The sequence below is a fragment of the Phasianus colchicus genome, chromosome 1 (assembly GCF_987193195.1).
Source record: "Phasianus colchicus chromosome 1, bPhaCol1.hap1.1, whole genome shotgun sequence".
Classification (NCBI taxonomy): domain Eukaryota; kingdom Metazoa; phylum Chordata; class Aves; order Galliformes; family Phasianidae; genus Phasianus; species Phasianus colchicus.
Window position 1 is genome coordinate 183,363,367 of NC_143436.1, and position 257,819 is coordinate 183,621,185.

The 257,819-nt window shown below is 37.5% G+C and overlaps 2 protein-coding genes across 4 annotated transcripts; one reads left to right on the forward strand and one right to left on the reverse strand.

The window, feature by feature from the left end:
• Window positions 1-85,139: 85,139 nt before the first annotated feature.
• DYNC2H1 (dynein cytoplasmic 2 heavy chain 1) lies at window positions 85,140-225,067 on the reverse strand. Of its 3 annotated transcripts, none has more exons than XM_090133939.1 (89): window positions 224,809-225,067; window positions 222,673-222,843; window positions 221,994-222,129; window positions 221,486-221,604; window positions 220,818-220,962; window positions 219,225-219,457; window positions 218,793-218,927; window positions 218,584-218,697; window positions 218,321-218,432; window positions 218,024-218,148; window positions 216,496-216,671; window positions 214,902-215,097; window positions 214,334-214,429; window positions 213,745-213,897; window positions 213,545-213,643; window positions 212,354-212,493; window positions 212,020-212,248; window positions 211,122-211,249; window positions 209,740-209,855; window positions 208,736-208,863; window positions 207,000-207,149; window positions 205,642-205,847; window positions 204,497-204,652; window positions 204,290-204,404; window positions 203,733-203,903; window positions 203,129-203,511; window positions 202,699-202,831; window positions 202,492-202,609; window positions 202,210-202,322; window positions 201,983-202,102; window positions 200,850-201,000; window positions 199,959-200,155; window positions 199,288-199,470; window positions 198,906-199,088; window positions 198,527-198,750; window positions 197,658-197,773; window positions 195,203-195,402; window positions 194,278-194,542; window positions 193,697-193,904; window positions 193,195-193,324; window positions 192,328-192,483; window positions 191,023-191,282; window positions 190,157-190,403; window positions 189,213-189,364; window positions 188,162-188,306; window positions 187,354-187,456; window positions 185,879-186,046; window positions 185,626-185,750; window positions 184,330-184,578; window positions 183,470-183,578; window positions 182,891-183,004; window positions 182,018-182,160; window positions 180,894-180,972; window positions 179,187-179,341; window positions 177,240-177,377; window positions 174,803-174,916; window positions 173,504-173,664; window positions 173,231-173,354; window positions 172,601-172,722; window positions 171,761-171,847; window positions 170,636-170,762; window positions 169,093-169,234; window positions 167,620-167,729; window positions 165,933-166,031; window positions 164,614-164,737; window positions 162,620-162,783; window positions 161,617-161,736; window positions 159,537-159,671; window positions 158,601-158,744; window positions 156,776-156,865; window positions 155,686-155,751; window positions 148,944-148,994; window positions 146,110-146,187; window positions 144,903-145,034; window positions 143,526-143,598; window positions 141,971-142,131; window positions 140,424-140,549; window positions 137,490-137,600; window positions 136,563-136,718; window positions 134,921-134,996; window positions 133,260-133,471; window positions 131,629-131,733; window positions 120,357-120,473; window positions 112,104-112,313; window positions 109,124-109,213; window positions 93,782-93,891; window positions 93,372-93,453; window positions 89,190-89,306; window positions 85,140-85,750 (listed from the first exon to the last, which is right to left on the reverse strand). In XM_090133939.1, exons 1-89 carry the CDS (start codon window positions 224,995-224,997, stop codon window positions 85,592-85,594), a joined length of 12,900 nt encoding a protein of 4,299 aa, XP_089990065.1. In that variant the 5' UTR covers window positions 224,998-225,067; the 3' UTR covers window positions 85,140-85,591. The 3 variants fall into 3 exon arrangements, with proteins under 3 accessions (XP_089990065.1, XP_031451749.2, XP_089990066.1); XM_031595889.2 differs by having other exon boundaries at window positions 199,959-200,161; XM_090133940.1 differs by lacking the exons at window positions 85,140-85,750; window positions 89,190-89,306; window positions 93,372-93,453; ... (2 more) ...; window positions 112,104-112,313; window positions 120,357-120,473 and adding an exon at window positions 125,241-125,626 and having other exon boundaries at window positions 199,959-200,161.
• Window positions 225,068-225,157: 90 nt separating this feature from the next.
• DCUN1D5 (defective in cullin neddylation 1 domain containing 5) lies at window positions 225,158-238,275 on the forward strand. Its single transcript, XM_031595887.2, has 8 exons — window positions 225,158-225,566; window positions 228,394-228,485; window positions 230,528-230,598; window positions 230,789-230,880; window positions 235,806-235,914; window positions 236,007-236,111; window positions 236,928-237,030; window positions 237,892-238,275. Exons 1-8 carry the CDS (start codon window positions 225,481-225,483, stop codon window positions 237,945-237,947), a joined length of 714 nt encoding a protein of 237 aa, XP_031451747.1. The 5' UTR covers window positions 225,158-225,480; the 3' UTR covers window positions 237,948-238,275.
• Window positions 238,276-257,819: the final 19,544 nt, after the last annotated feature.

Sequence of the window (257,819 nt, forward strand, 5' to 3'; positions counted from 1 at the left end):
TTACTGCAGCAACTGTGCATTTATAGGCAATAAAGCACACGTCATTTACAGCAAATTCAGTCAGTTATAAACTTCAACACTTACTGCTATTTTATTGCACCTATAATGATTGTGAAGCTGTGATTTGCATTCAGATTATGCACGTAAGAAGCAATTCAGGAATCCATGCTCTGCTTTCACCAACAGAAAGCACGGTCCTCTGTTGACTGCAATGTACAAGTTATACAAAGGTATGAGACAGTGTTCCTTAAATACTTCCAGTAAAACATGATTCTGCTAATGGGATGCATTGTACACCTTCACATTCATAACTGCTATATCATAGCTACAGCAGAAACTTCTCAACATTCTTGAAAGGAAATTTGGTGCACCTGAATACAAATCTGCAGAACTGTTAATGAAGGGTGTAGAGAAGATATTAAGTAAGATCTAAGCACGTTTGATTGGCTCTTCAAGTGTGTGAATCTCCTATTTCCCTGTTCACAAAAGCAGACTTACTCTTTGTTTCAAGTAGTGACTAGTGTTAATAGCTGGCTTTTGGTCCCAAGAAGGATTTGGCTAATTGAGTGCCTCATGGATAAAGGCATCCCATTGTTCAGCTGGGACTGGGGCTGTGCACCATCTCTGGTCCTGAGTCTACCATAAGATGGCAGTTCACTGTCAATATTAATGGAAAGAAAGCAGGTTTGGGACTAGATCTTTGTTACCTGTACAGATGACCTGTAGCTCATAATACATGTTAATTTGGTTTCCAAATTACATATACAAAAATAAGTTATACTGATATATAATTAAATGTGTGCTAGTTTTCCAAAACTGTGAGAAGTCTAAGAAGTCTGGATAGACCAGGACCAATGACAAGCACTAAGACACATTCTTAACACCCTCTTCTCAGTAGTGAAATAGCTTAACTCCAATCTGGAAGATGCTATTGAAACTAACAAAGCCTTTAAAGATGTGGAAATGTAATGTAATAATGTACTTGGTGAAGTTTCCTCACTAGAATTGTGGGTGGCTTTTTTTTTGTTGTTTTTTTGTGAGGTTTTTGGGATAAGAAATGGGAAATTGTGGCAGGAGAAATAAAATAGTTTAGAAATAGTGCAGAAAAAACATGTTGCCTAAGCATGAACGGTTTCTTGCCATCTCAGAACCACCGTTCTTTTCATTGCCAAATCTAACAGTCAGTCAGAGCTTTTGGACTCCAGCATATCACAAATACCCGAATGATGTATAAGTTAAAGACCTAACACATTGCCACCTTCCAGGAGAATTTCTGCAATAAAGCATTTGCACACCATCCCAGTAGCAATGTAAAATGTACTTTCTTAAATTCTATGTAAAAAAGAACATACAATTTGTGTCAGAAATATATGTCCCCATTAATATTTTCATCAATTCTTATTTCAGCATCAGAATTTAGTCATCTCACGAGCTCTTATGCATGTAGATAGATGTGAGCTTGTGGAGGGAGGGAGAGAGTAGATTTTGTGGAAAGTTCAGTCAGCTGAAACTTGTGCATACCCAGGAGAAATTGATGGTAATACCAGAAATCAAGTAAAATAAATTTACTCTATTAAAAAAGTGTATTTCCATAAATCTCTCTACCTGTGTCACTAAAAATTGTATAAGCAGTTAAACAAACTTTCACAGGGACAACAGCAAGTATTGACAATGCATGGACCAGTGGAGGAAAATACTCATGAAATTATCTTTCATTTTGATGAACTCAATGTTTTGTTTTTTGTTTTTTTTTAAGTAATTCACTTCCCTCTGTAGCAGTACCAAACTAAGTACTTTCCATCTTTTCCTAGTAGGTACATCAGAATTAAAATAATGAATTTATTGATCTGAATGGGGAATCCAGTTGCAAATAATGAATAGTTAGCTATAATACTTTACCTTTAAAACTGCCTAACAGATAGTCTGTATGACCCACTGCAGTCCTGCAAAACACTTCTTGTTGATGGGATTAGAATGATTTCCCAGATGATTTCATGTTTTTCCTGTGGATCAAGGTCACTGAGACATCACACATCAGTTTCTGGCTGTGATATATCATCATTTGCAACTATTTCAACATTTTAAATAAACATTACCAACTGTTCAGTTTCTTGAGTTTGAAATTACATGTAACTAATCCCTGGCTGTGAATGTGATTAAATGCCAGCACTGGTCCCTCAGCCATGTGCATGATGTACACGGTAGTGCTCAGAGCTGTCTGCTGCTGCCCCACATCATTTAACCTTGGCAGTGCAGTAGGAGTCACAATGGCCCCATTCTTCTCTGGCTGGATGCTAGGCCTAGCTGAAATGCAAAAAGTGCCTGCAGAACTGTCAAGGAGGAATAGAAATCTCAATTAACATCCGGAGGCTGTATTCATTGCTGTTGTTCTGTTTAAAAGACAGTTTTACTCACCATGAGGGATCTGACTCCTCAGCCACTCATATGCGGTAGCAATGGCTTGCTGTTTGCAATCCACCTATCTCTCAGCTTCACAGAGTTTGGAAGCAGTTTTTTAGGAGTTCCTCATTGCAATTTTCAGCTTCCTGAGCTTACTAGAAGAGCAACTTGATTTCCAAATTTGGAAAGGAAACTAGCTTGCAATATATTTCCAAGGAGTATTTCTGCACATTGAAGATGAGAAAAATGTTTTGGCCCTGTAAGATAGGTGAAAGCATGAGGTAAAGTTGTTGTTAGCAAGCTACAATTAATTCAGGTTGATGTGATGCTTAGCAAACAAGGCTGATGTGGAAGCATTAGTTTCAAGCATAGACACACATATGAGCCTCCTAAAGGGGAGGTGACTCCAGAAGATGGTATCTAGTGGTCATGGACCTTCATATATTAATGGACTTTGGGTTTTAGCTTATTCAGGAACCTTTTAGTGTTTCAGACTATGTTAAAAAGGCAATAGACATGTGACAAAACCAGCTTAAGCACCAGCTGCTAGAAGGACTCATCACAGATTTTCCCCATTTCCAAAATGTCTCAACCTAAGAATAGACAATTCATTTTATTTATTTTACTTTTTTTTTTCTTTTTTCTCACAGCTGGATGAATCAGTTTTTTGTTTTGTTTTGTTTTTGTATGTATGTGCGTGTGTGTGTGTTTATAAGTAAAGTTTTAAGAAAGCATATGTAGATTAAAGAGTTCAAAATTCTTTCTGAATCACCCTTTTTCTTCAGGAAAATTGCATGCAGGTCAGCTTTGGGTAAGCACTGATTCTAGCTCTATTTAATCTCAGTGGTTTACTTTGAGCTAGGTGTGTAGGGTGGTTACAGTGATGTTAGGTCATGCTCAGTGGTAAAGATCTTCAGCCATGGTTCTTCTACAGAAATAGTTAGAAGATGTTCAGCAAATTGCCTTTTTTTTTTTTTTTTTTTGTGAGACTAACTCTTTCTTCATATGCAATGTCCAGAACACTATTACTATGCAGTGAAACTGTAACAGATTAATGGGATCTGGAAATAATCTTGAAGTCTTATGTATTTTTCAACGTATTGAAATGTGTCTCAGCATATTTTACTAGCATATGGTATTGTCATTTTCCATCAAGTGAAGAGCAAGAAGCAAGAGAGGGAGACATACTTTCCTCCTGTGAGCATTGTAGTAACAACAGTTAAAATTAGAATGAGAAACATTAATTGCATGGAGACTTGCCCCCTTTGTCACAGTGTGATTTCCTGAAGAATCATACAACCTATTTCCCTAAAAAACAAATGTCTATCCTGAAATACAATTTGAAATCTAGTCATATATTAGGCTCCATCAGAGCTTTAATTTCATTATAAGTGAGAACTGTACTGAAGTATTCAGTGCAACTTCTTCCTACATGTTACTAAATGCCTTGTTTTGACATTTTTTCCCATACATAAATGCATGAGACATCAGGTCATGTTTAATACTTGTATATAACTATAAAAAGTTGCTTTCTGTCAACAAGGAAGACTGACTCAGTTCAGCTGATCTAAAAACAAGAGTTTTCCTCTTCATCACAGTGTCTAAGATGTATTTATTTGCCATCTAGTATAAACTTAATGCCATGTTTGACAATTTTTGCTGTGAAAATATATATATTATCTTCATATATATTTCTTTGAGCGAGTGTAAAAGGTGACATCTATTGCTAAAGACTGGATTTTTCTATTGATTTGATATGTTGGAGTCTGAAGTATGACTTGTTCACGATTGGATTTGAGAGTTGTCTCAGAGTGTATTAGTCAGAAAACTGCAATTGGACTGAAAAGAACTGAGGCAGAATTGTTGCATTTTTTAAAATTATATTTTATAATTTATATTTTCTTTTCTTTCCTGGCATACCAATAATGCATGTGAAAACATGTTTATAATATCATATACATCTCTCCTTGGGAAAAATCAACAGAATTTAATGACTTTTTGGCCAAAGTCATCCTTGGCCAAAATTTCAAGATAGATTCTCAGGTATGCAGATAGATCATACTGTGCAAATGCCTAGGAAAGTCTGAAAATACAGATTTATGACCTTTCCTACTTTGTACCTGGAACTTCACAGCCCTTCTAACTTCTGTTTTCCCCACAAGGAAGTAAACAAAAAAGCCTTCACAGTTACAATTTCATCTTTTTACTTCAAATTGACTACTCCAAATAAGTGAGATACATTCATTATAGGAGACAGCTAGACTGGAAGAGTAATTAACAGTGCAAACGTGATAATACTGAGCATTTGAAAAAAAATAATGCTATCAGTATGATGCTTTGTAAAAAGCTCTACCACATTTTAGAAGATAAAAGATGTTTTCTGGTTCTTCAGAAAAATAGAAGCAAGAATGGTCTTGAAATTATTAAATTCGAGAATACTATAACAGAAGGTTAAAAAAAATAAAAACAACACTATTCAGTTTAGTAAGAAAACACAAACCTTACTGTAGTTTAGCTCCAAGTTTCTTTTTACCATCATTTTGCAAATTGTTAAATAATGAAATGGTTTTGTATTCTTAATTGAAGAAACTTCAAAGGAAAAATTCTGGCATTGTCCTGCAACGTTTTCCATCTCTTCAAAGAGTGGGATTAAAAACATGGAATTTCTTCAAATTACTCAATTTAACAACAGATTTCTCAGAAGAAATACATGTTATGTGATAATCTGATATCAAAACATAGCTCACCTTAAGTACTGCTTGTCATACTTCTGGACATGCATGAGCAAGGGGGCAAAATAACACGGATAAACCAAGCATCTCCTGTGCGATTTAATAATCAAGCTATTTTGAAGTGTTTAATTTGTCTGTTAACAGGAAGATTTTCATTACATTACTCTGAACTGAGTGATTACTCCAACTGCCACCAAGAGAAGTAGTGTCATTCTGCCTTGCTTCATTCTTAGAGCTCCTATGGTGCCACGTGTATGGCTGATATTCTTTGGTTGTTAGCTACATTTACTACTCACCCAAAGTACAAGACTAATGTTAAATCAGACCATTAGTTGTTTTTACCATATGTGTAAATGACTTGGCATTTTCTCAGGCATGAGGCAAGCTGAAGCACTTACTATGATGTGCAATGCAAAGTCCAATTTCTAAGCTGTTTTTATTCTGTTCCATTTTTCTTGAAGACAAGATTGGTAGCGTAGAGGTAAGATTTAGGGGGAGAAAGAAAATGAATAACAACCAAACTGTTCTAAATCATGACATAAGTTCATTTTCTTAATGAAATTCGGAAGAATGTCTCTCCCATAAGCCAATCTGAATTATTATGAAATTAACACATTCCTATTTCAGTCTGCATAGTTTCATTCTTCTTATTTATCACCACAGCACCTCAGCATGTTAAGACTGTTATATTCTTATACAGCGTTTGTATGCCAACCTCTCCTCTGGCAAAAGGTAATTTTGTGCGGTCAGCAACTGGTTTGCTGCTGGGTTGATTAGGAGAATGGAACTCCTATGCTTTTGTGTATAAGAACACAAATCAAAAGATATACATCCTTATTCTAATGCAAGAGGCCAAAAGATATCTTGCAGTTCCTTAATCTTGCAAAATCCCACATAGTACCACTGTTCACTCCCCTCGTAGGATAGTATTTCCCATTATTTTCCATCATGGCAGAGTAATTTGTCTATTGACCCCAGCCATCATCACTGGCTTTGAGCTCCTTGCTCTACACCAGAGACAGACCATTAGCTTTACCAGAAGCAAGAGCTGAGAGAACAGAACAGACTGGATATATGATTTACCCAATCTAGAGCTGGCAAGTCTTTCTTCAAGTGGGAGGTTGGACTAAATGACCTCCAATTGTCATTTCCAGCTATAATTCTATGATTATATATGTATTATATAAAAGGAAATTAAATATCATGTAGAGGTGGGCTGAAGTGCTCTGTGCTGGATCATCATGGAGTGAAATGTAATGGAGCTATTTATCTAGCAAAATGAAAGCTATAGAAAGCTATTCATAGATCCTGCTTTGAGAGAACTTAAGATTAAGAGGAAAATCAAGATTGCTCCTTAACTACACACTGTTTGGTCAATATCAGGCACCTCTTCAGACAACAAATACAGTGCATTTAAATTGCAGTCTTTATTTTCAGATCCATCTCTCCCAAACCATTTTTCATCTATAAATGTATATTGCCTTGATAGTTGCAATAGAAATAAAATCATATGTGATGGACAGGTTCAAATGAAAGATGGGCCTAGATAGGGAAGGCAGATTTTTATCGAGTTAGTAAGCCTCTTTCTGGGAACAGACAGGAGGGTTAGCTGCCAACCTATGGGTGATACTCTGCCCATGACGAGTACTAAGTGTCTCTGTTTAATACTGACTTCTGTCTAAAATACCTACTTCCACAAAGACTGTCCACGGTTAATATGAAACTACCAATAGGTGTTTTATTGCCCTTATTAAAGCAGAGAAATGCATTCTTCAAAAAGCAACTTACCCAAATATATACGTTAGGAATACTAGTAAAACTACCATTATCACCCACTTCACAATGTTTCAATTTTAGATTTAGATGTCACAGAGCTATTTTGTTAAAATCTAAGAGCTGTTTAATGTCAGGACACACAGGGTCATCTGAGAAGCTGACAACACTAATTCTACTTTCAGTGACAATGTCATTCCATTCCTCTTATGAATGAAGCTGGAGTTGGAATGAAGCAGAAATGTAAGATGCACTTGAAGGGGGTCATAAGCAAGAACAGATGACATTCAGGTTCAGTTAAGATGCACATCTACTGCCTGGCCTGCACATGCTAGCCCAGACATGGCTGTCCTGTAAGTACGCTGTCGCATCTGCCAACCTTGCATGCATTGCTTATGTTCTCTGGATGCTCAAATGGTGCTTGATGTCTGCTTTGGCAGCATATTTCCACCCTGGGGTAGAATTCCATTCAAGACTGTGAGATTTAAAATTATTTTCTGTAAATATGTACACCAAAGGAAACCTGCACAAGTCTTCAAATGTATCTGTGTTCATCCTTGACTTTCAGAAAACTTTCACATTAATTTCCTAACATATATCCAAGTAAAAATTACTTTCTCTTTGCTACTAAGAGGCCACAAGCTTTGTATTAACCATTAACTCAGCTATATAGGTTATCCAGACTCGTCCACAATTCTATTAGCTTGAGATAATTTTACCATGTTAAAGCCATGACAGCAACTGTCTAGTGGGCGGGTAGCTCTATTCTAAATTGTTTTAACTTCAGCATAGCCGTGTGCAATTTTGTGGTGCAGTGTCTACTGCTAACTAATAGGCAATGATAATAAGTCATTTTCCTGTGCAGAGTGAACTGCCTGTAATCCTAGAATAAAAGTTTAGTGTGGTATAGCAGCAGACAGATACCAAAAACATGAAGACTGCAGACACAATTGGAAGTGTTTGCACCAGTTACTGGTCAATTACCGTAACTATGCATGTCTAGTAAAACAATTTTTAGGGATAGTGAAAGTATATAGAAAAACAAATGAAATATGGAATTGGGAATCACTGGAAGTAATGTAAGCATATCATGTTAGAGTGTTAAAAAATTGCAGAATATCAACACTACAGACTTCTTGAAAACTGCCTGCACCATCCTCTCAGAGGCTGGGGACAGAGGGTAACAGAGAATGTCTGAGCAGAGCAGCTGGGTAAAGGGGTATATACTGCAATATTTGAATACATCAACCCTTACTGTATTCTTCTCTGTAAGTATTAGTTTAAGCATTGTTACCACAAGTTACAATAAGCATTGTTGTAACTAAACTAAGAACAGCTTTCTATTTTAGATACTTTTCACATTTTAGACTAATGACATAGTTCAGGCTTCATCTGGAAAGTTCAGTCCTCATTAAGATCCTCAGTGTAATAGGTTTCATTTTGGATAATTTTTTTCCTCTGTAATTCAGATTTCTTCTTCTCCTACACCTTCTCCATCCTTTCTCTTCAAAATGTACAAACTAAAACTTTCAACATCTTCCTGTACTTTATTGTAATATTAACATGCCTTCTTCACAAAATCATGGAATCATAGGAGTTGGAAGTGACCTCTGGAGATTACTGAGTCCAACCCACCTGCTAACGCAGATACACTACAGTAGGTTGCATAGAGAATGTCCAGGTGGAATTTGAATATCTCCATAGAAGGAGACTCCACAACCTCTCTGGGCAGCCTCAAAGTAAATAAATTTTTCCTCATGTTTGTATGGAATTTCCCATGTTCTTGCTTGTGCCCAGTGTCCTTTGTTCTGTCACTAGGCACTGTGAAAATAGCCTGGCCCCATCCACTTACTCCAGTCCTTTAAATAGTTATAAGCACTGATAAGATCCCCTTTCAGCCTTCTTTTTTCCTGGCTGAACAGTCCCAGGTCTCTCAGCCTGTTCTCCACTGGACTGTCTCTGATAGTTCCCTGTTTTCCTTGAACAGAGGAGACTAGAACATGACACAGTACTCCAGATGTGGCCTCACTAGGGCAGAATAGAAGGGAAGGATCACCTCCCTTGACCTACTGGCCACACTCTTTTTAATGCACCCCAGAATACCATTGTCCCTCTTGGCCACAAGGGTACACTGCTGGCTCATGGCCAACTTGTTGTTTAGCAGGACTCCAGGTCCTTCTCTTCAGAGCTCCTTTCCAGCAGATCATCCCATAACCTGTACTGATGCATGCAGTTATTCCTCCGCAGTTATAAGACTCCACACTTGTTCTTGTTGAAGCTCATCATGTTCCTCTCCTCCCAACCTGTCCAGGTCCTGCTGAATGGCAGCACAGCCTTCTGGTGTGTCAGCCACTCCTCCCAGCTTTGTACTGTAAGCAACTTGGTGGGGTGGACTCTATCCCCTCATGCAGATCATTAATGAAAATTTTGCATTATAAGAAAATTACCAAAAAGTCAATTTAATCAAGTTACTGTTTTATGTTAGCTAGTTTGATGTGTCTCTGTTTATTAACAAGTAAATACTTTGTCTTCATGAGGAAGGCAATTAACTCACTGAAATGTTTCAGATATAGTTCCATTAAATCCATCAAGAGAGGAGAAGGAATTCAGTAAATATCTCCTCTCGTCCCATGGAGAATATACTAGTGTGGAGGCCTCTCGGCATGCTGAGAGAACACAGCAGCTCTCTGCTGGTGGGCAGCCAAGAGCAGAGGGAATTCTCCCATGGCTCAGTGCCAGCCTGACATCTACGTTGTGCTCAGGCCGTTAACGTCAGATGGAAAGTCAAGGCCAGGGCAACCCTCTGTCAGAAAGCACTCACGTCACCACGGCTGCTGGCAGTAGCATGGGATGGAGCAAAATCAGGCTGCTCAGACCTGTGCAGAGGGCCAACTTGGGACCAACTGAACCAGAAACCAGATGTTTCAAGGGAGTGTGCAGTCACCTTTGTGCTCCTCCAAAAGTGTGTGCTATGGGCCCCAAGGGTGCATTCAAAAACTGAATTCCAAGTCTTCTGTACAGTGTACTTCCTTGCCCAGGATACTGGCTTTCTCTTTTTACGTAGTACCTTTTTTTTCCCAAACTACAAACACCAGTTTCCTTAGGAGTCATATTCAATAGCTGTTATTGTTTGTATTACACTACACACGCACTGGAACAGGAAGTCACATCACTTCCAATGCATTGATAACAAAAAATAATGGAAAGAAACATTCTACGCAACAAGATGTAATTTAATGCGTCAATACATTAATTGTTAATAGATAAAAGCTTCACTTGACTCAAAATCTTTTCCCACTATTTTCACTTAAGTAAAATAAATGCCATTTCCTTTTACTTCTGGAACAAATCAGTAAAGACAGGAGGTGTCTTTCTGGTGCCTAAACTCAGGCTTAATCCCACTCATGTTGTTAATGTACTCTCACCTCCAGATGCTGCTTATATGCCATGCATTATATCCACAACTTACCTACAAGACCTGTGAGAAGAAGTTAAAGATATGGCATTCTGAGTGGAAAGAGACTGTTTTACGTGGTTAAAAGTGGCATCTTGGCCCAGAGTCTATTAACATCATATTGAGAGCAACCAGACTTCTCTACAGAGAGCAAACAATACATAAACGTCTCTCCTTTGTACTGTGATTTTCAGGCATATAAAAACTCTTAAAAATAGAGTTGCATTACATATGATTATGAAAATTCCAGTGCTGTGTACTTCATGTTTGCTAGACTTCAGTGTTCAAAAATACTGCTTAGACAAGACATTAAAAAAATATATATAAAACACATATATTTTATATGTAAAATATATTTATATATTTAATATATATAAAATAAAAAGATATATAAAAATACCATTCAATATGGTATTTATTGTTGACCTCTTTTTAGATCCATCTTTGTGTGGAACTTACTTCCACAAGCAAGATCTAGTTCTTTCAATTTTTTTTCCCTATAAAATTGCATTTTATCAACCAGAAATGGAATTAAATATGTCACAGGTTGCAATACAAACTGAAAACATTGCACTAGCAAGTGAAAATAGATTCCTCAAAGAACCATGAACTGCACAGATTATAGATCTGCAATGCAGGAGAAAAAGGTATAACATAGCCAGGTTCTGAGCAGTGGGCAGCTGACTTGATGCATTATCTGATGTTGAGATATATCTGTAATATATAGTGGATTAAATAAGAAAAATTTTAAAAGAAGTCTGCTAAGGGTTGCTGGCAAAGTTGTTAATGTTACTGTGTTACAATGATTAGCAAGGCCCAATTACTCTCCACAGCTAACTGAAATGAGATTGCTGTGGGGAGGGCATTGGACTCTTTTTTCAGATGACAATTGGTATTCTATGAGGAAATGGTCTCAACGTGTGCCAGAGGAGTTAGGAAGAATTAGGAAGAATTTTTACACAGAAAGGGTGTTTAGGCCTTGAAATGGGCTGTCAGGGGAAGTGGCAGATTCTCCATCCTCGGCAGTATTTAAGAGATGTGTGAATGTGACATTAAGGGACATAGTGGAGAGGTGGGACTAAGTAGGTAAAGTTGATGGTTGAACTTTGTGATCTTAAGGTCTTTTCCAACCTAAATGATTCCACAATTCCATGATTTGATTGTTGCGAGTAGAGTAGGAACCTGACAATACTCTCAGTGATTATAAAGTCTGTGCTGGCAATACTGGCACTTTCTTCAGTGTCAGTCTTAACTAAACAAAACAACCAAATTCATTTTCTAGAGAACAATTTCTGCAGGAAGCTTGTGTGCTAAAATAGTCATTACCTTACACACTTCTCTGCAAAGCCATGTACTTCTACATGATCCTGGCTGACTGTTTGTCTAAGGACTCTTTCATAGAATCATAGAATAATTAGCAATGGAAAAGATCTCTAAAATCATCTAGTCCAACTGTTGACCCATCACCACAGTGCCTGCTAAATCATGTCCCTAAGTGCCACATCTATACATTTCATAAAAACCTGCAGGTGTACTGACTCCACCACTTCTTTTGTCGCATCAGTCATCCAGGTATGAGGCTGTTTGCTTACAAGTAGAACATGTCAACAGCATATGGTTAGACAAAAGTCTAATATCATTCAAGAGAAAAAATCAAAGCTGCCATTTTATGTGAACTGTCCGGTGAAAAGAAGTTGCCAAGAGATCTGTGTCAGATTAGCTCTTTTGCTAATAACAGGAAAATGAGGACGTGAGCCAGTTACATCTGAGTCAGAGTCCGGCTCCCACCCTGCTCCAGGCAGGGCTTTTATTTGGTCTCTCACGCAAGCTAGATTCAAGGGTAAATTCTGGGTCTGGAGCAAACAATTTTATGACCTCTGAAGTGACTTCAAGTCCACAGCTGAGAACAGCTATGGAATGCCCATTAAGCTCCTGTATGATCATTCATTTGAGAAACAATGTCAGAGGGAGGAAGGTAGACAAATGTACTGAAAGGGATGGAATGACATTGGAAGGAATGAAAAAAAAGAGGTTGTCCAGAAACAGATATTAAACTCCTTGAAACCAAAGGTTGTCTTACTGTTGAAGTTCTCCTCTTTATGTTTTTTAAGCTAACACCAATATGTACTGACACCACTCAGGCAGGCATCTTAAACAGAGCAGCCAGTGTCTACTGAACCATGTGGTTATTTGCTGATCATAATGAAAGCCTTTCTCTGGAAATTACAGTTGCCGAGTCCTTTTTTCTCCAAGTGTACCTGAATAATACTGCTGAAGTGTTAGATTGCTTCCCTTTTCTACAAAATGCTTTCTTTGGTGTCCATTAAGATGCATAGATTTTACCTGTAATTTAGCAAAATTTTCAATAAAATGTCGTTTAACAAATGTACCTGATATTTAACTAAGATCAAAGTTTTGGAAATCATCATCATGTCTGCATTAAAAAAATAAATAAACAAAAAAGGCAAGAATGTTGCTTAAAACATGGAACTGTAATTTCCAAAAAATAGTTGTATAGAAGTTTTTATGCTGTAAAGCAAAAGTACTTATTCAAAAAGCTAGCTCATAGCTCATAGCTACTAACAGAAGAGACACTGGGGACTGTTAATATATATAATTTATACCTAGTTAATTTCAAAAGAATAATATATGAAACATAAAATGCATGCATGAGTCCCTTTCTATCTACCCTTCAGCCCAAACCTTTTTAGGACAAGTTCTGTCTCTCTGCTTATTGCTTCTAAACGTATTTTGGCAGCTGCTGTAATATGAGGGCTCCTCTGACAGTAATGCCTCCTATTTTGTGATGTTGGCCCACAATATCAGACGCAGTTGTTGGCGGTATGGCAGTAAAGGTTGAACTTTCCCACCAATATCCCAATACATTTTGTTGCTGCGTGACAGATGAGAGCAGAGGGGCAGTCTGATAAATGGGCTCTGACATAGAAGTGCGTATGAAGCAAAGGTGTGGAAATGAGTTCTTCCATGCTGATAAAACGGCACCCATTGACAGCCATCAACTCTTGCTGAACATTTATAGGGACCACAGAGTGGATATCAACACAGTGAGGTGGTGGGTGGTGCATTGCAGCTATGGCAACAGCAAACAGCCTTGCTAAGCTGTCAAACCAGAAAATGAAGATCATCTCAATCGGCTCATCCACATATGTTGGGCAGTGGTGGTAATTACACTGAAAACCAATGTTTTGTAGCTGAAAATTTGCTCTAGCAACTAGTGTTACTGTGCTGTTTGCATTTCTTGTAGTTTCCATGGAAATAAATAGGAGGCATTACTTTTGGAGCAATCCATGTATAATCAATCATTCCACAGTGGAATATAAAGGAAAATGAGTATGAATGATATGGCAAAAAAATGTCTGTACTGAGATGGAATTGGAGATAAGTAGTGGGGGGAATTCATCTCACCCAGGACATTCAACGGAGACTTCACTCAGGCCCATCTCTCAGTACTGCCTCTACAGTCAAAAGGAAGGAATGGAAACCCCAGAAAAGGTTTGTCTTACTGTAAGCCAAGTATTTAATGCATGCATATCCAAAAAAAGGTTAATCTGACCTATTTCTCTCCACTGACTATAAAGGAAACAATGAAGGTAATTTTGTATTTAGAGGACAAACTGAGCCATGGTGATCCTATGGCAGAAGAAAGCCTTCACTCTGTGGTTACTGATGGAAATCCTCACACAGCTCCATTCCTTGCTGACCCAGCCAAGACACCTAACAGTCACAGAGAATCCAAACAGCTTTATGGTTAAATGTAGGGTACAATTCTTGCCAGTCTTCACTTATTTTTCTCAATATCTTAATATAATATTAAAAATCCAATATAATTCTGACCTGATCAGTCACATTTATTAGCACTCTTTCCTATGCTGATCCTCTGTTATCAAAAAACTGTAATCCAAGGAACTATAATTAGCATTCAGGAAACAAAATGTTCTGCATGTTGCCTACAGATTGACTTGCTTTCATGCTTTTGGTTTTGCAAGAGTGTAATGGACAAATTCTTCTCGTTTTTGAAAATTCACATGGGATCAGCCAATGCATTAATGGAAAATCATATGTCCTGTGTTACCAGTGAACAACAGAGTGAAATGCAGAAAGGGGCATATTCCCAAGGTCACATGGTACAAGAAGCCAAAAGCAGCAGGACAGTCCCTGCTTCTTAGAAAAGTACATCTGTTCCCTCCTATTGCACAACAAACAAGCATTTGATGTGTTTATTACATTAGGAATTTCCCCCTTCTTGAATATCTTTAGAAAGTGGTCAGGCATAGGAAAAAATTATCCATCTTTTGGTTTCATGCCTGCTCCTTATGTGACTGAATGACCTACTCCTTTGCAGACAAACCCACGTAATTTCTGCTGTGACAATTTAGTAATTATTTCTTTCAAAACAGGATGCTTTGCTCATTGCCAATCTGCACTTAGTCTGAACAAACCAACCCATCAATTTTTGGCTCTGTCAGAAGAGGTCTGCAGGACAGTTAGTACAAAGGAGTACCATGCCACCAATACAGAGATTGCCTGTCAACAGGATTTATGTTGACAGATAACAGGCCTTGTGTTTATGTCAAATTCTTTCTGTACTGGTCTACAGACAAACATCAGACAGAAGGAAAGTAGGTAAGTGGGAGGACTTGTTCTCTTTGCATGCTCAATTACTCTACTTTTCTTTCAAATTGGAAGTTCTTCCTTAGAAGTTAATGTCAAGATACAACTTATTTAAGAAAATAAAAAGAAAATTAAAACAAACAAACAAACAAACAAAAAACTGAATATATTCTTAATTTATATTTTAATATCAGTTATTAAAGTTAGTCTCATCAGGGATGCAAACTGCCATGTGCTAAGCATCGTATGGATATATGTAAGACAAAGCAGAGGAAGTCTGCTCCACGCGTTGGATACTGTCTATGACATTGGCTCATCTGGCCTGTGGCCTGCTTTTGTCATTTTCACATCCAAGTTGCCTGCATAGCATGGCGATAAATGTAGTTTGTGTATGTTATATTCTTTCATGGGACCAAATATTTTTTTGTTTTCATGAACAAAACGTCATTTCTCTGTAAAGTGCACAGATTAACAGCAAACAGAAAATAGGACTCCATTCTTGACAGCAAAATTGGAAACAGTTAAGAGCACAGCCCATCAGTGCTAACCTTGAAATGAAATCCCAGCTTTTCTCCAGGTTGTCACACAAAATCTACCTGAGACATAACACGGCTGCATGTGCAAGGCGCACCCCAGCAGTGCTTTTTTCCAGGGCACACCTAAAATCAGACTGCCTTGACAGCCGGCAGTGTGGTCCTCTCTGTCTCCTGACTGCCTCTGCTGGGGAAACCTAACCACGTGCCTCTTTTAGGGGGTGTGAATAGAAAATAAATTCTTGTTCTACACTCTCTTGGTTTTTCTCTTTGAGTTTGTTGAGTTCCATTCCTCTCCGTGGGTGTTCCTCAAGTTTGCATGCCTCATACAGTCCTTTAAGAGTGTTTTCTTCTGGCTTGACTGGATTATTTTTTTTCCAGATTACTGATAAAATAATTTACAGGGAATATATTAGAAAAAATGCCAATGTACTTTCATCTTATTCATTTTATAATTTCCATCTTGATAAAGGCTTCTCAGAGAGACCACACATTGCACATTAATTGCACAAAAGGCAGAATCGGCCCTTGAAGTGCTTTTCTAGACTACGTTTCTATTCCCACTTCCCCTTTAGGCAGGCAGTTTGGGGAATCCAGCCATTTCCAGAAGATCTACTCCAATTCACACAGTTAAAGACGATGGTAGGGAGTACTTTCAGAGAGCCAAAGAGACTACAGAAAAAAATAAAGAAGTCAAAAAGCCTTTCAGAGTCTTGAATTCTAACCTGTAAAATGCAGATTAGATTTGAAGACCTGGCTTTCCCTTCCACCGCTGCTATTCAAAGTGATACCACTTCACTGTATCTTCCTGCCAGAGATGTCCTACTGTCCCCCTGCTGTAATACTCAGCTTTATCCATAGTTCAGCTTATTCACAACACCTATTCATACTCATTCCACCTTTTGCTTCCCTGATAGCACATATCTCATGGATTTTTTCTTATCTCCCTGAATGCAAGCCAGCCTCAAAAACTGGAGCTGCTTCTCCCATAGTGGATAAAACACACAACAGTAATGGCTCCTCACTTCCAAAACCCTTTACTTTAAAAGTCACCTTCTCAAATAAAAGCTCAGGTAAATTATTCTACTTCTCTTAAGATATGGGGGATTGCTCTAACCCTGCATACTTTAAAATACACATTGCAATTATTACGTAATTAGTCTTATACGTAGATTTTTTTTTGTCACATACAGACACTAGAGGTAACTTCATGTTTTCATCTTTTTATCTGATTACAGCTTTATCAGTCTTTAGAGGTGTAGATTAATGAATTCTGCTTTGGAGTGAATTGATCTGTACATTTCCACAAAACATTCCCATTTTTTAGAGGATGAAGTCAAAGTATTGTTCTGATCAATGTAGTTTCGCTGCAAGATTTTGACATTTTGTACCCAGCTTTTTGAAATCGATGGTGTTAGGTAGGATAGCATGAGCTGTGGCAGTTTTAACAATGAACGTTTTACAGATTTGGAGAAGAAAGAAATACATAAAGCTCCACATGTAAGACAGTAAAGAAAAAACATCACAGCCAGTTCAGCATTATTGTTTCCCTGAAGATTCTGTCCTGCTTTATCCCTTCAGTTTCTCTCTGCTGACTGGGTTATGGCATTTTCATTGATGACAGTGACTGATTTTTCTTCATCCTGAGGGAGCCCTGGCTCAGGCACTGTCCTCCAATATAATTCTATGACAAGAGAAAATGTCCTTAAGTTGTGCCAAGGGAGGTTCAGACTGGATATTAGGAAGAATTTATTTTCAGAAAGGGTGATGTGGCATTGGAACAGACAGCCCAAGGAAGTGGTGGAGTTCCATCCCTGGAGATATTTAAGGAAAGGGTAGATGTAGTACTTAGGGACATGGTTTAATGGGCAATATTGGTTGGACTGGATGATCTTAAAGATCTTTTCCAACCTTAACGACCCTATGATTCTGTGATTCTGTGATCCCCGAGCTGGTAACTGCATTCAGGAGAGTTGGAGCCTCTGACAATTCCCCACTGTCCCTTCTTCAGCCAAGCCCTTTCACTTGGGTCAAGGATGCAATGGAACCACTTGACTCAAAGAGCCCTTAAGAAACAGAAGATAAAAATTAGGGCAAGGAATTGAAAGTGTGTGTGGGAATAAGAATGGGAAACTCTATGTAGAAACCAAGGGGGTAGAGGAAAATCTAGTAAGGAAGAAAAACACAAAATCTTTTAATTACTGCAGAACTTACAACTGAACTTGTCATTTTCAGATCTGCACGCTCTCTTCTGCCCTAGAAGATTGTCAGCAGTTTTGCAGTTAATGTACCTCCATGGCAGACAGCCAAACAATTGGAAATTACAGAGGTTATTCTGACTTGCCAAAGTCAGCCTTGCCAATACCTCGTCTGTGGTCAGCATTGTCCCACGGGAAAAATTCTTTTTTTTTTCCCCTCACTTTTTACATTCAAATGCAAAATCTAATTTCAGTTTCCATGCAAGCATTCAGGCAGCAGAGAGTTGGAGGTTTTATAATCATTGTAGTTCCCCCTCCGCTATCCTTAACTGACTTAATACCTTGGATGAACAGTGCTGCCTCAGTAGCAGCTATTCATAATTTATTGTCTCCTTCCTCAGGAAGTGGTGAACTGAATTCTTTGCTGTGGAACTACCCAAAAATATATCTGCACTGGGGCTATTGTTATAGTATCTTGAACTAAAACACTGCATATATTTCTTCACAGAGAAACTTGTAGGTAAGAGTGAAGCTCAATGAAACAAGAAAACAGAGATGAGGAAAGGAAGGGAGTGCTCTTCAGCCACCAGCTGGGAGTAGCTGTGTAAGTACAAATTTTAATTGAGAAACAAGTATCAAAAATTTTCAAAGGCCACGCTGAAGGTGATCTCTCAGTATCAAACAATTCCCAGATCATTACGGGAGTAGAAAATATTAATCTCCCAATACCCTTAAGCTTTTTGCTCATAGGCAGATAGATATCAGAAGATAACTGTTGTACCAGTCTCATAGAGGATGCCCACGTTCCTGTGACAGCATAGAATGGGAGGGTAGAGGATGGGTGATCAGTAGTCAAATGAGCTGACAAGACTGCAGGCTCCCTTCTAAGTATACTGTGAGTAGAAGTTAAAACATTTTGCTGTTTCCTTTTTAGAAAATTGTACGTAGTCCTACACAAAACAAACCACAGACAATAAACCCCGCAAACATGAATGAGGTCCATGTATACCAAAAGAGACCACTCAATACCATACTAAGGGCAAATGCCAGAACTCTGCGAAGAGCCAACATGGGACCACCAGGACCCATGAAAACCAAGTCTGTGCCCATGCTGCCTATTTGCAGAGCAGCTTGATGCACTTAAGCATTCATAGAAATGCCGATGGGTGTTTAACAACTAAAGATAATAAGCCAGAAATAAGATGGAGTGCAAAAAGGAAAATGAAAATCTAATTAAACCTACCTGAAATTAAAGTGAACATTAAGTTATTGTCATCAATATTACCATCAATTAAAGATCAAACAAAGTGGATTGACGGATGAACATGTGTTGTCCTCGGGTCCTTACACCCACACTACAAGAACAGCAGGCAATTTGTCTTTGGGCTGCTCCTGTGGCAGATGAGTGCTCCAGCTGTGGCTCTGCATGCACTGCACCATTCTGTTTCATGTCCAGGAGCACAAGGCACTTTTCACTGCAGCTCTGTCCCGGGAGCCAAAGCATGGGCAACAGGGACAAATAGGAGATTTTTACTTCAGAACTGCACTTCTGATTCAAGAAAACACAGCAACACAGACGTATCCCTAAAGGTCCTCCTCAGTCCCCAGAGGAAAGATACCCACAGAGCAGTAACTGCTTATCAGCATCTTGTGTGGTCCATGGAGAGATAAAGTGATGTGGCCTCTGTTTGAATCACTTCTTTCTCTTTTTAGATTTGTTTTGATTCAGCTTAGTAAGAACAATTATTAGCAAATATTTACTACACTACTAGGATTGCTGATTTATTTATTCACTCAAATTCTCCCGTCGACAATTTTTATGCTAAGGAATTTTAGCTAGATACTCAATCCTGTTCAATCACACCATATTGAACTCCAAAAAACTGATTAATTATTATAATTAATACAAATTACAGGTTAAGCAATAGCCATCTGTCAGTTTCTTTCTTCACTCCCATTCTTTGTAAGCATTCCAGGAATGTAAATATCAGGCAGGGAAAACAACTGTTTAAGCTAAAGGCCATGCTGACACAAGAACAAATGGGTATAAATTGGCTATGAATAAATTTAGGCTGGAAATTAGGAAAATTTTTAGACAACACTAAGGGTCTGAACAAACATTTTAATGAAAACCTTGGAGACAAAAAAAACCTGCTTCTAAAATAGGGTCAGATGTTGAAGAAAGGTATGAAGTAACATGGAATTGGTGAGATACTGGAAGAAAAGCAGTCACTCCAGAGGGCTTTTGTGGAGCCACGTACATGACAGTGCAGCTCCAGCCAGATCTCCATATGGCACAGGAGCAGGGGAGATCAAGCTTCAAATCAAAGTTTCATACTATCAGACACCCATTAACTGCTTCACTTTACCTGGCCTAAATAAGATCACATACAATAGAACTCAGCCACATTTTATTTGAAGTTCAAAACATGCAATTTTTGCTTGCAGCAATAGAACATCCTTTAAACACTTAGAAAAAAAGTTTGCTCAGATGAGATTGTCTGTTAGGTAGATGAATCATAACCAATTACTGCCATTCTGGATGTTGAAATGCACCTCTTCCAGTGTAACCATCTTTTTGTCAGATTATTACCTTGCATATAGATTAATAGAGGTGGTGGGTTTTTTATGCTTAGGGTAGGGAAGCATTAGCACAGGTTGCCCAGAGAGGTGGTGGATGCCCCACACCTGGAGACACTCCAGGTCTGGACAGGGCTCTGAGCACCTGATGAAGCTGTAGGTGGTCCTGTTCATGCAGGGGAGTTGGGCCGGATGACCTTTAAAGGCCCCTTCCAACTCAAATATTGAATGATATCACACCATGCAATCCTTTACATAACTTGAAGGGACCCACAGAGATCTGAAAACAAATTCAGTACACCAGGAGCCAAGAAAAGAAAGTCTTTCATGGGTGGATAATAGATGAAAATATATATAGAATTCTGGAAAGAAAAATTTCATTACACAGTTTAATTTAGGCAATGAGTAGTGAAACAATTTGTTTTAAATACATTTCTGAAACCATTTCTTACTCTTTTCACAGTATTCGTACATATTAAAATTTGTAATAGAGATTATGTGGTTTATGGAGCATATTTATTAAATTATCTCCAATTCCTGCAATCTTTTCAGTCCCCATCTTTTTCCTCTGCTTGCATAATATAGCTGTAACCCCTATTTGCATTGCAATTTACTATTCAACATAAGTAGAAGGATAGGACTTTCACCTTAATATATTAAATGAATTATACCAGAAGAATTAGAATAACAATTTTGTTGCTGCTAGCAGTAAAGCAAAATAAATAAACTATTTTTTCTATTAAAAATGCATGAAGTTGCAGTTTGTCCTGTGGGAAAACATCGCCAGTAAAGAATGGGAATGATCATCTAGCTTCATTACAGCTGGAGGAGAACAGATTTATTTGAAAATAGCCTACTTTTTATTTTTGAATGGCTGCAATGTCATGCTTATCTAGTCTGCACCTATTCAGAAGATTTTGAAATTACCAAATCCAGTGTACAGTACCTGAAAAACAATTCTGGTCATGGGAAAAAAAAAGAGAGAAATGACAGAATGAACATTAATAACCATTCCCAATGCTGAATGAAACATATCCCAAAACACTGAACAAAGCAGAAATTTAGAGGCTATCTTCACCACTCTATTAGCTCAGAAATGTCAAGGACAAAATATGGCTTCATGCATCTATAATATTAGAAGTTAGCTTGTCCTGGATTCAGACCAGGCAGAGAGTTGTTTGTTTTTGTTTTTTTTTTCCACTTAATTGTGTCTGGTATGATGCTATGTTCTGGTTTTAGAAGAAAAACAATGTAGGTAACACACTGATGTTTCGGTTGTTGCTGAGCAGTGCAGCGCAGAGCCAAGGATGGTTCAGCTTATACTGTCCAGCCTCCAAAGGGGATGAAGGGGCACAGGGAGCTGGGAGGGTGCAGAACCATCATGGCTGACCTAAACTGGCCAAACAGATATTCCATAACATCACGTGCAAACTCTTTAAAACCTGAGGGGTGTTGGCTGGGGCTGGGCAGCTGCTATCAGGGACTGAGTGGGCAGTGGGTGGTGAGCAATTTCTTTGTATAGCACTTGTTTCATTACTACATTCTATAATTATCCTCACTATTATTATTTTCCCTTTCTCTTCCTTTTCTCTATCTTAGTAAATAGATTTTTAGCTCAACTCATGAGTCCAACTGTGTTATTTATTTATTTTTCTGACTCTTTCCCCCATCCTACTGGGGAGAGAAGAGTGAAGGAATGGCTGCATGGTGCTGAGCTGCTTCCAGGTTAAACCATAGCATAGCTTCTGAGCTTGGTCAGCTATAATTCAGATTGTGCTGAGAAATTTCAAAAACATCACTTAAAAATAAATAGATCACAACTGTGGTGTTTAGTTATTTTTTCCACCTAATATTCATCCAATTGGAGATTTCACCATCCTTGAGCTTTTGAGCAGGACTGAGACATACTCCTCTCCAGTGGGACCGAGGCTGAGGATGACCTTTTGTCCCAGCTCCTCAGGGGATCGAGACATCTGCTGCGCAGTTCTGAGCCAAATGCCATTTTTGGCGCAGTCCTGTGCCATTGGTTTGATGCACACAACTCCCTGCTCAATGTGAAAGAGTGCTGAATGACTCTGCTGAAGGATGAAGCTTTCCTGTGCAGTCAGCAGTGGCAAATAAATGCTCCACACTTGATTAATATCAAGAGACCTTCAGGGGTGGCTGCATCTGTTGCATATATAGGGAATTTGGGCAGATACCTCTGCGATGGCCTTGGTCATGCTGGCCTTACATTTAAGACACTGCAATGGTCTAACATACAAAACGATCAACATGGAACCACAGACAGACTAGTTTTGAGACAGGAATTCACTTTTGGGACCATCTGATTTAAGGGGGATTTGAGCAAGCAGAAGTGCACCAGTGGAAGGTTACTGAGAGAGCTGGGATCTGAAGCACAAGGTGTATGAGAAAATGTTGAGAGACACAGGCTTGCTCAGAATGAGGGAGAGGTGGTTTACAGCAGTCTACAAATGTCTGTGTGGGAATTAAAATATGAGAAAGCCAAACTCTTCTTGGCTATAGTATGACAAGGAGCAACAGCCACAAGCTGTGATTTGGGAGGTTCTGTTAGTGCATCAAGGATAACTTTCTCGCTTGTAAGAGATGCAGCACTAATGCATGTTATCCAGAGAGCTGTCAGATCTTCCTTGTTGCAGGCTGTACTGGCCTGGTCTAGTGTTGGTATTTGCCTTGCATGAAGTAGAAGAGATGAGATGACCACTGAAGTCCCTTGCAATCAAACTTAGTAGGATTCTGTGTTTCCATCGGCAACTCTAAACTTGGCTTTTCAAAGCAGTCCCTCAGGTTCACACCTGTAGCCCCTGAGGAAAGGTAAGCACCCCTGTCAGATGAAGTTCTTAAAAACCAAGATCTTTTATCTTGTGATTTGCATTGGCCATTATGTGTTCAAAGTTCTTTGTATTTACTAGTCAAACAGGCAGATCTACGTAAAGGACCTCATGACCTGTGCTGACCATGTGTGGCTGCAATCAACTTAATGCTGCAGGTTGTCCACATTCACTGGGAAGCAGAGGACATTGAGAGCAGCTCTGCAAAGAAGAATCTGGGTTCCTCATGGCTGAAAAGCTGGGCTTGAGCCAGCAGTGTGCACTTGCAGCCTAGAAGGCCAACAATATCCTGGGCTACATCAGAAGAGGGCTGGTCAGTAGGGAGAGGGAGGTGATTGTCTCCCTTTACTCTGCCCTTGTAAGGTACCACCTGATGTGCTGTGTGCAGGGCTGGGACCCCCAAAACAAGAAGACACAGAGCTGCTGGAGTGAGTCCAGAGGAGGCCATGAAGATGATCAGAGATCTGGAGCACTGCTCCTATGAAGAAAGGTTGAGGGAGCTGGGCTTGTTTAGCCTGGAGAAGAGAAGGCTCTGAGGATACCTCACTGCAGCCTTCCAGTACTTGAAGGGAGCTTACAAGCAGGAGTGGGGGCAACTTTTTACACGGTCTAATAGTGATAGGACAAAGGGGAATGGCTTTAAACTAAAAGAGGAGAGATTTAGATTAGACATTAGGATTAAAGTTTTCACTGAGAAGGTGAGGCACTGGAACAGGATGTCCAGAAAGGTTCTGGATGCCCCATCTCTGATGGTGTTCAAGGCCAGGCTGAATGGGGCTCCAAGCAGCCCAGTCTTGTGGGTGGAAAACCTGTCCATGGCTGGGGGCTGGAACTATATGATCTTTAAGGTCTCCTCCCACCTAAGGTATTCTATGGATAACTTCTTATGTTACGTGTGTAAGAAGTCATAATGGTTCGAATTCCACATTTAAGCAATGCTAAACTGGATCCAGCCTCTGGGAGTGGCTTACAGGGAATAAAGAGCTGTTAAAAGGGGAAGAGAAAAGGAGTTGATGGACCACTATGAGAAGCAGCAGTATATTTCTTCTTCTTCCGCATTTATATGTCATTGTTTTATATTTTGCTTACAGACTTCTGGAAACTTCTCAAAGTTTCTGAAAATGTGGCAGAAGTGTAGGCTAAGAGCTAACAGTGTCACAAGTGGTTTCTGTGTCTTTGGCTCTCTAGCCTAAGAGTTATGTCTGTCAATGTCAGTGGCTTCATCATAGGCAGATCCTGCACTGGAGAGAGGTATGTGCGACCTGGGCAGCCTGAGCACAGATCCTAGCAGTCGGGCTCCAGAATACTGCTGTCAAAGGGATAAGCAGAAACCTGTGGGGTTTCAATCAGACCAAAGCGAAGTGAAGTACTGGGTCCTCTTGCATTATATTGGGTAGGAGTTTCACTGCAAGTAGTAGAGACACCTTAGTGTTTAAAGTTTCACCACATAGTACACAACTGTAGAAAATTCTACAGGAAGATGTAGAAAAATGACTAAATGGGCCTTGACTGTGTAATAAGACACTGCGTGTGTTGCACACATACTGAATGAGGAAAAATAAAATCGGAACTTCAACATCTGCAGCCATCACTTAAGCAGCAGATTCTTACAAAAGGCAAATGTTCTCATGTTTTCATGCATCACCTGACTATGCTGTTTACTCCAGAAAAGATCCATCCCGTGGAACATGGTGTGGAAGAAACTACAAATGAATTAGACAGAGATCCCAGGGGAGGATGTCCCGCACAGAAATACAGTGCAAATTCAGCCAGAAGAGCCAGCCAGGGCCCAGCTGAACATTTCAGTAACGTGTTAGAAACGACGCAGGGCTGTGCATAGCAGCACACCAGAGAGTAGTTTAAAGTCTGTGACTGAGAGGGAAAAGTTGTCACCGTACTGCAGCTGGATTTTATTACATGCTTCTTGTTGTTCATTGGAAGGCACTTAATAAAACAGATCAGCAAATAAAACGCAAACGGAGTTTACGGCCACAGCATAAAACCAAATAAGCAGTAAAAAGTTAATGCTAAAAGACATATTTCAGCCCCAGCTTTGGGAATGCAACAGGATGAGCTTTGTGCATTTCAGGCTGAAGAATTTCAGAGGAAGTCAGAAATATGTGGTCTGAAAGAGGTTCTGCAACCCTCATGGACAGGACCAGGAGCAACTCTGAACCTTGTCTGGACAAATCTTTATAGAAAAGCTGCTGTAAATGTAAGAGACCAAATTCTGCTTTTAGCCATGTTCCATATGATCACACAAGCTACAGCAAATAAGGTTGGTGTGTTAATGTGAGAATTTTTTCATTCAAAAAACAGCAATTTCTTCCAAAAGGCAAAATGAAAAGCAAGATGCAGTTTCATTTCTGTCATTCTTTCTACCACAACTACCAGGGCCAAAACTGCAGCCAAAATCTTATCATTCGAATCAAGTAAGAATAACTTGAGTTTAAGCTGATGCAATCATGTATGGCTAATAACTGCATTTCAAAATATCACTAGAAGGAAAAGAAAAGCTAAGGCAAATCTTTATAAATGGTACAGATCTGTTTTCGATATATTATCTTAGTTTTGTGTCAAAAAAGAGTGCATTTCGAGCAAGTCAATCACTTCTCAGGGCTCTTTCCAGTTCTCCTTATTTATCTGTCTATAAAATGTAGAACATGCAAGCTTCATAAATTAAAGAATTTCATGATCTTTAGAAGAAAAGTCATTTGGAAAATAGATTATTATTTTAGTCAAGAAAATGCCATATTTTAATGCTAGAAGTGAATAATTTGACTGCCATTGGAAGAAATTGAAAGCAGCAAGAAAGAGACTACAAAACGATTTAGGAAAGCAAAGACTCATGCCCTCTGATTTAACAAATTTGTATTTGTCAAATTTAATAACACTAACAGATTATGGTCTATATGCTTTAACAGCAAAGGGCAGAGTTCCTATTGGCACAGATTGGCCTGTGGTTGATTTGATGCAGGAATATTGTGGTATTAATCAAGTGCAACAAATGATAAGACCTAAAAGATATTCCAGTAAGAAGTGAGCAGAATACGTATATTTTTATTGCAACAATATAGAAACAGGAAAGTCTCTTCAAGTACAATCATCATTTTGGTGGAACAATGAATATGACATATATTAATGACGATCCAACTTCCTTCTACCCTTGAAATTAAAAGGGAGATGAAGTTGTATAGACAGAATATGTTGAATTCAGACACAGATCTGCTGAATCTAGGAGTAGACTTTAATGTAATTTACATCACCTTCCAGACCATTTACCAAAAAAATTCTACTAATAGATTTTGACACTGTGACCAAATAGGTCTGTAAGTATCTGGATTATTACTGGATAATCTTGTGTACATCTATAAATTATTTACACTCTACTTCTAGGATAATTTATTAGTTGAACAAATAAATGTGGTTTTCCAGTTCACTGAAAATTTCAGTCTTTCATAATTTGGTTTAAGTCCAATTCAGTCAATATTATTTTTCAAATCCTTTACATATAATAGTCATCTAAAATGAGGGGACAGTACTATTTGGAGTACTATCACCACCGAATATCTCTCAATCCATTACCTTTTTCCAACATAAAGTAACTCTTTCTGCTTTGTCAGGAAGTGTTCATCCTTCAGTGCCAGGCTGTGGAGGTAGTTTTCAGGACCAGCTGCTCCCAAGCTGTGTGTCTGAACAGATCTTGTCTGCACAGCCCCACTCACTGCCTGCTGGAGAAGTGGGTCCTACATACCCATGTCCACTACACACAACATGGCGATACTCGGCCTCCGCAGCCAAGGGATGTGAAACCTAAAGGCATGGAGTCCACTCAGACCACGCCCGGAGAAATGTGACTCTTCAAACTTCATGTTTGATAGGGAAATTGGAGTCAAGTGCCTGAAGTGCATTGCCATGGATTCGGTTAACCTGTTGAGCAATGAGAGGATCTGCAAACATTAATTCACAGAATCACATAATCATAGGGATTGGAAGGGACCTCCAGAGATCATCGAGTCCAACCCCCCTGCCAAAGCAGGCTCCCTACACCAGGTCACACAAGTAGGCGTCCAGGCGGGTCTTGAATATCTCCAGAGAAGGAGACTCCACAACCTCCCTGGGCAGCCTGTTCCAGTGCTCCGTCACCTCACCGTAAAGAAGTTCTTGCGCACACTGGTGCGGAACTTCCTATGCTGCAGCTTCTGGCCATTTCCCCTTGTCCTGTCTCCACACACTGCTGAAAAGAGTCTGGCCTCGCCACTTTGTCCCCCACACCTTAGATATTTATAGACCTGGATCAGGTCCCCTCTCAGTCTTCTCAAGGCTAAACAGACCCAGTTCACTTAGCCTTTGTTCATAGGGGAGACGCTCCAGTCCCTTCACCATCTTTGTGGCTCTCCGCTGGACTCTTTCCAAGAGATCCCTGTCTTTTTTGTACTGAGGAGCCCAGAACTGGACACAGCACTCCAGATGAGGCCTTACCAGGGCAGAGTAGAGGGGGAGGATCACCTCCCTCGACCTGCTGGCCACGCTCTTTTTAATGCACCCCAGAATGCCATTGGCCTTTTTGGCCACAAGGGCACACTGCTGGCTCATGGCCAACCTGTCGTCCACCAGGACACCCAGGTCCCTCTCTGCAGAGCTCCTCTCCAGCAGGTCATCCCCCAACCTGTACCGGTGCATGCAATTATTCCTCCCTAGGTGCAAGACTCTACACTTGCTTTTGTTAAACCTCATCTGGTTTCTTACTGCCCAGGCACAATGAAATATTTTTATCTGTTGGCATTCCATGAAATTCTGCCCTCTTTAACCAAGGAAAAGATAATAAAACAGAAACAGAAAAATAATTTATGTTAATGGCAAATTCACCGGTACATATTACTGGCCGAAGATAGGGGGGTTCACACATTTAATGTGAGAAGAAGTTGCTCAGAGTTACAAGAGTTAATGTAGGTGCCTTCGAGAGTCTTTGTTGTAACAACAGACAAGTCCACTTTGAGCACAAGCTGACTTTTCCTGCCCAAGATAACCAGAGTCCCTACAGTTTGGATATGGGGTAGAAGTAAGTTCATGTCCAAGATCCATCCCTGCAAAGTACAGACACTGCAGACACCGTCCATTTTGCTAATTTTAAGACCTTGATTCAGTTCTCTGTATGTCTTGTGAGATTCTGATGGCCTACTTGGCCATCAGTTACTGGTCCTAAAGAGCACGGACATCTGTGGGCACTGCAAATAGTCCTGGGCATCTCCAAGCAAATATACACATCACAGGTTTCTCAAATTGGTAAAATGAGTCCCAGTGAAAAGCCAGGTCAGCAGTGAGCCATGACAGCTGCTTTTATTGATTTACCCACAACTGTAGAGGTTATATATCCTGTCTCGCTGAGTTGAGTAGTCTGAACAAACAGCACAGAAGAGAAAGGCATTCCAAAAAAACCACCCACATATATATAGAGAGAGAGAGGGGCTAGGGGAGATCTTATTCCCTGCAAATTTAAAGCTAGCTTTCAGTATATGTTCTTTCATTCTCACTCATCTATTTAATCATCTCGTCAGATAACATCTAGCATAAGTACAGGCTATCACCAGCGTTTGCAACGAAAGCACTCAGGAGTGAGATATGTGGGGAAAAGTCCATCTCCTCAGGGACGTATTTCTAAAACCCCACTGTAGGATTATCTTCCACTCGTCAGCAAAGAGAAGCAAATTAATAGCTATGTTTAAAGAGTAGCTGCATATTTCTTCCAAAATTAAATGCCATCCCATAAAATTGCAAAGTAGCTTAGTGGAATACACTACAAAAGATGTTCATCAGTAAGGATCCAAACAGCAGCAGAGGCAGCTTTCAGAAACAGAAACATGAAACAGGAGATATAATAATATCTTTCCCCACACAGTTCTCAAAGTTTTTATTTCTCTGAGAGAAAACAACAAGAAAATCAGTCAGCATAGCAGTGCCTGTCCCTGCTCCTCCACTCTGAGGAAGCATCTGGGCAGTGCACGTGCAGTTGTGGCTTTGCTCCAGCTGTCATTGCTGCATCCGCTGAAGACAAAGTGGGTGGTGGGATCCTTCAAACTCTGCCAAGATATGGACATCCCCAACCCAGTAGATATTGCCAAGGGCCTTTCTAAGGGACCCTGTTCGCTGGCAGCACAGGCAGCAGGCTCAACGCCTCCAGACATCACATGTTCACATCCTCTGTGGAGTCTCAGCTGTGTAAACCCCATTTTGTCTCTCGTTTCCACCTCTGCTCAGCCTGTCACAAACACCTCGTTGAGGCCTGAGGCTGATTCTGCCATCTGTATGCAGCACCTCCATGCCACATCAAAGGGGAAACCAGACACTAAGAAATCCACATTGGTGTCAGCCATCAGAGGGGAGAGGTGGAGGACATTGGGAGATCCTTTGTGGCAGGAGCTTTTATGAAAAGCAAGTGAAAAGGAGGGAGGAGATAGAAGGACAAGAGCCAGGATCTACTAATTATTCTATTCTTATAGAACCATAGGATCATAGAGTTGGAAGGGACCCACAAGGATCACCGAGTCCAACTCCTGGCTCCAGACAGAGCCAGGACACAGAGTCAAAATCAGACCCTGTGTCTGAGAATGTTTTCCAGATTCCTCTTGAACTCCAGCAGGTTGGGGCTGTGCCTACTGCCCTGGGCAGCCTGTTCCATGCCAACCAGCTTCTGGTGAAGAGCCTTTTCTTGATATCCAACCTGACCTTCCCCTCTCACAGCTCCATGCCATTCCCTTGGCTTTATCTCCTACTCTACAAATCTGCACCGAGTACCTCTGATTCCTCCTGTGTTCTTCTGATTATCTCTAGCTTCCCACAGGGCACAGCTTAAAGGTGAGATCATTCAGTCCAGCGCAGCATATGCCAACAGCATAGAGGCACTTATTACTTTTTTCTTACCTTGGCTAACCAACGCTGCTTCAGGAATCAGGAGCTGGTCTAACTCTGTCTAGAAATCTTAGAAAAATCCGTAGATTACTATGGCAGCCTCTTTCCTCAGCATCCTTCTTAGGCCAGAGCTGAATGCTAAAAGATCACAGAGGCACTGCTCAGCAGCATGATGTTCCCATGCTTTCTGTTTTCTCCTCCTCAGCAGATCTTATAGTCATTCCAATGGATGAAACTTGGTTCATGGAAAATGGACTCCAAGACCACAGATGAAACTCAGTTAATAAACCAAATTCCTTCCTATAAATACATGACAATAATTTCAGTGAGAGGCTGATGTAATTTGCAATATTAGAGTCAGCTCAGTAAGGGGAAGAATCAAGAGCAGGGGACTTTGAATTAACTTAGAATGAAAGTGGCCTTGAATTAACTGGAATAACCTGAGAAGTTTGAAATCTCACTGTAATTGCGATTTAATTGAAATACTGTGATTACATTAGCAGCTGTGGAAATTTTAAATGTGATTGCCCATCATCAGTCCCTTCTGTCACCCAAAATAAAGCTGTCATAGGCTCCTGCACCTCCTGCATCCTTGCTTCCAGAGACTCACAATCTTCTGTGCTGCCAGGAGTGTGGGGTCCCTGGACAAACTCTGCCTGTCTGTGCAGGGTTATGTGATGCACTGTGAAAGCCATAGAGCTGTAGGGTGTAGCCCTCACAGGTGCTCCTCTTGGAGTCCAGGAAAGAAAAAAGACATGCAGAAAAATTCTGACAGCTCCAGAAATCCACCTCTTACATACATTTTAAAGACATTAAGAATATCTTTTAGTCAGCTGTATCCTGCTGATTATCTGGGAGGATCCAGCTTCCTGGATGCTAGGGCACTGCAGGATGGCTATCTGGGTGCCTGCAGGGGAGCTCGACTTGGCAGCACATTTTCCATGGACACTGATACACATGGGTTGGTTTAGGAATGAAATAGCATAGTGGAGATATAAGATGTAATGCAGCACTTCACCTTGCAGTCAGCAGGTTGCCAACCTGGAAACCCTCTATGCTGAGTTACTCCTACATATTGTGTCTACTAAAGACATGGGGCAGAACTGAGAGCAACTTGATGTATCATGAGCTGAGAACATACAAAGGCCTGACTCAAAACATGGGATTGCAGGGGAGCAACAATTTATTCTTATTTTTACTTCATTTATGTTTAGTTTTAGTTTTAGATTAATTAAATCTGGGAAAGAAGAGGACAAGTTTTAAGTTGTGATACTGTAAACAAAAATTCAGTGGGGAAGATTTATGGAGAAATATCAATTGCAGTGTTCACAGTAATGAAGTGGATTAATAAAGCAATTAAAGTTCATCAAGTTGAATAATTGCTGGCAACTGACTTTACTAATGACAGAAAGATCTGAAAACTTCACAATAAAAGTCTCTTTGCAAAATGCAGCCTGCCTCATCTCTGAGAATTTCCAGAAGGATGAAAGAGTGTCTGAGTTTTCTTACTTAAGCTAATCTCCCTGCAGTATTGCCTTCAGTCAAAGGGTTCACTTTGTACATCTTTCCACTTTTCCCAATGGCTCTAAGAATTAGTTGAGATAGTTTTCATTGACAGCTACTCATAGAAAGTATCACAGTCACAGAGGAAATTCAGTCCTGTCCTGTACAAAGGTCATTTGGGGGTTATATTATATTCTTCCTAAGGCCAGAGAGAAACAGAATATGAACCCATTGTGCATACAGAAAAGTCTTATGAGAGAATCTGTTTATGATTTATGCAGTTTTTATATTATTAACTCTGTAATCAGATTACAGAAAAATATTCTGAATGCAGTTCACTCTCACAAAATGGGCATTTTTAATAATAAAGACTGTTTCCATCCTGTTCTCACACTTCGAATCTTACATTTATAGAATCATTTGAGTTTGAATGTCATCTAGTCCAACTCCACAGAGATGTGCACAGCTTGATCAGGTGATCAGAGCTCCGTCCAGCCTGACCTTGAATGTCTCCAGGCATGGGGCATTCACCACCTCTCTGAGCAACCTGTTCCAGTGCTTCACTGAGATAATATTGTTTTTAATTATCATAGAATCACAGAATGGTTTGGATTGGAAGGGACCTTTAAGATCATACAATTCCAATTCCCCTGACATAGCCAGGGACACCTCACTCTAGATCAGGTTGCTCAAAGTCCCATCCAGCCTAGCCTTGAAGTTATGTCATTTCCTATGTTGAAACAGTTCAAATAGCATGTATATGGGTACACCCACCTTAACATACAGGCTCTTCTTCCCCCTGGACTTGAGCAGAAACATGATCATCACAGCAGTCACACAACATGATACCTTTATAAGCCAAGAGTACTGCAGAACATACCCTAAATTCATGAGTTTAAAATACTTATTGTGAATAAAAGGATACAGAGAAGCCTGGCCTACTTACTGCTGGCACTATTTGTATTTGCAGGATATGCTACAAAAATGTAATGCCTGTTAAACCACAGGCGGAAGGGACCACGTAGAAAAGCCTTCTCAGCCTGGTACTTTGCCATTGACATAAGCCAGCAGTGATCAAGACAAGAATATAAGGGCAGGACAAATAACAAGTGACACTCTTTGCAGTTCATCCTCCCACTTCCAGAAAACTCCAGTTTGGGGCCTCTTTGAGCCAGAGGTTTTCTCTGCTTCTTTGTGTCTTGGAGCAGGGGGGCTCCTTCCAGAGGATAGTTCCACCTGAATCCCAATCACTCCTTGCTCTTTTCTGTGCCGTTAAAATTTTATGTGCCTACAAGTGTCTTCTCTTTTCCAAACCAAAGAGTCCTTGCCAATTCATCCTGTCTGTATAGCTATACTATTTCACAGGCCTTATTATATGAGGGCTGCTCCAAAAGCAATGCCTCCTATTTTATTATGTTGGCCCATGACTGCACAATGTTTATAAGCAGAAGTCCATTTTAATTTGTTTAATTTCTAACGCTCAATGCTCTCTCCATTCCTGTCTGTGTGTACCGTTTTGTGCTTCAAAGCTTATGCCATACAAACAACGGGCAAGTCCTGAAGTCCTCTCTTCATGCAATTGACTCGATCCAGTGACCCATCCATTTGTTTTGTCTTCAGAAAAAGCTGCCTGCTGAGCCAGCTTGGCAGCATCCAGTTGTTGAAGGCACATAAAATGGCAACAATGATCAGTAGTGTAAGTAAATATAGCAACAGTGGCAGCAATGCAATCTATTCCCACAGTGAATATAATTTAACATCCATGTTCAGACGCTTTCTGTTATCCATCAATTACTGAATCAGCAAGAAATAGCACACTCAGAGCCACCTGGGTAATTGTGCTGCAGATAGCAGTTATGGCTGTTTAAGGAATATGCAAGTCAGATGGTTAAAACCTAAAGAAAAGCAAACAATTTCTGCCTGAAAATCTTAAATTGTAATCTTTCACCATAAGGAATAAATAATTAAAAACTTTTAAAAATCATTTCTTCACAGTCAGAATTTCTACAGCATGTGCCTGGCCGCTACAGGAAAACAGGAGCAGAAAGACCAGCTGGGTCTGCTCTCCCAGCAGCAGTGCCAGGTCCTTTTCTATAGACCTTTTAACACAGCACAAGACAAAGTCAAGTACAGCAAAGTGATAGGATTCCCACTGTTTCCCTTTTGTGGCTATTCTTCAATCACAGAATCACAGAATGGCTTGAGATGAAAGGAACCTTAAAGATCATCAAGCTCCAACCCCCTGCCATGGGCTGGTTGTCCCCCACCAGCTCAGGCTGCCCAGGGCCCATCCAGCCTGGCCTTGAGCACCTCCAGGGATGGGGCACCACAGCTCTCTGGGCAGCTGTGCCAGGGCCTCATCACCCTCTCAGTGAAAAATTTTCCCCTAACATCTAATCTAAATCATCCCTCTTAGTTTAAAACTGTTCTTCCTTGTCCCATCACTAATCTACCTTATGAAAAGTTGATTTCCATCCTGTTTATCAGCTCCTTTTAAGTAATGGAAGGCTGCACTGAGATGTCCCCAGAGGTTTCTCTTCTCCGAGCCAAACAAGCCCAGCTCCTTCAATCTTTCTTCATAAGAGAGGTGCTCCAGCCCTCTCAGCATCTTCATGGTCCTCTGAACTCACTCTAACAGCTTCATATCTTTCTTGAGCTGGGAGCCCCAGGCCTGGACACAGTACTCCAGAGGGGGCCTCAATCTAACCATGGTATTAAGTTTTGTCCTGGCACTTCTTAAATTTTTTTACACTCTCTCACTTATTTTAACCATCTAAAAGCTCTGAGATTCCTATTTTATAGAAACACATATTAATTTCAGTCAGGGCCTTAAGCTAAGTCTCTGCTGGCCTTATACAAGACAGCAGTTCTCTGGTGTATTTAGTAACATCCACTACTTGACATACCTAGCTGGATAAAGTTCCTACCAGTTCCCTTATTGAGCAGATATGTTCCTCTCATTCAATATAAAGGAAAAGTCTAAAAGAGACACAGAGAATCCAAGTAAATTTGGGAAAGCAAAGCTAGGAGACAAATATCAGTTTCCTTTCCAACAGTATGATTTTTACTGCAACTGGAAGTGGAAAGCTTGATGGGTTCTTGCAATTCAGGTTAAACAAACAGTACTTTCAGAAACTTATCATACCACAGCATCAAATGTCCTGCTCCCACCTAGACAATCTTTTAAGTATGCTAATATCTTCACCAATTCAGTAACTGCAAAAATAAGCCCGAAAGTATATTCAAGACCCTTCTTTCTAGACTATATCTACCTCTGCCAAACCCCACATAACTACAACACTGATTTAGTGAAATTAATTTTGGCTTAATTTGCAGCAGACTAGAGTTTTGAATGAAGTACTGTTCTTATGTACTTATAACAATGCAGGAGGGAGTTCTTCTCACCCCTCGGGCAAATAAATAGCAGAAAGGAAAAATAAAGGAAATGGAAATATAACCCCAAAATTGAAGTAATAAGAAAACAACAAAAGGCACATCCCTGGCCCCCAGCACACATCCTGTCCTTTCTGCTATTTGTTACAGAAATTTAGACTTATGAAGGATTCTTACAAAAGTTCTCTGGAATATTTTAAAATAGGAATTATTAGTGAAGGTGCTTCCAGTTGTCTTACATTAAGTCATAAAAAATGCTCTTGCTTTGTTATATTTTACCTATATTTTTTCCCGAGAATTCTCGTCTATGTTGATTATTTGGATCTCAGATAATTTTCTAGTATGATCATTTTCCACAGCTTAACTCAATTTACTGTTTTCTTTTTCTAATGTTTCATTCTGTTTCCACGGGAGCTTTCAGAGCCATGAAATGCTCCAGCTCCTGGACACACACAGCAGCAACTGTAGCTCACTTTCCTCAGTTATGGACAGTATAATGCCTTCTGTGCATTTAGATAGTATTTTCATATTAGTTATTTTTACATACATGTTTTTCAGCATAGCTGTGTTTGCCCTTCACAGCTATCACAAGAATACTCAGAGATTCCATTGTGTGCCCCATTGGAGGAATCCATTAATTGCATTTAAAGCCAGGCCACAAAGAGGCAGGGAGGTAGCACTCCATTAGGTGCCTTCCCAAAGAGGACAGTATGGCTTCACTCACCAAAACTCCAGCAGCTGCACCTGTACTCAGGGTAATGTCCTATACTGTTAAGCACAGAGACATTTAATGTTTTCAGATAGTGCCGACAGTGAGCAGATCTTGTTTGATCCTTATTTTTCTTTAACCTGCCCACTTTGAAATATACACTGAGATTGCTCACCTCAACCAGGAGCCCTCCCTGTCACTCGGTAGACTCTCTACATCAAATGCATTTGTCCCTCAGTGCAAAACTCATCTGGCAATGGCAGATGTAAACACCAGACTGCAGCAGTCACATTGCAGACATGACAGTTTGAATCCATCACTACAGCTCTTTGTAAAAAACAAACATCTCTTTCTTCCTGCTTCCCAAACAGCATCTGAATGGTTGGGATGGCTTGGGAGGCTCTATGGTAGAAAGTCCTCAGGGACACTCCAATTCAAATAAGGGGAAAAAAAGAAAAAAGAAAAATGAAAAAAAGAAAAAGAAAAAAGAATTTAAAAAAAAAACAAGGAACTAGGAGTATTTCTGGCATGAAACCCAGAATGGTTCTGTGCACTCAGTCCCAGATGGACTGAACTTGCAAGAGGAAACTTAAGTAAGGACATGTATCAAGTGGAAGAGAGCGAAAAAAATGGGGAAGAATGGGCAGTCCAAGAAATGGAGAGATCTGTCAAGCACTCAGGGTTACACACATAGGGTATTCCATTGTTTATAGCCTGAAAGGTTTAATGACACAAACACAAACCAGCTGGTTTAAGCTTCTAAGCAGGGCTGCAAGCATGAAGAAGGAATCCTAAAGCCACTTAAAATCATTCTTCTTGAATATATTTCTTTTATATCTCTTACCTAGTAGGTAAGTTAAGCACTGCCAGGGAATTTGTCAACCCCTGGCACTTCATAAATTAAGCCACTGAACTACAGCATGTAGCACCTTTTGGTCCAGGCTGATAAGCACTGTCCCAAAGAATTCTTGGGCACACGTTGGGTATTGGCACAAGCCACAGAACATTTTCAGCAGGAAATTCAGATACCCCCATGGTATAGCAAGGTATCATAGTTCAGTTTCATGGATCCAGACTATTCCACATCACTTGGCTCTAGTGCCAAAGATCAATGTTGTGCAAACTGTGCTTCTTAACATATATACACTTTTTTTGTTCCTTTTTTTTCAGTTCTTTATCTCTTACTGTTAATAATGACTGTTCAGTGTTTGTATTTCCAAAAGAAAAGATTAGAAAACTTCTTCATTATTTCACAATTACTGTTTCTCATTCTCACAGGGGATTTGGTGTCTGAATAAATTCTTTTTTAATTATGTTCTTTGTATGTAAACAAAGTGCTCTTGTTCCCATGGTATAACAAAATATGACAATCATTCTCTTTAAAATAATGCATATTAATCAAATTGGATTCTTAAAACGGAGATCGAGGCATGAATTAAAGCTCTGACTAGGGCAACTCTGGTTAAAAGCTGAGTATTTACATTAGATTTTTCCAGTAATGATTCTACTTTTGAGAGGAATAAAGAAAGCAGAACCACCGGCTGTCATCCTGAACACATCCTCAGTGCTCCTCACTTGCTGGAGGAGTGTGAAAAGACAGATAAAGTTGGAAGGAAAAATAAAGCTTGCAACAACAGGGTTAATAGAAATTTTTTGTTTGCTCCAGTGTGGAGCCCAAAATTGTAAGTGTGCCTTAATTAGAGTATCTCAGACTGCATAAGGCTGCAAAAGCATGAAACACAGTTCTGGTAATTCAGAATCCCAGGTGCCATAGAAATAAGAATAGATATGCTACTGTCAGTGGTGCAGACCAGAGCACATATGACAAACTCCCTTCTTCAAAATCCACACTGGATGATTTTCCATGAGCTTGTACTGTCTGCCTCTTTTTGCTTCCCTAGCATCACCTTTCTCACTCTTCAGTTAAACCAGGAGAGGAGTCTGTAACTACTCACATGATTCTTCACTCTTCTTTTCTTAGATTCTGTTTTCCCTTGTGGCATAGAGACACTAAAGCTGATTTTTACACACTGTATGTCCTCCCCTCCTCTCAAAGGGATGTAGAAAAATATCTCACTAGATAAAAGTCTGTCCATGAGTGACTTTTTGATTCAGGAAAAAATGACAGATTCCCATCACAGTCACTCAAAGATTTGTTTCTGTCCTGCACTTAAATGTATGTTAAATTGAAATATAATTATATATTTGTGAACTGTTATAATCCAGTCTGTTTGCTCCTGGAGGGTGTCAAGGAGGTGTCTTCATGTCCATCTGGACATGTCCTTCATGTCCTTCTATAAAGACATGCCTTTTTTTTTCCAGATTACCCTTATTAAGAAGAGATAGTATTTTGGTTTTTGTTTTTGTTTTCACAGGAGAATGTTTTCAGTCATCAGAATACTCCTGAATTTCTGATTTATCAGGTTGCAGGCAATTACCATGCGTCACATCACCTGGAGTGCCATTATGCAAATTTACATATGGCTTGAATGCTCAGCTTAGGCAAATATTTATCATCCTTTAAAGATTCTCTTGGAAAAGAATATCATGCCTTCTGTTCTCCCTCATCACTTCCCATGAACCATGATTTAAACAGAAGCTGCAGCTAAAGGAAGGTCTGTTGAGGAAACGTCTGGTGCCTGTGAATAAATTCCTTTCAGAATTCTGTAGAAGTAAGACAAAGTGAAAAATCATAAAGAAATGCCATAGAAAAAGAAACATGTAGGTAAAGATCCACTTTGTCCGGAATTAATTTAACTCTCTTCTCACAGATTCTGTGCTGTGTACTCTAGGGGAAGGTGCTCACTACAAGAAAGTTGTTACAGAGCAAGATTTTCTCCTACCAAAGCTGCTGGAATATTTGCTACCATCCAAAAAAAGATAGGTGTTATCCTTTCCTCTATCCATACATAAGTTCTCTCATGAATTTCAATAGTCAGAAGACAGTGGTTACCAACATAACAATACACAACATAAAGTTTGTAAGAATAAAAGGTGAGAGGGTATGGTCTTAATCAGATTTCCTTTGGAGGTATTAATGATTGTTGGCCTGAGAGTGAATTTGGACTAACACTGATAATCCTGCCCAAAAACGAAGCAGCTAGTGCGGAGGTGCAGAAACAGGGTATGGCTGCCTGGCCTGCCCTGTCCGTGCCTGGGGCTTACAGGGTCTTCAGCTGAGTTTGTAAAGCTCACCATGCTGCCATGATGAGCTGCTTCATCTGGAACTGAATGTCTGTGGGTTTCTGTTCATTGGGCAGAGAAGTGCAAAATATTAGTGAATGTAACAAATGTGCATTTCAGCCATTCAGAGTAACCAAATTTCTGCCTTGTCTGCTGCTTTCCATGCTGGTGCTGGTACTTCTTACAGGCAGAAAAAGACAGTACAGCACCATCCCATCAGCTGAGCACCACGCTTTCCCTTGTCATTAGAGGATCCCGTTTACATTTTGGAGCTCAAATCCCAGCTCTGTTTACCTGTATAAACTGAATATAAGTCACAGTATCAGATTTTTTCCACCAGTTCTTCTTTACTGCACCTGAATACACAGTACTGAAAAAGATATATGGTGCTTTTGCAAAGATACAACATAATGCAGCTCCTGGTTAATGCTGGAACAGCATCCAAAAGGTAGAGGAAGAAAAAACAGCTTTCTCCGAATTATAACTAATTCAATGTTATGTATGGCATACTGACCTGGTACTGGCTGAAGCCAGAGGTACCATGGCATACATTCAGATAGCAATTTGAGCTGACTTGAAGGAGCCTTTGGTCAGAAGGAGGTGGGGTGAGGGTGGGGAGTGAAATCTTCACTAAGTACAAATTAGTAAAATAACGATTTGCTCATTTTCTCACCTGTTTTTCCTTAATTGTCTTCTTCGTCAAGAGAAATTTACAACCCAAGTTGAATCAGAACGTTGTACGCAGTCGTACGCTGTTAATGGCTCACATAAATCAGGCAAATTAGCTATTTTTGCCATTTTTCTTCTTGAAAGCTTTAAGATCAATTTATGCTGTCTCCTCATCTGGAAGAAAAATGTCTGTGCCTTTGTTGATAATGTGGAAGCTGTATGAACTGTTGTATTAACGCAGATGTTCCTTAACACATGATTTTCCTAAAGCTGTCATGTTCACCTGCTGCAGAGCTGTCTCACCCTGCTTCCTCTTAGTACCAGGAAAGGCTCACAACTGTGCACTGGGCATAAAAAACTTAAAAACATTGCCATTATCTAAGTGTAGTCTCCAAAGAAACATTGCATAAAATTTTCAGACGTAGCAGATGATATTTAGAGACTTGATTACTTGGGACAGTGGAAAGGACAAGGCACTGATGCCTTCTTTTCCTCAGTCTCTATTAGCAAGTTCAGAATCTGAGGTCCTAGAGGCCAGGCTGAAAGACCAAGGCAAGGAAGAAGTACTGATGGTGGTAGAAGGTCAGGTCAGGAAGTAGATGAGCAAACTGGACATTCACAAGTCTGTAGGCCCTATGAGATGCAGGGGCTGAGTTAGCTGGCAGATGTCATTGAGAGGCCACTCCGTGTAATCTTTGATTGTAGCGAGCTGGAGAAGTACTCAAAGACTGGAAGAAAGCAATGCCACTCCAGTCTTCAAAAAGGGCAACAAGGGAACTATAAGCCAGTCAGCCTCACCTCAATCTCTAGGAAGATGACATGTATCTTGGAAACCATTTCCAGACACATGAAGGAAATTCACCGAGAGCAGTCAGCATGGATTCAGCAAGTGGAAGTCATATCCGACAAATCTAATAAGTTTCTATAATGAAATCAGCAGCCTGATGGATGAGGGAGAAGCAGTGGAGATTATCTTCCTGGACTTCAATAAGGGCTTTGACATTGTCTCCCATAAGATCCTCAAAGAGACAGTGTTGAGGTATGGGCTGGATGGCCAGACATTGCTTAATGTCCAGACTCAGAGTGTAATGGTTAGTGGTCTAGCAAAAGGCCAGTGATGAGCAATGTCCCACAGTGTTCAACACTGGGTCCAGTCTTGTTTAACATCTTCATTAATGGTCTGGACAGAGGGGCAGAATGCACCCTCAGTAAATCTGTGAATAATGTGAAGCTAGGAGGAGTGGCTTATTTGCTAGAGGGCCATGTGTCCATTCAGAGGACTTCAACAGGCTGGAAAAATGGGCTAACAGAAACATTGTGCAGTTCCATAAAGAGAAGTGCAGAGTCCTGCACGTGGGAAGGAACATCCCCAGGAACCAGGGCATGCTGGGGTCTTGCCATTGCCTATAAATACCTGAAGGGAAGATGTGAAGAGGAGAGAGCCAAATTCTGCTCAGTGGTGCCTAGTGCCAGGAAAAGAGGAAATAGCCACAAACTGGAACACAGGAGGTTCCCTCTGAACACCAGAAGCACTTCTGTGTTGTGTGGGTGACAGAGCACTACCACGGGCCGCCCAGAGGCTGTGGAATCTCCTTGGAGATGTCCCAAACCCATTTGGATGTGGTCCTGGCAGTCCTGCTCTGGATGTCCCTCCTAAAGCAGAGGTTGGACCAGATGGACCCACAGGTGCCTTCCAACTTTAGTTACTCCTCAGTTCTGCGATTTGCATTTACAGAGACAGCCTAAGTACTCCTGTATCCAGTGAAATCTGTCATATAGATTTTTCACTCTTCAAAGTACGTAATATTTTTGCTTCACTAAACACTTCTAGAAGGTCTCGATAACACTGAAAGGACTTGAGTGACAAGAAGATAATTCTAATAATGCATTAAATCCAGCCAGCAGAATCTTCCACTTTTCCAGTGAAGATGGTGATGGTGTTTTATGATACAGATGCAGAACAGTGCATACTGTCCACAGAGTTGGTGGTAACAATAAGGGAGAAAGACTTTAACCTACTCAGTAGTATTCCAGAGAGGAAAAGTTCACACTGTGGAGTCCTGCTGGCACACTGATCCTGTGGTAGGCAGCCTCTTTCCACTATGAACTGCATGAACAAGAAGAACTGATAGTTTGAATGGTTAACCTATGAACTTATTGGAGGAGCTTTAAATACTTTATGTATAGAAAAAAAGACCTAGACTCTGTAGGACACCAACGTTGTTATTCAAATGAAACTCTATCCTCAGTATCATGAGAGCAACAATATCCTGAAAACAAGAATTGGAAGGCAAATTTATTGTACTGTCACACTACATGCCATGCAGCAGACCAAACTACCATTTGGTTCTTCTTCCGATATAAATTGATTGTGTTGGTACTCTCAGAAAACTAGCTGATATTTCAGCTGCCGAGTGCAATCCTTGACAGAGAGAAAAACAGTTATTAAACATCGGCCATCTCCACCATGTGCCACTGTTAAAGAGGACAGTATTTGTGGGCAATAGTGGGCCTGACATTATTTAAAACTTCATTAGACTCCTGGCAGTAAATATTCTCTTCTGATGTTCTTTTGTTTTTCATGAAACTGTGGATCTTTATTTCAACATTAGTAGAATAAAGAACATCATCTTTGTCCTGTAATCAATTTCATGGGAAAGAACTTCGTTGTGAGGTAATATTTTTGTTCATTTTGTTGTTGTTGTGACTGTATTTGTACTTCTACATTCTGACACATGCTAGTGATCATTTCTATTGGGACAAGCAAAGACTTAACAATTAAATTTCCATGAATCTGAACCCCTTGCTACCCCTTGTTTCATTCTTCCAGTGTTTGTTTTTTTTTTTTATTAAGCAAAAGTAGGTGTTTGTGAGAGCAGGACGAACTTGCTCAAAGCTGGCTGTTCCTTCGCCATCCTCTCATCTTCCTTCCATACACAGTACGGTTCAGTACGAGAGGACACCTCTACATTTGGGAGCATCCGGGATTCCTTTTGGATTCATGTACTGTCTCTCAAAGGCATATTTCTGCAGGCTGGCATCATACTGAGATGCAGCTATTGGTAGATCAATCCAACTGTTTTGACTGTGTCTCCTCTCTTTGACTTGGGGCATTGTCAAAGCTGATGCAGAACAACTGGCTGGTAGTTGTCTTCAGTTTCAAAGTGAGGTGAAAATGGACCACAGGAGACAGGTTTATGACAAAATAGGAAAGAGATCGTGTTTTTATAGCTCTGTTTGTATCTTGCAAGAAATTCAGGTTCCTGTTATCTTCAGTAAGTTAAGCCAACAGGAATTTCCAAAGAACAGTGATAAGCCATTATGGAGGCTTTTCTCAGGAAAGATAGTTAAGACTTGCACCAGACAAGGCATCTCTGATTTGCCACAAGAAAATATTTCTTATCTTACAAAATCCCAGAAAAAGTACTTTGCACCAGGGATAGGAAGTCTTGCTTCACTAAGCTTTCTGTAAGAAATTTTGAAATGAACTAGGATGTTTATAAAGAATATAGAAATATACGAAAGGAAGATTGCTCCTGTTAAAAATGGGAAATGCCAAGGCTAAAAATGTTGGCATTTTCAATTCAAATCAGAGTACTCAATTTGCTGTAAGAAAATCAATTTTAACCTGACATATGAAAGGTTTGCTCCTACCATTTACTCATTTTTGACATGCTGGCTCCAATTTTTCCTTGTTTACTTTCCTCATCATATTTTTTAATTACCAAAATTAGGATTTGCTCAGGTAAATCATTTGTCTGTTTTACAAAACGATGTTTTTTGAAGTGGACGGTGCTGTGTCAGTATGCCTTGATGGCAGCATGCAATACATGCTCCATGTGCACATGCATGCCTCCACACAGACACACTCGATCTTTTCTTCTGAGAGTTCATACGAAATCTCCATTTTTTACAAAAACAGGCTCTAACTTCTATTGTGTCAGGCTTCAAGCAGGGTCTCTCCACTTCACTGCTGCTGAGTTGCTGCTTGTATTAAGCATTACTGCTCTATCATATGTAAAGTTAATTCTGGCTACCAAGGTATTACTGTAGCCCCGATTTAAGTGTGAGAAATATAGCTGGAATTGGAAACGCTGTTAAAACCACAGCAAACTACTGAAGTGTGCCTACTGCTTCTGTAAATTGCATCTGCCTGTGAGATGTAACGCTTTATGCTTTGGGATTTGTTTTGTTTGGCTTGTTGTTTGTGTAAGGCTAAGACCATAAGCAAAATAAAATCTAAGTGACTAAAATGTTCAACTTTGAAATAAAAAGCAAAGGAGAAAAACATTCTTTCTCTCAGTCTCCAGGTGCAGGGTTATTGCAATCAAGATAATTATTTTCCCAACTTCTTCTGTGCTGGTATGAGCAGAAACACAATAAAAGTTCTCTGCTATTTTCAGAAAACAATGGGAAGGGGAGGGGAGGGGAGGGGAGGGGAGGGGAGGGGAGGGGAGGGGAGGGGAGGGGAGGGGAGGGGAGGGGAGGGGAGGGGAGGAGAGGAGAGGGGAGGAGAGGAAGGGAGGAAGGGAGGAAGGGAGGAAGGGAGGAAGGGAGGAAGGGAGGAAGGGAGGAAGGGAGGAAGGAAGGAAGGAAGGAAGGAAGGAAGGAAGGAAGGAAGGAAGGAAGGAAGGAAGAGCTCTTTTCCTTTAAAGTCAAAAGCCACACAAAACATCTTAGATTCATATTTGTCCTCAGTATTTTCAAAGAAGATTTTGTCATTTTAAATTCCCTTCATGTCTCTCAGCAGTTAGTTTTCCTCTGGTTACACAAGCAACCTTTTTGCCATTAGCATGATGGGAGTATTTTGTAGACATCAGTCTTCATCCTGAGTCACAGCAGCGCTAAAGCATCCTGACTGTGGCACTGGATGCAAAACACAGAGTGATTTGATTAAATTCCCTCTTGAAAATCTGATATGGGCAGCTTTTCTGTACTATCTTATAATGTGAAAACAAAATGAAAATCTGAAATTAATAGGCTATGGAGAATTGAATCAGCTGCATGAGAGATTAGCTAGCACTGCAGTCCGCTGTACTTAGTGTAAGAGCATGCTGACCACATACAGCAAGGAAAATGGTTATTTTCAGGCTGGTATTTATCAAAAAGGCTCATGGTGTTTAGGTACAATAATTTATAATATACCAAAGGTTTAAATTGGTGAATGGATTAACAAACCTGGAAATAGGTGATGATAGCCTGGAGTCCTTCAGCAAGATGGAAAAAATTTTCAGTGCCTGTGCATTTTACTTCTCCAGAAGATACAAAATGTCTCAAAGGCACATCCCAGTGGTAAGATAAACACGTTGGTATTTTCACAAACAGCACAGAAAGGGGCAGAGGTTTGTCAAGAGCCATGAGAAGGCAGAAGGGCCTAGAGGAAATCATATTGATTATTGTCAGCACAGTCCCAAGTATGTATCATACTACTCACCACTGAACAGAGACTATATTGTGAAGCTATGACTAAGAAGACATGTATGACTTCTTGAAAGGCTGAGTGCAGCATGAAAATTAAAAGATCCTAAGCAAGACGTAATTAAATTCTGCTCAAATAGACATCCTTAGAACTTTTCAACAAAAGAAAGCGTGTCAAAGGCCACCGATGCAATATATCTCTTTATGTAACTACTGTAGTTCACAGACATAGCGTTGGTACATATTGCAGGATGGGTTCAATGAAGTATGTTCCTTGTCAATGCTATGAATCTAAGAATGATTTATGAATACTATTTTTTCCTGGTTTATGTCGCTTACATTGTTAGACCAAAGACATCTTTCTAGGGAACATGCTGCTAAACATATTGATTGATTTGAGTTATATCACTCAACCTCCTGGCATGATAAAAGAGGTTCATCATTTTGAAAAATCTTAGAGCTCCCCTTTAGATGCTGAAAGGCTGCTCTCAGGTCTCCCCAGGTGACTTCCCTTCTCCAGGCTGAACAGCCCCAGCTCTCTCAACTTGTCCTTGTAGGAGAGGTATTCCATCCCTTGGATCATTTTTGTGGTCTTCCTCTGGACATGTTTCAACAGGTCCACGTCTCTCCTGTATTGAGGATTTCACATCTGGACACGGTAGTCCAGGTGAAGTCTCATCAGCGCAGAGTAGAGGGGCAGCATCACCTCCCCCAGCCTGCTTGCTGTGCTTCGTTTTATGCAGCCCAGAATACAGTTGGCTACTGTGCATCCTCTGGTCAGATAGTTGTAGACATCAGTAAGATCTCCCTGAGCCTTCTCAGCCTGAACAGTCCCAGCTCTCACAGCCTCTCCATGTACAACAGATGTTCCAATACCTTCACCATCTTCACAGCCCTCATCAGACTCTCTCTGGTATGTCCATGTATCTCCAGTTCTTCCAGGCAGTCTTCAGCCTCCCTTATTCCTTTCCAGGTGCAAGACTTGACATTCCTCCTTTCTGATCTTCATTATGTTCTCACTGACCATTTCTCCACGCTATCCAAGTCACTCTGAAGAGCAGGCCTGCCCTGCAGCCTGTTGACCAAGAAATGACTGGGAAAGTACAATGCTTTGAATATGGTGACATCGTCTGAAGACCTCACAAGATCTTTGGTTGTCACTGCTAGTAAGGGGTGAGAAGCTATGTTGGTCTAGCACCGAGTGCTGAACACAGAACAAAACAATACCAGTTTTGTTCTCTGGCATCCTTCGAGTGTTTAGGCTGGGAATGAGAACAGCCAGCACCTGCCTACATACCCTGTGCCAATACCTTACTGCCTACTGGTGTTTCTTAGTAGGGTGGTGCTAAGATTCTACTGCAGGCTGTGATGTAACAGTAAATGACTGAGCTTTATTTCTATACATCCAGTGCTACCTCATGAATACTGACCTTTCTCATTGTACTTCTCTTTTCTTTTCCTAAGATATATCTGAGCAAATTCACTTTCCTGAAAAACTACTATGAGCCACTCAGCACTGAAAGTAGTAGCTCTCAGGTGATGATCAGCATGTTTTTTTCCCAATGAAATGAACAATCAAGATGATATAAAAAGAAAGTAATTTTTACTTAGAGAACATTTACAGGAAAAGTGGGAGGTGGACATTTGAAATATTGAAGTGCACAAAGGTCAACTACACCTGATTTTAAACTTCTGGCAGAATATTTGTACTTTGAGGGGAAAAAAATGGCTATTTTACAGCATAGCAGTACTGCGATTGTTGTTCAGTGGATCCAGGGAAACCATGGAGCTGGGAGATAATGCTGGTTTAATCTGTGACTAGCAGACACTGAATTTCATTGAGAGTAGAGGTAGGGAAAATGCTAATGTAATTATTTTCCTTTGGAACAATACTGTCTAAGTGAAATAGCAAATCTGTATTTCATGTAGTAGGTTTTTTGTACAGTAGTTAATAATATAGAAGGTAAAATATCTGGCTGTTAGAAATATTCAGATTTTATTTTACGATACAAGAAAAACCCCTGCATAATTCAGCAACAGCAACATTTTTTCTATATGCTGTATTTCTGAAACTAAGATCTGACACCCGACAAGCATGATTTACTTGTCCTCTGCAATTTAAACACCGGATTGGGTAAGGTTTGTTGTAACCCTGTGACGCTTTATGGTGTGCCCATTGCCTACAGAAGACAGTGATTTATGGGCCGAACAGATATTATAAGAAGCAATCGCCTTAACTTAATTGCTGTAATGAATTTTAAATTAATTGTCATAATTTTTGTATAGTTTAGAGGTCACAAGGGAGAGAACTGATCAGATAGTGTGATTTGCTGCATAGTACAGGCCACAGCTGAAAGCCTATCACTGACTACACACTGTAGTTACGTGGCAAAATGAACACTGCTCTGTTTTTCCACTTACGGTACACAAAGTCTATTAAGAAGAATACTTAGAAGAACGGTTAGAAAAATAAAGAAATAAAAAAGAAAAAGAATATCAGAATTTGGAAATTGTTTCATAGAATCAGATAGTGGTTTGGGTTGGAAGTGACCTTTAAGATCATCTAGTTCCAACCCTTCTGCTATAGGCAGGGACACCTCCCTCTAGACCAGGTTGCTCAAAGTACCATGCAGCCTGGCCTTGATAGCATCCGCAGCCCTACTGAGAAACCTGTTCCAGAGTGTCACCACCCGTGGGAATACAAGAAAAACTGTTCAGAGCAGAAGCTGTAGAGATAAACAGCATGAGAACCAAGGACACCTCTAGAAGGAGAGAGAACATCTCATGGCTCTGACTGGATAAGCGCCTGTGTGAACGGTTGAAGAGTGTTTTGTAGAATGCTCTGTTGACATGTAAAGGTGGATGGGAAAGTTGTAGGGGTGGATGCGAAAGCTAGAAAAAGAAAACTTGTGAAGGTAGATAAGTGATGTGAGAACTTCGTAATAAACGTAATAAACCATTTGGATCATTCACATCTGAGTCCATGCATCAGACGCTGCAACCACCCTCACAGGAAAGAATTTCTTCCTAATATCTAGTTTAAATCTACTCTCTTCTAGTTTAAACCAGTTCTCCTTGTCCTGTAGTTGCATGCCCTTATAAAAAGAAGTCCTTCCTTGGCTTTCCTATAGAGTCCCTTCTTCCAGGTACTGGAAGGCTACTATAAGTTGCCCCCACAGCAGTGTGAAGGGCCCCAACTCTCTGAGCCTGTCCCCATAGCGAAGGTGCTCCATCCCTCTGATCACCTTTGTGGTCCTACTCTGGAGGCACTCCAACAGCTCCATGTCCTTCTTGTGTTGGGGGCCTCAGAACTGGACACAGTACTCCAAGTGGGGTCTCTCAAGAGCAGAGTAGAGGGTGAGAATCACAGAATTATAGGGATTGGAAGGGACCTCTGGAGATAATCAAGTCCACCCCCTGCTCAAGTAGGTTCCCTATAGTAGGAAAGTGTCCAGGGAGGCCTTGAATATCTCCAGAAAAGACTCCACAACCTCTCTGGGCATCCTGTTCCAGTGCTCTCTCACCTTCACAGTAAAGATTTTTTTCTAATGTTCATGAGAACTTCATATGCTCCGGTTTGTGTCCATTACTTCTTGTTCTGTCATTGGGCAGAGCCAGGCCCCAACCACTTGGTGTTTATTAGAAATTATACCTTTCTCTATATTGCTATACATAGGCATTCAAAATCTGTGTCAGCATTCTTGATTAAGAAACTCTGATATCATTCTGGTTTCTGAAAGCAAACTAACATCACACAGTTCTGATTTCTGGCATTTCACTTTCAACAATAAGCTGAATTTTCTTAAGTTTCAACAGATTTATGTGATGATTAAAGAAAGAAAAATAGCCTTACCAGTAGATCTCTGTTAGCTAAGCTAGATCTCTGTGTGTCTTGTCTGCCTCTTAAGCATTATTAAAAGGCCCTTGCAGAATGGATGTTAAAACTCAGTACTTGAAAGAGACTGTGATATCACCTCCTTTGCCCTGCTGGTCACGCTTCTCTTGATGCAGCCCAGGATACAGTTGGCCTTCTGGGCTGCAAGCACACATTGCTGGTTCACATTGAGTCTTTCATCAACTGACACCCCCAAATCCTTTTCCTCAGCGCTGCTCTCAAGCCATTCTCTGGCTAATCTGTATCTGTACTTCAGATTGCTCTTACCCAGTTGCAAGACCTTGCACTTGGCCTTGTTGAACTTCACAAGGTTGTCATGGGCCCACTTCTCAAGCCTGTCCAGGTCCTTCTGGATGGCATCTCTTTCCTCTAGACTGTCAACTGCACAACTGCAGCTTGGTGTCATCTGCAAACTTGCTGAGGGTGTACTTGATTCCACTGTCCATATCACCTACAAAGACATTAAATAGAACTGATCCCTAAGGAATGCCACTCGTCCCTGATCTCCATTTGGACACTGAGACATTGATCACAACTCTCTCACTGTGGCCATCCAGCCAATTCCTTATCCAGAATGTTGTCCATCCATCAAATCCATTTTTCTCAAATTTGGAAACCAGAACCACATGACAGTGTCAGATGCTTTGCACAAGACCAGGCAAGTGATGTCAGTTGCTCTTCCTTTATCCACTGACACTGTAACTCCACCATAAAAAGCCACCAAGTTTGTCAGGCTTGATTTGCCCTTGGCGAAGTTGTGTTGTTTACCACCCATCTTTATTTTCCATGTGCCTCAGTAAGGCCTTCAGGAGGATTGAGATTAAGCGTTCCTCGGAAATGATTTGGGAGAAATTGAGAGGTGCTGAAGATCCCATGGACACCCTGCTTGCTGTTTCACTGTCTTTCAGGCCTCTTGAAATGTGAAGATATTTTTTCTGCTAAGAGAGGCAGTTCCCTGAAGTTCCGCCAGTAGTGGCAAACAATAGGCCCATTTCAAGCAAAGCCTCCAGCAACAGCAACATTTCAAGCTCTCATTCATCTAAGTGAACCAGGAATCTTAGTCATGGTTTCAAGAGCTGAAGGCAGTTAATACAATTGGACTTTGGCATCCATAATTTTTCATGTTCATGGTTTTTGGCAAAGAAGATGAATGCACATAAGAATTTGAACAGACTGATTTACATTTGACCATTTACATTTGAGAACATCCTTTTGGAAGAAAAAAAGTTCAGAGCATGACTATTCTACCTTGGAGAGAGCTTCATGAAAGCAAACAGCAGAAGTCACCTGTAGGACTGCTGGACTTGCAAGGAAATATTAAATGAGTTTTTTTGTAGAGCACAGTTTTCTGATACTGATAACTTACATGCAATCTGCTGGTGCAGAAGGAAGATTCACTTTACAAATATTGCATACATACATTGTTCTTCTAACACAGCAAGAACAATGCTATAGCGCACATGAAAGACTCATTTGCATGTACTGCCTCATTATTTTACACCTGCTGAGGTCTCCAAAATTTTGTCTATTCTATCAAAGAAAGATTCAGACCCTGAAAGGTCTTACAATAGTTATGTGAGACAAAATGTCCTCAGGCATGCATCCTTTTGAAATAAAGTGACAAGTGCTTCTCATGATCTTTCTTGGATAAAAGAAATGAAGAGCTGAGATAAATTTTCAAAGTGTCAATAATAAGAAAGTTTTAGGAAAAAAATCTTTTGTTTAAAAGATTACATGGCATAAATTATGAACTATAACAACATTTTGTCTGTCTTATTAGAAAATACTTCTAAATCACAAAAATGTATTTTCATTAAAAAAAATTCTACACCACTTCACTGGGAATTAAACTTCAAATAATGCATCTACATCAGTCTGTCTTGTATGAGTGGGTGAATCAGGCAAATTAAAAACAAACTTGTTTACGTAATTCCTCCCAAGTCATACAGTGTAATGGACTCAGTCTGCTAATGGCTCCTTCTGGATCAATGTTAAGGGATAAATAATACCATCAATTGATTTAGATGTGGATATCGAGCAGATGTGGCAAAAACAAGGCAGAAGCATGAGTACTGGTCAAGAGGAAGACCACACCTAGGAATGTGGGAAACACCTGAAAAAATAAAGTTTGGGAGGAGCCGAGGTGTTCCCGACTTTGTCTTGGGAAAAAAATAAACATAAAGTTGAGCTATTTCCCCCCAGAACAGTGGGTTGTGCCAAGAACATGTGCCACCAGGGAGAACTACGTCTCACAGGTCAGGAGCTGGGGCTGGAGCAGGACTGCTGGGGGAGCAGGAGGAAAAGGCAATGGACAGGGCACTGGTGGACTGTCTGCCCTGGGAAATACTGCCAGGAGTGCACCTAGCAGGAGCCCTCACATGAACAATACTGCATTTCTAGGAACAATGTCCTTGGGGAATGTGATCCTTGTGGAAATGGAGCTGAGTGATTTTCCCTCTCCCTTTCCTTTAATTTTTCCTTGCTTTTCCTCCAATCAGTTTCCTCCTCTCAGAATAATGTTTGCTTCCCACACCTAGGCTTTTTAAAACACAAATGATGTCTCTATACAGAATAGAGGCCACAGGCATGCTTCTCCAAGGTCTTAACCCCTGGAAGCAAAGTGAGCAGCACTTGCTTCTTAGGTATTGTGGTTTCCTACAGATGCTGTTTAACTATCCTGCCACTCACACATATAGCAGCAAGGCCAAGTTTCCTTTTTGCTGCTGATAATTATGAGCATTTCTGAAGTCATTGCTGTGATTTCTGGATGTGCTGCTTCACAGTTCTAAAACACTTTATTCAATAGCCTGAAAGCCACGAAAAGGAACAAACCAAACATGTTATATGAAAAGAACATGAACTAAGAAATTCTGGAAGATTTGATCTTCTCTATCCCCATCCAGTAACAATTAGTAACATCAACCAATTCATCAGCTTAGCAAGGCTGACGTGGTCCATAACCCACCCTTTAACTTAATGACCAGAAAGCCCTAATATGACTCCATCTGACAGGAAATTCAAGAGGAAAACTGATGTTGGTCAATTTTTCTGCTACAACTCTCCTATTAGCTTGTGGAAATGACCAGTTCTCAAATAGCTTGTGCCATTCCCCCTAAATTGATGCTGTCAATACATTTGTGTCTGAACAGAAATGTTGTATGGTTTATTTATTGCACCTTTTGAGATAAAAGCCAATATAGAATTAAAACAGAACATTTACCATCTCGAAAGTGATGACTTCAGATGTATTTAGATTACTGTGCTTTTTAGTTAACAAAGTTTGAATTTTAGCAGTGGTGAAATGAAGAAAATATTTTGCTATTTTTTTCTTTAATATAGATCAATACTGAAATAATGATGCCAACATCAGACCTGAATCCTTGTGGTCTATTAGATGACTAATGTCTGAATAAAACTTAAGCATTAAAAAAATATATATATATAGTTACCAGATATAAACAGACATAGCTACCAGAAAGAAACAAGAATTCCCAACTCCTCCATTTTATGTAACACTAAGATAGGACTATATCCTGCTTGTGTTATCTTGCAACCTGTATGATTTATGATTCTGTAATTGTCGAAAAAAACTAGGCTTGAATATTGTCACAGAGTAGTCTACAGGCTAAGATGATGGATGAACTAGCCAGGGGCAGTCCTAAGTGAAAGCAAATAGAAGTTATGACCCTCCTATATGGATGGACCCCTAGGGAAGGCTCATGTGAATTTCCTTTTGCACAACTTCCTGCTACACTGCTTTTCTTAGTAGTTCATCTTTAGTAGCAGTGTTCTGCCCCATTCTTCCCCTTCTCTGTCAATGACCCATAGCCCAAGCTGCCAGCTGTTTGTACATCTCAGCTGAGTTAGGAATATAGGTCAATTGTGAAGTACTTATTCATGCTAGCATCCCAGTGTGAGTGCTTTTGTTGAACAGCATAGCACATGGGATAGTCCTGTCCACTAATAAAAGAGATGCACAAGATGAATTCTTACTCCTGATAACTCCTGGGCAGTGTCTTTTTACCATCCCGTGTTAAACATCACTAGATGGTCCTTGGGCCAAATTGTGACTTTACACTTGTTGGGTCCATACGTGCAGAGAACATATGCTCATTTTGCATTGCCTAGGTCAGGCTTAAAGCTCATCCACACTACGTTTAAGAAGAGCCCAAGAAGGGTTCACTGTGGCATGCTCGGTGCAGATCAGATACCCTAATGATCTAGGCTGTGTTAGTACCTAATGATCCTGCTCCACATAGGATCTCTGAGATCTCCTGTCACCGTCCTGGAAAGCATGGGAAAGCAGAATGGATTTTGAGGCTTCTCTCTGAGCTTCAAAGTTGGCACCTAAAAGACACTTTAGAAGTTTGTGTTACTTTATGAAACAGTGAAAGAACTGCCTTGGGGACAACCTGCCATGCTTATTACCTTTGCAGCACAGCACTTGGGTGAAATGCTAGAGCTGCATGAGTATGTGTAGAAAACAAAGGCTTTCTGGAATACTCTCAGAAGACCAGCTTAAGCAAAAGCACCAGGATTTGGTACAGCAGCTCCCATGCGGCCAGGTGGAGCAATCTTGAGACCAGTCCCACTACCAAAACACACACACAGCTTTTACTTAACTATCTTTTCCATCTTCATGGAAATGTTCAGAGTAATATAGCATGCAGACCATGGTTGACAGGATCTTGGAATGAAACGAGAAGCAATCCAAACTGGCGGAGTTAGAACAGCCAATGGCTGCAACACTGATACAAGTGTTGCACTAATAATTCCTTTTCAAATTCTAGAATTATTTACTTATTTATTTATTTCTTTTTAAACAGGAACTGTGACAGAACTGCTGATGATCCGTGTGGGAATGTTTCAAGCATGGTTTGAAGGCTTTCGGATTTCTGCCTTGCTGCTCAGCCCAGCCCAGCTCTCACATAGACTATTCTGAGCCATGCCCCTTGGCCCATGGCTAACTAGACATAGATAATTTATTATAAAAATGTAAATACGGATTCCACAGAGCATGGACCATAATAGATCTCTTCTGCTTTCTCTTTCCTCAGCTGAGGCTTTAACTTAAAGCTACACATGTCTGTAAAATTACTTCAGGAAGAATTTAATTTCCCTGTTCACTAGTTTTACTTGTATTAATTAAAAGAAAATTCTCAGTCACATATTATTTGGCTGGGACAAAATACCATAGCATACAGATTTTTCTGAATAAAATATCCTGATCGCTTAAAGTTCTTTCTTCAACAACTCCAGTTAAATTATCTGTTTTTGCACATTTAATGAGCTCATCCCATTAACATTTAGTCATCAGTCAAAAACCTAAAATCCAGAACAAATTCTATTTATAGAATATATAAATCTGACACTACTGAGATCTGTGTATGTTCCATGAAAGTCTGATCGGCTCTTTCTGAAAGTTGACTGGATAGGACTTTTTTTTTTTTTTTTTTTTTTTTTTAAATTGGGTTATTTATTCCTTGCCTTAAATTGACATTCTTGAATAGTACTTTAGTTTCATGCCAAAGTCTTTGGCCATTTATGCAAAATGTTTTCCTCCTGGTCAGTCACAGAGACTTAATTGGGCAAGAGAGCATCTTTCAGAGAATTCAGAGTTGGGAGGGAAATCAGTGTGGGATTCTGATAAATCCTGTTTTTTTAATGTTCATTTCTAGCTGTCTTTTTCATGAAGAATTCTATTTCATGACAAAGAACTGATCATTCTAACATGATCTTATCTTTAATCAAACATTGTAATATTCCAGGCAAGATAAGTCAACTATTCTACTCTTCTACAAAAGCATTTTTTACTAAAATTGACAGTGGAGAGTGCATTTGTATGTCCACAAATTGAACCTATTTTTTCTCCAACAGGACACAATAAAAGAATAGCTAAAATGTCAGAGATCTGTAGTGTCCATTAAGATTTGGTGAAGCAGAGAGTAAATATGCAAATGCTACACAAGTGTTTAGCAGTGAACATGGCAGTTACTTTTCATTGCAGGGCTTACTTAACACAAAGGCAGACAGTCTTTCAGATATAGGTTGAAATCTTATCACACCCAGAGAGATGTATTCAGCTTCTTATCATTAATATGGTCACGGTGGTCACTGTAGCTTTCTTAAATGCATCTTCCTACTGAAACAATATACTTTCATGCAATTGAGTTCATGACGTGACTTGATCAATAGCCCTGGATTGATCCCCTCTGTTACACCTCTCTCTCAAATTAGCAAAAATCAGTAGGGTTCACAATCTGTATTGTGTTCCTATTTGTCTTTTGCTGTAATAATAAAGTTTCCATGATTCTAAGAGTTCTTCAGAATCCTAGTGGTAGACATCATGGGCTTAATCCTCTTTGCTCCCTAATGGGGTGCTTCTTGGATATTCAGAGATGTTTTAGAACAGACCCAAGTTATGCATTCAAGGTCCCAGTGCCCTGAGCAGAAAAGGTGCAGGTCTGTACTGCACAGACTGTGGTTGCACTCATATTCTATGGGTTTACAAATCTTGCCAAACAACTACTACCACAAACTCAGCATGGCTAGTGAACTTCTGTTATGGTAGAATGTTCAGCTTGTAGAATGGCTGCCTTTGTCACCGAGTGGGATGCCTGTCAGAAACATCTCTCTTACTGTGATTGCCTTTATTCCTTGTAACACAACATTGTCAGAGACTGAGTATTTATGACCCACTAGGTGTGTTATAAAATACCACGGAAACTATTGATTTAAAAAAACTAAATCTTTTTAAGATATAATCAAAAAGTACAACAAAAATAATAATTACGAATTGACATAAGAGATAATGTATGTAATATTAATTCCTCAGTAGACAGCTATCATAAAGGTCATTACATCGAAATTCTCCTATATGTGTAATACACCAGGCCTGCAGTGGAGACAAGAACAGCTGTGTAATACAAGTTGACATCTGTCTGGGTGCACTATCAACTCATCCCTTACATTCCTAGATGCTGGTCTAAGACGTTTATTCACATCCATGAGCTCTGAATGAACAATTCCCTCCCAAGACAGGTGTCCATTAGCAAAATGGCATGCCTCATTTGGCCTTAAGCACGAGTGACAGCTAATAAAAGCATATGAACATGTGTTATGCATACATGCCATAAGGCATAATCCTCTTTGCTCCATGCAGAAATATTTTCGATTGCCCCAATTATTGTGAATGCTGGAGAGTATTTCAGCATGGACAATTATGTCCATAACATCTGTGTCCAGGCTGGAAACAAGCAAATATTGCAGAGTACTATTCACAAACATCCATTCAGAGGTTATGCAGTTCCTGATGCCTGTTGACAATATAAAGCCATATAAAGCCATATAAAGATAATTTACTGACACGTGTTGCTTTTGTGCCAGCTGTCTCAGTAACTGCTGCTGGTCCCTGACACTGAGCTGGATCCAACGAGCAGCACAAAGCTGATGCTCTTCTTAGTGCAAAGCTGCAGTGCAGATTTTTTTTTTTCCTGGACTACTTCCTGAAGCAAATCTCGAATGGAGCATCTACCCAATAATCCACCAGGTAGATTTCAGCATTTGTGTCCAATTTCTTGCCCAATGCCATAACCAGAAAGAAATGTTCAAGCTCCTAATCTGCTCCCTGATCAGAAAGATACATTTGGTTTTAAATCTTTCATGTGCCACTATGTTTCATCAAGTAGATCATAAAAAATTAAATTACTTAAAAGAAGGAAAGAAGACACACAAGTACTATGAAGATTACTAAGAGCTTGTATAGACACAGCTCTGCAGCACACTTTTCACTTAGGCAGTTGCTTTCTGTCTCTTGAAGAAGAGCTCTTCTAACTCAGAAATGCTCCAGCAGTGGATGTCTCTGATTTCAGCTACATCTCTGAATTCAGCTGTGATGAACGTGTTTAAGCTGATAACCCAACTGCATCTGAAAGCAAGCTGTTTCAAAGGAGGAAGAGCTCTTGCTAAATGGGTTTTCCACTACAAAGCAAGGAACAATGTTTGTCTAATGAGTGCAGTATTTTCTTCCCAGCTGGCCAAATTAACAGGCCTGTGGGAGTGCCTATCTCAGGTACTTTGACAGCAAAGAAGGACTGCTGCCATAGAGCACAAGCTCTGTAAGATCAGAGAAGTGTGGGAAAGTGTCCAACATATCAAGAAATTGGTTTCTGCATCTGACAGCCCAAGTTAACATTCTCTCTGTCCTGCTGTTAGATTTCTTATCACCTTCAGTCTTTCCTCAGAATTACGTGTAAGTCCCTTTAAACAGTCACAAACACTTCTCAGCATCCCTGTAAAAGAAAGAAAATAAAGATATTGGCATGACTATGCAGTGTTGATTATGAACAGTACAGTTTCACAGCCTCATTGTATGCAACTCTATTTCACAGCATTATTTGACTGTACATGCAGATCATCATTGCCTTCTGGATTTGTATACAGCAGGTAGCAAAACGGTAAATTAACTCATGAGGCCTTGCCAGATGACGGAGCAGCAGCAGCAGTCTGCTGGACACACAGAGGCAGCTGACAACAAGCTGCTCCAACGGGGCTTAACAAGCAGATAAAAGTCACTGTTTCACAGTCCTGCACCCATGAGTGTTTTGTAGACCTTATTATTCCTGCAGTCTCAGCAGGTCTTTTCTTCAGCATCTTGTGTGCTTCTTATTCCCCTCCTCAGACTTCACGCCGTTTTGGTTTCCTGACCCTGGGCTTAGCTTCCAGCCATGTTTCTATCCTGCTGTCTGAATTGTTGCATGTCTTGATTCCCTGATCTCAACCTACAGCCTCTGCCTTGAGCTCCAAACAGTGGCTTAACCCCAGCACCCAGCTATACCAGTCCAAGGCATTGCAGCAGCGCTTGTTCCCTAACTGGGACTTGTGGCCATACAAAGGAATAGTAACAGCTTACACCCATGGCAGGTGGATAGGGGTAACACATGTGTTAACCTTTCTGCTGCAGGGAGCATCAGGTAATTGGGGTGTGTGTGCACAGCACAGGGGTGAAGTGGTGAAATTCCCTAGTGCAAATCTTCCAACTGGATTGAAGGATCAAAAAGGTCATAAGAGTTTTCAAAAATGCCGATAGCTTTGTTGCTCAGCTTGTGGAATCTTTTGTATTATCGTGCTTGGAGACAGACTGCAGCAGAAATAGCAGAAAAAAAAAAGAAAGGAGATAAAGGCACCGATGCAATGCCTTTGCAGTATGGTCCAGACAGCAGCATTCTCTATGTCAACAAAACTGCTGTTGTGGAAATTGTAGCCCTCACTGGCATCAATGGTACATGTCCAGCTGACTGCCATTGATCGAGGGTTTAGCCACCAGCTCCATTTTTGAAGTGATTTAAAAAGAGATCTGATCCACTTGACTTAATTTAGCAAGTAAGATATTTAGCATCCTGTAAGGTATATCCCCAAACAATGTGCCACTCCAATCAATGTGCCACTCCAATCAGTGTGCCACCCCAAGCCCTCACAGGCACACAGGGCGAAGCTGGGCATAGAGAGCCCCATGCACAGAAGTAACAAAGCCTTCTCCCTCTTTCTGAGAGAACACGCAGATGTGTGCAGATGTCCTCTCCTTGAATCTGAGGCACAAAAAAACAGGCCAGAAGTGGGTTTGTTTGGAGCACAGAAAACTACCAGTGCTGCAATTTGGAAGGCTTTCAAAACCATTCTCCTCGCTGGAGGCAGATGCCACAAGCCACAGAGTTTAATAAAACAGTCCTGACCCAGAGTTTGTAGCACTAAACTGCACGCTTGAGGCCAGATTAGTAAAAACAGATGGGCAAAATATAAAGCTGCATAGACTAATTGGGCGCCCTGTTGGTGGATGCTTCCCGTAATCAGGGGAATTTTGAATGACATATGTTTATCTTTTCCTCCTCCTTGAGATACCATTTATTATACACAGTAATGAGGTACCTGGCCCTGTGATTGCTGGGCTGAAAATCCTTTCTAAGATTTTCACAAGCTGTGTGCAAGCTTTTCTACTGTTAAAATATGGATGCTCTACCCCACTCCCTGGGGTTCAACAGAGGACCAGCTGCCTGGAAATCACCATGATTTGAGTTATTAGCATTTGGGAGACTTCTCTGCCTCCACAGAGAAAGGCACTTGGAGGCCACTTTTTTAGTCAGGAAGGAAAGGTAGAATGGGAAAAGGATGAGAGGATGTGGAAATAATTTCAGGCATATCACAGACCTTCTGTATAGATTCATGGGGGCTGTGAGTGGTGGGGTTATCAAGATTTCAGCTCTCATTTTGGCAGTAAGCATCCAGCCCAGTGCCCCATGGATATTTGAGTGTCCCATCCCTGCTCAGAGCAGCTGCAGCACTGATACAGAGTCCCACAGAAAGCACTGGGAGCACTGAGGTTTTGAGGTGGGGATTTTTAGTAGTTCCCAGGCTTTTCTGTCCATCTCCCCAACCAATGGACCCTCTGATGGACTTTTGCAAAACGTACTCGTCATTTTGCCTCAATTTCTGCCACTTGAAAGGGCATTTCTCTTTTCTGATGGCAAAATCTCCACCTCATCTGATGGTCTGAAGGAGCTGAAAGTACATGGCAGTGTGTTTATGCCTCTGTCCAGTTCTTCTACCCTTAATCCCTTTACATATGTGTTCATTGCACCTGATGGGCACAGGCTTATGCCACCTGTCCTGGGAAGTGTGTCACAGCCAGAGAAATGCAGGTGCAGATCTTCACCCATCCAATGATGCTGCTGGGATTGGAAGCACAGGACTTGGGAGAGGAGCTGGCTCCAGCCACAAATGCTACACAGAATGCTACTCTGGCTGAATTATTGGAGACAGACATTGAGTAATCATGTTCCTACCTGTATAAACTGGAATCAAAAGTGAGTTATTCAGTCAGTGGAAATAAATGGATTTTTCCAGCTGGTGTGGCTGACGTGTACTGTGTATATCACATTTATATATCTTCCTTCCACCAACCAGCTCCCTTTTCAATAATCAAGCTCTATAGCTATAACAATTCTACTGACTGGAAAGAAATGTGTGTTCACAACATTCACCAAGAGATAAATCCTGATACAGCAACGGGAACACATTCCGTGCATTACATGTGCCAAAGAAGTAGGATTTATTCGGGTCATTTATGCTCCACTGGAGTGGAAAAAGGAAAAAAATAGGCCTTTCTGTAATGAATTGAACCCTTTGAGTCCTGCAGAGAATAATCCCTATGCACTGGCTAACAGGGACTGCCATCCATCAAGGCAGCAACAGGTGGCTTTGTAGGACAGGTCTATCCTGGACCCACATTTATGAATGCCTCCTTCAGGCCCTAGCTGGCATTTCCCTGCCTTGCAGCAGTCTCACACAAAACCAGGGCCAGCACCCTTCCCATGAGTTCTGGGTGCACAGGCATACCTTCTGTAGTCTATCCCAACAGCAAAATCCCTCTTGCAGTTCCCTGCCCTTTCTGGACTGACTGGTCTGAGTGGTGAAGTCAGTATTGCACAAGTTATGGTTCATCCAAATTCCCTGTGGCTCCAGTGTGACCATCCTCCATTTGGTTGTGCAGCTGCAGAGTCACTAAGATCTTGTGATCTAAACAGGCAAAAGGCAGAGGGAGGGGAGCACAGTAGGCAGAGCTGCAGCTAAGACCAGGGTTGACATCAAAGGCACTGAGCCATCATCATTCCCTTCTACATAGGAACAGAGAGTAAATTATAAACTTCTGGGAGTTTCTGCTACCCCCCTTTTTATCCCTATAGCTGTGAGCACCCTTCCTTGGTGCTGCAGAAACAGTTAGCACGTTGCAGATTGCACTACAACTGTACAGTAACCCTACATACATGTGCAGGCACGGGGCTGGTATGTCACAGCTGTTCAGAACAAACAGTGAGTCTATCTATGCCCTGAGGCAGCAGCGTGTTTTGTTTCTCCATAGCACTCACAGTTTGTTGGCACTGACAAAGGAAAGTTGGAGAAGAAGGATAGAGCAGAGAGGAAATGGCCACAGTTGTGTATTTGTGCTTTACCACCAAATAGAATAAATCCACTGGGACATTATGGGCTGTCAGTCCACAACAGGAGATGGAATAACAAGCTCACCTCATCTCTGATGGGATCAGCACCAAGGGTGCTTTTAACCTTAATTGGATCGTGACCCCCCTCCCAGGAAAAAATGAATGAGGCCAAAAAGGCAACAAATGCTCATCGAATGCAAGAAATGCTGGTGGGATCTGTGCTCATGGAATATTTATATAAATCCAACCATTTCTGTAGTGTTTGAAAATGAAAACTGAATATATTTATCTAGGTTGCTGTCAGTGCAGTAACGTACATATAGATCCAGAAGGATGCAACCTTTCATCTTTCATTGTGGAGCTATTTAACACAAAGTGTACTTTTTTCCTCTTTTTGAGTAGAAAGCTGCAGACTTGCAGAACCATGCACTTCGAAGAATTTCAAGCAACACCAGAAGTCATTAGTTATGTATTTGTCATTTTAGCTATCTGCACTACATGTGTATCAAAACAGGGAGGGAGAAACAAGAACTATTGCACTGTGATTAAAACAGGAAAGTTAGGGTCCCTTGGAGAGTGTCAGAAATTATTCAAAAAATCATAGAATCATTAAGGTTAGAAAAGATTTTTAAGATCATCTACTCCAGCAGTCCACCTACCATCAATATTGCCCTCTAAAACATGTCCCCAAGTGCCACATCTACATGTCTCTTGGAAACCTCCAGGGACAGAGATTTCACCAACTCCCTGTGCAGCCTAATCTGTGTCTGTGAGCTATTGACTACTGAAATAGTTCTGATACAAAAACCTACAAGATGTGACTGACATACCAACTTCTCCTGTCCGACAATCTGCAAATTTTATCCCTAAAATCAATAGTAAGTTTACTGTGGCATGTTCTATAAAATTTGATGCTATTGATGCTATTTTCTCCTTGCCTCCTAATGTTCTGGCTTTTTCTCATTCAGAAATGCTGGGTTTTTGTGTGTAAACAGAGCATGCTTGTTTAGGGCACTCCTCCCCTCTACTTTAACTGAAAGACCAGTGGGCTTTTAATTTTTGACAAGATTTTTGACAGGACAATAATGTCAAAGGTAAAGAGATGAACACAATACAATATACAGTTTTAAGGTGGGAAAGGCAGTGGTACAAGTATTTCACATAGAGGTATATGTTGAACTTCAGCACAGGCTAAAATGAGAATGTTATCTATGCATATATATGCATTCAGCGATCATGATTTTAGAGAGACAATTATGGAAATTGTTTAGAAAGCCAAGAGATTTGCAATGTATTCTCTTCTTTTCAAAGAGAAATGGAACTTAGCCTTAAAACAGAATATGTAAAGCCACACAAAAGAAACTGATTCATGTTTTGTGATGCGTGCAATGCACATTTATCCCTAAGACAGTAAACACATTACACAAACCAATAAAGTCAGAACAGCTAAAGCAGATTTTCTGAATATCTGTGGGTGCCCTGATACTTCTGCCTTGGTGAACTCAGTAGGAAAACAGAGCAGGAACCCGGAGCTGGGGAACAGCAGTGGCTGCAGCAAAGTCAGCAGAATCCAGTTTCACTGCTGGACTAGATGGCCAAAATAAGCACAAAAAATTGTCAGTGAAGCAGTTACTGATGTATTTTTCACAAAAGCCCTCCCAAAATATATTAAATCTTATAAATATGTCACCAGTGAAGTAACTGCTCTGTTTCTCATACAGTCTTGAACACAAAGTAATCCAGTTCTCTTCCCCAAGTCATTTTGTTGAATATGATGACCAAAGAACAAGGAAAGGTTGGGAGGAGATCTAAAGATTTCCACATACAGCTTGCATCCAGTTCTCTCTCCTACCTCACCGTTTGAGGTCTGCTCTTATCATGGGATAACTGAGGAGCATCAGTGTCATCATACGGAGCACCAAAAGGAGTGATAAACCAGTGTTACTCGTGCCTTTAGATTTCTCCAGCAAAAAAACAAGCCTTTTTCAGGTGAATCTGATAACAGGATCAACAGCAAAACGCTGTAGTTTCTCTTCCAACACATCCTCCATACATGTGTTACCTAGACAAATTACCCCAGCAGCAGGAGACTTACACTCTTTATCGGGATAGCATTTTAAGTATTCCTGATGCTTCACTGGGGGAAAAAAAGACAGATGTAATTGTTCTTGGCAGAATATATTTTCATAACAATGAAATCTCAAAATCAGTCTCCTGTTCATTTCAGCAAAAGAAAGATTAGCATATCTCCAGACATTTTGGGCCAGTGGGGATGCCATTATCTGAATCTGCAAGATCCATTTCTAGTTGTGTTGTTTTACGATGACTCTGTCACTGCAGTGTGACAAAATGGCACGGTTTTTGGCCTAGACCAGTAGACAGGGATTAATCATACTGTTATTCTTGTTCTTGTATACCACAAGTGGAGGCTTTTAACTAACCAGCTGAGACACTTATAAGTATGGAATTTGTTGGCTTTTTTGCATATTCATTACAGAGGAGAATTGTTCTCCCTTAACGGAACAGTCTGCAGATGAACAGAGAACCAAAGCTTCCAGTGGAAGCATGTACAAGGCCTGGGTACAAGTGAGACCAATCTCTGCCTTTGAAATGAGATTTTTAGTGCTCTGAGAATCTGGACTAGTCTATATGTAACTGGGTATTTTTCTTGCAAACAAAATTCCTGCAGAGTTCCAAGGGACAGCAGGAAACACTAGATTTTCTCCTGAAGTCATATAAAAATAAAGTAAAAACAGAAGGATCTACTGTGCACTCATTTCAGCTTTAACATTGTGAGACCATTACCTCTACATCTGCGACAGAATACATTTGTGGGAGCCAAAAAAAACCCTCTAAAATCTTTACCAATCTCCAGGCTAAAACACTGAAATTCATGGAAGAACACTATAAGCTGCCACTGGGAACCTGAAATTGAGTTTTGGAGCAAAAGAATGAGAGTCCAGATCTGATAGACAAAAAGTATGGTCATGTGAACCTGTTGCATGAGACGCCTTCATCTTAATCAGCTGAGGTACAGCCAGCACCAAGGCAAGGGCCAAACCATAACGAAGTATGTCTGACACACCTTATGAGCTGTGCCCTTAACTGGGCTGTCTCTCTCCATCACTTGTTGCTCCTGAATGTTCCTTTCTAGCTCAGGTGTGGGAAAAGATCTAAAATTCTGTGAGGTAAAAGACACTGCCATATCATTAAGTACAAAAATGAGGCTTGAGATCCTCAGACAAATGGACTTTCTGTGGTCTTCCTGAAGTCTCGATGCTGAGAGCCCCTGAGGGACACCACCTTCCTAGGATGAGGAGAGGATGGGATGTTTGGCACTGCAGAGATAGATGCTCTGGGCCAAATTCTGCACCATAAGTAAAAAACATTGAATTCAGAGATAGTTTACAACAACAACAAACTTAGTGCATTTACTCCCAATGATAGAATTGTTTGATGCTCTTTCATAGTCACAGTCACCTGCGCACAGCCTGGGATCTCACTGGAGCACTGCCTGTGATCTGCTTTCTTGAAGGCTGGAGAATACTACGAGTTAAGCTTTTTCAGGTGGGCGGGTGAAGACAAGATCTGAGTAACCAGCACCTTTCCTGAAGGCACCAGGTGATCACCAGGATCACCAGGTGAGGCGCAGATCTCTCAATCAACTTGGCTGTCCCTTGCTTTTCTCTTGGTCATGGAACCAGATCATAGAATCATAGAATTGTTAAGGTTGGAAAAGGCATCTAAGATCATCTAGTCCAATTGTCAGCCCACCCCCACCATGCCCTGACCACATCCCTCATTGCCATATCTCCACGGTTCCTGAACACCTCCGGGGATGGTGAGTGCACCACCTCCCTGGGCAGCCCGTGTCATTTCCTCATCACTCTTCTGAGAAAAAACCCTTCCTCCTATCCAACCTGAACCTCTCCTGGTGTAACTTGAGGCCATTCCTTCTCTCCAAACCTATCAGATCCCTTAACTACACCTGTGATTTATCCTGACCTGCAAGAGATGTGCACTAAGTCCTTGTGAAACTAGGTATTCCCCAGTGGAGGTGTGATAATACATGAAGTTATGTATTCAGAGCAAGAACTCCATAAATTAGAAGGCCTAATTTTTCTTCAGCCAGTTGACACCAGGATCCAGCTCACAGAAACTCTATGCTCTCAGGCTTGGAAATGCTTGGCATCACCACTGGCCCATTTTGTGCAGTGGTTACTATGTGCATTACTGTATGAATTAAAACCTAAAGGAAGAGAAAATTTACACAAGTTTTCAGACCACTAAAAGGCAGTTTCAAGTAATCGGATTATCAGCCCAGTACACTTGGCTTCTGTGATTTATTGCTGGCTTCAACAGCTGTGGCTCTTCTTAGGATCAGCTTCCTGTGAGCTGGGGAAGCAAAATATGTTTTAAGGCACTTTGCATTCCTAATGGGCATTGAAGTAATCCTAGACCTTGTTACATTTCCATTTTTAACTGAATTAGTGAGCCTGTTAATATGAGCAGCAATTAGGCTTTTCCTTGCAAATAGAGATGGTTCTATGAGAAATCTTTTTAAAATATATCTGTCCACATCAGGAAACCATTTTCTCTACATTAATAATAAGTGCATTTTAATTCCATTTTGAACAAATCCATGACCCTTGAAGGACTGTACCTCTGGGAAAAAGCATCCATAAACAATGTTTGGACCATTGTAGAGTATTGATAGGGAATCAAATTCTGTTGAAATCCTGGAGTGTTTATGCCTGTTCTTGCAAGAATTTTTATAGGATATTTATGTCTACCTGGAATTGTCATTTTTTAGGGCTATCTTTAAAAATATTCCATAGCACCCTAGGAATTTCAGTTTATCTATTCTGTTTTCATTTTAAAGGGAAACTGTGTCTCTTTATATTTCCAGCATTTACAGAAAATCTGATTTTATACACAGAAAGCATTGCTAAATTCATTGATTAGGTACTGATCATTTTATTTGTACCAGCAGAAGATAAAAAACTCGCTGGGACTGAAGTGCTTCTTTCTGCATTCTGTGTTATACATCAATTCTGGAGAATTTACTTATACAGTTAAGTGAGGTGAGGTGTTGATTGACTGCTGCAGTTCACATAATTGAGATTTCTTCATTGCTGTATTGCAGGGAGTCACAGGACATAGGAATCTCTGATGCTTGGTCAGTCAGCTGCATAGGGAAGTTAAGGTTTTATAGATTTCTATAATGCGTTGATCTATCTTCCTTTTCTAATACCTATCTAACTGATTACTCTTAATGAGCCTTGTAAGACAATACCAAATGAATACGTCACTTTGAGCAGCACCCAAACTACAATGGATAAGAAAATCCAAATAAAACCACAAAAAAATGGATCTTCCCTGCCTGAATGGATGCAGGCTGGCTCTGCTCCTGTAACGGAAGAGAAAAGCCTGTCTAAGCTGACCTGGGTTCTGTAGCTGCCAGTGAGAGATAAGATTAGATGAAGCCAAGAGAATAAGCACACCACTTCCTTATTAAAATTCCCTTTTCTTCAACATGCTGTTTCAAATGCTGAAGAAATAAAAGGGTATTTGTTTGGAAAAGTAGTCCCAAAAGTGGAAATAGATGTGCCAAAGCCCCAGGAAGATCCCCCAGTTGAGAAGCAGATACCAAAAAAGAAAGTTCTGTGTGTGAGGAAGTCACAGCAGCTCTTTGCTCCTCCTCTCTTGCACTTTGTTTAGAGAAAAGCTAAAGGTGTTCTGGTGGCAAAGTTAACTCAGATGGCCTGTAGAGGTACAGAGAGAAACTCTGAAATGTATCTGAGACTGGTCAGTATCCATGGCCAAAACCTGGGTTGAGATTGGTCAGATCTAGAAGAAGATGGAAATGAAAGTCTTCAGCACTTTGATATATCTACCAAAAGGTACACATAATGTTATTTCTCTTCCCTACTCAAAGAGATAATCTCTGATGTTTTTGACAAAATTTCTGTAAATTTACTGTCTTGGAGTTCTCTGCCTCTCTTGGAAGTCTGAATGAAATTGTGTACTTTCCAAAACTGGGACAAAAATGGACAAATAACCTCAGTAAATGACAGAATCATGGAATGTCTGAAATGAGAAAGGACCTCAGGGTCGCTCAGGCCCAAGCCCTGCTCCAGCAGGACAGTCAGTACAGGGTGCCCAGGGCCACATCCAGGCACTTTGGGAGATCTCCCATCAGGAGACCCCACAGCCTCTGCCAACCTGTGCCAGTTCTCAGTCACCTGAACAATAAAAACAGTGTTTCCTGAAGACCTGAGAAAACACAGGTGTTTCCACACCATCATAATGCAGCTGCCACTTGAAGACGTGGAAGTGTGTGCCCTCACAGTGGAGAGATGGTGGCTCTGTGCCTATGGTGTAGCATAACAAGGTATGATTGTGTCTTTGCAGACTCAAATGTTAAGATTTTTCCCAGAGAAGCAAAATGGGGGTTTTCACATACTGAGCTTTATAGGCTTACCTGCTCCTTCCCAAAACCTGCCTGAGATCCCTGGGTCCAAATGATGCTATGTTTTACCCCATACCCTGGTCCTACGCTGAAACAACTGCCTGTCCTTCTATGTGGATAGACTATGGGATCAGCCCAAGCACTGTGCTTCTTAACGGATGGCTACAAACCCAGATCAAAATATCTACACCCACCCAGAATATGCGCAGCATCAGCTATGTGAGGCACACAGATGTGGGGCAGTGGTTGCTGCGCTGCAGTTTCCTCAGAGCACTGAGATGTGCAGTATGATTCCCTTCAGGAGACATTGTTATGACTGAAAAGGTTTCTGAAATTATTTGTGAGCCAGCCATCCTTTGGTCTGTTTGCATGGGAGACACATTGCTGTTTTGAAAAGAGTCTGAATGAGTTTTATTTATTCATATGGTCTCTAGGAGAATCTCTAGGTAGCTCCTGCACTGAGCCAACAGGGACTTGCCCTGTCACAGAGTCTACATCAAAACTCAGGTCCAAAAACTACACGACTGCAGTAACCTTAGTGGAGCCTTGTTGGCTTTGATGGTGGACATGACATTAGATGCTGAGGATTTGCTTGTCATCTCCATCGTAGCTTCACGTTGGGATGCTTGCTGAGCTACAGAAATCTGTCACAGACTAATCTGCTTGGGATGTCAAAGAAGCTGGAGCTGAAGCCTTGATATATGAATCTTCTATGCTGATAACTCTCTGCTGAGCTTTGATGAATGCATAAAGGATTGGCAGATGAGTGGAGTTTTTGATTAACTGTGCCAGTCTATGCACACTCAAGCTTCAGTGAGATTGTATATTGTCAGTCTGCTGTCTCCTGTGTGCTGAATTCTCATTTAAGCTTTTGTATTTAACTGGAAATTCTGATTTCTCTTTCACGATGCAGTTTAAAATGGAGTTCAAATCAGACATAATTTAGAGCATTATAAATACCATGTAATATTTTCTGTCTCTCTGAGTAGCTTTGAGATGGAATTACCTTTAATGTTTATAACTTCTTGTATTCACATTTGCATTAATGCATTTTCCTTAACAAGATAAAAATAATTTCTCTGCCAAGCACGTCAGTTTGGAGCCATGCTCGTGAATATTCCTGTCCCAGGTATCAAATTCCTCCATTCTGCAAAAATAAGTTAACTTCTGTGCCTTAAACGGCAACTTGAGTATAATCAAATCATCCAGACACAGATGAGGACATAACAATCTCTAGAAAGACCAGCATTTAGATCACTGCATGCAAAGATGAATAGATACAACCTGAGCAAGGCAAACAAATATAAAGCAAATTCTGTATTCCCAAACCCACATGAGAAGAGAAACAGTGCATCCCATTCTTGTTTAACAACGCTGTTTGTTGGAGTAGTGCCCAAGCAGCCATTAATTTAATTGTGGACAAGCATAACAGGTTATCCAATTCCTGCTCTGCTCTGCCTGCACATAAATTAAAGTGAGGTCGTGCAAATGAGGACAGACTATAACAGAAAAGTCAACATAAGAAGACACAAATTTGGCTCCACAGGGAAGCCATGCTTGCTGAATTTTTTGCTGTCATGCTGCGGGTTGCAGTTTTGTTTTCCTAAATATTCAATCTGTTCTTACAGCCTTTGTTTTTCATGGTGTTTTCAGTGGGTCAGGCTCTATGCTGGTGAGAACCAGCCTGGTGGTGTTTAGCTGACTTGTATTAGCTCAGGTATGGCTCAGTGCACTGTACTGAAACTCCTCAGAACCAACGTCTGATCCCATTTTTGTAGCCTAATTGCACTGCCTGTGACAGTTAACCCTACTTACAGTCACACAGGTGAGGTGCTACCCTTTCTATCCACAGCTTTTTACCTCCCTGTGCTTGACTTAATGCATCTTTGTAACTACAGGGATGTATTTATCTGACTCAGATATAAACTGGTTTGATCTGCATTGTTCTTAAGTACACTCCCCCAGCTGCTATACATTTTCTCCAATATAACAGTGTCACAGGTTTCACCCAGCACTACGTGTTATTTAATAATTATGGTGATTTATTGTTTCACCGCAATATCTTGAGACTTCTCTGTCCATTAGTTATTAGTTAGGAAGTTTTTTATTGGTAGGAATGCCATCTCCTTCAGTTATCCTTTGTGTACAGGAAATCTCTAATCTGTTATTTTAGTTCAGTTAAGCAGAGCATAAAATCAAACTCAATACAACCGTCACAACAGGGCAATTCGTTAAGGCAAGTCATCTTCACAGAAGGGTGGTCCTGGAAAGGTAGGGACTAGGGGAGCAGTGTGCATTGGGTTTCACCTGCCATGTTCTGCATTGCTCCCTGCATGTGTTTTGGAGAAGCCTCAGCCTGGTTTTATTCCCTCTCATTGTGCGCAGCAGTGGCAGCACTTATTGCCTGCACCCTCTCCTGTACCATTTACTATTCCTAAGCCATGCAGGACTCCAATCAAAATTTATGGTCCACGCTACTGGGGCTTTGCTGGTGTGGTTATTCAGCCTGATGTATTTACAATGCTTAAATGCAGGTGTTTATTGCTTCTGTGTATCCCTTAAGCTGTCCTTTCTGAGGAAGCCCCCAAGAGGTCTTTAGGAAGAATTGGTCATGACTGAGGGTTTTTGAAAACAGTTTCCACCATCCCCTTATGGGGAAAGTGCTTGCAGATATTTCTGGTAGCACGTCCCCCTGTGCCCAGCAGAGGCAGGAGAAACCAATGAGCTATGGCTGAAATCTTTCTTTTATTGCAATGGGGATCCCCCAGGTTTGGGGTTAGACTTGAGGTGTTCAAGAAAATACATTCCAAGACAATTCATTTTTCCTGCATTGGGATTAGACAGACATTAAAAGGTCTGCGTCTCCCCAGCCAAACTGCAAAATGCATGATTCATTTGCTCTTAACAGCCAGCGTGGCTTTACCAAAGTGTGCTAACAATTAAACTGAACTAAGAGACAGTGAAAACAAGGAGAGAGAGGAAAAATCTCCCACACTCTGAGTTAATGAAGGCTCTGCTTCAGTACCTTTGAGCATAGCCTTGCATTTCCAGCAAACTTCAGTGGTTGTTAAGGTGCTTTCCATTATGGCAGAGTGTATTTCAGGGCCCAGACACCCACGTTTGTGGAGCCTGAGTTCTGGGGGCAGCTTTCTTCAGCTGTTGACCATCCGGTCCTACTTTAATCATTTTAAGTTATACTTTCATCTTGAAACTTCATCCCTTGTTAGTTTTAAATAACTTGGGTATTTGTCTACTTAAAGTCTCTCTGCAATTTTTGTGTGACATTATGTGTGACAATATTCTACATATTTATTTAATAAAGCCTAAACATTAGAGGACTACAATTTCCTTATTTCTTAGTGCTTTGGTTACCTGTCTCAACACACCTCTAAGGTGAAAACTCACTCCCTTTGAGCAGCAGTCCTTTCAAAAGTGTCTTGGTTGAAATAGTAAATGTCTTTGATCACCACAGATCTGACTCATTGTATATGAATTATTGCCAAGTAAGGTGCCAAGACATCATGGCTGGTCCTTCAGTACTTACTGAAAGCAATTGGAGAGAAAGGAGGCATCTCTCCAGATTGCAGAGAGACCTCTCACTGAAGACTTCATGAAGGAACATATTTATAAATTCATGAGCTGGTTCATTCCACTTGCTTTACATTCTAGTTTTATCACTGAATGAAAGAACTGATGAAGGGGTGGGAGAATTTGTTTAGAAAGAAATCTAACTCTCTGTCCATTTCTAATTTTTAAACTACAGGTGTATGAAGTGAGACAATTAAAAAAAGAGAAAATATTTTTCTATTCTGTTTCTTGAGCAACTCTTACAAGTGTTTTCTTGGAAGCTGGTTGCTCACTGTACCACGTCTGTGGCTCTGCTTGGGTGGCACAGGGAGCACTGCTGAAGGTCTGGGCTGTGGTTTGCAGCATCGTTCCCTGCACCTCATATTGTAGGAGATCATAGGCATCTTACTTACTAACCAAATTTAAAATTTGAATGGACTTCTTGTCTGCCTGGAAATATACATTTTTTTCATTTTTTCTTCCAGCACACAGAAAAAGCACAACATGCTGTAGGAGCAGTATATTATGGGAAAACAGGGAACATGTCTTAACAAGCATTGTATGCAAACTCCTATCATAAGCCTATTTCATTTTATGATACTACACATGCTAGTCTAGTCTGGGCAAAGAGTTTTAAATACCACCTGCTTTGGAATCACATAGACATTCTTTCCAGAAGGAATATAAAATGTTAGCAACATTCTGCATGAAGGGTTATGCTACATACACTGAAAGTATGAAAGCTTGAACAGCAGCAGTGGGTCCCAAAGTCCACCAAAAATGTGTTTCTGCACCTTGGGTCTTCCTTTACAAAGCAAATCAATTCTCCTGACATAAAATTTTATCATTATGTGCTTGAAGACCCTTCATTTTTTGATGCTTCACTCACTCTATTTTGGTACTGAGTTTATAAAACTTTGCACAGAATTTCAAATATGAAGAAGTACATTTAGACTTCAAAATGGAAAATTCCTTACAACTGAGGAATAAAATGCTTAATATTGCAGCAGTGTTAGTAGGACTCTCTAAAGCATTATATTTTTTTTCTTTTTTGTTCTTTTACTTAGGACTAGTTTCAGTGTACTTTCCTTCTCAGGAGCAGCCTTGGTTCTAATGAGCTGTCATTATCAAATGCAGAAAAAAATCATCATGAATTTCTTAACTGGCCCCATGAAAATATACCCCAACCAATGATTTCTGCGGTTCAACACAGCCACAGCCCCATTACACAGAGCTGTTTAATGTTAAATTAATTCTGTGAGGCATTTGGTCAGCTTGTGTGAAGCAGCACAGTCTCCCTGAAGGCAGAGAGAGATGTTGATTCACACTTGCTGACAGCGTCCACGTAAACTGTTCTCAGTTTTTCCATGACCTTTTACTAGGCCTACGCCTTCTGATGGTTAATGTGACTGATGTTCCCCGAGACATGTTTTCATATGGGAAGATGGCAAAAAAATGATTTCTGTGATATGAGATTTACTGTAAAATCCCCCATGGATTCAGCAGTGTCCAGAATAGGTCAGGTCAAAGCCCCACCTCAAAGTCTTCCATCTCCAGCAACAACCAGCCGCAGATTCTTTGAGATGAGAGCAAAGACGGTTCTTCAAAAGAGATGTGTCTTCCCTCTTGGACCTCCACAACTGCTACATGTTCTTCCTATGCTTTGGAAATGCCTTCTGTGATGTTAAAAAATTGTGATATACTACACGAAGAAAGCAGAAAATGCAGGCAGAAAACTGCATCCCCTGCTTGTCCTTATTCCCTGCTACTCTTCTGCTGTTCTGTTCAAAGTTTGGGGCCTGGCAGCAGTAGGAGAAGTTGTCTGTCTGCTCTGGGAGCTGGATCCACTGGAAAGTGGAGGGGATCCTCTGCGTGGAAATAACCAAATATCTGTAGCTGCTGGACCTTCTGGAGAACAAGACCAGGCAGCAGAAGGGGGCAGGAAACCTGCAACACCACCACCAACAGGGCAGCTCCTATAAAGTGCCAAGAGAGAAGCCCAGCCCTCCAGTTTTGAAAGAAAGATAATTCTCTTGAGACGCCCAGTGCTATCACAAAATAATGAAGAATTTTAAGTTTCTTTTATTCTGGGTATTGTTGCAGAAAAATTATGGATGATTTCACCTACCTTTGAATCAGTTCCATCCATAGGTGGAAAGGAAACACAATCTACATAAAAATGGCTTTAAAATGAACAAAAAGGTATTTTTAAGAAAAATATAAAGCCAACATTGCTTTAAATTAAAATTGGAAAAAGCAAAAACAACCCACCAGCAATTAAAAATAACGCCATGTCCATATTGACATAACAGAATTTGGCTAACTCCTTTAATCTAATGAGAGATGATGGGCAACTGCTAATGATACCTGACTTGTCTTGTCAATGAGTGAGGGAGAGTGGGAATAGTGCTGCTCAACAGGGTGTGAAACTTGTATGGAAGCAATTTCCTTGAGAGTGTGGGTATCAAATTAAATTAAAACATGGAACGGTGGTATCTAGAATATTGTGTCCACCTGATCTTTAAAAAAGGAAAATAATGTCTCAGAACTTTGCAAAATGAGTTGGAGATGATGAGAAGGAAAAGAAAAACTTTCATCTGTCAAGAAACTTTGAGAAGACCATTGTTATTTAGGAAATTATTGAGAAAGGAGGTCACAGACAGATAAACTAAGGAATGTAGAAAGAAAAATACTTGTATTTTCACAATTATAAGCCCACAATTTCAGAAAACCCAAAGAAGATTTGTACATACAAATGCATGACAGGAATATTCAGGGACATTCTAGGTAACAGAAAGAGCCTAGAAAAGGGAATTGAAATCTGCTCTACTGCAAAGACTAAGCCAACTTCTAATTAATAGCAAAGAGAAGGAAACTTAGATTTACTGTATAACTTTTGCCTATTTCTGGGTAAATTACCACAGTTTGTCCTGTAATATTTGATATTGGCTGCTGGCCAGTAGTGGCAGCATATTGGATTACTTTGAACATAGTCCTGATGTAAAACAGCAGTTTTTACCCTCCATTCCAGACCTGATTGGTGCTTCCTTATTTTGCCTTGCATAGAATTATAGAATCCTTAGAGTTAGAAGGGACTTTTGAAAGACCATCTGGTCCAACTTCCCTGCAATGAACAGGGACATTCACAGCTCTACCGGGTTGCTCTGAGCCTGGTTCAGCCTGGCCTTGAACGAATGGAGCACCCACCACATCTCTGGGCAACTGGAGCCAGTCGCTCACCATCCTCACTGTAAAACACTTTTTCTTCATATCCAACATAAATCTCTCTCTTAGTTTGAAACCATTTATCCTTCTTTGCATAATTCTACTGCATGAGTGTTTTCTGTATCGGAAGGCACCAAATACTTGTAAAGCTGATATTTTTACACAGCAGATTAAATTCCAGTTTTCAGGGCAGTGCTAGTGGCTGCCTGAGTCTTCAGATTGTTATTGCAATGGGTTCAAGCAGTGAGGCACCCTCTACCATTCCTCAACGAGCACAGCAGATCCTTATTTGGGATTCTGCAACTATTTCATTTTTTCACTTCATTTTTAGCCTTTTGTTTTTTAATCCAGTTCTGCTCTACAGATATTTTTTCACTGCTTTGTTAATTATAATTTTTCACTTGCTTTTCTGAAGGGTGCATCAGCTTTCTTGTACTTCGTTGTGGGTTTGTTTCCACTTTTACCAATTTGTATGTTTTCATTTCCATTCAGTGGAAGAGAATTAATTCAATGAATAGTAGAATAAAATGCATTTCAAATATCTATCTTAAGCTATCTAAAAATGAGCTTTACTGGAATTAATTACATTGGCATCACAAATACGTGACAGGGTAATTCTGACTTGCCTGTGGCACTACAAATTTCACATCTCATCAGTTCACTCTCATAAGCAGCTTTGCACTAGGAAGTGCTCAGCCTAAAACCTTCAGGTCTGTTTCTTGTTGCTTCAGGATTCATGCAGGAAGTTCAGTCGGGGTACTTTTATTCACATTAATTCTAGTTATTATGTTGCTTCTACTCAAGTGATCCCATAGAAGCAGGTGTGATCCAGGCTGTTGTTTTGTATGAACTGCATCACAACTGCCATGAGAGAAGATCCTTCATTCTCTCCCAACAACTGTTTTGGGTAAGTTTTCCCTCATTTTAACTTACCTTAGTGGCCAATGAGTAAAAGACAACTTGGTGAAATGAAGGCATGGATCTCCCTTCTTACCATTAACATGTTTTGTCACTGACTATTTGAAAAAACAACAGCATCTGCAAGATAAAAATTGGATATTAATTATTCAGTGACCAAAAGAGAGGCACTAAGGGTACATAAGTTAAAATAAAACCCGTCCTTGGGGACAGTGTGACTGAACAAAGTAAAAACAGAAAAATTAACATAGACTTCTCCTCGAATAAGTATGCCATTGCCTGAAGAGAGACAATTAATATTCTGGCCCAGGATTCCTGTTTTAGTAAAGATCAAGAAAGAAACTGTGAACCCCAGCTGGTGTAAAATGTCACACCACCACTTCATCCCTCTCTCACCTACCACCCCCCATGTTCTATGGTTTAGCTCTTTTTTTCCCAGCATCTCCCACATTTTGCAAATCCTATGCACTACAGAATGATTTTTTTGACTCTAACAAGGAAACTTAAAGCTATTTTTCAGAAGTTAGCCAACTATTTGTCTAAAATCTATGCTGACATTTCTTCATTTTAACATAGCTGAGTATCTAATATAAATGTGACATGGTTTCAATACATTTTGCAAACACAGAAGTACAGCTTTATAAAGGACTGTTAAACAAAGTGAACCTTTCATTCCTCTTGAACCACAGCCCACTTAAATGACGGGTTAGATAGTTGACAGTTTGAGTAGTGAGGCAACTTGTGATAGTACATAAGCAGTTGGTACATAAATTCCTTGAGTTCTTTCAGATCTCTTGGATGAGGACCATCTGGCCCTAACAACTCATTATTTACTACTCATTTTCTCAGTGTCTTCTAAAATTTCTAATTTGGACAGATGAATTTCAAGGAATCACAGGGTGAGGTTGGAAGGGACCCCTGAGTCCTGCTCCATTGGGGACAACCAGAGCAGGGTGCCCAGGGCCACGTACGGGTGGCTTTGGAAGATCTCCAAGGAGGAAAGCCCACAGGCTCTGGGCAGCCTGTGCCAGTGCTCCATCACCTCCACAGCACAGCAGTGCTCCTGGTGTTTGGAGGGAACCTCCCGTGTGCCTCTTGTCCTGGCTCTGGCCACCATTGAGCAGAGCCAGACTCAGTACTCTCTGCAGCCTCCCTTCAGGTATTTATGGATATTGACGAGATCTCCCTCAGTCTTTTCTTCTCCAAGTGGAGCAGTCCCACCTCTCTCAGCCTCTCCCTCATCATCTCAGAGACTCTCTGTTGGATTCTCTTTCATATGGCCATGTCTATCAGATATTTGAGATGTATGGTAAATAACACAAAAATACAAAATCAGTGTTGGAATCTCTCTGTTTTTCTGGAACTAATACTGAGGCAAAGATTTTAGATTCATATTGTGGTCTCCTCTCCAGTATTTCTTTTACACCTCAGTTCCTCAATAACACAGCATTCTCATTGGCACACATTCTGCTTCAGATGTGTTCAGAACATTTATTTTTTATGCCATAAGTGAACAGTTTCTCTGAATTGTTTTTGGCCTGCCCTGTGACGATTTTACATTTCATTCATCCATTTGTTCTGTGAACTGCTTTGTTTCCCATTGACTTAACCCTGAACTTGTTGATAGCTTATGAAGCAGCAGTAAAACTGAAGGACTTGTAGGTCATTTGTGTATGGAGCATGAGGTGGAAAGAACAGAGCAACATTACTTTCTGTGATTTATATACTTTGCTTGGAATCATGAACATGTGGCTACCCCACTACCCTTTCATTCAGAGATAGAAGCACAGTATAACTCAGGGCGGAAGGCAAACTGACAAGTCCCCACGTGCAGAACCAGCTCTGAAATCAGACCAGGTTGCTCAGCTTTTTATCCAGTCAAGTTTTCAAGGTTTGGGGGTGGTGACTGCACAAATTCTCTGGGCAAACTGTGTCACTGCCTGATGCCATGAAAATATTTTTCCCGATTCAATCATAACAAGCCCTGTGCTCCTGCATGGGCTGTTGAGCAGGCTCTGGCTGCACCTTGCAAAAAACTGCCTTGTAACAACAAGAAGCTGCTAGCAAATCCATCCCCTCAGAGCTGCCTTTTCTCCAGGCTGAGCCATCCCAGTTGCTTATGGATCTCGGTGGCCTGCACTGAACTGACTCAAGTTTTTAATGTCTTTCATGTACCAGAGGACTCAGAATTGCCCAGTCTTAGGCTAAGCACTGCTGACTAACCTCTGCAAACTGCTGGCTTCTACCAATCTCTTTACAGCTAACCACAGTTTTTCATGTCTGAATGCTGCTCATTTTATCCCACTGTATCTTCTATGTATCCCATAATCTTAGACAAAAATGGCCATGGGATCTATGTCTAAATTAGGGTTGCTAGGAGCGTGCACTTGTTACTATATTCGCATATATCCTTGCATGCAGATTTCTGCAGAAACAAGCAAAGATGAGAGGTAATGGCTTCAAGCAGCATGAGGGGAGGTTCAGGTTGGATAGTAGGAAAAATTTCTTCTCGGAAATAGAGGCGAGGCACTGGCACAGAGTGCCCAGGGAGGTGGTGCAGTCAGCTCCCTGGAGGTGTTCAAGAAACGTGGAGATGTGGTACTGGGAGACATGATCAGTGGGCATGGTGGGGATGGGGTGATGTTTGGACTAGATGATCTTACAGGTTTTTTTTTTCCAGCCTTAATGATTCAATGATTCTAAGGAACTTGGACAGGGGGGTTGTCATATGATTTATCTTAGTGGGTAAGTGTAGGTGCAGCCCATGTGATGTGAATGGGAGTGGGGACTGTAATATCCTATTTGCAGATGATGAAAAAAAAATTCCAATAGCTCTAATGAAGCAGTCAAAACAGGATGTTAGCTATTGACTAATATCCTTGTAATACTTTGAGAGGTGGCCATGTCAATATTTCATGCTTTTGTTTAAATCAAATTAAAAAATTCAGTCATGGGTACTTACTTTTTAAGTGTGACTACCAAAAGTACTATGGAAATATCTTCCATAGGCAATATTATCAAAGTGTTTGTGCTTCCCCTTTATTATGAAGGGCGCAAAAACAATTATCACATTTACACACACACACAAATTTGTTCCTGATATTAAGTTTTCATGGAACCCTAACAGAAAAAAACACAACCAACAGATAACTGGAATTATCTCCGAGGGAAAATCTTTAGTGCAAATATCCTTTTCATTGAGAACAAATTATGGCATTTAACCTCAGATGCCAAAAGGAAAAGTAATTTCTCTTCTTTGGCAGAACCTCGGAATATTGCTGCTTCAGGAAGACCAGTGAAGTAACTCCCACAAAAAGGGCTTGTGGTAAAACTCCCTTATCCTCCACAAAGAGCAGAGAGAAAAAACTATTAGCAAGAAGAGAAGAGATGGTCTTGTACTGGCAACACAATTGCCCAGTGTTTTCATTTAAACTTCATTGAAAAGATAAGAGATCACAGCAATCTTCATGACAGAAGTGACTTTCACTCTTTCATGTGCATCCCTCTGCACCCCACCCTCCCTGTCTTTTGAGAAGATTATTTCCCAACATTGATGTAACCATGGGTGAAACTCTTCTTTCAGGGAATGTAGGCGAGATGTCTCAGTGTGTTACATTTTGTTCAAAATGATGAACAAATGTTGTTTGTGAACAGATGAAAATCAAGTGTGCTCCTACAAGGGACTTCTTCCATTTTCCCAGTGCCTAACATATTTCCTATTAACTAAAGAAACTCAACTACAAGCATTGTTTTCTTGGGAATGCTTTTAAAATGCTGAGAATTGAGCAAATACAGTCTGGCTTTTGAGTTTCAGTTTTCTGGCTTCTTCTTTGTCTTCTTATGATTTGCAGATTTTTTTTTTTTTTTTTTTTCTTTTGCAGATGCTAATTTTTAGTGAGTTACACAAGTTGCACCTATAACAAAAGTGCTGTCTTCCCAGTATCAGTGAGCTATTTGCTGAATCTCTTTAATTTGTTGAAAATGTGCTGGATTTCAAGCATCCTTTTGAATTCAAGTTCGTTAAGATTTCTTATTTTTAATATGCTGCTTTGCTACGAAAATCACAAGGAAAATATTTCAAAGCCAACTGAGTAAACATAGAGTAGAGAAGATGAGAAGAACCTGGCTCCATCTGTTAGATTTCTCTCAACAGAAGCCCCTCGGGCCTTCCCTTCTCCAGCCTGAACATTCCCAGCTCTTGCAGCCTCTCCTCACGTCAGACTCTCCTGTTTCTTATTATGTTTGTGACCTTTCTCAGGACTCTCTCCATATGTCCACATCTCCCTGGTTCTGGGAGGCCCAGCACTGGGCAAAGCAGTCCAGGTGAGTCTCAGCAGAGCAGATCAGAGGATAACCTCCCCTTTCCATGGCCTGTGGGCAGTGCTCTGCATCAAGGAGACAAAGAGGCTGTTGGTCTTTTATGCTACAGAGACACACGTCTTCTCACTGTTCCTTCTTGAAACGTGGATACTGAGGTCCTACAGAAATAGCTGCCGACAGACCAGTGTTGGTCAGTCAGTGCCTTATGTATTTCCACAATCAAGGCATCCCTCGGCAATGAGTTCATAGGCTGAATCTCTTTTTTTACTAGTACAAAGAACTACATCACTACTAACTATAAGCATTTGCTAAGACATAGCCGCTTTATTCTGCAGTGCTGACAGGAAATCTTCCTTTGGAACAGACTGTTGATGCAATGCTATATATCCTATAAATTACCTTTTCCTTCCAAACCCCCCTACCTTTTCCGACCGTCTCTCAGAGGTCTATGCCACAGTACCATCTAGTGGCAGGCACTGACGACGACCATACCATCAAAAAAAAAAGAGCTCTGAACCGCTGTCATCCCTTAGCAATTTCAATAGAGAGATAATATGAAGCTTTCTTTTCAGCTTGGAAATGATATCATATAGGATAGCAAGAGAGTAAGTCACCTTGTCAGTGACTGAGTTGGACAGCTCTGGTGATCAAATTACCTCTGTGGTACACTTCGTAAGCACAATTACTAATTACTTTCCCCATAGATGATCTATTAAGATAGTTGCTTGCTGCTCTGAAAAGATGAGAGAAAATAAGTGAATCTAACACTGGGAAAAGACACAAGGAACATGTCTAAGATGTGTTTTTACAGGACAACTGTATAGTAGCAATGTATATAACATGACTTAACATCCAAATTTCTTGCACTGACTAGTCTCTTCAAACAGCATCTTCATACTACAGTGCCAGTCTAGAATCAGACTGTGCAAAACTTCCATGGATATAGCAATTACTTTGTATTATCAAGTAAATTAACTTAAAAAGGAAGAAGCATTTAAATGGTAGATAAACCCTTATGTAAGAACTATTTCTCAGGCAAACTGCAGTCAAAATCAACAGTAGCTAATGTCAGTGGTTATTTGAGCAGTCTTCTCCTTGAAGATCTTCCAAAGGCACCTGATCATGGATCTGGGCACTCTGCTCCAGGTTTCCCTGATGGAGCAGTGGTTACGCCAGAGAGACGCAGAGGTCCCTTCCAACCACAACTATTCTGTGATCCTCTGGTTGTCATGAAGCTGCCTAAATAAGTAGCACCAATTTCATTCCTCCATTTACTGAAACACATTAGTAAAAAGGCTTTCTATATCAAACCTGCTGCAAGTGGGAGAAAACAATGGTTCTGTTGCTTCCTAGACATCTTACGTAAAGATCATGAGAACTGGAAATAAGAAACTGAGATTTTCAAGAGAATTGTTCTTTGAAGCACGTCAAAGTTCTCCTATGTGCAGTTTTGGTGGCCAAAATGAAATGGCAGCAGAGGAAGGGGTGCGGAGTGATGCAGCCTCACGCATGGTGGTCGATGAGCTGAAGTGAAGGAGGTTGGCCTCTCACGTGTCAGTTTCCAAGAATGTTATTTACATGTGAAAATCTCAAGCAGAGTCACAGCGTTGTGTCCCTCAGAGGAGAATGCAGCTGAAGGACTCAGAGTTGTTTTCTCAGCCGTGACTCAGACTTTGTCTTCAGAGTCTTCCACACTTAGTTTCTCATTCATAGTGGTTGTCTCCAAAAGATTAAAAATATAGAAAGTGATAAGGATTAAAAACAAAAATGGAAAGCTTCATCAAAGAATTTCTAGCCCTAATCAAGCCTGTGTATTTTTAGTACGGTAACCAGTATAATGGATACTTTATGTAAACCCACTTGCATTGATGAAAGATATTATTACATCAGTTCAAGATGCTGCATAATGATTCATAAGTGATGCTTTTGAGCATGGAGTCCAGTTTTTTTCCCCTGTCAGCTCTAACAATTATATAGCTGTGGGGAGAAAATGGTGCTTTTTTGAGCACTTTCCTCTGAAAGCTGAAATAAAGAAACAGGGGGAAAAGACCAGTTCAGATGCTCAGTTCTTGGCACAACTTCCCTTCTACAGCAGCTTTCAGTGCAATTCCAAAAACATTCTGGAAAATGTCTTAAAATCAATGCTACAGTTTAACCTTAGCACTGCAGCAGTTTAAGGTGTTCTGTCACAACCACAAGTCACTCCGATGATACATTACCATGCATGCCTTTTGCCAGGCCATCCACTTACACTGTTTTTCCTGATCTAAAGCATTTTGACTGGGAATTCAGTAACTAATGTCGAGATGTACAGGCTGTGAAATGAATGACAGAAAACAAGTATTTGTCATCTTCTATAGACAACAGAGCATTTGAGAAAAACGAAAATGTGTTTCTTCTTTCTGAAAAGCAGCCTATCTCAAAAAACAACAAAGAAAGACTACAGTTTGACTGTTCAACAAATGTGTTCTGTTAGGGAACACAGCTTGCCCCATGACAGCATCCTTGCTGTTAACTCACTAAGTGCACCAAGCAGCTTGTCTTCTGACAGATGACAGCACTGCTACTTGACACATACTTGACTGCTATGAAGTGTAAAAGGAGAAAACAGTTTCTTTTCAAATATAAGAGAAATGCTTCCGTTAAGAAAACAAATATTTATTTTAAAGACAACATTATAGTAAAACCTCCATTATTTTCAAAGGGTTTTTTTATGGTTTATTCATTTTGCATTTCATAACTTTGTTTCCTAATGACAGCAATTTGCACTTCCTCAAGATATGTCTCCATTTCAGGACTTCAAAAGAGACTGTTTACAGAGTGGTAATTTGTGTTAACTCAGATCTCTCTATTTCAGCCTTACAAGTTCCTGTACCCTTGAAACTGAAAAGCAGAGCAGGCTGGTGGGAACACTGGTGAGATCATGAAAGCATTTCTGATGCTTTTATTTCTGATGTTACCAGACTCCTACTTCTGCTGGCCTATGCTTGTGATACAGCTGCACTGTGGCAGTCATAAACATTCCACATTTCTGTCTTCCTCTACAAAATTACCATCCCTCTCACACTGTAGTTGTAGCTACTAGAAGTATCTTTCATTTATGTTACAACAGCGAGTAGAAAATATCATATCATACAATGTGTGTGGACAATAAATACCAAAAAACACGTAAATAATCTCTTTTTTTTCAACTTGGGTCACTTGGGAGACTTCCAAAACATCAGGGTTCTGGTTAGAATCCTGAGAATGAAAGATCAATGAATCAGTCAAACCTACTGCTTAATGCGCTGTAGCCATATGATCCAGATAACATATAGATCTAAATATTTAGGATGGTAATACCATTAAAAATGTATTAGATTTCAAGCTGCCAGATTAGCTTGAGACTTACTTAAATGAGAAGGACTCAGAGTAGAAGCACGTAGACAGTCTGGGTAATGTGGAAGGGTTCTAAAACAAGGGGTAGAACAATCAAAAGGAGATTTGATCAAGCAGACTAACGGTGCTTTCTGCTCACAGTAAGAAGGCTCTCTGACAGAAAGGCAGCAATGCTGTCTCTGGAAACTCTTGGTGTGAGCTGAGAAACATTCTGCAGTTCTAAACCTTACACAGAGGATACCTGTTGATACAGCAGGAAATGAAATGGCTGTTCTAAGGTGTTTGGATACAAGTCAGTTTCTGACAAGAAATACAATCAGCTCCTGATCCTGAAATACAAGAGAAGATTGTGTGGTATGTATGTAGGAGCTTCTCTTCTATCTGCTTTGCGTCACAAAGTCAATATCTGTATATTAATAGTATCAGTAAAGGCTTCTTAACTAAATATATATAAGGAGACTTGAAGCCAGACGGCTGTTATAGCTGGCAGGGTAGAACACATCTGTGAAACCTGCAAAATAGGAACAAGCAAATAAAAATAGGAACAAATAAAAAATAGGAACAAGCAAATAAACGAAAAACCTAAATCCTCACAATTTCTTACGAACATTTTTCTTTCAGTGTTTCTGCATCTCATTACAATAAACTTTCTTTCTTACAACACATAAGATGGTTGTAGGAAACTAAGTGTAGCACCTACTATATTCCTGCTCTCCATTCCCCGTGCAAGACAGGTTAAAATACTGACTTCTATTTTTTCCAGCCATCTTCACCCTGTGTTAGTTATCTGAATAGCTGTATGTCATCATCTGTCAAAAAAATGAGAAGCTGGAACTAGTAGGAGCAAATACATCCTCAGCTTATGGAAATATGAAACCTCAAATCCACTCTGCTTAAAGGAAACATGGTGGATCCAAACCAGAGGGACAAAACATGATCTTTACAGGTAATTAAGAGAACTGAAAGTTCAGTTTCCCTCAGTAGAAGTTGTTTCCTCTTGTAGTGATGTTCTACCATGACAAATTTGTATGACAGGGATTGCTGGGTAGGTACACACACCTTCTGTTGGAACAATCATATTTTCTTCCAAAATTTTCTTCACAAGCATTTTCTAATTTGCTGCATTTTTATTCGTCAGATTGGATTCAAATGTTTAAAGGAAGAAACTATCTGAAAAATTGCAATTTTTGATGTTAAACTGCACTCAATTTTTAAAATGTATGTGCTCTTGTAATCAATTATTTTAGAACATATTTTTATTAGCAGAATTAAAATTGACAATTTTTCAAATAGGAGAAAAAAGATCAAGCTTAAGAGAACAACAGAATGAAACAGAGAAAAGACTTTCTTTAGAAGCTAACCTGGAGATGCAGCCAACTCTTCTGCCACCTTCCATCTCCCTCCTTCAAACCATCAACAAAAATATAGTGCAAGTGAAATACAGTTTTATTTGAATGCTACCTCGGACTAAAATACAAAATTTAGTAGAGGTATCAAAGCCAAGATGACCATTTTCTTTTCTATGAAAAATAATAAAGTGCTTCCATGCTATTGTCTTTAAAAAGTGTTTCACAATGTCAGTCTGTAATTGTTGCTACAAATTATACACTTTCATTCTTAGGTTGAGACTTTTCCTACTGCAGTTTGGACTTCCTGCTTCTTCTAGGCTTTTGTTAATCATAGAATCATCATAGAACCACAGAATGGCCTGGGTTGAAAAGGCCCACAATGATCATCGAGTTTCAACCCCCCTGCTATGTGCAGGGTCGCCAACCACCAGACCAGGCTGCCCAGAGCCACATCCAGCCTGGCCTTGAATGCCTCCAGGGATGGGGCATCCACAACCTCCTTGGGCAACCTGTTCCATTACTTCACCAACCTCTGTGTGAAAAACTTCCTCCTAATATCTAACCTAAACCTCCCCCGTCTCAGTTAAAAGGTACAACAAAGGTATGATAGCAGCCTGTGATAAATCATTAATCAATGAAATCAAACTTGACTATCTTGAACTAAAAGCAAAATTCCCCAGATAACTCACATCAGAAATGAAGAACACGATTATATCCTTATGTTAATCACCTGGCAACAGAGTGAAAACCTCTCCTGATGACCTAAGGAATTGTTTGTTTAACTTGTGCATTTATGTACACATTCTAATAGGAATGCAGTACTGTTTCCTAAAGTGCTTTTTTTCATTAACTTCTAGAAAACAACCACTATGGCAGTCTGACTGGATTTGTACCTCCACATGAAGTTTATGAGCTATTTATTTATACTCTTACTATTTATTGCCAATACAAAAAAAAAAAAAAAAAAAAAAGGGAATTTCAAGAAAACAACATTAAAACAGACTAAAGCATTTATCTTGACTTTTATGTTCAAGTAAAACATTCAATTTCAATGACAACATGTAAGTTTTATCATTTTATTTTACTAAATAAATGTGAATTCAGAGTCATAAGACTTACTTAAGAATAGTAACAGTTCAAAAAGTATAATGAAAAAGTATGTTAACAAATACACTGGCTTTGCATTTATATATATATATTGGCTTGCACTGGGCAAAACTGCACATTGCAATAGAGAAAGAATCTGAAAAATCTGAGAAAGAAATACATTGTGTTACAGTCTAGAGAAATAATAACTCAAAATAACAGTTTGCTAAGTATTGCTGCATTAACTTCTCTCTATCTTAGTGGAGTATGGCAGAAGTTCCACTTAAGTAGAATTAATTCCAGATAGTTAAAAAAAGGAAAAAAAAAGTATCTATACACCATTGCTTTAAAAATATATGAGCTATTAAACTGAAGGGCTCTTCTAACAAGGAACAAATGAAGTGTTTAAACGGTTCTGAAATTCAGCAGTTAATTTAATGCAGTCTTAGATTACTGATTTTTTAAAAATAAAGCAGCTCCACATTGAATCCACTGGTCTTGGTTTCCTCCACAAGGTACATCGATATTTGTCACCACACGGTCTCTCTCCATGCTGGTGTAGACTGGCAGAGATATGCATTCCTCAGGAGAATATGGACCATATGCATCCTGTCAATAAAGCAGCACTTAGTTATCACTCAGACAACATAACACATGAAAAGTGTAATTTCCAGAGACATGGTATCCAAAAACTGGATCCTAAGATACAGTCTGGACCCTGCAGCTCCCCTGGTAATGCTGCTTCAGCTGCGATCTGCTCCTGAGTTACCTGCAAGTGGGATAAATTCCTTTCATACTAACAGTGACAACAGTTGCATCTGGGGTTCTTTGGCACTTTTGGGAAAGATGTTGTTTCCATTAAGTGCCTTAATAAAAAAATATTGTGTTGTGTTAAATTTAAGTATTCAAATTTGAACATTTTGTCTGTATTCACCAACAGTTTTGGATTCTCTTGTACATTAACTTTACTGGACAGCATTAACAGTACTGCTTTTAGAAAGACTGCTACTATACTGTAAACACTCCTTTGGGAAGGATGCTGGTTGGAGCCACAGCTTTGCCTCTTAGTCTGTATATATGCTCTTAAGAACATCAGCAGTTCCTCTTCCCTTTCTGTCCTACAGAGACCTTGTGTGGACCTCGGATGTAACTTCCTCCCAGGGTTTTGCATAGGTCATTGCAACTCTGCATGATTACAGAACTGAGCTTAAAGACTGACTAGACTTTCTACAGCATGTAATTCAGGTTTCAGCATGAGATACTTGTAAGTAATTCAGGACTTGATTCATTTAAGATACAATAAGTATGTTTCTTTTCACACTCAAGATTTCCCTTACTGTCAACAGGAAATTGTCAAAAGTTTTCAAGAATCAAGCAACAAATCAGCAGCTTATGTGTCATAAATGAATTTAAAAAAAGCTTTTTCTTAATGCAAATCACATCTAAGGCAAGTTAGTTAAGCTCCATCATTAGAAAGCAGCTAAAAGCAGAAAAACTGTACACATAAACAATAACTGTTTGAAGCACTCTGCCTTGCATGCTAAGATATTTCTGAAGAATTTTGCTGTTCCTTTTTGAAAATCAAGTTCCTTTGTCTTTTGAACACCAGTGTTTAAATCCCTGCAGAAGGTGTATGCTCTGCAGGAGTTAGATATAAGAACTTAATACTCAGAAGTTTGTAAAGAGAACTCAGCTGTTCTCAGGTGGATTATTCTTACCACATTTGTCACTTGGCCACTTGGAGGAAGACAAAAATGCTGGCAAATTTGAAAGTAAAACATCAATCAAAGCTCTTCAAGTACAGCCAAAGATGGGAAGCCTAAAGTAGGCAAATTTGCCTTCAAAGACCTATTTGTACACCTTTTTTTTGTGTGTAGAAGTAGCTGTTCACACACTGTTCTCAATCCCACTGATGTTTTGCAGAATCACATTATTTGAGGGTTAAAGTCATTCTGTTAGAGTCTTTTTGAACCACAAATCTTTATGACCTTCCCATACACACATTCCATTTTTCTTTGTCTCCTCTGCCTCACACATAGTTCTATCTCCTTCAGCAATACCCTTTACAGTTTAGAATTATTCCATGAATTAGAACCAGAAAGTGCTTTCACAATTTGATAAGTACTAAGTTAAGAGTTTATAACACTCCATTTTGAGAATTTTGAGCCTTGTTAAGGGAAAATCCTGCAGAGAGTCCATTTTATTTGTTTTGGTTGAAAATGACCTAAAAGATTTGCATTATAAACATACAGATTTTTTTTTTACTAGATTTTATAAGAGATATTTATGTGGGGAAAAAATCATAAATTCAACCCCAAAGAATTATAACATAATATTCTACTTCCCACACTATTCTCCTACAGAGAAGATAATGAGATCAGGGAAAGTGCCGAATATCTCAGATCTACCTTGGCTTCTGTTTGAAAACACGGTGTTTGATCATGGTCAGTTCCTACAGTGAAGCCTAAAGTATAACAGCTGAAGGGCAGGGAAGTCAGAAATACTTTCCTTTCCTATTCATTTGAAGTATGAAACACATTGGAAACGTTTTAATTCACTGATTATTGAACTATCACACACTTCCATAGAGAAATCGCGCTGCTGAAATCACACAATGTCTTTGAAGTTTAAAGAATACAGAATGTCATTCAGAACTTTAATCATCTGCTTTATCTTGAAAAGAAGCAAAATGTTTTTGTTTTTTTTTTTTCTCTGAAGCCTACAAACATTTGTAAACTACCAAAGAAAGGACATATCTATCACTGATCAACAGATTTTGGTGTTTTTGTTCTTTGGTTTTTTTTTTTTCTAATTTCCAGTATCTTCTTTCACATCAGAGCTGGAAGCAGTAATACAGATGCTGGCTAGTATCTACTTGTCTGTCTAAATCTAGACCATTATATTTCCAATGCTGTACTATAACAATGATTTGTTTACAGAGCTAGAAATAACAGTGGGAACTAAAAAAACTTTGGGATACAGCACTGTGTTAGCAGTGGAGCTCCTTCAGTAGTATCTATCACAAGATATTAAAAACTTCATCATCACCATAATTTATTATAGTTACTAAATAATTCTAACTGAGAAGTCAACTACTTGAGTCTGGTGAACTTTTTTCTATAACATTCTTCTAATCAAATACAGTCTTCTTATCTAAAAAAATTCATCCTAGCTACTACTTGATGGGATGAACTTCCTGAAGTGCCTATCTTTTACTGAGACCACAGAAGTAGCTAAAATAACGAAATCATACTGGGCAATTAATTTTAGATAGCCATTGCGTTGTGGAATCTCCTCCTTGGAGATCTTTTAGAGGCACCTGGACGTGGCCCTGGGCACCCTGCTCTGGTTGTCCCTGCTGGGGCAGCAGATGGGCCGGAGGGACCCAGGAGTTCCATCCAGTCTCAGCTACGCTATAGTTCTGTAAATTCAGATACAGTTAATTCTACAAGCTTTCTAAAACTTTCCTATCATGTAACTATATGAATTTGTAATGCCACTTATCCTTGAAGAAGTGCTGTGTAACTTTTTCATTTACTTTTCAGGCACTGCTATTACAATTGGGGAGTGGAAGCAGTAACTATTTTTACTGTTTGAATTACTTCATCTTACACACTTCTCCAAGTGTTAGGGAAAGGTTTTCTTTCCTTACAGATAACACCATGGTATCTGTCTTTTTACTGCTGTTACATTTTCATCTAGTGTTTAAAATGTAAAAAAAATACGCTTTAGGAATGAACTACCAAACTCAAGTACACACTTAGGAAATACACTTTTGGAAATACTTACATTACCTTGAAAAGGAAGGAAAAGAAGTATGACTGAAATAAAACCATTGTCTTAATCAAAACAATAAAAAAGAACAGATCCACAAGGTGATAGGTGATAAATAAGTTACTCTGTTTTACACACAATAATGTTTTACTATTAAAGATAAGAAAAAAAAGAAGGAAAAAGCAAGTCAGCAACATCATACTGAAAAGCTACAACATAGATAAAAAAGCAAATTATGGGTCTTGAAAGTTTAAAGCTTTTAATAATTTAGTACCTGTGGAATCCAGGCCATGTAACAAGGGAGAACAGATGACACACTGGGAGAGTCATGCAGATTTTCTGAAAGTCTATTTCCATCAAAACTGCAGCCTTCCAGTAGTAAGCCAGTGATCTGCCATGGAAATACACAATATCGAAACGTCTGTTAAAGACTTGAAATGCTAGCAATAATTATATTATACTTTGTTAAACAATGATCCTTTTTACTGTGACCAAGTTTTTAAGTAACAGGATGCTAACTGTTGCAATGCCATGTGAGAGAATAGGAAACAGGATTTAAAAGCATGACTCAGGCCTTACTTCTGTGTCATCTTCCTCTGATTTGGATTCACAACCTTCAAAATGCTAGAGAAAAATACCTGTAAATGTCTTCACTTAGGAAACTGCAATTGTCTGGCATTAGATTAAAGGAAAGATGATAGAAACAGCCAAGTCCACAATTATTACGATGTCAAGAAAATGAAAATAACTATCCCTGAAATAAGCATATATTTCCACTTGGAAGTCTGAGCATAGCTTTCAAAGAACTGAATTCACAGTTACACAGTTTCTGGAGAGGCAAATATAAATTATACTGAAATAATATGGGAGAAAATATTATTTAACACAACTCAAGATTTCTTAGTTGAAGTACTGATTGAAAAAAATAAATAAGAGCCCCATACATATTTATATAAATAACTTCACAATGCTTTAAATTTAACCCATTAAGTGCTTACTTTTAATAAACCAGTACTGTCAGACTCTGAAAAATACATTTTTTTATTATTTCTTTTAATTGAAGTCCCAAATAACTTAAGAACAGTGATATCTACTTTGTATTTCTTTCACAAGAACAATTCAGTATCTGCTGATTTCATTTTGCCAGTTCAAATAATAATGGTTTGCCAGTAAAAATAATAATAGTAGTCAGTATGGCCTGCTGACATGGTAAATTTAATTTTAGTAATAATAAAATTTAACTCAATAATAACTTTCATACAGCTTTTCAAAAAGCTAACTCTAAAACTGGAGCACATGTGTAATGGAAGAATGAAAATCATCTACCTGCTTTACTATCATATTAAAGCCCTGTATTAACTATAACAAATTGAGGCAGGAGTTGATGAAAAAAAAATTACTAAGTGGTTCTGGAACTAGGAAATGTTGGAAAATGCTATTGGAAACCGGGTGAGTCACTGCATAACCAAAATATCAGACCAAAAAATGAAGAGAAGTACCATTTTCTAAGCCATTCTTAATGGATTCTTAACAATAATTTCTGTACCTTCCAGTACCACCTCATCTGACTTGCACAGATAAAATATATGAGGAAAATACCATAAAAGGCGTGAAAGGAATAAAGTCTTATTAATGATCACACTGATGCTCTGCCACACACTTCCTTCTGCTCCCCATTGTTAACCTTGATACTTAAGGCTTCACTTTACTATACACACAGGTCCTACTACACGCACTTTATCCCACCACATTTCTGACTGCTTTTAAAGCTCTTGTTTATCCCTGTCATAAAAGTATTAGAAAGATTCATATCTTGTTTTTCCTTCTGCTCTTTCTGCTTTCTGCAGGCAGTTTTGTTGTGGAGTTGGATGTTTGAAACAGTTATTGAGGGAAGACTGGTCTGACGAAGAGCTTTTAAAATTTATTGCTGTATGTTGAAAGGTCTGCCCAACCTGAACGTCTCTAAAAGACAGTTCTATAGAAGTGGGTCACCTATTGAAAAATCTCTTTCTACACATACGTTTTTTCTTTTGATATTGGTAGTTCCTTTGACACTGTAGTTATGTAAAATAAAATCAACTGAACTCTTGGAAAATGTCAACCAATCACAGGATCTCCTTTGAAGATGAAGACCAAAACTTTGACTTTGATTCAATATTAAAAGCCACTGAAAAATATATACTACTGGAACAATGCACTTTCAGACACTGGTTGGCTAAGTACACCCATGGTTGTGTCCTCTTTTCTGTGATAAACGTTATAGAGAAATTACAGCTACTATGAATTACATATTACATGGATTTCACTGCATCTGTAGAGCACGTAGTATTTTTTGCAACTCAGGTCGCAGTACTGGCTGGAGTATCAATTCTTACAAAGAGAAAGCATTTGCCATTTCATGTCTATTTGCACTAGGTTTACTTTCAAACTGAACTGTTGTTATATGATACTGGTGATAACTCTTTAAAATACATTTGTTGAAAGTGTGCTGATATCAAGGTCCAAAGTATCTGTTTCCAAAATTTCAAATTTTCCACAGTTAATTTTTCCTTGCAACTTATGCCAATTTCCCATTAAATTAATTATACATATATACTTCACTACCACCACAGACCTTCATCATTAAATTATTAATATTCCACAATGCAGGTATACTGTGTCAAAAAATAAAAAAAATAAAAATCTTATAATAGTATTTCTGTCAATTACAAAAAAAAGCACACATTTGATATTAATGTTGATGCCATGCATTTGAATGTAATATTCTTGCAGCACATTTTTTCTTTATTTATATTATTCACTATCCAAGCTCAGAGCATCTACTACCAAAAAGCCTCTTATAGTGTTTCTTCTTTTCTTTCATTCTTTTTTATGACAATGGAAAATGAGATTCTAGTATAAAAGCAACAAATACCTGATTTTGCATGACGAGCAACCAGTGCACACAGCAAATAAGAGAAGTATTTGCACATCAAAGGATGCACAGATGTGCATTTTCAGTACCTTTTGTTAAAGCAACCCCAAGTGATGTTAAATTTCATACAGCTGATTCTAAATCAAATATTCATCACATTCTTCTAGGAAGGATCTATTCTGCATCATGCCTCTAAACTACAGTCTGAATTAAAACTGATAATTCAACATCAGGTTTGATATTTATCCATGTTAAGGCATTTTCTTGGCCTGATTGAGCATTCCTCCATAGCTGCAGTCCTAGCACTTCATACTGGGTTTGGCATACAAAATTTACAAAATTCCTCCCAAATGTCTATCATTACTTCCAGTCGTCTGAAATGTTACACTCAGTTTCTGCTTGTTTCCCTGGACTTAGAAGTGTTGGGTGAATCTAGAACATCAGGATGTGTGATTTGCAAGCTCAGAGACAGAACACAGGGACACAACTCCCTGAAATTTCCTTGGTTTGTTTATTGTCAAGCTGTAGACTCCCATTTGCCTCTTATCAAATGAGGCAAAAAACTCTTACTAAAATATCCAGACTGATTAATTTTCTAAATGATATTTTCCATCGCTAACAGGAATTAATTTAACAAAATTCAAAAGACTATACTGTACAAAGGTACAGTAGATAATTACAATTACTTTTTTCTGGTATCTTAATATTTTAGAAATACGAAATTCTCATCCACTCTCTATTAATAATTTTGGATAGTGTCAGAAGCTGACCTAGGACACTGTTATCTCCTGCAGTCCCGTGTCTGCCCGCATTATCAGACTAAAGAAAGAGCCCTGCCACCTGCTTTCTGTGCTGAACACAGCTTATTGAGCATTAATGTCATGGGAACAACATTCACTGGAATGTTGTGAATATTTTGTGAATTCTCTACAAATTTAAGCAAAAGAGAGGTGCAAAGAGATTCATATTCAGCCAAAATTACATTACCACCTGCAATGTTAAGAAGCTAAACTAAACTACTTGAGTACTCTGTCTTGCTCCCTAGACAACGAGTAGTGAGTTTATAGCTGCTGGCTGTAGCCCTAAGCATCTATTAACAAATTGTTGTGTCTTTGTCATATCTAAAACTAATCCTATTATAGTTCACTTAGTTCCTAAAAATCTCATTCTGAGGTTAGTGTTTCTAAGAGATGGCCTTCTATACGTATACCTTCTTTCTATAAGCCACAAGTCTTTTAATGACCTTCTGGACAATGGCTAGGTATTACCTAATGAAACGGCAGCTTCAATTTTATCTAAGAGGCAGATTAAGGTAATGGAAGAAGAATAATTTGAAATTTAAATCAGCACTCTGAAGATTTTTTTTTGCAGCTTTATACAATTAGCCAGCATTTCTATTTCCAACACTATATTTATAGTTTACTCTTCCAGAAAGTTTGTGGACAGGTAACTTGGACATCTCAGTAAAATTCTATAATAACTACAGTGCTTTTTTATCACAGAAACTCAAGAAGAACAGACAAATACTTCTAAGCACAGTACCTTAACTTGGAGTTTGCCCTCCTGTATTCGTCCTTTCCATGATGCTGTAAATTTAAGGCTGTCCACTGAACAGCTCATTACTCTGCAAGGGAAACACATACACTTAGATACTTATAACAACAATAAATGAAATACAAACCCTAAAACAATGTAAATCAATGTCTACCCTACCACAGTAAGTCTTACTTTGAAGAAAAATGCATTATTAATTTTATCCTTTTTTTTTTTTTACATTAGTATTCAAACAAGGAGTATGTAACTATTCTACTTCAGTACAAATAATAAAAATGAGATGACTCCTGATGAAAATTGACATGATTTGTTGTACCTGAAAATGGGGTAATCATCTTTACAAATAGAGAGTTATGGCACATTAACACACGTAAATCGGTAGATTATTTTTCACTTACCTTGCAGTCTCCTGGCGTAAGGCATTGAGAAATATATCTGGATGAAATAGCTCTGAAAGGTCCAGGGTGTCTGACAGTAGTTTCTGCTTCTCTGCTTTTTCTACCCAATTCTAGAAGAGAAAAAAAAAGAGGAAAAATGAATCCTGTCTGATTTTTCAACATTTTAAGTTGATGTGGATTTGTCAATACATACGATTAATGAAGAAAGACTGTGTAAATAGACTTTAATCTCAAAGTTGAATATTAATTTCAATTACTTCACACTGGCAAACAGAAAGTCAACATGATTTAAAAGCAAGCAAACCAGCAATTTATGTGTAATGTGACTCATTCTAAACAAACAAGCTTTTATTCCATTCCTTGCATACTGCAGCTCACTTTGTAGGCTGAAACTCATACCAAGTTCATAATGCTCTGCTGAAACCCTATTCCATCTTCACAAAAATGAAATGTTTTCTTTGTCAAAATGGTTAGCAACACAGCCTTTGCTTTTCTGAATTCAGACAAATAACTGAATTTTGTTCAATTAAGGTTTAAATTCACAGAATTTCTGATAAATTCACAGATTTATCTGATAAGATAAAAACTGACCTCCCTTAGAACTGAGAGAACGAAAATTATAGGAGTGGAGGAAATAATTATTTTCATTTATCCTGTTGTCCCAACCTACTTTTTCTCACAGCTGTGAAGCCTGTCTCTATGAGCAGCATGCCTGGAACTTCCCATTGACACAACACATTATTTGCCATCAAGAGAAGAGAAGCACATTGCAGCTTGCTTTGCAATCTTGATAAACCATGTGTGTTAAGTAAAGAAACATGCAAAAGTAACTCCTACTTTTTTCTATCATTTTATCAAGGGTACACTCTGTGTTCCTAAAAGCCTCCCACTGATCTATTAATTTCAAAACTGAAGAAGCAATGGTTGCTACACTCTTTTTTGAAGCACTCTTTTGACCAAGTGGGACACTGAAGATCTACTCTCATTTTAGACAGATCTAAGATTATTTCCCAAATCCAGAAAGTTGAAGGAATGTCAACAGCTCAGTATTCATAAATGATTGCCTCCTCATCAGGATGGGCTACATGCCTGTCTCTCACGTGAAGGAACATGCAAGGTTTCTCTGAGTTTGCATTAAGGGCATGTTATCTGTCCACTCCTGTGCGAATATAAAAAACAAGATGGCCTAAAAAAATACCAAAGTGCGTAGACAAATCATTACATTTCAGCTTGATGAGTATTATTTTAAAATATTAGTTCACTCACACAAAGCACCCACCAGGCATCTGTACTTCATTTTAAAAGTACATTAGTGTATTCTTTGACATGCTGATCACCTAATTTCAGAGAAACATCTCAGAGTGAAAAAAAAACATCCACAACACAAGTAAATATCACATCTCTTTTTTGTGTGTGGTTTTTTTTTGCTGTCGAGGGACGGTTTTCTTCATCAATGTGTCAAATACATCTCCATAATGTTTCCACCATGCACAAAAACTGAATCGGTGACCTTTTTTGTCTGTCACATCACAGAATATGAGCCCTCAACCCAAATGATAATGAATTAGTTAGGAGATTTTCACTTTCCATTTTCATTAACTAAATGTACACAGTTAATGGTTCTTGTCTGCCTGAATTTTTAATGACTTTGCATAACAACAATATTTGCAGTAAATCTGCAATCAGGTTAGGGCAGATTTTGTAAATTGTTTTGTATAATACAAGTAGACACAAACATCTCAACTTGCAGCTAATATAATCATTCTACTGCTGTCATCAAATAAACTTTTAATGTAATTGCTAAAGAGAACCACCGTCAGGAACATAGATGCTTCTGTTCCATCCAATTAAAAGATCAGTATGGGTGATATTAATTCTAAGCCCATATAATTAAATTGCATTAGGAAACACAATAGCAAAAACTTTCATTAAATCACAAAAGCAAAGTTTGTAATTGCTACTTGTATTGGTCTAAATAAAGCAGAAGACATAACTCATTCACACTGCTTAATAAATGTCTAGGTTTTATATATTTAAATATTTAAGATTTAAATGTGTTGCAGGTTAACTTCTGCAGGCAGCTCAACCTCACAGAGCCCCTCACTCTCTCCCTTCCAAGTGAGACAGAAAAGAGAATCAGAAGGGTAAAAGTGAGAAAAATCATTGGCTGAGTGAGATAAAGGCATTTTAACAGGTAAAGCAAATGCTGCCTATGCAGGCAGAGCAAAGTAAGACATTCATTCACTACTTCCCATCAGTAGGCAGACATTCAGTCATTTCCAGCAAAGTAGGGCTCATCACACTTAACAGTTACTTAGGAAAATAAACACTGCAACTCTGAATGTTATTTGAATATATATGAATGTATACTCTGAACGTATATACGAATGTAACTCCGAATGCATATTCTTTCCTCCAGCTTTTATTGCTGAGCACAGTGTCATATGGTATGGCCAGCATGGACCAGCTGTCCCAGCTCTTTTCCCATCCCATCTACTCACTGGCAGGGCAGCATGAGAAGCAAAAAAGTCCTTGACTCTGAGTAATCACTGCTCAGCAACAAGCACTGGTGTGTCATCATTGTTTTCATCATAAATGTGAAACACAGCACTATACCAGCTTCTACTACGAAGAAAATTGACTCTATATGAGCCCAAAACAGTGCAAAACACAATAAAAAATGATAATAAAATGTATTTTAAAATAGAAGTGTAAAAAATGAAGTTATTCTTTCCATCCTATATCATCACATGACAGCATGTTAGTAAAGTGCTATGGTCTCAACAAATGACAACACTCTCCTAAATGAATCATTTGTCACTAGCACATCCCCCTTGATGCCTTGGAAATGTCACCACTGCCCTTGATGCCTAGGAAATGTCATGTCTGGAAGTGGAGGAACCTCAGGCTGAGCTGTGGAAAGACTGATGTTTCTTGAAAAGGAAAAATCTTTCAAGAGATTAGCTATGATATCTTCATTTTCCACTCCAACCCTAACTTCAATAACTTCACTTGTCAAAACAATGCCAAGCTGTTTGACTTATTGATCTTGAATGGCCATGCATTTCAGTCTGAAGTGCCTTCTTCCACCACTAGCTTAGCAGAAACCTTTCCCTTTCCAGGTAGGCCAAAATAATCCATGCATTTGTCACTTACCATCTGGATTGCAATGACAGGACTACTGAAAGCACTAAGATGGTGTAATATCTAGCTAATTGTCCCCCTGTGGGTCAGGTCAGCAGCCTGATCGGTGTTCTCCAAGCTACCTCCTCACTCCCACCATGCCTTATATACAGCCCTTGGTGTGTTTGCTGCAACACACAGTTAGGTTTACATCTTCAAAACAACTAATAGTCAAGATCTAAATTCACTAATAACAGTTTCCAGCATATTATTAACAGTACAGCTTTAGTTCCCTGTGTTAGGACAGTTAATAATAGATGGGAAAATGCATATGAAAGCTGAAATCACAGCACTACTGATAAATAGCATTTAGCTGTGAAACAAAATTAAATGAATCCTCAGTCTGAAGATTTTAACGCTGAAATCATTTACGTCACACACATATACAATAAGGTTTTTAATATATTTTTTTAAACTGTTAAATAATTTAATATTTCCAGAATGTTTCACAGAACGTTTGCTGTTTAGTTAAGGTTATAAATTTAAATTTGAACTGTCCCTGGGAGATCAACATAGCATCAGATGCGTGTAAGTACCTAATCAGCAATATGCAAAAAACTTTGTACAGCAATTCCTAGCAGAATAATTCAATGCTTCAATTAGGTGAGTTTCTATTTTGTATAATTAAACAATTATTTTTTTAACCACAATAAATCTGAAAGTACAGTCTCAGATGGTTCAAATATTTTTTTCATGCATCTTAACATCCAAGAAGCATCTATTCCATTCTGTAGAAGCAGCTTTCCTTATCTTTTATAATCCCAAAGCAAACTGAGCACCTCATATCGAACAGTGGAAGAAATAAAGAGGCTGCCAGATTTTCCTGTTATCGTTTATACAATTTTAGGCTGATCACAGAACTCCTCTACAATGTACCAAGTACTTTTCCTTCACTGGTTTTAATTCATCCTGATTACATTCTCTTCTATAATGTTTTTCCCTTGCTACAATCCCAGAAGAAATCTTTTATTGAAATAGCAAATCATTTAAATCACTACAGAAATTGTTTCACTTTTACGTATAGGCATAAAATTGTATGATGATATGAATATTCATAGCCAGAAAACATATGTAGCACAGTTCTGTCTTTACACTAGTTTCAGATACATTCAAAATTACTAGAGAAAAGACAATAGAAAAGTCTGACAGCAAATGATGGCGAGTAACAAACACTGATAGGAGAAGAAGTATTCAGTTGACCACCACAGGGATTTTCTCAAGCTGTGATACCTGGTGGAAAACATCAGCTGAAGTAACTGTGTTACTTCACTGCAAGGAAGTGACAGAAGTATTCATTATGGCACTGAGTATAGAGGGGGGAAGGTGTGGTCACTCAGGAGTGACTGGCATGAAGAAATTTGCTCCCTCTGGGTAATTTTTTCCTCTGTTTAACTCTTGAGTTACTCTATATAAAATGAACACATGAATACTGCCATATTTCACATGGTATGATGTCAGTACATACTATCTTTTAAATAGTAAATGACAAAGGTATTTAGTTTAGAGTCATAGTCTATTTTTCATTTTGGATTTCATTCTGTTATTTTAGAGTACACAAACAAAAACTGCTGTTTAGTGCTTTAAATATAATACTATTTCTCCATTTCAGTTCGATATGCCTCAGAAGTTCTGTATTTGTTTGGGGAGTCTGAATGTTAATGCAATAGCACGTTGTTAGAGCATACAAATTCTGAGTCTATTAGCATCAACTTGCTAGCTAACAATGTGCCAGAAGCAGTTGTGCACTAAGGCACAGCTGAGGGAAGCATTAACAAATGTGATTTCATTCTGGTTACTGCATTAATTCATTTTTATCAAAGCAGTAACTGAACTTTTCTGAGTTGCTGGTTCCTACATTTAATAAGGATATCAAAACGATGACTGCATAAGAGCCGTAACAAAATTCTAACAAGTTGCTGATTAACATATCTCAAAAATCTCTACTTTCAGTTATTTTCTTGACAATCACTGAACACAGATTATGGTCCTACTTCCAACTTCCACTGATAAGAAGTTGCTGGGCACAGAAAATAATGGTGTATAATATTTATTTACGGGTAACAGACAAGAGTGCTGACCCTAATCCAAGGACAAAGTGAGTTTCAATTCCACTGTGGACCTCTGGAGCACGGATGCAGTTGTGATGAAGCTAGCAAGGCTGAACAAGGTAAAGAATACTCAGTATTCCAGGCACGATTAATGATGAAACAGTTTCTGCTATGTGTTCTATTGTACCACCTTGAATGCTGTATTGTGGTAAAGGGAGCCAACAGAGAACTGCTTCCCTTACTATGGTTCATTTTTTCTGGTGAACATCCCACAAGATACAGATTTTCAATTAGCATATCCCTCACACTCCTTGTTCCCTCTTCAGAGATAATGACCGCTTGTGCTGCAGTCATCAGTCAAAACCTGTTGGGTTTGGGTTTTTTAGCTGTTTAGCAGTTTTCTGCTAAAATCCTCTCTTGAGACTGCCAAAATTCAAAGAAAATCTCTCAACCATGCCTGCTTAACGGAACTCTAATCTATCAGCAACTATTAATCCTCATCCTAACTCTCATGTATGTATACAAAGTTCATCAAACATACTATAGCAATCTAATCAGAAATTGCTTAACTGTACAGGATACAAATCCCAAAAAACATGACAGCCAAAGAACAAAAAAACCCTCTACTTTTCTACAAGGAAAAAAAGAGATCGCAGAACAAACTCTGGCTGATGCAGCTGCACTGGAACCAAGCAACTACATGGCTGTCTGGTCCTGTCCTGGAACACAGAACCCAGGGACACACCACGTTGACTCATGCTAATGCTACTTTCTCAGCACTGAGTAGAGCGCTACAACTGCTCAAACTATCAAAAAGTTTGTTCAACCAATAATAACTTTGTGTAGACACAGAAATTAAGACTTTTTTTTTTCAAACTGGTGTAATAAATGTATATGAATAAATGTTTGTTTCTACATTCAAATTAAAGACAACTCAAGTAGAGCTTTTTGTAACATACAAAACTTTTGTTAAAGCCCCAAACAGATTTTTTTTGGTGATGTTCTGAGGAAACAGCTCCAGGGACTGGAGCACCTCCCCTGTGAGGACAGGCTGAAGGAGCTGGGCTTGTTCAGCCTGGAGAAAAGAAGGCTGCGGGGTGACCTCATTGCAGCCTTTCAGTACCTAAAGGGAGCCTACAAACAGGAGGGGAATCAACTCTTTGAAAGGGTAGATAACTGCAGGATGAGGTGAAATGGTTTTAAGTTGAGGGAGGGGAGATTTAGGTTGGATGTCAGGGGGAAATTCTTTACAGAGAGAGTGGTGAGGTGCTGGAACAGGCTGCCCAGAGAGGTTGTGGATGCCCCATCCCTGGAGGTGTTCAAGGCCAGATTAGATGGGACCCTGGGAAGCCTGGTCTAGCATTAGGTGGGAAGGTTGGTGGCCCTGCATGTGGCAGGGGGTTGGAGATTCATGATCCTTGAGGTCCCTTCCAACCCTGGCCACTCTGATTCTGTGATTCTGTGATCATCAAGTCTGCAGGCTGAACAAGACATTTCTTTCAGACATTGTCTCATTTGTGAGCCAAACCCCTTGGCATGCTTCTACCTTGTTCTTGAAGTCTCCTTAGTCTTTTTAAGTTGGACATTACTAGAGTCCAGGGATCGTGAAAACATCTGTTAGTCTTAGCGTGGACTGGATGAAGATGGCCCACAGAAAGAAATGTACTTTCCAGTCCTCGCTGAGATGCTAACATTTTCCCACACACAAGTAAGATTTTTTTCCCAAGTTAGCAAAGTGCAACGAAGACCTCACAAAGAGAATGCAGTGGAAGAGTAGCCTTTGACACTGCCTCCCCAGTATTCTCCTTGGAGAATCTGGCAGCCCATGGCCTAAACAGGTACACACTTTATTGGGTAAAGAACTAACTGGATGGCTGGGCCCAGAGAGAGGTGGTGAATGGAGTTAAATCCAGCTGGCAACACATTATGAGTGATGTTCCCTAGGGGTTGGTATTGAGGCCTGTCCTGTTCAGTATCTTTATTTGATGATCTGGATGAGGGCATTGAGTGCACCCTCAGTAAGTTTGCAGATGACACCAAGATGGCAGGAAATGTTGATCTGCCTGGGGGTAGGAAGGCCCTACAGAGGGATCTGGACAGGCTGGGCTGAGGCCAGTGGGATGAAGCTCAACAAGACCAAGTGCCAGGTCCTTCACTTTGGCCACAATCCTAGGCAATGCTGCAGGCTTGGGACATTGTGGCTGGAAGACTGTAGAGGAAACAGACCTGCGAGTGTCCAAGAAACATTCGGATGTTGCTCTAAAGGGCATAGTTTAGCAGGGAAGTATCTGTGTTAAGTGGACAGTTGGACCCAGAGGTCTTTTCCAACCTTGGTGATTCTATGGCACAATGCCACATACGAGCCTGTTCTCAGGAAGTATACTGGGTAGACAGATGGAATAACCTAGGGAAAATATCTCACAGACTTTCCTAAGGAGCACACATTTGTCTGGTGTCTGACCACTCTCACTACCATTTATTTTTTCCTTTCAATTCAGTGGTTTTTTTTCAGCATGTGCATGTTCCCTCCTGGCCGATCTTACTAAGTACCACAAAGAAACGTAGGCAAAATTTCAAACTTTCAGGGTGCATAACTAGACATTAACATTAAATATTTAACATTTTTATGAGAGATACTACAACGAAGTGGTACAAATCCAGTACATACTCATTAGAACAGTTTTGACATTTGAGAAAATATATAAAGTTTTTAAATTAAAAATTCAGACTAGACTATCCATTTTACCCCTCTGCTTTATCTTTTGCAGCAGTTTTGTCTATGATAAAGAAAGAATAAAAAATGAGTTATTTAAAATTAGGCAATCGACATTATAAATTTAAAAAATTTAAATACATACAGTTCATTTACATTTAGCACTGTGTGTGTTCATCTTTCTCTCTGCGTTCTGAACGCATCTTGGATCTTAAGGAGAAAGATCAGTGAATGATGTTTATTTTATTAGATTTAATAAAGTGTAAAACTACAGCATTACATCATACGCACACTAAACATATGACCCAGTTTCCACTCAGTTATGGAGTATGTAGAGAGTAACTTGCATCCAGACATTAAAAAATAAACAAATCTGCCTTAAAAACCCCCACAAATCAACAAATTGAACTGAGATTCAGAAAAATGATCATTTTCTTTAATTTTTTAGAATACGCACAGTAACGAGTCTTTTCTTTTTTATGAACTACAAAAGTCTTTTTATGAGTGATTGCTTTCTGCTATCAATTTTCTACAATCATATAGATCATCAGCTCTTTAGCGGTATGATGAAGGATGCTGTTCAAACTTCTGCTTACAAGGTAGCATTTAATAATGAAAAAAATACCTATACTCATAAAACATGCTTAGAATTGAGAATGTAATCAACAGGAGTTGAATTCTGTTGAAACAAATTACATTTCAAAAGATATAAGGCTGAAGTTTACAGAAAAACCCATAATCTGTGGATGCTTCCTTTAACAGAGGATCTAAATTTCATTGGAACTGAGCTTCAATAATTCACAATGAAACCAAACCAAATGCAAGTAAAGATAACTTTCCTTTACCAATGCTGCATTTTAAAACCTGTTTTCCCACACATAAAACAAATTATTTTCCCAAATGATGGATAATCCCTGTACACTGACATTACTTCCATTTAAAAATGCAGAGCTTGTAGACTCAGTGTGGAAGCTCACTGGAGTCTGTAAGATTCATTTCATTCAAAGAATAATGATTTCAATATCTCTGGAATGTGAAGCCTTCAACTAGTGATTAAGCAAAAAAAAGAAAAAAAAAAGAAAAGAAAAAGAAACAACTTAAAGAATAAGGAATCCTTCCACCTCAGGCCCCCACAAATGAACACAGCATCCTGCTAAGTCACAAGAAGACATGAACTCTCTGAACAGCTTTAGCTTCCTTGGAAAACAGACCATATTTCAGTGGACAACTTCCACTGACCTGTAATAATCTGATATTTTATTTTACAACATAGCCTTCAGAACTCCTCTTTGGACAGTGTATCTTTACAAGTTACTACTATTGTATATAGCCACTACTTAATTTAAGTGAATAAGTGATTAAAGAGGAATAGGATACAACAATAAGATCTATTATATCTTCAAATTTGCCTTCTCTAGGAGGGAAAGAAAAGATCTAAATTTTTATTGTGTCCCAATTCCCAACTTTTCCAAAGCAGATATCATTTAGATAAAAAGAAGTTATTTAAAGCTGTATCCTGGCTGATAAATTCTGAACAAAGTGAAATCATACTGCAATAAAATGAAAGCTGTGATAACTAATTAATGCTCACGTTCTTAGCATTAAGCAGTCTGTAGTTGTATTTTTGTTTTGATATTCTTGATAGAATTCTTCAGAATAAAGTGGATTCTCTATAGCATTTTGAACTTTGATTTAAAATAATGGAATGAATAGATTTAGAACAATATTTTTAGTAATCCTTGTGTTTAATTAAAATACTAAATCTGAGGTATTCTGCATTGTACACGTATCTGAAACAAATACATGTTATAATAGAGTGATGGGAAAAACAACAGTAAAGTGGGGAATGCAGCCAACATCATCCATCCATCCAAATCAGCTACTCCTAAGATCACACGAGATATATCATCAAGCTATTGTTCATGCTCCAAAATCCACTAAGCAATCTATCAAAAGAAACCGAAAAGCTATGCAAACTAGGCAAGATACAAGAGTATCTTGCAAGATGCAAGAGTGTTCCCTGTCTGGGGAAAGTGAGGAGAGGGAATCCTCTAACAAACCTCTTGCCATATCAGCCAGAGGTCTGGGCTGCCTGTTGCAGACTGAGGGATTGGAAACCAGACAGTAGAGAGATCAAAAATCAGAGAATCATGGAAGGGTGTTTTTTCCTTGAAGATTAAACCAAAGAAACACAATAGGGCTATTCATGCTGCCAGTGTTGATGTAGCTGCTGTGTAGGTACTTCTCCTACGTGTCAGGCTGCATGTCTGGCTGTGTCTGTGTAGAACGTTTGCTGCTTATTCTGGAATTCAGCCTCAGCTTTGCAGGACATGGAAAATGGGGACAAACACCAGCCTGTAATCTCAGGGGGCTCAGGAGGCAAGGAATCCACTACAGCCTTCAGTCCACTGGATTAAGATTTCTTAAGTGTATATTTATAGGATTCTGCTATCCCTTGAAACATCCAGAACCACATGCTAGGGTTCTAGTTCAGTTACCTTTTTAAAGACATGGTCTCTCCTCACAATCAAAATATTCATGTGCAATGAATTGCTGTTCAGCCATAGCTTTTCATTTTGAAGCAGCGTTTCCTTGCTTTCCCCTCTATTACTTTTGCTTTGCTGTTATGACAACACTGTTCAAACAGGCCCACTTTTTTTTCTCCCTCGTATTTTTCAGTAGGTCTAAAATCTAAGGCATCCAGAACTGATATGCGAGAGTAATATACATAATAAACAAAAACATTATCAGACCAGCCCACATGCCACCACTGTGAATGCTGCAAAACTGTGCTATAGAAATGTCTGAGATAACAAATCACCTCAAGAAGGAAGGTATGTAAGGCACTACAATACAGCCGAAAAATGCTGATAACTGAAGACACTCATTCTGTACATTTTAGCTGACAGCTATAATATCTACACAAAGACCAACTGATAATTTGAAAGATACAGTACAGTACATATTATAATCCTAATTTAGCTGTTTAGTAAATACTAGGTTCCTAACGTTTTTGTAAGATTTGAAAGACAGCAATGGATCCAATAGTAACAAATACAACAAATAATGATTGCAAAATATCTTCCACCAGGAATCCTCATATCAGTTTGAGTTTCAGAAAAGCCTCCAAGATATTCACTTTGATCTCTTTTTTTCTTTTTTTAAACAAATTAAGGCTTTCAAGGAAGCCTCTCCATACACTGTCCCAAATTTTAATACAACACCATTCGATTCCTGTCACAAGGAAGTTGATTTTATTTTCTGCACTGGCAGTAAATATTTTGACAAGGCAGCCTTTAACTAATAGCCTAAGTACAGGTCTACTGCATCCTTAGTAGGAACAACCTTTCTTTACCTCTTTCAAGTTTCAATGTATTTTTTTTTTTCCTCTTCAAGAACACAAAACCAAAGTTTCCCAAATGGTGAAGGTAGGAGTCATTATCTTACAGTGAAAGAAACAGAGGGAGGTACAATTAACAATGGAAAACACGATGAAGTTCATATAAAACTAAACCGATCAAAAAAAATTGGGTCTTCACTGCAATATAAATTTGAAGATAATTTTCAGAATGATGAGAATATCTATTTGCCTTTATTAAATTCCTGAGAAACCAAAGATATGTTTAATGAATGATAAAATATATTTATAAAATAATAATGAGAAGTCAGAGGAAAATGAAAGCTAATTAAAAAATGATTAAGGTGAATCAAAATCTTTATGTAACATGCATAAAAATAAATTGGAATCACACTTAAGGGAAAAAGATGATTTAACTTAAGTGCATAATAAGAAATAATCCATGTTTTCTAGTAAAATTCATATTAAAGTAAAAACAGAAAATGTGCTTCAGTTGAGATCTGACCAGAAGCTTGAGAAGTAAAACAGCCTGATCAAGAATTTCTTTGAACAAAATAGTATTATATATTTCACATCATAAAATTATATCAATATAATAATAATCAATATAATAATAATCAAGAGTAATAATCATTATCTGGTCATCTGTGACTGATTTCTGTTTTTGCTAACAACAACAAAAAAACAACGTAAGTTATAACTTAAGAACACAGTTAAATATCTACTGCAAAGGTCTGCTTTAATAAGCTGTCCCTCTTGGACAGTAAAATTTTTTCTACGTTGTAAACAATTCAATCATAAATCAAATACACAACACTGTCAACAGTATGAACAATGAGAAAGGAAGATTTCTATCATGGTGATATAATGCAGTACATTTGTCAATAGTTAGCTGGAGTAGTATATGGAAATTTTGGAAAGTTTTTTGAATATGCTTGGTTAAAAACCACATATTACTGTTACTTAACAGTAATTTCATCTATTACACTATTTCCACTTTGTATGGAAGGTGTACTCCACAAGGAAGCTTGTACTCTAATCTTAAGTTCTTATTTTAAGAAAACGTAGAAGTAAGGAAATTCATTCAACCAAATAAATGATAGAAATCACCAACTGTGAGTTACTCTTGAAGATCATGAGCAAAGCTGACACACAGTCAGAGAAAGCCAGAAGTTATGCTTTTTATTAATGACTGTAATAATGTCAAAAGACACAGGGCACTAAGCTCAACTGTAATAATATGACCAAATAACATCTGAATATGCATTATCACTTGCTAGTATACATTTTCAGACTTGTTTGTTCATAGTTTGAGCCATTTCTGCAGGAGAGAATTAAGTAAAATTAAGTACTAAGCAAAATAAATGATTTGCATAATAAGAATCTTATGAATACTTCAGAAACTTCCATTGGGTAGTTTCTCTAGAAAAGTTAATGACTAGAAATCATGTTCCCCTTCAAATCTTCTTTCTGAATATAAGTCAAAACTAACGTTCACAGAAATAAGTGTCATATACCAACAGACAACACTGTCAAAAACAAATGATTTCTGTTTCTTGTCTGAAGCCAACAGAAGACTGGTCACTCCTGAAAAAACTTTCTACATAAATTCAAAATACTAACATTTGTGTCCTTCAATATTAATTTATAGTGGGCAGATAAATACATCACTTCTATCTCTCTGTCGATATAACTCTCCCATCAATTTAAGTACTTTAACTAAAGATATTTCTACTTAAATGTAAATGTCTGGACGCTGAAATTGTAAGGGACCAGCTGTATCAGCTCACTGCTCCTAAATCCGCAGTGCCTGATGGGATTCACCTCAGAACGCTGAAGGAATGAGCAGACTTTATATCTGGACACCTCTCAACAATTTACCAGAGGCTGTGGAAGTCTGGGGAGGTCCCAGACAGCAAGTTATACCCACCTGCATAAAGGGCATAAGAGAAGACCTTGTTAGCATAAACTCAGTCTCTGGATATGTTATGGAGAAGACTGTCCTGGGGCACATTGAAAAGTGTTTAAAGATAAAGCTATTGTAATGTAATGCAATGGAAAGAGTAACCATGACAGCAGAGCAGCAAGATACCAGGCTACAGTGAGAAAGGATTTGCTCAAACACAACAGCCACGGGCACAGAAACAAGGAAAAGAAGCTGCTTCCCTTCAGAAGGCCTCAGGTATGCACGGTTCTCCAGAGAGATACCCTCATCTCCACTGTAACCCTTAAATAAGGTCTGGGAAGGGGTGGGTCGCCACCCATTCCATTCACTCATGTGCACTGCATGCACCTGAGCTCCCCTGGGTTGGCCCTGCCTTCCTACCAGGTGCTCAAGCACTATTTCAAGACTTGACTTCATATTTCCACTACAACAGCCAACAAGGTTTCATCAAGGGAAAGTAATTTCATCTCCTTTCCACCTGGTGGATAAAGGGAAAGTAGTCGTTGTAATCTTCCTAGATTTTAGGAAGGTCTTTGATGCTGTCCTTCCTCATGGCATCATTCTGGACAAAACTGTCCAATCAAACAAGTTCATGTGACACTGGGTCACAAACTGGCTGAATAGTAGAGCTCAATGGATTGTAGTGAATGGGATTACATCTGGCTGGCACTCACAAGCAGTGATCCCCAAGGTGTAATTCTAGAGACAGTCCACTTCAGCCCTTTTACAGTGTCTGGATGCAGGAATGGAACACAACCTCAGCAAGTTTACTGGTGATGCTAAACAGGAAGATGCTGTCAACTCTCTGGAGAGATGAGAGAGGTCTAGAAAGACAGGAGCAGAGGCATCTAGATGGGCAGTCAGCAGTGGCATGAAGCTCAAGGAAGATAAATGCTGGGTACTGCACCTGGGACAGTGCAATGCCAGACAAATACTGACTGGGAGATAAGTATCTGGATTGTCTGGAAAGCAGCTCAGCAGTAAGGGATTGGCGCTGGTGACACCAGCTCAGCATGAGTCAGCAGTGTGCCCTGGCAGCAGAGGCAAATTGCATTCTGGGGAGCATTAAGCACAGCATAGCCAGGCAGTCAAAAGAGGTGGCTCCTGCTATATTTAGTGTTTGTGTGGCCTCATCTCTTCTGTGCGCAGTTCTAGGCACACAGTCTAAAAATATTAAGATATTTGAAAACATCCAGTAGAAGGCAACAAAGCTGGTATAAAGACTAGAGGGCATGTCGTGTGAGGACAGGTAGATGTCACCTGAGCTGTCCAGTTTGGATAAGGCTAAAAGGCAACCTCAATGCTCTGCAGCAGCCTGAGGAGGGGAAGCAGAGAGAGGTGCTGGGTTCTGTTCCCAGAACCAATGGCAGGATGGGAACAACACAGAGCTGAGTCATGGGATATCAGACTGGGCGGTAGGAAGTGCTTCTATGTTGTGTGGGTGGCCAGACACTGGAACTGGCTTCCTAGACATGTGATTGATGTCCATGCTTGTCAGTGTTCAAGAAGCATTTTGATAATGTTCTAATTAATGTTTTAATAAATGCTTTAACTTTTGGTTAACTCTGAAGAGGTCAGGCAGTTGGACTCAATAATCTTTGAAGGTCCTTCCAACTTATCTATTTTAAATCCTAAACTTTCTCTTCTTTCTTGATTGACAAAGCTGTTGTCAGATTATGCATCCTCTAAAATATCCCCTTGTAAAACATGAGGAGGCAGATATTTATTTTAAGACTAGTCTCCTTTTAATTTCTGCATTATCTCTATAAAAATTGCTTCTCTTTTGTACGTGTCTCTCCACCAGATTGAAGGTTATGCCTTTACTTAGATAAATCTGAGTATCTTTTTATCCTCCACGGTTCATCACACAGACATTAATGATTGGAAACTAAGGCACAGGTCCATTGTAAAGTACATAACAACTTTACTCAGTATTTTTAACTTAATTATGAAGTTACAGACTTCAAATTGCTTTGCCTGCTGTCTTCATTTTAACAAGCTTCATCATACAAGTTCTAACTACTATAACGCAATACATACGATATACTGTGTCACCGAACATCAAAATACTGAGTTAAAATGACTTTAAAATTACCTGTATGGCAAGTGCTCGAGCTACAAGACTTCTAATATATTGTAAAGGATCTTCTGGACCTTCCCACTTGCTTTGCCATGTGAGGGGACACTGAAATAAAAGGATACTTACTGAAAGTATTTCAAAACTACTTGATTTTAATCTAGTAATCTGAATGAAGTGAAATAATCTGAAAATAAAATATTTCTTCAAAAGAAGTCAGTACAAGTAATATAATGATGAAAGCATATAACCACTAATAAGAAGGTCTTAGTTTTGTAAATTCTTTATGGGATTCACAAAGATGGAGAACCTGTGAGAACCTTTACTATTCAATCAAGAAACATCAGTAGGTTCCACAAAAACTTAAAAAATAATTGGCATAAAATACTAACTTGTAAACACTGCATAATACTACATAAGTTTAGTATTAAATATCTCAGTTTGCACTGTTTAACATTTGCAGGTGGGCTTTCATTGAAGTTCCTGATCTAACAGCTATGCATTGAGCAGATTTTCACAATTTGATCACAGAACTTCTTACAAAAAGACATCTTCCAAAGTATCTGTCATGTCTACTTTATAGATAAAAAAGTTTTTGGACCTTTGGACAGAAATTCTGTATATCTACAGAACCAGCTTATAAAGCAGTTTATATACTTATACTTTATATAAAGCTGCATGCTTTATTGCATAATTATTTACTTTTTGAATAGAGTAAACATTATCCTTCAATTTTTGCAGGCTCTTAATAGATATGCATTTATAGACAACTCAACTGTCATTTAGAAGGCATTCAACTTACATTGATAATATATCACTCTAAATTAATCTAAGTCAAAAAGAAAGATCTTAGCTAATTGTTAGTAGGGAGGCATATTAACATTTCAATTTTAAATAACACTAATTGCTGAAATCAGCTGTTGAAATCAATTGTTGAAATCAGACTTACTAACAGAAGTCATACATTTATTTCCCCCCCCCTTTTTTTTTTGTATTCTAGCAGCTTCTTCACATGTTGTAATCTTAAAACAACTAAAATATTTGTTCTTTTCAAATGTAAGTTTTTTTTAAATACTCTTTTATTAGCTGATTCACAACCACATTAAAATAAACAAAAGTGTAGAGAAAAAGTATTAAGCAAATCACTGCAGATGACAAATATGCACAGATCTAGCTGCTGTGATTACAAGAGACTGCTATTAGTCTCTCTGGAGAGCTGCTGAAAAGATTGCTTTATGGTCACAATCCAATAAAGTGATCTGTGTCAAGGTAAATGGTTAAGTACGCATAAAAAATGCCAGAAATACTTCATTCAGCAGATCAGGAAGCACTGAACTGATGCTTGGGAGTGATAAAAATGCATAGAATCGTTAAGTACATTTTTGTGACAGCCTCATAGCTCCCGCTGCTTCCAATTTAAGGGTGCAACTCAAGCACACAAGGAACCCAAACTTGCTCAATGAGAAGAAATGTTACCATAAATACTAAAAAATGACCATTATACATTACATGTATGCTTTGGATTTACTATGACTTGTACTTTAGCACCAGTTTCAACAATGCAGTCAAAATGTGTTTAAAAAGACAATGAGACTGCTACCTAAAAATGCTCATTTATTTTAATTGTATTGCTATTTTGCTCAGAAATGCTGTTTCGTTAATCTGAAAAGACAAATAATTTAACTTTTGTTTTATTTAGAAATTTGACAGATCAATAAATAACATAACATGATTTGAAACAGGAGCTGTTCCACACATGCAAATATTTGGGAATTACTTTCCATTGTAGAGGAAGTCTCAATATTATGCATTATCATCAAGACAAATGATAAATTGCTACAGGTGGAAAAAAAACTGAGTTCCACATGAATGTCTTTGGAACAGTCTTTGGAATCCAATTGTTAAGCTATTACTGATAGAGTGTGGCAATTTGCAGACGTTAATTGTACTAGTTTATAAACAAGTCCATTTTGATGCCAGAAAACGTGGATAAAACAGATCTATCAATTTAGTTACTTTTCTCATAAATCAAGAATATAGGGCAATATGATAGGTTAATCTGATAGGAACATGTCTGGTCTGGTATGCCAGTAATCCATAGTGAATAACTGCAGACTGCAAACTGATTATGACTGCAGTAAAAATTTACAAAAATCTAAAAAATGGAGAATGGGGACAGATTTCCATGTTTTATGGCTAATATATTTGACTTGTACAGAATGGTTTCATATTTGGAATGGAAATACTATTAAACAACTTCTAATCTTATTGGATTTGTCTGTAAGAGAAAGGTTAATGAAAATATAATACACTCAGACGCTTCTGCAAATAGTTGAAACAACACTTTTTTGGATTTTATTCTATAAAAAACATATTTCTGTTAGTTATTAAAGATCATAAATATTAATAAATTAAATATTTATGTAGATAACTCACACATATATGTGCAACCTTTATACATACGGCTAACTAGAGGCTTTCTCAATGGATAATCCTTTCTTTCTAACATCAAAAAAGCATTCTGAAAACCAAAGGCCATCTGGAAGGTTTCCAGATAATGAATTTACTTATCTCCAAACAACATACAACTTATTTAGCAGCAATCTGTTAACCATAAGAGCTGCACAGATGTGCCTGAACTCCAAGATGTAAAACAGCTATGTTTTAATACTGGAAGTTGCTCATGATTGCTTAGAAATAGCTATTTGTAACATAGACAGCCATTTGTTAAAGGAGAGAAATAACCTGCTCTACTCGAGGCCTTCAGACAGTATTGAACCTCCATTATACATCTGAGAATCCATTTTGAACTCTTAAGTATAATCACCACCCAAAAGATCCACATATGTTTAAGAACCTCTGGAACTCACTAATCAATTTTAGAGTAACTGTTAATAAGAAAAGCTTAGAATAAATGGTGACATAAATATACGTACCAGAATATCACTGAGTTTTTATTTTCATCACTTTTAATATAAACTTTTGAAAAAATACTTACCTTCTGATTTATCAGAGAACTTGCAAGCCTTTGTACTTCAGAACTCAGTAATGAGGTACCTCTAATGACTTTACTTAAAGAAGCCAGTGACTGATGGACACTTTGCACAAGGCGAATAGCACTAAATTGTTCAAGAGTAATGAACGATAAGATTGGAGATCCTTGTTGCTCCACAGGAGGAGTCACCTTCTGATGAATCAGGTTAGAATTCTAAAAAAGAACACGTGACATCCAGTTAATAAGCTGAGGGAAACTATGATGTTATAACAGGTATTCTTTGTTTAATTTTTGATACCTCAAGAGACCTTGGTATCTGTGAAGTAGTTCAGACATTCCCTTCTTCTGGAGACTGAATCAAAAATACAACACTTTCACTATTATCCCTATGATGTTCAGTAAAGGCACCAACCTCAGACAATTCTATTCACCTCATTACTTTAAAAGCAAGGGATTCTTTAAAATTATTTATCTAAATCACTGTTAATAACATTTACATTAATATGCCAATACAGTAATCAGTAGCATACTCTGCATAACAAGACTGCATTGGTCAATATGCACCACATTGCAGATATAGCTTTTGCTCTGATAAGACTACACAGTTATTTCATAAATTATGACAGGCAAAGCAGAGAGTTCATACACTTCATCCCAAAATTGATTAGCAGGATCACTGTATCTCTTAAATACAAGATATATACACAGTCATGCAGTACTTTATTTTAGATAGATGCAATTCTATACATCTCTTTTTCTTATCACGCTCATTTATTCCCGACGCCTGGTATTTATTACCTTGATTTAGGATAAGATGTCTTACCTAAGGAATTACATTTAATAACAGGAAAATTGAAGCAATCTTTTTTATAATGAACAGTATAGATAGTGGGACTGTTCTATTAAGAAACAAACTGCATTTCAGAGTACAATATATTTCAAAAACTAAGCACACAGTTTTAATTTTTGTGTATGACAAAGGATAACCACATACTAAGTACAACACAAACATATATGTTATCAGTATTTATAAACCTTGCCCAGTTACACATGATATCTATTTACAGTGGAGTGAATAATAAACAGCAACAGTTTGCATTATCAAATTGTCCAGTAGTAGTAGCGTGTTTTAAGCTGACAGTCACTGCATGTCTGCAGATCAACAGTGGAAACTTCTGTTACACTGCAAGAAGAATCCCTTCCCACGAGACAAAACTAGAGCCACTGATATCAACTACTCAGCAATTTTGAGAAAAGCTGTCTAATAAGCTGTTCTTCGAGCAATAACAAAAGAGGAAAAAACAAAAATAAACCATAAAACAACCCAGGGATGGAAGGGATGCAGAAAAAGCTTAACTGAATACAGTTCCTATGTAATTCACACGGTTGCACCTATAGGGCTGATGGCTCTCTGTAAGGAACTAATTGCCCGGACGAGGGGCATCTTGCTATCCAGAACACATAGGATGTTTGCCTCCATAACCTTTCCCAGGCACTCTATCAGAACAAATACTCAACTACTAAGCAAAACATAATGCTAACTGAAAGACTAATATACTTAACATTATGACTGATTGAAAAATGATGGATAGGGTCCTCCCCACACCATGAAAATGGTATACAACAAACTCACTGTACAAAGTGTAAAAAATATACAGCATTTATAAAAGTCAAGTTTTGAATTTTGTCTTTACATGAATCCTGAAATTACAGTATGAGTTTCACTTTGGTTCTTCTAAGGCCATAGTTCACTGAATAACAAGAATATAATTATGTGATCTGTGCTCCAGATCATATGTGATATAAATTACTTCTTGGTTCTGCAGCACAGTCCAGTTGATCATTTCTTGTTGGAGTATTTAATTGCAAAAAGGGACAGAAAAAAAGACAATGCTTTGCTCAGTCTTCCACATATCCTATCTCCATTCACGAAAAACTTACTGAAGCAGGAGGCCTCCAAGTTCCTCCATGCTGCCCATTATGTAACCGTCTTCTATGAGCCATACATTCATTTCATAATGCTTTAATGCTTTCTCCTGGGAATTTGTTAAAAGAACCAATCTGCCACTTTTATAGCAAAATTAAACGTGAATACTGATATCAGCTTATATGTTTAACGTTCTATTACACTCCCTTAAAATCTATTATGTATATAACTCACATCAGCTTTAAAAATATTCTCATGACCTGCTTTGAAATTAAGATGAAGAACTTCTGAAGCATTGAGTGCTCTTTCCTAATGATAAGAAATTTGAAAATAGGTTCTAATCTTTAGCATTAGATACTACATAATACTATCAATATTAAATTAGATGTATTTTGAGACTTTGATCATTTTCCCTCGCTCCATTCTATACTTGTCCCTATCTCTGTACAATGTAAGATTTTTTACAGTCTCACCTAAGCTGCTCAAAGCTTTCCTGCACAATCTTCCGGAACTCAGCTTTTTCAAACCCTGTATGTTCTGAAAGCTGTATCCTCAGAAATGTAACAGCTATAACAAAAATATATTTTCTGTATTTGATTAGTTCCGCATTTGATCCTAAATTCAGTTTCATTTGTGGTGCTTCTTGGAATCTTTCATTGGTCTTTTGATGTACTTATTCTGCTCTCCTGTTTCTCTGGCTGTTTGTTTAGATATAAAGCTTTTACTATGTATTACACAATTATTTCTTTGCTGAAAATACATGAAAGAATGACTGTCTATTCCCATTTCATTGATTTTCCTTGGTTAAAAAAGTAATGCTCTTTTCTTAAAGCTGAGGTTTCTATCTTTCAGATTAAGGAGTAACAACCCACTAATTTTCAATTGTCTTGTAGCATTTTGCAACGTTATAAAAACAATTAGGTAACCTTCAGTTTACAAATACAACAGAAGACGGAGCACATGGATTTTGGCAGCCATAACAGCTTGTGATCTTACATTCAGCAAATGCTGCTTTGAAACAGTTTCAGAATTTTTAGTATGAGTGGGCCTTTTAACTTTGATAAAGATATTAAAGAGTTTCCCCGAAGCAAGGCAAAAAAATGCACCCATCCTGCAAACAAAATACAGCACTTACTCTTGTCTCTGTTTGCAGCAGGCCATCATTTGGACATGATGGAACCCTTATGCAGCCCCAGCTGCAATGCTTGCACTTCCCTGAAAACTGTCATATGATAGGCAATGCCTGCATTATTTTGGACAGTGCTCTACATCTCTACTTAACAATTATGTCCTTATATGGGACCTGGTCTACGCTGTCATGGCAGAAGGTAGTGTGAGAAGAGGAAATACACCAGAACATGAGGAGATTGGATTAGTCTGATGGTGCTGTACAACCAGCAGGCTGTGGTGGGGCATCAACCGACATCAAGGAAGACATGTTTAAAATCTTGCGTAACAATTGTTTGACAAGTTATTTAGTAGAGCCTTCATTTCCATCAGTAAATAATCTGGTATGCAAGCTTATACTGAGCATAATTGGCTTGTGTGCTAGGTTGCTTTTTTTTTTTCCTTTTTTAACTTAAGATCAGGTTCATAAGAGTTTAATTGCTTTGATTAGAGTTAAACTATTACTAAATCACAGTGAGAGGCACTGCAACAGTTTTAGGTCAGTATTTATTACAAAGGTGCTCTCCAACACTAAGAATAAAAATGAGTATTTTCAAAGGAAGCTAACATAAATGGTGGTTTGAAAAGATACTGTATCAATCCATAACAGCTAAACAGAAAAGGAAGGTTTGCTAGTGTGACTTTGAGCACATCAATGCATAATTCAAACAGAAACAGACTGTAAGCATGATGTAAGTAAAAGAGCCAACCTCCAGCTTCTTTGAAGTGGCTGAAAGTGGTGTCTGCCTGTAGGATGTAGGAAAGAACTACTCACAGGAGGGCAAAGGCAAGCTTGTGACTTCTCGCACAAAGATCGTTCCTGCTCCATCTCAAGACTGCACACAGATACAGTGCCCTCATAAGCAATGAGGGAGGTGGAAGCAGTGTCCAATGAAACTCACAAGCCAATTAAACTGGGGCCACAAAGAAGTACAAGGAAGGAATACTGAGCAATAGCAGCAGCCAACTCAGTGCTTCAGGGAAAAGCAGTTCCTGCTTGCTGACCTGGCCTCTAGGAAGGTTTGCTATTTGTAGTGAACTCAGATGTGTACTATTGTGAAAAGATTTCTGAAGCTTGTTTGGCCCTGACACTATTACTCCTTGATGTTCTTTCACATAGCAACCAGCCATTCTGGCAGGGGTAATCTGGAGTACAAGACCTGCAGAGCTGACTCCTTCTAGAGCTATGTTTGATTTAAATTTCTAATTTTAATTTTTATTTGCTCCAATAGCTGCCAGGGACTGTACCCTGCAGAATGTCACTACCATTCTTGAGGTGTATGCAGAGCAGTTTCTGGTTGCCTCCAGTGGGCTCTTCTGCAAAAACTGCTGTGCCAACTTCTTCGTACATTCCCTGCCTCTACTAGCTGCTCTCTGTACTATAGAATAAGAAATGACAATTTGCTTTCACAAAAAAAAAAAATCAAACAGATTCCATGCTGGAGTGGATATGGCCTGAAGGAGCCACAGCCATGGAGAATCCTAGGGCAGAGCTGCAGCTCTTTGCAGTAGGGAGTAGATTACACTAATGTACCTCTGTCTGTTTTGCTTGAGAAAAGGGTGCAGGAGAGCAGCACGGTGGATTTTAGCTAGCCATCAGTGCGAAACCACCATACTGGCCAGAGTCAGGTGAAATGTGTTTTATCATTGATTTCTCAAATTCTTTGGCTACTTAAATTCTACCACTGATTATGTGCTCCATACTAATTTTATTGGTTTAAATATTGACATTCAGTTCAGAGAAACATGTAGTCAGTTGTTATTTATTGTTTCATCTAAACTCGAACACTCACAAAAATACAGTATTAACACAGTACAGACAAACATATATGCACATTTGAAGATTATGATAATGTATTTCAGTAGGCATTATATAAGTCACATCTAAGTAAAGTTGTACATTTTCTCATGCTTCAGAATCATCAGCACTTAGATGCTGAATAACTATTTTCATGGCACTTGTAAGATAATCTTTCTTGAGTTAATCCTTGATTTACATACTCAGAACTGGAATAAAAATGTTTGAAAAACACAGTTAACCTTTGTCGACATATGAGGCTCTATAATGAGCCTCTGCTGCACTTCTGCCTTTGGAATAAAAAGTGATTTTAAAAACAGCTTTAAAATTATGTTAACTAGAATCAATTAAGACCTGTATTAGATTACAGATCTATATGGATCTATACTTCCTGAGTCTCAGACAGTTTGAAACAGTTAACCACTATTTCCAACTACCACTGGGAATAAGTACATTTGACAGGAAGGAGACACTTCCTTCCATATCTCTTACAAGTCTTGTTAGCATCTATCCCATCTGCTTCTACTTTACTAATATCTGTTTCCAACAGGTAAAAGAAAAAAAAAAAAAAGATACTGATAGTCTGCAGCTACATAAAAATGATATGCTTCCAGAACTGAGAATAAATTGAAGAAACTTCACAGGCATAGGATTTTGACAAAAAAAAAAAAAAACAACAGTTTTTTGTGATTTTACTTCTTTGTAATCAGGCGATCATTTTAGCTAATATTCTGTGTCCATTTATGCAAGAATAAAATCATGTGTGGATCTCAACTTGAGCAGCAATTCAACTATTTTCTTTATTTCAATTTCCAGATCTTTATTTAAAACTTCTGAAAACAAACATTGAACAACGAGTAAAGAATCATAATGTAGCAATGTATGTAAATTTTTTTTAGATGCTTAAGCCTTTTCAAAATGTAAAGCAAACAGTCTATTAAAGCAAGTACTGATGAAAGACATATATGTTTTGAAACTTATGCAAACATTCTCACCAAAAAAACTACATCAGGCTAGACATCAACCTATTCTAAAGGAGATCTACAAATGACAAAAAAATTAACAGCAGAAAAATGTTAGAAAGCCAAAGAAAGCTGAAATAATCTTTTTGTTCGTTTTTTCTTTCCCCACACATTGCAGTAAAAATGTACACATGAGCAGTAAGAATGCAAGTCAAATATAGATTCTTTTTTAGATGCACAGTGATACTTTTTCCTCTATTTAGAATGAAGCAGAAGTATAGATAGGTACCATAACGTTGATTCAGGTGTGCATCTAGTGACATCTGAGATGTCTCACTTTGCCTCTGCATCCTACCCAGCAGATCACAGGTCTCCTGCAACTTCTGTGTTATACCTGGCTATGAATATTTAATGATTTGTGATACAGTGAACAAAGGATTGTTTAAGGTTGACAAAACTGAGCCCTTATTACAACACAGATCAAAACGAGCATTTTGCATCTCTAAGGAAGTTTTCAGGTACAGTGCGTCAAGAATATCTACTTTCACATCAGCAAACACCTTTGAAAGAAACTAGCTGCTCAGTTCTCTATACTATACAAACTATATGGTAACTCAAATGGAGAAAATGAAAGATGGTCAGTGGTAAAACTGCTACTGCTAGGAAAAGGCTGTACTAGCTAGACTATTACTATGAGGTCCCAGGGATGATCTTCTAAGCTTGTAATCGATATGTGAAGACAGCTTGTTTTTTGACGAGGTTTCTCCCAGTGTTAAATATGGGACAACAGTAAAGGCTTTAAAAGTTACAGGCTAAAAAGAGAACTGTGCTAACTATGAACAAAACTAACCAATGGTCATCTGCTGGTCACTGGCGAAGGGCAACGTTAAGATCTGGAAAGACTGCTTCTGCTTTATGACAAGATGATACAGGTAAACAAGAAAGAAAAATAGCTATGTAATTAAGTTACCTGCTACAGCGAAAAAAAAAAAACAACTCCAAAGCATTGCACAGTTAAAAATAAAAGATTAAGACATCATGCAACTGAAAACTTCTATAAAAGAGGATCTCAAATTTGAGGGCAACAGGCAAGTCCTCATTTGAGTCCAGCTTTCCCTGACACAGAACTCTAAGGCTTGATTACCTTCACCTGGATAACTAAGATCAAAGACCACAGCAAAAAAATACATGGCTTGCTTATTCATGATACTGTATAGACACAACTAATTTATGATACAAGTTTTAAAGAATAAGTGCTTTGTATGTATAGTACTAATGATTAATAATGCAAAAGAACTAATTGCTAGCAGTGGGTGCTGTTAGTAAGTATTAATGTAGTAGAGTTTAAAACTTGTTTCATTTACCAGTCTACCACACATTACTATCAAAATCTCTAATTTTCTGATTGTATACGTGTACATATGTATGTATAAAACGGTTTCATCAGAACTCTTGAATAGAAGGATTGCAGGCATAAAGGTATGTAAAGAACCAACCTCCTATTAGCAAGGTATAATGGAAGGTGTCACGCTGAAATATACTGCTGTTCTTTATAGGATCACCTGATTAACAACAGTCTGTTTCAGGGCTGACAGATTTCATCATGAATTATTTAGTAGCAAGAGATTATTTTGACAAAAATTTGATTTATCATACACTTAGTATGTATAAGAAAAGGATTTGAGATATTTCAAAATGTAATTGTGAATTCTAATGTATACCTCATGTCACTCTTTTGTATGCTATTATCTAAGTAAGGGAAAGATTTTTCTCATTCCAGTGTTCTTATGTACAAGACATATTTTTAGGCTGTGATGTCTCTGCTCTGTTTCTTAGCACTGAAGAGAAAATATGACCTCATGACTAAGTAGGCATCTGAGATTTGGTGAGAAAAATCTTCCCCTAGATGCCTAGTACCTGCATTTCAAAGACAATGTGCACACATTACAGGTAAATGAAGACCAACAAAAAATGACTGGAAACCAAGCTTTATATCACACATGAAAAAACCAGCCACCAAGATGAACCCAGTCAAACAAAAAGGAAGTGATACTGGATATTACAAGCTTTGTAGAAGGATTTAAATGAATCAGCAGCTTAAAGCTAGTGAGCATACTTCAGTGCCATAGAAGAAAAACATTTTGTGAATACAAATGCAAGATGTTAATCATGTCTTATGAGCGTGGTCTCAATTCCATATGAAGCAGCAAGAGATGGGCTATTATACCACATGCAGACTTCACAGCTAATTACATACATGTAACATTACACTTCCCACTTCAAATGCATTTCATTTACTTCTAAGCTCCTTATGTTTCAGTAACCAAGACAATTTGTTAAACCTTACTTTCAATGTAGTTACTAGGAAGAAAAAAGTTGCCTTTTCAAAGCTACTTTCCTACCTGATTAAGTTTCTTCCATAGGCTGAGAATAGGTGAAAGTTCAGCTGACCATACTTCTCTGTCAAATTTGCAGCCAGCACTTACTGACCTGCTCAGGATCCGAAGCTGTGAAATGACCTGAGCGTTGGGAAAACAAAGGCAGATCGTGAAGAAGGATAAATAAAAATGTACAAAAATGCAAGTAACAAATACTTTCTAATTTATCCATGGACTATACTTTTCTGCATATTTAATTACTAATCATCATCTATTAAAACACAGGCAATATCCATATACAAACATATACCTGAGCCTCATTCAGATTAAGTTCAAATCAAAAACCTCCCTTTATTTTTCTTATCATATTCACTGCCTGTGTTCAACTGTAATTTAAAAACTAATGAGGTGTATAATTCAATCAAAATCCTCTTTTCCACATAATCTACAGAAAAAAGCTTGAGCTAAAAAAAATATCAATAACACAACAGAGTACATACTAAACATATACAGTATGTATCAGGCAACAAAATTCCAAGAGAATTACAATAAATTCATTCTCATCTCCCATGGATCTCTTTCTTAGCTCTTCTTGCTAGCTCAGATTAGTTAAATGTGTATTTACTCACTTAGAAAAACATTATTTCTCTTTTTAAATGAGTAAATATACTTTTAAGTAATTAAAGAATAACTACCAAACTCTCAGAAAGAAGGGGAGCTCTCCGTTTATCAAATCCAGCTGATACTGCTTATTAGCAAACAAACAAACAAATTGATAAAATGAATATGTTCATTAAGAGATACTGCAATTAAACTTATAAAGAGAAAAAGCAGTGTGCGCCCCTTAAGCAGGGATATCTGAAGTATGTTAAGTAAATTTCAGTTACTTTTCACAGAATGTTTTTTGCAAAACATGTTATAGAAAGACTTACTCTCTTTTACTTGACTTCAAAGCACTAAGCTTGATAATACAAATTTTGTTAACTGGTCAAAAGGATTGGATTATTTAATTGGTAGCATATTAAATCAAGCTGTATCTGCTGAGTTTAGACTTACTTTCTTTTGTTGAAATATATACAGTGAAGTAACACATCCTTTTGTGTGTGATTTTATTTAGTTGAAGCATTTTATTTTTTTTTTTACCAGCCTCAATAAGGAGTATGAAGCACTACAAGATGGTTCTACACTGAACTCTAACATTTATATATACTCTAACATTTATAACAGTTACTATAGTTTATACTTATGTTAAACATCTCACAAGACACAAATCTAAATCTTAAGATGAATGTATTATAAACTACAAGTATATATAAAATATATTGTATAGTACATAAACCTATTTTTAGAATAACATGTTTTAAGATACTTTTAGATAAGCTAAAATAGTACTGATAAAAAATACGGTAATTCTGAAAAAAACCACATTTTTTAGTTCCATCACAAATGAAAATATGATCTCTTCTCCTAGAGAATTCTGCATACTCTGTGATTCTTCTAGATCTCAGAGAAGATGAACAGTTCCCTCCATGGGAGCTGTACTCATCTCTAGGCGAAACAAATAAGTTTATACATAACAAATTGATTTTCATGGGAGTCATAGAAAGGACAAAAATAGGCCTAATATGTGACAGGGCAGAAATGTGCACACACTGGTTGAGTACCTGGAGTGAGACCTTGACACAGATGAAAAAGGGAATGTGATTAGCCATCTGAATCCAAGGACAAAAAGTAACTTCTGGGATGAGGGAGGCCACTATGCATAGTACTGAAATCGATCAAGGAATAGTCAGCTCCTCTCGCTATATTACAGTATGTGAGGTAGCTATCAACAGGTCACCTTACAATCAGTTACCTACTCTACAATAAAATCCATCATGCCTTAAACATGACAGTTCTATGACCACAAAGAGAGCCTTGGAAGTGACCCGACTCAGATGCAGACATGTAGATCTTTTGCAGTCTATTTTGGAAAGGTACAAAGCAGACAGATGTAGTTACAGTACTAAGCAATCTGAAAATGTACTCATATTTGTATCAAAGAGGATAATCAAAATCAGAATATTTTTTACAATACCTGATCTTTGCTTACCTTTGTAATCTCAATGTATGCTTTTAATACATACATTAATATTCTTAAAAACCTTTGTATGTTGTACAGGTACAGTTCGAATACACATCTAAATATTTTGAATATATGATAAATTGGGGAAAAATTACCATAAAAAAGGATGTATGTACCACAAAAGTATGAGAGAATGGAAATAAAAGCAATCAAAATGTAAAAGCAATCACAGAAATGGTTTGGTCATGGATGGATAAGAAGGTTATTTAGAAGCATGAATCTTTGCAGGAACTGCCTGTTTTAAGTAAAAGAAAACAATAAAACTATTTAAAGAAAAACTGATAGATTAATTGATTTGTGAATAGAGCATCTAAAAACTATGGACAGTACACAGAAACTATTACCAAATATTTTTGTTCCTCCTTAGTGGAAAAGTCATATACTGTATGCTTTTCTCTCATTGTCATCTTAGGAGAATGTAAATTGTATATATTAGTAAAGGTGGGGTTGACGAGATTAAAATGTCAATATTTGTTTGCCCTTTTATTAAAATTAATTGAGTATCTCAGCCTTCTCATCTATTTCATGCTTCATGGGTTCCTCTGGATATATGCTGTTATATTATTGACTACTGCATTATAGTACAAGAAAATATATTTAGAGAAATTAAAAGAGAGAATGAGGACTATGGATAACAATAAAGATAATGAGTGAACCCATGTGGCTTCGTATGGAATGACTAGAAAGTCATGTTAGATTTGAAAATGGAAGAAAAAAGGAAGAAAAAAAGTAAAAATAAAGATCAAGAAATGCCAAGATTTTAACATTTCCTCCCATGGAAGCATGATAAAAACAGAATTCCAGGACCACAAAATCAATTTTTGTTCTCTACTGACCTAGAACATGAAGAAAGTCTTGCCTTTGGTAATTCACAGCCACAGGAAAAATTAGTACTTCACAAACACAATATATAATACAAACAGACATATATCTAAGAGTTGTACTTATTTCATAAAGAACCTACTGTAAACATTATACAACAAAGTCAAACTTCACATGTGGAATTATAATTTGAAAAAGAGGAATGAAATAAAGCCTACATCGTATTGTGAAATTCTCTCTCACTCAATTGGAAAAAAAAAAAAATCTAGGATAAATAATTCCTGAACAAAGCATGATAACCATTCTAGGAATAGAAAACAGAACAGATTTGTCAAGATCTATTTATTTTTTTTTCTCCCCACAGCTATGGAGCAGATAAAAGGATTTTTATTTCTGAAAAGAAAGGTAACAAACTTTTCTCAGTAAATCTATAGAAAATATCAAAGCAGATACACTACTGCCATCTACCAGTTTTAAAAGGCTTTGGTCTTAGCACAGAAACCACTTCTACATTTCATTTCTCTGAGTGAAAAAACACATCCCTTTACAGAGCTGTTCAAAGAAATATTTCTATTTTTTTATAAGACTTTACAGTTTAAACCAAAAAAGGAAGTGGTAACATAGTCATGTTGGTAAACACTGGCAAAGTAGTAACTCAGGGCACTGTGACTATTTCTTCCTTGATTACAGTCTGTCAAAGCAGGAGACAGATTTCAGTCTGATATGCCTCCTGAAAGAACTAAACACTTCCACACTGTTCCTTGTAATCTGACTGCAGTTACTCACAGCATTGTATAAGTAACCTAAGACTGAGCTGCTAATAAAGCTTTCCCCATTTTCAGACTCAGTGTGCTGCTTGCTTCTCTGCACAGTGCCTGGAGGTTGTTTGGATGGGGGTCCTATAACAGCATTCAGAGGCGTCTCGTTCAAACTGCATGCGGATGCATTAGGAACACCAGAGATATGTGATCAGTCTTCTGTTGTTTCCTTTAGGTCACCTCAGTATCGTTAATTCCCTCAAAAATTATTTCAATTAAGACTGGATGGTTTTCAGAGCTACATTTTTTTTTTAAATCAAAATACAAAGTGAAAGAGAGTAAGACACTGACATCACCAACGTATTGTTTTAAATAGAAGAGGACCATATACTTCAGACATCCAGAAGATACTTCTGTAAAGAAAGAGATTCAATACAGGAGGAAAAGAAAATCAGGATGACTGCAGATGAACTACACAAGTCCATTACTGACCTAGCCAGTTTTGCAGCTGCACCTTCCCTGAAAGAACAGCTAGGGGATTTTGCTGTATAGAGGTCCCCATGAACCATATTACCTGGAGAACACCACACTAAAAGGAAGGCCAGAAGGACGAAGGCTCATTACACACTCTGAAAAATGTAAGAAATCTGGAAAAATGCAGCTTGTTCTTAGAACAGCATTCTCACATACAGAGCACCAATATACTCTCATATGCACAGTGCTAATTCTATGGGAACTGTAAGTTTTCACATAGTAGTTCTGCACTGATGCAATGCAGTGGCAGAGGATTATGTTTTCAACTGTGGGTTCCATTCTGTTTGGTGGCAAAGAATGCCTTTCAAGCAGCACCATAGGTATATGCAAAATGCTTCCCATATTTCAAAAATTCTTGTTTGGTACTCAAATTGCTCAATTACAGGGTAATAATAAATACAACTTGGCCTTACTCATCTATTTCTGCTAGAGCCTATTAGTCATATATTTGTGATTTGAGATGCATTTAATAAATGTCAGTAATTATGTGCTCTGCACAGTTAACACAAGAGAAAAAGTTAAAATTCTAATATAAAATTTCTAAAAAATAGCTTTTTGTTTATCCTGACATCAATTTCAACAATGTAACAAGTTCAGAATAATTTCAATTGCATACTTTTCAGTAATCATGCCCATATTACTCTACGCACCATGACTAGAATTATGGGAAATAGCTAGATAGAAATAAAATTAGGTACTAACATTCACAATCCCTTTAAGGATCTAGAGTTTGAAAAGGAAAATCTGTTGAAGAAAGAACAAGAAGCTACAGCTATTACTGTATTACAACTGCACTTCAGTAGATAATTGCAAACCACAGCCCCACTATTCTCTTTATAATAAAATATTGGAGTTAAAGATATGATTTGGTATTAGCTGACTTGGGTGATACAAGGAGTGGAGACCAGGTGTATAAGCTCAAGTATGCTTCAGCAGTCTCACAGTTGCAGGTGTTCCAGGTGTACAAGGACATCTTGTCTCTGTTGCTGTCACTGGCAACGTAAAAGCCAGAACTGGAACTGTGCTATTAGACTGCAAACAATATCTGCAAGAAACTGGGGAGAAGAGGCATTGGAATTCAGTAGTGACTTGCTGAAAATGGTTAAAGATTTTCTTCAGAAAAGCTGAATATAAGAACCAAAGGATAAGATGCTGTTTTACTGAAGTCAATGGGATTATTGCAATTACATTTAATGAGGCAAGATACACTTCATGTTTTCTGACCTTGGTTCACATTTGATTGCCTTACTTGATTGTTTTTACACTGTTTTCTACTAGTAGTCTGCTATTCATTTTAACTCCGCAAGTACACTCCACAAAATAAAAATGATCAGTAACAAAAGGTAATCGAGTTTTTCCACAAAAATATCCAATTTTCAAGCACAGGCAAAATAGCAACTGTAATTATTTTAACTAAGCACTATATTTAGCAGTGATGCTAAGGTACAATGAGCTACTTGTATTAAGTTTATATGGCAAGGCTGAAGTAGCAGTGCAGAGGCTGCAGGGGTGGCTCTGTGGGCAGCACCCAGCGCTGCCCCACGTCAGAGTAGAGCAGCTCCAGCTGCTCCCACAGGGACCCACTGGGCAGAGCTGAGCCGTGAGTGATGCTGGGTGCACCTCTGGGAGAGCAGATTGGAGGGGGGAATCAGTGCTGTGCAACTGCAGCTGGGAGAGAGGGGTGAGAGATGGGGCAGAAGCGGCCCTGCAGCCCCCAAGGTCAGCGTAGGAGGAGAGCAGGAGGCGATTAATAAAATTCTTTTTACATTTCTTAGCTTATATTAAGAAAATTATCAGTGCCTCTAAGACAAACACAATGCCTTAAGATGACTGAATTTTCACTTTCTCTTCATAAATTCTTCAATTTTAAATTAAATATTTACATGTGAAATGAAATAATGATAACTGTACTTGGATTGTTACAACTCTCAGTGGAGAAATAGAGTAACAACTATGTTTCAATTTGTGCTTGATTAGTATCATCTAATTCTTCAAACAGTCCAGCACCCCATTACTGCATAACAAATACCCTACTAGTTACAGCAATCCTCTGAAATGGCCATTAAAATGTTCATTATGCTATTCTTACAAATACTGTTGACATTACCACAGTGCTACCTCTAAAGAAATACGTACTTCCAAACGATGATTCACACCTTTATTTTAGGTGCTTATCTAGGAAGGCACAAACTACTTCCTGTACCTGCTTGTCTTTCTCCAGAAGCACACAAAACCACACACAAATTAAGATGAGGTGGCTATTGTTTATGTGATTATTTATGTGTTATGAATTGAACATGCACTTTTTTTTTTTTTTTTTTTTTCCCAGTAGAACAGAACAAATAACAACAATTGAAGATCTGGCTTTGGATCAGGGTTATCATACTTTTCTGTCAAAGAATCTAAACATTAAAAAAAAAAAGATCACATGAGATTATTCCAACATTCCTTCAATTTCATTTCTTCTTTCTAGGGTGATTATTGGCAATAATTCACAAAAATTTGCAGGTCTGCTGCAAGTCCTGCACTGAACAAGACAGCTCTTAATAGCTTTTCCAAGGTGTAAAATATATACAGAGGGGCCTGAACACTTCAGAGTGGAAATATGATAAACAATGTTTTGTTGAAGACATTTCATTATTATTCTATTAAAATTACAATAAAGGATGAAATAAGTTCATAAGTGAGGAAAGCAGAGTTGCAGCTGTACAGACAATCTCTACCCGGCATAAAACAAACAGAATGAGCTACGCTGACTTGTAGCTGAACTGTCAGCTGAGTTGTTTTCTACTCTGACTGCACTGTTTTGCAGAGGGAACATAGCAAGAGACATGCGGTTATTCAGTCATATTCAAGCTAAGAGAAGTTGTGTCAAAGGCATATTGTAATAGTAGGTGAGGCAGAACCACAGTGAACTCTAGAAATCCACAAAGCAACTGAAAATAAAACCCAGAAAAATACTGTATGTTGGAAAGATCACATGCATACTTAAGTCAAATGCTTTCTTAAAACAAAGATCAGTGTTAGCAGCATGCATACACCATTAACACTGAATTGTACTACAAAACATCATAAGACAGTTTCTAACAATTCTATTAGTAATGATTAATATTAAAATCATACAGTTAGCACTATTCAGCTCTTTAATTAGAATTGAAGATCCCTGCTGGGGAATTAAAAAAAAAACAAGCTGTGAATACGTTCAGTAGTTGCATGCTTACTGAAAACAGTCTCTTTCTTTTCACTGCTGTGTTTTAGCCTTACCCAAACACAACTAGCAGTGCAGTAGAAGGTTACGGAAGAGAACTCTGCATAACTGCAAAATGCTGCACTGTGTTGCAGCAAATTTCTACTACAGCAAAAAAAAGTGATGCTACAGCAACACAAACTATCATTCCTATACACGAAGAGAGGTTGTGGATGCCCCAATCCTGGAGGCATTCAAGGCCAGGCTGGATGTGGCTCTGGGCAGCCTGGTCTGGTAGTTGGTGACCCTGCACATAGCAGGGGGGGTTGAAACTGGATGATCATTGTGTTCCTATTCAATCCAGGCCATTCTATGATTCTATGAAAAATGAATACTATTCATGGAAAGTCTATAAGAAATATACATTTCTATTATCTAAATGTTCTGCCTTAAGTAGTGGAATAAATTGATAAAATGAGATTTATTTTAAAATAATTACATTAGTTTAACTTCACAGTAAAATAGATCACAGTATTGATCTATTTTTAATATTTATCTTGAATGATTTAGAAACAATAAAAGGTTTCAGAACAGACTTAAGATCAATGAATATATGAATGGTTTCAGAGGTTTAAAATAATAACTCAGATGAGGAAAGTAAAAATTTCTGTGAGTTGGTTTAAAGAAAGTGACATCAAATTATGCATGTTTTAAGAAAACTTCTTCCTCTAATCCTGAACTTGGTGGAGTAGACAGTAGAGCTCTGCATAAGAAATAAGTTGTCAATAAAAATATAGACTGAGAAAGAATAATGTCTAGTAGATGAGAAACATAAGAGATAGTAGATAAGCATTTATAAGATAACACACCACATGTTTAGCACAGACTCTGTGAATCATTAGACCCAAGTTATCAGATTTAGTCTTTCCACTGTTAGTGACGTAGTGACTGAGGTGGTTGCAATTTCTTTCTTGCTTCCATACTCATTCAACACTTTTCTGCTTTGGCTTGCTACAGGATATATAACAAAAAAAAAAAAAAGAAAAAACCAAACTCAACATATGGAAGGCATTCCTGTTATTTCACATTACAAACCACAGAATCATCTATGGATCTAAAACTACCTAACCGACATAAATGGAATGGGGGTTCCAATTTACTTGATTCTTATTAATTTCCCTATAACTTTTCCCTATAAAAGACAGCATGCTAAAGCTTTTCAGAAAATTAATAGGATTCTTGATATACAGACTTGGTCACTTCACAGCTCAAACATTAGTTTCACAATCCGATCAATTTTTGTTACCTGACACAATTAATTCACCAGTCAAATAAATTGCTCTAATCACTAAAGATCTGTACTGCTTAACTGCACTAACATAGTAATAGTGCACTCTCAGCCACACTTTCTTCAACAGAAGAGCAATGACATCAAAAATTATAGAACAAAAATTGAATAGTGCAATTTAGAGCAAATAGTAGAGCTAAAATTACTGAAAGAAACAAGAGGTGGATGATCTTACTTTCAGCTGCCTAATTTTCATTCAGGCTGAGGTAAAGACACTTCTCACTCAAACTCCTCCACGCCTAAGGGCTAAATAACGTTATAGACAGGCAGATATAAAGTAGGACCTCCAGGAGATCAGTATTCTACTGCATTAGGGTATGCTAGCAATGGGAATCAGTAGCTTGAATCCTGGCTACTGTCATTTTGGGTCTGACTTCTCACTGCTACTACAAAAAAATGTATTCCCTTGGGTCCTGTGTCATATCTGGGAGCTCCTAGTAGATGTCCTAAATGTAGATCACTTCATATTTTCCATTCCTAGACCAAGAAGTCATGATGATAACAAAAAAGGTACTCAATATTTTCATGGTCCACAAAAGTTGGTAAGAGCAACTGTCCAAGAATATTTGTTCGCTGTTTCATTAATACCAGCTGGCAAAATGGATGACCTGGCTCATTCACCCAAGCTGGAGATCTACATACAACTCTAAAACATAGGTGAAAAATTTTTGATCATCGCATGTCTATCATTCAGACATTAAGAAAATTAGATTCTCACATTTTACACTACTATTCATATCTGGACTAGACTGAAATTAAATGATAGCTGATAACTCATGAATATGACATAGAGATCTTTTTATCTTACTGCTACAGCAATAGCAGGGATATTCAAGTGACTTTTTGAAACTAAGACCTACAAAGTCCTCGGTACTTTTCACTATGCTCCTCCTCCCACCCTCCCCCTCAAACTTTCATATTTCTAATGAGAAAGACAGACTTCTGACTACTGGCAGAATTCTTTAGAAGTGCTTTCTGTCAGAAAAATCAAATTGTTACCCATATTCTTTCTGCTAAACAACTGCATTGGAATTTGCTGAGCAAAACTAAAACCTTAAATCATGCTAAACAGCAGTTGGTTGTAAAAACTATCTCACTGATATGAACTAGACTAACAATACATGTAAGACCATTGAAATTATTTATGTAAGTGAACACTGAACTGAACTCAATTAAATCATTGTAAACTCATTCAAGAATTTGTCATTTATTTAAGTCTTAAACCATTTGCTTTGAAAATAAGCATCCGAAACAGCTCAGACTATTTATTTCAGTAATAATGCTAAAACGATCTTGGCTAAGCTGTAAACACGGATATTTGACAAGGATACTTGAGAAGGAATGCACATATCCATACACAGATTCTAAATGTAAAATAAATAGCTGGAAAATATGTATCATATTCACAAGTCAGCAAACGTATCCTAAAAAGAAAAACCTAAAAGTTCATTGAAATACTCCTAATTCAGGTGTACCTGATTGGTCAAATGTATAATGCATTTTAAAGTCCAAGATCAAATCAAAATTCACTTGATTTCTTTTTGACAGAGGACACATCTAAACTCCTTTCCTTTCAGCTACTATGTTCTGTATATGACTTATGTTCCACAAACCTCTGGTTATACTTTTCTCTCTGAAGATTTACGTCAATGCACTCGGAATAGACTAAAGCTTAATAAACCCATGGTTAAGCCAAGAACTGGTTTGTAAGACAAATATATATAAATAAAACGTCTCTTTACTAATAAAGATGATCCCAGAAATATAAAACTGCAGGAAGTGTCAACCACGAACTTAATCTATTGAATAAGAACTTAAATACTGAATAAATATTGAAAATTCTGCCTGAAGCTCAGTATATCCCAGAGATCCATCATGGGAATGTATAGCAAGGTTTAAGCATAAAGAAAGGATAGTGAAACATGCTGGTATGGAGCAATCTCACTGGTAAGCAAATGCCTGCATGGTATGTTTTTCTGTTTTTTTAATCACTTTATAATAAATAGTATATTTTTTATAAACATATAAAAAGCATAAAATCCATTTCATAAACATAATACAACTTTATAAAGGTAAGTATTTCTGCTTTGCAGACTGCTTGAAGTTAAAATGAAAGGCTTTTTCCATCACGACAAAAGAGTTTCTACAGAGTCTACTTTGATGTGTTCACAGTAGGCTCATAATGTTCATATAACAATACAGATTTACAATAAATAAGCAAACAATTTCATTTGAAAGAAATACTTAAGAATGTCTTACTATTGATAATTCCATACAATTCTAATCTATATGCAAGATATGTATAGAGTTTATTTTTGGAAGTTTCTTTTATGTTATAAAATTGTGGTGGTTACTATAAAAAAAAAAAAATATTCTACAGAGAAGAGTCAACATAGTCCAAAAATTCTTCAACTTAACCTGACAATCTTATGGAAATTCAAATTTATGGAAAGGTGACTGGATTCTATAGCTTATATTAGAGACAGAAAATATTCAGAAGTAAATGAAAAATATATTTTTACCTGGGAACTGATCATACGTTGTGATGAACGAGCAATATTAGCAGGTAGACCAAAAAAGTCAGGTTTATCATCTTCTGGAAGGCTTTCAATAATATGACGATAATCCTACATTTAAAGAAAACATATAACAGACATAACTGAGATAATTTTTTGTTTAGTTCACAAAAATAACTGTGAAAAGAATTTAATTAAGTGCACTGTATGACACGGATTAAAATGTATACAGTATGTATATAATGCAGGTATCTTAGTAATTTTATTTGTAATTTTTTCCTTTTTATTTAGTAACAAAAATGGGTTTGCATGATCACTGGATATGAAAAATAGTGTCCACAGAGGTTCTACACTCATAATCACTAGTGACACTTCTCACACAAAACAGAAGGAGGCACTGTAGCCAGAGGTAGACTAATGATGGCAGATCTCTCACTGTGACCCTAAACACAAAAAAATATTTGGTGTCCCACTGCATTGTATCACCTGCATTTGTACTGGATACTGAACACATCCAAACATATGCTCTTCTTTATCACTGCAAGGAATTTCAGTGAGTGCTTGCAGAATCAGGTCTAATGTGTGTGTGATTTACTAGGACATGTTATCTCTAAACTAAGATTTCAGTAGTGGCAGATCTATCCATTGAACACCCAGGAACCACTAATTAGTAAGATTATTATTCCAATTATCTGAAGTAAAAAAACTTATTTTTAAAACTTTATTATTATTTTTCTGTTAATCAAAGCTACTTGAAGAAAATTATTTAAGATATTTAAATACATTAAGATACTTAAGATCTTTAAGTATAGAAGTCTTACACAAATAATCATATAAAAAATTTGGAACTATTAACTGCAGTACAGGTAAAAAGAAAGGTTCATCTGTTTGACCATATTACATACCACAACAGAGATCAGCCTCATTTATTTCTTGGCTCTTTCCAATATTAAATCAGCACTTCCATAGAAAATATCATATTTAAAATAAACAAATAAAAAACCTCAAAATTTAAGCAGTCAGAATCCAGGAAGAGGATGTCAAACAACAGTAATTTATTTTCACTGGAATAATGCTGTTTATATCAAATCACACTATATGGTGGTCTAGCATGGAGTTCAACATCAAAATGCAAATGAATCTTAATAACAGTAACAACAGCAGTAAGCGAAAGGACAGGAAGATACCAGCTCTTCAGAATCTAAATTCCATCCTGAATACTAAATGATAATTAGAATTTATTTCTATCCCCAAATAAAATGTCATACAGCATCAACAGCATGGTAACAAATTACATGAGAGCACTGACAAATTCTGTAAATTAGGAGATAAATCTACATTCTGCTATTATGTTAATATACTAAGTAATGTAAAAATTTAATAATGTTCTTATCATAAGATGACACAATTTCTTTCATTCAGTTCTTCATAGCTTTGCACCAAAGTCCACCCAGGTATCATAAGATAATGAGCAGAACAGTTCTGAAAACTTAGGAATCACCCATCATGTGCAAGAGAAGTCTCACATAAGTAAAGATATCTTTATATTGTATCTCTGGATTTCTTTGTGGATATAGTGATTCTTCAAAATAATGTACTTCAGTTTGTGTATCATATGAATGAAGATGTATACTTACCAAAATACTGCAAGAATTTGGTAAAGAGATTGAATGCAGGAAACTAGTCATCTTCCTGCCTCTAGCATTTAAACTGCCAATGACACTTGAATTGAAAAGCTGCTCCAAGTAGGACCGAAGAACCTTCATATCAAAGTAATTATCAATGCGGCCTCCATAAATTGCATTTTCAAACAAGCCATGCACAAATTCCCACTGAAAATCTTTGGATCCTATAAATATATCAGTATTAGTTTTCTATCAATTACCACTGCATCATAAGCATTTCTTCTAATCACCACAGTTCTTAAGTGAAAAGGAAAAAATCACAAAAACGTCAAATAATTAATTCCTAATCATTCTTGCAGTCTCATTGCATACATAAAATAAACTGATGAAACCAAAATCAGATCATGCACTGAACACTTCACTGGAAACATCAACTTCCAAACAAAAAAGGTTCATTATAGGTACTTTAAAAAGAATTATAAACAACATATCACACAGTACTTAAAACTAAGCTTGTTACAGTTATGCTTCCTGGTCAAGTTGCTTTTCAAATTCCATTATTCTGGCTTAGCAATATAGTCTAATTTCAATTAACTTATTTTATCACCTTTCCATAACAGCTGGCCTAAATAGCTATACTGATACACTGTAGCTTTCTAGAGCAGGTAAAAGTTTGATTAAAAAAATCTCCTGACAAAAAGGAAGCAGCAATTATTTTAGGTAGGTTTTAGGTTTTGTTTTGTAGTAACTAGCATACTACAAGTACTTGATCATTCCCTCATAAGAAAAGGTATCTCCACAGCAACAGGTATAAATAGGTTAAAGATTTTAACTGACAATTAATGACTCTTTGTATCACTGTATTTTTCAAGTTTGTGTAACCAAGGTCCAGTTCCAGAAGTGTTAGATCTCATTTAAGTCACACGCTGTTTCTAAACATCAGTTCCAAACTTTACTTTGAAATTATATAAAATGCAAATAATTGTATATATGTGTACACACACACACACACACACACACACACACACACACACACACACACACGTGTTGTGTTTTTTTTTCTATCAAGTATGATTAAGAAAGTACTAAGCTACTTAACAGAACAATGGAGTGTTTTACATCTTAACAATGCCCAGAGAGACATCCTTGGAGACATTCAAGGTCAGGCTGAATGGGGCACTGAGCAACCTGATCTAGCTGTAGGTTCATTGCAGGGGGGCAGGACTAGATGACTTTTTCATGTCCCTTCCAACTCAAACAACTCTATGACTCTGAATTTCATTACAAAAGAGCACGTGCTCCATTAATTCATTCAACAAATGGAAGAGTTCATACTGGGAAGGGATGGGGACAAATAACTGAAGCTTCCACGCATTCCTGTGTTTCTCATATATCCTCTTAACTTGGAAAGTAAAGCAGAAATAGTTTTGGTAGTCATGTGTTTGTATTTGTGAGAGCTGTCCACAGCTGTTCCAGTGAAGATTCAAATGTAAAATTTAAATATGTACAAAGTATATTTTAAGCAGAACTACCCCACTATAAACAATCACGCAAAATAACTGATCTATAAAAATTACTGTGAAAGTTTTTAATATGATAAAGAATTCTAAATGAGAAACCCTAAGAAGGGTTCGGCTACAGAAATAAAGAACATTCCTTCAGCAGTGACTTACCCTCAAAGAGTCTATCAATAATGTCAAAACCAGCACGGAGATCAGATAAAGAAAACTCATAAAACTTGGTCCAACCCTGACATTTTAAAAGAAACACCAAGAACTCAATTAGTCATAAGATTTTAATAAATAGGTTTGATTATCCAAATCCTGCTTTATACTAATATCAACTCACTCCTTATTTCATGTCACTTCTCTACTCTCAGCAAAAAAAATATAATGAGAAAAACAATTACTGCTACTATTTCAGCAGAATGCTGACAAAAACATGCATATTTTGATCACTGTCATTTCATATTTCTATTCTGTTCTTGGTGGCAGTATTCTTTGCACAACCTGAAAGTGTACTGTGCAGATCTCACAAAAGCCTTTCAGTGTAAATAGTTAAGTACAAATAAATACTGGTACATCATAATGTACCAAAATCCAGACCTCAGTCCTCCAGTGCTGTAACTTCTTAAGGCTGTACCCTTTGCATATGAATGAAATCTTAATAGCAAGTGCATGTGAGATGAGTATATTTTCAGATTAAGACTGCAGCTGCTCCACAGACCACAACTGAGGTATCAGTCAGTCACCTTGAAGGGTATAAACTGGCAAGATGCTGCAGTCTCTCAATAGTTTTAAAATGCCTGCTCTTACAGATCTGCATATAGACTGAAGAGCTTATTGGCTGGGATTAACTGCAGTTCAGCAATGTCAGGATCATAAAATCACCACTAAATCTATGTGAGATAAACAGAGTTATAGTAGAATTAAGTAGAAAGCACTAACCCTGTCTTGTGCCTGTTGGAAAGTTATTGGCAAATTAACAGTAATTTGAACAAAGGCAAATGAGAGATCATATACTTAATCAGTACTTCAATGATTTTCAACTATTCTTCTTCTTGAACAGCATATTCAAATTTTGTTCCAACCAGAGAGAGACAACTCTATAATTCATAAAGTCAAAACTAACAGAAGTGTTAAACATTCCAGGCTCTGTCAGAACAAATCTCTTGAATGACAGGTTAATTTCATCACAAGTCTAATTAAAATACCCAGACACGGAATAGTTTGTTGGGTTTATTTTCTTCTCTTTTTCCTGCTTAGCTTAAGTGTCTGTAGCCAAAAAAAAAAAAAAAAGAAAAAAGTTCTTTAAACAAAAACTTATCTAAGGAAAAAACATGTTACAGTCTCTGAAAACCACTATAATCATCTCAAGAAACAAGTAAATTCCCTTGCTCTTCCTTCTCTCTGAATAGGATTGCTATGCAGAAAGTTTAGTAAATATTGCATTCTCCTTTTTACTGAAGTGCTTCTTAATGACTTCCACACAGTCCTAAACAGTTTTTTTTCCTATCCTAAACAAAAAGGATTCAAAGAATATTCTCCATGGGACCTCACTCCTGCATCGTTAGCACACAGATCACACAATATCTCCACACAGATACTGGCAATTTTCAGAGGGACAAGAATTTAGGCTACCAAGATTTTATTTTAAAATTAATTCAAAGAAAGTTATAAAGGTAGGCACCAGAAGTATCAAAGTTTTTCTCATCTCTGAATGTGATCCAATATATATCTGATGAAAAACAATCCTAAGTATAAAAGCTAAAAATAAACGGGGATAAATTTTTAAAAGTTAGCAAAAAAGAATTACCTGAGGAATGTAATTTCTTCTTTCTTGGCATACAGCATGAAACCATGCTAAACAAAAGAGAGAATGGGCTCGAGACAAATTTCCCTTTTTATTAATTTGTTCAGGTGTCCAAGATTCGTAGGTTCGTAAGAGGTTCTTTTTGAGGCCTGGAGGTGCCTGCACAGGAAAAAACATCACTTTGTTGTAAACAACTGATGCTTTCAAGTTCTATTTTCTTAAGTTTCAGGTCATCATACAATTAAGTTACAGTTTATAAGTAGTATTTCAGCAAATAATATTTAACATGAAAAAAATCTGCCTAACAGAATTACAGTCAGAACCAATTACAGGGCCAAACTACAGGAGAACAAGTTTGTGAAATGAATAATAATTGATCAACTCAGTAAATATAAATTCTTTTTTTTTTTTTTGCGCACAAGAACTTATCTCCTGTTTTTTAGAAGCTCAACTACCAATTACTATTTCTGTGATCTGAGCCATCTGGTCTTATGCCATGGCAGCATTTTTTGTAGGGCAGATACATATGATAAAACATCAGTCCTTTGACTTAAGTAGCGTTTACAACCAGTAAAAAAAGCAATAGGTAGCCTGTATGTAATAACAAAGATTATTTAAAAGTAAAAACAACTAATTAGATACCCAGACATTTTACAATGCAATACAAATGTCACAATACAATGTCACAAGATATTGATACCAGTTTTTCATACTTTTTAAAATACTGTTTGCTAATAAGATTACTGTATATAAAACAAGGTTTGTAAAAGTCTTTAAAAAGTCAAATATATTATCTGATTGAAATGTAAACAGAAAACAGTTATTTAAACAGTCCACATTATCTACACATTAGTCTAAATAAATAGTTTACTAAGTGTCAAAATTGATTCTTTTAAAACATAAAGTAAAAGCTTTCTAAAGAGATCTTACTTCATAGGTTATTTTCAGACTTGACTGAAGCAAAATTGGAGTAAATTTGGGATGAACTTCAGTAGTAAGCCAAAGGCGAAAGTTTGGTTGAGGCTGCAATGTATTCAGTTCCTGCCAAAGAGATGTTATGTATTGAGGTAGGTTTTGCATTTTGTTTTCTATTTAATACCCAGAACAGTATTTACAAAATGATACCTTGAATTGAAAAATTATGCTTGTCTAAAAATTTTTAGTTGCTTTTTATAGGTAAATTATTCAAAATATGTGTTGTTCCTGTACTTCACAGAATCACGGAATCACAGAATCGTAGGGGTTGGAAGGGACCTCCAGAGATCATCGAGTCCAACCCCCCTGCCAAAGCAGGATCCCTACACCAGGTCGCACAGGTAGGCGTCCAGGCGGGTCTTGAATATCTCCAGAGAAGGAGACTCCACAGCCTCCCTGGGCAGCCTGTTCCAGTGCTCCGTCACCTCACCGTAAAGAAGTTCTTGCGCACATTGGTGCGGAACTTCCTATGCTGCAATTTCTGCCCGTTTCCCCTTGTCCTGTCTCCACACACTGCTGAAAACAGTCTGGCCTCGCCACTTTGCCCCCCACACCTCAGATATTTATAGACCTGGATCAGGTCCCCTCTCAGTCTTCTCAAGGCTAAACAGACCCACTTCACTTAGCCTTTCTTCACAGGGGAGATGCTCCAGGCCCTTCACCATCTTTGTGGCTCTCCGCTGGACTCTTTCCAAGAGATCCCTGTCTTTTTTGTACTGAGGAGCCCAGAACTGGACACAGTACTCCAGATGAGGCCCCACCAGGGCAGAGTAGAGGGGGAGGATCACCTTCCTCAACCTGCTGGCCACGCTCCTTTTAATGCACCCCAGAATGCCATTGGCCTTTTTGGCCACAAGGGCACACTGCTGGCTCATGTCCAACCTGTCGTCCACCAGGACACCCAGGTCCCTCTCTGCAGAGCTCCTCTCCAGCAGGTCATCCCCCAACCTGTACCAGTGCATGCAATTATTCCTCCCTAGGTGCAAGACTCTACACTTGCTTTTGTTAAACCTCATCTGGTTTCTTACTGCCCAGCTCTCCAGCCTGTCCAGGTCTTGCTGAATGGCAGCACAGCCTTCGGGTGTGTCAGCCAATCCTCGCAACTTAGTATATGCCTGGTATTCTCAGCTTCATCCTGGATGTGTCAAAATATTTGCAGCTCTCTCCCATCCCATATTCTAAACTCAGAGCATAACAATATACAGCAGCTCTTTACTTCTCCTAAGTAAAGAACACCAAAAGACTAGATCTCAAAAGGAAAAGGCTTGGACCACAAGTTGTGTATCAACAACAAAATTCAATGAATTTCAGCACCTGCACAGTTGTATCAATTTCTGGTTTCTTTTTGATGTTGGATTTTTTATTATTATTATTTATTTGTATGTGGTTGTTACATGCATCCTTCCTGTACCATGATTCACAAAAAACTCTGAATAGAAAAACAGTTTTAAGAAAATGAATAGTTAAATGCTATTCCAAATATAGAGGTCTCACAAAACACTACGTATTACATATGTATTAAAGCATACATTTTCACACATGCTTTATGTATGAAGCTGGTAAAGTTGCTTGACAATTGCCTTCAGAAGATTCAGCTGCTCTGTATAAGAGCTTCGAGAGAGCCAAACTTCAATAAACTCCTGCGGATTTCCTTAAAAATCCATTCACTTCAATAATTTCTAAGACTTAATCATAAGAATAAGAAACTCATGATACTTATCCACATGCACTTATGTTTTATTCTTATAATTAGTTAGAAGCTTACAAAACACTTCCTAACAGTTCACTACCACGTTCAGGTAGATGAAATGTATCAGTATTACCATGCTTTGCCTTTCTATTTTTTCAAAACAGATCATAGAATCATAGAATGGCCTGGGTTGAAAAGGACCACAATGATCATCTAGTTTCAACCCCCCTGCTATGCCCAGGGTCACCAACCACCAGACCAGGCTGCCCAGAGCCACATCCAGCCCGGCCTTGAATGCCTCCAGAGATGGGGCATCCACAGCCTCCTTGGGCAACCTGTTCCAGTGTGTCACCACCCTCTGTGTGAAAAACTTCCTCCTAATATCTAACCTAAACCTCCCCTGTATCAGTTTAAAACCATTTCCCCTTGTCTTATCGCTATCCACTCTCGTAAACAGCCGTTCCCCCTTCTGTTTATATGCTCCCTTCAAGTACTGGATTATAGGAACCTTAAAGGTATATCTATGCCATATGGCCCTTATTTGATAGAAAAAGACTCCAAGCTTATGTGCGTGGAGCACACCTCACGAACTACTCTAAGAAACAGGACAAGTAAGGCAGAAGTAACTGTTAATAAGAATTTCTTTTCTTTTTTCCAAATTAGCTTGTTTTATGAATGACAGAGTGACATACACGTTAAGTTGTTTTGATCTAGCAAGGAAGTCAATTATTTCAGATACAGTATGTTTTTTAAAAAAATAGCCATTCTAATTTCAAATTAGCGTAAACCTTATAGTTGCTGAAACACAAGCTACCCTTACAAATAACAAGAACAACAAAGCTGTAGAACCATAAAAGAAAGAAATATTTTTATAAACTTTTATTTTAAAATGTTATTAAAAAAAAAAAAAGCATTCAATTCAGCAAACGTGTCCCATAATTAATATTAATGTATAGAAAATTCTAACAGCAGCATTTGTTCAGTCAGTGTGGCAGAAACGCTCCACATTGTATGAAATCAAAGCAACCACACAAAGTTGCTTAGATCAGAAGCTCTTCACCTTATTCATGACTCAGAAACCTGCTAAGGTTTATTTTTCAATTGTTGGAATTTAAAACACCACCATGTAAATGCACGATGTTTCAGAACTGCCTAGTAAGTTTCCAACACAAAGACAGTGTTGGACTAATTACCCTTACCTTTTCTAATACAGGAAGCCAAGGTATGACAAGATGCAGATTCTTTAAGCACAGCCACTCTCCATTGCGTGCACATTCTTTCAAAGTCTGAATAGCTAGGTCAGCCTGACCTTGGCCCATTGCAATCTGAAAAGAAAAATAACTCTTTGTATCAGGAATTCATCATGCCTCATTTAAATACAAAACTGGAAAAATTCATGAAAATACAATTTTTTCTTTGCAACATATGTAATCTGAACATCTTAAGAAATAACATCCATAGTCTTTTATCATAGAATCATAGAATGGCCTGGGTTGAAAAGGATCTCAAAGATCAGTGAGTTCCAATCCTCCATGCTATGTGCAGGGTTGCCAACTACCAGACCGGGCTGCCCAGAGCCACATCCCAGCCATGCCCCCAGGGATGGGGCATCCACAACCTCCTTGGACAACCTGTTCCAGCGTGTCACCACCCTCTAGGCCTTTTTTCTCACTGTCCTCTTTGTAGGTACTGAAAGGCTGTTATTACATCACCTAATGATATCTCTGCTGCCAAGGCACAGGCTGGTTCATGTTCAGCTTCTTGTCCACAAAAACCCTGCAGATGTTTTTTGCAGAGCTTCTTCCCAACCAGCCAGTTCACTGCCTGCAGCACTACAAGGGTTTCTTACTATCCAGGGGCAGGACCTTGCTCTTTCTTCTTGTTGAGTTTTGTAAGGTTTCTTTCAGTAAAGCTAACAACACTTGTGAGCCCATTGCTTAGTGGGAAAGGGCACCTAGCGACAAGGCACGTGGAAAAAGCTGAGGTACTCAATGTCTTTTTAGCCTGAGTTTTTATTGGCAAGGCTTGTTCCCAGGCCTCTCAGGTTTCCCAGGCCTACTAATAGGAGTGAAGCATTACTCGTGTAGAGACAGATTCAGGAATCACACAACACATTTAGAAATACGTAAGTCCAGGGCAAGATACATAGAATGCATTATAGAGTGCTGGGGGAGGGGCAGCAAATATCACCGCAGGGCTACCTGCAATCATGTAAAAGTAACATTGATTTGGGGTGCTTCCTGATAGAAAGGCAAACATCACATCTATCTTCAAAAAGGATAAGGAGGAGGAAGATCTAGATAATTGCAGGCCAGTCAGTCTCAACTTAGTTCCTGGGAAGATTCCTGTGCAAGCCCTCTTAGAAGCCGTTTCCTGCATGGCTGACCTTAAACATTATTTTAAACAGACACGAAATAAGAGAGTTTGGTTCAAGAACTCCCATCAGGAACTTAATTAGTTAACATTTACTTGTAAAATTCTTCAAAATACCAAAACACTCATAAACACTTAACATATTATTTATAGTTTCCGCTGAAGAAAGAAATGTTCATATTCTATAACTACAGGTAATTATGAAGTCCAGTTTACACTGGGTTTTGTTTCATATTTTGTTTATTCCACCCTAAAAGCAATAATACTTACAGATGTCAGTTGTCAGTTTTTATTACTGTATTGTACCAAAAAATATGTAAAATTGAACATAACAAACTGTGGGTTTTAATAATTATGCTCATCTAAGGCTGACCTGATGGTAGCACTCAGTATTTCTTTCAACACTGGCAAGTTCTTGCAATTCTTGAGAAGGATCAGCACCAGGAGAAATAATTATCAATATAGGCTCAGTTTCCAGAGTCTCTTTATACAGACGTTTCAGATTCAGAGGTGATGGAGACAATTCTTTTATTCCTACAATCAGAAACATTATGGAAATAAAGTGACTACACAGAATGGAGTGCTCTTCAGAAGACTTTTCCTATTATTCAAATAAAATCAACTAGCAAACTGCTGGGATAAAGTACTATTTCTTCAGTGCATAAAGACCGATACTCTTTTTGCTCTTGTTTTAGTTTGGTCTACAATTCATAGAAAAAGCCACTTCTGGGATAAAAATCAGCACAATAAATGGATAATGAAAATTTTAACTGTGGTATGACACTGAAGTATATATTATTATAGGTCCTGGCATACCACAAGTTAGCAGATCAAAAAATTGACCAAAAAATTCTGTCAATAACATATTGCTTAAGTAAAGTATAGTTAAATTGTCATGTACAGCTGTACATACACAAACAATTCAAATGTCTGGATCTGAGTTAGGAAAACATAAAGCCTAAAATCTTCAAAATACATCACACCTATAATCTTTAAATTGAGAAACTGCATAACTTGCAAGCAATACAAATAAATTAATAAATAAACCTTTGCAATATGTCCACAGTCAAGAAATTTTGATGCGTTTTCAGAAAACACTGTTTCAGTATAGATTTGTGATGTTTTTATGTCTTGTCTTGACATATATCATTCATCATTGCTGAAAACAAGATGCTAGACAAACATCTCTTCTTCACTTGTTCAGTTATCCTTAGGTTCCTATTCATAAGGCTGCTTAGCTTCTACTGACAGATGTGTAAAATAAAACACAGCCAAAATAAGCCAGCGTCTGGTGGCAATGCTGTTACTCTTTAGCAGTGCAAACAGATGCACCCAGGTTCCTGAGAAGCTACACTGATTGGTTCTGATATTTTAAATAATTATATGTTTACTGGTGACTACAGCTTGGCTTTCTGTTAACAGAGAAATATAATAAAAAGCTATGATTGGGCAATAGATTGGAATATGTTCATTTGCAACTTCAGTTCTTGTAGTAACAAATTTAATGATGTTAACTATGCTAATTTAAAATAAGAGCCATTCTAAATGAGTAACTGCTTAGCCAAATATGTTATAGTATTCGTGAGATGCATCACTTAAGAAAATGAATACACTGCAAGTATTATTAACAGTTTGGATTTCATAAAGTTGAGCAGAGTGTTTTGAGAAAGTGCAGTGTTCAAGAATCCCTTCAAAGAATACATCAGAATTTTAAAATCACTGAGCTTCAGAAACCAGTAAAAGCACTTTCTAACAATACTTTATGAAAACAAAATCAGAAAATCCATTTACAACAGAATTTAAATTTTACAACTTAGAAATTTCATATAAACCATAAGGTAAAAAATATATATTTGACATTAAAATAAACAGATCTAATGATTTAATTGTTTTGTGAAATCACTCTAGTGCTAGAAAAATGAACTTACCTAGGGCTTTACACGCAAAAAGAGTCATAGCACTCTGCAGCCTGTCTGGTCTAAGAGCCTGGACCACAAGTACCTTAAAATATATTCATAGAAAATGAATTTATAAAAGCATAACATAAAAACCAACAAAGCAAAACTCTTCAAAGAAAACATTTTTTTTTAACCTTTGTTCATCAGCAATTTTCCCTAAACATATACAGCTATCTGATCATTCCTTCACAAGATAACCTAATATAATGACTCTTTTTAAAATACTTTTTTCATTGAATAGAACTGGGAGGATAGTTCTACATCTAATGTCTATTTCTAAGGTAAAACATTTTCTATCATGTTTCAGAATGTTTCATGTGGGTAACCAGAATAACAGAAAGTAAACTTAGTTTTATACTGCTATGCCAATATATGATTTTATACATGTACTGCCAACCTCTGCAATTCTGTGATTCTGTGAAACACTCCTAATACTTCCTTTGTAAGGAATTAGGTATGTAATATGCTGATTATTATAGATTTATTCTCCGACAGGTATTTTTTATGGCAAAGCATTGCACACATAAGAATAATAGTTTGGCATTTCATCAAATCAAACATGTGACTCAGAAACACCCATTTGCATTATTGTTCTTTGTAAATTCCTTGAACGGTATTTTAGAAATTCTCTGAACAGCCGAACAGAGACCCCCTAATAGCTACCAACATGAAATTGCATTGCCTTAGACATAATCTCTTTCTTAGATCCAAAAATCTTCAATTTACATGAGTGCCTTTCTTCAAGGGAGAAACGACAGCAACTTTTGAGAGTAAGTAATGACAACCCTTCCGTAAACTCAAGAGGAATAATATTTTTGTCTTCCTGAGAAGAAGGATCCTATCAGTGAGGAAGAAACCTGACTCTCCAACATTACTGCTGAGCTCCTTAATCAAGCTTTCAGGAAGAGTAGAATTTAATGGCTGCTTTTCTAGAAAGCAATGGCTGATACAGCACTTTCTGTGTTTTCAGTCAGGTGCGTTTGCATTTCATGATGATCTAAATTAATATGCTTGGCAAGCTGAGAAATTCTGCAATAACAAAGCAAGCATGAAAGAATTCTGATACCTATTCAGAAAATTTATTCTATGAATATTAATAAAGAACCTGTTACCATGCCATTCTCAGCTGCAGCCTATATACTACCACAAAAAAGACCCAGATAGGAGAGAACTATACATATTACAGAAAAACAATCCATAATAAACTAGCTGAGCTATCAAAGACAAAATAGATATTGTCCCCACTTACAATTCTACCAGGTTTTCAGCCTAAATTCTTTAGATGTAAAACTTATTTGCAATGCTGAAATCACAATTCATTTTAAATAATTTAATACAGAATGTTACCTGTTGAAATAAAGAAATTCTTTTTACAATAGCAGATGGGAAGTCTTGCTCACACACAGAGCTCTGAGAAAAAGTGCGCCACAAACCTTCATCTTCTAAACCAAGAGTCTGATAGAGACATGGGAGAGAAGTCTACAAAACAAACAATGTATATTTAACAATAAAGAAGAGTAATCATTTGGACACTGCATATTTTCAGTAATTTATAAACACCACTATGACTTAAAAACCTGTAAAATACTTGTGCGTTTCATAAAAATCCCATCAATTTTCATTTTGGAGTTCAAGAATAAAAGGTTAGAATTTAAAACTTGTTTATCCACTTCCTGCAAATGCCAAGTCGGTATTTACAGTAGTTTTGTTTTTAAACATCAAGGCTCCTTGTTTTTAAACTCTGGGCTTAACTCAATGCTGTTCTTTTCCTTAAATGATGATCAGGTTCTTCTTCTTCTTCTGTCCACCGATTGAAACTGTCATGCTTTTTTTTTTTTTTAACCCTAACAATTATGTTTGCCACACCACCGTTGCAATTGCTCCTCATCCCTGATGAAGAGAAACTAAAAATAAACAATTGTCAGTTCAGCAACAACAAAAATCCTTGCCAGAGACTGTTCAGGGTTTTCCTTCTTGCTGCTGAGCTGCATGGAGGAGGAGAAGAATCTAAGCTAGCGTTTCTAAGACGATTATTTTCATTTAGTTGTTCTTAAATCAAAAGACTTCAATTATGACTGTGGCAGGATTTGAATCAGGATTAATCAAAGCAATTAAGTGTTGTGTTGTTTTAATATGAAATTGTTTGATTTATGCAGTCAAAATCTCCGAAATATTTCTATTTGCCTGAAAATCTGTTAAGTAAAAAATTAGTTTCACAATTAAAGGCCCATTTTAATATAATATAAATTGTATTAATATTGTGTCTTTTTAGAAAAAATAAGAGAAACCTGTAACTTAGTATTATTAGCAATTTTTCTTTTCTAAAAATTTTCTATTTATACAAATTGTAATTCTTTGCGTAGGCTTAAAATGTACTAATCTAGGATCATACATTCATAACTTGAAATTTGGTTTCAAATGAGTCCATAATAGACCATATTTTCTGAAACACATAATAAACATTTTACAATAACAAAAATCTTCTTCTTGATGGTACTTGAGTCCAAATTACAATCACTTTTAAGTTCAATGTAAACTAGCATTTGATATATACCTTCAAAGATGCCACTGCATAGGCTCGCTCCTGTTCTATCCAAGAAGGAATCTGGTCATAAACGCTTCTTTTTGAATCCTTATTGAAACAAATTAAATTTGATATATAAGTCATACAATTTTTTTTGTAAACATCATATTCAATAGAAAGACAACAAAACTCACCTTTAATAAAAAGAGCATTCATAATAGAAACGTAACGTCTACTCTTTTGCTGAATTCATAAATGGTATAACAAAACAAAAGCTACCAATAAGTTGAGATACAGTGTCCACAGCAACTTTGTTTAACTACTCGAGCTTAAAATATATCATCATTCAGTTTATTTGTATGTCACTCCTCAACTCTAAGAATTTTTTTTATATATTAAGAACAAGTGACCCCACAGAATGACCATGTTCATATACACTCTGAGTAACTGACAACATTAAAAAAAAAATAAATCTCCTTTTCATTTAATCATAGTCATGAAGAGAATAGCTTTGTAAATGAAGGGCAGTTCTGGGGTAATTTACCAGGCAAAATATCATTCTAGACACCTCTGCACTAGCAAATTTTGGCCAAAGCTTTATGCTTCTGCTTCTAAGTTGGATGAAAGCAGAAAATTCTAAGGATAAACAAGTCCAGAGGAATCTCTCTCATAAGGAAGATCTGTATTCACAAATGGACAACACCACTATATGAATCAATAGTGTACCCCTGCTCCCACAGATCTCCAAAACTATACAGCAGAACTAGGAAAGACGTATAAAAGTGGAAAATGATAATGAAAGCTATGAAGTAATTAAATCAGCCCCTTCAATTAGAAAAAACTGATAGCTAATAGGTTATACAAAGTATCTAGAAGTTACAAATAACATAGGGATGATGAGTATCTTTTTAAAGACAAAATTAGAAACCAGTAAAACAAGATTAGCAACAATAGACTAAATCAAGCAAACAAAAAACACTAAAGGAGATTGCTCTTAAATTCATGTGCACATGGAACTCGTTGCTGCAGAGCTCTGTGAATGCTCCTGTCTCATACAGCCTTAAAAGTGATTAGATAAATTAGTGGAAGAGAAAACCAAGAGCTATTAAATATAACCAATCACCTGGAGCATACCCCTGGGAATATTTGGATGGAGCATCACCATTATACTTGACTTCACATTCTTTAATGACTTTCTGACTATTTGTGGGATACAAAATCTTGATACGTAGACATGCCTGAATCATAGAATGGCTTGGGCTGGAAGGGACCTTGAAGACTATACAAAACTAACAACCCCCTGCTGCTGCTAGCTGCCACCCACCAGCTGAGGCTGCCTAGGGCCCCATCCAACCTGGCCTTAAACACCTCCAGGGATGGGACACCACAGCTCTCTGGGCAGCTGTGCCAGGGCCTCATCAGCTTAGCAGTGAAAAATTTCCCCGTCATCTAACCTGAATTTCTCTTCTTAAAGTTTAAAAAAGCTGTCCCTTGTGCTATCACTATCTACTCGTGAAAAAGAAGTTCATTTATGTCTTCTTTATAAGCAACTTTTATGTACTGCAAGGCCACAACTAGGTCTCCCTAGAGCCTTGTCTTCTCCATGCTGAACATGCCCTACTCCCTCAACCTGTCTTTATAGAAGAGGTGCTCCAGCCCTCTGATCATCTTAGTGGTACTCCTCGGGACTCATTCCAAAAGCTCCACATCTTTCTTGTGTTGAGAACCTAGGCTCAGACACAGTACTGCAGTTGGAGCCTCACAAGGGCAGAACACAGTGGGACAATCACCTTCTTTGCCCTGCTGGCGAAAAACTTGAGAATGATCTACAGCAACAAAATACTTGACAGTCACAATGTGGGCTGGCATCTACTAAGTTACGAAGACTGCATCAAGTTAAAGAAGGACTTCTATGTTCGCACTGAAATGAAAAGTAGCGCAGTGATCTAAGAGATAAAGAATGTGGAAATGTAAAGTTGTTTTAACTGACCTGATGTGTAAGTAAGAAAAAGGGAGTAATCCAACATACTTTTAACAATTACGTCAGAATGCAGGTGAACACATGGTGTCATAGGGATTCTAAATAAGGTACTTGCACTGGCCATTGTTTTGTACCAATGGATATATGAAGTACCCTGACAGATGTCCAAACAAGATTAAAGGTTAAAAGTAATTGAGAATAATAAAAATTGCAGATAAGTCTGATGGAAATAAGCTATGTTGGCCCTGAATGAAAGAAAATAGATTGGAAGCAGAAGAGGACTGTTTTGTAAACATCTCTTTCAAAATTTACACCAAAATATCTGATTCTGAGAATGACAAAAATGGCTAAGAATAAGGCATGGTTCACTTTTTCCTCTACCTTTTAGTACTGGAAGGTTATTTTGAGAGTATGCACACTTAAAAGAATTCAGGGACACCCAGTAAACTACAGCATGATCAGTAAAACATGCAACATGTATTTCTTAATCTAGGCTGTCTCTTAGGAAAACATGCAAGAATATTTCCAGATGCAGAACTCTAAGGCTACTGAAAAATGTACTTCAAATTTAGCAATGTATATGGATGATTCCATCACTCCATACAAAAACTACAACTCATGTATGATACTATAGGAAAGAGATTAAGAAACACTTATTTTAGTTAAAATAGTGAGGTTAAAACCATATACTGTTAAATAAAATGAATTGTAATTGTGCTATCAGGAAAAAAAGAACAGAAAAGGCAAAAAAGATGTGCACAGAAAACAAATTACCATTTTCAAAAAAACTGTATAATACTCATGTGAAAATGTATCTGTTCTTTTCATGTATTACAAGATTAAATGACTCTTATTTCAAAACACACAAATTAAAGTTGCTTACTGATTTTCTTACGGGATCTCCAATGATCACACCTGTAAAAGTCTCCCATTCCTAAAAGGAATAAATGAACACCTCAGATCAGTCACCAGACATCTTGAAGAATAAAAATTAGTGTGCAGTACCACGCAGGCAAAGCAGAAATTACTTAGAGGATAAACAAATTAAAGCCTAGATTCTGAAAGAATTATGCAAGATTTTTAAAACTCCACAATTAAGCGATTACAGTGCTTTACAAGAAAATAAGCAAAAGGAAAAGCCATATAGCTTTTGTTTTTCTTCTGTTTTTAACTCCTGCAGTTTCCACCCATATCATCCACATACAGACCAGCATGAAGTAACGTGGATGCTAAGGACACACGTACTGCCTGATTGGGTTCCAGAAGGCCCACAGAACAGAAAACTATCAGTTCACCTTTCAGTATTGTTTTGCATGTCATAGTGTCCAAACCATACAGTTAGTAGAATAAGATGAATACCTAGTAAAATAGCTTGGTATTATGAACACTTTGGTTGCATAAGGGATTGCTTGAATCTATGTGTAATAAATCCTTCAGACTCTGTATTTCTAGCCAGGAAGAAAGCTTTTAATCATTTTAAGAAAGATCTTAGTTAAGAATTTCAAAAGATTTCTAGAAATAATATAATCCCGCATTTGGAGATGGTAAAAAAATACATTAATAAATCTTCAGAGTATTGAAACAGTGCATCAGCAGCACCTACAAATCACATAAACTTTATTTTTTTCTTTTACAAACAATAGTAACATTCCAAATAAAAACATCAATCAACTAAAACCACTGATATAAACCCTAGTATATCTTTTTGCACCCATCAATCTAGATGCAAATGGAATAAACTATCTCTTACAATTATAATTTATGATCTTTTCCTATTAATAGAGAAAACATACGTACAGCAAGAATACATGAAGCCTCCATAGTTTTTATAATATGACATAATATCTTTAAATAGAAAAGTAAAAATAGTTAAATGTAGAGCTGATATGTAAAGCTATCAGAAAAATCTATACACATTAATGCAGAAAGACAAGTGTCTTAACATTAGAATGCCTTGCATCTTCATAAATGTTGTACTACAAAATTTTTCACTACTGTGGTAAATACTGAAGAATACAGAATTTTCTAGTAGCACAGCAAGCAACTTCTAATCTCACCACATTAAAGTTTTAAAAGATAAAGCATTTAAGAATAACTACATTAGCTTAATTTTCCTCAATAAACATTTTGCACAAGCACTCTTTTTGAAGCAATTCAATGAAAAAAAATATTTCAGTCAAGTAAAAGGATTATTGATATTATTTGATTCTTGAGTACTGAGATACTTGGATACTTGAGCATGCAGGAAAGTTTCTTGTATGCAACCTAGTTATGTTAAGCTATTTAAGAGCTCTAACAGCTAGGGGAAATGTATGCTAAACAACAGCATCCAACAAAAAAATCAATACTCACAAATGCTTAAAAAGCCTAACCAGCCAGGCTCTAGTTTAGTTTAGAAAATTATTTGCAGACTGCCACCTCCATTAGTTTATCATAGAATTGCTCAGGCTGGAAAGGACCTTAAAGATCATCAAGTCTAATCACAACCTAACCATACTACCCTAACTCTTAGCAACCCTCCGCTAAATCATGTCCCTGAGCACCACATCCAAACAATTTTTAAACACATCCAGGGATGGTGACTCAGCCACCTTCCCGGGGGAGCCTATTCCAGTGCTTAACAACCCTTTCTGTAACCCTCAGGGATTATAAAGATAAAACAGGTTTTATTCAGATCCTAAAGATAAGTAATGTAGATGAGTTAGGGAAGCTCTGTTAATGAAAAAGAACTGATTTACTAATAAAAAGTTAAATTAGTTATTTTTATCAGGTATTTTCATTGCAGAAATGAATCCCAAGGACAGGGAGATTTCACTTGGTCAATCCATACATCTCCAACAAAACTGTGCTGCATTCATAGCATCAAAAAATTTCAAGCTTGCTCACTAAATTCACATATTTTAAACAGTGAAGTTCTGTTACTTCCTTCAAATTTATTATGTGATTTTCCATCTTCTTCCTTTTACTGGACTCTTCTCCAGCAAGCTGACATCTGAAATTTGACACTCCTCTGACCTCCAGCTTCTACTTCAGAAAACCATGTCCTTGCAGGCTCTGTATCACCATTCTGTAGGTATTTCAGATAAGTAAATGGTGACTCACGCTAATCAGTTCTCAGCGTTATACCAGAGGAAGATTCTTATATTGGAAAATGGGCTGCTCTACAGAAATATGAATTAGCAGTACCTAAACTCTGCTGCAATTTTCACAGAAGGGTACTCTCTAAACAACAGTAACTTCCCCGCAAAAGAGGAATTCCATTAGGTCTCTTTCAGACTGCTATCAAATAAAAGACATCCCTAGATGTCTTTCATCCCTAATCTTTTTGTGAATATGCTAATAATACTACCTTTGCCTAAAAATTGAATAGACAGACATTTTTAGTATATGTGGTTTGAATTTTTACCAAATGAATCCCAGTATGATATCCAAAATATAAAACATTCCAGGATGAAGTATCATTCCTCTCTAAGAATCACGGAATCATAGAACAGCTTGGGGTGGAAAGATCTCAAAAATCATCTAGTTCTAATCCCCCTACTGTGGGCAGGGTTGCCAGTCACAAAAACAAGCACCAGGTGAGGTTGACCAGAGACCCACTCAACCTGTCCTTCAACACCTCCAAGGATGAGGCATCCACAGCTTCTCTGGGCAGTCTATTCTAGCACCTAGCCACCCTCTCCATGAAAAAATTCTTCTGACATCTAACCTGTATTTCCACTCTTTTAGTTTAAAATTGTTCCCTTTTATCTTATCACTATCTACCCATGTAAAAAAACAGTTGATTTCCCTCCTGTTTTTAATGAGGTTTTTCAGGAGTCTTCTGCACAAGCCCAACTCCCTCAGCCTTTCTCATAGGACAGGTGCTCTAGCCCTCTGTCCATTTCCATGGCAGTCCTCTGGACCTGCTCCAACAGTTCCACAATCTTCTTGTAGCTGGGAGCCCCAGGCCTGGATGCAGTACTCCAGATGGGGCCTCAAGAGGGCAGAGTAGAGGGGGACAATCAACTCCCTCTCCCTGCTGGCCACACTTCTCTTGATGCAGCCAGGATACAGTTGGTCTTCCAGGCTGCAAGTGTACGCAGTTGACTCACAAAAAGGCTCTTGTCCAACAAAAGCCCCAGGTCCTTCACGGCAGGGTTGCTCTCAATGAGTTCTTCTCCTAGTCTTTCTTTATACATATCTGGGATTCCATATGTCTGAGAGTATTGTTCAAACACTCCTTGAACTCCAGCAGGCTTGGTGCTGTGACTACTGCTCTGAGGAAACTGTTCTAGTGGCAAATGAGAATATAATAGATCTCTAACCTATATATATCTTACACAGTAAGCAATGAATAATCATCAGATGAAATGCATAAAATGAAACATCATTACTTCACTTTCCTGAAAGTGTCTTCAATAGCAGGTTGCAGAATCAGAACTTTTTTTTTCTCCTTAGGTACTGCACTCCTTTTCTGCACTTTGACACAAGGCAGGATGTGCAAACAATGGTCAGTCACAGCAGATGTATACGCATCCCTGTACTTGTAAAGGAATATCTGTATTTTACTGAAAGGATGCATAAACATATAGCCACGTGATGAAAGGAGCACTGATACAGCACCCACACAAAAAGCTGCAACAGCCCTCCATAAGCATCTGCTTCAGTCTCTTATATAAATAGCAATTCCTTACAGAATCACAGAATGGCCAGGGTTGGAAGGGACCTCAAGGATCATGAATCTCCAACCCCCCTGCCACATGCAGGGCCACCAACCTCCACATTTAATACTAGACCAGGCTGCTCAGGGCCCCATCCAATCTGGCCTTGAACACCTCCAGGGACGGGGCATCCACAACCTCCCTGGGCAGCCTGTTCCAGCACCTCACCACTCTCTCTGTAAAGAATTTCCCCCTGATGTCCAACCTAAATCTTTCCTCTCTCAACTTAAAACCACTTCCCCTTGTCCTGCAGTTATCTACCCTTTCAAAGAGTTGATTCCCTCCTGTTTGTAGGCTCCCCTTAGGTATTAAAAGGCTGCAGTGAGGTCACCCCGCAGCCTTCTTTTCTCCAGGCTGAACAAGCCCAGCTCCCTCAGCCTATCTTCAAAGGGGAGGTGCTCCAGTCTGCTGATCATCTCTGTGGCCCTCCTCTGAACCCTCTCCAACAGCTCCCTGTCTTTCTTGTACTGGGGGCTCCAGACCTGCTCACAGTACTCCAGACGGGGCCTCACAAGAGCAAAGTGGAGAGGGACAATCACCTCCCTGTCCCTGCTGACCACCCCTCTTCTGATGGAGCCCAGGGTACCATTTGCTTTCTGAGTTGCCAGAGCACACTGCTGGCTCATGTTAAGCTTTTCATCTATCAAGACCCCCAGGTCCTTCTCCACAGGGCTGCTCTCAAGGACCGCTCCATCCAGTCTGTATAAAAATGCCTGGGATTCCTCTGGCCCAAGTGCAAAATCTTGCACTTTGCTGTGTTCAACCTCATCAGGTTCAACTGGGCCCACCTTTCAAGCCTGCTGAGGTCCCTCTGAATGGCATCCCTTCCTTCTACCATGTCAACCTCACCACTCACAGAATCACAGAATTGTAGGGGTTGGAAGGGACCTCCAGAGATCATCGAGTCCAACTCCCCTGCCAAAGCAGCTTCCCTACACCAGGTCACACAAGTAGGTGTCCAGGTGGGTCTTGACTATCTCCAGAGAAGAAGACTCCACCACCTCCCTGGGCAGCCTGTTCCAGTGCTCCATCACCTCACCTAAAGAAGTTTGTGTGGAACTTCCTATGCTCCAGCTTCTGGCCGTTTCCCCTTGTTCTGTCTCCACACACTGCTGCAAACAGTCTGGCCTCACCACTCTGTCCCCCACACCTTAGATGTTTATAGACCTGGATCAGGTCCCCTCTCAGTCTTCTTTTCTCAAGGCTAAACAGACCCAGCTCACTCAGCCTTTCTTCATAGGGGAGATGCTCCAGGTGCTTCACCATCTTTGCGGCCCTCCACTGGACTTTTTCCAAGAGATCCCTGTCTTTTTTGTACTGGGGAGCCCAGAACTGGACACAGCACTCCAGATGAGGCCTTACCAGGTCAGAGTAGAGGGGGAGGATCACCTTCCTCAACCTGCTGGCCACGCTCTTTTTAATGCACCCCATGATGCCATTGGCCTTTCTGAACACAAGGGTGTACTGCTGGCTCATGGCCAACCTGTCCACCAGGACACCCAGGTCCCTCTCCGCAGAGCTCCGTTCCAGCAGCTCATCCCCCAGTCTGTACACCTGTACCAGTGCATGCAATTATTCCTCCCTAGATGCAAAACTCTTCACTTGCTTTTGTTAAACTTCATCTGGTTTCTGACTGCCCAGCTCTCCAGCCTGTCCAGGTCTTGCTGAATGGCAGCACAGCCTTCAGGCAGGTCAGCCAATCCTCCCAACTTCATATTATCAGCAAACTTGCTGAGGGTGCACTCAATTCTGTCATCGATGTCATTGATAAAGATGTTAAAGAGCACCGGTCCCAAGACAGATCCCTGGGGGACGCCGCTCGTTACCAGCCTCCACCTGGACATAGAGCCATTGATGACCACCCTCTGTCTGCGGCCTTTCAATCAATTTCTTATCCATCGAGTGGTCCACCCATCAAATCCACATCCCTCCAGTTTGGAGAGAAGGATGTGGTGGGGGACCATGTCAAAGGCCTTGCTCGAGTCCAGGTAAATGACATCGTTCGCCTTCCCCTTGTCCACCAATGCCATCACTCCATCACAGACAGCTAGCAAATTGGTTAAGCATGACCTTCTGTCATGGTTTTATGATTTTTGGTTATCAGTATTCCACATCATAACATCATGTAATGCACTGGCGGTTTGACTGTTGATGCTCAAGTTCCGGGTGCCTGTCTGGAGGAGAAGAAGAACTACATTCCAGGGGGCTTTGCGGTCAGCGAGGAGATGTAACTTCTGGCAAGGTCACCTGATGTTCTCTTCTTCGCCTGCACTTCTCTGTCTGCTCTTCTCTGTCTGCTTTTTCTTCACGGGCTCAACTGGACTGCACTTCTCACCTCAGTGTTGTGGTGAGGCCTATCCACCTTTTGCACACACACTCTCTATCTCTCTCTCATTATATTTTGCTGATACTATATTTAGTAAATTAGTTTGTTTCACCTCAGATTGTTGCCGCTGTTTTCAATTATTTTGGGGTCCCCTGTTTCCCTTCTCCAGAGGCGCGGATCTGCGGATCCCTCCGCCCCGTTAGTCATGGAACCAGGCTGAACCAGCCCGTAAACTGTTGACACCTTCCCCTGGTGAAGCTGTGCTGGCTGCCGTGGATCACACGCACATTCCTCATGTGATCAAGCATGTCATCCAGGATGATCTGTTCCATGATCTTCCCGGATACAGAGGTGAGACTCACCAGCCTGTAGTTCCCAGGGTCCTCCTTGCTCCCTCATCACTTTGAGCCCAATAAATTTGATGTTAATATGCAAGATGTTTTTAAAAGTAACTATAATAGAGAAATAGAAACATAGTAACCTAAAATCTTGAGTCCTATACATACTGACAAAAACCTTTCATCTGTTTAATGTTAGGTAATATTAATATTTCATCACACATTAATCAATTGCAGATTATCTTCTCTAGCACTTACATTCTCTTGAAGGAGTTCAGGGTGCATTCCTCGTACAAAATGTAGAGCAAACATTAACTGATCAGCCTGAATAAAAGGAAAAATAAAAATTGCATTTGCATGTTCATCAGAAGTCACCCTTATGCCTCAGTAGTCATTAAAACCTCACATAGATAAGAGGCAGAATTAGCAGCAGATTGCTGATCACTTTTATTCGTTCTCTAAGACCACTATCAGAACAGAAAACTGAAGTGCATTGATCGTTAGTCAAGCTGCATGATAACTGTTACACTTTCAACATCTTCCAACCTCCAGCCCGATTACCCAAGGTGAAAAACTTCCATATTATAAATCTCCAATCTGTACTCAGGCTTTGAAATATTCCATCTTTTCTGATATACACAAATAGTGTGCCTTTCAGCATTCAAAAGATCTGATGACTTAATGGAAGGCTTCACAGTCATAAATTCAAATGAAGACTTTAAATTATTACCAGTATTCCATAAGATTCCACTTGAACTTTGATAAATCAAAATCCTTAGCAATACTGCTACTTCTGCATCCCCAGTGTAGGGTTCCTAGATTTTTAGGGGTAAAATCTTCCAAGATCTCTCTATTCTCACCAGTCAAACTTCAGACCTGCATTATTTATACTACTGGTCAGATGGTCTGTGCAGATTTATTATGTCTTTGTCAGCCTAGGACTATAACACAAACACCTTCTGTTATGACTGCTTCATTTGAAAGTAAAAATGAAAATGAGAGGTGTATCTATCCTAGATTTTCACCAAAAAGCAAGAAAAGCCATCTGAAGGAGATACTGAACGAACAAGACTTTAAGAGCATTATGTAGACAAACAAGAAAACAGTTGGAAACAAACAAGCTAACAGGTAGAGATTTGGGGCAGAGATGAAAAGAGAAAATAGAATTTTACAATGTCTGTTGTTTGGGTTTGTGGGTTTTTTTTGTTTGTTTGTTTCCTTTCAAACAAACAAGCATAGAAACAATCACACAAAGCCTTACAATGATAACTAGGTCAAACATTCATACTTGGGAAATAGCAGAAATAAGACCAAACAGAGAAGAGTTCCCAGAAGAATACAGTCTTACCTTAAACAAACAACGGCAAACATATTCATACACTGTATGTTTCAGTGTGTAAATAAGTGACTCGATTCTTTCGTCAGTATTGCTTGAATCCTAAAAACAAAGTTTTGATTTTTAAAATTTATGTGGAAGTAAAAAAAACAAGTGAATTTCAGTTGGAATGACACAAATTATCTGGACTCTGTGACACTCATCATTTCTAAAAACATACTAATGAGCTCACTTGTAGCTACCAGTAAGAGCATGACAAAACATGAAGTTCCTGCTGAGACAAAGTGTATAATCACCTCCCCATCTTCCTACCCATTTTCCCTTAGCCTTCCCATTTTGTGGGGCCAGGTGGCACAAATTGATCTAGTTAACTCCGTGACAGCCTTGTAGAATGACATTCACAATCAGATTATTCATTACACCTAAGGTAAACATAGAGCAAAAGAGATAATATTTTCTTTTCTTAGTTTATTAATATCCTGGATGTTTCATGGTTTTCACTTGGTAAAAATTTGATTTTGCATTATATTTTTAAACAATTTCTATGTGTCAACAAGTATGTTGATATTGAATGTATTATCTAGACTTGGAGCCAATATTTGGCTCAAATGAACTAAGCAGTGTAGAAAATATTAAATATAATCTCTCCATCAAAACTTACAGACTGAAAGACTAACTACAACAAGAAAAAAAATGAAAGAAAGACAGGACAGAAGAAAGAAGAAGCAAAGAAAAAAGGACAGAGGCATTACAGGTACCATGAGGTTCATCTGAAACAAGTTCCTTTCTACACTGCTGAAACTGGAAGAGATGTACTTACAAAAAGAAGGGGCAATGTGGATTCACAAGTTGCTTTGACTATCATCTTCCCAATTTCTAGAAGACTGTATGGGAAAATGCAGAAATGGACAGAGGCAAAGAAAATAGGAAGAAAGTGGAGGTGGATGTGACTGACAAAAACAGAAGCTGAGCTTTATAAAGGTTAACATAATATGCAGAAAAGAAATTACAAAAATGTGTGCAAGGAATTAGAAATCTCATGGTGGGGAAAAGAAATAGGTAAAGAGCTTTAATGAAGCCAAGAGTGCATCATTGTAAGTATGTCTCTGCTCATGATTGGAGCTGAAGTGAAGTTGTAAGCAGAGACATCAGAGTAAAGGGGAACCCAAAAGTTACATGATAAAAGGCAAACAAATGCAGTTTTCAAGTAGGAACAAAGAGGAGATGAATTTCGGAGATACTGAATAAGAACATAGCATATTATTAATAAGTGTGCATTTTTAGGCCTAAAGAGTGAGGTGATGAGGGATGAATCCACAATTCTGCATTTCAGTAAGAAAAATGTAATGGCATGAGAAAAAAGAAATGTAATAATGACATTTTCAGCCAGACACGTATGCTTAAAAATCTATATAGCAACACACAAAGTTTAGATCTTCCTTCAAATAACTTGATGATATAGAAATATAGATATTTTCTTCCTCTCATTGATAGAAGTAGCTTTATTTTGATATTAGCTCACTACTGAAAGTTTTTTTTAAATGAAGTTATAATCAAAAATTCTTAACTCAGAGCAAGACTGAAATTAAAAATAAGAGCTTGTTCTCAGAAAGCTCAGTAATTTTACAATTCATATGTAACATAAACTACATTAAAAATCATAAAATTATAATCATAAAAAATTCCTGTGCATCTATTCTGAATATGTAAAGTATAACAGTTCAGCATCTCTACTTATTATGCATTATTCTCTAAAACTGTCCTACTAAAAAATTCTGAAGATCAAAGCGGATCGATGCATCTGCAGCACACAAAGCTTTACGAAAAGAGAACAAACCTGTTCGCTTTGCAGTGCTCTTTGGAAAAGCCGTAGGAACGCCGCCAAACTAAAACGGTACATATTATTAATTTTGGACAAGTCAGAGATAATAAAGTACATCTTGCTAGCACTCTCAGCTAAAGGGAGATATGCATTCCTCTCCTGTGAATAAAAGAAATATAGATATACATAAGAACAGTACATTACTGCCATCTATTGGCTATTATGTACACATTTATTGGTGCTATTGAAGAAACATCCATATGATTCACACTGCTTGAGAAAACAGAATACTTTCTGACTTTTCAAGCTGAGGCACACTGTCTTTACTTGGCACTCAAGACTTCCACACTGTCTTTAGCTTTTAAACATATCAAAAAACATTCTTCTAGAAAGTTCTTTAACTTGTGAAGAACATCTTGGGAATTAATCTAACGGCACTGAGGTCCCCATCCACCACAGAGCCCTTTCCAAAACTTAGTAACAAATTCAAGGCAGAGCAAATAGGAGAAAAATGTAACAGGAAAAATACTTGTAGCGTGCTACAAAAAACAGCATGCCAGATGAACAGCACCACCAATTAACTACATTTTTGCAGTACTGAGAGATTCATTAAATAAGAACGTCCATATGAGACTTAAAAGTCAGTCATATTTGCAGTAGCCAGTGGCAAAAATAGAAATAAAATAAAAATCCTGTGACAGCCAATGGGCCATTGGGAAAAATTTCTTTAATTCAAAGTGGCAGACTTTGAATTGTGCAGATATTGACCATGTGTAAAAAAACAAAAGGAATTTAAGTACTCAAAATGCTTTCTGCACTTGTGTATCTCTTACCACATAGGAAAAATTCAGTATGGCACTGATTTTATTCTCCTGTAATCTATATATACACAAGATTGCTATTTTTAGGAAAGAAAAAAAAGCAAAAGAAAGATTATAGTTTTTTTTCTACCTGATCAAGGGAACTCTGAAGTCTATGAGATTCAGCAAGTGATTCTTGGATGAGTGCACTACTTGCTTTAGTTTGATTCAAAGATTCAATCAGATCTTTATTTTCTAGTATATTGCCTTGTGATGTTGCAAGTGTCTGTAAACAAAAAAAAGTCACCCACATTACACACATGTGAAAATAAAAACACCTGTAAAACCTGTAAAATAACCATTTTGAAAGCTGACAAATAGACTTCTGAAGCCCTAACTGCACTAAGAGTACAAGTGGTTTACTCAAGAACTGGCATGTTGTACCAATGAAGGACAGAATATACAACCTAAGATCAAACTCAAAATCCAGACTGCCAAATTCAGTCAAGCTGCCAGTAAGCTTCTGAGAATTTCTATTATCAGTTTTTTCTGCACCAACATCCCTACAGGAAATACAAATCAGAAATGTTATGAATTTCTATTTGACTGCCAATTTAACCTGAAATTGGCTACTTGCAATTACTTGCTGTACTCAAATTCTTTCTCCCTCAAGAAACAGAACAAACTGAGAGATGAATGATGAACATTTTCAGTTTTGTGATCAGAGATCCCTTCAACATACTCATAATTGACCCTCCTCTTTCCTGAGTTCTCTCCAAACAGTTGCATATCTAGTAAGGACAGGGAAAATGAATGACTCCTTGTCCTTTAAGTGTTTTCGGTTTTGATTTTTACTCTTTTTTTTTTTTTTTAAACTTAGTTTTCAGTAGATACACTTCAGAACAATTTCTTTGCCATACAACAACCTAAGATTGACTTCTTGTCAGTTACATTTCATTGTCATGCTTCAGCTGAAAGGGAAAACTAAATGGGTTTGACACATTAGACAGTTAAACATTTTTTTTTTCCTGAAATTATCCAATAAATATAAATGCAACTAAATTAATTCTCTATGCCATGAAAACACTTTAATATGTGATGATTTGCAAGGACAGCCAAAGGGAAAAAAAATAAAAATAAAAAGATCCATGATCTCTGAGACAGTGGTCAGGCAGTGGAATGGGCTGCCCAGGGAGGTGGTGGAGTCACCAACTCTGGAGGTGTTCAAGGAAAGGTTGGATTTTGTGTTGAGGGACATGGTTTAGAGAACTATTGGTGATTGATGGATGGTTGGACTGGATGTTCTTGTAAGTCTTTTCCAACCTTGGTCTTCCTGTGATATGATCTTTCCTCACCTTATTACAATGCTCACTTAATAATTCAATCATTTGTCTCTGTCATGAACAAATAATCCAGCAACAATGCTTCAGACATTCAGATCTGCACACCTGAATGAAGACTGCATACTGTTTTTTAAGTGAAAAACAGTATTTGCCAAAATACGATACCCTGTTTTTTGCAGCCAGTTTGCAGGTTTTATAAACTGGCAAGTCTTAGAAGCCACACCAGTATTTCCTAACAGCACATCAGGATATTTGGATGTAGAGATTCATGTAGATATCTAGCTGGAGACTTGGACAAGACTATTTATTTCTTCATGGTGTTTAATTTTGCACTAAGGAATCATAGAATAAGCTAAGAGATGCCACAGCATGCATGCTGCTACCCCATGGTTTTGGGAAGAAAACCATTACAGTACTTTAGATAAGATTTTTTATGTTGCTTTAGGATTAATGTGAATTTAGCTTGATGACCTCTACCATTGATTTCTTTTAAAAAAAATCAATGCAGTGCCAGTCAGTTTCTACTGAGCTTTAGGTTACTCCCTTCAATATCAAAGAATACTCTGATTTTAGTGCTATCAAGAATGCCAAATCTGAAACAAGCCCTGGTGTTAATACCTTACACTTTTTATTGCAAACTCCTCGGGCATCTGTTACTTCCTGAAATTTGGCAACCTTTGACAACATTTAATATATTGAAATATTACAATTTCATGATAAACATATATAATTATTATCTTTTTTATCCCAGGCAAATAATGCTTTTACTTTATCAAATCAAAAATTCAGAGGAATCTTTCTAATAATCTCACCTTCTTCATTTAAACATATAAAAATACAAAAACTATATTATCATTCTAGCACATACAGCAGGTAACACTATTTTACCTCCAAAAGAGATTCCTCAAGCTTAGCAAGTTGTATCTTCTTCTCTTCTTCTTGTTGTAACAGCTTTGTCTTCTGCTCTTCCAAATCAGGCTTTTCATGCTGAATGGTTAAGGCCAAAAGCTAAAAAGAAAGATTATTTTACGTGGTAGGAAATGTTGGAATATTCCATTATATATGTTAACTGCAATATAGCATAATATATACACATCAACTGTATAGCAATATGTACTCTATAGTTTTGAAAGCAGACTTCCAAGAGTTTGAAAGAAAAGAGAAACTTAGTGATTAATCTTTTGTAACTGAAGTCAGTGAGATAGTTTCTGTTTTCTTTATTGGACTTACTAGTTATATCACAGAATCACAGAATGGCCTGGGTTGAAAAGAACCACAATGATCATCGAGTTTCAACCCCCTGCTATGTGCAGGGTCGCCAACCACCAGATCAGGCTGCCCAGAGCCACATCCAGCCTGGCCTTGAATGCCTCCAGGGATGGGGCATCCACAACCTCCTTAGGCAACCTATTCCAGTGCATCACCACCTTCTGTGCAAAAAACTTCCTCCTAATATCTAACCTAAACCTCCCCTGTCTCAGTTTAAGACCATTCCCCCTTGTCCTATCACTATCCACAGCCATTCCCCCTCCTGTTTATATGCTCCCTTCAAGTATTGGAAGGCCACAATGAGGTCTCCCCAGAACCTTCTCTTCTCCAAGCTAAACAATCCCAGTTCCCTCAACCTTTATTCATAGGAGAGGTGCTCTAGCCCTCTGATCACCTTAGTGGCCCTCCTCTGGACCCGCTCCTAGAGTGTATAAAAACAAGATTCTAAACCTTCAATTTAGTATCAGCATTGATTTTATCAGTTCCGTTTATGTGCTAGAAAATATCTCCATGACCATTAACACAACTGGTACCATGTGGCTTCTACCAGAAGCTAGAGGTACCTAAGAATGTTTGTTATCTATATATATAAACCTACATACATATTGTTTTCATTGCCTACCTGTCCTCTTAAGCCACTTCCTGTTGTGGTAAAGTTGACTTCCATAACAATAGAAGAAGCATCAGGTGGGATGAGGGGATTTGGGTTCCTTGTTGATAGAAAAAGACGGAACTCTTCATTATAATCTATCATTTTTTCACCTATTTGTATAGCATAGCGGGGTCCTGTAAATTAAAAATACTTATTATTTTCAGATAATTCTGGATTGGTCATAGAGTAAATGTAGGTATTTATGTTATTCGTAATGACCAATAGATTAAAAGATAACTTATGAGCAATTTGTAAATGAATTTTATAAATAATAATAAATAAAAACTGATGGAACATAACCTATTCTGCACTGTCAGACAGAAAAATGGAATAGTGTAGCACAGCGTGTGGAAGTTACATGATGAAACTACTTAATTGAGCCGGTTCATTTAATTATTATTACCCAGTAATAAAGCATAAATCAGTAATAAAGCATAAATGGTAAAAAAAAAAAAATAATAAAATAAAAAAGAGTACTTGATGTAAAGCTACTACAAACAAATATTTGAAATCTTCTAATGATGACAAGAGATAAAACCTTATAGAAGACACAATGGATTCTTCTTTTGTCTAAGAATCCTGTCATAATTCAAACATACTTACTTTCCCACACAGGTGTACTACTCTATAAAATCATTTTAGCCAGTGTGTGTTTATGGCTGAATAAGAAGGTTCAATATTCTCTGAATGTGATATCGAAGCAATTAGCTCTCTCTCAATCTGTTACATTTCTTTTACAAGTTTGATGCTGCTGTATAATCATAATTCCATTAAAATATTATTTTCTGTGACACTGTTATAGAAAAAGAGTATAAAACTACTTGATCCTTGAATATATATTTATTAGCTGAAAAAAGAAATATTCCATTAAGAAATATTTTATATTTTTTTCTTACCGCAAACACATTTCCTGTAATCACAGGAGGAAATAAACAATTTAATTCCAGCTGTCACAGTTTCAATTTGTATTTACACTGATTCTTCTTTTACATTTCTCAATATGCTTCTCACAGAATTACACTGTGCCTATAGCCTCTCACCATTCCCCATCTATCAAATTGTCAACGGTTTATGGTCTGGTTTCCATTCTAGCCTTGTCAGAAGAGACTCTAACAGGCATGACTAGAGAAAGATTTTTGCCTCCTGATAATAAAAAAAGAAGAAGAAGTTTCAAAGTGAAAAGTTCTCTTCCAGAGAATTTTCTAAAGTGGCACAGTTAGTTGCTTCTCTATTCTTAGCAGTAGGAGTGAAAGATGAGGTATGCTCCAAGTATAAATCTCTTGCTAAAAACACTGGTACAGATGAAAATCACATATCAATTTTGCTTCTGTGCCAAGGATCAGAATAAATTGTAGGCTTATGTTGTAAAAATGTCAAGTTGAAAATGGAATCCGTACAAGGACAAAGTTACTGTAGCATATAAAGTCACATTTTTCCTCAATTCTTTTCATTCGCGCAGTGAAAAGATGTACAGTCATCACAAGCAAACGATGCAGACAAGTCCTCACTACCATCTGCACATTCTAACAAACAGGAGATGTGTGCCTGATGGTCAAGTGATGGAAATGACTCAAAAAGCCATCAGTTCTCCCTTTTCAAAAAGACCTTCCCAGTTTGGACTTGCACAGACCTACCAAAACCATGTGTTTGAAATTACCACTAGCAATTAACCTAAAATTTAAATTGTATAAGAGTTTATGGAAACACTTCATTCTAATTCCAGCTGAAAAAAAATGTAAATATTTCCCAGTATTTTTCAAGTTAGCAAACGAGAACATACCTCCAACATATTTCACATGTTAGCAGCACATTAAAGAGGAAAAAGCCAGGTAATACACAGGGTTTCAAAAATAAATAAATAAATAAATAAATAAATAAATAAATAAATCAGGTTTTATAAGATCCATATGAATCTAGCTTTCAAAAGCTCTGAACAGACATTTTTAAAGACCTTAGTCACTTACCTTGGACAACAAGATCCCTTCTTAGCAATGGGTAAAGTACAGGTTCCATTCCATCCATTTCCTGTATAATAAGAGTTTTCCCAAACCTCACTGCCAGCTCAAGGGTCGTTAGGAAGTTGGTGTCCTGGGCAAATGAAATCAAATTCTTCTGAGTAATGTTATTTTTAGAACTTTGATGATAGTTTTAAGAAGTAAACATTTTACTTCTTTTAAAACACTTTAGGAATGAATAGAAAAGCACTATACCAGAAATCTGAATCTATACATCAGTAGTAGAGCTATGCAATTCTACTGCAAGCATCACATGGCAGTCAAAAGTATATCATTTAAGTAAGTTTTCTAGTAAAGCAATGTTTCAGCTACTGACATACAATCAACCTATTTAACAGGCCCAGCAACCACAAACCTACCACAGGTCTTGTGTATGTCAGGTGTATCTGGAAGTTCTGACTAGTTAGAGCATCACTAGGTAGCTACATTGACAAATTGAATCAAGACTTAGAGCCAAGACTCACATTCATCTTAAGATATCAAATCGTAGGCTTTTTCTGCAGGCATCTAAACATACACTTGGTTTTTAAGATTCCATTCCATCTCCAGTCACTGGAGACCCAAGACAATGCAGAATGCTAAGGGTAACAAAGCCAATCTGAGTAATTAAGTATTCAGTTGCTATTATAGTACCATTTGAAAGCAAACAAAATGCCTGCATGTGGCTGGCAGGGATCTCTGTAAGACCTACCATTCATTTGATGCAATACCCTGAGGCCAGGTGCAGTCCAACAAGAGACTTTTAAATGGCACCATAAGTCTGCCAACATTTGTGCAAATGTAACAAGCCTATCCACCCATGTTCACTGACATGGTGTCTTAATCTCGAACTGGAATTTAACCTAGTACAACACAACATAAAAATCCTAGGGAAGAAGCATATACGTACTCCTGAAATTCAAAGAAGAGCAACCGACAATACAAAAAAGAAATCCCCTCCTTTTTAAAATCTTTTATTATCTCCCTCCTTCTTAGCAATACCATATTCTTGGAGAAGACACAAAAAGAGACAAGTTTCAAGAAGTAATACTACAATAATGTTGAGTCTCAATTTTAAATACTCTGATATTCTCCCAAAGTAAAGAAATTACCAGCATCAAGTAAGAATCACTGTTATCTAGAATTCTACAACAAATTACATGAAAATACGACCTATTTATTGTTGACAGCCATCACAACATTTAATAAACTTCCCCATAAAGTCTGGAACTGAGTGTTCTCAAGAAGAACAGAATTGTAGAACAGAAGAACAGAAGAAAATACTGAACCTGCTGATTAACAACTTCCAAACGTGATTCCTTCAAGTGTGTCTTCAACCATTCCGTGGCCCGGAATGAAGGGTCAATCAAAAATGGGCAAACTTTACTCTAAGAAAAAAAAAAAAACAACAGAAAATCTGATTTAAGAATTAAATTGAATGGGGAAAAAAAAAAATTCATCGAATTTAGTCTCCTTTTATTTCTCTACAATGATATTAAGGATGTTTTGCTACATACTTAATTTTACTATATTGTTACATTAACAATAATAACCTAATAAAAAATGAAATCAAGCAGTAGAAGGAGAACAGTGCTATCTTATTGTTCTTTTGAACAGTTTGATGACTGTCCTGTGGATGATACAACTAAAATATCATGTTCATTACCAGTTTTAAAAGGATGCTGAATAAAACACATGCACAAGAAAACAATCTGAGCTGAGGAATGGCTTGATAAAAGCTCTTTACACACAGTGAGACACATTTGACTAAAAAAAAATGTATATATATATCAGTTACAACATTTAAGTACATTTGAGGGTACAAAACCATATTTGTTGAAGAACTTTGTAATCAAAGTGAGAAAGGAATAGCTAGATCTAATATAAAGATGATAAAGCAGAATTAAATTGGTGGAGAGGCTGTAACTGGTTTCTGAGAACCATCAATCATTCAAGCAAAGTATGTGTGACAAATGCTAATTCTCCACTCTTAAATGGCATTAAATCTTTATTTTCTAGCAGATGTAAAAACTACATTATAACTACAGTATTGTATGAGTGCACAATTGCACTCATGTGTATAGTTATGGTCACATATTCATATGCAATTATGTTATAATAATGAATCATGAATATATTACTATGTGGGCTGCTCTGAAAGTAATGCCTTCTATTTTCTTACACTGGCCCACAATGTAAGGTGCAGATGTTGGTGGCAGGGCAGTAAAGGCTGAACATTCCCACCAATATTCCATTACATTTTGTTGCCGTGGGACAGAAGGCAGCAGAGGGGCAGCGTGACAAAACGACATCTGACATGGAAGTGCACATGAAGCAAAGATGTAGAACTGAATTCCTCCTTGTGGAAAAAACTGCATCTACTGACATTCATTGCTGCTTGCTTGACCAAACAGGGAATGTGAGCACAGTGGTGTGCTTCAGCAATGGTGACAGTAAGAATTGGTCCAGAACGATGTAGTTTCCATGGAAATAAATAGGAGGCACTACTTTCACAGTGACCTAAGTATAATTTATTATAATTCTTTTCTCAGGTATTAGCTACCGTCTTAAGTGAATGGCATTTTATATCCTGACGAACACTTAAGGATTTCACGTCCGATATTTTTAACAACATCTGCATATTTCCTTTCCTGTTTTCAAAACAAACATGCCAAATGCACGTTTATAGGACATAGTCTTCCATTTATGTTGTTAATGATGACTAATAGACTGACAGAATGTTTCATCTCTTTGACATCTGGAAGAAAACTGTAATACAGAAGAAGCATGTCCCTATGTCCCTCAACTAGTTTTTTTTTTTTTTTTCATTTTGAGTACCTAGATATACATAAATACTTTTTCTCTTTTTTCTCTTTGCATGCCTTATGCTAATAAAACTATGAAAATTAAATTGTTCATACTGAAACTGAAATCCACAGAAGCTGAAACACTTCCCATATTCAAAAGTAAATTTACCTGCAAGATAACAAGAGCATTTTCTATTGAAAGGTCATCTGAAGGTAAGCCTTCACTTTTCCAAACTAACTCCTCACTTTCTGTACACAGGAACCGCCGTAAATCAAACTCTGATAAAAGAAAGATTGTAGGTCGCTGTTAATATTTATAGTCTGCACATTTTAAAGTCTTCTCCACTTTGTATATAGTGGAGATTCTGTTTTAATGGAGTGCAATTCTATAGATTTTCCTTATTTTATTTCTAGAACTTAATGCTAATATCTACCTGATGTTATAAAAAAATGGGCTATTAACATAGACAGATCCCTTCCTTCCACAAGGAAGGAAGGGATGCCATTCAGAGGGACCTCAGCAGGCTTGAAAGGTGGGCCCAGGTGAACCTAATGAGGTTCAACACAGCAAAGTGCAAGGTTTTGCACTTGGGCCAGAGGAATCCCAGGCATTCATACAGACTGGAAGGAGCGGTCCTTGAGAGCAGCCCTGTGGAGAAGGACCTGGGGGTCTTGATAGATGAAAAGCTTAACATGAGCCAGCAGTGTGCTCTGGCAACTCAGAAAGCAAATGGTATCCTGGGCTCCATCAGAAGAGGGGTGGTCAGCAGGGACAGGGAGGTGATTGTCCCTCTCCACTCGGCTCTTGTGAGGCCTCATCTGGAGTACTGTGAACAGGTCTGGAGCCCCCAGTACAAGAAAGACAGGGAGCTGTTGGAGAGGGTCCAGAGGAGAGCCACAAAGATGATCAGCAGACTGGAGCACCTCCCCTTTGAAGATAGGCTGAGGGAGCTGGGCATGTTCAGCCTGGAGAAAAGAAGGCTGCGGGGTGACCTCATTGCAGCCTTTTAATACCTAAAGGGAGTCTACAAACAGGAGGGAAACAACTCTTTGAAGGGGTTGATAACTGCAGGACAAGGGGAAGTGGTTTTAAGTTGAGGGAGGAAAGATTTAGGATGGATGTCAGGGGGAAATTCTTTACAGAGAGAGTGGTGAGGTGCTGGAACAGGCTGCCCAGAGAGGTTGTGGATGCCCCATCCCTGGAGGTGTTCAAGGCCAGATTGGATGGGGCCCTGGGCAGCCTGGTCTAGTATTAAATGGGGAGGTTGGTGACCCTGCGTGTGGCAGGGGGGTTGGAGATTCATGATTCTTGAGGTCCCTTCCAACCCTGGCCATTCTCTGATTCTGTGATAAATAATGCTTACCGAAAGAAAAAACAGAAGCATTCAGTAGCCATAGGCAAGTTTCCAACTGTTAATGTGAATACATTCATCCATGCAAATTTTACTTTCTAAGCAAGGACTATGCGGTTAAATATTAAAAAAAAAAAAAAGTATTTATACTCTTAAGAATTAACAGAATAATCCCAATAAATAGTCCATCTCTATATACAACTACATATTGAACAAGAATGAATACAGTCACTTTTCATTTGGGGACACCAAGACTTCCTTGATCAAGCCTAATTACACACACAAATTACTTTCAAGGCCTGCTGATTTGGTCCACTCATCCAGTCTCATTTTCCTCTGATCCTCCGGAGCAGCAGAAAGATAAGTAATAAATGCAGCTGCTAACTGAGCTCTTTTAGGCAGTGTGGCCAGTTCATCTCTTATCTCTGACACCTTTAAAAAAAAAAAAAAAAAAAAAAAAAAAGAGTACAGAATGGATAGATGTATTACTTTAAAAAAAAAAAAAACTATGCTAATATTTCTCGTAAGTTATCGAATAGTCTGAATTAAATTTGGCTGCCATTAAGAATACAAGTGAGACAGTCACTCTCCTTGCATTTCACATAACTATATGTAGCTCACAGCAAAACATACTTGAAAATGTGGAAAAAGCCTAGCCTTTTTTTTTTTTTTTTTTTTTTTTTTTTTTAGCTCTGAGGTATAGCATGGACAGATATTACTGAGAATTTGGATCCTAAAAAACTGAACCTTATGAACCCTTCAGTATGTCAGTTACAAGCTACTGGATAAATGATATTAATTTAAGATAAATAAAAAATATGTGCCCTTACAGTATCAGTTAGTCAATGTCACAATATGGATTCTGATACCAAACACTGTAGGTATTTATTATAATCAGAAAGACACACAAAATAAAATACATTTATCACATATCTTTGAACAATCTACCTGCACTTTGTAAGTATTGCCACATTTTTATTTAATCAAACTGATATTAAAGGAAAGGTGACATACTCACAAAAGCAACGTTTTACTACTTCCTCTTTACTTAAAAGGGAAATGAATACAGCTTTTTTACCCCTAAAATAAAAACTATCCTCAAAAGACTATGAGTTGCTGGCTAATGTATCTGCTAGTTTGTTAGGTATGCTAACATATCTACCTATCCCATACCATTAACAGTATGGAAACTTTCTAAAGAGAGGGATAACATACCAGAGTGAAGAACCATGAAGAATCATTCTTAGAGGTCTTTGCACTAAGGTTCAAATCTGCCCAGCCCTACTATTGCAGATTGAGTACCTGAAAAGCTACTTGCAAAGGAAACTTTTCCACTTCTTTCCATAATACCCAACCCTAACTTTAGAATCACAGAATACCCTGAGTTTGAAGAGATCCATAAGGATAATCAAGTCTTACTCCTGGCTTTACACAGCATCACTCAAAAATCACACTATATGTCTGAGAGTCTTTTCCAGATGCTTCTTGAACTCTGGCAAGCACAGTGCCATGACCACTTCCCTGCAGAGCCTGTTCCAGTGACGGATGTTTTCCTGATATCCACTTTTTGTACTGTGGCATCCAAAACTGCACACAGAACTCAAAGTGAGGCTACACCAGTGCACTGTAGAGAGTGGGACATACATTTCCTTTGACCAGTTGGCAACGCTGCACTTGATGCACCTCAGTTTAAAAACTTTAAAATTATTTCTGATGAGAAACCAAACAAATGTATACTTAACAGACTGGCTTCTTATCCCATGTCCTCAAAACAGCGCAAAGGCTTTTCATAATATCAGCAATCAGAAGTATTTAATGAAAAATTTCACTAACCTGGGTGCTCCATCTTTCGTGTTCTCTGTCAAGTTGACTAATCAGTATCTCTGCAGCTTTCAATGTTTTCTGAGCTTTACTTAGTTCTGCTTCAAGTTTGGCTGCTTCTGTTGTTCTACTCTGAAACCTGTAAAACAATTATTGTTTATAATTGCTATCATGAACTACTGAAATTATGGACAGTTAATTCAAAGGCAGTTTAATTGACTGAAATTGTCATATTTATTATTCATGAAGAACACAATAGCAATTCTCTTTTATACACCCTCTGCTTCTCATGATAGACGAGCCATTAACAAAATTAAGAAACATAAATAAGAGTGAAAAACATATTTGTAATATATTTGTATTATATGTCTGAAAATCATTCTTCTCCATACTTAAGCAGCATGATTTCATTTTAGTGGTTGATGTTAAGTTTCGCTCTGCACCTAGTCATGCCAGCAGCAAGTTCAACACTATGCCATGAATTTGTAATTCTTTCTAGTAAATTTCATCCATAAAACCTTTAAAGAAGAACATTGTTAAGTTATAGCTTAACTTTTAAATTTACAGTTCAATACACAGTATTCTATTTTGTGAACTATTGCAAAATAGGAATATGCTCAACACAACAAAGTTCAGAAATTATTTTTTTAATGTTTAACACCCATAAAATTTGAAGTCCTTATCCCTTGCCCTATCACTATACTCCCTGATACACAGTCTCTCCCAGCTTTCTTGTAGGACCTCTTTAAGTACTGGAAAGATTCTATAAGGCCTCGGTACACCCCCTTCTTTTCTAGACTAACAAGTCTAGCCCTTACAAGAAGTTTTCTTAGACTTATACGGTGAAATACCCACTATTTTTAACATTTGCTGTCTTCTACAATGAAGGTTTCCAACTTGGTCATTCATTAGTGAGAAGGTACTTGAAGGAGCATTTCACCTGATCAGTGAGATGAAAAGCACACTAATGTATCTATTAACTACTACTGATTGTATAGATAGCATAATTATCAAATACCTTCAAATGAGGTACAAATCTCATAGCGCAGGGAGTTACTCTTGGTCATGTTAATTTCATTATTAAAACTGTTCATTAATGTTTTTATTTATACCTTGAAATAAACAAAACCAACATACTTATCTTTCAGTTCTGATACTTTTTGACCAACAGAGTTCAGAAGATCTTCCAACTTCCGTTTTCTGCCTTCTGTTTTCTTGAGATTACTAAAAAAACGTAACACTTATTTTTAAGACAGTGAATCCAAAGGGAAAAAAAAAAAAAAAAATCGCTGTAACATAAAAATAATTCATATGGAGACAGTCCAGAGACAATTCCTTCTTGTGATTTGTATCAGCAAAAATTCACTTTCACATTTAAATTTTTTTAATGTTTCTCACCATGTTTCTCACCATGTATCTTTAAAAATGCAGCACAAATGCATCACATTCAAGTATATTCTTCAAGATCAAATAAAACTCTGCCAATATATTATTTTAAGATCTAGCAAAACAACCAGTGTAGATTCCTTGGATTATGAGTGGTCATAAGACTATTTCATATCATTGCAATTGTAAGGAGAAACTGATAATGCTTGGTAGATGCCTAAAAAAAAGAGGAATCACACTTTCCATATAATTGCATGAGTTAATTACCAACAGAATACATTTTATGCTTATCTGTGATGTTCATTGCTCCTAGACATTTCAACAGAGACTGGTAACTGGTGACTGGCAGAAAGATATCTAAAGCATAGCTTCCAGGAAAAACAAAATTACATTTTTTTTCTTACATACCGACACAATTTTACTTAAAGACATGATTCTGCCTCAGCATGAGACAGATATGCTTAATAAGAATACTTTATAATGAGCTATAGTTTCTTATTTCTTCTGTTCTTAACAATCTTCAAGTTATCTTAGTTTCTTCTGACATCATTGGAATTAAGCATGATTATTTTATTACAGTGTCTAACTTACGCTTCCAAGACAGCCTTTTCTTTTTCCAAAGGTTGAATTCGTTCTAGAACATGGGAATACTGCACATTAGCATTTACCCAAGCAGCCAATGGAGCAGCTGCAGCACTGGCTCGTTTAGCATTCTAAAAAAATAATAATAATAATAAAATAAAAATCAGTAACAGTTACAAGAAAATCCTCAAAATATAATGCAAATGAGAGAAATATAGGATAAGTTAACTGCAACAGATTTGCCAGTTATCAAATTTACCAATTAGACAACTTCTCTAATGAAATGTTATTTTCATATTGTTACTAAGATTTTATATTGTAGGTTACCAAAGAAAATAAAGGATATACAACTATGAAGCTCCACAGGTGTTCTATGAAGTTCTAAATGAATTTAAGAATCATCATTCTGTTCTGTTCCAGACGATCCCAAATTTCCCTTTAAAACTAACAAACTAGTATCTAAGAATTCTACTAGCTACTGCCAAATTAGGTCTTAAAGATCACTAAAGTATTTAATAATCATTAGTTCCCCTTTTTTAATTACATGTAATGTTGACTGTTATAATCACGTGGGTTTTTTTGTTGTTGGTTTTATTTTGTTCTTTATTATTTATTTTATGTAATAGCATCACAAATTACTTTAGGATCAAAAGACGTTCTGTTTTTTGAAAGAAGTTCTTCAACACTCTCTCGTATTTCTTTTGGAATGTTACGGGCATCAAAGGTTGCAATGTCCTCCTTCACTCCTCTTTTGGCCAAGAAACTGTAAAAAAATAAAGAAAATACAAATGTTAGAAGTTATTTCCATATGAAGCTAAAAAATTCTGCACACACATTATTCCTGAAGATAGCAGAAAGCATTTCATATTGTGAATTATTGTTGTAAGGTCAGATCTGAAATAAAATCCTCACCTCTTCATGCTCACCCATGATGTATCAAAAATCCCCATAAGCCGCAAAACTCCTTCTAGGATGTCTCTGATTATGTCAGGGGGCATCCGAAGGGACCGAATTTCTGACAGTGACTCTGGCTTTATATTTCCAACTGCTAATTTAGCTTCATTAACCAGGGGCTTAGAACATAAAAACAATCAAAATAGACATGAGAATATTAGAAACTGAAAATGTGCCATGTCATGCATCTTCTTCCTTTCAGCATTAAACACTTGATTGTCTAAACAGCCACTACTGATGTGTATTCATATGCACAAGTTATAAAAAAACAACTACTTTAAGCGATCAATGTGTTTCCATAGAAAACCATACATTATTATCTTGACATTCTCTAACTTTCCAGTCAGCATTACAATTTATAAACTTCATGCAGATAACAGTATCGATCATATTTGCTCTTTCACTTCTTATAAGTTCACTGTGATATGGGCATGTTTTAATAATGGTGTTAATTGCTATTTACATCTACACTTAAGGATATCTGTGTAATAAAGTTATAAAGAAACAGAGGTCATGAAAGTTTTCTTTCTTCAGTTGCTAAACAAGTCCAGAAAGACATCATCCATACTGACAAAACAGAAAGAGAAAAAAAAAGAGGAAATGAAGTTACAGAATTATTAAAGGTTGCACACACTTTGCATGTCTTGTATATTTATCAATGACCACAGAAAAGATGTTATCTTAAGCTTGTAGTCCTACATGACTCCCAAGGCAAGAAAAATACAGACTACAAAAGAAATGATTCACAACATACCTCCTTCCCCCAAAAATGATGCTTAAAGGCTGTAAAGTATCTCAAACAAAGCGCCATCAGGATACACAGTTTTCAGAATTAAGCAATAACTGGAAATCATCTCATTAAACTATTTCCCTCCAGCTTATAGTACAAATTCTGTTCCAGTTTCATCGAGGAATACTGTAGTTGGTCTATAGAAGTTATTAGTAACTCAAAAATATTCCACAAAGTCTGTGGAACTCAGCTGTAAACCATGACAACACAGAAATAGCAACTAGAGGGTGGATGTTATCTGAAAAGCCTTTCTGCAATTAAGACCAAACTGAATACAGATTCAATGCTCATCTAAATCTTGGAAACAGAATTAACTGCTTTCTAACACAAAAAGGTTTTAATATTTAAACAATTTAAAGAAAATTTAAGAAATAATAGGATAAATTCTACAAAAACACTTTGCGCGGCAGAACCTTCAGTAAGTCAAATCACACCACAAAACACAATTTTTCCTTAGTAGTTTTTACCTGAACCTCCTTCAGTTCATCCTCAATTTTTCTTTTTCTTTCTTCTATTTCTGCAGCTTCTTCTGCTATTCTTTGTTTTATTTTTTCCATCTCTGTTTTTTGCTCACTAGCACTCTGTAAAGAAGAATACCTTTCATTTTCAAATTTACATCAGTATTATTTTCAGGTCATTTATCTCTTACAGTCTGCATTACAATATAATTTGTTGTTGACAACAAGCACAAAAAAAAACTTCATACTAGAGGTCGTTTAAAAAAAAAATACATAAGCATTAGTCTTAAGTTTATATTCATGTAATTAAATATATGACTAAGCATCTTTTTATATTATTGTGTGTCTTTCCCTTTGTTTGGTGTATCACAGACAAGCTCAGTATCTCTGTTTTCCATGCTCATTATAAACTTTTCTCTCCTTACCTATGACTGATACTCCCTTCTGCGTGAAGATGTCAGACCTCCTTGAAAAGGACAAGGCTGACAGCCTCTGAGGTACTAGAAAGCAATACCTCCCTACTTTTGTCTTTGTGAAATGCGAGCTGCTCACATTTCTATTTCTTTCAAGTCAGCACTGAACCTCACCTTTTCAATGATTCTAAAACATACAGCTCTGTTTAAATTACAACCTATTATCCTAAAAATACTTTTACTAGATTTACCTGTGAAGCTGCACCCACCTCTCTAACAACCTACACACAGAACACAAGGTGCATGGCTTCACATTTTTTTTTTCCAGAGTTTTTATTCTGCCTACCAGATAGGGGTCATCTCCTGAGCACTTCAATACAACAATAAATAGGTGACATAAAATTACAATAAGACAGTCTATACTATGTGAAGTTAATGGAAAAAGCAGGAACTATGAAAAACAGTCACAAAACAAATAATGGAGGATAAATGCAGAAAATAAGTGCATCATATTCTAGGCTCAATTCATCTAAAAGATTCAAGATAAAGTCCAGAGTTTATATTTTTATATATTTCCCAGTATAAAACACATTATTATAACCAGCAATTGTTGAGCTCAGTTGAACCTGTAGGAAAAATAAAAGTGTAAAAGCAGAGGAAGTCTTAATAATCTTTCTGAGTAATTAACCTAAGGTGTAGTTCAGTGTGTCACTGAAGTCCATACAAGTATGGACTCAAATCTATAAAATAATAACTACATAAAACTAGCTCAGATATTTCATGGAAATGTATGAGTACTGTCTGATGGCTCTGAATAAGAAAACCTTAATGTTCAGCTGTAGGTCAAAAGCCTTGCTCAGAAAGAAGGCAAAGGAGGTCCATGCATTACAATCTTCTCTCTTATATAAACTGGAACATTTGAAGTGATATTAAAATGTTAGAGGGCACCTGCACTTTATGCTAATCTAAATCAGAATTCTATCATAATCTTTCTGATATTCATAGACTCAACATGTTTCCCTTTTTGTTTGACCTACTCTTTGCCCTTGTCCATGTAATACATGTTGCTTTGGTAGCAGTTAACTACTGGACAATAGCAGGCATAGATTTAAAAGATGAATCAAGGAAAATTATACAAAAATTCTTTGAAGCCAGCAATGAATATATCAAGCCAATGATAATTATTCAAATACAATATACAGTAAGGAGATAGACACTAGAAATACAAAAAAAAATTGCTAATATCAAGTGGGCTTATAAAAATGGAAAGTAATGCACAAATGCACAGTAGCTACACGGTGAACCAAATGCTTTGAAAGAACATGTATCTACTTAAATACATAGAGAAAATCTCTCTTCTTTGAGATTATTTAAGCTCTTTTCAGACTGATCAGACTACCACAGTGCTAAAACAAACAGTGCAATGAAAGCAGATTCATTATAAGTTATGCCATATTAATGATTTCTGCAGAGATCTATGTTCTGAACAGTTTTTTAACTGAGAAAATACTACTAACGGAAATTACTTCTTCATAAAAAAGGTCTACCTCTGAGCTGAAAGACGGATATTTCGCGGAGTGATAAAACTGATTGTTCAGTGTTTATTTGAAGTCAACGTCAGAGGATTAAACATCATAAAACACGTATTTTTTAAGAGTCCACAAATTCAATTAAAAGGATTTGTAACCTAAAATACTGCTACTTGTTAGTATTTTCTTCATATTGTTAAAAGTAATGTAAAACCAGATCAATTTAGATTATGAACTCCTAGGAAAACTTACAGACTAACCTGAAGTAGTAAATGCTACCCTGGTACCAAAGTGGCTCTAATCTCTTCCTAATCAGTTCAGACATGGTTTAAGTTACGTAATCCTCTGTTCTGCAACAAATTAATTCAAGCACCAAGACTCACATGTTTCCTTAGGCAACTTCTTGTAAAAGTTTAGCACTCCTTGAAAACAACACAAAGTACAGCCATGGAGTTTTGTTTTGCTTGTTTGTTTGTTTCATTTTTGATATGATCACCACAGTACCTGCATAGATATTGTAATTTCCTGAAGGGCAGCATCAGCTTCATCCTGCTTAGTTTTGAGTAAGATGCTTTGTTCTCCAGCTTTTTTGTTCAGTTCATCCACAAGGGCTTTAGCTTCGTTCAGCTTTGAAACACCTGCCTAAAAAAGTTTGTAAGAAGCAATTGCTTAGCATAGAACTTTATACAGATTTAAATGAAGATTGGTTACAAACAGTACACACAGACTAACAGTGATGCAGACTAATATTATTCATTTTTAAGTTATTAAAATAAAATGCATATTTCTTAGCACTGCCCTGTAGATTTCAACTCAAAAATGAGAGCTGAAACCTCTTTATGTGTTGGTAAAAGGTGTTTCACTACATCAAAAAGCTGAATATGAAATCCTCATAATTAAATAGAAAATGAATTCAATAACATTTCAGTTAACTGATACTAATTTCCTGTAATTCTATTTCCTTTAATACCAAATCAACAAAAATTAAATAAATGGAATCAAACTAGATTATCCTATTTCTACATATTTGTGCATTATCTAAAGAACCTGGATGTACATAAAACAAAGCCTCAATTATCTTTCCTATTTCTTTATTCACAATTTCTAAATTATTCATTTTATCAAGAAGACAGAATTATTTCAACACTTCTGAAAAATGTATTAAAGACAAAATTAATGTTTTATCTAGGATACATATGCATAATTTTCTTCTAAATGTTTACTTTTCTTTTCCCAGAGAATTCAAGAAGTAAATGAGTGTTTGTCATAAACAAATCAGAGCTACTACCTAAGTAAGCAAGCAATTTCTGTCACTGCAAACTTAAATCCTTTGTAAATTAACAAGATAAATAGAAAGAATACAGAATTTAAGGCAAGGAGGTAATTTGTTTCAGATAGATGTTTTTAAGAAGAACCACAGCATTGCAACTGTGCTTTCAGAACAAATAGAAGTGACTGAGAAAAGGAGGTGAAAGTAAAAAGACAAAAGGGAAAAGCTTTAACTTACAGGGACTCCTCTTTAAGAAAAATACATTGTGAGGAGAAGGAGACACTTATGGAAAGCCAGCATGTTTCAAAAATAAGTGTGGTACAGATACAGAACAGGAATAAAGCCACATCTGTGAGACCACACCTGTGAGACTAAATGCATTAGGTCTATAGTTGCATACAAGTTCAGTGTGTGAAAAAGTCTGAAACATTAAGCGAGGCAAAGCCACAAAAAAGGGAATTTTGACCAAGGCAACAGAAGTAACCATGAGGCTAAGGAGTTTACAGCTTGTTAAACTATATAAGGCTGCAAGAATCACACAAAATAGAAAGTTGCTGTACAGATATAAAGATTTATACATTAATATACAATCAGAGGCAGAACTTAAACTAATCAAAAGATGATGCTTCGTTTGCAACACAACTCCATTACATGAATAATGTCAAAAAAAAAAAAAAATCAGAACTGAAGTCTTTGCAAATACTTTTTACTTTTAAAAGAAAACATGCCCATTCTAATAGAGCTAAAATATTAATGAAAAAGAAGGTACCACCCTTAGCCCTAAGGTTTTTAAACAGAGATGTACATTAAGATTCAAACTATTCCTGATCTGAAATCACAGACATGTTAGCAGCTACAGCTCCTAATAGAATTACAGAATCTTTAGAGATGGAAGGGACCTATAAAGGCCACCTGGTCCAGCTGCCCTGCAATGAACAAGGAACATCTACATAAGGTTGCTCAAGACCTGATCCAGCCTCTCCTTTAAAGTTTCCAGGGATGAGGCATCCACCACATCTCTTGGCAACTTGTGCCAATGCCTCACCATCCTCACTGTAAAAGATTTTTTCCTTATATCTAACCTAGATCTACCCTCTTTGAGCTTGAAATAGCATACAAAGCATTTCCAAATGTGAGAGCATTTTGAAAAGCTGTGTGTTAAAAATGTTTTAAATACATACCTGCAAGTGGTTCTGCCTTTTTATCAGCTCTGTTCTTTTACTGTTGTTAATTGAACTGTATACATTAAGAAATGTCATATATCTGCTAGGTGTTGCTCCATATATTTTACATGATTCGTGGATTACCAGAAATGACTTCCAAAAATCTGAATCACCTATACAATAAAATTTGTTACACAGATAATAAAATCATTTTTGAAAAACATTTCGAAAAAAGAAACCCAAAACAACAAACTTATCATTTTATATTCCTGTTGGCTCTGATACTTTGCAGTGATAATTAGACCAATATTTTAGAAAAAGTTGCCAAAAGTACTATTACCAAGTTGGGTATTTGAATGGGTCCCCGAGATTATGCTCTGCTCCTTATCTTTAAAACAGTTACATTTGAAGTTTTATTATTATAAATTCATATTATTTCAAAAATGAGCTTTTACTTACAATAAACTGAAGTTACTTGGTAGTCACAACTACTTCAGCATTAAAAAGCAAACTTCTTTAAGTATCAAACATAGGTACATTCATATTCTACCTTTCCTCCTGCTTAGCACAATATTAGATATGTAAGGTGGATTACCTCAATTCAACCCCAGTAAACCAAAGAATTCCAACTGCCTGTAACTGTTACTGGCAGGGACAGGGCTGAGAGGGGTAAACCAAAACAAGAAGTAAGAAGTATGAGTAAATTGCATTTGTCAAAGAACTATGAAGTTACTTGTTTTTGTATCTTTCCTGTTATTCCATCTATGCACTGATGCAGAAAAGCAAGCCCAAAAGTAATGCTATGGATCTGATCCGTCTGGTGATGATTCTTAGGGACTTTCACACAAAAAACAATTTTGGAACTATTCTCACGAGCACAGCAGCATTTTGGGATTCCCCCTTGTACTGTGGGATCTGACTTAACATGATGAAATTCCAGAAATACATTCTACATAAGTCAGGCATACAGAATTTTCTCAATAAAATCTCAGGTCTCAAATGTTGACGGAGTACAATCTTACAACAGGAGCTAAAATCATGTATTGTAATCACATGATCTGGAATACCATCTGAAAGTCTCTGCATGAAAGATTCTTTGCATAATTATATCTCAATTGTTAGCATGAAAGACATCAGATGAAGGTACTCAAGTACAGCCTCTTTTTGCAGATAAAAGTAGGAAATCATTCTTGATAGCAGTGTTAGACTTACAAACCTTAAGAAAAAAAGCACAGATTGATTTCAGTGAAACTGAGGAACACTTTGGGGAGAAATCTGATTTGAGTATGAAAGCAAATCCTCATGGGAAGGACACTGATAAGACTCTTCTATGTCTGTTGATTGTAACTTGGCCCTTAATCTCATTTTTTAAGACAGTGTCTAAATGGGATCTAACAACCTGAAGTTCAGATGATGAAAATGAAGCATTCCTGATGCGAGAGCTCTCGCTGAAGGGAAGACATAAGAGTATCAAAGGCCATTCTACGTTATATCATCAATATCATCAGCAGGTGATTGGGTTTGGTGACCCAGGATACATTTTCCAGACTAATGCTTCCAAGTGAAAAATACCTCCCATGTGGACAATGCTTCAGTTCATGAATATGCTAGCAAAAACCTACTCAAATTATCCATGCTGTCACCTATGCCCAACACAGGACTTTGCATTATTACACACTGTTTAATGAAAAGTTGTAACAACTAGCTTCTCAACCAAAATATTACCTGAATGCTTTTTCTTAAATTCTTTGTGTGTTTTTTCAGTCTTCTCTTCTTCATCAGCATACAAAAGCATTTCAGGTATCTAAAAGAAATCAAAATGATTAAAACTGAAATTTGAGTTAGGATTAAAAAAATAATTTAGTAACTAATCTGAAAAGACTAAAATGGAGAATAAAGGATTTGTAAAATATAGCATTGAATAGATTGCTGAGGTGGGGCAGTGGTCTCGAGAGCTCATATGTCTGCATGCCAGTAATTGGGAATATGAGGTCTCCTGAGCCAACTAGTAGAAATACTATGTTTTTAAGCCTACCTAGTAGGGGATCCACATCAGGCATATGTCCATATTTTGCATTATTACACACTTCATTATGATCACTGACAAAGGGAAAGGATGAGACCATTGGTGTTGTTTGTTGTGTGTGCTTCTGCTGGTAGTGTTCTGCGTGGCCAGTTGTGTATATGTGCACTGTATGTGGATATTCATGCATCTACTGGAAATACATGCTCAGCCCCACCACTGGTTCAAGCTGGAAATGTGCAATTCCAGCAGCTTAGTCCCTGTTAGGGAACTGGATTTGAAAATCACCTAACATATGGAAAGAATATATATCTTTCTCAGACTGAAAATATCCTAAACTATGCAGATTTTGATCCTAAAAACATTGCCTGTTCCATCAAACAAAACGCTTCACAAAGATTCCAGAATAACATAAGGTTTACAGTGCAAACATATACATACCAGTAGCAGTTAATTTTAACAGAATTACTTTTAAACTAGCTGCTGAACATACTAATAACAATGGATACCACTATCAACCATACTTCACTTCATCACTTTGCTTTTAGTCTAACAGTATTTTGTTCACAAAGACTGTGTTAGATCAGAGTCAGATTAGATATATTTTGTTCAACTCAGACCACAAAAAAAAGCAAAGCAGAGTTACTGGACAAATAAAAATATTAACTGTTCAGTAGAATTTTCTGTCTTTAGAACACAGCAGAAATGGGTTAGGCAAGCATAATGACAATTATTCCTTAATTACTCAAGTTTTAGTCATCAAAATTCAGTTATTGATGGAGACAATCATTTAAGCACATCATACCTTTCAATTAAAGCAATTTACCTTTTTCATACTGTTTTCAGACCAGGTTTCCATCCACAAGACCTGACATTTCTTGTACAGTGCTGGATTACTTTCACAATTTATTGTAAAATTTATATTGGTGGAATCCATGATCAAGACAACATGCAGATTCTGTTGGATCCCTAAGGAATTGCAATATACACTGTAGATAACAATCAGACCTATACAATAATAGATTTACTACAAATGCAACATAACTTACTGTTCCTTCAAATACTTATCAGAAAATATTTTTTGAGAAAAGATACTATTATACTATGATACAGTAGGGTACAAATGCTTATAAATTCAACTATGTAAGTTTAAATAATATCAAGGTCTCTCATTATGTATATTACAATGTATTTTTTAATTGAGAAAAGCTGACAGTACTTACATGGGTATTGCTGGTGTATATTTCAATCAATATAGAAACAATTAGAAGTAGTTCCAGGGCCTTTGGGTATGACTGCAAATATCTGTGTTTTTTCATTTACATTAATTATTTATAAAATACTTTTTTTTTCTTCTTGTTGGCCAAAAAAATCTATTAAAATGTATATAAGCTAAACAAACCAGAAAACAATTAAGACATGTTTTCTTCCTTGTAATTACTCTTAACAGAATTTACAATACCTTTTTAGAACGTTAATGGATACAGTATTTCAGATAGAGGAGTTTATTTTAAGCTGAGAGTTCTGTGCCTCCAAATATCATACTCTAATTGTTATTCTTGCCAGTTATCTAAAAAAAAAAACTACTTTCATGTTCAAATTACACACAGAACGGGGCTTACTAATTATTTACCCATATTTTTTGTAACCTTTTTTGTAACCTTGAAATAAATTATATCTTACAATTTTCTTCACTTACTGTATGTGAAATAGTTGAAAATTGGTCCTGTAAATCCATCTTGTGAAGCTTGATCCTTTAGAGGAGACAGAAGTGGTTCTAATTCTTCTGTTTTATACAGTCCAGGAACTTCTCCTATTCGAAAAATGAATTTAAAATTTTAGATTAAATGCACCACACCACAATTATTCAAATTAATTTGTGCAGCCTGTATATTCAGTTTGAGTACAGCAGTACTTCCCTCTAAACCTTCATGAGTTTCATTACATGAATTTCATCCTTCTTTTCATATCATGAAATTGACAAATCATGTTAGTGATTCTATTTAAAATAAACATTCTACTTTGTTTACCTTACAGAAATAGACCTTAACAACTCATTCTAACACAAGCAAAGATAGTGATCCAATACTATATATGAAACAAATCAAAACAGATTGCTTTGTGTACAGGTACTCTAACACACACACACACACGCAAAAACAGAAAGATAATTGGCAGTTCTGGTCTGAAAATAAAGTTAGTAAACATCTAATTCTTCCTCACTGAACCACTTCTGTGTCATAAGAGTAGTACCATAATCTTTTTGGATTGATCTCACCTGAAGACAGTAAACTGTTGATCATCTCAAGGAAAGTGGGATGAATAAACTGATAGTCTTCAAGCAGCAGTACCACCTGCTGTGCTTCAATGCCAGCAAGCTCCATCACCTAGAAGGAGTTAAGATATTTTAATTTGAGTATAGAATGAATGTCTGTTGTTCATAAGAGAACAATAATCTTCTCATGACAATATATTGTATCTTTTTTTTTTCCACGGCATATGAATTGTGATAGATTTTGTAAAGACTACTAGGTGATTCAGTTATATGAGATAACAAACAGAGAACATTCTACCCAGATGTACAACTTAGTACTCAGAAAACAATTACATACAGCAGACTATTTTGTAGAGTGCATTTATGCTCCAGATGTGACTTAGTGCTGCTGTTGCATCATTCCTTCTGGGGACTTAGCTGTAAAATTTTCATTAGCAGTTCTGAAGTTACTAAGAGCTGCTGACTTAAGGTCTGCATTTTTAAATAAAGTGTATTATTTCACCAATCACTAAAAGTTAACTTGATTGAACTACTATCCTATGAGCAAGCAGATCACAGTAGAGACAGAATATGAGAACATACATACAAAAAAAAGTTTTCAATATTCATGTAATCTTGAAATGAATTTTAAGTCCACAACACTCAGAAAAAAAGTGCTAATACTCTAAAAGAGTAGAATTTCAGGAAAGTAAAGAACAGTATGCAGATCTATACAGGAACATCTAAAAATCTGTTTCATTCAGACCACTGACATTATGCTTTTCTTAAAATCTTTCACACAATACTACTGTCCTTCATAATTCCCATTCTTTTTTTAGATGCGCATGCACAAACTTGAGGTTGCAGAACACTGAGTTACTTACATGCTTAAGATCATTTCTGAACTGCTTCAGCTCATAGCCTCTGGAAATTTTGGGAGTAATTAGAAAAGCTCCATGCATATGACTAACTAAGGAGGTAACTGTTCGACGACCTACACCACTCCGTCCTGCCAAAAGAAGTGATCCTCCAGGAAAACTTAGTACTCTGTCCACTCTAGACACATAATTGAGGACTTCCTGGAACAGTAATATCTCCATCTCTTTTTTGTCTCGTCCATAATGAATAACACCCTATTGAAAAAAACAACAAAAAAAAAACCAATAGCCAATACATTCACTGATAATAAAAATAACTAGTAAGATATGGAAGCATCCACCATTTAAAAGATTAGAAATGAAAGTCCAAGCGGCCACGCTGGTCTTCATTACAAATTATTTACGTACACGATAATACCCTGCTTGCCTTTTACCAGTAATGAATAAATCAAATTTTCTTAGTAAAGGTATCACACAGTATCCTCAGCACTGCAATATATTGGTATTCTTTCATTTATTGGAATAGAAATATACCAGCGAAATAATTAGAATTAAATAATGAGCCAGATTAAAGTCTGATCTACTAATTAATATTGACACAATGTTGAACAGTGTTTCAGGTAGTTAATTGCTGTATAATTGCAGATTATGGAATTTTCTATCTAAATACACACAAGAACAGATTCTAAGATTAAATTCTGCCTTATTACATTCGACAAAACCTTGAATTTGAGGTCCAGTATAGTTGCAGTCAGATTAAAAAAAGAAGGTTTAAAAAACAAAAAAAAGTAAAACTAATTACTTGGCTACTAAACTTCATCATAACTTCATCATTTACCTATTGGTCATAAGTTGGCAATTAAGGATAAGGAACAGTTTACCATCTAGATCACCAGTCCACCAAATACTACTATTACAAGGCAGATCTCAAGGTTCTCATCAAGTAGTCTGCCTAGCAGAGTTAGTATTTGCATTTCCTCATAAGTTTCATTTTTCATATTTCACAGATGTAGATGTACATCACTGTTTCCCGAAACACAGCCCACTGGGCTGTTATACACCACCAGCAAATGTAACTGACATGGTTTTATTAAAAGCACCTCTCTACACAGTACTTCCTACTGTCTGCCATATAGCACCACAGACCTTCACTTGACCAAATGTAAGAGATGATTCCTTAATCTATGATATAAACCTGATGCTTGTATGTCACTTAGTCAAATAAAAAAAAAGAAAAAAAAAGTCTTGCAGTCACTAGTACAAATTCTTGCTATGTATATTCTTTAATTAATCTTGTCTCACCTTTTTAATAGTATCTATAAAGTCTGTTGAGTTTAGCTTGCCAAGTGGCTTCCCATGTGGTGGTAATGCCTGCCCTGGAGTAGTGAATGTCTCTTGACAAGCTCCCCAAGTTACATAGAAGATATCTGCAAAAATAAAATTAAGTAGTTAGAGGTTTAGGTCCTGATCACAATCTGGATTGATTAATTTGATGTTATTAGACAATTCCTATTCAAATATTTCAAATTTATGTAATATGCCTCAAATGCTTTACCTTCCATATTGTCCAGAACATCTGAGCCCCAGTCACTTTCAAACACTTTCATCATAATATTATCAAATACATGGAGATCCTTCATGCCAACAATTTTATCACGAAACAAACGACATGCTTCATAAGCAACTATTTCCAAAACATGGTCTGCAGTTTGTGTTGATGGCCCTGATAACAATTATATAAGGAGAGATTAAGCTTTATATTTTTCAATTAGTTCTACTTTTCTGAAATTTCTCATTTAAAATATGAAATTGAAAATAAGTAAGTGAAATTACATACCAGCAGGAGAGCATCAGTAAGGAAGAAGTAAGAGAAAAAGCAAATATGTTATGAAGTGCTTTTTAATATCCTTGTGTGTCACAGCAAGATAAAGTAAAAAATATTCTATGAAAAGTAATTCTTCAGTTTAGTGCCAGCATTCTAATGAAAATGAACAAGGTATTGCACACTAAGTAAAAACAGAAATACAAAATTCCAAGCAATTAAAATGAACAAAAACCAGGAAACTTTCAAAGGGAAGAGAAAGACTGATAATAAATACCAAAATAATAATAAATCCCCCAAACTGTCTGTATTACATAAGTGCCACTGGAGAATACAAAGATACAATATTCTACGCAAACGTAAGAAAGGAAGTGAGATGAGTTTCAAGGACTAGTAAATGACATGCCATAGTGTTCATCACTAAAAAAGCCTAACTATATGTCACCATTAGATACAAAAAATTCAGTTCTTAAATATGCTGAGATTACCCATTCATTGACTGTCAGTGTAGCTTTTCTGACCTCATTCAAGCTAATTTTATACCATCTGATGATCCAAGAAAAGAAACAATACTGATGTAACATACTTAACACTTTTGTATTACTTATGTACACCTTTTATGTAAACATTTTCTCTAATTAATCTAAGAGCTAAAAGTGCAATAAGGAGTAATTGCTCATGACCTAGTAATAATAGTTATTTCACAAGACAAAAATTAGTCTTGAAAGATGTCTAAGCTACCTAAAAGAAAAAGGATACAAAATTAAATATACTTCCAAATTTCACCCTTCCAAAATAAAAACAGATCTCTTAAGACTGGACTGCAATTATCAAACATTCTGTGACAGAGACATTTGTAAACTTCATATAGATCAGACAGAAATCTATTTGAAGCAAGCCTCTGGAATTCCAGAAGACAAGATATATTCTCAAAACAGATAAATAAACAAACAAAAGAGAATGCAATTCCAGACTACTTACTTCCCTTAAACTACAAAATAGATGCTGTATGTATCTGAAAATATCGTACAGTTTTTTTTAATTTACTGCACAATAAACTGTTAATTTTTTCCTCTACCAAATATCAGACAGTTTGCATTTTAGAGAAGTACCACAGGATGGAACATCAAGTTGCACATGAAGTCATCAGTAATATTTTATGTCACTACAGAACTGCTTTATCAATGAAAACTAAGTAATTGACTTACCACCTGATAAATTGTATCTGAATAAACCAAGAACCCACTGAGTAAGAATACATGGTGTAAAAAGGTAATGACCATGATCATCAACTGTGAATTTTGCTCGTACCTTAAAAAAAAAAAAGTTAGTAAAAAAAAAAATCAAAGAGATGTTTTAAAATGGAAATATAGCTTTCATTTTCTCCAAAATGCCATTAGTTAATTAAGGCCACAGATTTAGACATTATTATTTACACACACCTTAGTTGTTTTCAAAAGTGCATTGATTAATTGTCCTGTTTTGTGAATGCAAAAGATATTCTCATAATTAAAATATCTGACATAATAGGCAGCGATTTCTTAAATTTTAAGTGGGAGGATAAAATGAGCTTTGTGTCTAAGCATCTATTTTAACTGTGTAAAATGTTAATAGACACACTTGATGTATGCAAGAAACTCCACCCTCCCATCTGTTTTCTTTACCACATCCATAGATTGCTATATGCTCAGGTGATGAAGTCCACCATCTCCTGATGCAGTAAGCTGGAAAATACTACTATCATTCAGGAACTTAAAGTGTAGACAGGTTAAAATGATTGCCAAAATCATACGCTAAATCTGTAGCAAAGCAAGAGCCCTTACTACTTATTCAGTTTACTTCTAATATCCAGAAATCATTTCAAATCAGACACCAGCATTCTGAAAAATACATGAATATTTAGTTTAATACTGGTAAACCTTTTTATTTTCTTGTAAATATCAAAAGCTAAACATTAAAATATATATATTTCTGAACTCTCCATCTCCCTGAAAACAATAAATTAAATTTCCATACCTGCTCATATACTTGAACCATAGATCCTGCTAGTTGATGTATTTTTGGTAAAGAACCCCAAACGGGGTGATTTTTTAGGTTTTTCTGGAGTACAGGTTCCAAGTAGGCACTATAAATAGTTTGCAGTTGGTCTCTATCTGGATAGCTTCACAGAAAAAAAAAAAAAAAAGAAATTATTATGGACTATCATTCTTAATTTCGTAATTTCTCTATTAAAAAGATTCAAATTCATACTAAGCTACACTAACAACTACCGAGAAATTTCAATTAATAAGATTTCTAGCAGCTAAATAACACTGTATTACTGCCATTATTGTTTTACTGAGGCCACTCTCAGTTTGTAATCACTTCTAAATGTGTTTTAAGATTTAAAAAAAAGAAACAAAACAAACACACAGACAAACAAAACAACCCTACCAACACCTGCAGATTACTCAAGTGGTTTTCAGTGCCAAGAGTTGCCAAACAATACCAAATAGTAGAATAATAGAATGGTTTGGGTTGAAAGGACCTTTAAAGACCATTTAGTTGCAACTCTGCTGCCGCAGGCAATAACGCCATCCACCTGGCCTTGTGTACTTCCAGGGAGACAACATCCACAATCCCCCTGGACAACCTGTTCTAGTGCCTCACCATCCTCATAGTATCTAATCGGAACCTATCCTTTTTTAGCTGAAGACCACCACCCCCGTGTCTTGTCACTCACTACATTTCCTTGCTGTCTCAGCCTATTCTCATAGGAGAGGTGCTCCAGCCCTTTGTTCACCTTTTGGGCCCTCCTCTGGACCCACTTCAATACGTCTCTGCCTCCCATGCTGCAAGCCCCATAGGTGAATGAACTACCCCTCAAGAGAGGTCTCAAGAGAGTAAAACAGAGTGGGTGTGAGGGCAGAAAAGAGGGAAATCACAACCTCTGAAGTGTGAAGATCCCAAAACTATTAGAAAAAAGGATGAGAATAGCCACATCTATTTGAAGGGTAAATTCAGCAAGGGCTCTATAAACAAGCAGAATCTGAGCTCTGAATGTCAAATCTCACTTTCACATACTTACTCAACTGCACAAAGACGAACAATAGAAGTAAATCTGGAGGTAAGTTTATGCCTTCCTAATGTTCCTCCAGCAGTCATGGATGCCACAATCTGGATATTTTCTAAACCAACCCACTCCAGATTTTCGTCATAGAATCCCTGGTATGTCAGAACCTTTAATAATTACATAAACATTTTATTAAATGAACGTTAACAGTGTATTTCACAAAAAAAAATTATTAGTGACAGATATAGCATCGTTACTATTTCCTTGACTGTCAGTGGTATGCTCAGTACTGGTGTCTTTTTCCCTAATAGTCTCAAATGCAAACTCTTAAAAAACTGTAAAATCCAGTAAAGAAAAATCAGTATTAGATGATGAAATATCAAGGGAAAAGAAAGAGTTGGCTGGAATTATCCATAACTACCTGGTAATTCTTCCTAGAGAAAAGCATTTAGCATTAAATAAAAGGTTAGACATTTCATCAGTGATACCTTACTCTGAGCAGTTTTAGAAGGCTTTGTGTCTAAAAGCATACTAAAAAGAAACAAATCCAAAAAGAAAATAGATGACATATACGGATTACTCCATAGCAGTCATTCAAAGAAATGTAGAGAAAGAATGTCATCAGCAGAAAGAGGTATAAAAATCTAGAGATAAAATTGTTTTTAAATATTTCATTTTGTATTCTTCTCTGTGTGGACTGGAATTCATGTATCTACACTGAGAAAAGTATTGTGTCACATCATTAACTTACATTGTCAAGTACTGTCTTTAACATTTAAAAATATAAGCTCAATAAAAATGGTATCTTAACTCCAGCTGATAGTTATATATTCTATTCAAATACAAATAAAAATAGTATCAATTCAGGCAGAGGATACTAACTATGAAAATTATCAATGTAGGTACAGACACTGACCTATTTCCAGGGTATTTAAGTCTCTTTGTAAACAGGAATTTACCTGCTGAAGAAAAGCAATGAGAGTGCTTGTTCCCCATTTATCAGGTTTGGGTAGATTTATATCCTTTAAGTACAAAACAAGTCTTTCACAGTCTTTTGGCCTAAATACTCGCCCAGTGTTTGTACTTATTACAATGCAAGTTTGACTTAATTTCTGTATAAGATGTTGAGAGGTAGTTTGTGCACTGCAGTGAATGGCAGCAATCTGAGTGGATCGAAGTTGAGAAAATGCATAACGAAGCAGCATCCTAAAAAAGCGAAAGTGTACACATAAGTATAAATAAGATAAAAACACATTCAAATAATGAGTATCCAAAGATATTTTACAGCTTTTGAATTATAATGCACACACTGCATACTGTAGTAATATGAGGTGTTGCATGAGGTTTGCTGAATTTACCATTTTCCATTCAAGACATTCAATTGAAGTGTAGCGTGCATCTACATAAAATAAAGACCTATCTTCAATACCTTGTATATTTTGAGCCAACACTCTTAAATAAGGAACCTAAAATAAGCAACAGGATGATTTTAATTCAGCTGCCTGGATAAAGGTATCCAGGATGAGACCAAGACCAGGTATCTCAAGTGCCTTTCAGCTGTTGCCTCACTGACAGTACAGGTGCTTCAAACATCCTGCTTCACATCTAAAAGCCTCATACAGATGTCTCAGATGTATAGTGTCAGCTTGAACTTTCCCTGAATTTTCTTACTTGCCACTATTGGTTTGCTTTGTTAGTAAACATACTATGTTCTGTAACTAAAAATGAGAAAATCACATGATAAAATCATTAATACAAATCATTATTAATTTCTTCAAGTAGATAGAAGTATGTTTTGCTTAAAATAGCAAATGTAGTATTTTACCCTTTTCCACATCCTTCAGGACCCACAAGAAGAAATGGCTCCTTATTGTTAAAGTCTAGCCAGGGACTAAAGTAATCTAAGCCTCTCTGCATGTCAGGGGTTTGGATGACAGGAAGTGTTTGCAGATTACTGAAGTTATCAGCTGTTAGATTTTCAGGTTTTTTCAGCCGATATAGCATTAACTGTCCACTGTCCATGTCATAATATGTGTCCAGGGGCCTCCTTGGATCTGGTGCAGATTCTTGTGCCCAACTGAAGATCTTTAAAAAAAAAATAATAAAGTTTCTGTTAAATCCATATCCCTAATGGCAAAGCCTACTATTTTAATTATGTATAAAGAATGTACAGAGTAACTTTGTAAAAAGAAGCAATTCCTCCATTTTATAATTTTGCAGCTTCCTTCGAAACCAAATTTGATCATGTTATACATATGCTTTATGATGAAGTCCTGAATTAAACAGTAATGTATTACTCTTCCACATAATATTTTTTTCAGAAATATAAAGAATTAAACTCAAAGAAATCAAAGAATAAGAAATAAACTGCATTTAGTACACCTTTATATAAACTTTTTAAATATTAGACAACATTTACAAAAGGGCAACGTAACTCACTCCTCTTCATCAATGGCTAATATTCAGAAGTTGAGTTTGATCCTTGACCATCTACCCTGAATATGTTATAGCTCCAGACTGTCTTTTGGAAGGAACTATTTTCTTCTCTTCAACAGAAAACCCAAGGGTGTCTATGGAGATAACTCTCTCCAGGGACAGCCTTATGCAGGCACTGTGGACAAGTAGGCCACTTAGTTTTCCAGCACTGTTCTCTTATCTTTGTGTCTTCAAGTATTTACAAAAAGATAAAACCACACCCCAAAATATAAAATACATAACTACAAAACATGCTATAAGACCACTTTCATGGTGAGGTTCAAAGACTGTACAGTGCTATTATTCCACATATTTTGAACACAAAAAATAAATGTGTTAGAGATGCAGTAAGCATAAAACATTCACTGTAGAGGTTCATTGCATAGAACAGTATGAACAGAGGCTGTTCCATATCACTTGGTGCAGTACAAAAGAACTGCTGCCTGGTCTGGATGAACCTAGCAGTGTATCAGGGGCACGTGAAACATGTATTTACTTCTGAGCTACTTTAGCTACTTCCCTGTATGCAGCACAGACTGCAAATAAATAAGAACACAGATACTCTACTACTGTGAATCTTCATTGAGAGAACAGGGAAAAAATCACCTTCTAAATGTACCAAGAAACATTTTATGAATATGATGAAAAAGATTACCTGCTTTGCAAATTCTAGTCGTGAACTCATATTAAGATTGCCACCAAGACCCCGGAGCAAGTTAATGATAAACTGTCCACGTTCAGTACAGCCCCGAAGATGAGAAAGTCCATTCATCACAGTTCCAACTAAACTTGTTTCTACCACAAAGTCATTCTGTAAATTGCAAGTCAGATTACATTTAATCCTATGCCTAATAATAAATGCAATGTATTGCTAGCCGTGTATTCTTTGGCTCACCCACTTGATGTGAAATTATCTTAAAACATTGATTTGAAAGTCTTAAACTTGTATTTAATTCCATGTTTAATTATGAATTGATGTAATTTAGCAGTCAGAACTTTTCTTGAGTATTCTGAGAATTGGTAAGAAACAAATGTAAGTATACACTAGGAATCTCTCTCAGAAATAGATTATTTATGAATTTTGCTCTTTACCACCAAAGGTGGATGTTCAAGACCAGTGCCATGCCTTTCTTTAGCATCCAGATGAAGATACTTCAAAAGCAGAAAAATATCCATGGGTAAAAAGAAACAAGAGGGGAAATAGCATTAAAAACACAAAGTGACCATCTGTGGGGGACCTTCCCAAAGGGGAGGTAATGCAGGTGTTCCAATATTAGTTTATTGGCCACAGCAGTGGAGATTTGCAGTATAAGTTTCAAAACTTTAAGTAGAGCAATCAAGTTTTAGAAACTCACTGTGACTGGAATGGTTCCAGTATTACTCTTATTAAAAAAAAACAGCTACAAAACAAGCACTGTGATTTCTTTTTATTTAAATTAATATGAATATTTTCAGTGTTAAACTAGAAAAAATTTATCACCTTAATAGAAACTGAGAAGTGATCAAGTATTCAATTACCAACCTGCTTGACAACCCAATTTAAAGCCTTTTCAAAGTAGTCCCCAATCCAATTTTCAAGGTTATATCTGCATTCTTCAGGCTGCCTTCTTAGCCAAGATTTTATCAGAGAATTAAGATCTGTATCTTCATCACTAAGCCAAAGCAAAAGAAAACAAGATTCAAATTAACAAAAGATTTCCACATCTTCACACAGATGAGTTAAAATGGAACAAAATTCTAAGAAATGTCCAGTGACTTTTGCATAAGAATTTTTAATCAATATTTTGGCTCTACTGGTCATACACAAAATAATGCAGTATGTATCTGAGAAAGTAGGAAATACATTAGCCAAAAGGTTATAGCAAGACAGCTTTGAAAACACATAAAACTTAAGCTAGATTCTCTCAGTGATTTGCTTTTCAAGTGTGCTCAACTAATTCAACCACTCTGCACAGTTTATACCACCTTTCTAGAAAATTTAGGAAGATTTGCTTCATTTAAGAAATGATAATACTCTGACTTACCTCAGAAAGATCATTCCCATTCGTGATATTGTAGCAGGAGATGCACAGCTAAGGTCATGAGTTTCAAAAATAAAATTGACATTTGAGCCAAATTGAATTCTTTCTCCACTAGGCATAGTCAACAATCTGTTGTCGTCCAAAACAGAATTCAAGGATTCAATCCATTCAGGATCAATATCACCATCACAAATTATCCAAGAAGTAGTATCTATTTTCCAGATACAATTATAAATTATAAATGTACAATTATAAATTATAAAATATCAAACCCAAGAAAATCACTTAAAGGATATAACTCCTGAACTAATTGAACAGTATTTCTTACTCTTCCTTCATTATAACTTTAATATAAGCTCTTTAGAGACATTCTTCATGTTTTATCTTCTGATGTCTGCTTTTGTTTTCTTAAGTACAGAAAAGCTAGAAAGTGCTAATCGGTACTCAATATGACTGGCACCAGAAGTTTTATTTACCTTATGCTAACCACAAACTAATAATAACATATTGTAAAAATTTAAACTGAAAATAAATAATTTCAGTAAATTAAACAAAACAGTACAACCACTCTCTCCTAAACGTACCTTGGGGTTCTCGTACCACTTGCCGAGCGCTATTTGTAAGCACACCATCAGACCACTCTCTGGTATCCATGTCAATATGGCCAAGCAACTGATGACGAGGCATTGCTTTGGGATTCATAGTGTACTGTTTCACTACTTTGCCAGCTTTCCCAAGTGCTGCCCTTAACATCTGCCAAAGTGTTGACTTCCCTGCACCACTTGGACCTACAATAACTACACCCATTCTCTGACGTAGTTGTTCATACAATTCCAAAGCTTTCTTGACCTACATAATGAAAAGAAACAAAGGATAGGTGAAGTTATGGAGCTAAATCAATCATGTTCTCTTTTTTCATGCTTTTCCAATCTAGTTTGCATGCAGTACTCTTGTTTCTATAATTATGAAATAACAGGCATTTAGAAGATCAGTTAAAATTCAGATACGAAAGAGTAGCAAGAAACTTATTTTGTATATTAGAAGAATTTCACTGAATTACTACAACAAAGAAATCTGTGATCTCTGGACATTGATTTTTCCTGAAAAATTCATGAGTGTTTAGTCAAAAAACTTTAGCTCAAAGAATATATGAATGTGCCTGAGATACAGAATTGCTCAATAAAAGTAAATGTTTACATATTAATTCTTTCACTGTCCAAAACATTCAGAGGAATTTGTACCCAGCTTGAAAAAAAACTGTGTATCATATGCTCACATCTTAAGACTTCTTGCACTATTTTTCATTCTATTACACGACCAACCTCCCATGCTTCCGCCATGCACATCTGTTTTTAAAGGAACAATCATAATCTAACATTTAGGTGGATTTTTTTTCACCTTTTTCTAAAATATTTCACTCAAAAGTAGAAGGAAATGAGTCAAAAGTACTATAAACTAGTTCTAATTGAGAACAATTCATTTTCTTTTGCTATTCTAGTCAGTGTTTACCTGAGTGTTTATAATTTCCAAGCGTGCCTCTTCAAAGGCTTCCTGTAAAGCTGCAGTTAACTTGGCATACTCCACATCTTTGAAGTCAATGCCAGGGAAGACATCTTTAACCAGTGCATCAAATCGTGCACAGTCTGCAAATGTAAGCTTTGACATGGTATTAAGCCGCAAAGCTTGAACCACCAAGTGACTTTCATTAACTGGAAGTAAAAACAAAGAAGCCAGATTAATTTGTGTTCTGGTTTTGGTTGTTTTTTGTTTTGTTTCGTTTTTTGGTTTATTTGTTTTTAGCTCAGAATTAAATCCATATTGTAAGATACTGGAAGTGGAATTGTAAGGGAGACTACAATCCAGTCTTTCTAACACTCTGCCTGAAGTTAGACAAGTGACTTAAGTATCATACATACTGACAGGTGAATTCTATTACAGATGGTTATAATATATACAGATAGTTGAGCTGGACACAGTAAATACTAACATAATGATTAAAGCAGGACTAAGAGTAGCAGCATAATAATCTTCTTTATAAAGCGCTTGTGTAAGAAATGAAGGAACTGAGTCTTTTCCTGCCAGAGGCAGTTAGAAGTCTAATCTTCCATGGATGTCCTAATTAACTACAAATACTTCAGAAGAGGAACACTCTCCCTAGCTCCTCTTGAATCTGAAGTACCATGGCAATTTGGGACTAGAAGAAAAACAGACACAAGAAAGTTTTATGCTGCCATAAAAAATAAAAATACTCGTAATGGGAAAGGCACAGGGTTCTGATCCCTATTTTTTGGGTTTTTTTAATCAAATCATTTTCTTATGTAAAACATGAAATTTTTCAGAGTGGGATTAAGAACCACTGGTGAAAATCATTGTTTCATTACAAATGCATGATTGCCCCAAGTCAGAATGCACTGTAGCCTGAATTCAACCCAAAGGACAGAAAGTCTCTATTCTCTAACATGCCCTTCCTCTGCATCTTTTTCCCCAGATGTTCTAGAGTCTGAGAATTAGTATATCCTTCCAGGATTTGCAAAATGCTCAAGCTTCTTCATCCTGAGCAGTGTTTTAAATGTAAATGTTCCTATAGGCTATTTTTCTAAATAACATGATAAATCATAAAGAGAGAAAATGTTTACATTAAGGAACTTGTTTCAGAAAGCAAAGCAAGTAATACAAAATTTCAGCAACATTTAAGAGCATGGCCAAGATTTTGACAAGTCAGACTGAACAATACAAGAAAATATAAAGAAACAAGAAATTGCATCCAATAGAAATATCTTGTATCTCAAACTAAGGGATACACACATGCACGTACACAAAAAAAATCTGGGTCAAAATCATAAGCTTGATCCATTTATCTAGTCTACCACAAGGATTACTAGAAGTTATAATTTAAACAAGACTGATCAAATTTCAGGAAGTTTCACATATCTAAACAAGAAGCCAAAAAAGTCATAGAAAGGAACACTGATAGGATCACATTGTAAAACACATTGTTGGTAAAGCTTTGATGGATCCAAACAGAACTCAGTTACAAATTGTTTACCATTGTCAAAATATTTGCAGTGCCCAGATTTGTAAACCAAGGCTGTCTCTAACAACTAACAATATAATCTGGATAGACATCTGCTGTTCAGGACATCAACTACTGCTTCTTGTTCACTAAAGATGAAAATTCTCATCTACCCTAGTCTTAATTGCCACGCATTTAAAATCTAAACTAGAAGAAAATATTAAAAATAATCTAAAAAAATACATAGTGCTCCACTCTAGTCTAATACTGTCTGTCCTTTGTATCTGTTCGTATGTTTACGTATGCCTACCAATCTGTGTTTAACATGATCCTTATCTTTTATCACGTGACTGTCCTGGTTTCAGCTGGGACAGAGTTAATATAGATAGATCGAAACATAGATAAATAGGCAACAGATCATTACCATTACTATTATTTCCCTCTTCCTTTTCTATGTTACTAAATAGTTTTTATCTCAACCCATGAGTTCTATGTTTTTTTTTATTCCCCCAGTTCTCTCTCTCATCCCACCGGGAGGGCAGGGAGTGAGTGAGCAGCTGTGTGATACTTAGCTGCCTGCTGGGTTAACCCACAGCAGTGACAATTTTAGCCAACCTCAAGTGAATCAAAATGGTCTGATGATTGCTGAATAATGACAGCATCAGAGGATCTACACTCCAGGCCTAAGCAAAGTGAAAACAATAGTCTCTGAGAATCATTTAGAAACATAAATAAATAAATTCCTCTACCTATATTTCTATCAAATAAAAACTCAATCCAAAATATGACAGCAGTCTCTTGTGACTTACAAAGGGCTATTCCTGGATAACTTTTTCTTTGTTAAGTAATATCTAATCTAAAGTATGGCTTCTCAAAACTCTGCTGAAGAAGCTGTAGAGAATATCTGTACAGTATTCTAAATAATCAAAAGTTTGACATGGTCAATCTTACTTTCTTGCTTTTCTGCACTTCTCTTCAGCTGACGAAGAAGACTGCCACAGCCTCTCAGAACAGTCTTTAATGCTCGTAAACCCCAATCATAGTGCTGCTGTGGTGTTAAAAGCTCCCTAAATGAAAAAAACAACAAAAAACCTATTGAACCATTTAGCTGTGTTGAAATAAATTTTAGGCAACATTGGTTTTCCACCTTTTTTTTTTTTTTTTTTTTTTTTTCCAGATTACTGTATGGTTTGGGGGAAAACAGAAGCGGAAGAGTTTCTTGTAGTAACGTGCATAATGCATTTCAGAGGTGTAAGCAATGATACTCTAAAATCTTCAGAGAAAGTATATTCAACAGTTAATATTTATATCATCATCCCTAGTGAAATTAACTAAAACCTCTGACAATTTATAATTGTGTTCATTTATCTGGCATATCCATAATCAAATTCCATTTCCATTTAAACTACTTCAGGAGTCAAAATACACGTTTAATCACAGTCATATGCTTACATTCATATTTAATGAGGCTAACAGGGGTGCAGTACTTTGCCACCTTGAGATTTTAACTGCATTCCACCTATTTTCATACCTGAAGCTCCCAATATATTGCAATATTTTTATTTTTAACATATTTTCTTTGTCGCTTTTTTTTTTTTTTAATGAAAGTTCAGATGATTCCAAACCTACTGTTTTATGGCTACCTTGGTTTCCAACACATAGCTCTGTGCAATTTTCAATTCATACAACATTTCAGAAAATTAACAAAAAGTACGTGGCAAATACTACATAGAGAAAAAACGTGAGATAACCACAAGGATCAATGTTACCATCCACAAAACAGAAACACGATAAGAATTTTATTTTTAAAATATGCTTACCTTGCTAGATTGAAAATAGCCACTAATTTCCTACCAAGTGTTTTAGCATACTTAAAGCCTTCTGAATATAAAATTACTTCTGCAATAAGTTCGTTGTCTGGATGAGTCATAGCAACTGGCCTAAAAAGTTGTTTGAGGTTATCAGGCAGTTTTTGTCTTCCTCCATAATCTTTTCCAGCAGGATTCATAGTGATAAAAATTCCAGAATTATGATCCATTTCAATCTGGAATTAGAAACGCAAGGGTAATAGTATATTGTCATTTGAAAATATTGGGAAGTGTACTGTGTTTAGTTACAGTAGCCATTCTTTAAATTGGTAGAGATCCAGTTCTTTCAGTACTATTCGTATAAGAAAACCTTAAGTCCATTTTGTTGTACCTTTTTGCCAAGCAGTTCACATGAAGAACTATGTTTCTTCAAAGCATGTTGAATAGTCTGAATCTGCATGGACACTGCAGACAATACAGCTTCCTCAAGTCTATTAAATTCATCAAAACAGCCCCAGGCTCCACATTTCACTAAGCCCACAAATATGCGTCCCATCGACTTCACATCAATGCCCTTAAAATTAAAAAGAAATAAAAATAACAAGGAAGTAATAGAAGACTGTCTTCCTACCCATTACAAAAATACATTACTTTAAATAACCATGAATGTCTAAGAAACTATCAAATTACTATTTTTAGAATGTAATACTTCTCTATAAAGTGAAAAGATATTCTTGATTTTTTTCAGTTAAATTAGGAGGAACCATGCACACCTCATCACAATTAAAGACTAATACTTGTCTTCCAAGAAGTCCACCCAAGGCCTTTACTGATTCGGTCTTCCCAGTGCCGGCTGGACCATAGGGATTTCCTCCAAGGCCCATCTTCATAGCCTGAGTAAGAGTTAGGTAACACTTATCTGTCAAAGGTGTATAAACAAGTTTAGGGGAATTACCCTGCAGAAACAAAATAATTTATATGGTTTAGTACACAGAAATTAGTTAAGATATAATTTCATTACTTGCATTCATAAATTAATATATTTAAAAAGAGAAGATAAAGCAATGACTAAGATTATTATCTCTTTAAGTATATGAATTTGTTCAAAATAATGAAATCTCCCTACTTTTTTTTTAGAATTACAAAAAAAAAAAAATTTAAAGGAAATGAAAAAAGCACTGAAATCAGATCAATCTGTATCCATATTAGAAAGTACTATGTATCCATATTGTGGCTGCTTTCCATACAACCATTACATTTACATTATCAAAATCAAGAACTAAAAATAAATATCCTACTTTTTAATATTGTCTATGAAATAGAACAAAGAGGACAACAAATTTGGAAAACAACAGCAATGGTTGGAAGGCAACTAGCAGCATGTGAAGAATGAAAAAGCGAAAAATATTTAAAAGCCACCAAACACAAATTAAAAATACCATACCTGATATTCATAAGTGTACTGAAGTTCAGCATCTACCATCTGAACATAACATTTTTGGTCTTTCATATAAAATCTCAACTGTTTCTTCCAAGCCCAGTCTTCAGCACTGTGAATCTGTGCTTGATTTAGCTGCTTCACCAAGTCAATGTTATGAATAATATCAAGAATCAAAGCTTTAAGCTTGAGCTCAAGAATTCCTGATTCTGCATACAATATAAAAAAAAAAAATTACAATGTTAGCAATTCTGACATTCACTGGGTTGCTTTCTATTATCATTTCATTTTACTGAAATCTTGTTTCAATTATATATATTTACTAATCAGCATAAAATGAGATCCTAACAGAGGTCACAAGCCATCATGTAATTTCAGCCATTGGAAAGATGGGTGACTAGCCTAATAAATGTGATGTTCTCTGCCTCTACTTTCAAGACAGTGAGATAGAGGTTTTTCCAGAAACAAATTATTCCAAATGTGTTTACAGCTATATCCACTTAATAAGTAAAGTACAAATTCTTAACTGATGTGATAAGGGTCTGAAATCATACTGTATATGTTCTGGAGATTTTAACTAAGAATAAAGGGAGAAGGAAAAGGGGAGGATTTCTCTATATTCAGTTATAGTTATTTTGTATATAACTACATGGTGATACATATATATATTCATTTATTTTGTAGATACATGAATTATGTATGTTTCCAAATATATAAGCTCTCCAACAAGTTTTTAAATCTAAATAAAAGTCAGTTATTTACCGAAACATTAAATACACTGATGTTGATAATTGAGGTAGCTAATTTGTAATTTCCTACTTAAACAAAGAGAATGTTAAATACTATACAGTTACAAAATCATTCTGAGGTCTTACATATTAGAGCTCATTTTCATACCTGTACTGCCAGTATCTCCCATACTAGTATCAATGCTAGTATAACGTTCCAGTTTAGCTATCAGTTCTAATTCTAACTGTTGCAGGTTATGGTTTTTGATAGCATTCTCAACATCTTCGGTGAACTGAATTTGTTCTGCCAAGGAAAGAATCTTAAAAAAAAAAAAAAAAAGTAGTAGTTCAAATTTACGTTTTAAAAATATGGAAGATAAAGGAAAAGAATCACTTACAATTGGTCATTAAGAAAATGTTATCCATGTTTAAATTATTTTACTTTAAATGTAAATGACATCAAACATTTGCTAAGCACTTAAAAACAAATACAGCCACCTTTTAAAAACTGATGACTTTTAGCAAAAACTTGTCACGCAATCCAATACAGCAAATACGTTCGCTGTTCTACAACATGTGTTACCAAATCTATTAGAAGCATCTTTTCTTATTAACAGATGTGTAATACAGAAACATTTTAGGCACACTGAGCCAAGTGTGCCTAAGGAGTTCTGATCACATCTTTGACTTTTTCTACTACTGACCTGTTAACATAGCATTTTGCATTCTCATTTCTATATACCCCTTATTTTTTAAGTAATTTAAGTTCACTGAAGAAGTACACTTAGAGCTATGAAGATTCTGTCAAATTTGGAACCAGAAAGAACTGGATCAAAAAATTCCACCAATTATACCAACCTGAAGATTTGTAAGTTTAACTACACCATTTACGCCATTTTTGCTACTGGTTCAAATTGCAAAGATCAATTTTATCTTTATTATTATTTCTGTTCACTATTTCTGTTTACAGAAAAGTGTCTTTTTTTTTTTTTTTAATGTAACAAAGTTTTAGCAGCCCCACATCTGTTATTGTCTACCAGCTAAGATCAAGATTTGCATCATATTAAATACATTTTACATAAGATCAGGCAGCATGTAAAATACCTCAGTACTTTTAATATTTACATAAAAATTACAAGAAAAAAAAATTTTAAAGAACTTCTCTATACTATATAAAGAGGATTTTTCTGGGATTTGTCTGGAGCTTTCTTGTTAATTCATACGTATACTTTGTGAGTCTTTAAAAATAACTCATTTGGTGTATTTAAAACTACACAGTGGTGCTACTGAATCATCTACTACCTGGGAAGGAAATAGCGTTGGATCGATGGAACCTTCTGATTTTTTTCCAGCATCAACACAATCAATTAACATGTTTTTCAGAGTCTCCTTCATCTCCAAAGCCAAACTGCTTAGCCACACCTGCCAAAAAGATGAAAAAGCTTTAGGTACATTGCAAATTATTTTCTTAAAACTTTTTGGAAATATATTTGATATGATTATTTTATTTTATTTTTTTTTTTTTTTACCTCCACATCATTGGACAGCAGAACTTTATTCCTAAGCGGCACAGTTTCTCCTTCTACTGACTTCATGGCAACTATGTGTTTAAATTCTTCATCAAAGCTCACACTATGAATGCCTATTAATCAGAAAATAGCAATGAAGTCAGACATTGTTAGTCTTGAATATTAGTTCCTCCATGTCTAGTAGCAGAAAGGGAGAAAAAAAAAATCTGCAACAGACAATTTAGCTTTAAATATACTTATTTCTGAATAAATATACTTCCCAAATGAAAACTAATGCATTACCTGCAAAAAGTTTCTTAAGATGAGTCTGGATAACCAAAGGATTTGTGGATTGTCCTAAAATTTCTAATAAGTCATCATCTCCAATGAAATAGAATCTTGGAAATGCTGAGCGCTTTTCCTGTATAAAAAGAAAATATTTTTTAATTATTTATTTTAATTCAAACTTACTGACTTTCTTTATAAAAACAATATTAATTTCAGTTGTACCTCTAAAAATTCATTCAAAGATCTCTGACATCTCTGAAGCTGATCAAGTATGGCAATTAAGGTATTTCTTGTTCCCGCCCGGGCATTCAGTGAAGTTATTCTATTATCCCTTTTGATATCCGACAAAACAGATCTTCATAGGAAAAAAAAAAAAGGAATAGTTCATAAAATTATCATTACATTACTGAATATTATACATTTGTAGCTGTTTAATTAAAAATTAAAGCACACTGTTGTTGTATAAGTATCTGATTTATAACTCAGTTTTAAAAATCTATGATGAAACATTTCAGAATTTACATCAACGTATCTCCAGCATAATTTAATAACTTCTTTGGAACAGTTGTTCCTCATATTTCCACTATTAATAACATGGTAGCACACAGTTCAAAAATGGTACAGACAATATATCAGATTCCATATCACTAACCTAAAATCTTCATCAACTCTGGTAAAACGTGCATGATCTTTGGGCAGAGCTCCACGGCCAAATATGGGTTCTAAGTAGACCCATTTCCTCTGTATTAGGTTTAAATTCTGTAAAAACTCATCCAACTCAGCAAGTTTTTTTTCCCAAATGGACACTTTATCTTCAAAACCTTTATAATATGGAGAGTCTTTGAGAGACTGTAGAAGACAGCGATGATCTCCAACTTGGTTGACAATGTCTTTCCAGTCTTTAATAAGCATGACAGTCTTGCCTTGGCTATCTTCATAATCTGTTAATGTAAAGACAGCCCCAACTCCCCAGAGTTCAAGTTCACGTAATGCTTCTCTGATTGTAACCTCACCTTGAGCCCGACAATTCAAATCCTATTTAAAAGCAGAAATACATTTCATTTAAAACTACAGGCCTTGTGGTAATACTTTTTCTTCAAGAAGCAAAGACAAATTATTTTTCTATATTAAGATAAAAATATAAATATGCATGCACAAAACATTCTATGGGAAGACATTGTTGCATTTACAAAACAACAGTAGATAAATAAATAACAGAATAAAAATACAATAACTTTACATGTCACTATTCATACCTTAAGTTCTGTGGCTTTTTCCATAATGGCATCAGTTACTTTAAGAAGATCTCCAAATAGCAAACCCTGAAGAGTAGTGCCTCGGGGAAGACCCAGAAGACGAAAGAGATCGAGCCAATGGTCTGGAGAAAGATGTTCTCCTCTAACGTATTTTAGGAGTGGAATTATCATCTATGGGAAAAAAAATTGTATGAATCTACCTAATATTTCTGCAAATTATATCTGTTTGTTCATAGAAAAAGCTGCTAAAAAAAATAACATTCTTAAAATAAAGTACTTTTTTTTTTTTTTTTTTTTTTAGAATCCTGGATTTAAGTTTAAGAACTTTCTCAGAAAAACTCATTGTGAAGTACATTTAAGTAAATTGTAATGCTCTCCTCATTCACTATAAGGCGCTAAAAGATTCTTATAAATAAATTAAATGTTCAAAGCAGCACCAGGAGATACTCTCTGAAATTCTAACTGATTTTTTTTGTGAGAAATGAACAATGAGTAACATAGTAAATAATACTATTGGATTTTTTATTTTGAACACCTTGCTATAAGTAGCAACATACTTTGTATTTGTCCACTTCTTTTTGCAACTTTACTGTCATTACAGTGTGTCCTTCCATCTTCCTAATTTTATCATTCCAGTTAAACAAAAATTCTTCAAATAGGTATGTTTTACTCCTGTATGAAAATCAAATATAGGAAAGGTCACAATAACACAGAACTATAACCATGCACACATGTCCATGAAAAATAAAGCAAGAAAATCATACCTAAAAGTAATCCAGTCTTCTTTGGCTTTCTCCTGAAAACCTTGATAAAACTCTTCATACAATGCCCAGACTTCTGCACAATACTTAATATCCTGAGATACAACTTTTGACAATGAGAAGTCAGGCTCTTCCAATTTAAAATGATGGCATTCTTCACTGAATAAAAAAATAAAATAACTGCATTACACACTACGTTATTCAACTACACATTAATGATTTAAGAGAAGCAATCACATTAAAATAGACCTCCTTTGATTGGCTTCACTGAAGAGCATTTTTGCCAACTGCAATTTCATTACTGTCTCCTTTCCAAGGAGAAATAATAAAGGAATAAAAGGAGTAACTGTATTTACCATAAACTTTCATTTCTTTTTTAACAAAGTGAATTTTGAACTTGGTATTACCCAAACTAAGGCGTGAAATAAAGTTCAAATTGATTTGTTTCTTCATTACAGGTAGAAAAATCATGCCGCTTTTATTTACTATCATAATTACATGCCAAGCTAAGCACTGAAATAAAAAATTTTGTCTGCTCAGGATATGCAGTAATGAGTTTACCTAAAGTAGGTATTTAAAGGAAAAAATTCTTTCCTTTGACACAACAGTAACAGATAGTAGTCTAGTATTGAATGAATTGATAGTGGTCTAGTATTGAATGTGGAGGTTGGTGGCCCTGCATGTGGCAGGGGTTTGGAGATTCATGATCCTTGAGGTCCCTTCCAACCCTGGCCATTCTGCGATTCTGAGATGGGACACTTACTCAAGAAATTAGAGAGGTGAGTTCTAGCCCACTTAAGTTACCAGCTGACTGAACCAATAAGTCCCCTTCCTTGGACCAGTATGCCAAACTTCCCTTTAGTGAGAAGTTCAGAAGTCAGAATAACTGCCCTTTCATTTACACATTCTTTTCCTTAGAGGCCCGAGTCCTTGACCTTTCCATTTCAAAAAAAATTTCAGCACAAGAAAGTCATGTAATGTAAAATGAACAAAAATAATCTTGAAAAATAATGAATGAAAATCATTTAATATGAAGAAAACTGAATTACTGATATTATCCATGAGATAAAATTTAATATTTTGTAAGGTATTGTTACTGCAAGAGATCCATACATTAATGACTACAATATAAAGGGAAATAAACATACATGAGTTTTTCCTTCATAGTTTCAAGTTCTTCAAATTCTTCTTTTTTTTCCTTTATGATCTGAGCACTTTTCTCAAGCATATCTTGGTCACCTGTTTCAATTACATCATCACTTGGTTTCAGCTGATCCCAACGAGCTTTAAATTTTCCCAGGTCTTGAAGATACATATCAATACGTGACATCACATTTCCCTTCATCACTTCAATCTGTAAAGTAAGAGTTAAAAATGAGATTACTTTAATGGATCACAACTACAAATTAGTACCCAACAAAACTGAAGTGACCACATTGTTCCAGCTTTATATGTAACACCCTAAGTAATTGTTCATCTTTAATCTTCTGGTTTCGTTTCAAAACAATGGGCACTAACTTCATGCTGGTAGGTAAGGTCTATTTTTTGGCCTATGCTACCCACTTAGCCTGCACATAGAAGAACTGCTATTTGTATGACACACTAGTGTCTTCAGTAATAATGAAAATGAGTTCAGCAATGTCTCAGTGGCCTGGCAATTAGAGGAATGCACATAGTTTAGCCAAGTTGTTGGGAAAAAAAAAAAAAAAGAAACCACCCTAGCATCAGTGCTAAGAACACAATAAAATAAACAATATATTTTAACTGTTCTGTTTTCTTCAGGGAACTGCTGGTTTATATTAAGCCATCTCTGTCTTTAGGTCAGAACAATATAACGTTAATTTCAGAATCAGTTCTACAGATATTTCACCTAGCTACTGGTTAAACAGCAATATCTCCTTACTGACTGACATCAAAGTTTGTATTAATACTGAACAAAGGAAATGTATGGATTTTATATAATTCATGAAAAAGAATTTCTCCAGACTTCAGTGCTTTAGGAGCTGCTGGAGCAGGTCCAGAGGAAAGCCACAAAGATGATCAGAAGGCTGGAGCACCTCTCCTACAAAGAAAAGTTGACTGAAGAAGGCTCCAGGGAGACCTCATTATAGCCTTCCAGCACTTAAAGGGAGCTTATAAACAGAAGGGAGATCTACTTTTTACACAAGCAGATAGTAACAGGTCAAGGGGGAATGGTTTTAAAATAAAAGAGAGGAGATTTATACTTTATAGTTGGAGGAAACTTGTAAGAGACTTGTGAGGCACAGGAATGGGCTGCCCAAAGATGCCATCAATGCCCCACCCCTGGAGGTGTTGCTATGGCAGAGGGGGTTGGACTAGATGATCTTGAGAGGTCCTTTTCAACCTCTGTGGTTCTGGAATACTGTAAAAGGATCCTGGGCAGCCTGATCTGTGGGTAGAAACACTGCTCATGGCAGGAAGGTTGGAATTAGATGATCTCTTCCAACCCAAGCTATTCTATGATTCCATGATTAAACATTGTTACCTGCTCTATTATCATAAGCTGATGGCTTTCCATCATTAATTCAAATTTATCCCACGTAGCTCTCAGGTTACTGATTGTGTCCAAACCCGCACCAGCCACAGTTCGCAAAAGTTTGTTTTTATCCTCAGCTTCTTGAAACAGGAGAAAAATCTAAATTCAAGTAGATGAAAAAATACATGTGTGTATGTAAAAATTCAGTAAATCCTGCTTATCCAAACAATAAATAAATATATAAGAATCACCATTGATGTATCCATAGATTATACGTCTACATGCATTTGCATTTTTAATACTGTTTACATAAAAAGTAAAAACAAAAGAAAAATAGCATCTGAGGTATTTAGAAAAACTCTAAATCTTGATCCTGAAATGAAATATACAGGAGTTAATGCTTATTGTGAAACAGATAAATGCCTCTTTACCTATTGCAGACACCCAATCAACCAGATTCCAAAACAGCAACAGAGGATTGGTATATATGTACCTAAACGTGTCATGGGCCTGGCTGGGAAGGAGTTAATTTTCACCACAGCAGATGTTTTATGTTTATGTTGTGTCACCAAAACAGTGCAGACAACACACTGATGTTTCAGTTAGTGCAGAACAGTGTTTGCTCAGTATCAAGATGTTGCTAACTGCCTTCCTGTTTAAAATCCTGGGAGTGTCTAAGCAGCTCAGAGGAGACACAACCAGGCAGATGACTCAAACTAACCACGTAATATTCCATATCATATAACATCCAATGCAGCAATAAAACAGGGCAGATGGAGGTTTGGGGAGGTTAGCTATCTTTTGCTGGAAAACTGGCTGGGCACTGCTCTACCCAAGAGAGGTGCTAAGTGATTGCCTTTGCACCACTTGTTTTTTCCCTTACTACAGAAAAAAAAAAAAAAAAAAGTTTCTTTCCACATTAAGAACCAGCCAAAGTTTATTAAAGAAAATAAACTTTTTAAAGTCATTAAAAATGGAAATCAATGCAGAGAATTTGACACACTTTCCAAAATGATCTGTTACCTATGCTTTCCTTCAAAAATTAAGTGATGAGAACATGCCTTAATACTAAGGAGAAATGCTGTTTGGAGCAAGAAGGATTACCAAAGTGATGGTAGGCTCAAACAAAAAAAGTGGAGTTAACTAAAATTGTTCAGTATAGAGAAGAGATGGCTGACACAGATTATAATAATGAGCATTATCATTGTGTGCCATGAAAAGTATGCATATGAAAGGATTGCTCTACAACTCTTTCAAAATAAGACATAAGTGGTATGAAGTTAACAGACGAGAGATGCAAAAAATAACAAAAAGAACTGTCCTACTTGTAATGAGTGACCAACCTATACTTCATCAGAAGATAATATGAATGTCAGAGGTATATTTGCTCTAAGAGACGATTAGCTAAGGCTGTAGAAGAGAAAACCAGTGTTAGTATACAGAGAGGAACTACATAAAGCTCAACCCAGGCCATTCTATCATTCTATAAAAAGTGGTTAGAGGCCGGCGGTGTGGGAAAACATCAAATATCATATCGTGATTTCATATTCTTTCCCTATGCATCCACATTATCCCACTGCTGGAGGGAAAATACTTTTTTACATGGACCTCTGACCTGACTCTATAATGCCACTATATATTCTAAATTAGTTACATTAAATGTAAGTTTTGATACCAGAACGCAGCTGTGCTTTTTTTTTTTTTTCAATAGTTTTTGTCTTGGATATGATAAAATTGTATCTTACCTCTCCTTTTTGTTCATGTAGATTTAAATATTTTAAATTGTCTTCTGATATTTCTTCTACAGTTTGGGGTCTAACAACTAATGTTTCCATGGCATCATTAAGAAATGAAGAAACATCAGAAAGGTGAGCTATATAAAGAAATGTAGAAAACAGAGCTGTTATGGGAAACTAGTAATAAATAACGAAGTCAGACAAATGTGCTGTGTTACAACACCAGCATAAGACATAGCTTTGTATACAAGGTATTTACTTAAAAATTGCAGACCCCAATATTAAATGCCTCTTCAAAGGCTGGATGCTCATGCTAACATATAGATTTTTAAATTTAATACACTACTTGCAGTGTATTGCTTTAAATCTAAGTATCAATCCCTTCTGAGAATTAAACATACAGACCTAGAGCATTTATTTGCACATTTTCAAAATCTGTATGTCTTTTTACAGTAATAGAGAAAAACAGATGTGAAATTTTTTGGAGGGGATCTGGGGGTTTTGTTTTATTTTGTTTTAGAAGAAACTAACTAAATAAAGCCACCTCCTTGCAGAGTGAAAATATTCACAAAGAAAAGCAAAGCTATGCTATAAAGCACAATAGTTATGCTATGGTAGCTATATATGTCTATTTTTTAATGCATTTTCTTCACAACTCCAGGAAACAATGCATCTTCTAGAAAGCAATTCAGCTTTCAGGCTAGGGAAGTAATTCACCCTCCGCATGATCCTTGTTCTGAGTTTCTTGTCTAGGTGTATTCTGTTACATTTGAAACAGATGTTGCCAAAACAAGTGAATAGAAAAGATGCACATGGAGATCAAGAGGTCATAGCTTAGGCCTATAGTGGAAATCAAGTAACAGATTACTTTTGCTTCGCTGTGATTTTTGCAATTTACTATGTCTAAAAGTAAAATATTTGTTAAATAAAAGAAGTACTCAACAAATACAGTAACATTAGTGCAAACAAGTGCAACAGAAATAAAAAAACTACTATTCATTGAAGTTATTTACCTTGTATAGACTTTCTCAAAGAAACGACAAGAACATCATACAGCTTCTGGATAAAATCATCAACTGCAGTTTTCACAGGGTTGCAGTTAACAGTTATGCAATCTATCTTGATGGTGCTTCAAGAAAAATATCAAAAATAGCAAGTATTCAGTAGTACGTACAAGTCCCAGTATAGTTCTATCATGTAGACATGTCTGTAGTTTAACCTGATTTTGTAGCCTAATAAGAAAAAATCTCACATCATTCTACAAATACAAATTTTACCTTCTTGGATAAATAACTGTGCTACTCGTAGTACTGAAAGACATAACAAATCTCAGGCATATATACTCAACATTATGGTGACTAAGGTCTAACACTCTGATCTTTCCAATACTGAGTAAATCATTGGATTATATACATATAATGACTCTGAATTCAAAATGAATATTTTAATACTCAAGAAGAAAAATATTATTTGTGCAACAAAAATATTATTTCTGCAATAATGTCCTTAGGTCTCTAACTTCCATGAGAATTTACTAACCCAAGTCTTCACAGTGAAAAGAATATAAGAAAAGCCACAGTGAGTCATATAAAGGCCCTGTTCCCTATTTCTGACAGTGACTTTAAGGAGATGCCTAAAGAACACTGTGAAAAGGGCTACTGCATTTTAAAATCTTCCTGAGTATCCTGCCTCAAAATCAATTATTTTCAACTTGTGAGGCTGTGTATCTGCCTTCAAGATCCACCAGCTGATTTCTTTTCTGCTCTCTCAGTCTATCCTTGAACACATGGAAATCACTACTAATGAAAGTATCATTTAGCCAGCAAGTTCCACCAGTCCATTCTCCTACATGAAATGTGACCTCTTTCTATTTGCTCTGAAGTGGTTCCAGTTGGTAGCTCTATCTATGCTATACACAGAATCCTACGCGAACACCTATAAGAATAAAAGCCTAAACTACTGTATCTTAAGGTATAAATTTAAGGATGTAATCAAATGCTTAAATACATGAATTATTTAACATATAAATATTTTTAAGCCTATTTCCAATGGCCATATATAATCCAGGTGTATACGACTTAGCTAAAATAATTGTTAAAATACTGCAGTGTCTTTTACTATCTCAGAATCAACCCTGAATTTTGAGGAAGGCTCCCATCATATGAAAAGAAGTCATTAAAAGCATTCAGAGAGGGTTCCATGGAGAAAAGGGAGTAAGCGTCTAAAAATAAAACTGAAAAACAAAATCTAAACCTGTCAAAATTATGGTAGTATTTAAAAAACACTTGCAATTGTATTTATAACTCCATATGAAAAATAGTTTTTTTTTTACTATTGCCTTTAAAGTACCTGAAGGAATTCATTATTCAAACAAAGGAACAGAGTAGCACTATACCTGGGAAGACGTTCTGCTTCTTTGCCTCTCACTTTTAATGCTTTGAAGTTTTTTTCCCAGTCCTGCTTGCTAGAAAGGTGCGTCTTTGCCAGAGTTTCCATATCTACTTGGCCAATAACAATCCATTCCTTTTCAACATAGTTGTTTTTAATTTCATGGAAAACAAATATTTCGTAGAGTAAGAATACTCTGTTTCTCAATAACATTACAATATTTCAATAACACTTTAAAGCTACATTTTCTTTAACCTTTATGCTCCTTCAATTACATACTGATTCTCTGTGCAAAAATCAGGAGGTACAGAATGGTTTGACATATCCATGCTTTTAGGGAATACAGAATCACGGAATGGCTTGTGTTGCCAGGGAACTTTAGAGAATATACAGTTCCAGCCCTCCTTAACACAGGCAGGCTAACCACCTACACCTGGCTGCCCAAGCCCCCATCCAACCTGGCCCTGAATACCTTCAGCGATGGGGCTTCCACAACTTCTCTGCACAGTCTGTGCCACAGTCTCACCATCCTCTGTCTAAAGAATTTCCTCCTAATCTCTATATTACATGTCCCTTCTTTTAGTTTAAAGTTATTTCCCCTTATTCTTTTCCTTGGAGGGAGGAAGGGGCAGGGGAAATCAGTCTCCTTTCAATTTATAAGCTCCCTTTATGCATTGAAAGGATGATAAAAACAGATCTTGAGAAAGAGTAGAAAGATTGCTATAATAGAAATTTCAAGGGAAACTGTACAAATCCTTCAAGCTACACATGCTTAAGTGGTTGGCTTACATGCCTTGTATAAAAGGACAATATGCACAAATTTCATAGCACATTTAATTCTAGAAAGTCTAAAGCCCAAAGAGATACAAACCAAAAAGCATGAATCAGTCAAATACTGAAAATACCTTGAATTGATTACAAACTTCTCCCAGCCTTCTGAACAGATCTTCTGCTTTACTAAAAGCAGTCAGAAATCCATTTGCATTTCTCTCAGTCATAACAGTGAAGATAGACTCTTCCTCTGTTTCACTTACTCCCCTAAACTGATTTGGAATGGAAATGAATCTCTTCATTTCTCTGTAATATCTAGCTCGTACTTCTTCAAAAGGAGGTCTGAATTGCAACCGGCCTTGCCTAAAATGTGGAACAAATAGAAAATACAAAACCTAAATTTTTTAATACAATTTGAGCCAGAACATTTTCTTTGTACAAAAAAAAAAAAAAAAAAAAAAATCTTACTTGAATGTTAAATCAATATTTATTTCTGGTAAATTCTCATTAAGTGCTTCCAAACCTATTTGATACTGATGCTCCAGAGCTTTGTAAAGTTGATGATTCCAGTGTTGTCTCCAAGCTTTCATATCACTTGATTTGAAACCCTAAAAAGTAAAAATGTTTATTTCTGTTATTTTATTCCATTTGTCTCCTCAAAACATTATTATGCAAAGCTCAGAACAGTGGAATGCCTGAAGGTATTGATCTTGGAAAAAGCTCAAAGAAATACCGTATCATTCAATATTAAGTGTAATAATTCTAGATCTTACCTTAAATGAACATAGGAATAAGAAACAAAATCCAAATCAAAACAGTCTCTACTGCACTTCAGGTTAAGAATTTCACATGGCTTTTCTAAAACAGGGGATTCAGCTAGAAATAAGGTATGGGGATTGCTGAATGAGAGATCTAATGTTCCCTCATGGATGACTACAGGTCATTTATTTACTTCTAGCTCCTTTCTTCCAAATAATGCTCTTGAAGAGTAATCACAAACCTCTTCATAATTCTTATATGAATGAATCCAGATGCTAATTTTCCAGTTGCTACTATATGTTCTGCAGACAGAGCCCTGAAATCCTTGTCAGCTACTACCGAATTTTGACAGCTTGATGACAAGAGCAATCATGCATATTTGCAAGGTATAGCAAGATTATAATTTGTAAAACAGGATATATTTTGCTCACTTTTATCATTTCTAATTTAAAAAAAAAAGGCTAAATAATCACTTATTCATTATTTAGATTACTTTAAGAAAATGGCAAATTTTATAGGAAAAATACAGTAGAACTACTGCACTTTTGACTAGTAAATATGCATTCTAAATCTAAATTCTATACATTCATCCTATTCTGCCTTCAGATCCTTTTTAGCTCTAGTCATTTCTGTATTTCAACATGTTAATGGTACAGACCCAACCACTGCAGAAGACTGAAGGTCTTCCTATTTATTTATTTAAGACCAATTAATTGAACAAGTGTTTTACTTCTCCCATTACTAGCACAATTGGGGAAGAAAAAAAAAAAACCTGTCCTCATTATTAAACAATTAACTTGTTAATCAAAATTAATTAAATCAGAGTATGTTTGAGTCTTAGTTTTGATTAGCATTAGAAGTCAAACATTCAACCCCTGCAATATGATAATGAAACCCTGCCTGTGACTCGAGGCTGGCAAAACCAGTTCTGAGCTCCTGGAGTCCATCTCTCCAACGCTGCTGCTGCCGAAGTAGATCAATATTCATAAGAGATATAACCTGTTAAAAGAATTTTAAAAGATAAGTATAACTATATGTAAATGAAAGAAAGAGTAAAGTAATGCTTAAAAAACATAATTTTAATTTCACCTGAAATATACCTTTTCAATGAAGTTTGTGTGCCACTTTCTTAGTTTTCTGTTTTCAGTGGAAAGTCGTTCAGCAGCAGCTTGGAGTTTTTGTATGTAAGCTTCCAATTCCCTGGGATTATCCCATGTTATTTGAGCATTTCCTCCAGGACCAGACTTTGAATGCTTAAAACCACACAAATTTTATAAGGTTTAATAACAAATACAGAACTAGATTATCACCTACTATACAGAGAGTGATGAGATGAGAAAGGTCTCTTTACTTTCAGTATAAAGTGCAGGAGGTCCACACGACTGTGCCAGAGAAATAACAAGCACACACAAAAACATGGGCTTACCACTATAGCTACAGTAATGCACCGGGGAAACTTAATGCCAGACTAAAAGTACTGTTTATGGGCATGTTATAATTCACTTGTCAGTAAGTAAATCAAAATATCAAAAAAAGAAAGCCCTGATAGTTTTAATAAATGCTAATGAAAAAGATGGTGTTGCTTACATTGGAAGACTGCACTTAAAATGTCCAGTAAAAACAGAGAAGTACCACAGGATAGGCAGATTACACTGAAATTGTAAATAGAGGAAAGGAGAGTTCTCTCACCTTAATTATCTGTTCAAATGCTAGGGCAGACTGTAACATCATTGGCTTCTGACTCTCAATCATTTGCTGATCGATAGAATTATAAAAATGTGCCACCTGTAAAAATGAAGAGATTAAATTACCAAGAACAGGTTATTTATATCTCAGTACTCCTAATATTTACATTGTATTTCTGAATGTACTGTGCAATCAGTGCTACTTAGAAATTAGAATTAACCAGAGTAGTATAATATTTATAAGAATAAATTATATATACTGTGGTCATGTGATATCTTCTTCAAGTGATTAATTCTGATAGTAAAAAGGACTGCCACTTACATATGTTTGAGAAAATTATACATCACTTTAATTACGTCTGTTGCACTTTAGATGCTTTCAAGACATCTTTCAGGACATGATACAAGACCTGAAAACAACCTACTTCCTTCCAAATTGGACTAAGACAGATACTCTACAATAAGCAGAAAGCTTAACCACACATTCAAGCAGAAAAGATAATAATCTAGAAATGTTCTACTACTAAAAATGGAAAATCAGAACAGGAAGTTATTATGGCATTTTACTTTACCTGTTTGAGGATGACCGCTTGCTTAGAGAACTTTTGTGCAGTGTTTGCAACATGCTGTATTTTAGCTGGTATAACAAAACCAAGTGCTGACAGTTGACGTACTTCTCTTAGGAGAGTCACCAAACGGTCTGAATAAAGTATATTTAATGTTCCAAAAACATGATCCAACTCCATTACTGGACTATTAGCTTGGATGCTAAAACAAAATCAAATTGAACACATCAGCGAATAAAATTTCCTATTAGTTCCTTAGGTGCTTTTTACAATAATGTAATAATTTTGAAAAGCTTGACGTAATTCTATTATATTTTTCTATGTTTATTAACATTTTAAATTACTCAGATGTTATTCTAGTAACCTTTCTCTTAATTCAAAGCCTGTGAAGATGATCATGAGGCAGAACATCCTGGAAGAGATGTTAAGGCACATACGAGATGAGGAGGTGATTAGAGACAGCCAGCATGGATTCATCAAGGGCAGATCATGCCTGACCAGTCCGGTGGCCCTCTGTGATGGAGTGATGGCATTGGTGGAGTAATGTTGTGTACCTGGATTTTTCAAGGCCTCTGACATGGTCACACACCACATCCTTATCTCTATGTTAGGGAAATATGGTTTTGAAGGCTGGACTATTATGTGTGTAAAGAATTGGTTGGATTATCATAGCCAGAGAATTATTGTCAATGACAATGACAGATGACAACAAGCTGAGTGGTGCAGTTGACACCATAGAAAGAATGGAAGCCACCCAGAGGGACCTGGACAGGTTCAAAAAGTGAGTCTATGAGAACTTAAAGAAGTTCAACAAGGACAAGTGCAGTGTGTTGCACGTGGGCCAAGGCAAACTCAGATGTTTACAGACTGTGAGAAGAACTCATTGAGAGCAACCCTATGGAGAAGAACTTGGGAGTCCTGGTAGACAAAAAGCTGGATGTGAGCCAGCAGTGTGCGCTTGCAGCTCAAGGCCAACAGTATCTTGAGCTGCATCATAAGAGAAGAGGAGTGGCCAGCAGGGCAAAGAAGGTGATAGTCCCCCTCTACTCTGACATCTTTAAAAAGGAGTATCAACATTTGTGTACTGCAGAACTCTCACTTTCAAAGAAAGTTGGCAACACATAGTCATCAGATACAATCAGAAGCTATAAGGCCAAGCCAATAAATAAATAAATAAATAGCTGTTTCTATATTTTTGTGAATGCAGGTTATGAATTTAAACTGATTTACGCACCCTTCTTTCATCTGCTCTATTTGGACCACAGAATTTCTTGTTAATATCAATTTATTTATAACTACATATTATGTCATCTATTTATCACTATTATACTCATCTGAGTTCTAGAAATTATTACAAAAGTAACAGCAAGCAAAATAAATATGTACATCATCCCTGGTGTTAACAGAACCAGGTATCAGCATAGTCCAGTAAACTATATCCTAACAACCTATCCTGGCAGAATGATGAAATGATAACGAACTTTTTCATTTTGTTTCTCAGTTCATTTTTAATTCTGTGAAGTTTGTAATTTCTAAAGCAGGTCCTATTAGTTACATATCACTACAGATATTAGAATCATTTTAATGAAAGTGTATTTACCAAAGTCCTGATTTGGGATTTGATACTTCTGACTGAATATTCCTAGACCAATCATCAAACTGTTCTTGTTCATATACTTTTAACTGTTCCAGAAAGGAACCCGCACTCCGGAGAAAAGTTTGAAACCCAGACAAGTCAGACAGAAGAGCCTCTGCCAGCTTTATAGCATCATCCACCTTGAACACAAACACAAAAAAAGGAAGCTTTATTTCATGGTATTAAGTTAGAAGATAGGAATCATCATAATACAAATTAGTATTAGGAAAGATCCAATTAAGTGTCAAAACAGATTACAAAAAAAGTATGAATCCTGAATTGTGTCCTCCGTGTTCAAATTCCTATTAGAGTGAATTGAAAAGTTGATTTGACTAAGTTGTCCACAACAGGAGTCTACTACTGTTAAGATACCCTAGGGTATCCCACCTGATCATATTCATGTTCATGTTCCATAAAAGTACAAATCTCCCATGTCCTTCTTTATTGTATCTATAATGTCCACTGGGCAGTATACTCAACGGCACTTCAAATAAGATTCTAGACCCATGCATAGACAAGTTAATCAAGACTTTAGTCAACAACATCTGTGAAGATTTGAGAGGAATTCAGAAACTCAGCTCAGCCTAAAGTAGACACACATATCCGTAAGAGATTATTCTTCATTTCACTTGCATTACTTTTTTGGACTTCAGCAGAGCAAGCAGGAGAAATCATTGTGAAATCTCATCTGCTGCTTTTCCCTCTGGAGGACCAACAAAAAAGTAACACCTTTCAGACCTCCATCCTTTGTCATACTTAGCTGAAATGGGTCCCACAAAACCCAAGTGAATCCAAAACTCTGGGCTAATCATGGATATATCTATCATTTTCATTCAAATATGTCAATGACACAGTTTACAGAAAATATTTTGCTTTTATCAAGTACATACTTTAAAAAAAAAAAGTCTGAGTTCCAAACTGGAGCATAAAAACAGATCAACAAAAATAACAGAAGTTAAACAGTCAAGTTTGTCTTGAACTCATTTGGTTATAAGAGAACACAGTTGCTTACCATTTACCTGTATGACACAGAAATAAAATGCATTTTTAGTCTAGCAATGTAAAAATGTAAAGTCAGTTTTTGACTCAGAAAAGTAATACCAAGAAATTCCTCGGACTTCAAGTGAACACTGTACAGATCAAATGAGAATTCAGATCTCAGAATCTAGCTACGTATAAATCTTATGAGAGTAATTAAAAATGCAAACTGGAGAATAAAGTTTAGCAAAAACATCTCCTCTCAGAATGTTTGCCTTTTTTTTTTTTTTTTTTTTTTACCAAAAAATATTAACTCATAAAAACAAGCTGATTGGTGTATTACAAAGTCATCTGTGTCAGTTAATAAAACTCAACATAGCACCGATTACATAGCACTTGGAAGTTCACAATCTTTTAATGCTGTTTTCTTCACAATCTCTTACAACGTTATGTGTTCATACAATAATACTGTTCCTAAACTGTAATGAAATCAGATTGCAATGAAAGCTGTTACCTTCATCTCCAGTTGCCGTACCCATACGATGTTATTGACAACTTCAGAAAGATTTTTGCCTGACAGAGGTCCAGAAACATCACCAGGAACACCATGGCATCGAGTTTCAAAGTCTGTCTGATAGTCTAACACAAGCAGATGATTCATGTTAGACCAGAAACTTAATAGAACAAGCTTGAATTTATTACTGCAGTTATAGAAACATACTGGATATATTTACATAATTCATTAGTAAATAAAGAATTCTATTATTTGCAAAAATATTAATGCAATTTAAAACTGTTAGGTAACTTTTACCTTTGACATAATCTTGAAGTCTTGCTAGCAGTGTTTCCCTTTCAAAAAGTAATTCTTTGCTTGTATTTGGATGCTTTATCAGTTCCTTATATTTCTGAAATGTTTGAAGAAGCTGAAATATGAAATTTTAAAAAGTTGGCTTATGGCTGTTTATAAATACAATCTTTGGCTGTAAGTATTTATTCCTTTGTTTAAAACTTACTGCTTCTGAATATAGCAATTTCATCTGTAGGGAGGTTTTCAGATTGCAAAAATAACTGTACCTGTTGAGGACTGTCTTGAATTTCTGAAATAAATTTCTTCAGTTTGATTGCCATTTTTTGTTCTGCTGGTGCAATAATTCTTTCAAATTGAGAGACAGCAGCTTTCCATAATGGCTAGAGGTAGCAAGTATACGTGTTAGTTTAAAACCATTCATATAAATAAATAAAAAATACAAAGTTTGATTATAAATTAAAAACAAGCAATTTACCTCTGTGTAAGGATTGCAGTGTACAGGATTTAGGCCAGCAAAGGGCTCAAACACCTGAGCAAGGTGTAGATCATTTTGTTCTCCAGATGGCAAAAAGTATGTCAGTTTTTCATGCAGTGTTCTAACAATTAACACCTATAGCAGGAAAAAAAAATTATACATTTGACATACATAAAATTTACGTTTAAAAGCAGAAGCACACAAGTAGCATGACTTCCCTCTACCTTTTATAATAAGTTTTTAAAGGCTCATACAAGCTTACGAATTACAGAATGCTTGCTCCAAAAAGTCTATAAGAAGTGGCTTATTTTCCTTTTATGACTTAAAACCACAGCATTTAATTGTGTCCAATGAAACAGATTATAATAAGCAGTCTTACATGGTAATAAGTGATAAATTAAAAAAAAAAAAAAAGAAAAGAATGGGCATTACCTCATCAAGACGCTTGCACAGTTCAATTAATGATTCAGGGATATACTTCTCATTTTTCCATTGATGCAGAGTATAACGTTGCCATAGTTGTCCAGTTAAGTACTCACAAGCTGACACCCACTGTTCACAAATTAAGATGCCAGCCTTTATATTTTCTTTAACAATGTGAAAAGCATCCTCCCACAGATTCAAAGTTGTTAATTTTCTCTGAACAAATCTACCCAGACAGCTACCTAGAACACAAAGTAGACAAAAGCAATATGCCGTTTGTCCAAAATAATTCCTCTAAACTCCACAACAAGCTCCAACTACAGTAACTCCTCCCACGCACACAAACAGCATCAAGAAAGTTCAGTATCTTACAATGGTCCAAAGATGTGGGACTGCTGTCATGAGAATAAGGAAAGCAATCTCTCTGCATGTCTTGCCCTCACTTCAACAAAATTAAATTCACTTTTGAGTTTTTATGCAATTAAATTTTACCTTCTGGGGAAAAAAAAGACAAGGAGTCAAATATAGAATCATAGTGGCTGGAAAGGATCTCTGTAGACCAGCTCATCCAACCCTCTGCCAGTTGTATATGTACATGCTCACTGCAGAGAAGTTGGACTAGATGACCTTTAATGGTCCCTTCAACTGAAATGATTCTATGATTCTAAAACAAGTTCCCTACAGTAGGTTACACGTGAAATCATCCAGGTGGGTTTTGAGTATCTCCAGAGGAGACTGCACAGTCTTTCTGTGCAGCTTATTCCAGTGCTCTGTCACTCTCAAAGTGAAGAATTTTTTCCTCATGTTTCTGTGGAACTTCCTGTGTTCCAGTTTGTGCCCTTTCCCCTTGTTATGTCAGCAGGCACCACCGCAAAGAGCCTGGCCCCATCCACTTGGCTCCCACCATTTAGATATTAATAAGTACTGTTAAGATGCTCTCTCAGTCTTCTCCAGGCTGAGTCTTCTCCCAGGTCTCTCAGCTTCTCCTTGTAACAGAGATGCTCCAGGCCTTTCAGCATCTTTGTGGCATTGCACTGGACTCTCTGGACTTTCTGGACTCTCCAGAAACTCCCTGCCTTTCTTGAACTGGAGAGCCCAGAACTGGACAAAGTGCTCCAGATTTGGCCTCACTACAGCAGAGTAGAGGGGGAGATCACCTCCCTGGACCTGCTGAACATGTTCTTTATAATGCACCCCAAGATACCATTGTCCTTCTTGGCCACAAAGGCACACTGCTAGCTCACGGCCAACCTATAGTCCACCAGAACACCCAGGTCCTTCTCTACGGAGCTCCTCTCCAATAGGTTAGCTCCTAACCCTAACAGAGGCAAGACAAACATAACCCATAAGCTGAAAGGTATAAATCTCCATGCTGATATTATTTATTGTCTTCCCAAGCATACCTGAAAATATCAACCACAACTGGCTAAATTATTGGACAACACAAAGCAAATAATATTGATGGATCATAATTACAACATGCAAGCACCTTAACACTGTAAGCTAGCAGTGGGGTCTTTAAAAGGAGGAAGATGTCTGCTCAAAGATTCATTTTACTTTTTCCTCAAATGATTATTTAATAAAAACTGCATAGGGATTTACCTATTACATCCAGGAGATTATGCATGCGTGGCTGTGGATAAGGATCATGTTCTGTTTGCCTCCATACATTATCTACAGTATCCTTGGTAGTTTCCACTAAATCCACAACTTCAAGTAATGAGAGACTATCTAAGTTGTAATAATGCTAGGAAAAAAAATAAATACAATCACTTTGCAAATAACATCATAGAAACATTTATACTTTACAGCAGCTATTAATTGCTATAATTTCCTGTAGTCTACTGCATAATAGGATATGGAAGAATCCTCTCAAAAAACATGAAATATTAGTTTAAGCTTATTCATTTAAGGAAAAATTTGATAACAGCAGTGCAATTCAACCAAGTGCTCTCCAGATGCCTAAAATTTTGCACATTACAATCAGTTAGCATGAACAAACCATAGCGCACTCTTACATCTCCACAGCAGCTGTTAGATTTAATGGTCAAATCTGCTCCCCATTAACTTTGGGCATTCCCCTGCACCACTGTCACTTGGTACTACATAAATGACATTTTAAGTCAAGTTTTGCCTAAGAAAAATTAACTAAATAGCCATATAGTCATATCTTTGAACAAAATACATATATACTGACTTGAGTTTCACAAAGAGATCACTTTTCTACTATGTCTACAAAAATATCACTGATTATACAAAAGAGAACATACTTTTGCAAGGTCTTCAAATAGGTCTTTGAAATGAGAAGCTCTCTCTTTATCACGCAATTTATTTCCACGCTGAGCACATTCTTTCCAGAACTGAAATTCATCTGTTGGTGTAAGGATAGCTGCAAATAAGAACAGAGAGTGTTTAAATACAGAATAAATGAATGTTCACTAAATACTGTCAGTCAGAATATTCTTATAAAGCAAACTTTTGCCTTAGAATTCCCTGATTACCCTTCAACTTCTGACTCAAATGAAATGCAGGATCAAGTTCATACCAAGAGACCAGAGCTGATCACCACCAGTTCCAAACTACAGAGGATAAGCTGCTGCACAATTCTGCAGGTGCTGGGATTATGAAGACTGAGAATTCAATCTATCAAACAATGATTTACTCCCAGTTTGAAATCAATTGCATTTATTATAGCAATATAATTAATAATGTTGATTACTACAAAATTAGTGATATTAATAGCACGATAATTAATTATAAAAAGCATAATCACCAAACCTTGTACATCATCTTCAGTGAATTCTGTTCCTGTACAATTAGGATCTGATCTTCTGAGCACAGTACTCAAACCTGCTTCAAGCTCGCTTAGAAGTTTCTGGAGTTTGGGATCCAATGTTTTACTCCATTTTTCATCCTACAATAAAAATATCACAAGATGTGACTCAGTAGCATTATTGCTATTTCCCCTTAATCAAAATAGAATCATAGAATCGCTCAGGTTGGAAAAGACCTCACAGGTCCAACTGCAACCTAACCATTCTACCCCAATTTTAACAACCCTCTGCTAAATCATGTCCCTGAGCACCACATCCAGACAGTTTTTATACACATCCAAGGATGGTGACTCAGCTGCCCACATGATGAGACACTACAATTAATGTCAAGGAACAGCTTTTTCTTTTTCTCATGCCCCCATCTGCAGTAACCACAGTCCTGTGGATTCCACATTTCTAGTCAGGCACACATATGGCCAGAAAGAATCCTCCCATTACCCAGAGTACTATGGGAAAAGTGTCTCTTTTAACTCAGAAATTAGAACTATCTTTCATTATTTAACTTCTTAAAATATACAAATATCTTACATTCAAAATTATATGTTAGAATAGTTAAGATATGCTGTGGATTTTTGATTTTTCAATTTAAATCTACAGGCTGTTTTTATCAGTGTATTTTTCACCTTTAGCAACACCGGTGCAAAAACTTGCCGAACAGCTTGATAAAGGCTGTTAATTGGTGAATCCAGCATAGATGACACAAGGATATTACTATGAAGATTATCTTCTGTAATTACATCAGGTCGCAGCTTGAAGAACACCAGCACATTATTCGCTGAATCAGTAGTTTCAATCTGTAATAGTGAAAGGAAAAAAAATACACAGACAAAAAAAAAAAAAAATAGTATTTGTTTAGAAAACTGTCCCTGACTGCACGTTATACTAGATTACTCTTTAAATAAATGTTTTACATCAAGGAAAAAAATATAAAATACCACATTATTCCATACAGGTTCTGATAAGAGAATCACAGAATAACCTGGGTTGGAAGGGACCTCAAGGATCACGAATCTCCAACCCCCCTGCCACATGCAGGGCCACCAACCTCCCCATTTAATACTAGACCAGGCTGCCCAGGGCCCCATTCAATCTGGCCTTGAACACTTCCAGGGACAGGGCATCCACAACCTCTCTGGGCAGCCTGTTCCAGCACCTGGTACTGCTGGTGCTGTTCCAGCACCATAACACTCTGGTAGTATCTAATTTGCACAGAAAATCAAAACTTTTATTATAGTCCTTCCTGAGTTGGAAAGAACGTGAACTGTAAGTTCCAACACTGGGCACATAATACCTTTTTCATCATAAAATATGCACAAATACCTATTTTTCATTTTGAAAGCTTCACTTACCATTTTCTATGGACAACAGAAACTCACTCTTGTTTGTGTGTAGAGAAGATTGAACAAGAAGGATTTAAGCCTTTATCTTTTTTTTTTTTTGTCACTGCATTACTTTGAAAACACTGTTCTAAATAATCAGTATTGACTGCCCAAGTCTGCAGATTCAGAACTCTACTGTAATTTATGGATCATTCAAAGAAAGAGAAAAGTATGCCTCTTCATCAGTAAAATTGTTAAGTTGTTCCACAGCTCTTGTCACCTTCACACTCCCACTTATAGTCACAGTTCCAAAAATTACCTCAAAATCATGTACCAAAATCTGTGGCAAAGAAGATTCCATAAAACAAAAGAATGTTCTTAAACATTTAATGCACTGGGCTTGACAGTCTGCACCACCAGATGTGGTGAAGAACTCATTGAGAACAGTCCTATGGAGAGAGACTCGGGGGTCCTGGTGTAGAAGAAGCTGGACACAAGCCAGCAGTGTGCTTCTGCAGCCTGGAAAGCCAACTGTATCCTGTGCTGCATCAGTGGAGGAGTGGCCCTCTCCTAGCAGGGACAGAGGTGATAGCTCCCTCCACTCTGCCCTCATGAGGCCCCACCTGGAGTCCTGCATCCAGGCCTGGGATGCCCAGCTCAGGAAAGACGGAGCTGTTGATCAGTTCCAGAGGAGGGCCAAGAAGATGAATAGAGGATCACCCTCTTAGGAGAGAACACCGCGGGAGCTGGGCTTGTTCAGCCTAGAAAAGAGAACGCTGTGGGGAAACCTCATTATGGCCTTCCAAGGACTTGAAAGGAGTTAACAGAAACGGGACTGGTTTTTTACACGGTCTGACATCAACAGGTTAAGGAAAATGGCTTTGAACTAAAAAGAGAGGAGATTTATATCAGAAATTAGGAGGAATTTTTACATTCAGAGAACGATGAGGCCCCAGCACAGGTGGTCCAGAGAAGCTGTAGTGCCCTGTCCCCAGAGGGGTTTGAGGTCAGGTTGGACGGGACACCGGACAGCCCTGACGTGCCGTGTGGCAACCTGCCTACGGCAGAAGGTTGTAAACAGTCTTTAAGGACAGTCTTTAACGTTCCTTCGTTCCAGCCCAAAGCACCGTATGATCCTACGCAGATCCCAGCGCGCAGCGCTACCCACCGGCGCACCAGGAACCGCACCGACACATCGGGCACCGCAGCCCACTGGCACAGTGAGGCCGCACAAGCGCCGCTCTGCCCCCAGCCGCTCTTCGGTTTGCGGGCCGCACTCCAACCCCGCAGCGCCGGGACGAGGCGCTCAGCAGGGCGCCGCGCGGCGCCGCACCTCGTTCCGCTCACGGCAGCCCGTTAAGAGCATCACCGGGCCGCGCAGCGCCCGGCACTCGCCTCACACGGGCCCGGCTGCCGAGGGCAGGCGGCGCACGGCCGTACCTTGTTGGAGGCGCTGAGCCCGGCGCCCGAGCGCTGCACGACCAGCAGGAACTCGCTGCCGTCGTCGAGGAATCCGCTCAGCTCGGGTCGGGCGCGGAGGGCGGCGGGAGCCGCGGCCGGGTCCAGCCCGAAGTAGTTCGCAGCCGTGGCCGAAATAAAGCGCTTCCTCGGGTCCGCCTCCGCGGCCATGGCTCCGGAGCCCGCGGCCGACCCGGCGTCGCCGTGCCCCGTTTCTATGGCGACGGCAAATGGCGGCCGCCCCGAGAGGCGGGAAGCGCGCGGCCGGCCCCGCCCCTCCCCCGTGGGCGCGGTCTCCGCGGACGCCCCGCCCCCTCGCGGCGCTGTCACTTCCGTGTCCGCGCCGTCTGCGTCCGGGTCGCCGCCGTTCCCTCCGCAGCCGCTGCCGCCCGGTTCCCCGTTCTCGCCCCGAGTGCGAAGCTCACTGCTCGGACCGGCGCGGCGGCGGCGGCGGCGGCGGGGCCCGGCCAGACCCGACCCGACCCGACCCAGCCGAGCCCAGCGGGGCGGGGACCAGCAGCAGCAGCAACAGCAGGGTGAGACGGGGCCGCTGTCGCCTCCGCTCTCGCCGAACAGCAGCGGCCGGAGCGCTGAGCCCGGGGGGCCCAGGCGGCGAGCCCCGGCAGCGGGGCGGCCCCCGGCCGGAGCAGAACGATGCCGGTGAAGAAGAAGAGAAAATCCTCGGGGCCGGCGGCGGCGGCGGCGGACGAGGCCGGCCTCAAGAAGTGTAAACTCGGCAGGTAGCGTCTGCGGCCGGCGGGCCGGGCCTCCGGCGGCTGTCGCCGGTTGCGGGTCTCGCGCGGGCAGGCGGGCGGGGAGCGGCCTCCCTTTGTGCCCGGATCCCCTTTGTGCCCGGCCCCCCTCTGTGCCCGGCCGCGGCGGTGCTGTGGCGGCGGCCGCTGAGAGCCGCAGGCGGAGCGCTGCGGGGCTGCTCGCGTCCCCTGCGGGCCGTGCGTGCCGCTGTAGCGTGGGGTTCGAGCGCAGCCCCTGTCTTCTGCCTCGCCCTGGGCTCGCACCTCCTCTTTCGTGCCGTTGGCTGTAGTCGGAGGGCCGGCGCTGAAATGGTCAGCGTGCCCCAAAGCAAAATCGGGAACGGTTTCATTAATAAAGGCAGGTAATAAACCTGCTGAAGCGGGTTCCCGCAGCAGGTCGCGCAGGAAAGCACCCGGCTGGAAGGAGACTCCACGGTCTCTCTGGGCAGCCCGTCCCAGTGCTCTGTCACACTGGCGGTAAAGAAGTTCTTCCTCATGTTTGTACCCAACTTCCTGTGTTCCAGGCTTTGCCCGTTGCCCCTAGTTGTGTTGCTGCATGTCCCTGGATAGAGCCTAGCCCTATCAACTTGAGCCCTGTACTCTAGCTATTTATAAATGGTGATTGTACTTTAGATATTTAAGATTCTCGTCAGTTTCCTCCAGGCTCAGCAGCTCCAGGTCTCTCAGCCTTTCCTCATGCTGGAGATGCTCCAGGCCCCTCATCATCTCTGTGGCCTTCCACTGGACTCGCTCGAGAAGTTCCGTGTCTTTCCTGAACTGAGGAGCCCAGAACTGTACAGTATTCCAGATGTGGGCTCACTGTCCGGATCCAAAAGGGTTTTGTTGATTGGCACGCATAAAGAGACCACTTGAGTCATGGTGCCTGAAAATGGCCATTAGAATGCTACAGCATAGCAGCAGGAGCATCCCATGTGGCTTTCTGTAAGAAACCACCGGCCTTGTCTATCTTTGAGAACTTTCCAAGCATAATAGTAACATAGTGGTTACAATAAACATCCTGAAGACATTAGAATACAACAGACTTATGAAATCAGTGCTACGGGAATAGCTGTTGCAAGAAACTGCGGCATAGGCTCTTTCTCTTAGGTTGACCAAACTTGAACTTAGAGCAGAAGCACCTCAACTTCTATTTTGTTACAACTATCCACTGTGGATAACTGCTCCAGAGGCACTTATTGCGGGTGTTGATGATCTTTTATTTTCTGTCTAAATTTACTCAGAGCCACTACTTAATAACTGTTCTGCTAGCACTGTCATGGAATCATAGAACAGCCTGAGTTGGAAGGGATGGTTGAGTCTTGTTTTATGTAGTGCTTTTTTCTCATGGTTCCACCTCCTAGAGCATTCAGAGTGAGCATTTGCCTTTTCTGATGCTTTACTTTGTGAAGCAATCTAAATTTTTCTGGTTTGTATGACAGATTTTCAGTTTCCTTGCCTATCACAGCCATTCTCTGCAGCTGTTCCAGTTTCAGTTCTTGAACACTGATAACCAAAAATGAATGTTTATATTAGCTGGTCACAAAATGGTGAAGATAAGAGCATTTCTAATGGAGTGTTTAAGTGTAGCAGTATATTGTTAATATTATTTAATGAAACATCTAGTTACAAATAGCTATACACTAAGGTGATTGAAACCAACACACAGTAGTATGGCTCTCCTTCTTCCTAGCAACTAGTGTTATTAAGGGCATTAGGGTTTGTGTTGTATACCTTGAACTGTAGTTTTCAGAACATAAGGCTTCATCTTAGCACTGCTTTTTCTCCTAGGGAGGCTTAAAGCAATATGTAGGAGCTGAAATTGTCCAGCACCTTTAGAATTGAACCATTCTTTTCTTGTCTGACATTTTTCTTTTTAAAATGGCAGTCTTGGTAAAAGAGTATTTAAAATTATGCAGCTCCAACTACTTCCACCTAGTTCTTAGAAGTAATCTTAGCACGTTCTAGAAGTACTCTGTGTTTGAGAGGAGAATGCATTGTAAAGGTGCCTTAACTCCTTACTGAATAAAGATGTTTTCATGTAGTCATGTTTTTACTGGAAACAATCAGTTATGTGCGTTCTTTTGAAGAATGCCAAGTTACAAAAATTGGCTTCCTAGCTGAACAGGATATTGTGCCACATAAGGAACGTAATGTAGGGGGTGGAAGCTTGTGCACAGCTGTTTGGGTCTTTCCATAGGCTGTATATTACTATTCTTGTGTGTGCACCAAACAGCTATAGAACTTAGAGATTTAGTTACGTGCTTAATATAAACAAGCTGACCGAGTTTTCTTCCCAAATTTGGGTGCCTAAATATAAATAGCCTGACTTTTAAATATGTCAAACTCTGCAGCTCCTGATGACCTAAATTGGATCTGTGCATATTCAGCACCCTTGATTGAAGATCATACTGTTCATTAAAGATCAGCTTTAAAGTCTTACATATATTTGTGTGTGTGTGTGTATGTAAGTAGATAAGGCATTTGAATTACTGAGAAGTGACGTTTTGAACATCTGCATGTGGATTTTTTGGTTTAATATCTACCAGGTAACAGTATTTCAGCATCTCAGTAAAAGTAGTAGTTGGAATAAATCAGACTAAGGTAAGGTTGTGTTTCGAGGTAATTTCTTGTTCCAGTGAGTGTTGAAATAGGACAGCTGACAACTGCCTCTTAAATTGAGCTTTTTTTTTTTTTTTTTTACGTATATTGACTTCATGAAACAGTTGACTTAATTTGAAGTAAAAGTAAACAGAATGTAACTGGTTTCCCATTTCTCATATTAAAATAACACTTCTTGTCCTTCTGTTTCTATAAGCTATTGCAGGTCACAAGCCTCTGGTAAAGTAATAAGTGGAGAGGAACATTTTTCAAGCAAGAAGTGCCTAGCGTGGTTTCATGAATATGCAGGTAATATGCAGTGTATTCATATTTAAAATCATAGAATCAATGAATAGAATTAAATGGCATGGCTTTGTTTAAAACAAATTAATATGTCAAATATTATTTGCATTTTGCTTTGTATCCTCATGGAGACATAAGTATGTCCATGTACACTTGAATTCATATGGCTTTTACTAATGCATTCTCAGGGTTTATCCTCTTGTTTTTCTCTTCTTCCTCTGTGCTTTATAATTTTACAGGGCATTCTTCAAAATAAAATAACTGATGTTGCATGGTATACAGTATTGAACTGAGGGATTCTACTGCTGATTAGGAAAGAACAATTAGAAGTTGAGACCGTGAGCATTTAGATAGAAATTTATTTCTCCAGTGATCTTGTTTGTAATCAAACTGGAATGATAATGCAATAACAGTTAATGATCTAAGCTCTGTGTTTTCATCTTTTAGAAAAAGGTTGATAGATGCTTATACTGGGAATCTGTCCTAACATGTTTGATGTCATAAATAACCAAGGTCTTGTTCACAAGTGCCCTCTTGTGAATAAATTAACTCACTACCTAAGTCGTAGCTGCCTTGAGTAAATGTCTAATGTATGTTGCAGCACTTACTAAACAATTAGTAGATAAACTGCAATATGATTAGAAATTCTGCATCTGTAAACTGTGATCAGTTTCTCTTCTTATGTAGTCACTAACTAAAGTCCATCTTAGCTAATTGGTGACAAATACTTTATTGGCTCAGTTCTCAATATGACATGAGCTGCTGTTTTATCTTACAGGTATTGGTTTGAGTGTATGATTCAAAACCAGTACCTTACTGACAGTGTTTCCAGAGTAATGAACTACTCTTGATTCTAGTAATCTGAGGTGTACTGTCTTGAAGTCTTTCCTATGGAAAATTTCCTCTCTGTTCTGTTGATTTTCTTCTAACATGCAAATAACTCAAATGCCTTTAATCTTTTAAGGCTTATACATTTTATTGTTGTTGAATCAAGAATTCATCATAGGAAATCATAACTGTTAGTTAACCGGTAATCTAAATATGCCATATCTTGTATCTCTTCATAGTTTAAACAGAGAGACAGAACAGCTCTTTTTTTTTTTTTTAAAGTAGCAACATTTCTCAAACATTCTGTGGTATTTTGTTCTGGTGCACACAGCCTTTGCCTTTTACAATGGGCTTATGTGCCTTAAAACAGTGTTAATACCAAGATACCAAATGTGTACAAAATAGCATGTCAGCAAGCTCCCTGATAATATTGGGTTGCCTGGAAGTTTTTGGAAATTAGCAGAAAATAGCTGAAACCAGAGGGATTCAGGGAAACGATACATTTTGCAGTGTGTCTGTACATGCTCTTTAAATACACTCTATTGCTGCCTTCTTAGGCATTCTTTGTGTTATAAGTGAAAGGTAACAGCATAATATTAACTGTTCTGGTCTCAGTTCTTTACATTGTAGTCAAGGCTTTTATTACTTTTTGCCTAGCATTTTTTTTCAGATTTATTATACTGCTTAGTTCATAAAGGGTTAATATTTATTATAAGAATCGTTATCTGCAATGTTAGTGCAAACCCATAATGCCAACATTGTTGAAGGAGTACTATGTGTAATGGAAAGTCAGGCAGATGTAGGTTTTTTTTGTGCTGGTAAAATAACTATTTGAAGAACATTATTCATAGGGCAGAGATGACACTCGCTGAGTTTAGCTGTGTCTGTGTGAAGCTCAGTGAATGCTTCTGAAAACCCACATAAGTGGAATAAAATAGCTTGTACACTTTTTCTGGGAAGACAGTTCACAGCAATTCTGTATGCTTTTTTCTTTTGGTCCATACAATTATGTCATTGACAAGTATTTCATACCTGTCTGCATGTTGCAGCTGATACAATGGCTGTAATACAAAATCTAATTAATAAAGTTATGCAGTGTTCTTAAAGATAGCTTGTATAAAACATTGTCTAATTCTACCTTGAAATGTGATAATTCATATGTAATTTACATTCGTTAAATATCACTTCTATTTCAATTTGGTTTGTTTTTGGTTCCAAAGGTCCTGACGATGTTGTGGGGCCTGAAGGAATGGAAAAGTTCTGTGAAGACATTGGTGTCGAACCTGAAAATGTAGGTTTCTCTCACAATACTAATCACACTTTACTGGATTAGACTTAGTTCTGTGTACAGCTCTTCGTTTCAGTAAGCAAAGAGTTGCATATCTTGTTTGAATGTTTGGAGTTTTCTTCAAAGAAGTCTAGAAATCCATTTTTTCTTACATACTAACTCCGTTTTTTTTCCCCTTGTTTGTTTCCACCAGATTATTATGTTAGTTTTAGCCTGGAAGCTAGAGGCTGAAAGCATGGGATTTTTTACCAAGGAAGAATGGTTAAAGGGGATGACCTCATTACAGTAAGAGGGTTTTTGTTTGTTTTTTACATATCAAATTTGAACGTTCTATTAAATTTTTATACCTGTAGCTTAATGAATCTTGCCCACTATTTCTTGTATGTTGGCAATAAGAGACAGAAGCTCTTGGTTTTTAGGTCTGGTTTCAGTCACCAGCTGGAAGTGGCTATTGTATTTCATCAGATTGGGAATCTGATGACTTCAATAAAAGTTTTGTCTAATCTTAATCAGGTTCTGATGGCATGTTAAAATATCAGTTATCAGACACATGTTCAGGGACATCTCAGATCTGCTTCTATCTCAGCACCGGTATTCTGAGAAGCTGGTTACTGATATCCAAGCTTTATAGATGAGGATAATTTTTGATAATCTATTGTTTATTGTTACTATCAACTAGATACAGGTCAGAAGCCATTCTTAATTGCTTAAGTTGAATGATGCTTTTTCAGTTTAAAAGTAGATTTCCCAAATCCTCATGTGAGTAGGATTTTTTTGTGAAATGCTGAAGAGATGCTTGTTTGTGTAACTAGTTAGCTTTTGGTAAGGCTTGGCTCAGCTCTTGTTTTGTTATTTATGAATCTTACGATTCATTAATGTTTTCAAGGGTGACTTGTTATGATACCACATTCAATTAAACCGTATCCATTTTTAGATGTACCGTGTAAATGAGTATAAGTCAATTCTATAAAGAACTTAATTTTTATACCAACTAGAAGGCTTCAAAAATCAGCCAGTCTAGCAGAAAGTGTGCACAGACATGCAATGGAGTATGGCAGCTCTTCAGAGCTGATACTGTAGACTTAATTTCTGACTGGAATAATCTTGTGTAGTTAAGAATCAAATCTTCATTTTAAGAATAGAGCTCATCATGATATAGATGTAATGCGTTTAAGACAAAAAATATATATTTTACTTTTGTGCATCTCTACATAAACAGACATAATTGAAGCACCTATCTAAGCCTAAAACAGTTACTCGGGGGAAGCAAAACAGTGCAATCAGTGCACCAGGCTGTAGACTAAGCATCTGGTCAACCTGTGACACTCATATGAAGGAACTGAAGACTTAATGACTTAAAAAACCAGAAATCTGTAGACTTGTGTTCTTTGTGCTTTCTGGGAATGGGAGATCATAATAATGAACTCTAGAGGGGTCAAGGGACTCTAGGTTCTTGTTAAAGGTTTGACAGAAGTTTTGAAAGAGAAGGATTTACGCTATTAGACCAGCAGTATCATTATATTCTTGCACAGCATTACTACAGTTTTGCATGGAGAAATAACATTACAAGTATTAAAAGCCCACGTGTATTCTAAGTCTGAACTATACTACAGAATCTTTATTTCAAAATGCATGGAATACCATGTCACGTAATTACATCGTCAGCACTGGGTGGAATTCAGCTTCAGGTTAAGGCATCTAAATGTTAATGTGCAACAGTTGGATTTTTTAAGCTCTTACTTCAGTTTCTCCAGATCTGGTCAATGCATTGGAACGTGAGATGGCATTCACTGTACACCAAAGCCTGGTGTACTGGTCAGTCTGGTCAACTGAATTACTCTTACGGGTTGGTTGGCTAGAGCTCTATGAATGGCAGCACCTAAAGCTGAAGACATCAAAATCTAAGCTCTTGGCTGCAATTAAATGCCAACATTTGAATGCCTGAATCTTGAAATAGCATTCTTCATTTGCAGGTTTGTTTGTTTTAATCTATGGTTTTGTGATATGCTGATGAAATTTCCTCTTACAGAGAAGAGGAGAAAAATAGCATGTGTTATGGTATTTACTGTCAAAATTAGGGTGGATCATACATTAAATGGAAGTTGATCATACTTAAGTTACAGAAGTGAGGATTCTAGTATGTCGTGTTGGTAGAGTGATCATGACATTTACAAATATATGAAAGCTGGTTCCCTGAATCTAATCTGGATGTCTGAAGCTCTTCTCATTGTCAGCAGAGCACCTCAGCTGCACAGTTTATTTCAGCTCTTTTAGATGCCTCATTAGGATGAAATGAATAGCCCTTAGCAAGTCACTGTTTACTTACATTTTGCTTTCAAGTCTTTGGAGGCTGAATAACTCAAGCATTGAACTCTAGTTATATGACAAATAGTGGAGAAGGAGATTTGTGTATTTGTCAGCTGTGGGCTCCACATACCCACAAAGTAAAACATCTAGTTGCAATATGAAGGCTGTCACTGCAATTGCTGTTAATAAAAGACGGTCTTGGCACTTTTTTCTTTTTTTTTTTATTTTTTTTTAATAAAAACTTGATTCCCATTGATCTCAGTCATCTTGTTCATGGTGCAGACATTGAAACAGCTGTGTTTATAAAAGTGTGGTTTGGAAACTCCTTAGTGCACCAGCGTGAACAGAATCACTGGCTGGGTGTGGAAATGGCTTTAAATGATATGTCCCTGTATCAGACCTCAGAGTAGTGTGTGTCTGAATGTGATTGGTTAAACTGCTTGGTTTTAAATAGGTTGACAGTAGCTCAATGGTCTTGAGATTTAGCGTGCTTTCATCCTAATTTTTTTTTTTAAGGAAATGACTTTTGTGTTACAGTATATATGAGAGAATCATGGAATGGTTTGGATTGGAAGGAACGTTAAAGACCACGTAGTTCCAACTCCTTTGCTGTGGGCAGTTCTGCCACCTGCTAGATCAGGCTGCCCAGGGCCCTGTCCAACCTTTCCTTGAACATCTCCAGGGATGGGGTACCCATAATGTCTCTGGGAATGTTATGCCAGTGCCTCACCACTCTCTGAGTAAAGAATTTCTTCCTAACATCTAACCAAAATCTCCCCTCTTCAGGTTTCAGACTGTTATCCCTATACTCCATGACAAAGAGTTCCTCCCAGTTTTCCCTGCAAGCCACTTTTAGGTACTAGAAGGCCTCTATAATGTATCCTCAGAACTTCTTTAGGCTAAATAACCTCAGTGCCCCAGCTCTCAGCCTGTCTTTTTAGGAGAGGTGCTCCAGCCCTCTAAGCATCCTCGTGGCCTTCCTCTGGACCTCCTCTAACAGGTCTGTGTCCTTGTGCTGGGGGCCCACTTGTGATACTGCAGGTAGGGGCTCACAAGAGCAAAGTGGAGGGGTAGGATCACCTTCCTTGATCTACTGGCTGTGCTTCTTTTGATGAAGCTGTGATATGGTTTTCTGAACTGCATACACACACTGCCAGCTCTTGCTGAGCTTTTCATCAGCCAGCATCCCGAAGCCTTTCTCATCAGCACTGCTCTCAATCTGTTTTCTGCCCAGCCTGAGTTTGTGCTTAGGGACTGCCCCAACCTAGGTGCAAAATCTTGCGTTCAGTAGTGCTGAACTATATGAGGTTCACATGGGCATATCTCTCCAGCCTGTTCAGGTGTCTCTGTATGGTGTCACTTTTCCCCAGAGTGTTGACAGCACCACTCAGCTTTGTGTTGTTGGCTGACTTGCGCCCTCACAGCATTCAAACCCACTCTCCATGTTGCTGACCAAGGTGTCAGTTAGCACTGGTACCAATACTGATTGATATTACCAATTACACAGTAGACAATAATAGCAGTTTAACTTTGTATTTATATTTGAGCAACTTTAACAAAGTGTTTTGTAGGAGGCGTAGGTATGCTGACATTTGTGTGTATTTTACGATAAATAATCTCAGTTGAGTTTTAAGTTGTTTATTTTGTTAGCAATATAAGCATCATAAGTTCTTATAATTTAAATACAGAATGTAATTAGGTATTTAGCACTCACCTTAGCTTGGACTTTGCCCTGCTTTACCTAGATGTTACTAGACACAATAACAAAAGGGTTTCACTGAGCAAAAAAGCTCCACTATCTGGAATCATTACATTTTTCTCATTGCAGCTGTTCTGATAGAGACAGACCTGCATATGTGTGTGCACAGACTAGCAGAACTGAGGAACAGGAATATCAGCTGCAGGGAAAGTACCCCATCAATGTGCAACATCTTAGCAGTGTACTGCAGGACTCCTGAAATGCCCTTTGCTGAGGGCTTCTGGTGCAAGTCCGTAAGGAATCTGTTCTCTGAGAGGCAGGCTGCCAGGAGGCAGACGGGTACACCACAGGAAGTATTTACACATTTGTCTCTGCGTTTCTGAAAGTACTGTTTCTGTGAAACAGTACAGAATAAGGTGAATTTTTTTTTTTAACCTAACACAGTTCTTATTTTTCCCACAGGATTTACATGGGTAAATTAGCTTCACTGGCACTGGAGAATGTAACCAATTTTTTGTTATGAAAGAAGTGATTGCTAGGTAAAGTACAGGAAGACTTTCCTTCCTGGGGTTAGTAATGAAGAGGGTTTTTACCAAAGGGTTTTCGCACCAACTAACAGACTGGTAGATTCTTGCTCAACTTGTGAGTTTTCACTTGAATAGCTACTGACTAGTCCAGTTGATACGAGCTTATCAGAGCTTGTGTTTATCAGTCATAAAACACTCCCAGACCTCAGTAAGTTTTGCTAAGCACCTGCTGAATCCTGCTACTCACACAGGTATGGACTTGGAAGTGTTTTTTATTTTTGGGGTTTGTTTCCCAAAAGAACAGAATCCAGCTGTAAGTAAGGGCTGTATCTCTTTAGTTCATATTGAGTACTACAGACTTTAAGAATGAAAGATAAGGAAATGATGGGTATGGCATGGAAAGACTTTTTTAGAAGTACAGTTGATGGATTTAAAAAAGCTGATATTGCTGATAATTTAAAAAAAAAAAAAATCTTGTTTACAGAACCTCAGCAATCATCACCTGCAAATTTCTGAGCACGTCCAGTGTTCACGTCACCTTCACAGCATTACTAATGTGAATGTGCTGATTGCATTGTAGTGATTTTTATAATTTTTTTTTACACTTCCTGGCATTTTTCATGGTCCAAATGTTTTCTTTTGAACTTCTAACACCATTTGTTCTCCTTTATTTTAAGGTGTGACTGTACAGAAAAATTACAGAGTAAATTTGACTTCTTGCGGTCACAGTTGAATGACATCTCATCCTTTAAGAATATCTACAGATATGCCTTTGATTTTGCAAGGGTAAGTCTACTGGAATCTTAAAGAAGTTATAATTTTAGTTATTCAGTGAGCTTGTGCTTCAGTGTTCTTGTGCTTTCTTTATTTAACTCTAGGATAAAGATCAGCGAAGTCTTGATATTGATACTGCAAAATCCATGTTAGCGCTTCTGCTTGGAAGAACTTGGCCACTGTTTTCAGTATTTTATCAGTACCTGGAGGTAGGTGTTTCCTTGACTTTTAGAATGATAGGATGCTAGTTGAGCTGTTTCCTGAAAAGATTTTGGAATTTGTGTTGTTTGGGTCAAGAATGTATCCAGGTTTCTCCTTTTCCCTTCCTCAGGCTCCTTCAGAAACAGTGATGTTCTTATATACATCACAGATCACTTTTCCTCTCTCCCCTTCTCTAATTAAAGGCAAAATTCCATCTTAATTAGGCAATAAAGGTAAAATTTGTAGAGTCTGTCTCTTCACCTACACATGTGCCAATTTCAAATTTGCTTTGTGGAGATATGATATGTAGGTACTGTGTAGCTCTGACTGCCTCTGGAAGACTCTTCTTAGCCAGAAGCAATTTAGTAGTGTAGATGTGTATACACTGCACGGCATACTAGGCTTGGGACATAAAATCAGTGGTAAGTTGGAGGAAAGTACGTGTCCTTACAGTAATGCTATTGTACATCTTGGAGAAAAAATTCCTGTAGCTGTTCATTCTAGAAATGCACCTGTGCTAAGCATGCCTCACTTGAGGGCAAGATAAAAACAGTTTTTGAGGCTTCAGAGTACAGTGAACTGGTTTCAGTTTTGCTCTGATCTTTCAAGAAACTATTTCCTGTAATTTTAGAGCTATGGAATATGTGCTGCATAGTCTTCTAAAATCTGGAAAACCAAGGGAGAGAGTAGCTGTTGTTGCCCACTGAATTGTTTTTTAGGAACTGAGTAAAGATTACAAATGAGAGAAACTGAAAAGAACATGCAACATTTTAATGTTGGCGTTTTAATTAATAATTAAAATTAAAATTAAATTCTTCTCCTAGCAATCAAAGTATAGAGTCATGAACAAGGACCAGTGGTACAATGTGCTAGAGTTCAGCAGAACTGTCCATGCAGATCTTAGCAACTATGATGAAGATGGTGCATGTAAGTAATCATAACACTTTCTTTATTCAGCTATTATTGTTAGCATTTTTAATTGGCATAAAACATGAGTATAATAAATAGCAGAAGCAATACTTTAAGGGGAAAACTAATCATTTTCCAGAAACACATAGATACACTGTCCTAACAGCCACTCACTTCTAAACTGCAGGTACTAATTTTAGAAGCAAGTCTCTGGCATGACGATGTACCTAAGCCACCTTATATCCACTTAAGGATCTAGTAAAGCTGCTTACTGCAGGAAAACACTATTTGCAAGCTAAACTGTAAACAGCAAACTCTTCTTTTACACTTATACATGATGAATTCCTGTTAAATTATAAAGTACCCTAGCTGCTGGTACTTGAGAAAAGCTTTAGGAGCTTGAAGTCTATGCTTAGCTGATAGTCAGGCTATCTATGGCTGAATTGCAATATGACTGTAGTAGTAGATATTGCAATATCTACTATGATAATATCTACTATGACTATTGAATATCTACTATGACTGAATTGCAATGGTTATCCCATTTTATTCTATGTTTCTGATTGTGTAATTCTGAAAGCTCCAGCAAGAAGGAGTCTCTTGCCCCATTTTAGAATATACTCTTATTCTGATGCTTTCTATTCAGTTCAGCACACCTATTATGTGTGTTAAGAAGACCTTTTTTCATAGTTCAGTGTATAGTGTTATTCATTCCACCCTTAAATTGAAGTGACTGTAGTTACCTTATGTCTTCATAAGTGTTTGGCTGTAAGGGTTAACATGTAAGGGTTGCCTAGGCTCAGTTTTAACCTCCATATGTTAAGAGAAAATGTTTGAAAGACACTGGTAGATACTACTCTGAGTTTCTTCCTTTTGCAGGGCCTGTACTTCTGGATGAATTTGTTGAATGGCAGAAAGTTCGTCAAGCGTCATAGCAAGAATTCAAAAGAAAATGCAAGTTTTTTTGGTGCCCGCCTGTATACAAACTAATGAGAAAAACATCGGATTGCATTTTCATTTTTATGAAAGACTTTACAGTAATTTTTTTCCTTTTTTAAGGAAGTTTTCTTGTTACATGTGATATGGGCATTTGAACCACACCTCTTCTGAGACTGAAAGTTGGAGTTCTTGTTTTGAGTCTTATGTTTATAGCATTTCTTTCAGAACAATAAAGATTCAGATTTGTGACAAAGGCCTAAAAGTGAAGAATGTCCCTTGAATGTGAGTGTGGTGTCTGTTTCTAAAACCAAATCTTTAAAATTATCTTTCTCAGAAGTGCCCTTTGTTATGATTTATTGAGACCTTAAAAATGCTTACCTGGCACTGTTGCTTGCTGGCAGTATGATTGTCTTGTGCAAGAAACGTTAGAAAGAGTGACTAATTATTTGAGCCCTGGGTGGGGGTGTGTTAACTTGTATATTAAGTATTGGTCATGGGTTGTGCCACAGTTTTCAGCTCCTTCTGGAGATAAAGGCCTTAAGCTCTGTTTTGTTCTTTCTGTACTCACCCAGTGGCGTGGCATTTAATGGCAGATGCTTGCTTAAGCAGAAAGGTGTGGAGCACACGTGTGGCTGTGGATGCAGGGTAGCTGAAAACTAGTTGCCTGTACTTCAGATGTCAAACACAGGTACTCTGATACAGTACTGCAGCTTCAAATTTTTATTACAACTTAGACTTTGAGTTGCTTTGAATAAGAAGTGCAATTTATATATTAAAAGGGAAAGCTGGAAAGACTTGCCTTCGAGCTTTGCTTCTTACATGTTTTAGACTGGAAGCATTCACAGCATGACTTTCTTGTACCTCTCTTGAAGTTTTTCTGTGATGTAAGAAAGACTTAAATCATCTGCTTTTGACCCATATGTAACAGGCTATTAATTTTTACCCTGTTATTCATGTGTTGAGAACAATAATTACTGTGATTGCCTGTTTAGGCAGTTTTTGTGACAAACTTCTACTTTATTTGAAGGTTGTCACTCTGCCTATCTGCCCAGGAATCTGAATGCCATCCTTGAGAAGGAACAGGATTTTAATGAGTAAATATAAGAAAACAAAATAGAAGGAGAGAATGAAGCGTTTGTAACTTCTACTTTATTATATAATTATATTATTTAGACTGTGATAATGCCACGAGACTCCAGTCAGTGATCAAGGCCTCATTGTGCCAAATACATCAACAGCTTGAAATGAGAATGGACAATGTAAGCTAGGCATGACTTGAAGATCTTTGCCTCAGGGAAATTACTTCTGTTTTGCACATCCCTTATTCAGACTAACAAGTGTGAGTTTTCCTATCATTAAGGAAAGCTTCATTCCCAAGACTATGGATTTTTTTCTTTTTATTTTATTTTTATTCAGTGGTGGGAGAAGAGTGGGAAGGAAGGGTGAAGAGAGGAAGAAATAGCAGTAGGAAGTGGAACAAAATAGAAGTGTGCCCATGCTCTCGTTCTTTTAAAGGAACACCTTTGCTGCTTGCCACTCTGAAGCTGCTTGCTGTTGGGACTGCAGACAGTATTGTCAGTCAGTGGTGTTTCCTGGGCCTTTCTGCAAGTCACCTGATAGTGCAGCTGAGCCTTAGAAGTATGGTTCTGCCCAAGCCAAAAAATGAATGAAGAAGAAAAAGCTGAGATGCTGGCAGATCACTGTGCTCGTACAGTGGCTAGTGTCTGTGTGCGTGCAGACACATGCACTATAGCTGATCTATTTTTCCACCTTTCTTAAGGAAAGTACTTAATTTCAGACCTTGCAAAGACTTCAGCAGTTCTCTTAAAGAGGTTTCAGGTTGTCTGTTTGCATTGCTGATGATTCTGATTTCTCCCATAACAGAGTGCCTTTTGTTTGGAAATTGCCCTTCCGTACAGAAACTCAGTGCCAGAATGAGAGTAACTTCAAGAGTCCCAAAAGCAGTTGATTGAATTTCTGAGATGCACAGGATAAAGATACACCAATTAGATCTAGAATACAACAATAAATAAAGATACACCAATTAGATCTAGAATATACTGCTGTATATTAAATCTCTGCAAGGGCACTGATTCTGAAATGACTTTGTAAAATTCACTTCAGTGACTCTCCTAGCTTAGTGTATTTAGACCCAGCTATAACTGGAAAATTCTCTTTCCAGGAGTTTTGAAATACAGGTAGAAGTTAAACGTTTTCTAGTGTGGTTGGGGGGAAAAAAAAAAAAAGAAAGAAAAAACCCACACCTTTTTTTAGGTAATTGCAAGCTGTTCTGAATTCAAGTTAAACCAGTTGGTCTTAGAGGCTGGTGTTAGTGTCTAACAGTAGGAGTGATGCATCTACCATCCAAGACAGTCAAGTACTTACAGTTAAGATGTAAGATGCAAGATGCTGTGTGATGTATCATTTGTATCTCTGTTAAGGTTTTATCAGTATTCCTCTAATAAATCCACATTTCAGGGATTTATAACTTGGTTGTGTGTGTGATGGAAAATCATCAGTTACTGTAAAACTTTGACTGGGAATGAATGTATTTAAACGATTTAAAATCAATATAGTTTTTCAAATTTGAATAAAATAGGACTTTAAGTTATGTTTTTGTGCTCTAAACTGCAATCAGATTTATTGTTTAAATGTGAACTAATGGCTTGTACAGTTTCATTGTGAGCTGGTCACTTTTCCTAGCTGTCTTTTTTTTTTAATTAAATCACCTTACATCTTCCTGTGGATAAGTGCCAAAAGTTGTTTATTTATTTTTTTGTTCTATTTTGTGTACATCCACAAGCCAAAACTGAGTTCAGCTGAATGCTTTCATTAGCCTTTACAGTTTAGTTTTGCTTTGCTCAGGTGCAATTTAATCTCTCAAATAAGGAAGTGACACCTTTTTTGCTGTATCTTATGATGAAAGTTCACTAGTGAAATATGCTGCCATAGCTCTGACAAATAATAAAAGCAAAGGTGAAATGTCTTCCAAAACTAAATCACAGTGATGTCTATCTTGGTATTATAAACTTCACTTTAGTCTCATTTTTAATTTCTTTACATTAATTCTCTGTTACACAGCTAATTTTTTCTCAGTTCTTAAACAACAAAGTTTTGGGTTTTTAATCTGAAAACACCCACCTGTTCATGGAAAAAGCCATACTGGTAGATTGGAATGTAATATTTCTTCTATGTAAAAATGTGATTTTGAATTAAACAGTCATGTATGTTTACCTATGTCCTTTAACTGTATCTGTACTTTTGATCACATTTATCTTTACTGTTTAACCATATAATTCTTTACTAATGGCTCTAACTTCACATTTCTATATAGTGGAACTTGAATTTTGCATTTAAATACAAATTTGTACCGATCACAGATTTCCTTGCCCTCCCCTAAAGGAGACACTGTAGTCTATATCTTGGTTGTTGAAGTATTTTTTCCTATCTTTTGACAGCTTTGAGCTGATACATTGATACTGACCACAAAAAAAAAAAAGAAAAGAAAAGAAAAAATCACAAGGGACCATAAGTTTAATGTTTCTGATGTTTTGTTCGTTTTTCTTATAGCTGGTGAACAGTTCTTTCAATGCAATGTGTACAAACTTGTACAGGTTTAGCTTTGTAGAGTATGATGAATAAAAGTGTTATGTAATAGGGCAGAACAAATCTTTGTCATGCTGCCTTTTTTAGGTTTTGGTTTGTTTGTTTTGAGTGTATAACTGTTGTTAATCACTGGAGGACTTACTTCCAGCAAAATGGGTCAATCTAATTTCTAGCATAAGCCTCCATGATTTCTTTACTACTCTGTGCTCCTGCCAGTAATAGAACCTGATCTTAACTGATAGCTATAGCCAGTGTCATCTTTGATCACAGTCATGTTGGGAGTTGTTTATGTAAGGCAGCAAACCTGGTAGTTAACTGTCCTGAATTATGCATTCAGTCAGCCTTATTCCAACACCTATTGCAAAGCATATGAATGGAGAGAGATTCAAGCTTTCTCTTCCTCACCCCATGTGTATTTGGTTTGGGGCAGCTTTGCACTTATGATTTGTGCCCGTTACCAAGACAAGAGACACTGGGCACAAACTGGCACACAGGAGGTTCCCTCTGACCACCAGGAGCACTGCTGTGCTGTGCAGGTAATGGAGCACTGGCACAGGCTGCCCAGGGGCTGTGGCATTTCGTCCTTGGAGATCTTCCGAAGCCTGGATGTGGCCCTGGGCTCCCTGCTCTGGGTGTCCCCAATGAAGCAGGGCTTGGGCCTGAGGGATGCGGAGATGCCTCCCATCCTCACCTCTTCTGTGATTTATCTGGCTGTTTCTTAGAATGTTCTTCCATAGGGATTTTTAGAGCATGTTACAAAAGGATGAATGCCAGTGTCCTGCCACGTGTGTGTTTGTGTTAGTGCCACTATTTCCTTGCACGTACTGCTTGTTCTGTTACTTGGTGCTTTCTCATTACTGAGTTCCCATGCCATTCCTGCCTTAGGACACCTTTTCTTCCTTGAGGATCATCTCTCTGTCTCTGACCTCAGGAAGGTCCACTTTGTTGTTTCTACAGAGCCACTTCCATCTACTTCTGACACTGAAGCTCCCCCTGAGTCAGAGGGATGTTTAAGTGCATGCAATCCAGGTATCTCATCTGTAGCTAGGAGAGATGGCAACACTTCATTGCTTCTCTCTTTACCCTTTTCTTCTATATCGTACATTCTGCATTTCTTTTGCGTGAGAAAGGACAATTCAGAGTTAGATAAGCATGTTAAAGATGGGATATATACTTTAAGATGATGCTAGCTAGTGTTACCTTTATTTTAACTGGGCTTTTTACCAAAATTATATTTGTCTCTCAGATTTGTGTATCACTTCATCCAGCGAACAAACTTTAATCTTGCTCCTGGTTTTGTCCTAGTTAATCAGAGTATGGCACTCCCTACATATTACAGTGTTGTGGTTTTTTTTTCTACAAGAAATTGCTCGTCAATAGTAACTCACCATTATGACAATGGCAGAATATATATATTAATGAATCTTTTATAGACGTTACATTGGACAGAACGTAATCTCAAGGATCTGTCTACTATTTCCTGACCCGCAGTGGTTCCAACAGTGTTCCTGTTGAATAACCTCACTATTTTATAGGTTATTAAAATACTGTGATTGTGTCCCGTTCTTCTAGAAACTACACCTTTAATAAAGATTCTTTAAAAAACTATTTTTCATCTTAAACTTCTTCCTTCATTTTGTCAACTTAAGAAAAAATTGCTATGCACTTCAGGATTCTTACTGACCTATATATTTTATCAGCTTTGTAGTAAATTAATTGAAGTAATTTAAATGGCTTTAAAATGAAATGGTAGTATGATTTGTGGCCCAGCTATTATGTGTTAATTGTGGAATTCTTTTTTACATTCAAACTTATCTTCAAGTCAATTTACAAATGATGAAATATCCTATGATCAAATGCCTCTAAATAATTAGTTTTAAAACATAAATATGATTAACAGCTAATATTGAGTCCTCATCTATTTGGCCAAAATACTTCAGTGTGAACATGTAGAATTGTTGGCCACGGCACCTGAATAATTCAGAACACATCTGAAATAAGTTATTATTAATCTATGAGGAATGTAGTCACTTAAGGAAATTGCATATTACATTCACAGTAGAAAGAATAATGCTAATTATGTAAGGAGTAGGTCCTCAGTGGATCTGGCACTTGCTTCTGAGTAATTCTGTTGCATGGTGATTTGAGGTACAGCTTGTTTCCTCACATGCGTTTTGCTTTTGCATAAGGAATGTAGTAGTAATACCAAACACGCTGGTGCTGGAGTGCTGTGGGCTGGGCATGAGTCATAGCACTGATTTTTGATGTAAAAAGTGGATCTTCCTCACATGTAAGAATAGGCGACATTTGCAAATATAACATGATCAAATTCTATCAGTTTTCTAATCATTTCCATTTCTATTTGCTTAACCCGTGTGAGGCGTTGTTCCTGCTGCAGCCTGTGTATGCATGTGTGCAGATGTTTTTATACAAGGAAAAAGGTGTTCTATCTGTTCCTCAACCTGGTGAAAGAAGAACTAGGAAGGCTCAGTCCTCCCCGTGCTTTTCCATATGTACTTCTGGGGGCTGCTGGATGGGGCCAGTCAACTTTCTGACCTTCGCAAATCACCAATCTGCCACAATGGTGGTTTCCTCCCATCTGAGTGGGGCTGTCCTCAGAGCTAGCTTAAAATTTTGACAGTGAAATGCTACATGTTCCTCAATCTTCAGTAGGCTTATTCAAGACCCATTTTCACCCTGTCACGGTGATTACTGACATAAGAAATGGATCCTCTGCTGCGGAAAAGCGTCCTCATAGAATGGGAGATGCCAAACCTAACAGCATTTGTTGTAATGGTTACTGACACGTGAGTGAACAACCAGGATGTATGTACCAAGACCTACCCTTAGCCAGTTTTTCTGGTTCAGATTGTTTATGGAACTGTGGTTTTGGGCCACATTTTAAATTTTGCAAGGTTATTGTTGTGCCTGTGCTTTACCACTGAATATACTATATACTGAAGTTAATTAGGATGTACAATTTTAAATGGAATGCTCATAGCTTTAAAGATACAGGATGACAGTTTGTAGAGCTTTCTTATGTACTTTTGCCATCTGGTAAGCATGATGCACAGCTCAATAAACCACTGATATCTAAAACCACAGGAAGGAATCTGAAGGGTCAGTCAATGTTAGTAAACAGTGCTTAAGCTTCAAAATATATTTTCACTTACTACTTTATTTTTTGATATTCGTTGTAATTTTCTAGAGTATCTCCTTTCATTAGAGAACATGTTCCTAATCCTTGTTTCATAAAAAATGATCATGTTTCTACTAATTTGATAGTTTGGGGGACAGCTAGCATACCTGTCAAGGCTTTAGTTTCATTGCACTAGATACTGTGTTGTTAGAGCTGTGATTCTGTCTAAGGACATCACTGTCTTACAAATAAATGCTGTGTTCGTGCTTTGCATGGTGCTTGTCTTTTAACTAGAATGTTCCTGAAATCATAATATTAACTTTTTTTCCATATAAGGATGTATTATTAACTTTTTTCCTCTATAATTGCTCAACATCCTTAATAATGTAAGCATTAAACCAAGAACTTATTTTACAGTGTTATCTTTATCAATTCAAGACAGAAAATCATCCCATTCAAATTTATCACTTTGTTCATAGATTTTTAGAATTCTTTGCCTCAAAGCTTTTATTGATATTAGCATAGTTCAACCCTACCAATGATTCCAGTCAAGTGCTACAAATTTATTGGTCAAACTTTGCCTTTTTGCATTTTTGCAGCCTACCAAGTCGCAAATTACTTTGTTTTTGCAGTTAGCTCTACAGGTTTTCAACTGGAAATATTCCCATGCAATATATAGCATATCTCATAAACAAGAGATTCATCTCAGTTTTCCATAGTCACGTACTGCCAATAAAACTGAGTTGTTGGAGAAGAGATGGATTGTGTTTTATGTCCAGAACTTCTGTTGTCAGAGTGCAGCTTACGTAGTTGCTTCATTGAACACTGCTAATCTGATTTTAGAAGGCTTTTATACAACAGTATATTCAATTTTGTATTGCTCATCAGAATGGACAGGAGGTGTGCGAGAGGGTTCTATGAAGTCAGCGAGTCAATGCTTCACATTCCACCAATGCACAGGAGGTAAACAATTGATAATAACTAAAAATTTAGAGCAGCAGTATATAAATGGGCATAGGAATTCATAGATGTTTTCTCCTGCATTTCCATTGTCAATGTATTGCCAGCACTAATGGTAGCACTGTGCGAGCAGAGCAGAAGTGGAGAACTAACTGCAGGCTGAGCAACAGCACTGTGCTTCCAGCGACTAGCACAGCTGTTTGGTATGCAGAGATGCAGCCCATCACAGCTAATCACAGAATCACAGAATGGCCAGGGTTGGAAGGGACCTCAAGGATCATAGATCTCCAATCCCCCTGCCACACGCAGGGCCACCAACCTCCCCATTGAATACTAGACCAGGCTGCCCAGGGCCCCATCCAATCTGGCCTCAAATACCTCTAGGGAGTTAACAGCTAAAGATCTCTGAGCCCTTTTCTGGAAAATAATTTGAGTTTATTCCAATCACAGACAGCCCAGAGATGCCTTAATAGTTTCCACTTCAAAAGGATTTACCAATTAGTTACTGTGAAAACATGGATATCTTTATCTCTCTGTTCTGTTATTACTGCAAAGTTATTAAGTAGATGACTTTTGAAACTTGATATAAACACTAAGCATAACAAATATCAGAAGAAATGCTGGTTGAAAACCTGACACTAAACAAATTCACTAAATGCAGCCAATAAAAAAGTGCTATACATCTACTACACACAATGAGATGAGATGTTCCATCAGCTAAATGCGTATTTCTTGTTTATATGAGCTACTACCTTCTATGCATAGAAGAATATAAAGCAGCTTTCTGCTCAAATTAGCACATTTCGGACTTTGATGAGCACTTACAGCATGAATGGCTGTCATGTACTGATCTTAAAGCTCTCTATAACCAGCAGTGAATGAAACTTCTCTGTTAACAGTAATGTACGTACAAAATTATTTTCTGTTTAACAGACTGCTGTGCCAGAATTCACAGGGCAAGTCACTGATGTATCAGGATCTCTGACTCTCACCTGCTCTACTGACCATTACAATCCTGCCGAAGTTTCTGTTAGCTTTATGCTTGCAGGAAGGAGAAATGAATGGATATTGATCCATCTGCACAGGTGGAATTAGCTCCACGTATGTATATCTACCAATTGTATAGCTTTCATCAGCATTCCATATAAATGCACCTAAGGGAACAGAATGGAGAAGCATTATTTCATTAGAAATTTGTGTTTATCAACTTACCTTTTCAACAAATTTCAAAACAATTGACAAATATGTATGTACTTACTGTTGCTGAATGTTCATTATTGGTATGAACATTGTCAATGCTTGCTGTTCATAGCTAAATCAGACTGTATTAGCAATATTTCAAAAAATAAAGACCGGAAATCAAAACCATTTCTTTTTAAAAACATAAATTTATGTGTAGACGACAAGAAATCCTCTATTTTTTCCTTCCCTATCCTCTCCTCCACCCCATCCTCGCAGCCCCACAGTTGTGTATCTCTCTGGTGTACAGCATCTCTAGAATGGAAAAAATCCTGCAGGAAATTTCAGAATGCTGAAATAAAGACAAGTGACTATGGCTGGAAAGTTTTACTTCATTTATCATTTTTTTGAATAATTTAGAGGGAAAATCACATAATTTGAAGCTAACCTTCAAAAACAATGTGCGATGAACTAGAACCAGAGTATTTTTATACATAGCATCGTGGAGCATTATAAACATCTTGGAGAAGCTGATCTTTTAATTAGAATGGTTTGGGCAGGAAGGGGTCTTAGAGATCATCAATACCAACACACCCACTGTGGGAAGGGACATTTTCCACTGGATCAGACTGCTCATAGTTGACATTAAAACCATATTTTCCTCCCAGTAAAAGACATCTGTGGATCAATCATCCTTCAAACTGTTTTAATTCTGCAATCCAATTTAGAAATGAACGTTTCTGTTCCATTAGCATGGCACCTGGTCTTCCCCAATTCCTCCCTGCATAAGGAATCCAAGAAAAATGTCTTGAAAAGACAAGAACAGATGAGAAACCACTACATTTAGTAGCATGATTAAATCTAACCATGAAAATCTGATTGACACAATTCAAGTTAAGTTAGTTCATGCAGGAGTCTGAGACCAGAGGCGGTATTAATTAGTAGTTGGAGGAATATTGAAGGTTTCTAGTTAAAGCAAGTAAAAAAAAAAAAAAAAAATCCCACATTTTTTCCATTAATACTCTACATTATAAATGTTTTAGAGTATTTCAGGCTTCCACCTGTGACATTAATTTGACTTTGGCAATCGTTTCAAAATTATTTTCAAAAAATGAAATGAGAGATGTTGAAGTATGGAAATTTTTGTTCTGAAATAATGACTTTCCTTCTTTTTAAATGAGGAGTGCAACACTCATGCAAAGAAAGTTGTTGTTTTTTTTTTTCTCAGTGTATTAAAAGGGAGCCTCAGTAGGTCCTGCCTTCTACAACAGGCTTTATTATTTCTGAGATAAGTGCAACCCACTGTTGTTACTAAATTAGAAGTCACCATCTCCCTACTCTCTCCTATTTTTTACTTCCCAGAAAAATGTGCTATGCTTTGGAATATGAAAATATAGCAGGTTCTTTTCAGTTTTAACCACGAGGGAGGATTTTGAACTTTTAAACAGTGCAACTTAGCAAACTGACTTCTAGGTAATTCTATCCAGAGAAGTTGCAGTAAATACTCATCTGCTCACTAAATGTGCATTTAACACACACCATGCACTTGCTGTGGTGCAGCATCAGAATTTGTCTGTCTCCATTTTTTAAGTTAAGATTAATTTCATTAACAATCAAATTCACATCCAAATTCTGAACCACATAATCTCTTTATGGGACAAGAGCTCCTAGGATTGTCTCTTTGCAAAAAACTTCCTAGAAAATAGGTGATGGCTGACATAGTCCTGCTACAAAATCCAACAAGCCAAAGTTAGAGGCTGCTTTGCAGTGCTAGAACTTAAATGGCATTTTCATAAGAGATTTGGGTATGCTGTCTTTAGGCTGTCATAAACAAGTAGGATAATCCGGTATCACCTAAAATGACAGATACAGGATTACACTGGGGGCAATATTCTAAAAGTCTATTTCAAAACCTGCTAGGAGAACACATGCAAAAAGCACAGGCAACTCTGCAGTTAACCTAAGAAAATGTAGAGACTGAAAAAGTTTCTACAAAGAATGAGGTTACTATTGAGAAAAAGTAGTTATGTGGGCAGTACCCACATAGAAATTCTTTAAAAGAATAAAAAGAAATACCTTTTCTATACTGCACTATTTACAACCATGGGATTTTACTCTTTCAATAGGTAAAATATATTAGTCCTACAGAACTGGGAGTACTGGTTGGAGACAGAGGCGCAGAATGATGAGGTAGGACAGAAGCAATCTAGTTTATCTTTTGGCTCTTGAATTTGACCTTAAAACTCTCTGTGTACCTATGAAATCAAATTCTTCTTTTTTCCCATAGTCAGTTTTGTACAAGGTATGTTGAGGAGGTCCAGGAACACAACTCTCTCAACTGACATTACCATCTGGAACAAGATCAGAAGAGAGCATCGAGAGCCCAAAGACTTGGGATACACAGGTGCAACATCTATATCTCTAGTGGGCCCAGGCTTCTGATTGTTCCCAAGGTGTTCAAACATCTCTTCCTAAGCTAAAGCAGCTCTGAGCAAGTAGATGCCTAGATCGTGCCTAAACTCTATGGCAATTCAGAGACCTGGCATCTATTTTGCATGTGGACAAAAGAGGAGAGGTATAAGATCATAGAATAATTAAGGATGGAAAAGGCCTCTAAGAACATCAAGTCCAACCATCAACTCATAACCACTAAATCATGTCTCCCTTAGTGCCGTATTTCTACTTTTCTTGAAATCCTCCAGGGCCAGTGACCCCACCACCTCCCTGGGAAGACTGTGCCAATTATACCTGATTATTTGAGCCACAGACGAAAGACAGTTATGAACAGAGAAGCCAGTCTTCCTTTTGTCCAGTAGCGTAGAAAGCTTATCTGTCTTTTGAAGGGCACAGGAAATACAGGCCCCATGTAAATCAGCCCTCCAAATTCTCTTAAAATCACTTTTAACTCTGACTGTTATTAGTCCAGTTCAATAGAAGAACCGATCACTTCCAGTGTAGTCTACCAGCTGAATAAAGAGGTTGATGGTGAGTCAGAGACACTAAATGAGTTCATTAGGATATTGGAAGCTACAGCAGGTAGGACACTTTGTTTTCCTGTGAAAGGTGGTATCGTAACTATTCTGCTTCCAAAACTCAGCAGGAGACACAGGACCAGCTATACAAGATACAGAAGAAAGTGTTACTACAACTGCTTTCTTCAGCAGTTGGAATTTCACTGGAGATCTGGCCCAGACCATCTCAAATCAATGCTGCTCACAAAATGAGTGTCCAAGTCCTGTAAAAAATCAGAAACTGTAATAAAGATGAAACTAATAGAATAAAGGAATTGTAAAAGGTAAGAGAATAAACTGTGAACCTAGACCATCAGGAAGGACATGATGCTTTTAAGAACAGTAAAAGGATCAAACGCATTTCCTTTTCCATTAATAATTTTTTTCCCTTGTAATTTGTTCCTACTTTTAGGAAAGATACAGACATGGGAAGACTTTTAAGAAATTTTATTAATTTTGTCTACAATTTGTAGAAAAATGGAGTAGATCAAAAGCAGGATAAATTACTGTTCTTGAAGAATCACACCTCCACAGCTAGCCCACTTTCACTACTGAGACTGCCCTATTTTGAGCTGGGCTGTGTGTCTCAATAACTCTTTGCTGCAGTATGTATGTTACTTAGGTGTGAATTTTACTTGCTGCCTATGTAGGACAAAGTGTTAAGTGTTCTTATAGCTCCACCTGATTTCTATGAAAAGAGCTCATTTCAAGAAAATCCTGATTTTACATTCATTGCTTCTCTCAATGTCAGCTGAGAAATGTAAGGAACATTTCACTTGTGTGGCTCCCCAGTACATAAAAATTATGAATAATTTGTCTTCTAAAATAACCATAGTTCCTTTTTCTCATGCAGATTTCTCTTTCCAAAGGAATGTTGTTATTAGAAACTCCTTTTCTGTTTGGAATGTGAGTTTTTCTCATTGTTAAAGGAACTGTTGTGCATGGGCCGTGGGTTGCAGCCAGGTGGGTCAGCAGCTCTGCACAGTTTTCTCACAATTATTGTGACAGCTATAGGTGAAGGAGAGAGAGAGGAGTAAGTTTTTTTGTCTAAGCATTATGTAATGGCAGGTATTGTTTAAATGTTTATAGTGCAACAGTTTCCTAGACAAGACCAGAAAAGTCAGAAGGCTGTGGGTGAACAGAGACACCTACAGCAAACACTGCCAAATGTATCGTTTAAAAATATGCTCTATTAATTTTCTAATCTGTGTTCTCTGGTATGTAATATACACATCTCCTGAAAGAAAAACATGTTTTTTGATTGCTTGTTATGAATTGAAGCTTTGATTCAGAAGTCACAATGTAACATCATGTGGGACATGCAATTCAAACTGAAACAACACTGGCCTTTCCCTGTATCTATGAATGCAGCAAGTACTGCACTTCTTACTTGCTTGGGTGCCACCTGCTTTTATGATTCTTGTGAGTGCTGCAAACTTTTTCCACTCAGGAAAGGACAATTTCTGCATACAGCTTGCTTATAAGAGCACTGTTTTAAGAAAGCCCAGCTACATTTGCAACATTACAGTCAGTAACAAGACTGTGATTTGTTATTGAGCATTATCCTTTAAATCATTTAAATATTTCAATAATTTCATTGAAATATTTTAAATAATTCTATTGTTTGAAGAGTAGTATTAATGAATATAGTTGCAAAGATAAACAAATACAGATTTAATACATAGAGAAAACCATTATATATCATTTTGGCCATTTTGTTTGAAAATAAAAAGCTGAGGCATGCCACTACACTTTGATCTATCATAATCTACTCTGACATATTTTTTCTACCCAAGTTTCAGTGCCTCCTTCCAATCCTGTGCGCCTAAAATTATCTCCTGGCTGCTTTCATTATTTTAAATCCCTATCTGAATCAAGAAAGAATTAACCTAAATGAAACTCTTCCACTGAACCCAAAGAATTCTGACTAAGTTGGTAAGCTTCAGGATCTTGTTTAACTATAGAAGTAGCCATATCTTGTCTATGACAATGGGACACAATGGTTTCGGTAACAGTAATGACTATTTTACCTACTTCTCCAAGAGCAGTATCTGAGGTCAGATTTTTGATACTGGAGCAGTGTTGAACTCCTGTGAACACTTTCAAGAAATTCATTTTTCCATTTTTATAACAGTGGAAGATTCTTGCTCTACAAAAGAAACAAATCAGCCTTATTCTTCCCCACCGTACAGCGCAGACGTGCACAAGGATTCCGAACAGGCAAATGTTCCGTTAACTCACATTCTAACAAAGATGTTACCACTAGGGGTCTCCTTGACTTCAGAGTTCAAACTCGAGCCTAGAGAGCAGCCCAAATTCGACTACTGAGTAATTCAGCCCAAGCTGAACTCTTCCAGTGCCTGGAGATGGCGTCGGTGAGCCCAACTAACCTTATTTCTTAGCCAGTCACTAGTTTTTTCGGGTTTGTTTTTTTTTTCTTTTTTCTTTTTCCTTATAATTCTAGTAAACGCAGGAAATAAGCACAGCAAGCCCAGGCACAGCAAGGCTGCAAGTCTACCTACTTTTAGTATTTCTTGGGATACTTATTTCATCACAAGAACAAAATGAATAAAACCAGACCTTTAAATAATGTTTACCTGTTGGATAAGCATTGCTGCAACACTTGTAAATTGCTGGACTAAGACTCATTTTGAAATGAGACCTAGACACACGCAATTAAAAAACATATCAAAGCATCTGATTATGATAGCTATCACTAGATCAGCCAGCTTTATGGCTTTCAACAGTTACTCGTTTATGGGTAATCACAGAATCACAGAGTATCACAAGTGGGAAGGGGTCCGTAAGGATTATCCAGTGCATTTTAGCTGATGGAAGTGCACAGTTTCATCTGAAAGGTCGACAGAAAGCAGTCTTCAGTGATACAAAGTACTTTGAGCAACGCAACACAACACAAATGGATGTTTCTCAAAGCAGCTCGGTATCTAGCTCCTTCAAATAAATCTTGGTATTGCATGATAAATAAAGTCAAAAATAAGATGTAGAATGGAATTTAATCCTACATGTAACTTAATGATGGCCATGTAAGAATGAAAAAAAATTATACTTCTGTTGTTGGTTTTGTGGGTTTTTTGTTTGTTTTTGTTTGCTTTATCGAGACAAACAGTAGATTCTTGTACCACTGAACTGAGACTCGCTTCAAGTGGGTACTTGAAATGTTCAGAATACTTAAAATCATTCTATTTTTTCATATTTTTTCATATGGAATATGAAGATGCAGTAACTATTAAAAAAAAAATTAAAATTCCCATATTCAAGAATCTTAAATATCTAAAGTTAAGGTCCTAAGTTTCTTGTGGTATTCTACTATAACTGTTAAAATAATGTTATAATAAAATCAGAGAATCTGAATATGTCATGTAGTCAGTGCATACTGTGCCTCAGAACTATATGGACTGAAGTAAGAAAGAAAAAGTTTGACAGGTAATTTAAATTACTTTTCTATTTCTGTCCAGATAGCCAATCTGCTTGCTTTTATCCTATTTTTGTTGCAAAAATATCATCAAAGTATAGTCAACAACCACCCTGACACTTTAAATTTCCAACATTTCAGTGAAGTTCCAAGCTGAGTAGGGATGTCATTTAAAGACTTTATTGGTTTAGAAGACATTCTGTAATGCACTGATTTTATGAATGGAATCAGTCAAACCAAGCTGCAGTAGGCAGAATTTTGAAGGAAAATGAATACGTTTGATTTCCTTTCTGACATTAATGCTGAGCTATGCAGTTCGTTATGGATATGTAACTGATTCCTATTGGAACTGGAAAACACATAAGAAATCTGCAGTTTTGTGTTTCAGTGTAGTTTCTGGACAATACTCAAAGCTACCAACTTCTATCTAACTGGACAAGTAGCAGGACATGTTAATATTTCACATCAAGTATATTTTTCCCACTTAATCCCCCATTCCCTTATATATATACTTATATGTATAAATATTTATTAAGTTTTTGGATACTGTATATATATAATAATAGAACAGCTATAATAATTGTGTATTTTTCCCTACGATTTGAACCATACAAGATTTTATCATTTCTTAAAAACATGCCAGTGCTTACCTTGCAGTTTAGTATTAAAAATACAGAGGACATGAGTACCCAGCACTCCTTACCCCCTCTGTATTTTTGGAAATCTAGTTCAATGCATGTCTGAATTGCTAGATATATTTGCAAAGGTGGTTAATTCCCTAAACAAGCAAACAAAGGAAATTGAGCTTTCCCAAGAAACCAAAGTTCTTAATGCAAATATTATGGCTTACTCTTAATCTTCTTAGCTGTGTACCTTGGGTCCTGGAGCATCCAACCAAGTGCACAAGCTTTGGATAGAGCTGGATAATCATTTCTTTAGAAGCTTATTTTAATAGTGTTAAGAAGATTGCAGATATTTGGTCATTCCACAAGCAATTGGCCTAGGATGAATAGACAGTGGCATTACAGTGCTGAAAACTTAAGCTCAAAAGATAAATATGTATGGCATTTTTTCAGAGATAAATACAAACCTGAAGCTCAGGCTTTCTAAAAATGACTTGTGACAAAACTCTAGGTTGGGCCCAGTAATTAATAATCTTGTGTTAGCAGGAACAATGATCAAATGAAGTGTGGCAATATGCCTACCTGTATCTTATTTTTATGATTTTCATTATTTCTGTTGCAGAAGGGCACTGTTTTTGTTGGCATAGTAGAGCGTTGACTCAAGTGCAGCATACTGGCTCAAAATTCCTGTACCTCCAGGTACTCTTTTTGAACAGAATGGTTTGGCAAAAGCAAAAGGAAGTAAAACCAAAACTGCTCACCCACTGCTGGCCGGAGCAGCGCTGGGTTTGGTCTGCAGCCAGGGAGTTTCTGTCTGGCCCCACATTTACTACTCACAGTCACTCAGCCCAGCGCTCTCCTGAACTGCAACCACTGCAGCTCATGGTTTCTTTCTGCTGTCAGAGCCAGTGGCAATCTGGAGCACAGAACAAAGCAATCAACAGACAACATTAGCTCTATACTGCAGAAGAACTACAGTCAAATCGTTCTGTTACAATTCTGTGTTAAGCATTGAGGCCTAATCAATTATTCGGGTAAAAACAATTCTTGCTTTCTACTGTTCAGTTTGGCACATAGCCATGTAGTAACTTTTCAGTTTCAAGCTAGTTGGTGTTTAGCAACTCTATGCAGAACATTTACAGCAGTGCTTAGCAACTGGTTTGGATGTCTAACTGGAATAACACTCCTGAGTTCCAAGCACTAACAAAGTCACAGCTCTACGTTGTTAGAATTCAAGATTTACTGCTCATTTGACTCCTCATTCCCTTTTATTCTGGGATGTGACATCACATTTCTTATTACTTGAACTGATGTAGAAAATAAGCTATTTATTAAACTCCTTCACTACTTTATGCTGTCTCCTCATCCTTTGCCTGTTTATCCTTTTTGGATCTGGAACTGCAAATCATACCAGTGTGGGTTCTCCAAGTACCATGAATGGCAGAATCAGATGTTAGACCTGTGAAGCTCAGAAAGAGGGAGCACATCCTCCTGCATGACCACGTGGTGATGATGACACTCATCTCATTCCAGGAAACACGTTAATATTTATTGTTTTTCAGAGTTTGACGTTGCGTCAAGCTCTACCTACTTGATCCAAAATAAGGTAATCCTACAGACAGAACTGGAACTTAAATTGTATTCTTTGCTTTCATCTTAAAGTACCACAGCCAAATAGATGGATCCTGCGCATAGGCAACACTGAGCTTCCAGGGTTCCCATTGAAGGATTCCCAAAGCAGAGCAGAGTTAACTAACAGCAGCACCATTGGGCAGCTCTGAAGACACTGATAAACACACGTTTTAATATTTTTATAGTTATTCAAAGATCGAGAGTTAGTGAATGTTTTCCAATACAAACCCTGAACTGGTTCCAAGTGTATGCAGTGAGGAAAGATTCCAGAGAAAGGGCAGGACAATGGAAGCTTTTAGGCCAGATGAGCTGGAGTTAATGGAAAACCTGTTTGCAATACCTACTGCTAAAAATGAAGTGTCTGGTATGATCCTCATTACTGAGAAGTGATATAGGTTGTAACTGAGGAGCTTTTGCCCTTGATATTCATTACTTTGAATCTCAGTGAGTTTAAGAAGATGAATTAAGGATTGGCCTATGTTATACCAGGTATGCAGCATGCATCACAAAATACACCATAAGGATAAAAGGCAAAGCGACTGCACAAATCTGTCTGCCTTCTTAATCCTTCCTCTGAGCAGAATGTTTGTCAGTTTGATTATCTCATAGTTCTGAACCAGTGCCTATGAATTATGAGTACCAAATGACCTGAAATCCTAGACTCAGTCAGCATTTTTCTTAGTGATTTATTTTTGATCCAAAACTTGTAAGATCAGAGCTTTAGTGTTACTAGTTAGAATCATATATTTTCCTTTCCTGTTTCATCCAGGCAAACAAATTGATTCTGAAAGGAAGTTTCACTATTTTTTTCTTGTATACTAGCTATAACAAAATATCTACAAAACTAAAAAAGAAAACTGAGCACGAGTAACTTCCATAGCACAAAGGAGAAAGCTGAAATCATCATGTAATAGAGCTGACTTGCAAATGCTACTCTGCATGCCAGAAAACAGAAGTCAGCAACTGCTTTTACAAACACAAAGGTCCTGGATAGATGTCTTCATTTCATCCATTCGACTGGGACTTTCTGAGAGCAACCATCAAATGTAGTCATTAGTTTATTCTGGCACAAAAAGTAACCGCATATTCCTGACTGAAGGGAGAGCTTATGATCTTAAGGAACACGTGCAGTGATCTAGATGGGTGAAGATGTGAGAAATCCAAGAAATCAAAGTCTATCTGTACATTATTTCAAAATACTCCCTCAAAATCCCTTTTGGAATATTCATGAATTGCAAAATAAGGGAAATTTTCATCATCTGTAGTGTACTGAAGGAGAGGAACTGGCAGCTGCTTACTAGTTAAACAGAAGTCCCTCTGGCAAGAAGGCACACAGCACATCTCTGCTGTCAGTGACACTGGCTTGGGCTTCCGATTTGTGGTGGGAGCAGAGCCCAGATAACACTCTCCTATCAATGGCCACCCTTCAGTGTTCCAGTGCTGTCCTTAACTTGAGTGACCTACTACAGACCTGTCCTCAGTTCAGTGGCTCTGTACTTTATATCTAACTTATTTTTTCTCATCTGAATGTAGGCACTTTTTGAGCCTGACTGAGCTGGTGTTTGAAGCATATAGTCACCTTTAAAGTTAAAACTTGTTTGATGATTGCTTTTCTCATTAGATATGTGCTGTCATTTATTGACCAGTGATCATACAGTACCTTGCTTATGTTTACCTCTATATGAATGGAAATTGTAACAAATGTATTTTAGATTCTATCTTAGAAAAACAGAAAGACAGTGTTTTCCAAGAATAGAATTAACAATACTGGTGCTTCTATGGCCTGCTCATCTCTGGTTATTAAATGTTATAAAATGTAGAAGCTTTGATAGACGAAGCCATTTAGGACAGATATGATCACTGTAAAGCCAATATGCACTTATTGCTCTGTGCGCCCTTTCAAGATTAAGTGATTTCATGGTTTCTTGTTCAATTTCCACATGACACTGCTGATACTTCACATTCCTACTTCATAACATTTCCACTTTTTATTCAAATCCTTCACATTCTCACATAACTTCAAGTATAGTGGCATCTTTATTGAGAAAGCTCATGAGATTGCCTTTACATAGATTAGGTACTCCGCTTCTCCTAGGGTTACTCTGTCCAACACTCCTAGATTTTCTTAGATTATTTTCTGAAAAGTAGCATTCTACCACTTGCCTGATTTTGCTGTGGTCTGCTTTCTGGAAATCAATTATTCTTACTCCAACTGCTCTCATCTACTCTATCTTTCCAAAAGCAGACTTGTTACTGATATGGTGAAGAGAAACATAAGCTGTGGC

Excerpts from the sequence above, each read along its gene's own strand:
- DCUN1D5 (XM_031595887.2), top strand. The coding sequence starts at position 225,481 with ATGCCGGTGAAGAAGAAGAGAAAATCCTCGGGGCCGGCGGCGGCGGCG. Across the intron at positions 228,486-230,527 it reads GTGGTTTCATGAATATGCAG|GTCCTGACGATGTTGTGGGG; the intron begins GTAATATGCAGT and ends TTGGTTCCAAAG. Across the intron at positions 236,112-236,927 it reads TATTTTATCAGTACCTGGAG|CAATCAAAGTATAGAGTCAT; the intron begins GTAGGTGTTTCC and ends TTCTTCTCCTAG.
- DYNC2H1 (XM_031595889.2), bottom strand. The coding sequence starts at position 224,997 with ATGGCCGCGGAGGCGGACCCGAGGAAGCGCTTTATTTCGGCCACGGCT. Across the intron at positions 213,898-214,333 it reads CATTTGAACAGATAATTAAG|CATTCAAAGTCTGGTCCTGG; the intron begins GTGAGAGAACTC and ends TGTGGTTTTAAG. Across the intron at positions 202,103-202,209 it reads TGCTGTCCAATGATGTGGAG|GTGTGGCTAAGCAGTTTGGC; the intron begins GTAAAAAAAAAA and ends TCTTTTTGGCAG.